At 40.1% G+C, this 288,358-nt stretch overlaps 1 protein-coding gene and 1 pseudogene across 1 annotated transcript; one reads left to right on the top strand and one right to left on the bottom strand.

The window, feature by feature from the left end:
- The first annotated feature begins 100,210 nt into the window (after window positions 1-100,210).
- Window positions 100,211-100,850, top strand: LOC133087086 (eukaryotic translation initiation factor 3 subunit E-like; annotated as a pseudogene).
- A 74,970-nt stretch (window positions 100,851-175,820) lies between these two features.
- On the bottom strand, window positions 175,821-280,408 carry TBX15 (T-box transcription factor 15). The gene is made up of 8 exons (XM_061186104.1): window positions 280,204-280,408; window positions 221,476-221,689; window positions 216,383-216,484; window positions 214,650-214,821; window positions 213,407-213,574; window positions 204,441-204,505; window positions 190,586-190,683; window positions 175,821-176,605 (listed from the first exon to the last, which is right to left on the bottom strand). The coding sequence occupies exons 1-8, from the start codon at window positions 280,406-280,408 to the stop codon at window positions 175,821-175,823; spliced, it is 1,809 nt and encodes a 602-aa protein (XP_061042087.1).
- Window positions 280,409-288,358: the final 7,950 nt, after the last annotated feature.

Raw genomic sequence — 288,358 nt, 5'->3', positions numbered from 1 at the left:
TTCTTCCTTGTCTTGCGTTTTTTAGAAATACTATTATATCTCTTTAAGAGTTGGGAAAGAGAAGCAGTTAATTAGAGCTACAGGGAACTACTTGAGGTCAAAGCCAGCTGGCTCAAATTGACCTGTTTGTAACTGGAAAGTTAGTCTGGCTCCTTTGTGTTTTTGGTACTTTTATAGACATTATTTTGTTTTTCATTCAGTGTGATTTCATAAGCTCCAGAAAGTCAGTGCTGCTGGAAGAAGTTGTGTGCCTATTTACTGCTTCTACTTTTCTAGAAGTGAGCTATTCCTCCCCATGTTGGCCGCTCAACTCCAGCCACAGGTTTTAATCCACATCTCCATTGTTACCCCACACCAGCTCCAGAGACACCCGCTCACCCATTCTGTGAGCTCACCTCTGCGTTCTCACACTGAGATCTTGCCCTGAGCTTTGCCAAGTCTGGAATAATCAGAGCTGCTTTGGGGAGCTACTTCACTGGGGTCACTGCTTTTCTAAAAATCAAAGTCCATAGTGAAATATGATGAGAGGTTAAGAAATAATATCCTAGAGTCCCAAAACACATACCAGTGCCATTACACAACACTTATTTATGAAGCCCCTTTTCAACAATCATGGGATGCAGACAAGGCAGGAGCTGTTGGAGAGAGCAAGCTGAGAAAAAATGTTGGCAGTTTTCTTTAAAGCCACAAAACTATCTAAAGCAGCAACAGCTAGTTTGATCACTGAGTATATCCCACAAAGCTACTACTCTTTTTACCCTGGTTTTAATATTAAATAATTGTATGCTCATTCTCGGTCTAGCTGTAATACTACACAATCACAATTATGATATTGATCTAAGAAGCGTTTTAGCGTGTCTGAGTAGTGGAAACCTAAGAAGACAATAAGAATCCCTATAGCTTGCTGTAGGGTTATTCCTTTAATATAAAATTAACAACAAAAAAGGGGCTATCTGCAAGATAATCCATATATGGATGATTGAGGACCTTTTTAAGAAACCCATATTATATATTACAGTTTAAGTAACCAGTGTCTAACCTCAGGAGAGGATCTGTGTTATCATATTTACATTGTGGTCTCCATCAGTTGTATTCTATCTCTGTTGTGAAAAATAAAGGTGCTAACATCCAGGTGTTGGTCAGCAGGGATGTTAGTAAAAGGGGGCTAGTGAGTAAGGTTTTATTCTGTGTATATGCAGCTTTGTCCAGAAAAGAAATGGCCTGGCCAAAGGACCCAAATATCCATTCTTTTTGGTAGGTCTTCCTATATATAGTGCATAGGGTGATGGTTCCAGCCATTAAGATCTTCCAAAGAGCTCACTTTTTTAAAAAAAATTTTTTCATATGTTTATTGGAGTATAATTGCTTTACAATGGTGTGTTAGTTTCTGCTTTATAACAAAGTGAATCAGTTATACATATACATATGTCCCCATATCTCTTCCCTCTTGCGTCTCCCTCCCTCCCACCCTCCCTATCCCACTCCTCTAGGTGGTCACAAAGCACCAAGCTGATCTCCCTGTGCTATGCGGCTGCTTCCCACTAGCTATCTATTTTACATTTGGTAGTGTATATATGTCCATGTCACTCTCTCACTTTGTCCCAGCTTACCCTTCCCCCTCCCTGTATCCTCAAGTCCATTCTCTACTAGGTCTGCGAAAGAGCTCACTTTTTATTTTATTTTATTTTATTTATTTATTTATTTTTTTAATAGTAATCTTTTATTTATTTATTTATTTTTATATTTATTTTTGGCTGTGTTGGGTCTTCGTTTCTGCGCGAGGGCTTTCTCCAGTTGCGGCGAGCGGGGGCCACCCCTCATTGCGATGCGCGGGCCTCTCACTGCCGTGGCCTCTCCTGTTGCGGAGCACAGGCTCCAGACGCGCAGGCTCAGTAGTTGTGGCTCACGGGCCCAGTCGCTCCGCGGCATGTGGGATCCTCCCAGACCAGGGCCCGAACCCGTGTCCCCTGCATTAGCAGGCAGACTCCCAACCACTGCGCCACCAGGGAAGCCCAGAGCTCACTTTTTAAATTCCATGCTTACCAAGCATCTCTTCTTGCAGGGAGGCAGGGAGAGATATGAGGTAGGCACTGAGGGGTTTCACTGTGGAGAGAATTGTCGGAAATCCTGAAAACCAGAAAAAGCCACAAGTCATATACTCAAGATCAAGCAGAGAAAAAAGGCTTATAAGCCAGAGAAGGGAGTCTAAACTAGTTTCTAAAAAAATAATGGGCAGGCCACAAATAGAGACCATGTCCAATTACAGACCCAAAGACATGGAGCCCTAGGTAAGGAAAATGTGGGGGAAAAAATGGAACAAGTAAGTAGGAGGAAGGACATGGGAAAATATTACTTCTGAGGCATATGGTGTTGTCTGAGCTGGCTTTTAAATATCTTTGTAGCTGGATGTGAGGGAGATATGCAGGAATGTAATCATGAAGAGCTAAGAGTGCCTAAATTAAGAAGTTTTAATTTTATTCTAAAAAGCATATGAGGAGCCACTGAAGGGTTTTTTTTTTTTTTTTTTAATAAATTTATTTATTTATTTATTTATTTTTGGTTGTGTTGGGTCTTTGTTGCTGTGCGTGGGCTTTCTATAGTTGCGGCTGGCGGGGGCTACTCTTTGTTGCGGTGCGCAGGCTTCTCATTGTGGTGGCTTCTCTTGTTGCAGACCAGGGGCTCTAGGCACACGGGCTTCAGTAGTTGTGGCACGTGGGCTCAGTAGTTGTGGCTCGTGGGCTTTAGACTGCAGGCTCAGTAGTTGTGGCACACAGGCTTAGTTGCTTTGCGGCATGTGGGATCTTCCCGGACCAGGGCTTGAACCTGTGTCCCCTGCATTGGCAGGCGGATTCTTAACCACTGTGCCACCAGGGAAGCCCCCACTGAAGGGTTTTAATCTCTGAAGGGGCATTATCAGATGAGTAGAATGTCAACCAGCAGAAACAAACAAAAAACACTAAACAAAAATAAAAGCTATATATCTGAATAAATACATTAAAAAGTTATTGTTATTAATTTAGTCACAAACCAAATGCAAGCAAATAACCAATAGAAAGACACATACTCTCTAATTACTCAGCTGTGTTTTTAACTTAATTAAGGTGGAATGTAATGAGCAATCAACTGAACAGACCACCTCTGACTGTTTTGATATGAGAACAGTTCCATCTTAGAGCAGAGTTTGTTGGCAAATCTGATATCAGAACTCTATCATTCATGACATATCTACTTTTTGTTCTTCTCTTTTGGTCAAAACATTTATTGGATAATGAGGCCAAATCTCTTCACTCATTGCCCTTGTTCCAATAGAATATTATGGTTCATGGTCTGTCCCTTATAATCAAGGGGGAAAAACAATGAAGAAAAATAATTCATCCAGATTGTTTCTTAAAATTTACAATATGGAAGAGGCTTTGTCTTCATGGTGGGATTTGATGCCTAAATCCTGCCATTTCTCTTCACCTCCCAGCTTCTGTCTAATAGACTTGCACAAGGCTCAGATCACCTAGCAATTGCCAGCTCTTTCCTTACTGCTCCATGAGATGGGCAGTTGAAAACACAGTGGAACCTGTTTCTAGCTTTGAAGGGATAGTAGCACCACTTACTTATAACCTGGCCCAACAAATGCCAGTGTCTGAACAATGAGATTTGCTATTCCTCTCCTGGTGGGAAGATCCAGTCCAGGAAGGTGGAAAGGAAGCAGAAGTCCTCATTCCTATCCTTCCCTCTGCAGGCATGGGCAATAGGGTCCCCCTTCTCTGTGAAAACATGAAGAGGCGGAAAGACAGCTCTCCTTTCCCAACAGTGATCAACTTCAGTAAGTCACAATTTTACTTTAGCAGAGAAATAATAACTGGCAAAACTAAATACTTGTCTAGGAATATTGAGTTATGTCTATGCAGGGAGTTGCAAAATATCTAATGAACCCTGGACTATTTACAATAAACTTAAAAAAAATAACAGGAAAGATGGGATAAACTTTGAACCAATAAAGTCCTGCTGGTTCCACCTTCATAATACATCCAGGATCTGGCCATTTCTCATCACTACCATTGCTTCCTGAGTCTAAGGTACCATAATCTGTTGCCTGAATTACTTCAGTAGCCTTTTACTTGGTCTTCCTTCAGGTCATATTTTTCCTCAACCCTGCATCAGCTCCCGATTTAACGCAGAATAAAAGCCAAAGTCCTTAAAATAGCCTGAAAGGCGTTAGACTCTCTGGCTCCTTGTTATTGTTTTGGGGTACTCTCAAACTACCCTTCCTTTCATTTGTTCCACTCTAACCACTTTGGCAGCATTGCTGTTCCTCTAACACATCCAGTCATATTCCTATCTAAGGGCTTTTCCCTGGATGGTCCCTGTGCCTGGAATAATTTTCCCTTCGATATCCTGCTTAGCCAACTCTCTCACCTCCTTCAAGATTTTGTTCAAGTGTTATCTTTTCATGATCCTATTAAAAAGTGCAAGCCACCTCCAGCACTTGTCCCCCTTATCTGTTCTACCTTTTCTTTTCTTTTTTGATAGTCCTTATCACCTTATAAAATGCTATATCATTTGTTTGTTTGTTTATATTCATTATCTGTCCCTTTCCACTTGACTGTAAGTTCCAGAAGATCAGGGATCTTTGGGTCACTGATGTGTCCCAAGCACCAAGAACAGTTCCTGGAACACAGTAAGCACTCAATAAATATTTATCAAATCAACTACAAGGTCTGGCATTGATTATAAATATATCGTTTTGTTTAATTGGAAGGTAAACTATTTCACTATTTTCCACTGACTAAAATAACTAAAATAACATCACCTTCATTTCTGGTACCTGACAAAGCTCTCAATTCCCCTCAGCACTGTGTGCATTTTCACAAACTCATCGTCAAAATAAAGGAAAGTTGGTGGGCAAGAAGAAAGTCTTTTTTCCTCATTCTAAGCCTCCATGAAGCTTCTGTGCATATACCTATTATTGTACTTTACAGACCAAGTTATACTTTTTGTTTGTGTATCATTCTCACTAATGTGACAGCTCCTCAAGGGGAGAGCCTATTTTCTTTACCTTTTTTATCTCCACTACCTGGCACATTATATAACAATAGCAATAATCAATAAAAGCTTGCTAAATAATGGATGAATTAATAAAGGGTTAAGTGGAGGCATGGTGAGAAGGAGAAAAGAGCATAACATTTGAAGTTTGAGTTCCAGTTCTACTAACAATATAAACTTGGTCAAATACATATAGATCATGCCAGGTCCTTGCTCAGGAGGAAGTACTCTAATTTGGATTTGACACCAAAAGCAAAGACAACAAAAACAAATTAAACAAGGGGACTACATCAAACTAAAAAGCTTCTGCACAGAAAACAAAAATCAGCAAAATTAAAAGGAAACCTACAGAATGGGAGAAAATATTTGCAAACCACTTACCTGATAAGGGGTTAATGTCCAAAATATATAAGGAACTCATACAACTCAACAGCAAAAAAGTCCCCCCAAAATTCAATTTAAAAATAGGCAAAGGACCTGAATAGACATTTTTCCAAAGAAGATATACAAATGTAAACATGTACATGAAAAGGTGATTAACATCACTAATGATCGAGAAATGAAAATCAAAACCACATTGAAATACATGTCTCTTTTTGAATTATGGTTTTCTCAGGGTATATGCCCAGTAGTGGGATTGCTGGGTCGTATGGTAGTTCTATTTTTAGTTTTTTAAGGAACCTCCATACTGTTCTCCATAGCGGCTGTATCAATTTACATTCCCACCAACAGTGCAAGAGGGTTCCCTTTTCTCCACACCCTCTCCAGCATTTATTGTTGGTAGATTTTTTGATGATGGCCATTCTGACTGGTGTGAGGTAATATCTCACTGTGGTTTTGATTTGCATTTCTCTAATGATTAGTGATGTTGAGCATCCTTTCATGTGTTTGTTGGCAATCTGTATATCTTCTTTGGAGAAATGTCTATTTAGGTCTTCTGCCTATTTTTGGATGGGGTTGTTTGTTTTTTGATATTGACCTGCATGAGCTGCTTGTATATTTTGGAGATTAACCCTGTGTCAATTGCTTCATTTGCAAATATTTTCTCCCATTCTGAGGGTTGTCTTTTTGTCTTGTTTATGGTTTCCTTTGCTGTGCAAAAGCTTTTAAGTTTCATTAGGTCCCACTTGTTTATTTTTGTTTTTATTTCCATTTCTCTAGGAGGCGGGTCAAAAAGGATCTTGCTGTGACTTATGTCATAGAATGTTCTGCCTATGTTTTCCTCTAAGAGTTTTATAGTGTCTGGCCTTACATTTAGGTCTTTAATCCATTTTGAGCTTATTTTTGTGTATGGTGTTAGGAAGTGTTCTAATTTCATTCTTTTCCATGTAGCTGTCCAGTTTTCCCAGCACCACTTATTGAAGAGGCTGTCTTTTCTCCATTGTCTGTTCTTGCCTCCTTTATCAAAGATAAGGTGACCATACATGCGTGGTTTTATCTCTGGCTTTCTATCCTGTTCCATTGATCTATATTTCTGTTTTTGTGCCCGTACCATATTGTCTTGATTACTGCAGAAGTGGATGGACCTAGAGTCTGTCATACAGAGTGAAGTGGGTCAGAAAGAGAAAAACAAATATTGAATGCTATCACATATATATATGGAATCTAAAAAAAAAAAAAAATATGGTTCTGATGAACATAGGGGCAGGACAGGAATAAAGACACAGACATAGAGAATGGACTTGAGGACACGGGGAGGGGGAAGTGTAAGATGGGATGAAGTGAGAGAGTTGCTTTGACATATATACACTACCAAATGTAAAATAGATAGCTAGTGGGAAGCAGCTGCATAGCACAGGGAGATTAGCTCGGTGCTTTGTGACCACCTAGAGGGGTGGGGTAGGGAGGGTGGGAGGGATATGCAAGAGGGAGGGGATATGGGAATATAAGTATAAGTATAGCTGATTCACTTTGTTATACAGCAGAAACTAACACAATATTGTAAAGCAATTAATTATATTACAATAAAGATGTTTAAAAAAAAAACACATTGAGATATCACCTCACACCTGTTAGGATGTCCATTATCAAAAAGACAGGAGATAAATACTGGCAAGAATGTGCAGAAAAGGGAACCCTTGTACACTGTTGGTGGGAATGTAAGTTGTAAATTCCTATACTATGTTGTAAATGAATATTTATTACACATGTAATATAAATTTCCATACTATGGAAAACAATATGGTGTTTCCCCAAGAAATTAAAAATAGAACTACCATATGATCCAGCAATCCCACTTCTGGGTATATATCCAAAGAAAACAAAGTCATTATCTTGAATAGATATTTGTACTCCCCTTTTACTGCAACATTATTCACAATAACCAAGTTACAGAAACAACCTAAGTGTTCATCAATGGATGAATGGATAATGAAAATGTGATATTATTATTATATATTATTCAGCCTTTTAAAAAGAAGGAAATCCTGTCATTTGTGACAACATAGATGAACCTGGAGGGCATTATGCTAAATAAAATAAGCTAGACAGACAAAGACAAATACTGCATGGTATCACTTATATGTGGAATCTAAGAAAGGCCAAACTCAGAAACAGAGAGTAGAAAGTGGTTGCCAGGGCTGGGGAGTAGGGGAAACAGAGAGAGGTTAGTAAAAGGGTGCAAAGTTTCAGTTATAAGATTAGTAAAGTCTTCGGGTCTAATGTCTAACATGGTGACTATAGTCAATAGCCCAATTGTATAATTCAACATTTGTAAATGTTCTCACCAAGAAAAAAAAAAAAGGTAAATATGTGAGGTGATGGAATTTAATTAACTCATTTGTGGGAATCCTTTCACAATGTATACATATATCAAATCATCACACTATACATCTAATATCTTATATTTTTATTTGTCAATTATATCTCAGTAAAGCTGAACAAAAATCTGTTTAAGCCAAAAAGAAAAATTATAACACTGATCTATGTTTACTGACATGGAATAGTGTCCATGATGTGCGTCATATAATCACGTTCCAGAACAAATTAAAACTATTCTGTATACAGACTTTCCACATTTTTATAAAATTTTATATATATAATTCTCTTTCACATATTTTTGTGTTTGAAATTTTTCACAAAAATGTACTATTTTGCAATTTAAAAATCATTGTTTTTTTAATGAAAGGAAAAAACTTCTATATTTATAAGAATATATTCAAATAAGATAAGCTAGATTTTCATAATTGCTTTATATGTTACCAACTAGTTTATAATCTGTGACATCAGAGATATAACTTCTACTTTTCCTGTGTCATATACTTATATTTCATTGTACATGGTAAATATGGTCAAAAATGCTGTTGAGGAAAAAATAATCCAATACTCTGGTGGCAAATTGGAGATGGATGGAGTTAACTCTGGTGTGTTTTGTTACCCTTTCACATGGACATAAAAGAATGAAAGATTATATACAGTGGATAATCTGGAGAATTCTGGATATGTATACACAACAAAATTTAGTCAAATTATCAGATGGAATAGAGAGAATTCTTGGGGTAGGAAAATCAGAAATTACTAAATTTGGTTAAAATCATTTTTCAGACCAGAGTCTTGTGAGAAATGAGCATAGATGAAATTAAAATTAGTTGATGGAGAACTTTAAACAACTGAGGAATAGGAGTCCCTTCAGAGATGTGGGGCTGTCAAAGATTCTAGTATGAAAAACATAACTCACCAGAGGTTAAGAGTAAACATACATTTGGTATATAAACATCTCATGTTACTCAACATAAAAAAAAGACCCAAAAAACTCAATAAAAAAAATTGGGCAGAAGACCTAAATAGACATTTTTCCAAAGAAAATATAAAGATGGCCAACAGGCACATGAAAAGATGCTCAACATCACTAATTAGAGAAATGCAAATCAAAACAACAATGAGATATCACTTCACACCTGTCAGAATGGCTATCATCAAAAAGTCTACAAATGACAACTGTTAGAGAGAGTGTGGAGAAAAGGGAACCCTTGTACACTGTTGGTGGGAATGTAAACTGGTGAAGCCTCTATGGAAAACAGTATGAAGGTTCATCAAAAAAAACTGAAAATAGAATTTTCATATGATCCAGAAATTCCACTTCTGGAAATATATCTGGAAAAAACAAAAACACTAATCTGAAAAGATACATGCCTCCCAATGTTCACAGCAGCATTATTTACAGTAGCCAAGATATAGAAGCAACCCAAATGCCCATCAACAGAAGAATGGATAAAGTATATGTGGCATACATATACAATGGTATACTACTCAGTCATAAAAAGAATGAAATTCTGCCACTGGCAGCAACATGAGTGTACCTAGAGAATATTATGTTTAGTGAAATAAGTCAGACAGAGAAAGACAAATACTGTATGATATCACTTACATGTGGAATCTAAAAAATAATACAAATGAATATATATGCAAAACAGAAACAGACTCACAGATATAGAAAGCAAACTAGTGGTTATCAAAGGGGAGAGGGAAGGGGGAGGAACAAATTAGGGGTATGAGGTTAACAGATATAAACTACTATGTATAAAATAGATAAGCCATAGCCAGAGACTTGCTGACAAGATGGCAGAGTAGAAGGACATGAGCTCACCCCTTCTTACAAAAACACCAAAATCACAACTAACTGTTGAACAACCGTCAACAACAACAACAACAACAACAAATGCTGGAACCTACTAAAAACGATACCCTATATCCAAAGACAAAGAAGCCACAAGACGGTAGGAGAGGCACAATCGTGACAAAATCAAATCCCATACCTATCAGGCGGATGACCCACAAACTGGAAGATAATGATACCAACAGAAGTTCTCCCACAGGAGTGAAAGTCCTGAGCTCCATATCAGGCTATCCAGCCAGGAGTTTGGGCAAAAGGAGGAGGAGGCCCCAGAGAATCTGGCTTTGAAGGCCAGTGGGGTCTGACCGCAGGAATTCCACAGGACTAGGGGAAACACACTCTACTCTTGGAGGGCGCACACAAGGTCTAGTGCACACCAGGACCCAGGGTAAAAAGCAGTGAACTCATAACAGACTGGGCCAGACCTACCTGCTAGTATTGGAGGGTCTCCTATGGAGGAGGTGGGGGACAGCTGTGGCTCAATGCAGGGACAAAGACATTGGAAATGGCAGTTCTGGTGAGTACTCATTGGCATAAGCCTTCCTGGAGGCTGCCATTTCCTCCCCAAGGCCTACCCCCAACTAACAGCTTGTAGGCTCCTGTGCTGGGATGCCTCAGGCCAAACAACCAACAGGGAAAGAACACAGCCCCACCCATCAGCAGAAGGCTGCTTAAAGTCTTCCTGAGCATGGCCCTGCCCACCAGAGGGACAAGAGCCAGCTCCATCCACCAGCAGGCAGGAACCAGTCCCTCCTAACAGGAAGCCTGCACAAGCCTCTTAGACAGACTCATACACCAGAGGGTAAACAGCAGAAGCCAGAAGAACTACAATCCTGCAGCCTGAAGAAAGGAGACCGCAATCACAGAAAGACAAAATGAGACAGTAGAGTAATATGTCCCAGATGAGGGAACAAGATAATACCTCAGAAGAACAACTAAGTGAAGTTGAGATAGGCAATCTACTAGAAAAAGAATTCAGAGTAATGATAGTGAAGAAGATCCAAGATCTCAAAAAAAGAATGGAGGCACAGATCAAGAAGCTACAAGAAATGTTTAACAGAGACCTAGAACTAAAGAACAAAAAAACAGATGAACAATACAATAACTGAATAGAAAAATACACTAGAAGGAATCAATAGCAGAGTAACTGGGACAGAAGAAGAGAGTGAGCTGGAAGACAAACGGTGGAAATCACTGCCATGGAACACAATAAAGAAAAAACAAATGAAAAGAAAGAAAGACAGTCTAAGAGACCTCTGGGACAACATTAAACACACCAACATTCATATTATAGGGGTCCCAGAAGAAGAAAGAGAGAAGCAACCTGAGAAAATATTTGAAGAGATAATAGCTGAAAACTTCCCTAACATGGGAAAAGAAACAGAAACCCAAGTCCAGGAAGTGCAGAGAGTCCCATACAGGATAAACCCAAGGAGGAACACGCCAAGACACATAGTAATCAAATTGATAAAAATTAAAGACAAGGCAAAAATGCTAAAAGCAACAAGGGAAAAGCAACAAATAACATACAAGAGGACTCCCATAATGTTATCAGCTAATTTCTCAGCAAAAACTCTGGAGGCCAGAAGGAAGTGGCATATGTTTAAAGTAATGAAAGGGAAGAACTTACAACCAAGAATACTCTACCCAGCAAGGCTCTCATTCAGATTCGAAGGAGAAATCAAAAGCTTTATACATTAGCAAAGGCTAAGAGAATTGATCACCACCATACCAGCTTTGCAACAAATGCTAAAGGAACTTCTCTAAGTGGAAAAGAAAAGGCCACTACTAGAAACAAGAAAATTATGAATGAAAAGCTCACTGGTAAAGGCAAACATACAGTAAAGGTAGGAAACCATCTGCACACAAATATGATATCAAAACCAGCAACTGTGAAAAGAGGAGAGCACAAAGGAAGGATTTTGGAAATGCATTTGAAATTAAAAGAACAGAAACTTAAAACAATCTTGTTTATATATAGACTGCTATATCAAAACCTCATGGTAACTGCAAACTGAAAATCTACAATAGATACACACACGCACACACACAAAAGAAAAAGGAATCCAAACACAACACTAAAGTTAGTAATCAATCACAAGAGAAGAGGATAAAAGAGGAAAGGAAGAAAAAGGACTTATAAAAAAATCCAAAACAATTAAGAAAATGGTAATAGGAACATACATATCGATGATTACCTTAAATGTAAATGGATTAAATGCTGAAACTAAAAGACAGACTGACAGAATGGATACAAAAACAAGACCCATATATATGCTATCTACAAGAGACCCACTTTAGATCTAGGGACACATATGGACTGAAAGTGAGGAAATGGAAAAACGTATTCCATGCAAATGGAAATCAAAAGAAAGCTGGAATAGCAATACTCATATCAAACAAAATAGACTGCAAAATAAAGACAGTTACAAGAGACAAGGCCACTACATAATGATCAAGTGATCAATTCAAGAAGAAGATATAACAACTGTAAATATATATGCACCCAACATAGGAGCACCCCAATACATAAAGCAAATACTAACAGCCAGAAAAGGAGACATCAATGGTAACACAATAATAGTAGGGGAATTTAAGACACCACTTTGATCAATGGACAGATTATCCAGAGAGAAGATCAATGAGGAAACACAGGCCTTAAATGACACATTAGACCAAATGTATTTAATTGATATTTATAGAGCATTCCATCCAAAAGTAGCAAAATACACATTCTTCTCAAGTGCACATGGAACATTCTCCAGGATTGATCACATGCTGGGCCACAAAGCGAGTCCTGGTAAATTTAAGAAGATTGAAATCATATCAAGCATCTTTTCCAACCACAACACTATGGGATTAGAAATCAACTACAAGGAAAAAACTGTAAAAAAAAAAAAAAAAAAAAAAAACCACAAACACATGGAGGCTAAACAATATGCAACTAAACAGTCAAAGGATCACTGAAGAAATCAAAGAGGAAATCAGAAAATACCCAGAGACAAGTGAAAATGAAAGCATGGCAATCCAAAACCTATGGGAAGCAGCAAAAGCAGTTCTAAGAGGGAAGTTTATAGCAATACAATCTTACCTCAGGAAACAAGAGAAATCACAAATAAACAACCTAACCTTACACCTAAAGCAATTAGAGAAAGAAGAACAAACAAAACCCAGAGTTAGTAGAAGGAAAGAAATCATAAAGATCAGAGCAGAAATAAATGAAATAGAGATGAAGAAAACAATAGAAAAGATCAATGAAACTAAAAGCTCATTCTTTGAAAAGATAAACAAAATTGATAAACCTTTAGCCAGACTCATCAAGAAGAAAAGGGAGTGGGCTAAATTCAATAAAATTAGAAATGAAAAAGAAGTTACAACAGACACCACAGAAATATCAAAGATCATAAGAGAGTAGTATATGCCAATAAAATGGACAACATGGAAGAAATGGACAAATTCTTCGAAGGGTACAATTTCCCAAGACTGAACCAGGAAGAAATAGAAAATATGAACACACCAATCACAAGTACTGAAATTGAAACTGTGATTAAATACTCCCAACAAACAAAGGTCCAGGACCTGATGGCTTCATGGGAAAATTCTTTCAAACATTTAGAGGAGAGTTAACCTGTATCCTTCTGAAACTATTCCAAAAAATTGCAGAGGAAGGAATACTCCCAAACTCATTCTATGAGGCCACCATCACCCTGATACCAAAGCCAGAGAAAGATACCACACACACACACACAAAATTATAGGCCAGTATCACTGATAAACATGAATGCAAAAATCCTCAACAAAATACTAGCAATCGGAACCCAACAATACATTAAAAGGATCATATACCATGATCAAGTGGGATTTATCCCAGGGATGCAAGGATTCTTCAATATATGCAAAACAATCAATGTGTACACCATATTAACAAATTAAATAATAAAAACCATATCATCATGTCAATAGATGCAGAAAAAGCTTTTGACAAAATTCAAACCCATTTATGATTAAAAAAAACTCTCCAGAAAGTGGGCAGAGGGAACATACCTCAATATAGTAAAGGCCATACATGACAAATCTACTCATTGGTGAAAAGCTAAAAGCATTTCCTTTAAGGTCAGGAACAAGACAAGGATGTCCACTATCACCACTTTTATTCAACATAGTTTTGGAAGTCCTAGTGATGGCAATCAGAGAAGAAAAAGAAATAAAAGGAGTCCAAATTGGAAAAGAAGAAAAACTGTCACTGTTTGCAGATGACATGATACTATACATAGAGAATCTTAAAGATGCCACCAGAAAACTACTAGAGCTAATCAATGAATTTGGTAAAGTTGCAGGATACAAAATTAATACACAGAAATCTCTTGCAATTACATACACTAACAACAAAAGATCAGAAAGAGAAATTAAGGAAACAATCCCATTTACCATTTGTTCAAAAAGATTAAAATACCCCTAGGTATTTTAATACCTATCAAGGAGGCAAAAGACCTGTACTCCGAAAACTATAAGATGCTGATGAAAGAAACTGAAGATGACACAAACAGATGGAAAGATATACCATGTTCCTGGATTGGAAGAATCAATATTGTCAAAATGACTATACTACCCAAGGCAATCTACAAATTCAATGCAATCCCTATCAAATTGCCACTGGCATTTTTCACAGAACTAGAACAAAAAAGTTTTAATTTGTATGGAGACACAAAAGACCACAAATAGCCAAAGCAATCTTGAGAAAGAAAAACAGAGCTGGAAGAATCAGGGTCCCTGAATTCAGACTATACAATACAAAGCTACAGTCATCCAAACAGTACGGTACTGGCACAAAGGCAGACTTATAGATCAGTGGAACAGAATAGAAAGCCCAGAAATAAACCCACGCACCTATGGTCAATCATTCTACAATAAAGGAGGCAAGAATATACAATGGAGAAAAGACAGTCTCTTCAATAAGTGGTGCTGGGAGAACAGGACAGCTGCATGTAAAAGAATGAAATTAGAACATTCTCTAACACTGTACACAAAAAAAACTCTAAATGGATCAAAGACCTAAATTTAAGGCCAGACTCCATAAAACTCTTAGAGGAAAACATAGGCAGAACAGTCTTTGACATAAATCACATCAAAATCTTTTTGGATCCACCTCCTAGAGTAATGAAAATAAAAAACAAAAATAAACAAATGGGGCCTAATTAAAGGTTTTGCACAGCAAAGGAAGCCATAAACAAAACGGAAAGACAACCCTCAGAATGGGAGAAAATATTTGCAAACGAAGCAATCAACAAAGGATTAACCTCCAAAATATACAAACAGCTCATGCAGCTCAATGTCAAAAAAAAAAAACAACCCAATCAAAAAATGGGTGGAAGATCTAAATAGATATTTCTCCAAAGAAGACATACAGATGCCTAAAAAGCACATGAAAAGATACTCAACATCACTAATTATTAGAGAAATGCAAATCAAAACTACAGTGAGGTATCACCTCACATTGGTCAGAACGGCTATCATCAAAGAAAAATCTAAAAACAATAAATGCTGGAGAGGGTGTGGAGAAAAGGAAACCCTCCTACACTGTTGGTGGGAAGGTAAACTGGTACAGCCACTATGGAGAACAGTATGGAGGTTCCTTAAAAAACTAAAAATAGAGCTACCATATGACCCAGCAATCCCACTCTTAGGCATATATCCAGAGAAAACCATAGTTCAAAAAGAGTCATGTACCAAAATGTTCATTGCAGCTCTATTTACAATAGCCAGGACATGGAAGCAACCTAAATATCCATCAACAGAGGAATGGATAAGAAGATGTGGTATATATTGGGCTGGCCAAAAAGTTCATTCGGATTTTTCCATAAGCTGTAACCAAAACCCAAACGAACATGTTGGCCCACACAATATATACAATGGAATATTACTCAGCTACAAAAAGAATGAAATAATGCCATTTCTAGCAACATGGTTGGACCTAGAGATTGTCACACTGAGTGACGTAAGTCAGACAGAGAAAGACAAATATCATATGATATCGCTTATATGTGGAATCTAAAGAAAGGTTACAGGACTTCCCTGGTGGCACAGTGGTCAAGAATCCGCCTGCCAATGCAGGGGACATGGGTTCGATCCCTGGTTCAGGAAGATCCCACATGCCACGGAGCAATTAAGCCTGTATGCCACAACTACTGAGCCTGCGCTCTAGAGCCCGTGAGCCACAACTACTGAAGCCTGTGTGCCTAGAGCCCGTGCTCTGCAACAAGAGAAGCCACAGCAATCAGAAGCCTGTGCACCACAATGAAGAGTAGCCCCCACTCTCTGCAACTAGTGAAAGTCCGCATGCAGCAACGAAGACTCAACGCAGCCAAAGATAAATAAATAAATAAATAAATAAATTTAAAAAAGGTTACAAATGAACATATCTACAAAACAGAAGTAGAGTTACAGATGTAGAAAATAAACTTATGGTTACCAGGGTGTAAGGGGGAGAGGGATAATTGGAAGATTAGGACTGACATATACACACTACTATATATAGAATAAATAACTAATAAGGACCTACTGTATAGCACAGGGAACTCTACTCAATACTCTGTAATGGCCTATATGGGAAGAGAAGCTAAAAAAGAGTGGGTATATGTATATGTACAACTGATTCACTTTGCTGTACACCTGAAACTAACACAACATTGTAAATTGACTCTACTCCAATAAAAAGTTTTTTAAAAATAATAGGAAAAAAACAGTCCCTTAAATAAGTGGTGCTGGGAAAACTGGACAGCTACATGTAAAAAAATGAAATTAGAACATTTTTTAACACCATACACAAAAATAAACTCAAAATGGATTAAACAACTAAATATACGACTGGATACTGTAAAACTCTTAGAGGAAAACATAGGCAGAACACTTTTTGACATAAATTGTAGCAAGATCTTTTTTGGATCTACCTCCTAGAGTAATGGAAATAAAACCAAAAATAAACAAATTGGACAAAATTAAACTTAAAAGCTTTTCCACAGCAAAGGAAACCATAAATAAAACAAAAAGACAACCCACAGAATGGGAGAAAATATTTGCAAATGATGCGACTGTCAAAGGGTTAGTCTTCAAAATTTACAAACAGCTCATGCAGCTCAATATCAAAAAAACAAACAACCCAATCCAAAAATGGGCAGAAGACCTAAACAGACATTTCTTTAAATGGAACATACAGATGGCCAAGAGGCACATGGAAAGATGCTCAACATCACTAATCATTAGAGAAATGCAAATCAAAACTACAATGAGATATCACCTCACACCGGTCAGAATGGCCATCATCAGAAAATCTACAAACAATAAATGCTGGAGAGGGTGTGGAGAAAAGGGAACCCTCTTGCACTGTTGGTGGGAATGTAAATTGGTACAGCCACTCTAGAGAACACTATGGATGTTCCTTAAGAAACTAAAAATAGAGCTACCATACGATCCAGCAATCCCACTCCTAGGCATATATCCAGAGAAAAACATGGTTTGAAAGGATGCATGCACCCCAGTGTTCATTGCAGCACTGTATACAATAGCCAAGCCATGGAAGCAACCTAAATGTCCATCGACAGATGAATGGATAAAGAAGATGTGGTACATATATACAATGGAATATTACTCAGCCATTAAAAAGAATGAAATGATGCCATTTGCAGCAACATGGATGGACCTGGAGATTATCATACTAAGTGAAGTCAGTCAGAAAGAGAAAGACAAATATCATATGATACTGCTTATATGCAGAATCTAAAAAAATGATACAAATGAACTTAGTTACAAAACAGAAACAGACTCACAGACTTAGAGAACGAACTTATGGTTACCAGTGGGGAAGGTTGCGGGGGAGGGATAGATTGGGAGTTTGGGATTGACATGTACACACTATACTATATTTAAAATAGATAACCAACAAGGACCTAATGTATAGCACAGGGAACTCTGCTCAATATTCTGTAATATCCTAAATGGGAAAAGAATTTGAAAAAGAATAGATACATGTACATGTATAACTGAATGATTTTGCTGAAAACCTGAAACTAACACAATATTTTTAATCAACTATGCTCCAACATAAAATTAAAATTAAAAATATAGATAAGTAACAAGGCTGTGTTATATAGCACAAGGAATTATAGCCATTATCTTCTAATAACTTTTAGTGGAGTGTAATTTGTAAAAATACTGAATCACTATGCTGTACACCTGAAAATAATATTGTAAATCAATTATGCTTCAATTTTTTAAAAGTTAATACCCATTTGGGAATTGGCAGAACATCCCTAAGGCTCCAGTTTACATGAAACCTTTATGGGGGACCTAAACCTCTAAAGAAAGGTTGAATTGATGAATTGAAGACCAATGTGGCTTTAGAAAACTGAACCTAGCAGTACCACACAGAGTCTATCACCCTAAATCCTAACCTAGATACTGCTATCTGTGGACTAACAAGGTTGCTTACAAAATAAACCATTTTTAAGAGATAAGCCACAAGAACCAATCATAGTCTCTAAGCTACTGAGCATGTTTTCTAAAGTTCTGATTTGCAAAGTTCTAGAAGAAAAAAGTTTCTTCCAGAAATTTCTGGCTGGAGATCTTCCAACCTTCAAAGGCAAGACACAATGAGAGTAGCAGTAAGGGAGTAAGTACAGGGATTATTTTTTTAATCACAAGAATAATGGACTGGGAGTTGTAGGCATGCACTTCCCTAACAAATTCTCAGTTGAGCTATATGTATCAATGGTTTGTTAGAACAAAACATTGTCATGTCCCAGGAGGAGCATGAAGCTAAACTCAGAGTCCATAATTTTGCCAGGGAGACTACATTAACACTGAAACTAGAAATAGGTGACAGAAATAATGGAAAGAAAATGGACCAAAAAAAAAAAAAAATTAAGAGCACGAACTTGAGATGGAAATGGTATACAAATTATAAATTAAAAAAGAAGAGTATTAAGAAGTCAGAAATAGAGAAGGTGGGAAAGAACAGGGAGCTAAGAAGAAATCACAAAACTAAGCAAAGAAATATTATTTTGGTGTAAATATGTCAGCAGTTTTGAACTTACAAGTTATTTTACTGCAAAATGGATAAAACAGAAGATAGCCAGTTCTTACACTGATATGAATATCACTTACTGAGGATCACCTCTGCGTTAAGTAGTAAATCAGACATAGGAAGAATAACAGCAGCAAAAATTAGAAGATAGCTTCTACTTTGGCTATTTAACAATTTATGCAAATAAGAAATATAGCAAATATCAGAGACAATCATGGATGCCTAAGAACACAAAGGTTTCATAATTCTTACATAATTAGCTACAAATGAGCCCCAGTAAATATAAGTAGGAAAGTACTGAGGTACAATATAGATGTATGTATGTGCATGAATAAATGAAAATATATATGTAAACAATATATTTGTCATGTAAAGCAGATCACCTTGAGAAGAGTAATGACCTGCATTAAAAGAGCCAGCCTAGGATGATTCCACATGGAACAAAATAGGGAATAAATACTCTGATTTGATTCTCTTTCCTCTCCCAGATCTGGGGTTCCCCACTGTCTGGTGGCAACTGGAAACCTGTGGGCAAGGGAGCCCGTGCAAGTAAACTCCAGGCTCCTGGGACACAGAGCAAAGTGGAGAAGGGTGGAAGGGGATCCAGAGGTGCAAACAAGATAGCTAGCACACTAACTTTAATGGAAATACTTCAAAAGTTTCTTTCTTAAGGATAATATTTGCTGTCATTTGGAGTACTTTTTAAAATCAGGTTAAGAATGTTGCTTTCTAATCCTTGTTATCATCATAAATAATCTGAACTTTTGAATCCTTTTTTCCTGCATATATTGAGATAATTATATGATTTCCTCCTTTAATCTGTTGATCTGAATTGGTATGTTTTCTAATGTGGAACCATCTTTGCATTTCCTAGATACTATGTGATATCAATGTATTATTTGTATATAAAGTGATTTATTTTGATGAAATTTTCTCTAGAAGTTTTTTCTTTTTTTGTATTTTCTAAACATTTACTCTAAGGTTTCACTTGTTAAAAAAAGTAATAAAGCTTTGTAGTATATCAGAAAGAGTTTCATCCAAAAAGGTTAATATTAAGAAACTGTTTTCAGCCATGTGGTCTTGCCTTCTGCAGCATACTTCATACCAGCTAAGTGAGAAATTGCTTTATTTTCTTTCTGTCCCTGAGTAAACTGAATTACCAACTAAAAGCAGAGGCAGAACTCTAAGATCAAAACACAAAGTTTCAGGATTTCAATTCCCATTGCTAAATTTCAGTTATTCATTTATTAAATATTTATTATGCAGCTAAAATTTAAGAAACATAAGAATAAATCATGTACAGATCTCCTCTAAGAGACCACAGTTACTAAGAGGGATCTACTTAAATTTAAAAAGAGATAATGCCACAAGAAAGGTATGTATGATGGAGAGGTTTCTTTTTACTCAGGGAATTAGGGAAGTATTATTAAACAATTAAAAAAACACACAATTGAGATTCGGTACTAAAAAGCTGAATTTCTATGGTTATTTGATATAATTACCTTATAATAATGAACTCTATATAGTTCTAAGTAAAAAAAAGGAAGCTCCAAAATAGTATGCATGTTTAATATACACATTTTACACACAAAGGCCCACACATACACCTCAGAAATATATATACCAAAATGTTAACAATCCCAATCTTTAGATAGGGGTGTTACAGGTGGTTTGTTTGTTGTTTTGTTTTGTTTATCAATTTGTTATCTGTTGTGTCCTATTTTACTACAATAAACCTGAATTATGTATTACATACCAATAAATGCAGAAAACTTAAAAAAAAAAAAATGAATATCCATGTTTATGTCACAATGTGCTATAATTTTATTTTCTTGAGCTATTCTTGACTATATTTTCTTTTAATTCTTAATTTTTATTTACTGAAACAAGTTATATAGATAAAAATTGTAAATTTCCTAAAGGCTTGGTAAAATGTGCTTATAAAGTCTCTGAATATAATGCTTTATTTCAGGAAGAGTGTTTTTATTAATTAAAACTAATTCAGGGCTTCCCTGGTGGCGCAGTGGTTGAGAATCTGCCTGCCAATGCAGGGGACACAGGTTCGAGCCCTGGTCTGGGAAGATCCCACGTGCCGCGGAGCAACTGGGCCCGTGAGCCACAACTACTGAGCCTGCGCGTCTGGAGCCTGTGCTCCGCAACAAGAGAGGCCGCGATAGTGAGAGGCCCACGCACCGCGATGAAGAGTGGCCCCCGCTTGCCACAACTAGAGAAAGCCCTCGCAAAGAAATGAAGACCCAACACAGCCATAAATAAATAAATTAAAAAAAAAAAGAAAATTCTTATTAAAAAAAAAAAACAAATTCAATTTTTCTTTAATGATTCTCCATCATTAAGGTTTTATCATTCTTACTGAATTAGTTTTGTTAAATTATATTTTATATAAATTGGTTTTATCTACATTTTCAAAATTATTGGCATATAGTGTTTGTAACATTATATATTTTTAAAATTATTAGTATTACCTACTTCATGTATGGTCATGTTACCATACTCATTCTTAATATTGCTTTTTGGTTTTGGGTTTTTGGTTTTCTTTGGCTGCACTGCGCGGCTTCTGGGATTTTAGTTCCCCAACCAGGAGTTGAACCCAGGCCCTTGGCAGTGACAGCACTGAGTCTTAACCCCTGGACTGCCAGGGAATTCCCTTAATATTGTTTTTATCCTCTGAGGCTTGTGTTTTCTGTTTGTTCAAAGTATCAGCTTTTATTTTTCTAGATCACCTCTACTGTTTATTTGTTGTCTGTCACTTTGCTATTTTCCTTTTATCCTTATCATCTCCTCTGTTTTAATTCTATAATTCTTTTTCTTACCTTCGTTAGTTAAGCAGTTTATTAATTTTCAGTGTTTTATTTTTTGTTTGTTTTCTAGTATGTGCTTTTCGGGCTATAAATTCCCTATCCAAATACTATTTTAAATGCATCCCACATGTTCTGGTAAGTAATGCTTTCATTGTCACTTAGCTTCCAAATATTTTTTAATTCACTATGATTTCCTACTCTTAATGTATGAATTATTTAGAAGTGTGATTCTTTTAAGTTTCCCTTGTGATTTTTTAAACACACCATTTTTGGGTATCTTTTTATTATTTATTTCTAATTTTATTGCATACTCATCAAAGAATATGTGAAACTGCAAGAAACTTCCTTTCTGGATCAGTTTGTAGAAAAGTTTTATAAGTGATTAATGTAACTTTGAAAGAAATGTGTAATCACTATTCATTTGGTATGGAAATTACATATATTCAGCTTGTAAGTTGTGTTGTTAAAAGTTGATTAATCAGAAGCATATGATAATTTCCCTCTATTAATTTTACAATTTCTGTAATTTAATCAGTTCTCACTTTATGTATGTTTATGGTTTTTTAGATGCACATGTGCTCATAATAATTAATTTTAGTTGGTGGATGTTTCATTTTACCATTGTGTAATATCCCCCTTTATCCCTGTTAGTGATTTTTGTCTCAAGTTCCTTTTCTTCTCATTTTAATATAACTACTAATGATCAGCCTTATCTTGGAAGAGAATAAATATGGAATGATTTTATCTTTTCCAGTTCCCTCATTATCTGTCTTTTAGTGACATATAGGGCAGAACTCATAGCTTTCTAGTCAAGTTCAGCCATTAGAAATTCATTCCAGGGCTTCCCTGGTGGCGCAGTGGTTAAGAATCCGCCTACCAATGCAGGGGACACGGGTTCGAGCCCTGGTCTGGGAAGATCCCACATGTCGCGGAGCAACTAGGCCCGTGAGCCACAACTACTGAGCCTGCGCATCTGGAGCCTGTGCTCCGCAACAAGAGAGGCCGTGACAGTGAGAGGCCCGCGCACCGCGATGAAGAGTGGCCCCCGCTCGCTGCAACTAGAGAAAGCCCTCGCACAGAAACGAAGACCCAACACACCCAAAAATAAATAAATACATAAATAAATTAAAAGCCATGCTCATAAAATCTTTCTTAAAAAAAAAATTCAGTCCAGTCTAGTCCAAAACTCCAGTCTCATATATAACTTAAATCTCTTCTCATCCCTATCCCTTAGCTGCATACCACCTTCCCATTCTAGGTTCCTCATCCACAAGTCTAACAGTTTCTTCATTTAACCAACTTCTCATCCAAATCAGTGCTGAAATTTGTTTTAAATAAAAAAATTGAAGGGGCTTCCCTGGTGGTGCAGTGGTTGATAATCTACCTGCCAATGCAGGGGACACAGGTTCGAGCCCTGGTCTGGGAAGATCCCACATGCCGCGGAGCAACTAGGCCCGTGAGCCACAACTACTGAGCCTGCGCGTCTGGAGCCTGTGCTCTGCAACCAAAGAGGCCGCGATAATGAGAGGCCCGCGCACCTCAATGAAGAGTGACCCCCACTTGCCGCAACTAGAGAAAGCCCTTGCACAGAAACGAAGACCCAACACAGCCATAAATAAAATAAAAAATAAAAAAAATTAAAAAAAAAAGGTGTCACATGGACAATAATAAAAAAAAATTGAAATAAATTTTAAAATACCATATCTTTACACAGAAAGATATAATAGAATGGAATAGAGGGAAAATAAGAAAAGTTTATTAAAATTACTATCAATTTTGACTCTCAAACAACTCTGCCTTAGAATATCTAGAGCTAGGAATCCCAGAGGGATAAGAAAGAAAGAAAGGGATAAAAGAAATATTTAAAGAAATAATGGCTGAGATTTTTTTGTTTTTAATTTATGACAGGCACTAAATCATAGATACAGGAAGCTTAGAGAACACCAAGCAGAATAAATACCAAGAAATCTATAACTTGGCATGTCACATTCAAGTAGCAGAAAATCAAAGACAAAGAAAAAAAAAATATTAAAAGAAGCCAGAGAAAGAAAACACCTTACTTATAGAGGAATAAAAATAACAATTATATAAACATCACTTCTGAAAACATGCAAGCAAGAGTGGAGTGACATAGGTAAAGTGTCGAAAGAAAAAAAGAGCTGTCAAACTAGAATTTGGTATCTAGTGAAGTTGTCCTTCAGTAGTGAAAGAGAAATAAAGACTTTCTCAGACAAACAAAAATTGAAGGAATTTATCACCAGCAGAATACTGTAAGAAATGTTCAAAGAAGTTCTTCAGAGAGAAAGAACTATATGACATTCTAAAAAAGGCAAAACTATGGAGATGCTAAAAGACCAGGTGTTTTTTGTTGTTTGTTTGTTTTGGGGTTTTTTTGCCAAGGGTGCAGGTGGAGGGAGTAGGAGTGGATAGGTGGAGCACAGAGGACTTTTAGGGCAGTGAAACTATTCTGTATGATACCATAATGGTGGTTACATGACATTGTACATTTGTCAAAATGTATAGAACTATACAACACAAAGAGTGTACCCTAATGTAAACTATGGACTTTAGTCAATAATAATGTATCAATATTGGTTCATCAATTATAGCAAATGTACCACACTAACACACGATGTTAATAATAGGTGAAACTGTGTGCAGGGACAAGAGAGGATATAGGAACTCTGTACTTCCTGCTTAATTTTTCTATAAATGGAAAGCTCCTCTTTAAAAAAAATTTATTAATTAAAAAAATTAACTTAAAAATGTTAAACTAAATATATATAATTATACTGTGTATTTCTCTATCCCTAGATAGATAGAGAAATATATTCTTAAGGCATGTTAGGGATAGGAGTAGAGTATTAATTGTCTGGATAATATACTTAGTGTCCCACTTCAGCTTCTACCAGAAACCAATAAAATGTTAAGAAGATTTTTGAAGACGGTAGTTATTTTTCTTACTACATCTTAGCTTCATCACCTGGGTGAAGTCAGGATGTGCTGGGAACTTTACTGTGGGTCACTGGGTTCCCATACAGATGATGCAATGGAAAAACAGCACACAAGCAAGGGAAATGGTTTGACTTTGTTATTGCAAAGAGAATTTTTGGTTGACCATATAATATGTTGGAAATTAGATCTTTGTACCTCAGGATCTCATAGCTTTCCTTCTGCCATCTGATTTTCCTCTGTCAGCATGTTAGAATACCTTTGTATATAGAATACCTATAAGACGTTTTGGTTTTTTTTAACAGCATTCACATACGAATCCCTGTGTTTGGGAGTCCCTTGCTGTGCTGATGTGATTCAGGAGAGCAAATGCAGAACACATGAAGGGCTGAAGGGCTCAGACTCAGCAAAACTGAACTGAAGGGCTCAGACTCAGCAAAACCAGTGCAAAAAGAAGTGCTTTTACTTCTCTGCTTCCTCACTTTGCCTCATCCTTCCACATTCTTCATGGTATTTGCATGTGTGGTCTTTGTTTTCAGAGCAATAAGAAGGTGATAAACTGTTTTAATTGGAATGGGTGTTAGAGAGAGATCATATTTACGTTTCAGTAAATCATTGTGGTGAAAAACAGGTCAGAAGGAGGCAAAACTGGACGTGGATTTACCTGTTAGGAGGCACTTCTAACCTAGATGAGAGATGGTTCTTCCCTTCTAAGGATATCTGCGTGTTAACAGTTGATAATCCTTTCACTCAAAGGAAGAAAGTAAAATTTCAGATATTCTTAAATTATGTAGCAAGAAAGACATTTAGAGTAGTCTCAGGACCCCTCAAATTACTCTAATTATATCTAAATACGAATATACTTTTTGAAATTAAAAAAAAAATAATGCAGTCAAGCTTAATGTTTCTTGCTCAATTCCCCAGTGGTATTTGGGCTATAAGGCCACATTTCATACTCTGATTGCTGTAACAAATACCGACCTAATGGAGTCATTGGAAGGTTTGATTTCAGCCTTAGTAAAGTTACAGGATTTCTCTATTTTCAAATAATCTTTAGATTTTGTTGGCAAATGGATGACTAAATACTGCTGGATATTATACAAAATGTATGGTTTAATCAATGAGTGCAATAAGGTTAAGTTACTCATGCACTAAAGTATATATTTAAATAGCTATTGAGCCCCTAAAACCATGCTTGGCACTGTAGGAAATATAAAAATTCATAAGACATGTTATGTACCCTTGAAGGAACATATAGAAGCAGTAAGACATGTATACAAATAAACATAAAACAAAGGAGAATAGACCTGTTATTAAAAGTTATCTATGAAGCTACGACAATTCAGAGGAGGAAGAGATCTAAGAGAAACTTTTAAGAAGGGGATTGCATTTGAATAACACCTTACAGAGTAGGTGAATGGAAGCAGAGGACATTCTACTTGGGGGCACAGCATGAACAAACCCATATTCATAGAATGGTGAGCTCTCCAATTAGTATGGAGCGTAGGGTACCTAAAAAAGTGTAGGGTTTGAGACTGAAATGGAGTGTAGAGCCAGACTGTGAACAGTCATGAGTATCAGGTTAAGGATCCCAAGCTCACGTTTTATTAGTTATGGAAAAGCTAAAGGAGGTTTTAAAATGAGAAACAGAGAGAGAACAGAGATATATGGAATTACAGAAAATTTTCTATCTAAGACAATGTTTCTCAAAAATGCCTATGGTTGTACCTCACCTCCAGAGACCCTGAATTTTTTGGTCTGATCATCTGTATTTTTAAGAAATTCCCTGGTGATTCTAATGTGCTAGCCAGTGTTGGGGAAAAAAACACTACGTTAGAATGTATCTGCTAAGTTCATAATGACCCCTTCCAGGACCTCCTATGTAATTTGCAGGTCCCAGTGCAAAATGCAAATGCAGGGCTGGTCCTTGTTCAAAAACTATTAAGGCTTTCAAGACTGTAACAGCATTAAACCAAGGGTGGGGCCCCAATGAGCCTGAGACCCTGTGTGACTGCACAAGTCACACCGCCCTGAAGATAGCCCTGCCTCCCTCCTTGTTTTTCTGTGAAATAGCATCGCCCTAACCTGGGTGAGGGCTTTCAGGAGCCGTGTTTGAATTTTTTTACTCCATTCCCCCAGCCATAGCTGACTGGTGCAGCCCAAGCTGTGTAGTATAATCTATTCCACAATACAATGCACTAATTGAGACTGAGGGAGGGTAGGTAACTTGCCCAAGATCATACAGTTACACAGCAGCAGATCTGAGATATAAACCTGGACAGCTTGACTCTGAACCAGAAGTCTGCCGCCCAATATGCTTTGGGTCAGATAACTGTGTGTTCTCAAAGTTTATGACAAAACTGATCTAAGACTCAGTTCCTTCCAACCGATATAATAAATGAGATTCTATTTTATTTGTAATTTTTTTAATGTGTGGTAGCTATAAAACACTTTCTTAAATGACAAGGAACAGTTTGGTTGGTATTTAACAACTCCCCTTCAAGAATTTTTTTAAAAGAAAAAAAAAAAAAAACCAGCTTCAGGATAGTGCACGTGTAACTTAGTTGTATTTTGTTTCAAACAGCAGTTCTTTTCTTCCATTCCCATTGCCATCTTTTTAATCTAGGAATTTATTACTCATACCAAGACTATCTTAATAGCCTACCTCTAAATTCTCACTGTTCCACATTGCCTTAGCTCCTTCTCCTTAAAATACTGCTATAATTATCATGCATAACCCCCTCCCCGACCCCGCTTAAAATCCCACATACTGGTCTTCACTAGCAGGACCCCTGGATTCACCCCATCTATTGCTTCAGCGAAGCTACAATTTCTCCATCAGTTTAGTTCCTGAGGCAGGAAATTTACCAGCATCCCCCACGCCCACTTCTCAGTCTAGCGAGCTTTAATATTTAGTCACCCCCTCTGATCCAAAGAACTGTCACAACTTGCAGCCTCTTCACTGAACCTGTGCTCGCAATGATGACCCAGGGGTGGGTGTGTCACGTGAGTATTTTCCCTCACCCTGTGCTCTCCCCTACCCCACATTCCTGCCCCCTTTGCTCAGGGTATGAGATAAGGACCCTGCCTTGGATGTTCTTAGCTCCATCTATTTCTCTCTCTAAGTGACCTATAGAGTTGAAATTCTTTCCTCTGTTAAATGCAAGCAAGATACTATATTTGAGGGGATAACTGAGACAAAAAAGATATGGTCCCTGCCTTCAAGACTTAAATTAATGGACAAGTCAGATTATGAGTAAATAACTATAATCTAAGGCATAGTTAAATGCATACTATAGTAAAGGGATAAGCAAAGTTTAGGGAATTCAAAGGAGGAAAGCTCTTAATTCTGGCTTTGAGGGCTGGAAAAAACTAAGCAAAGGAGGGGTATTTGAGCTGACTATTGGAGGATAAGTAAGAGTTTGATGGATATAAGCCATATTATTCTCATGTTACAAAGCTGAATAACCATGTCAGTAAAATTTACACTACAATTATAAATTAATAGTCAAAATTAATACCAGTCGGATTTAACAAATCTTACATTAGAAAATTTATAAATAATTTAACAGTTAGTTTGATAAAATTAAAGAACTTCAGAGTCATGATCCATGCCAATTTAGCCACATTTGTGTTTAAAATCTTATGTTTTAATTTGGATCACTAGAGTGAATTTAGTATATTAATTAGTATACTTATTGAATTATACATTTCTAGTGAAATGGCATCAGTGTTGTAATTCTGTATTTATTTGTGTGTCTCCCACTTGATTGGGAATCCCTTGAGGGCATGGACTTTGTTTAATTATCATGTATCCCTAGCACTTGACACATGGTAAGCATGCCTTAAATATTTATGAAGGGAATGAATGAATAAATGAATGAATTGTTACCTATGTGCCTTACCACCAGAAAACTTTAATTCCAACAATCAGTAATTTCACAGATCAATCTAAAGAATAAAATACCACTCCGGTACCACCCCTTTCTTAATCAGAATTCAAATACAGGTTTCCCAATATCCGAAAGTAGAGCATTCCTAGGAAACTTTTTGTAAGCCAAAATGGCATAAAGCAAAGAAGCAATTACCTTAGGACACATCTTGCTAACAGATGCACAAAATAAATCAAGATAAAGCACAGATGCTCACAGAGACAGTTCAAAGCTATAGCAGCTTGATGCTTGAGATGCTGAGTGCAGTTCTCTGGGAAGGAGCTTGGCAGTGCCACTCTCACTGCAAAATTCCTCTTTGGAGTTCTTTCAGTTAGCCAAGACAGGTACTAATATAGATCTTTCGTAAAAGCAAAGTGACATAAAGCGAACTTTGGAAAAGTGCAGGATAACTGTCATTATATCTTTCAATTAATGGAGATTTTAAAAAAAATTATTTATTTTGTTTATTTTTGGCCGCGTTGGGTCTTTGTTGCTGCACGTGGGCTTTCTCTAGTTGCAGCGAGCGGAGGCTACTCTTTGCTGTGGTGCGTGGGCTTCTAATTGCAGTGCCTTCTCTTGTTGCGGAGCATGGGCTCTAGGAGCTCAGGCTTCAGTAGTTGCAGCACACGGGCTCAGTAGTTGTGGCTCGTGGGCTCTAGAGCGCAGGCTCAGTAGTTGTGGCATACAGGCTTAGTTGCTCCACAGCATGTGGGGTCTTCCTGACCCAGGGATCGAACCTGTGTCCCCTGCACTGGCAGGCAGATTCCTAACCACTGCACCACCAGGGAAGTCCCAATAGTGATTCTTAATACAGTCCTCCCTCAGTACCTGTGGGGAACTGGTTTCAAGAACCCCTGTGGATACCAAAATCCATGGATGTTCAAGTTCCTTACATAAAATGGCATAGTATTTGCAAGTAACCTACACACATCCTCCCATATACCTTAAATCATCTCTAGGTGACTTATAATACCTAACACAATGTAAATGCTATGTAAATTTTTGCCATTGCAACAAATTCAAGTTTTAGAACTTTCTGGAATTATTTTTAATACTTTGACCCCTGGTTGGTTGACTCTGCAGATGCAGAACTTGTGGATACCAAGTGCCAACTCTATTTTTAGAAGAAAGAGACAAATTTCCAGGACAGTCTCCTATACCTTCTATATTAACAGCTACAGTGTGTGAGGTTAAAAATAATGAACCTGGGGCTTCCGTGGTGGCGCAGTGGTTGAGAATCTGCCTGCCAATGCAGGGGACACGGGTTCGAGCCCTGGTCTGGGAAGATCTCACATGCCGCAGAGCAGCTGGGCCTGTGAGCCACAATTACTGAGCCTGCGCGTCTGGAGCCTGTGCTCCACAACGAGAGGCCGCGATAGTGAGAGGCCCGCGCACCGCGATGAAGAGTGGCCCCCGCTTGCCACAACTAGAGAAAGCCCTCGCACAGAAACGAAGACGCAACACAGCCATAAATAAAAGAAAAAAAAAAAAAAAAAAAAAAAATAATGAACCTAAGCAGCAAAAAAAAGTCACAATGCTTAATAATTATTTAGTGTTTTCAGTATACATATTGCTTAGCATGTATCATTTTATTTGAGCCACAACCCTGAGAGGTAAGAGTTACTAAAATGATCATTTACAAATGAAGAAAGTTAAATGAGGTCATAAACTGCTCAAGATCACGTGGTTATGAACTGTAGAGCTAAGTTTTGAACATTAAATTATCTTAATATACTTACTGGAGTAGAACATACACTAATATTTCTGAAACGTGAACCATATCAACTTACAAATTAACCAGAAATACCCTGCTCACCAGAAACCATATTCTCAAGCAATAAAACAGTACACATTTTTTCTGCCTGATATGTGAACCCCCTTTCTGTTTGAGGAATTTTCTATCATATGAGTTTTGGTGGCAGTCAGAACTGCCTCCCATTTATGGAGACTGAAAAGGCCAAATACTTGATTTCCCAGCCTCTCCTTTAGCATGGATATAGGCACTTGACCTGTATTTGGTGACCAGAAGCCTCTGTCCCAGACTTTGGATCTGGGTGCTGGTGCCACAGAGAAGCAGAGACAACGGACACCTTACAAGCAGTTCTTTGCGGTACCACTGGCTGCCTGACATCCCTCATTCCTGTCTATTTGCTGACTCTAGTTTTCTAGCTTTCTGGGGATTTCAATAGGTTTGCAATATATTATTTTTCTACTTATTCAGCTGGAATGTGTTTGTTTGCTTGCAATGATGCACCTTAAAGGACAGATACAATGATGTCCCTCATTAATAGCTAGATGATACAGGCCCAGTTTTATCTGTCAGGAAATGTTGGGCTTTTTTCACACCAGATAGGACTACAGTCAATTTAGAACACTGGAATTGTGGAATGAAAAAGTTTAGGGAACAATGTAGTAGATTAATTTATTCATTTTTTTTTCATGTTCACAATATTTTGTATATCCTTGACATTCCACAGTAGAAACTTGCCAGTGCTCTATGCTCTGACCTGAAAATTATGCTCTCTGCTTCTCACATTTTTGTCACTTGTTAGTCTTCCATGCCAGCCCAGAGTACAGGATATTCAACATAGCTTAGTGGTTCCCAAGTGTGGGTGCACATTGCAATCCCCTGTGGGATTTTTTTAAAACGTGGAGTTCCAGGTCCTACCCCATATCTGTTAAATTACAGTGTCCAGAAGTGGGACCAGTGCAGGCACACAAACTCCTCTGATGACTCCATAGCATACCTGTGGTTAAGAACCCCTGGCTTTTTCACTAATTCTACTTGTGTGTTTAACATGCTTCATTTAGAGGAATCCCACTATGGTGGTCTCAATACAAATAATAAAATCTAAGGAGAAATTACTGAGTTTAATTTTACCTATCAACACCATCTTTTTCTTCTTGATTTCTTTAGGAAACTGTCTCAAATATTAATGCATTGAATCATGTAGTCTTCCTAATATTCATAGACTCTACCAAGGTTTTTCATCTATAGGATACTAAAAAACTAGATTTTCTGCAGAGATTTTGAGTAATCACGGCAATTAGAGAAATTAGAGTTTTTTTTTTAAGCCAAAGTGATTAAAAGTCCTATTATATTATCATCGCCAAAGAGTGAAAATGAAAGCAGGAGGATGATATCATCAGCACTGTGTGAGGTCAGGAAATTAATCATGACTTTCACAGCTCTGTACATCATCAAGTAAACAGATTGTCCAAGACTTCAACACCTTCTTCTTTCTAAATTTAAAAAATCTAGTGGGTTCTCAATGTTTTCTCATACATGCATTTAAAGAATCTTCACATTCCTTTTTGGACTTCATCCCAGGATTTGATCAGCTTGAAGTGGATTCACTCATCCCAGACAAGGCAACTTTGTCTGTCCTGTGAGTGAACTTCATAAAGTCAAGTCTGATAGATGCCACTGCATTTCACACTAGGATTCAAACTATCTCTCCTCAGTTTTACTTTTTTTTTTTCAGGTTTCATACCATCCTAAGTCTGTATTAAATCTCTCAGGGAAAGAAAGTTTCATTATAAAAGTTGGAGCTGATGACCTGGTGTTCATTTTTATGGCTTCCTCCTGAGTGTGAAGTACCCTAATCCCATGTGTCAAGTGCACATAAAAAGAAACGAAATGGAGTTATTTGTAGTGAGGTGGATGGAGTTAGAGTCTGTCATACAGAGTGAAGTAAGTCAGAAAGAGAAAAACAAATACAGTATGCTAACACATATATATGGAATCTAAGGGGAAAAAAAAAAAAAGGTCATGAAGAACCTAGTGGCAAGATGGGAATAAAGACACAGACCTACTAGAGAATGGACTTGAGGATATGAGGAGGGGGAAGGGTAAGATGTGACAAAGTGAGAGAGTGGCATGGACATATATACACTAAGAAACGTAAAATAGATAGCTAGTGGGAAGCAACCGCATAGCACATGGAGATCAGCTCTGTGCTTTGTGACCACCTAGAGGGGTGGGATAGGGAGGGTGGGAGGGAGGGAGATGCAAGAGGGAAGAGATATGGGAACATATGTATATGTATAACTGATTCACTTTGTTATAAAGCAGAAACTAACACACCATTGTAAAGCAATTATACTCCAATAAAGATGTTAAAAAAAAAATAATGTGATAAATATCTTCATCTTTCTGACCCTAGTTGGACTGTGGCGTATTAAACAATTGATAAGATTTATTTTGAATGGCACATATTTTTGGTAGAATAAAAATCTAGCACTTTATTTTGTAAGGTTGAGTGTAATACAAACAGAGGAAGGATTAATGGGGCTTCTGCACATAGATTTCCAAGAAAATAAGAATACTTTAATTATACTCAATACATGGTATTCTACTCAAACCTTATTTAGAACAACAGCTAAAACTGAGAGACCTACATTCAAAGAGGCTGACTGCAGCAGCAAATGAGGAGAAAGAGGGTAGAATCTGGAAAACAATATTTGAGAAAAACTCAAAAAGAAAACAGTAGAATGTGGTATCCTCTAGGAGAGGATTTCAAGAAATAAAGAATGAGAGGATGGGAGTCAAGGGAAATTTTGGAGGGATGCATGAACGAGTCTTGAGCTTGTTTACAGGCTAAATGGAAGAACTTGGTAGGAAGAAAGGCATTGAAGACGCAAGAGGAACAAAGGCAGGGTTCCAGAGGTAGGGGGTGTGGAGGATCAAAGCGCAGCAAATGGGGTGGCCACCACCTCTCCAGCGCTCAACAATGATCTCATCTCCTGCTGCACAGAGGACACCGGGGGGGCCCCCTCCCAAACACACTGAGAAATATAGCTTTGTCTGCACCTCTCCCTTCCTCCTTCCTTTCCATCTGTGTAGAAGATGTCTTTTCTCATCAAGAAGCTCAGTCTCTATATATGGTAAATAAAACTGTGATTGACGTTTGCCACATATATAATTACACAACTTAAAGAACACAAAAAGTCCATTGTAAAGCAATTATACTCCAATAAAAATGTTAAAAAAAAAATTAGGAAAGTACTCCCCCAAAAAAAAAAAAGTATGAAGTGATCTACAATGTGTTTAAATCTATGCAATAAGCATAGATTTTATTACTGTACTAATTGAACAATTATAACATTGTAGATTTAAAATGGATCACTCTTTCATTCAAATGAAATTGGAACAGTCACTAATATAACCATTGATAAGATCCTTTATTTAGGACATCATGACCAAATGCTAAACAACTGATCTGCATTAACCATATAATCCATCTGTTTGGCTAATTATTCAAATAATCTAAGACACATTCCTTTTGCTATTACATCATATGGATACAGTCTTTAGCTTTACTGAACATAAAAAAAAATGATATAGCCAAAATTCAACTGAAAGCATGAAAACACTGAGAAGAAAGAACTGTCTCATCTGTAATATTAAACACACTTTCACCGATGCCCTGAATACTTAGTAGTTAAACATTAGCTTTACACTACTTTTGGCAAAAAAAAAAGTGTTAGACTAAGCTTTTAGAGATAGAATTTTCCATTACCAATGCCAAAATGATGAGAATGACTACAATATAGCTATCACTTAACAATCCATAATCACTTCTTCGTGTATTCTGCAAATGCTTCTTTCATGCCCACTATCTGACATACACTGTACTAAGGAGTAGGAGATACAATATAGATAAAATACCAATTCTGCCTTTGAGGAACTTGCAGTCTCATAGGAGTGAGAGACATGTTCATAATTAGTTATTTTGTAAACATAGTATGTAATGCTATGAGAGAATTATGGTATAAAAAGGCTACAAATAAGTATTAAAGTTTATATCCTTTGATCAAAAATTTTACCTCTGGAAATCCATCTAAAGAGAATAATCTGAAAAATAAAAATAAAATTCAGTGCAACAGACAATCATCACATTGCAATTTACAGTGGCAAGAAATATTTAGAACAATTACCAAAAATATCCATATGCATACTTGTCAGGACAGGCTAAGGTATGCCATAGTAACAAATAACCCTAAAATTTCAGTGGCTTAACAAAACAAATGGCACAATCCAATGTGAGTTAGAGGCCTCTCCTTGTCAGCTTTTCCCCAAGCAGTGACTCAGGAATCCAGACCCTTTCTACCATGAATTAACAGATGTGATTTTTGGAATGTGTGGCTTTCCAGGGAAGAGAAGAGAAGGCTGAAGTATCGTGCAGGGTATCCTTAAGGATAAGGCCTAGCAGAAGCTTGCATCACTTTGTCCACACTCCATTGGCTGTAACTCAGTCACATAAGCCCTCACCTAACTGTAATCTTTTGCTTGCCAGGAAGACAAAATGCAATCTTATCATATGCCAGGAAGACAAAACAGTATAGGAACACGCAGTCTCATCTCTAACAAAGAGTTAATAAATTGGGCAATATATGCATACTTTTATCAAGAGCTTATAAAAATACAAAAAATGTTTTTGTTACAAAGTTTAATAAAAATTTAGTATTCAAAGATTTATCATGATTGAAAAAATGGGAATATGGACAGGACTGGCAGGAAATATACTAAAAAATTAATACTAACAGTAATGTGGATGAAAGAATGACAATGAAAAAAATTTTCTATTTGAATTTCTTCATTTTCTATAAAATATGTATTATGATGGAAAAAGTTAAAGTAACTTTTTGAATTTCTTTAACGTTGTATGATAGCAATTACCATACTATTAGGGATAACTGGAAGTCAGGTACTCTGCGGGGGTGGCAAAGAGGGAAAAGGGAATGAGATGGGTAGTAAACTAGGAGTCAGTAGCTTTTGGAGGTAAAAGCAACATACCATGGGCCTTTCAGCCTAGGAACTGCATGTGAACATTGTGCATCATTCATGTAAGGGGCCTGGGGCCCTGAGAGACACTAAAACCTGGCATTTGTGCAAGAGCGGAGGGCAGGTTGCAGTGTGGCCCTGGTGTGAGGTCTTCATAGATGAAGCTAGAAGTACATAACCCACTGTGTGAGGGAAATGTAGAGATCATTTTATTCTATGAAGGTTGTATTGAGTAGAAGAATGAAATGTTTCTGGAAAGATGTCCAAGTCATACTATACCTCAAGACCCACAGCAAACAGCAATGTGTACATCTGGACATTGGATTTCAGGTTTACTACACTGTGAGTTATTTGTGTCCTGTGTACCCATTAGATGAAGCATGTGTAATTTAAGTCCTGCACAGAGAACTATGGTGTCAGATGTATTCACAGGCTAAAATCATCAAAAACCATCAATGATATTGATGCAGACTTTGGGCAAATGGATGTAGAAAATTCCTTCACTGACATTTAAATACACTGAAGGTCACTGTGAATTTTTCATCCACCTATTATTCTTCTACTTTATTCCTCAGGAGTTAAACAATCTACTATTTGTTTTGTTAGGTTTAATTTTTCAGTACCAGTTGGTAGGTAGAGTGAGGCTTACACTTTTAGCTTCTCTGCTAAACTTCAACCAGGCCCAGGTCTTAGCATCTTGCTGTCTTCCTCAGGGCCTGACACAGTGTCTAGCACCTAGTTTCTTTTTAAAATAATTATCTGTTGAATAAATGATTCCTTACAGCTCACATTCACATTTGTCATATGTTTAACTATGTACTCTAAATCTAATTTTTACTTTGAAACAAACTTACCAAATATCCCCTCAGATGTCATTTTCCCAAAGCAAACTGCTCTGAATCTTTGCAGTACTTCTTCAAATAATGGATCAGCTTGTGTAACTGCCCCACAGAAGCTTGTGGTGTGCCATCTAGTGACCAATGTCACCAATATATGAACTGCAATTAGGATATTTGTTATTGCATAAATATATGCATTCAAGTTTTATTAATATGTGAGTGGAAAAGAACTTTTCCAAGTAATTATGTGCATATTAATATTACTGATGTATGACACTCAAATAGAGGAAGGATGAAAAGAAATGCTGACTGATGTTGACCTCCTACTATTAAGCATTCCTACACAGTGCACAAAATGACTAACCACTATCATGGTCGTTGTTATCACCAATGGTTACCCACCACGCACCTACAGTGTGCAAGGTACCATGAAGAATACAAAAAAATCATTGACATGGTACCTTCTCTCCAGGCATGATATGCACACATAGGCAGTTCATGGCAAGTGACAAATATTTGATGTACACTACTACAAACAAGTGATAAATGGGTTGCAAGAGTGGAAAAGGCAAAAAGTGAAATGAATGTCTTAAAAAACGGGAAAACAGAAGCAATACTCATAAAGAAGTAAGATAAGGATCCTTGGCACCATGCTAAGACATTCAGACTTTACCGTGTATCCTGTTAAGTTATAAGGACCCCTGAAGAGCTTTAAGGAAGAGAGTAACATGATTTAAATGGCCTTTGAGCAGGCATGTAATATAGTTAGACGATAAGCACAAGTCCTCTCTTATAAGAGGAAATAGGATACAGATTAGAATTATTTAATGCTATCAACACAACAACTTGCACAGTATAGTCTATCCAGAGGATACCTGTTATTTATTATTATATAGATGATCATGAAATAATATTGGAAATGTCATATTCTTAATTTTTTTAAATATTATAAAGACCTATTGCCCTTGCTAGATAAGCAGAGTAAAGTATGGGCTTAGTTTTCATACAGTTGTGTGTGTGTGTGTCTGGGATGGGTCTTCTCTGTTTTCTTTCTGGGATGGGAACTCTCAGAGATCCAGGGGAGAGTTTAAGATCTTTACCGGATCTCAATCCTAATGGTGAGGCCGAAAGGTCCTGCCTGATGATTTATGGGTTCAGGTGGGGTGACCTTCACACTAGCAACAGAACTTTGATTGCTAGATAAACATAGTCAGAGGGATCCTGCTTGGGTGATTTGCAACAGTGAAGGATGGCAAAGGCATTTATGATTCTCCTTTCACCAAACAGGACACGTCAAAATGACTTGGCAAGATGGAGAAAAAGTATTAGACTCAAATGTCAATTACCTGATACCAGCTGAGTTTCCTCTGGAAGGGTTATTATGAGACTACAAATAGCCAGCATGTCTATGACCTCATGTTTGATAATTTATTAAGAAGAGTGGAAACAAGATGTCATCTCCTGGGTGAGCATTCAGAAGTGAAGGTTTCACCTCCTCCTATCTTATGCTACCATTCCTTTCTTTTAGCTTGTCTATAACATTGATTACACTGGGAAACACACATAAAATTTATTTCTAATAGTTATCTTACCACACTTTATTTAATATGGGAATATTTGTTTTTAAAAAATTGTATCTGCCTAAATTCAATCATATCCACACAAAAGATAGTCAAGAGGTTTGATTGTTCTGAATCCTTAATAAGAAATTTTTCCTTTATATTTTGTCCGCGTTCATAAAAACATTGTTTCAGACTCAAAATATTGTTTCAGACTTTTAAGTCTAAATTTAAATGAATATTTAGGTTCCATTCAGTGTGATCCAAAACAACTAGGAAATATTAATTGTGATAGAAAAAAAGAGGAAGCAAAAGGAATGAAGGCAGCAAAGGAGACATTTCAACAAATCTTCTGAAAGTGACAAAACAGTTGTATGTGTGTATCAAGTAGACCAAACTTCTTGCCAATTAGCATCAAGGTGTTTTCTTCTCTCTAGCTGCCTTTCAGTTCCTCTAATGTGCCCTCTTCTCTAGCCCTAGGGCCTCTGCACTTGCTGTGTCCCTGGCCCAGAAACCTTCCTCTCTAGCTTCTCCTGCTCTCTGGATATTCTGAACACTCCCTTCAGAGCTCAGCTCCAGCATTATCTCCTTAGGACCGCCTCCCTAATTAGCAACCAACTCTGTCCTCACCATATTAAATGCCCCCTGCTATGCATGCTTCCAACACCCCAAGATTCTTCTTGATTATACTAAAGAAATAACCGTAAGTAGTTAATCTCTCTCGCTCCTCCTGCACAGTGTGAGCTCCAAAGAAGTGGGCTTTTGTCTTTCTCAGCTTTGTCTTCAGGGAGGAAAAGTCAACTGAAATCTAGCACATTTCCAACCTTCCTGTGGAAGCACCACCCCAGACGCTGCCCAGAAGAGCGCCCCTCCCGCCACCCCTGCAAGAGGGGGCAGCCTGCCCAGCCACCCGGCCCCAGCCACTCTAGCTCCACACACCTGGGCTCCACCTTTCCCTACCCAGGGGTGGGTCACTTCGCAAGTCAACAGCATGCTGAGGCTGCTACTGCCAGAGTTTTGTGACAGGTATTTTGAAGTCCTGGATGCTTTCTGCACCTGCTTCAAGGATTTCGGGGGCAGTCTCCCGCATCGCCTAAGAAGCAGCCCAACTTATAATGATGCTGGTGGCTTACCTAATAAGGATGTAGACAGCTAGACTGTTTTGAAAAAACAGTTTTTTGAATGACGAGATTAAGGACACAACTCGATTTTAAGAACACACTCATTCTAAAAAGTATTTGGAGCTGGGGGTAGTGATGGACAGTTAAGTACAAATGCAGATTGCAGTGAGTGTTGAGAGAAAGACAGATTATTACTAACTTTTTAGATACTTTATATGAGCCACTAAATGCTGTTATTTACATTGGCTGCTGTGGAAATGCAGACAGAATCAAATCCAATAAATGTTGACACAAAAGAATTAAGGACTTTTCACAGCATTCCATGACTGCAAGTAAAACACTCATTCCCTAAGGCTCATTATGACTGTGCACATTTTTTTGCATATCATGCTTATGATGATTCTTTGGAAATAGCCAATATGGACTCTGTCTGTAGGAGGAGAAATCATTTTTTAAGCAACTGCATTTGGTCATGGAGGCTGTTTTTGTTACTCCTGAAATAGGTCATTCCTTGGTATGAGGTTTGATAAGCAATACTGTACATGTAATCCAGAGGTGTTGTGATGACTATTTTAATTGGACATTCAGTGGTTCTATTTCAGTAATATACCCATGGCCAACGCTGTACAAGAACAAGAAGGTAACAAGTTGGTGGGAAAAGCGGAGGAGTGTGACTGTGGCTCAGCAAAAGCAAGTGAAAAGGATGCTTGCTGTCAGATTGTAAGAAAGCCAGATGCACTGGACTTTAGGACTTTTCCGTGAGAAGTGTAGTTTTTTCCCTGCTAAATACATTTTCAAAGAAAAGAAAAATGAATATGATCTAGAGGAGCTTTGTACAGGAATCTCAGAAGAGTACCCAATAGATGTACACGTACAAGATGGAACCCTTGTATAATGATTCCCATTGCTAACATGGTATTTGCGATTCTTACCTTCAGTAGTACAGAAACATTTTTGATCAAGAAGCAAAGAGTGGTCCAATTAAGGGCTACTATGATAAAGAAGACAGGTTTTTCACCTGGGGTATTTCAGACATTGATGACAAAAAGGTGTTCATTGAGTGACATGTTATGGCAGCGAATACAATGTGTCAGTGCTAAAGGCTTTCCTATTATGACAGAGAACATTTCCCTAATTCAGACTGGAATGAAAAGCAAGGATACCACATGCTGGGGAACAGGCTACCATTTAGCAATGATGCCATCAGGCTTGCATGATATTGGAGGAGTAAAAGACCACACCTCATGTGGAAGAATGCAATATGTATTAATAGGACCTGTCAGAGTATATCAATACTTGATGTGACTGTCTTCAGGAAAAGCACAACCAACAGGGATGTGCAAAAAAAAGAAATATTGGCACTGTGATGGCCCTTTCTGTGAATATCCTAGAAATGGAGGAAGCTTTAACATCAATGGCCTGGGAACCCCACGATCTCTTTTCTCATCAGGGCGGCCACTGTGGTCACCTTTCACAAAATAACTTCTAAAAGACATGGATAAAAAGACACATGTCACATGTGTGGGATACAACTACAAAGCAAAATTTCCTGGTTTTGTTTTTTCGATTTAGCTATAGAATCTCAATATTTAACAATCACACTTAACTGAAAAACATAAAAAATAGATAATATATATATACACACACGCGTATATACCTTAAACAGAAGTTGAGACTTGCTTACAAGTTTCTTTAATGTATTTTTGCAAATGTCAGGGAAAATTAGAACCATTAATTGACTAGGAGTTAATATCATTTTTCATAGACTCGGCTTCTTTAGATCAAACAATAAAATGCCGTATTAGAGCCAAGTGGAATTTGTTTTCTTTCTACACCTAATGTTGGCAATGAGGAGATTCTGTCCTGTAACCCACCTAGTCATAAAAGCATGAAATAATGGATGCTAGATGATTTATGATATCCATCTGACCAATTGCATCAAAATTACTTGTGGAGCTTCTCTAAAATATATAAATAAACAAACACAATGCCCTCAGGAAGAAACGTACCCATCCATATTTTAATTTTCTGAGATAATCCTAACACTGTCTGTGGTATGCAGCAGTCATAAAATTTCTAAATTCTACCTTTTTAATACTAGTTTGGCATATAGACAGTGAATCTCCCAATCATATTATTAGTTTTAAAGGAAAATAATAGGTGAACTTGAGTTAACATCTAACCGTGGCCATGCTAACACTGCCATCTGATGAGTTTTCACTATTTAAGAGCTTTGTACTCATATAAACCTCCAATTATTTCATCATCCTCAGCCAATCAGCCTCTTGCAAAGTTTTCAGTTATCCATTAGAAACTGACTCAGAAAGTACATCAACAACATCTTGATAGAGAGACTTTGTCAAATGTATTTATCTCCTCAAATTTTGGCCAGTTAATTTTAGAAAAAGAAGCTCTGAAGGAAAGATAGCACATTACTTACCCTCCCTGAGCCTCCCTTTCTTTATGTGCAGGGTTACAGAAAGGATAAGCAATACCGTATTGTTGTTACTGGCACTAAGCATCCACTCAACAGTTGATAATTAAAATAATAGCTATTGGACGTTTCTCCAAAGAAGTCGTACAGATGGCCAACAAGTACATGAAAAAGTGCTCAACATCATTAATCATCAGGGAAATGTAGATCAAAGCCACAGTGAGATATCACCTCAGAGACATTCTCAAACACATAAGAGATAACAGATGCTGGCAAGGATGTGGAGAAAAGAGAATCCTGGGACACTGTTGGTGAGATTGTAAACTGGTACAGCCACCATGAAAAACAGTGTGGAGGTTCCTCAAAAAATTAGAAATATAACTACTGCATGATCCAGTAATCCTACTTTTGGATGTATCCAAAGGAAATGAAAACAGGATCTCAAAGAGATAATGTGCACTCTTATGTTCATGCAGCATTATGCACAATAACCAAGACATGGTAACATGAATAAAGAAGATGTGGTATATGTATACATAATGGAATATTATTCAGCCATTAAAAAGCAGGAAATGGTGCCATGTGACAACATGGATGGACCCTGAGGGCCATCCCTCATTTATTTACTTGAAATAAGACAGAGAAAGACAAATACTGTATGATCTCACTTTTTTGGGGAAACTGAAAGCACTGAACTCATAAAAACAAAGAGTACAGTGTTGATTGCCAAAGGCTAAGAGTTGGGAGAAAAGAGGAGATGTTTGTCAAACGGTACAAACTTTCTGTTATAACATGAATAAGTTCTGGGGATCTAAAGTACAGCATGGTAACTATAGTTAACAATACAGTATTGTATACTCAAAAGTTGCTATGAGAGTGGAGCTTTAATTTTCCCACCATAACAACAACAAAATAGTAATTATGTAAGGTAAAGGATGTGTTAATTAACCTTATTGTGGTAAACATTTCACAATATATATGTATTTCAAATCATCACATTGTACACCTTAAACTTACACAATATTATATGTCAATTAAATCTCAATAAAGCTGGAAAAAATTAAAAAGAATAAACTGAAAATCTATGATAATGAAAGAAATTGGATCGGTAATATGGCAGATTGTGTTATTTGTTCAAAATACTTGCTGCACACGAACGGACCTAGAGATCATCATACTAAGTGAAGTAAGTCAGACAGAGAAAGACAAATATCATGTGATATCACTTATATGCGGAATCTAAAAAATGATACAAATGAACTTATTTACAAAACAGAAACAGACTCACAGACATAGAAAACAACTTTTGGTTACCAAAGGGTAAGTGGGGGAGGGATAAATCAGGAATTTGGGATTGACATATACATACTACTATATATAAAATAGATAAACAATAAGGATCTACTGTATAGTACATGGAACTATATTCAATATTTTATAATAACCTATATGGGAAAAGAATCTGAAAAATAATATATATGTGTACATATATATATATATATATAAAACTGAATCACTTTGCTGTACACCTGAAACTAACACAACATTGTAAATCAACTATACTTCAATTAAAAAAAAAAAAAAGAAAACAACTTGCTGCGTCTCTTTACCAACCTGTCTTGGGAGGAGGAGCATTTTCCCGCACCACTGATGGCATGCTTTGCGAAATGACTTGTCCAGCCAATGAATATGAGCAGAAGAAACATACGCTATGTCTGAGAAGCAGCTTTCTTTCAGCTTTCCTTGTTTTCACTTTTTTTCACCCTTGACTTGTCTCATTTAAGTGGGTCCAGTGTTCATAACTGAATAAAACTCTGATTTCCTGTCCAAGTATCTCTAATGAGATCCTCTTAGAGCACTTTAACATGTCTCAAATATAAATTTATTTTCCTTAGAACACTCTAGTTTTCCTATCTCACCAGCAGCCATTGTCATAACCACTGTAATCAACATTCGATGGGTATTACCACGGTGAAAAATATCTATGCATCAAAGAGAGTCACTGACTTTCAGGCAAATGCTGAAATATTTCTCTCCTTCCCTTCCACCCTCCCCACTGATGTTACCAGCTCACATCACTATTACTCTGCTTCTCCTCTTACAAGAGTTAATTCCCCAGCAATTCGCAATATAGCTTTCTTCTCGTCAGTTGGGCAGCTGTGTGCCACACCCTGCCATTAATTTTTATGAGTCGTGGATGTTGGTTTTCCATTTGCTCTTACACATGGTTTTCTAATGCTGACGCTAGTTTTCTCATGCTGGTTAGTTTATTTTCCCTCTTTGTTAGAAGCAGGTTAAAAATCATTTAAGGGGAAAATAATTGAAGACTATAATTTCAGTTTGAGCCAAGCACAAGTAAAAAGAAAAGGAAGAAATCAAAGGCACACACTCCATTTTTCCTTGAAAATTTACTTCCCATATCAAAGTCAGAACTCGAAGCATTAGGATTCTGCCCATCTCTAATGAAGGAGGAAAAGTCTCCCAATGAAGCCGGAACAGAGCCAGAATGCATCCATGGTCTTGAGCAGAGAGAAACTTATGCTAGCAAGCATCAGTTGGTGCCAGGCATCTGTTATTACTGTAAAAAGGCAAGTGAAGGCTGCTGCCAAGGCCTCCGCAAGCCAGAGACCAGGCCTTCCTGGAGTCCATGAAGAACACTGTTATAAGGTCTCTGGAAATGTCCTTATGGCAGTTGTCACACCACGAACGCATGGACTGATTAAACAGCTTCTGTCGTAATTAACTTTCTGGTCAACATTTTACCTGGTCAGAGATGGAAAAACTGTATTTTTAACAATCTTACACTTTTGGTCTGGAACAGAATGGAAAATAGAATCCCTAAAACAGTTTAAAGCTGATTTCCTGGAATAGCCTTCTGCTGCAGGGAAGCTATGAAACTTGTTTCTTTCTATCACCTTCATGAAGATTTCCTTCATAGCTTTATTCTTAAACACTTGCCTTTCCATTGCTATGAGCCAATTGGAAATACCCAGCATGCAAACACTGGTTCTATTCAGACCCCATCAGGGAAGCATCTAAAACTGAAACTGTCTCACTGACTAAGGGAAGACTTGATAATTGGTATCCATAGACTCGTAAAAGTATACAAGGGTACTTAGCCATATTTAACTCACAAACTCAAACTCCAAAGTTTAGAGGAAGAAGAAGGCTTAAAATCTCCTAGTCCCCTCAATTTACAAATTAGTCAGACAAAGCTATAGTGGATATCTGTTGTGTTTGCCTGCCCTGTATCCTTTTCCGGTTCTTCTGGAGACAGACACCACTTTCCTAGGGATTGAACCATGGCATTCTCACCTTCACTCTGCCCTCATTGACGGATGGCTACGTTAAACAAACTAAACCAATCAAGTGCTTTCCCAGTGGAATCTAAATCGGGAGCCAAGTCCCCTCCAGGACAGTGTCCCAGAGGGACAGGTTATCAGTTCCTGCCTCAAAGATCCCTGGAGCCACTTCCCCACGCTGGCTGCTCACTTTTTCCTTCGATTCTATGAAATCTCAACTATCTTTCCAAGAAATTCACCCTGCCTCTCCCCTAACTTCTTAATTTGTGCTTAAGTTAACCAGAGTTGCTTTGGTTCTTGCAACCAAAGAAACTGATACAGAGACCCTGTCAAAGGTGGGGAAGAAAACTCTCAGTTGTTCACCTCTGACCATGCTGTATGCTGCACAAAGCTGGTTTCATAAGCAGGAAGAGCAGATGGCCAGCTATGAAGTGTAAATGACACCTTAGACAGGCAAAAGTTATGCTTTAACTAAGTAACCTTACCTGAAACAACACCGATTTCAAATTAAGGTTCTCTTAAAATGAGCCTTTTGCCTTATTCATCATTCAATGACAAACTGATTGCTGACTCCAATATTTGACAAAAATAGGCTTTGCTAGGTAGAAACATGAGTGGGAAATGGGAAGAGAAGGACAGAACGGAGGGTGGACATTATAGTGGACAGTCTGGGACAACCAGAGGTATCATGAGAAGACTTGGTAGAAGGAGGAGCCTCACCCCGTGTCCTCATGACGTGGCAGTCACTGCCACCTTGCATTGAGGATCTCATCGGATCTTGCTGAGATGCTTGCAGCCCCTCCTGATGGGGCCTCCTGTCACCAGTCCCACCACCTCTCCTCCTCAAACCCACCTTCCTCACAGAGGCCCATGATCTAGTGTGAATACAAGTTTGGTCACCACTCACCTGCTTTATCAATGATTCACTGCCTCAGCTGCAGGGTAAAACCTAAATTCCTCAGCATGGCTTGGATGGCCTTTCATGATCCTACTTTTCAACCTGTTTCTTGTAGCTACCCTGTGTTCACTCACATTCCACTTATCTTTTCCCACACCTGTTCCACTTGCCCTTCCTTCAAGCCTTTGTACATGCTTTTCCTCTGTCAGGAATATCCTTCCCTTATAGTCCACTGGACTCACATTCTTCCCAGTATAAACTCGGGTGTCACCTTTAGCAGAAAGACTTCCAGGACCCCTTAGCTAGAATTAGGTATCTTTTTTCTGCTCTTCTAAACTATCCTGGAATTCACATTTCAACTAAAATATATGTGAGAGGCTTTAACTGTCTATTTATAGCTCTAGATTTAGAGTATCTACAGGGTTTAGGACTGTATCATTTATCTCCGCATCCTTGGCACCCAGAACACAGTGGACTCTCAATAAATGTTATTAAATGAAATCCAGTGTTCAAAACTGAATTTAATTTCCCTTTTTTGTAAAAAAGCACTCTTCACCATTATTCTTTATAAATAATATTATCCATTCCATCAACCATGCTGAAAATTTTATCATATTTAACTCTTCCCTTTCCCTCTCTACCTTTAAGCATTCTGCACGCTCAGTGGGCCAAACACCCTAACCAAAGAATCACAAATATTTATATCCCATAAGGAGAGACTATTCTCTTCTTCACCATTTCACACAAGGTAACCAGAGACCACGAATCTGCATTAATCCAGCAATGCCCTTGTCATTAGAGCTTTCTGACTTGAACTTTGGTTTATTAAAAATAGTAGTAAGTTATTATGGTGTCCATTTGCTGAGGGAACGATATCCTCTGGGTTTAGTGATAAAAGCTTTAAATGGCACCACATATCTCAAAGATAGGAACATCCACTGCAATAAAATTATCACCTCAGCCCAGGAAGAAGGGACAAGGCCTAAACTGGAGCTGGTGGGGATTCATGTGGGAGAAGGCAGGAGCAGCTGGTAGACATTCTACCTTGAGCACATAGTATTCGGAGTTTAAGATTAGCATGTCAGAGACCTTCCTTAAAACCACAAGCTCCTTTCACTCTTTTCAACAGCTGAGGCTTCCAGCTGAGAGACAGAATACTTGCCTATCTTAGAATATTTCCCTGCTCCGTGATTGATATGCTCTCTACTTCTGTTGGGGTGTGGGGAAAAAGCACTCTTATACATCGACAGAAGAAACGTGAATTGCTACAGTCTTTCTTGGACAGCAATCTGGCAATTTCTTTTAAAATTAGAAATACACATACCCTTTGACCCAGCAATCCAACGCCTAGGAATCTCTCCCACAGAAATAAAGGCACGAGTATGTAGAAAAATAAAAGGGCCCATATTCAGTGAGCGCATACCCGCACAATGTAGCAGCCAGCATCTGTTCTGATTGGTCTGTACCTGTGCCATACCGGTTGTTAAATATTTTTAATGCCACCTCTGGATATATAAATAAAATTTTACAAAACTGAGATTTTTAAAATTATGAGCACTTTTTTCCTTACAAACTGTGTGTGCGTGCACGCACCTTGCTTCCTTTCACCCCCCTCTGCATCCTCATCTCTCCAGGTAATCAAGGTTCTTTAGGTTTTTTTGTTTTGTTTTGTTTTGTTTTTGCTCATAACACTTATATATAAACATACATCCTTATGCACATAACATTTGGGGAGGCTCATCGTATATAAAAAGAGGGGACCGTATTATAGACATTCTGCTACATCTTGCTCTGCTCTGTACATTTAGAAACCTCTCCAGTTAAACTAGAAACTCTAACTCATTGTTTTTAATTTTCACATAGTATTTATGGTCTAGATGTGTCACAGTATATTCAACCATTTTCAGACTGATAAGCGTTTTTTCTGTTTCTGTTTTGCCCTCTAGCACAAAGATTGCTGCAATGTACATCCTTGTTACCAACCTAATAGAGGAGAATTTGCTACTACTGAGGCAGAACATATGTTCATATTTTGATGAGCCCTTTGAATTTGCATTTCTCTGAATTGCTTTTTCCCATTTTTATTGTGCCTTCGTCATTTTAGTGTCGATGTGAAAGAACACTGTGTATTTAAATACTGTTTCTCACTTTCTTATTTTCCTTTTATCTTGCTTATGGTATCTTACTATAAAGACATTCTTAATTATTATGTAATATAAAATCAATTTTTCCTTTTATGGTTTTTAGGTTTTCCATCTTGGATTAAAAGTTCTCACTTCAAACTTACATATTACATACACTCTCCACGATTTTCTTCTAAGAGTTTTGAATTAACTTTGATAATTACATTTGTATGAGTAAACAAGATTTGACCTTATTTTTCTTCTAAATGAGTAAGGAGAGAGATGGAAGGAGGAGGGGAGGGAGAAAGAGAAAAACTATTTCTAGGCTTCCTCTTTAGTTGCACTAATCTTTTTTTTTAGCTATTCTTATGCAATTATCTTTCCAGAATATCACTTTTGTTCATTATTTTGGAGAACTTGACATTTGTATGTGTTAAATTTTTTCACCCAAGAATGTGGTATGTCATTCCGTTTTTTTTTTTTTTTAAATCAGGGGTCAGCAAACTATAGCCCATTGGCCAAATCTAACCATGCCCATTCATTTACATATTGTCTACAGCTGCTTTCATGCTACAACTGCAGTTGAGCAGTCAGTCACAGAGTTGAATAGTTGCTGTGGAGACCATATGTGCCACAAAGCTCAAAATATTATTTGGACCTTTACAGAAAAATTTTACAAATACCTGGTTTAAATCATAATTTATGTTCTTGAGTGAAAAGTTATCGTTTTACTCGTCAGTAACTTTCTTGTTAAATTTATTTCTAGGTACTTTCTAATCTTGGTTATAATGGAGTTGTTACAATAGCATATTTTCCCCAACTCTATTTCTGACTGATTATTGTTATTATGTATAAAATTAGAATAACATATATTATGTTTTTATGGCCAGGTTCTGTCCTAAGCACTTTTTACATATCACAACTCATTTCATCCTCACAACAGGACTCACTTTCAGATACAACCAACAGCCTTTCGTAGACTTCACCAGTTCCTCTCCATGGTCCTTGGTTAGACTTCCCTCCGATCCTCCATTTTCCCTCTCTTAGACCTTAACCCCCCAACTTCTCCTACAATTTTATAAGATCTTATTTCATGTCACTCAGTTGCAATGTTTTCCCAATCAAATCCTACCTGCTACACATTTGTTCTTCTGTGTTCTTCTTTCTTTGCCATCTTCATCCTTTTCCAATTTTTTAAGTTAAATGCTTAGCACGTTAGTTTCCAACCCTTTTTATTCTTGGCTGCAGCACATAGCATGTGGTATCTTAGTTCCTGAATAGGGACTGAACCCGTGCCCCCTGCAGTGGAAGCACGGAGTCCTAACCACTGGACTGCCAGGGAATTCCCTCCAACCCTTTTTGTTTCCTAATAAATATTTTAAAGCTACACATTTCCCTATAAGCATTACTTTAGCTATGTCCCACAAATTTTGACATACAGTCTTTTAATTTTTCTTTACTTCTAAATATTTTTCAGTTTCCCTTATGACTTTATTTTTAACCCAAGGGTTATATATTAATAGTGGAAGAACATAATCTGTATGACACTGATTACCATTTATATCTCTTTAGTATCTACTGGTTTGTTCCTGTTCTCTATTTCTTCTTGTACCAATTTTGGCATTTTAATTTTTTCCAGAAATATCTTCATTTTATCCAGTTTATCAAATTTATTAGCATAATATTATTAGTATGACATAATAGTTAAGAACAGTTGCACAGCTGAGTGAACTGGACAAGTTACTTAGCTTTTGTGCACCTTAGTTTCTTCAGTTGCAAAATAATAAGGGAAATAATAAGGGATCTATTTCATAGGTTATTCTGAGGATTCAAATTACTTAGAACTGTGCTTTGCACATTCTAAGCACTTAACTGTTAGTTATTATGCTCATTTTATCATCATTAGTTCTTTGGTATGTATTGAGGCTTCCTTTGTACATCGTCAAATTTTTTAAATATCCTATGAGTGCACAAAAATGTATATTCGGTGTTGCTGAGAGTTCTACATAACTAACAGCTTGAGCATGTTAATTACATTGTTCAGGGCTTCTATTTCTTGGCTACTTTTTTCCTAACTCATTCCAGGAGGATTGTGTTAAAAGTCTAAAACTGCAACAGTTGATTCATCTATTTCTTCCCACAATTGTTGCACTGTATTTTGAGGTTACATTGTAAGATAGGAATATTTGTAACTATTATATCTTCTTGTTTCATTATACCTTTTATTGAAACGTGATTCTTCCTTCATCTTTGTAATTTTTTTTTTTTTTTTTTGCTGACTTCTATTTCATCACATATTAGGATGGCTAACACCCCATCTTCTTTTGTTAACACTTCGGTTTTTTCTTATTCTATCATTTTTGTTTTTCAATTTCCATATCCTTTTGTCATAATTTCTATCTTTTAGACACTGAATGATGTTTTTTGAAATTCTCAATCCAAATTAAGAGTCTCTGTCTTTTAATTGTTGCATTTAGCCCAATAAATACATTGCATTCATTGCAATTAGTACTATATTAATACCATCTCCTTTCATATTCTATTTCCCAGACTTTTGTTTTCTTTATTCACTTCATTGCTTTCTAATGAAGAGGACAAAAATTTTTCCAATGGTCTAAATTTGATTATATTCCATTTTTATTTTTACAGAGATTGTCCTAAACCCCAGCCTCAAACATAATATTTTTCAAGTTTTCACACTCTCTACCTTCCTCTCAATGAGACAATAACTCTAGCATGCTCTCACGTTTCCCAGGCTTTTCCCACCCCTCTCCCACATGGTCAGTATTATTTAGAATTTCAATTCTGAGTCACATTACAAACATCCATGCTTGGGCCTAAAGATAATGGGCATGCCTCTTCCATGCTTCATTTCCCCTTGATACCAGAAGGAAACAATGGTATCCCAGCTGAGACTAAGTAAAGATAGTGCCCTAGGAGATAACAGAGCAACATGATGAAAGGAAATAAGGTCCCTGGTATAAATAGTATGTATAATATATATGTGTGTATGTGTAATATGTGTATAATATCTATATACATATTATGTATGATGTATATAATAAATAGAATCAGCAGTTCCCAAAGTATGATCTTCTAAACGCTGAGGGTTCCTAAGAGTTTTTCAAGGAGGTCACAGGTAAAAACTATTTTCCTAATAATACATTATTTGCGTTTTTCATTGTGTTGGCATTTGTACTAATGTGCAAAAGAAAAGGTGGGTAAAATTGTTTAGCACAAATCAAGGCAGAACACTTAACTGTACTGGTAGTCATATTCTTCACTGACACACACTTGCAATAAAGCAAAATGCTTGTTTCATTTAAGAATACACTGATCAGGGCTTCCCTGGTGGCGCAGTGGTTGAGAGTCTGCCTGCCAATGCAGGGGACACGGGTTCGAGCCCTGATCTGGGAGGATCCCACATGCCACGGAGCAGCTAGGCCCATGAGCCACAGTTACTGAGCCTGTGTGTCCAGAGCCTCTGCTCCGCAAAAGAGAGGCCACAATAATGAGAGGCCCGTGCACCGCGATGAAGAGTGGCCCCCGCTTGCCGCAACTAGAGAAAGCCTTCGCACAGAAACGAAGACCCAACACAGCCATAAATAAATAAATAAATAAATAAATAAATCCAAAGTTAAAAAAAAAAGAATATACTGATAAATGATGAAAGAAATCAAAGATAACACAAACAAATTGAAAGATATACCATGTTCTTGGATTAGAATAATCAATATTGTCAAAATGGTGCTGGGTAAACTGGGCAGCCACACATAAAAAAGTTAAATTAGAACATTCTCTAACACCATACAAAAAATAAACTCTAAATGGATTAAAGACCTAAATGTAAGATTGGATACTATAAAACTCTTAGAGGAAAATATAGGCAGAACACTCTTTGACATAAATCACAGCAAGATCTTTTTGGATCCACCTCCTAGAGTAATAAAAAGAAAAACAAAAGTAAACAAATGGGACCTAGTTAAACTTAAAAGCTTTTGCACAGCAAAGGAAACCATAAACAAAAAGAAAAGACACCCACAGAATGGGAGAAAACATTTGCAAAAATATAAAGCAACTGACAAGGGATTAATCTCCAAAATATACAAACAGCTCACGCAGCTCAATATCTAAAACAAAACAAAACAAAACAAAACAAAAAACACCCAATCAAATAATGGGCAGAAGATCTAAATAGAGATTTCTCCAAAATAGACATACAGATGGCCAAAAAGCACATGAAATATGCTCAACATCACTAATTATTAGAGAAATGCGAATCAAAACCACAATGAGGTATCACCTCACACCGGTCAGAATGGCCATCTTCAAAAAGTCTATGAACAATAAATGCTAGAGAGGGTGTGGAGATAAAGGAACCCTCCTACACTGTTGGTGGGAATGTAAATTGGTACAGCCACTATGAAGTACAGTATGGAGGTTCCTTAAAAAACTAAAAATAGAGCTACGATATGATCTAGCAATCCCGCTTCTAGGTACATATCCAGAGAAAACCATACTTCAAAAATATACATGCACCACAATGTTCATTGCAGCACTATTTACAATAGCCAAGACATGGAAGCAACCTAAATGTCCATCAACAGAGGAATGGATAATGAAGATGTGGTACATATAAATAATGGAATATTACTCAGCCATAAAAAAGAATGAAATAATGCAGCAACATGGTTGGAACTAGAGTTTATCATGCTAAGTGCAGTAAATTAGATAGAGAAAGAAAAATATCATATGATATCACTTTTATGTGGAATCTAAAAAAATGATACAAATGAACTTATTTACAAAACAGAAATAGACTCACAGACTTTGAAAACAAAATTATGGTTACCAAAGAGGAAAGGTGTGTGTGTGGGGGGATAAATTAGGAGTTTGGGATTAGCATATACACACTACTATATATAAAATAGATAATCAACAAGGAACTACTGTATAGCACTGGGAACTCTACTCAGTATTCTGTAATAACCTATATGGGAAAAGAATCTGAAAAAGAATGGGTATATGTATATGTAAAACTGAATCACTTTGCTGTACACCTGAAACTAATACAACATTGTAAATCAACTATACTCTAATATAAAATAAAAATGAAAAAAGAATATCCTCATAAAATTATTTTTTTGCTGCTTTATCAAAAATTAACCCTTGAGTACATCATTTTTAATATTCTGTGTGATGAAACGCAAAATGTGCAAAAAACACTTCTGCTATGTATGAAGGTGAGATGATTGTCTCAAGGAAAATCACTTGTGTGGTTGGGTTTGGAACGAAACTAGTATATATGGAGATATATATAGATAGATATAGATAGATATATTCCACTGGAGATATATACAGTAAGTCCCCTACATAACAAATGAGATCCATTCCTAGAGTGCATTTGTAAGTCCAATTTGTTTGTAAGTCCAACAAAGTTAGCCTAGGTGCTAACACAATCAGCTATACAGTACAGTACTGTAATAGGTTTATAATACTTTTCACATGCCTCTCTCCACTCTCTCAATTATTTTCACTTTTGTTTCCATCGTTATCGCTTGGTACTTCTTAGCAGTACCAGCTACATAACCACTGCTTTTATGCTTGTTTCCAGACATCCTGGGCTTGAAAAAGAGATACTGTACTACTGTACTCTATACAGAACTGTACAGTAAAGTACACAAAAGCATAACCACCTGTAGAGGATGCAAGCACATGACAATGTACACCAGACATGAACTAACTTATGTGATTGGACATGCAACCACACGTTCACATCTTTGAAAGTTTGCAACTTTAAGGTTGATACGTAGGGGACTTACTGTATGTATGATATATATATACAGGAAAATAATTGACAGTAGTTCTTTCTTTTTAAAGATAAAAAGTAGAATTTTGGAAAAACCTTGAGATTGATCCCTTCCTAATACTTAAAGAATTTTCTGATGAAATTGGTGATAAATCAATCTAGTTTTCTGATAATGTAAAACAATCTTGACATTTGGAAGATAAGCAAACTCAATGAAACAATATTTTCCACATTACCAGTGCATGATGTTATAAAACCATACATGGGTAAAAGATCTCTTCAAAGTGCACAAGATATAGTGGATTTTAGTGTAACTGAGTATAAAAGTTTCATTGATATAGTTTCAGATTTCACATTGCAACTAACATTTAAGAGCACACCACATGTCAAGTTTTGGTGTAGTATTAAAGAATATCCACAATTATCTGAAAAGACCATTAAAACATTCTTCCCTTCCCAACTACATATGAGGCTGTATGTATGAGGCTGGCTTTTTCTCACATACTTCAACTAAAAATAACATATTACGGATTGAATGCAGAAGCAGAATATAAGAATACATTTTTCCTCTACCAAGACAGACATTGAAAAATTTGGAAAATGCAAAACATTGTTACTCTTTACTATAATTTTGTTTTTGAAAATATGGTTGCCATAAAAATATAATTTTGTTACATGTAATAAATTTACTATTGTTATTTTAAATACATTAATGAATATTTTAAGTATTAGTTTTAATTATTAATATGGTACATATAGATATGTTATAACACACATGTTCTAATATATACCTATATGTACACACATATGACCAGTATATTATAACCCACGTACACAGAAGCTATTTGGGAACCACAATAATATTTTAAAGTGTAAAGGAATCCTGAGACCAAAAAGATTAAGAATCACTATATATGCAGATATATATTCTCAAATCATTGGATGCAACACTATATACATATTAAATTGGTATTTGTGTGTGTGTGTGTGTATATATAATGATGTAATTTGAGTCTTCTATGTCCTTAGTAATTTTTGACAACTGTTTCATCAGTTCTGAAATAAGATAACAGTATCTCCCACTACAAGTTTACTTTTTCAACTTTTTTAATAATAATTTTGCTTTGCATATTTAGCTTCTGTATGTTTTGGTGCACATAGTTTTTTTTTTTTTTTGCTAGACATGGTCCTAAACTGCACCTCTTATCATCATGTATGTCTCTTCTTATCCTGTTTATGCCTTTTAACCTATTTCATCTGATATTAATAGTGTGACATGTGCTTTCTTTTTATTTGCATGTACCTGTTATCTTTTATTTTCAGATTTGCTTTATCACTTTGTTTCTCACTTGTAAATAACTTGTAATTAGGTTTTGTTTCTTAACCTAAAGAGATCATCTCTATCTTTTAATAAAGGGATTCAGTCTGTTTCTACTTAGTATAACAGCTAATATACTGACTTTATGTAAGCTATTTTACTTTGTGATATTATCTTGATCAGTTGTTTTAAAGAGAATAAACACGCAAGATATTCATTAAGAATAAGCTTGAGAGAAACATCTTACAGCAGTTAGGTCAAGTAAAATAATTTACCAATTTTCAATTAAAAATGTGTTCTTTTGTTTTTGTGTTTATTTTTGCAGATATCATCTGTGGGAGATAATGTCTCCCAGTATGCCTTGATCTCAGAACCCCACCTGAGATGACAATATTGACAAATCATTGATCTGTGTGGTATTATAGACAATATTTCAATTAATCCTCACAACAAGCTTATGGGATAGATACTACGTTATCCTCTTTAAAACATAAGAAAACTGAAGCTCAATGAAGTGACTTGTCCATAATCAGATAATCTATAGGTTTGATTAGGAATTAAATTTCTAGTTCTAATGTTGGAGACAGATGATAAAAAAAAAAAAAAAAAAAGCCTTTTCCTAGAGACCCAGACTGAGAGAATGGGGAGGATTAAATGCAAATAAGCCTTCTCACCACCACCCAGCCTCCTTGGTTGCATGGAAGAAGGATGGGGAGGATGCCCAGTGGAAGATGGGTGTCAAGGGCTACAGGGACTCACGCCTCCAGGCAGCTTTGGCATGTGCTGATAGAGGAGAAAGGTGGGTGAATTCTTCCAACAGCCCACTAATTCTTAAAGAAACTGGGTCTGCACTTTTCCAGGCAAGAGAGAAAAACCACCACCATCAGTTGGTCTGAGCAGGTGCCACAGCAGCCAGAAAGGCTGAGTAATTTTCATTACTCAATATTCCATAATTGTCTTTCAACCCAGTTTACAGAGTGCCATCTTCTAACAACTGTTCATGTCCTGGCTCTTTCCCAGCCTGTCCCTTCCCACATGTATCACTCATTCCCTCTTTGGGTCCACCACGAGAGACAGAGCCTGTGGGGTGCTGTTAACAAACAGCAATCTGGCTGGTTCATGGTATCTCCTTTGCTTTCCTACCCGACTATAGTTCTTTTTCAATTTAAGCTACACAGCCATGCTGTAATTGAAACAGTATTCACAAAAGAATTAAAAAGTAACCCTAGATCCACAGAAATTATAATCACATACTGAGGCTACCTAAGAGATCATCAAATCCTACCACTTCATATTCTAGATGAATCCTGAGGCCCAGAGAAGAGAAGCTGGGGCAGATCCTGTTGATGCCCCACTGGAGGGATTTCACTTTGTTCACAGTTAACAGTCTGCTCTTGGGACTTTAGGGAATCACTCTTGGGCCCTAGACCCCTCACCTTTACAGAGAGTCTGAGGAGACTGACTGTTTAGGTTCCCCACCACCCAGCCTCCCATCGCAGCCCAGGACACCCAAGAACTACCCAGTGTAAGAGTACAATATCAGGGGCTCCGCCTCCAGGCACACTCTTAGGGGAGATTTAACTCCCTAAATTCCTGGGGTTCAGGCTGAGGCAGAGACTTCCCCTGAAATTGCATCCTCACTTGGCTTCTGCCCTTTTCCTATTCTGCTCCTCTAACTTCTTCCTGGACTTACCCAAGGAGTACTCTAGGAATAGGTCCCTTGTGTCTGAATACACGTCTAGGAGTCTGCTTCTGGGGAACAACATCTTGGACAGGAGGAGATTTACCCTGGTTATACCTCCGCTCAGAGGCAGAAGCAGGATAAAAATGGATGCTTCTTCCTCCTAGTTTGGTACATTTTTCATCTCTCCACAGGAATTCTCCATAATTCAGCTGCAAGAATTAACGCTCAGGTTACCCAGTCACAGAATCCTATCTACCCAGACCTCCTTACTTTGATCTCTTGCAGAGTTTCTTCTACTGAAGTGAGTTATTGTTCTGCCATTGGCCTCTCTGAGGGACACAGTAAAGAATCTTGTAACAGCATTGTGTTTATGGTAGCCAGGTGACCACAAACAATGTCCACCACGCAGCCAGTATCCCCTTTGTGAAAAACTTACAGGAGAAATTTTTATTAGACCTCAGTACCAGGAAACGCTTTGCTTCTCTTAAAAACTCCGTGGTCTATTTATTATATTGTCAAAAAGAATCTTGTACTTCATATTTTCTCCTTTTATTTTGGTCATTAGGAAGTTCAGAGACAAATTTGCAGTTCATATTCACTAACCGTGCTGGGCTTTATGGCCTGTCTGTTCCTGACTTTTTCTTTGCCCTCACTTAGCATTCCGCACGTTTGTCTCTGCCTTAAAATATTCATTTTTTTCATATGTTGATATATAGTTTTTCAGCTCTCCCAAAACCAAAGTGAAACAGTGTTAAAGTAATGAATAAGATGACAACAGTTCATTCTGTAACTAGAACACAAAGTATTTTTACTGAAGGAAAATTGTTTTGCAAATACTAGTTTAAAAGTATCACATACTGTTTCTTCCTCATATTAAAGTAAGCTTTTCACTGATTTTTAAATAATTTATGGTAATAACTATGTTTTTTCAAAAAGTATCTCCACAAGATTACTGTGTGTGATATGACAACACAAATATTGAGACTTTCTGTGTTTAAATCATTGCAATATAATTTTCCCATGGTTTATTTTTTAAGATTGTTTCCTACATCATTAATACAGTAAACGTTTTCAACTTCTATTACATTTACTGCAATTTGTACTCATTAAGCAGAAATTTCTAGTAATATTGGCCATAACAAGAAAAAAGGACTTTCACTGTGAACCGCCAAGGGATTGGCACTTTCTTTAGAGAAGCATAGCTAATCGCAAGTCACTGGCCAGGGGCCTCCTTTCAAAGGTGAAAAGCATTTATGACCATTAAAGATATTTCCTTGACTAATACTTACCTCATACTAAGAGGTACTCCGGATAATAATACACACTTATTTGGCACCTACTATACACAACATACTGTTCTAAGCACTTTACATATATTAACTCATCTAATTTTCACAATGACCTTTTGAGATAATATACTATTATTACATCCATTTTACACATGAGGAAGCTGAGTCCCAAATAGATTTAATAACTTGCCTCATACTTTTCCTTTTTATATGGGAAGAGGGGGAAGTGGCAAGAAATAATGACACAGAAAGCTTAAATTGGTTTTGGTTGTGATCGTAAAAAAAAAGAAAAAAAAGATTGGAATCGCCAACATGGAATTCATGATTTCTGGTTCATAAATCCAAATTTAGTACCTCTGTTTATACCCTTATGAGGTGAGCAGTACCTCCATATGTCTTCTGTGTATTTCCTGATAGACCTCACAGGAAGAAGACAGTGGCCAAAGGTAGCTTTCAGAGTTTCTAAGTCCCTTGGCCAAATGTTTGCTGAATAAATTAAATTTATGAAGAGTTTATAGAAATCAGGAACCAAAGATGGTGGCCTATGATCACTGATAGTAAGCACCATAATAATAGGAGTGGATCATTCAGTTAAACAGTATCATTAGCAAAACACTTTACTTATCTACCTATCCATCCATTTACCTATGATCCTGTGTTGGGAAATGTACAAAGTAAGTAAACAAACAGTCATAGTTCTTATCTTTTGGGGAATTTACAAAATGAAAAATGCATGAACATCGGTATTACGCATGAAAATTAACCAAAAAATGAATGCAAAGAGGAAATAATTAATATGTATTATGTTTCTGTTATGCCTGCACTTTGCTTCCAGTAGAATGAGGGAGTCATTTCCCTACTACACATTCAGATGGAAACCAGGTGGGTCATTGACATACTCTGTCAGCTCTAACACTTTGCTGCATCTCTTTAAAGTGCCCTCACTCAGGAACAGTGTCCAGCAACAGTAGCTTGTTGCCCTTTTGAATCTCACAGGTCACAAGAATGAAAACATCTGGGTCTCCTCACTCTTCTCTACACTCTTGGAGGCTGACACCATGAGGTCATATAAGCTGCTTGTCTATGGCTGACAGAGTCTCCTAGTGGAGTGTAAAGCAGGAATTCTTTGGAAGAAAACAAATGAAAAAAAAAAGGGATCAGTCCAGGCAATGAACAAAGTTAAAAGATGAAAGCGTTAAAGACAGGGTTAAGATGATGAAGGGGTATTGAACAGATTTACCTAAAATTAGCTAAGAGAAAGGATGGGAGAATAGGAGACTCCAAAAAAATCAGAGGCACTCTAACATGACACCTTGAAAGAGAGCATAAAGTATTAAAGTTTGATTCACAGCATAATGGCAAGTCACCAGGGCTGGGACAATGCCCCACAAACAGTAGTCATGCAATAAATATCTGCTGTTGCGTAGACAAGGTTGGCGACGATGATGATGATTTTAAAGAAAAGGAAGGGTGGTGTTGTGCTCTGGCGTCAGAGTAGCAGCTTTGGCAGTGTGTTTGTTGCTTTTCAATATGTTTGGGGTCCATTAAGGAAATTAACATTGAGCACAGAGCTTTTTTTAAGAACCACACATTGTTCTTTAAAAATGCAAAGGGGAAATGGCTCAGGAATGGTTAGAATTTAAGTTGGACAAATAGGAGAGCTGTAAAGGTGACAATTGTGCACATATCACAGCTCAGTTTGGACATGAGATCTCTGAAGATAGCTCCTCCTGCTTTCACATTCAAGTAACTCCTGCCATACCCTCTAGCTCCCTGCATCTACTATGAAGCCTAATTCTCCTCTTCATGTTCATATGTACAGTCAGCGGCATCTAACCTCCTTCACCACGCTGTCACTATCTTCCAGCTCATCTGGATTTCACCAGTGTAAAATGACTGATCATTTCCTAGTGAATAAACCTCTGGATGTTTTCAGGGGATGAAGACAATGTAAATACATTTAAAAGGCTTTTTGCATACAGCACTGTTAAAAATGGAGGGAAAGGATTTGTGCAGGGAAGATAAAAATCAAGGCACTGGGTCTTTATCTGGCTGCTATGACATACAAGAAAACTTGGATCTTAAAATAATAAATAACAAAAATAATAATAATCTTATCACACCTGTGTAGTTATAACTTCAGCATCTGCAGATACTTGGGGAAATGGCAATAAGGCAGATGGCCCATTCAATATCAGAAAGAAGGTGCCCTCCTACCTCGGAGTTGTAGATTACAAAAAAAAAAAAAAAAAGAGGGCTGTTTAAATGTTAAGTAGACCACTGACACAGAAGCTTAATGTATGAAAGAGGTTTATGTGGGTGCCAGGAATGGGGCTAGTTAAAGAAGAGGAGGAAAATTCAGGCTAAGGAGAAGGCCATTAGCTTGTAACACATTCAAAGAATACGGAGAGCTGTGAACCATCGGGAGAAATAACTAGCAAATGATAGGATAATTGCAAACAGATGTATCCGAAACTACTGGCAGGATTTGGACTTGTGGATTTTATCAGATGGTAATTTATCCTGGAACAAATGTCAATCAATGAATTATCCCATTCCAAAACCAGGATTTATTTCCATGGTTTGCCAAAATATCATAGGAGAACAATTATTATTGAGACAGTAACCATTCTCTCAAATAAATGGAATATTCAGGGAATGAGTCATTCTCTTTAAAAGACACCAACTGGTAAACTGAAAATTGTTCAGAAAACCCTTGTAACTCTCATCTATATTTTGGGAAATGATTTCCTGCGATTTTCCATAGAGCATGGCAAAAATAATGGAGTTTTCCTGCTGTTGGGAAACGTGATGTCTCACTGTTTCTCACTGCCCAGGACTCCAGGTGGAAGGTATAAACAACTAGGCTGCCTGTGTTCTGGTCTCCAGTCATCCTTTGAGGGCCCCAGCATTACCCAAGCCCAGGGGACACCATTCATGCTGAAAACTGGGCTCTAAAGTGCCAGTCACATCATGAATGGGATCCCCTGGAAAGACAGTACTGTCTGGGGATGTTACTCTTACTATTTTAAACAAATGCCTGATGTTTATTTCTTTCTTTTGTCATTTGCTTTTATCTCCAAAAGCAGAGAGCTGAGGAGAGGCAAAAAAGGGATGGGTATGATGAATCCAGTTGTTCTGAAGCAGTGGTTCTTAACTAAGGGATATTTTGCTCCCCCAGGGGACATTTGGAAATGTCTGGAGATATTTTTGGATGTCATAACTGAGGGGGTTGGGGTGCTACTGGAATCTAGTAGGTAGAGGCCAGGGATGCTGTTAAACATACTACAATGCCCAAGACAAACCCCTACACAAAGAATCATTCAACCCAAAATGTCAACAGTAATGAAATTGAGAAATGTCAGTCTACAATTTTAGTATTCATTTCTGGTTTACTGTTAACTTTAAGAGGTTATCAAATGGTACGTTTATTTCACATATGAAGAGCTAACTAAAAGAAAAGGATTATTCTGGGAATTGGGTGAAAGGTAAGAGTTGAAGGGTAGGAAAGAACTATTTTTCTCCAGCGTTTGAACACGTACTATATTCTGAGAGCTGTGCCTGGTACATCACTTATTATCACATTCTCTAATTCAAATAACTTTATGAGACAAATGTTTTTCCTGCACTTTATGAGCAGACTCTTCTCAAATAATTAAGATACACTTGAAGAATGGAAGCAACCTAAGTGTCCATCGACAGATGAATGGATAAAGAAGATGTGGCACATATATACGATGAATATTATTCAGCCATAAAAAGAAACGGAATTGAGTTATTTGTAGTGAGGTGGATGGACAGAGTCTGTCATACAGAGTGAAGTAAGTCAGAAAGAGAAAAAAAAAATACCGTATGCTAACACATATATATGGAATCTAAAAAAAAGGTTCTGAAGAACCTAGGGGCAGGACAGGAATAAAGATGCAGACATAGAGAATGGACTTGAGGACACGGGGAGGGGGAAGGGTAAGCTGGGATGAAGTGAGAGAGTGGCATGGACATATATACACTACCAAATGTAAAACAGATAGCTAGTGGGAAGCAGCCGCATAGCACAGGGAGATCAGCTCGGTGCTTTGTGTTCACCTAGAGGGATGGGATAGGGAGGGTGGAAGGGAGACGCAAGAGGGAGGGGATATGGGGATATATGTATACGTGTAGCTGATTCACTTTGTTATACAGCAGAAACTAACACACCACTGTAAAGCAATTATACTCCAATAAAGGTGTTAAAAAAAATAGATACACTTGAGGAACTTGTAAGCGGGTCTATAGAGAAAATTAATTCAAGAGGTGAGACTACATATAAGTAATAATATAGAGTGTTTGTTTTTCTCTGACTTACTTCACTTACCTCACTCACTTTTATGTGGAATCTAAAAAATAAAACAAACAAATGTATACAACAAAACAGAAGCAGATTCACAGATATAGAAAACAATCTAGTGGTTACCAGTGGGGAGAGAGAAGGGGACGTGGCAAGATAAGGGTATGGGATTAAGAGAGACAAACTACTATGTTGTTGGGCTGTACCCTGCAGGCCTACAAGCCCTGTACTTGCCCATCCTCCAGACGGAAGAAAGACCCAGAGTCAGCGACAGAGACGTCGAGGGTTTAATGGATTGCGGGGGAGCTTACATGTCTGAAGCAAGGTCCTGGAGCGACACCCCAGCATGTGTGGCAGACAGCGGGCAGGTCATGGCAGCAGCCTGCACTACCAGGGGTTGGGGGAGGGTACCAGTTATAGGAAGAATTGATGTCAGGTGGGCTCACCGGTTACCAGGGAAGCCAGCAGAGGAGCACACCCTTCACTGCCCCTTCAATAAGCTAGCCTGATGGAGATGTTCTGATCTAAAGATAAGAACAATCACTAGCTGGTTCCTGGGCCAGTATGTCGGAAGATCAGTCATGTAGGTAGGGTGTAAGTGAAGCAGGCACTGGTCGAGCTGGGGAAGTACAGAGAGCAAGAGAACAGCCATCTTTGGTGGCCTGATCATACATATATATAAAATAAATAAGCCACAAGGAAATATAACCATTATTTTGTAATAACTTGAAATGGAGTATAATCTATAAAAATGTTGAATCACTATGTTGTACACCTGAAACTAATATAATATTGTAAATACTTCAATAAAAAAAAAGAGGTGACGCTAGAGAACTTATTTAGGTCACTGACAAAATAATAAAAAATATCCGCTCAGTTAGAATCAAAAAGCACTTAAGACATAAGCTATCACCTGTAGCCTTCAGTCTGGTAGAGTTGGCTCTTTTGCCAAGTGGGAGAAAGTACTTTTAATTGCTCAATCGCAAGAACAACTGGCTCCTGGATGCCTCTAAGCTAGTTGCACACACATTCTGAGTCCTCTCTTGATTTCTGACCTGTGGTCTGAACCTGTGGTCTCAAGAAGACTGTTAGAGGGGAATGAAAAACATATTTGTTATCTGCATGACATTAGCTCTGACCACCCTGCAATGGGACAAACACTGTCAGTGCCAGGCATCTGCAAACCCACAAACACCAGGATGCCGGGATGTTTTTCTGGCTAACTAAGGTGCTCTAAAGTTTTCAAATTTGTATCTGTAATGTGCCCATCCTTACTGCTCATACAACTCCAACTGATCACACAAGAGATCTAGATGAAGATGGACCTGCATACACATTTCAGCAAGGCTTCTTCACTGAAGATCTGCTGCAAACCAGGAATTCTCTGGCTGCCATCTTTCTGTGTGGCTCTTCACCCTCATACATCATGTAGCTAGCCTACATTTCCTTTGTCTTTTTTCTTTTTCTCAAATTGTAATCAATTTTTGGCCGGAGCACGATAGTCCTAAAACTTATCTTTGAGACCCACCAATATTTCATCGTGTGAGAACACTTTTGATTTGGGAGTTGCAGATGCAATTTATTGAAAAACTAAAGAAGCTATCACCCGCACATCAATGAATGCATTGCCAGCAGGTGGAAAAAAAAAAAACTCTAGGGTTCTTGGACTTTAAAATGAAAGCTTTTTTTTTTCTTTTCAATAACCTGCTAAATAAAAATGTGAAAGGGAAATTAGGTGGTTTAAGCAGTTGCAAGTTTCTTTTAAATTGCATCCATGGGGAAAAAAAGTAAATGAGTAGTGAATACAGTTAATTTTACCTCTGAACGAAATGTATGCCAACAGAAGTGTAATTTGAAGGATTCCAGAAATACACACACACCTAAAATACAAATCTCCCCCCTCTAATCTGTTTTTAATGTCATAATTAGAGGGATTTTTTAAAGTAAATATTGTCATGTATAGAATACCTATTAAAATGTAAATGCCCCTGATAAATGAATGAATTAAATGATTTCTATCATTAATATATTAATAAGACTGGGGACAGGTTGTAATGCAAAGGGATGACATTGAGAAATGAGATGTTTGGATAAGTATGAGTGGGACTGGAAGGCTGAAGTACAGCTGAAGGAAATAATGCTGGTACTGGGTAGTGTGGTTGCAAGAGGGGAGAGTATAAAGGGCCTGGGTAAATAGAAAAAGGTGTGAAGGAGGAGGAAGCAAGAAGGAGAAATGAGTAAAAACAGCAAGGTGAAAACACCTAATTCACAATTTTCCACAGTCTGGAAAAGTATTATTCTGCACAGCTTTTCCCTTCTGGCATTGAGCCTCTGAGAGTTTCTAAAAAAAAGAGCACTTTTCCTCAAACTCCTCTTAATACTCTGCTTAAACCCAGCTTAGCACAGTGCCTTTCACGTAGTAAGCACTCAATAAATATTTGATTGATTGATACTTACTCTCATGTCAGCTTACGTGTCCTGCAACTAGCACCACATCTCAAGAGGCTCTAAAAACTAAGGAGGAAAATGCTCATGTTGAATGTGGAAGGAGACAGACATATTCCCACAGTTAATGGCATGCCACCACACCACTGGGTGCATACAGTGGGACAGCACACCAGAATTGGCATTTATACAGCTTATTAAGATGGATGAAAAGCAAATGCAATCTTACTTCTCCTAGGAATAAATATCAAAAGAACTTCCCAGCATAGGTTACTCCAGTTAGAATAACATGTTTAGTAATCCCATGTCACAGATGTAAGATACCAGCTATTACAGAATTACAGTGTTCAAATGCATTCTGAGTGAACACAGTCAATGAACAACAAAGCTTGGACTCTTGAAATTATCCACCCAATCCATATCCTAGTCTCAATGAAATGCACCAAGAGTCACTAAATCCTAGCTGGTCACATATGGAATGCTCTGAAAGGAATACTGCCTTTCATATGCTATAGCATTATGCTATTTGGGAAGTTCCATACATTTTTCTCTAATGGTACAAATGAAACTGTAAGCTGCTGTTAGTGAATAAAACCAGATTGCTCTGGGCACAGAGCCACATCAATCCAGGCCTAATGTGTCAACCGGAACTGAGCTTGGTAGGTAGCCTCTGAAGAGCAAGAAAGTTGTGCTAAAGAGAGGAGATGCCTACGGCTATTCTACTTAGGCAAATCAGTCTAGCTACTGAGTTGAAAGGACAGTAAGGGGTCTAGGCCAGAAGAATAGAGATCAGTTAGGGACAATATTGCAATAAACCAGGCAAGATATGAAAATGGCTTAAACTAAAATGGTAGCAGTGGAAGTCATAGTAAATGGTAAGAATTCTGGATAGAGTCTACAGGTAGAGCTGAGAGAATCTGCTAGTGAACTGAAAGTGTGGTGAAAGAGAGAGAACAACGATGACAGTGTTTTCATCCTGACCAATTGGATGGATAAAGGTTTTATTTATTGCATGGAAATGCAAGGTTCAAGAAGAAAACAAGCTGAACTCGTTTTAGTTGAAAAGGCTGTTAGACATCTAAGTGGAGATGCCAAGCAGACAAATGGATTTACAGCTCTGGATTTAAGACAGGTTTAGACTGGAGATATAAATTTGGGAGTCATCAGCATATAGATTGTGTTTAGAACTATGAGGAGAGTTGAGATCATTAGGAGGTGAATATTGGTAGAAAAGAGAAAAGGTCCAAGGCTTGACTCTGGGACACTTCAGATGCAAATCCCGGACATACTGATGGAGTTTGCCAGAGGATGGTTATAGGAAGCATTCTGGGACCATTGACCCATAAAGAACCAAGTGATCATTATTATCAGACATGACTATTTTCATATATAGAAAATCAGGTATGTTAAAAAACTCTTATACCCTCTAAATAAACAATATATTATTTATAGTGTATACATGGGGAAATTGAATAAAGAATCAAATAATTATTCTGTAAATAGTTACTAGATATTATTAATTTGTCTAAATTTAGTCAATCCACAATCCTCACCACTCCAAGTATTTTTTTTTAATTTTACTTTTTCTTTTAAAAGAGAATTTGGAGACTGAATTGCCTTAATTCTCCAATTCATTGTGCTTGATATAAAACTAGAGCCTCCATAGCCAAAATCAAAGGGTTGATCTGTTCATTATTTGGTAAATTTGAGTTGCTCAAGTCAAGAAAACTTTTAACTGGGACACCCAATTTTACCTTCAAGCTTAAGCATATACTTTTTACCTATGTTTATAAATTCCTAGAAATCATATATCCACTTACATGATTTAAGAATTTAGGTAATCAGAATGTACAGCTTTGGACACATAGAAGAGTAATAATCTCTTTGAGATAATGTTGCTTGGATGGACGGATGGATGGATGAAGAAAGAAAGGGAGAAGTAAACATACATTGCACAATTCACCCCTAATGATAAATATACATAAAGATCAATGACATTGAGGTAGTTTCTAGGACCTTATCTTAACAAAAAGAACTGAACTTTCTGGTGTACACACCTAGCTGTGGCTCATCTACACCAATATGCTTGTTAGTAAGTCCATAAAACTCATGTCAGATAAATATTCAGAAACCAACCCTTTGATTATACCAATACTTTGATCAAAAACCCCACTGGGGGCCTCCCATGGGGACACAGCCTGAGGAGTAGGGGCAGGAACTTGAGACTAGGGAGCTGCAAAACCCATGTGGCTGACAGGGTCTTGGTTCTCCGGACGGGTGTCAGGTCTGTGCCTCTGAGGAGGGAGAGCCGAGTTCAGGACATTGGTCTACCGGAGACATCCCGGCTCCATGTAATATGAAATGGCGAAAGCTCTCCCACAGATCTCCATCTCAACGATAAGACCCAGCTCGACTAAACAACCAGCAAGCTACAGTGCTGCACACCCTATGCCAAACAACTAGCAAGACAGGAACATAACCCCACCCCTTAGCAGAGAGGTTGCCTAAAATCATAATAAGGTCACAGACACCCCAAAACACACCACCGGATGCGGTTCTGCCCACCAGAAAGAAAAGATCCAGCCTCATCAACCAAAACACAGCTGGCACTCCACTCCACCAGGAAGCCTACACAACCCACTGAACCAACCTTAGCCATTGGGGGCAGACACCAAAAACAACGGGAACTACGAACCTGCAGCCTGCAAAAAGGAGACCCCAAATACAGTAAGTTAAGAAAAATGAGAAGACAGAGAAACACACAGTAGATGAAGGAGCAAGGTAAAAACCCAACAGAACAAACAAATGAAGAGGAAATAGGCAGTCTACCTGAAAAAGAATTCAGAGTAATGATAGTAAAGATGATCCAAAATCTTGGAAATAGAGTGCAGAAAACACAAGAAAAGTTTAACAAAGACCTAGAAGAACTAAAGAGCAAACAAACAATAATGAACAACACAATAAATGAAATTAAAAATTCTCTGGAAGGAATCAATAGCAGAATAACTGAGGCAGAAGAACGGATAAGTGACCTGGAAGATAAAATAGTGGAAATAACTACCACAGAGCAGAATAAAGAAAAAAGAATGAAAAGAATTGAGGACAGTCTCAGAGACCTCTGGGACAACATTACATGCACCAACATTCGAATTATAGGGGTCCCAGAAGAAGAAGAGAAAAAGAAAGGGACTGAGAAAATATCTGAAGAGATTATAGTTGAAAACTTCCCTAATATGGGAAAGGAAATAGTTAATCAAGTCTAGGAAGTGCAGAGAGTCACATACAGAATAAATCCAAGGAGAAACACACTAAGACACATATTAATCAAGCTATCAAAAATTAAATACAAACAAAAAATATTAAAAGCAACAAGGGAAAAACAACAAATAACATACAAGGGAATCCCCATAAGGTTAACAGCTGATCTTTCAGCGGAAACTCTGCAAGTCAGAAGGGAGTGGCAGGACATATTTAAAGTGATGAACGGGAAACATCTACAACCAAGATTACTCAACCCAGCAAGGATCTCATTCAGATTCGACAGAGAAATCTAAACCTTTACAGAGAAGCAAAAGCTAAGAGAATTCAGCAACACCAAACCAGCTTTACAACAAATGCTAAAGGAACTTCTCTAGGCAGGAACACAAGAGAAGGAAAAGACCTACAATAACGAACCCAAAACAATTAAGAAAATGGTAATAGGAACATACATATCAATAATTACCTTAAATGTAAATGGATTAAACGTTCCCACCAAAAGACATAGACTGGCTGAATGGATACAAAAACAAGATGCGTATATATGCTGTCTACGAGAGACCCACTACAGAGCTAGGGACACATACAGACTGAAAGTGAGGGGATGAAAAAAGATATTTCATGCAGATGTAAATCAAAAGAAAGCTGGAGTAGCAATTCTCATATCAGACAAAATAGACTTTAAAATAAAGACTATTACAAGAGACAAGAAGGACACTACATAATGACCAAGGGATCAATCCAAGAAGAAGATATAACAATTGTAAATATTTATGCACCCAACATAGGAGCACCTCAGTACATAAGACACATGCTAACAGCCATAAAAGGGGAAATCAACAGTAACAGAATCATAGTAGGGGACTTTAACACCTCACTTTCACCAATGGACAGATCATCCAAAATGAAAATAAATAAGGAAACACAAGCTTTAAATGATACATTAAACAAGATGGACTTAATTGATATTTATAGGACATTCCATCCAAAAACAACAGAATACACTGTCTTCTCAAGTGCTCACGGAACATTCTCCAGGATAGATCATATCTTGGGTCACAAATCAAGCCTTGGTAAATTTAAGAAAATTGAAATAGTATCAAGTATCTTTTCCGAACACAATGCTATGAGACTAGATATCAATTACAGAAAAAAATCTGTAAAAAATGCAAACACATGGAGGCTAAACTGTACACTACTTAATAACCACAAGATCACTAAAGAAATCAAAGAGGAAATAAAAAAATACTTAGAAACAAATGACAACGAAAACACGACGACCCAAAACCTATGGGATGCACCAAAAGCAGTTCTAAGAGGGAAGTTTATAGCAATACAATCCTACCTCAAGAAACAAGAAACATCTCAAATAAACAACTTAACCTTACACCTAAAGCAATTAGAGAAAGAAGAATAAAAAACCCCACAAAGTTAGCAGAAGGAAAGAAATCATGAAGATCAGATCAGAAATAAATGAAAAAGAAGTGAAGGAAATGATAGCAAAGATCAATAAAAGTAAAAGCTCGTTCTTTGAGAAGATAAAAAAAATTGATAAACCATTAGCCAGACTCATCAAGAAAAAGAGGGAGAAGACTCAGATCAATAGAATTAGAAATGAAAAGGAGAAGTAACAACTGACACTGCAGAAATACAAAGGATCATGAGAGATTACTACAAGCAACTATATGCCAATAAAATGGACAACCTGGAAGAAATGGACAAATTCTTAGAAAAGCACAACCTTCCGAGACTGAACCAGGAAGAAATAGAAAATATAAACAAGCCAAGCACAAGCACTGAATTTGAGACTGTGATTAAAAATCTTCCAACAAACAAAAGCCCAGGACCAGATGGCTTCTCTATCAAACTCTATCAGACATTTAGAGAACTCTATCAAACATTTAGAGAAGAACTAACACCTATCCTTCTCAAACTCTTCCAAAATATAGCGGAGGGAGGAACACTCCCAAACTCATTGTACAAGGCCACCATCACCCTGATACCAAAACCCGACAAAGATGTCACAAAGAAAGAGAACTTCAGGCCAATATCACTGATGAACATAGATGTAAAAATCCTCAATAAAATACTAGCAAACAGAACCCAACAGCACATTAAAAGGATCATACACCATGATCTAGTGGGGTTTATCCCAGGAATGCAAGGATTCTTCAGTATACACAAATCAATCAATGTGATACACCATATTAACAAATTGAAGGATAAAAACCATATGATCATCTCAATAGATGCAGAAAAACTTTCCACAAAATTCAACACCGATTTATGATAAAAACCCTCCAGGAAGTAGGCATAGAGGGAACTTACCTCAACAAAATAAAGGCCATATATGACAAACCCACAGCCAACATTGTTCTCAATGGTGAAAAACTGAAACCATTTCCACTAAGATCAGGAGCAAGACAAGGTTGCCCACTCTCACCACTATTATTCAACATAGTTTTGGAAGTTTTAGCTAGAGCAATCAGAGAAGAAAGAGAAACAGAAGGAATTTAAATTGGAAAAGAAGGTGTAAAGCTGTCACTGTTTGCAGATGGCATGATACTATACATAGAGAATCCTAAAGACTCTACCAAAAAACTACTAAAGCTAATCAATGAATTTGGTAAAGTAGCAAGATACAAAATTAATGCACAGAAATCTCTTGCATTCCTGTACACTAATGATGAAAAATCTGAAAGAGAAATTAAGGACACACTCCCATTTACCACTGCAACAAAAGGAAAAAAATACCTAGGAATAAACCTACCTAAGGAGACAAAAGACCTGTATGCAGTAAACTATAAGACACTGATGAAATAAATTAAAGATGATACAAAAGGTGGAGAGATATACCATGTTCTTGGATTGGAAGAATCAACATTGTGAAAATGACTATACTACCCAAAGCAATCTACAGATTCAATGCAATCCCTATCAAACTACCAATGGCATTTTTCAAAGAACTAGAGCAAAAAAATTCACAAATTTTATGGAAACACAAAAGAGCCCGAATAGCCAAAGCAATCTTGAGAAAGAAAAACGGAGCTGGAGGAATCAGACTCCCTGACTTCAGACTATACTACAAAGCTACAGTAATCAAGACAGTATGGTACTGACACAAAAACAGAAATATAGATCAATGGAACAGGATAGAAAGCCCAGAGATAAACCCATGCACATATGGTCACCTTATTTTTGATAAAGGAGGCAAGAATATACAATGCAGAAAAGACAGCCTCTTCAGTAAATGGTGCTGGGAAAACTGGACAACTACATGTAAAAGTGTGAAATTAGAACACTCCCTAACACCATACACAAAAATAAACTCCAAATGGATTAAAGACCTAAATATAAGGCCAGACACTATAAAACTCTTAGAGGAAAACAAAGGCAGAACACTCTATGACATAAATCACAGCAAGATCCTTTTTGACCCACCTCCTAGAGAAATGGAAATAAAATCAAAAATAAACAAATGAGACCTAATGAACCTTAAAAGCTTTTGCACAGCAAATGAAACCATAAACAAGATGAAAAGACAACCTTCAGAATGGGAGAAAATATTTGCAGATGAAGCAATTGACAAAGGACTAATCTCGAAAATTTACAAGCAGCTCATGCAGCTCAATATCAAAAAAACAAGCAACCCAATCCAAAAATGGGCGGAAGACCTAAATAAACATTTCTCCAAAGAAGATATACAGATTGCCAACAAACACATGAAAGGATGCCCAACAGCACTAATCATTATAGAAATGCAAATCAAAACTACATTGAGGTATCTCCTCACAGCTGTCTGAATGGCCATCACCAAAAAATCTACAAAAAATAAATGCTGGAGAGGGTGTGGAGAAAAGGGAACCCTCTTGCACTGTTGGTGGGAATTTAAATGGATACAGTCACTATGGAGAACAGTATGGAGGTTCCTCAAAAAACTAAAAATAGAACTACCATATGACCTAGTAATCCCACTACTGGGCATATACCCTGAGAAAATCGTAATTCAAAAAGAGTCATGTACCACAATGTTCATTGCAGCTCTATTTGAAATAACCAGGACATGGAAGCAGCCTAAGTGTCCATCAGGAGACGAATGGATAAAGAAGATGTGGCACATATATATGATGAATATTACTCAGCTATAAAAAGAAACAAAACTGAGTTATTTGTAGTGAGGTGGTTGGACCTAGAGTCTGTCATACAGAGTGAAGTAAGTCAGAAAGAGAAAAACAAATACTGTATGCTAACACATATATAGGGAATCTAAAGACCGAAAAAATGGTCATGAGAACCTAGGGGCAGAACAGGAATAAAGATGCAGATGTAAAGAATGGACTTGAGGACACGAGGAGGGGGAAGGGTAATCTGGGATGAAGTGAGAGAGTGGCATGGACTTATATACACTACCAAATATAAAATAGATAGCTAGTGGTAAGCAGCCACATAGCACAGAGAGATCAGCTCAGTGCTGCGTGATCACCTAGAGGGGTGGGGTAGGGAGGATGGGAGGGAGACGCAAGAGGGAGGAGATATGGGGATACATGTATATGTATAGCTGATTCACAATGTTATAAACCAGAAACTAATACACCATTGTAAAGCAATTATACTCCAATAAGATGTTAAAAAAAAAAACCATTGGGAATAACATCAATAAGATGGTGAGATAGGAAGCCCTGGACTCTACTTTTCCCCCATTTTTGTTGACACACAAATTCAACAACAAAACATATTAATTTTCCTTGTGAGAAAGCCAAAAACTAGTTAAGAGGCTCATGCATCCCATACAAGTGTGAAACCAGCCACATCAAAACTGGTAAGAACATGGGAGACACCCTCTTGCCATAATCCCCACACCCACTACAGTACCATATGATCAGGACGAAAACCCCATATCCCAACTTTTCCAAAGATTTGGGCTGCACATCTAACATCTCAACTTTTCCAGATGATTCCCAAGGGACTGGCTTCTAACTTGCCTATTTCAGAGAACTAATGGGACCCTCCATATGCTAAACCCTTGGGGGCTGCAGAGAACAAAGATGACAGTTTGAACTAGTGAGCATACACTTGTCACAGGAGGAGTCCTGTCTCAGTACAGAGCAAACAGGTAGGGGAGAAAAACCCAGCTCCCAGCTTCTCCCTGGGGAAGGAATGAACTGTATCTCATATCAAACAACAAGCCTTCTGTCTTGGAGTGCTGATGGGATCTAACATACCCTAGATACCTGGGAGCCACTGAGAAAAAAGAAGTTGCTTTGAACTAGAACACAAGAACCCTCCAAAGCCCCTTGACCCCTGACCCAATGTGAGGTGTTTATCACATCCATGAGAGGAATAATCTGGGGGCCATTAAAAATAAAGATGGCAGTTTAGAAGAGCATGAAGATTTGAGACACCCACAGAAGCTGTGGCCAGGTTGGTTTGTGAAGGTCTTCTATACACAGCCAATGTGTAAAAACTGGGAGAGGTGGCAGTTTTTCTAATGCATAAATAACAACACAGAATCAAGGAAACTGAAGTAAGTGGGAAACACAATGCCAACAAAGGAACAAGATAAATCTCCAGGAACTGACCCTAGTGAAACAGAAATATATGAATTACTTTAAAAAATTTTCAAAACAACCATCATAAAAATACTGAATGAACTCAGAAGAACAATGCATGAACAAAGTGAAAATTTCAAGAGAAAACATTAAATAGTACCAAACAGAAATCATGGAGCTGAAGAATAAAATAAGTGAACTGAAAAATTCAATAGAGGAGTTCAACAGCAGACTAGAGCACAGAAAAAAAGATTCAATGAACTTGAAGACAGGTCATTTGAAATTATCTTCCCAGACAGCCAAAATAATGAAAAAGCTTAAGGGGTTTATGGTTCACCATCAAGCAGACCAGTATACATATTAGCAAACCTCAGGAGAAGAAGAGAGAGCAAAAAGATAAGAAACCTTACTCAAAGAAATAATCGTTAAAATCTCACCAAATCTAGGGAAGGAAATGGACTTCCAGATCCAGGAAACCCAAAATATCTCAAATAAAATGAACTCAAAGAAATCACAGAGATACATTATAATTAAGTTGCCAAGAGTTAAAGACAAAAGGTGAATTTTGAAATGCAAGAGAAAAACAATTTGTCATGAAAAGGGAAGTCCCATAACACTATTAGTAGATATTTTAGCAGAAACCCTGCATGCCAGAAAGGAATGAGATAATGTATTCAAATTGATGAAAGAAAAAAAAACCTGCCAACCTGGGATACTATACCTGGCAAAACTGTCCTTAAAAATGAAGGAGAGATGAAGACTTTCTCAAACAGAAGGAGTTTGAGAATGAAGGAGTTCATCACTACTAGAACTGTCTCACAAGAAATGCTAAAGGGAGTTCTTTAATTTGACAAGAAAAGACACTAAAGGGAAACACAATAGCATTAGAAAGTACAGTGGACCCTTGACCGATGTGGGGGTTAGAGGCACTAACTCCCTGTGCAGTCAAAATCCACACATAACTTTATAGTCAATCCGCCATATCTGTGGTTCAGCACCTGCAGATTCAACCAACTGTGGAGTGCAGTACTGTAGTATCTATTGAACAAAATCCACATATAAGTGGACCCATGCACTTCAGACTGGCGTTGTACAAGGGTCTACTGTATAAACTTGTTGGTAAAGGTAAATACATAGACAAATATGGAATATTGTATTAGTATAACTGTGGTAGGCAAATCGCTTTTAATTCTAGTGTAAAAGTTAAAAGAAAGAAGTACAAAAATAACTATAACTAAAAATATGTTAATGGATACACAGAATAATACATACATATGAAATACAAAATAGATGTAAATTGTAAAGTCAATAACAAAGTTTGGGGGACATTAGTAAAGTATATAATTTTTGTATGTGATTGACATTCAGTTGATATCAGCTTCAAATAGACTGTTATAACTATAAGATATTTTATGTAAGCTCTGTGGAAACCACAAAGAAAATACCTATAAACACACAAAAAAGAGAAAGGAATCAAAGCATATAAATCCAAAAAAAATCAATAAAAATGTAAATAAAGATGGCAAGATAGGAAAAGAAGGACAAAAGAAATACAAGATGAATAGAAAACAATTAATAAAATGACAATTGTATATCCTTCCCTATAAATAATTACTTTAAATGGAAATGGATTAAACTCCTCAATCAAAAGACATAGAGTGGCTGAATGGATTTAAAAAAACAAGATCCACCTACAAGATATTCATTTTAGTTATATCTGAAAGACATAGATAAGGACACACATAGGCTGAAAGTGAAGGGATGGGAAAAGATATTCCATGCAAATGGTAACCAAAAGAGAGTAGAGGTGGCTATATTTATATCAGACAAAATAGACAAAGTCAAAAATTGTCACTAGAGACCAAAAAGGACATTATATAATAATAATAAAAGGTTCAATTCCTTAAGATATAAAAATTGTAAGTATATATGTACCCAACATCAGAGCACCTAAGATATATAAAGCAAACACTGACAGGACTGAAGGGAGAAATAGTCAACAATACAATAATGGTAGGAGACTTCAATACTCCACTTTCAATAATGGATAGAACAACTAGACAGAAACTCAACAAAGAAACAGCAGACTTAAATCACACTATAGACTAAATGAACCTAATAGACATATGCAGAACATTTCGCCCAAAAGTAGCAGAAATCACATTTTTCTCAAGTGCACATAGAAGATTCTCCAGGATAGATGATATGTACAAAATAAGGTTTAACAAATATAGGAAGATTGAAATTATACCAAGTATCTGCTGACAACATGGAATGAAACTAGGAATCAACAAGTGTTGATGAGTATTTGGAGAAACAGAAACACTTGTACACTGTTGGTGGGAATATATAATGGTGTGGTCACTATTGAAAAGAGTATGGATGTTTCTCAAAAAATTAAAAATAGAACTATCATAAGACCTAGTAATCCCACTCTTGGTTTATATCCAAAGAATTTAAATCAAGATTGCAAAATGATACCTGCACTTCCAGTTCACTGCAACACTATTCACAGTGGTCAAGATGTGGAGACAACCCAAATGTCTATTGATGGATGAAGGGATACGTGAAAATGGATGAATGGATATGATGAAAGAAAACGTGATACATACATATGATGTAATATTATTCAGCCTTTAAAAAGAAGGAAATCCTGGGCTTCCCTGGTGACGCAGTGGTTGAGAGTCCGCCTGCCAATGCAGGGGACACGGGTTCAAGCCCTGGTCTGGGAAGATCCCACATGCCGCGGAGTGGCTGGGCTCGTGAGCCACAATTACTGAGCCTGCGCATCTGGAGCCTGTGCTCCGCAACAAGAGAGGGCACGATAGTGAGAGGCCCGCGCACCACGATGAAGAGTGGTCCCCGCTTGCCACAACTAGAGAAAGCCCTTGCACAGAAACGAAGACCCAACACAGCCATAAAAATAAAAATAAAAAAATAAAAAAATAAAAAGGAGGCATCTGATGTGTTAAAATTAAAAAAAAAAAAAAGAAGGAAATCCTGAAGTATGTGTCAAAATGGACAATGGTCAATCACAAAAGGACAAATACTGCAAGATTCCATACATACAGTGTATCTAAAAGTAATCAAACAGAAGCTGAGAGTAGAATGATGGTTTTCAGGGGCTGAGGAAAGGGAAAAATGTGAAGCTGCTAATTAATGAGTATGAAGTTTTAGATATTCAAGATGAATATGTTCTAGAAATCTACTGTACAACATCATGCCTATAGTTAACAGTGAGGCATTGTACACCTAAAAATTTATTGAGAGTAGATCTCATGTTACATGTTGTTATCACAATAAAATAAATATTAATAATTTAAAAAATCCATTGACTTCTTCCTACTTCCTACTTTGACTTAAGTTCAAATGTTTTGACCTAGTGTTCAAGACTCTCTGAAGTCCACTGATATCCTTCTTCACCTTATTTGGCTCCCACTATTCCTCTGGATGACTGCTTTCCTGATGTCATTGCCTATTCATTGACTCTGTCTCACCTTGAGCTTTCCTGTGTCTTTGCCTTTATTCACACCATTCTACGGTCTACTGCAATGACCTTCCTATTCATCTCCATCTATACACATTCAGCATTCCTCAAGGCCAAATATAGCCCTTTTTATCCACAAAATCTATTCTGAGCATCACAAATGGAACAACATTTCCTTATCTGAATGCTGGCAGTGCAGTAACTATGCTCTTTTCAAAACTTTTGTCACTTTCTACCTTGATCTATGTGTATTTCCCCTATTAGACACTAACCTCCTTGAAAATAAAATCCAAATCTACTTCATATTTGTATCGTCTTAACTGATAAAAAATAGTGCTTGAACATAATGGGTACTGAAAAAGACATTTGTTTAGTGAATAAAGCCATCCTGGAGAACCAAACATAGGGAATACATTGAACTGAACAATTACTAATAGAAAATAATTTGTGCTTGGCTTTGGCAAACATAGATATGTAAGCCATGTTTGTGAGCAATAAATTTTTTTCCTCAGAAACTCCTTTAACTTCTTCAACCATCTTCAGTCCAAAAAAATCAGGTCATCTGTGCAGCCTATTTAGCAGTTGTGATAGCCCCAAACAGTAAATAAACTATTTTAGATTCCATGTTTGCTTTCCTATAGACAAGAGTCTACATGTCATAAACAAAGCAGCTCAAATTCACACTGCTGCACCCTCCTTTCAGCACCCACCACCACCACTTCATTACTACTGAGGGCTGCCTCAAACATAGCTTTGGATCACGAAAATTATTAACCAAGTAAACAGTCAATTTTGATGTAAGGAATTATTGACCATTGTGCATTTCAACAATGTACGCAACCATCACACAAAGCCTTGGTGTAAAATATAAATAGCCACTGGTTCCACTGTTTTTCCTTCTCTCCTCCTCCACCTTTTCCCTGCCCTGCCCTAGCATGTTCTCCTGCCAAGGAGGCTTGCAGAAGGATTTCCTCTCTTCTGTTGTATTTGTTATTTTCCATCTTCTCATTCAGAACAAAGGCTTGCTATGGTCTTGTTTTAAATTTCATGTTGGACCATGGTGGTCACTGGTTGAAGAGGAACAAAGTGAAATCCAGTCTGGAAAATGATAATGTTGCTTTCCAACTTCTCATCACTACATATTCTGCCTGTCTTGGCTCCAGAAAATTCTCCAGTTATTTCCTTTTGGCAGCACCACTTTTGTGCACTTAATAAATCTGGACTTATGAGGGCGTAGAGTAGCCTTCCCAACATTTTTTTAATGTTATGGACATTGCTGTTTCCCTTAGAGGGAGCTAAGTAAAACACCTCCTGCTCTTTGTCATGCAAACTGGCTCTGCTGTCAGTTTCAGGTTTTGCTGCTCTTGGTGCTGCTTCAGGACAGGCAGAGTAAGGGTTCATCTACCCAAAACGATTCAACAGGGTTCAAGGGAGTCCTGAGGCCCAAAATTCTTTCCCCTCCTAGAAGCCAATCAGCTTCACCCTTTGGATGTTTTGGGTGATTGAAATTCTCCCATTATTATTTATCACCATAGATCATTTAACTTAAATGTCACTTTCTCCATGAAGCCTCTCATAATTTCCTTCACTCATTTCAGCCTCCCGGGTTCAGATGTAATAAATCAACCCCTCATCTTGATTCTATGATTAAAACTGACCATATTCTATTGTACAATTAGTTATGTTTCTGTCTCCCCTGCTGAACAGTGAAAGTCTCAAAGGTTAGAGCCATATCTTATTTATCTTTGTTTCCCCAGCATCTGTCACATAGCAGAGTATCAATTAACGTTCCATGAATGAATATAGTGCCTGAGATTCTATCATACATCATTCCTTTGGATTCCTTTTCTACAAAGCTTCTTCTTAAATGCATATCCTCTTGGGTAGAATGTCATGGTGTAATACTATTCAGTAATTATTATTGGTAAACTATTAAAGCATTCCTCTTGACAGGGACCAGGATCAAGATGAAAATATTGGGGGCTGGGGAGTGTGCCAGAGGATGATTTAAAAGACAGAGAGGGGGCTTCCCTGGTGGCGCAGTGGTTGAGAATCCGCCTGCCAATGCAGGGGACACGGGTTCGAGCCCTGGTCTGGGATGATCCCACATGCCGCGGAGCGGCTGGGCCCGTGAGCCACAATTACTGAGCCTTTGCGTCTGGAGCCTGTGCTCCGCAACAAGAGAGACCGCGATAGTGAGAGGCCCGTGCACCGCGATGAAGAGTGGCCCCCACTTGCCACAACTAGAGAAAGCCCTCGCACAGCAACCAAGACCCAACACAGCCAAAAATAAATAAATAAATAAATAAATAAATTTATAAAAAAAAAAAAAAAAAAAAGACAGAGAGAAAAGGCCCACAAAGGGAGGCATCAAAGATTATCTACTTGATGATTTCAGTTTTTAGGCCAAACCTATCTCTCAGCTCAAGGCTAATTTACTACAAAGAATTATGCATTCAAAATGTTTGCCCATAGAGGATGTAGGAGTTGACTGTCACAATTAATCTAGAGATGCATTTGTATCTGCAATATAATAGGGTACATTAAACCTTGCCTAGAGCCAATACGCCTTTAGGCTGGAACTCAATAATGATGCGCCCATAAAAAATGTTCCAGCTATTACCCAAAACTCTGGCAAGCTGAGGGACTCTTTTCATAGTCATCCCTCTGGGGTTCTCCAGTGACTCAATGTGTCCCAGCTACACCCCAGCTCATTAAGCTGCTGGGTTATACAGACAGACATTAATTACTCAGAATTAAGTGCCTGCATGTAAATGCTTATTTTGGATAATTCAGAGGGTTATTCTAAAGAAGTACCATTAACTCCCCAGCAATTTTGACTTGTGTTCAAAAAGCTTTACTCCGGAAGGCCAGTCACTCCGGTTGGATGACAATTTAGTAAAAAGACATCACACTTGACTAAACTGGTTTGCTTTCCAGTCTTCTTCCTGGCTCTCCTCTCTGTAGGATCCTTGGCATCTAAGAAGATTGTGTCTCCAAAGATTCATTTACTTACATATATCAGCACCCCTGAAAAAATGTCTCAATAAATATCTGAATCACTCTCCCATTGGCTGCTGTGCTGCTGGCACACCTTTTCTGAGCAGCCATGTTATGGTGCTTACAATAGAGGGATCACTTAAAAAGCAAGATAAGGGTGAAACTCTGTCCATACACCCTGCATCACCACAGCTACTGCTTTTGATACCAGCAGGCTTTTCAGGACCAAGGAGGTTCAGGTGTTTGAGCATAATGTTTTTAAATCACCAAATTCATTATTTTAATTTTTGCCCAAAAGGTACAGATTTTTTTATTAATATCTGCATCAAATTTAAATGCTCCGGTTAGGGGACTTCCCCCCTGGTGGTCCAGTGGGCAAGACACCGAGCTCCCAATGCAAGGGGTCCGGGTTAGATCCCTGGTCATACCCCGCATGTCACAACTAAAGATTCTGCATGCTGCAACTAAACAAACAAATAAAAGGTCCCGCACACTGCAACAAAGATCCTGCATTCCGCAACTAAGACCCAAGGCAGTCAAATTAATTAATTAATTAATTAAAATTAAAATTAAAAAATAAGTTCTCCTGTTAGGTGGTTTCCCTCCCACACCAACCCCTTGCCAAGATACTGAAATTAAGATTAGTATCTGAGAATTAAACCGTAAAATCCACATATAATAAAGATCTAAAAAATCGCCTTGATGTGATGATAGCTTCCAAGACTAGGAGACTCTACTGTAAACCTAATAGTGGCTATATGCACCACATCATTACAATATTAGAGTTCTTGTCTTGGGAGTTCCCTGGTGAACTAGTGGTTAGGATTCGGCGTTTTCACTGCCGTGGCCTGGGTTCAATCACTGGTGGGGGAACTGAGATCCTGCAAGCTGTACAGTGTGGCCAAAAAAATAAAAAATAGTTCTTGTCTTCCTCCCTTACTTTACCTTTGACATTTTACTTTTTGTACCTCAGTTTCCACCTCTTTAAGATGATAATAATACTGTCTATCTCATAGGATTGTTTGGAGCATCAGAGAAAAGATGCACTTAACATAATGTCTGGTTCATAATAAACACTCAATAAATGTTAGGAATTATTGCTATTAACATCCACAGATAAAATATGTATTCAGATTTAAACACCAACATGTGTCTTGTACTATGAATGAAAAGGGCATATAATCATGAAATTTCAGAATACCAGAGATAAAGAAAGGAATCTAGTAGAGAAGGGAAATTCAGACAATGTACAAAGAATTGGAAACCAGAATGATGTCAGACTTTCTCAACAACAAGCATTGAAGCTATAAAAGGATGGAATAATGCCTTAAAAATTCTGAAAGAAAAAAGTGATTTTCAACTGTGTAGAAACAATCTAATTATCTAGGGCGACGGGAGAATGATACATTACCATCAATATCCTCAGAGAGAAAAGATAATGCATTTGTAAAACAAAAACAGGATGCCATGAAAAGGGATGAACGTGAAAAAGGAGAAAGATAGAAAGAGAGAGAGAAAGAACTCTTGAAAAAATTTTAAGAAAGTTAATATAATAATTCATAAGTAAGGGCTAGAAGATACAGTCAAGAAACTGTCTCAAAAAAATAGGGGAGGGCTTCCCTGGTGGCGCAGTGGTTGAGAATCTGCCTGCCAATGTAGGGGACACGGGTTCGAGCCCTGGTCTGGGAAGATCCCACATGCCATGGAGAGGCTGGGCCCGTGAGCCACAACTACTGAGCCTGCGTGTCTGGAGCCTGTGCTCTGCAACAAGAGAGGCCGCGATAGTGAGAGGCCCGTGTACCGCGATGAAGAGTGGCCCCCACTTGCCGCAACTAGAGAAAGCCCTCGCACAGAAACGAAGACCCAACACAGCCATAAATAAATAAATAAATTTTAAAAAAAAATAGGGGAAATAACAAGTTAAAATAAAAGACAAGAAGTTAAAAGAAAAATAACCAATTCAGAAAAAACTTTCAACTAATAGTAACTCCAAAGAAACAGAAGATAGAAAAGGAGGGGAATAAAATTATCAAGCAAAAATTATGCTTCCCAGAACTGAGAGACATGAGCTTCCAGATTAGAACATTCTATCCTGTGCTTTATTATGGGTGAAAAAAAAATATTATGAATGAAGAAAGCATATAATCAGAAAAATTCAGAAGCATTGCAACAGAAAAAACCGAAATGACATACAATTGGAAATCAGAATGACTTCAGATAACCTAATAGCAAATGTTGGAGACAGAGGAAAACAGAATAATGGAATAATGCCTTAAACATTCAGATGCACAACCGATATATCTAGTATAAGAATAGAATAAACACATTTTCAGAACTATGGGTCAAAATCTTTACTTCTTTCACACCTTTTTAGATATACCTACTAAGGATTTGATCCAGCAAATGAATGTATGCTCCAGTAAAACCAAACTGGAATGAGATTTGGGATCCAGGAGATAGGAATTCTATTATAATTTAACAACAAAGAAAAGTCCTATTTTGATAGCGGAAGAAATTCCAGGAAGGTAGCAGTGAAGCAGGCCTGGTATTAAAGGTAAGTGGGATCAAAATGATAGATGACTTTGGGAGACTGGTATCTAAGGGGAAATGAAGTTGACAGCTTATATGATTGTTTGAGCTTTTGTAACTAAAATTAAAAGGCAGCTGGCAGATCTATTGAAATATTTGGGAAAAATTAGTGATAGACACATAGAAAACCAAACAAATGAAAACAAAAACAACCTACATTTAGGTCATGATTTCTAAATACCATTCCCCATTACAAGGAACCAAAACCCTTGGAGAAATGGCTGATTCTAGGGCCAAGAAGATAAATACAAGATAAGACTAGAACATCTTGTAGTGCCAGAAAGTGGGGAAGTACTCAAAACACATAAGGATGGAAGCATGTCAAAGGGATGCAGGAGTCAACCTGGAAGAGCTCCCAACAGCCAAATCCAGAAAAATTTGAGCAACAAAATAAATAACCTAATATAGGATGATAATCCAAAGTATAAAATAGAAATTCATGAACTCATACTGATATAAATAAATGACTGAATAAATAAATGAGAGAGAAGAGACAAATCTCCTTTACAGAAGAAACCCAAATAACTTACATAGATATATCTCTCCCTTCCAGGAGATGAAGCTTAGTTATACCTCTCCATGAGTGTGAGCCAGACTTTGTGATTCACTTCCAAAAAGTAGAATATGGGGGGGGGGGGGGCGGGGGGTAGGGGTGGTGGTGGCAACAATAACTTTACACTGGAAAATACTGGTGAACACTATCTTGGCCAGGTGGTTGAGGTTAGCACCACCAGTGATAATTCATGTTGATAGCACGTATCCACCGATATGATGATGAAAAGGGCACTTCACCACTGTGTCTGTTCTTCCCAAAACCTTGTAACCCCCATCTAATCATTAAAAACATCAACGTCAAACGAACCCATGTTGAGGGGCATTTTACAAAACACTTGACCAGTACTCCTCAAAACTTTAAAGATCACGAAAAGCAAGGAAAAACTAAGAAACTGTAACAGACCAGATGAAACTAAGGAGATGTGGCACTAAATGCAATATGGCACCCCGGATGCAACTCTGGAACCAAAAAAAAGACACAAGTGAAAAAATGAGTGAAATCCTAATAAAGTTTAAAGTTTACTTAATAGCAGTGTACCAACGTTGGTTTCTTTGTTCTGACAGTGTACCATGATAATGTAAGACAATATTACATTATGAAAGGTACATAGAAATGCTCTTTACCATCTTTGCAATTTTTCTGGAAATCAAAAATTATTCCAAAATTAAAAGTTTATTTTTTTAAAAAGTACCCATTAACTTTAGGAAAGCAAACAGTTATACAAAAAGAAAATATTTTCCAGTATACTACCTGGCTCTGCAGTAAATAATACTTGTGTTGTCATGATAAAACAATTCCAAACACTGAATTAACCAAAAATTGTGAGACATCACTATTATGGAAGAATTGAAGGAAAGAAAGTAGAGGAGGTGTGTGAAAGAGACATCAATCCCATTTACCATTTACCATAGGGAGTCAATAGACAATGTATAATATTAATAAACTATGAAATAGTAGTGTAAGTACATTATTTTCAATTATGGAGATAAATACCAGTAAAAATAGTTGAAAGAACTGAAAGTATTTAAAGACTGAAGAAGGGGAAAAGGGATGGCTTTTTTTTGTATATAGTGTTTTTTTTTCTTTTTTCTTTTTTTTAATTGAAGTATAGTTAATTTACAATGTTGTGTTAGTTTCAAGTGTACAGCAAAGGGATTCTCATATATATTCTTTTAGATTCTTTTCCATTATAGGTTATTACAAGATACTGAATATAGTTCCCTCTGTTTTATTTTGGACTTTAAAAAAATAAAATAAAACTCTGCTCAAAAAGTTGTATACATATAACTGAATCGCTGTGCTGTATACCTACCTGAATCTAACACAATATTGTAAATCAACTATACTTCAATAAAAAAATTAGTAAAATAAAAAGCGATGTTTACACTATAAACAAAAAAACTACCTAGTTTTTCCCCCTCATGGAATCAGAGAGAAAGTAGATTCAAGAAAGAAAATTATTTTCAAGTTTATCCAAGCAGTATCTAGGGAGGAGGAGCCCCACCCTGTGAAAGATAGAGTGCTCCTGTGTCCAATAATATCCCTCTTTTATGCCTAGTGTTATCCTGTCACAGAGACCCACAGATTTTTTTTTTAACCAATGTAGTGTGTGTATGAGTTATGAGGGGAGCTCCCACTGTGTGCTGGTCACTAAACATACGTCACATCATTTAAAGTCACAAGAAAACTGCAAGGCAAATATTATTTCCACTTTACCAATTATGAAACTCATGTTTAGAGGTTAAATGTTTTGCTTACTGTCACACACATAGTAAATGGCAAACATGATCTAGACCCAGCTCTGTCTGGCACTAAAGCCAAGTTACTTTATTACCTTCCCCACCCTAATTCCTGTAAGCTCCAAGGAAAGAACAAGTAAAGGATCAGAATGGTGAGGAGCTAGTCTCTCGAGAGGCTTCTTGGAGAACTCAAACATGAAATAACCAGAAGGAAACAGCAGGGTACTCATAATCCATCAAAACAAAATGCTTGAAAGCCCAAAGGTGGAAAAGAGCAAGACACACAAGAAATCATATGGTGACTGGCTAAGCTGCAGAGTAAGAGTGAAAAGGCAATGGTTAATGAGTCAGAAGCTTCCTAGTAACAAGCTATGGTGGCTTCATTCACGTTTAAAACATCACTATTTTAGTATTGTGGTTAAGAATGAGACTGAAGTTCAACTACCTAATTCAAATCCCAGCTCTGTGACTTAAGGAAAAATACTGAACCTATATGTGCCTTGGTTTCTTCATTTGTTAAATGAGGAAAGTAACTGTACATTCCTCATAGCATTGTAATGAGGATTAAATGAGATAATTCATTAAAATGCATAAAACCATGCCTGCCACATAAAGGGCTCAATACATGCCAGCTCTAATTGGTTCTTAGTTGAATAGTCGTAAAACAAATTTGGTGCACTCCCCCAGCTTGGGCCAGTGTTCCAACCTTTGTAGTGTTGCTAACCGGTTGGAAACAAGAGATGCTGACATTATATTTTCATGGAGTCAGGCTTTTATTACCTAGCTGTCCCACAGCAAACCCTAGTTGGTCCCACAGAGCCAATCTTCCTCTTTAGCAAACTGAATGAGAACAATAGGCCATCATTGTACTGCCCCACATTGAAACACCAACTCTGCTACATTGCTTTGATTAATTTTTCATTCTTTTGTTTGGTCAAAACATTTTATTGCCATTTACCATGAGTGAGGAACTCAGCTAAGTCCTGTGACAGATATAAAGATATAAAGTTTTGTCTCCATTACCTCTTGCTAGGGCTCTTGCAACAGCACCATGACTTATCTCCGTGCCTCCTGTGTCTTACCTGTCTAATTCAATTCATATAGAGCTCCGGATAACTCTTTTTAAAGTGTAAAATTTGGATCACGTCGTTTTCAGCTCAAACATTTTTTGTAAATGCCTTCTTTCCCAAATGAAATTCAAACTTACAAACTTGTCATTTACGGTCTTCCAGCACCTAACCTGAACCAACGGTTCTTATCTCTCTTTATATTTTTACTACATAATTCATATCATCCCTGTATTGCACTGCCTCCAAGGTCCCCACACTCCATCTGAAATCCCTCCAGCCATTCCCACCTCATGAAATACTACGTATCCTTAAAAATTAGCTCAAAAAACACTTTCCCTCTAACCTACATTCATCTCATCTATCTATACTACCAAAAGATATATATTGAGCATTTGCTGTGTTCCATGTACCACACAAAGCTGCAACCTCATGACCTCATGACCACATGTACCATGTACAAAGGTTCCTTTGTACCTTTCCTAAGTGCAAAGGATACACAAATGTATGAGGTAAAGCTCCTGCCCTTAAGATGCTCACGGTCTAGTGAGGAGAGACAAAAGATAATCAAGTAAGAGTGATTTGAATAGAAATATTTACATAGTGAAATGAACCATAGAGAAATTGTCAATGTGACCTAGTGGGTTCAGGAGTAATTTCAGAGAAGATTTGGCACTTGGACTAAGTGTTGAATAAGCAAGTATTTACTAGGCAAGCAAGGTGGTAAATGGAATGCAAGGTGGTGAGGACAGCATGAGTCGGAGAACAGGGCATGTACCCACATGGCAGCCTCAGAGACTGTGAATGGATGGGTTTGGCATGGAGAGTGAGGAATAAGCAGGAGAGAAGGCAGGGATGGTCTTATGTGCAATACTAAGGACACAAGACGTTTTTCTGGGGGCCATGAGAGCCATTAAAAAGCTCTAAACTAGGAGGTGTTATAATGAGATTCTGATGTTAAAACATATGCCATTCTCTGGCAGCAGGATAAAGGATAAATTAGAGAGGGGATGATGATGAAGAAAGGGAGACCTCGTAGAATTCCATTCCAATTTTCCAGTGAGAGATAAGAAAGGTTGGACTAAGGCAGTGGCAGTAGGTACACAGTGCAGTGACTAAATTGAGAACTGGTGAAGGAAGGAGAATTGAGAGGATTTGGTCAGAGCCTGGATATAAAAGAATAATGAAAGTGAGAAGTGGAGGATGACTCCCAAAACCACCCTCTCTCAGAGCTCTGTCTTCTAAGTGGAGAGGGTGGCATTTGCTACACAAGAAAAAATATAGAAAAAAAAAAAAGAGTAACAGGTGCGTATTAGTGATGAAGAAATTTTCACATATTGAGGTATGGGGAAGGCATTCTAGCTTATACATAATTTAACTTGAACTTTATGCTAACTAAAACAGCCTGTTTTGTGGCCTATTAAACATACTTTGTACATCCGCTTTAACCATTAAAGAAAAGAATGCATTTAAAAATCAAAATGGAGTAACTGTGGTTCAGGCATCCAAAATGGAGCTGGTTGGCCACTGTGGATGTGGTTTCAGACACATTCCTATAGTACAGAGAACTTGAACTTTCTGAACTGTATCAGACTCAAGGACACTACCAGCCATTCTCAAAACAATACCTGCTGGCAGCTGCCAGCTGCAACCTCATGACTTCAAGGTCTCCCCTTGTAACTGTGCAACAATTTAGGACCCCAACTAATCCCTGCTTACCAAGAACCCATAATTCTTGACAAACAACTTATGTAATTTTGAGAGTTTTGCCTTTATAAGCCTCCATCATTTTGTAGTCTGGTGGAACAAAATCCAAGTGCTTCTTTTTTTTTTTTTCTTTTACATCTTTATTGGAGTAAAATTGCTTTACATTGTTGTGTTAGTTTCCGCTGTGTAACAAAGTGAATCAGCTATGTGTATAAATATATCGCCATGTCCCCTCCCTCTTGCATTTCCCTCCCAAACTCCCTATCCCACCCTCTAGGTGGTCACAAAGCACCAAGCTGATCTCCCTGTGCTATACACCTGCTTCCCACTAGGTATCTATTTTACATTTGGTAGTGTATATATGTCCATGCCACTCTCTCACTTCATCCCAGTTTACCCTTCTCCCTCCCCGTGTCCTCAAGTCCATTCACTACGTCTGCGTCTTTATTCCTGTCCTGTCGCTAGGCTCATCAGAACCTTTTTTTTTTTTTTTAGATTCCATATATATTTGTTAGCATATGGTATTTCTTTTCTGACTTACTTCACTCTATATGACAGTCTCTAGGTTCATCCACCTCACTACAAATAACTCAATTTCGTTTCTTTTTATGGCTGAGTAATATTCCATTGTATGTATGTGCCACATCTTCTTTATCCATTCATCTGTCAGTGAACACTTAGAATGCTTCCATAACCTGGCTATTGTAAATAGTGCTGCTATGAACATTGTGGTACATGGCTCTTTTTGAATTATGGTTTTCTCTGGGTATATGCCCAGTAGTGGGAGTGCTGGATCGTGTGGTAGTTCTATTTTTAGTTTTTTAAGGAACCTCCATACTGTTCTCCATAGTGGCTCTATCAATTTACATTCCCACCAACAGTGCAAGAGTCTTCCCTTTTCTCCACACCCTCTCCAGCGTTTATTGTTTGTGGATTTTCTGAGGATGGCCATTCTGACTGGTGTGAGGTGATACCTCATTGTAGTTTTGATTTGCATTTCTCTAATGATTAGTGATGTTGAGCATCCTTTCATGTATTTGTTGGCAATCTGTATCTCTTCTTTAGAGAAATGTCTATTTAGATCTTCTGTCCATTTTTGGATTGGGTTGTTTGTTTTTTTTTGATATTGAGCTGCATGAGCTGCTTGTATATTTTGGAGATTAATCCTTTGTCAGTTGCTTCGTTTGCAAATATTATCTCCCATTCTGACGTTGTCTTTTCATCTTGTTTATAGTTTCCTTTGCTGTGCAAAAGCTTTTAAGTTTCATTAGGTCCCATTTGTTTATTTTTGTTTTTATTTCCATGTCTCTAGGAGGTGGGTCAAAAAGGATCTTGCTATGATTTATGTCATGGACTGTTCTGCCTATGTTTTCCTCTAAGAGTTTTATATTTAGGCTTTATATTTAGGTCTGTAATCCATTTTGAGTTTATTTTTCTGTATGGTGTTAGGAAGTGTTCTAATTTCATTCTTCTACATGTAGCTGTCCAGTTTTCCCAGCACCTCTTATTGAAGAGGCTGTCTTTTCTCCACTGTACATTCTTTCCTCCTTTATCAAAGATAAGGTGACCATATGTGTGTGGGTTTATCTCTGGGCTTTCTATCCTGTTCCATTGATCTGTATTTTTGTTTTTGTGCCAGTACCATACTGTCTTGATTACTGCAGCTTTGTAGTATAGTCTGAAGTCAGGGAGCCTGATACCTCTAGCTCCGTTTTTCTTTCTCAAGATTGCTTTGGCTATTTGGGGTCTTTTGTGTTTCTACAAAAATTGTAAAATTTTTTGTTCTAGTTCTGTGAAAAATGCCATTGGTAGTTTGATAGGGAGTGCATTGAATCTGTAGAATGATTTGGGTAGTATAGTCATTTTCACAATGTTGATTCTTCCAATCCAAGAATATGGTATATCTCCCCATCTGTTTGTATCATCTTTAATTTCTTTTATCGTGGTCTTATAGTTTTCTGCACACAGGTCCTTTGTCTCCTTAGGTAAGTTTATTCCTAAGTATTTTATTCTTTTTGTTGCAATGGGAAATGGGAGTGTTTCCTTAATTTCTCTTTCAGATTTTTCATCATTAGTGTATAGGAATGCAAGAGATTTCTGTGCATTAATTTTGTATCCCGCTACTTTACCAAATTCATTGATTAGCTCTAGTTGTTTTCTGGTAGCATCTTTAGGATTCTCTATGTATAGTATCATTTTATCTGCAAATTGTGACAATTTTACTTCTCCTTTTCTGATTTGGATTCCATTTATTTCTTTTTCTGCTCTGATTGCTGTGGCTAAAACTTCCAAAACTATGTTGTATAATAGTGGTGATAGTGAGCAACGTTGTCCTGTTCCTGATCTTAGTGGAAATGGTTTCAGGTTTCACCATTGAGAACAATGTTGGCTGTGGGTTTGTCATATATGGCCTTTATTATGTTGAGGTAGGTTCCCTCTATGCCTACTTTCTGGAGGGTTTTTATCATAAATTGGTGTTGAATTTTGTCAAAAGCTTTTTCTGCATCTATTGAGATTATCATATGGTTTTTACCCTTCAGTTTGTTGATATGGTGTATCACATTGATTGATTTGCATATATTGAAGAATCCTTGCATTCCAGGGATAAGCCGCACTTGATCATGGTGTATGATCCTTTTGATGTGCTGCTGGATTCTGTTTGCTAGTATTTTGTTGTGGATTTTTGCATCTGTGTTCATCAGTGATATTGACCTCTAGTTTTCTTTTTTTGTGACATCTTTGTCTGGTTTTGGTATCAGGGTGATGGTGGCCTTGTACAATGAGTTTGGGAGTGTTCCTCCCTCTGCTATACTTTGGAAGAGTTTGAGAAGGATAGGTGTTAGCTCTTCTCTAAATGTTTGATAGAATTCGCCTGTGAAGCCATCTGGTCCTGGGCTTTTGTTTGTTGGAAGATTTTTAATCACAGTCTCAATTTCGGTGCTTGTGATTGGTCTGTTTATATTTTCTCTTTCTACCTGATTCAGTCTTAGAAGGTCGTGGTTTTCTAAGAATTTGCCCGTTTCTTCCAGGTTGTCCATTTTATTGGCATATAGTGGTAATCTCTCATGATCCTTTGTATTTCTGCAGTGTCAGTTGTTACTTCTTTTTTTTCATTTCTAATTCTGTTGATTTGAGTCTTCTCCCTTTTTTTCTTGTTGAGTCTGGCTAATGATTTGTCAATTTTGTTTACCTTCCAAAGAACAAGCTTTTAGTTTTATTGATCTTTGATATTGTTTCCTTCATTTCTTTTTCATTTATTTCTGATCTGATCTTTATGATTTCCTTCCTTCTGCTAACTTGGGGTTTTTTTTGTTCTTCTTTCTCTAATTGCTTTAGGTGTAAGGTTAGGTTGTTTATTTGAGATATTTCTTGTTTCTTGAGGCAGGATTGTATTGCTATAAACTTCCCTCTTAGAACTACTTTTGCTGCATCCCATAGGTTTTGGGTCATCGTGTTTTCATTGTCATTTCTCTCTAGGTATTTTCTGATTTTCTCTTTGATTTCTTCAGTGATCTCTTGGTTATTAAGTAGTGTATTGTTTAACCTCCATGTGTTTGTATTTTTTACAGATATTTTCCTGTAATTGATATCTAGTCTCATAGCGTTGTGGTCAGAAAAGATACTTGATACGACTTCAATTTTCTTAAACTTACCAAGGCTTGATTTGTGACCCAAGATATGATCTATCCTGGAGAACGTTCCACGAGCACTTGAGAAGAAAGTGTATTCTGTTGTTTTTGGATGGAAAGTCCTATAAATATCAATTAAGTCCATCTTGTTTAATGTGTCATTTAAAGCTTGTGTTTCCTTATTTATTTTCATTTTGGATGGTCTGTCCATTCGTGAAAGTGGGGTGTTAAAGTCCCCTTCTATGATTGTGTTACTGTCGATTTCCCCTTTTATGGCTGTTAGCATTTGCCTTATGTATTGAGGTGCTCCTATGTTCAGTTGATAAATATTTACAATTGTTATATCTTCTTCTTGGATTGACCTTTGATCATTATGTAGTGTCTTTCTTTGTCTCTTGTAATAGTCTTTATTTTAAAGTCTATTATGTCTGATATGAGACTTGTTACTCCAGCTTTCTTTTGATTTGCGTTTGCATGCAATATCTTTTTCCATCCCCTCATTTTCAGTCTGTACGTATCCCTAGGGCTGAATTGGGTCTCTGGTAGACAGCATATATATATGGGTCTTGTTTTCGTATCCATTCAGCCAGTCTATGTCTTTTGGTTGGAACACTTAAGCCATTTACATTTAAGGTAATTATCAATATACATGTTCCTGTTACCATTTTCTTAATTGTTTTGGGTTTGTTTTTATAGGTCTTTTCCTTCTCTTGTTTTTCCTGCCTAGAGAAGTTCCTTTAGCATTTGTTGTAAAGCTGGTTTGGTGGTGCTGAATTCTCTTAGCTTTTGCTTGTCTGTAAAGCTTTTGATTTCTCCGTCGAATCTGAATGAGATCCTTGCTGGGTAGAGTAATCTTGGTTGTAGGTTTTCCCCTTTCATCACTTTAAATATGTCCTGCCACTCTCTTCTGGCTTGCAGAGTTTCTGCTGAAAGATCAGAAGTTAACCTTATGGGGATTCCCTTGTATGTTATTTGTTGTTTTTCCCTTGCTGCTTTTAATATTTTTTTCTTTGAATTTAATTTTTGATAGTTTGATTAATATGTGTCTTGGCGTGTTTCTCCTTGGATTTATCCTGTATGGGACTTTCTGTGCTTCCTGGACTTGACTATTTCCTTTCCCATGTTAGGGAAATTTTGAACTGTAATCTCTTCAAATATTTTCTCAGATCCTTTCTTTTTCTCTTCTTTTCCTGGGACCCCTATAATTCGAATGTTGGTTCATTTAATGTTGTCCCAGAGGTCTCTGAAACTGTCCTCAATTCTTTTCATTCTTTTTTCTTTATTCTGCTCTGCAGTAGTTATTTCCACTATTTTATCTTCCAGGTCACTTATCTGTTCTTCTGCCTCAGTTATTCTGCTATTGATTCCTTCTAGTGAATTTTTAATTTCATTTATTGTTTTTTTCATCATTGTTTTTTGCTCTTTAGTTCTTCTAGGTCTTTGTTAAACATTTCTTGTATTTTCTCCACTCTATTTCTAAGATTTTGGATCACCTTTACTATCATTACTCTGAATTCTTTTTCAGGGAGACTGCCTATTTCCTCTTCATTTATTTTTCTGGTGGGTTTTTACCTTGTTCCTTCATCTGCTGGATATTTCTCTGTCTTCTCATTTTTTTTAAGTTACTGTGTTTGGGGTCTCCTTTTCACAGGCTGCAGTTTCGTAGTTCCCATCATTTTTGGTGTCTGCCCCGAGTGGGTAAGGTTGGTTCAGTGGGTTGTGTAGGCTTCCTGGTAGAGGGGACTGGTGCTTATGTTCTGGTGGGTGGTGCATGGGGCTGGATCTTTTCTTTCTGGAGGGCAGGGCCATGTCTGGTGTTGTGTTTTGGGGTGTCTGTGAACTTAGTAGGATTTTAGGCAGCCTCTCTTCTAATAGATGGGGTTGTATTCCTGTCTTGCTAGTTGTTTGGTATGGGACATCCAACATTGGAGCTTGCTGACCATTGTGTGGAGCTGGGTCTTAGCATTGAGATGGAGATCTCTGGGAGAGCTCTCACCAATTGATATTACATGAGGCCTGGAGATCTCTGGTGGTCCAATGTCCTGAAGTTGGCTCTCCCACCTTGGAGACACAGGCCTGACACCAGACCGGAGCACCAAGATCCTGTCAGCCACATGGCTCAGAAGATAAGGGAGAAAAAAAGAAAGAAAAAAAAGTAATAATAATAAAAAAGTAAAAAATAAAAAATAAATTATTAAAATAAAAATCAATAAAGAAGAGAGCAACCAAACCAATAAACAAATCCACCAATGATAACAAGCGCCAAAAACTAAACTAAGATAAACATAAAAACCAGAAACAAATTAGTCACAGACAGCAAACCCCAAGTGTGTAGTTGCTCCCAAAGCCACTGCCTCAAATTTGGGAACATTCATTGTCTATTCAGGTAGTCCACAGATGCAGGGTACATCAAGTTGATTGTGGGGATTTAATCCACTTCTCCTGAGGCCACATGGAGAAATTTCCCTTTCTCTTCTTTGTTCACACAGCTCCTGGGGTGTGGTATTGGCCACACCTCTGCGTGTAGGTCACACTCAGGCATCTGTTCCCCACCCAGACAGGAGGGGGTTAAAGCAGCGGTTGATTAGGGCGCTCTTGCTCACTCATGCCAGGGAGAGGGAGGGGTACGGTAGTCATAATTGGAATGTGGGGCCAGCCTGTGGTGGCAGAGGCTGGTGTGACGTTGCAACAGCTTGGGGTGCACTCTGTGTTCTCCTGGGAAAGTTGTCCCTGGGTCACGGGACCCTGGCAGTGGTGGGCATCACAGGTTCCCGGGGCGGGTATGTAGGTAGTGACCTCTGCTTGCACACAGGATTCTTGGTGGCTGCAGCCACAGCGTTAGCATTTCATGCCTGTCTCCAGGGTCTGAGATGATAGCCATGGCTCACGCCCTCCTCTGGAGCTTGCTTAGGCGGTGCTCTGCCTTCTGCGGGCACATGAAGCAGGCATCCCCTCTCCTCGTGTAGCCCAAAACAATGCTCTCTTGCCTCTTTGGCAGCTCCAGACATTTTCCTGGACTCCCTACTGGCTAGCTGTGGCACATTAGCCCCCTCAGGCTGTCTTCACGCAGCCAACCCCAGTCCTCTCCCTGGGGTCTGACCTCCAAAGCCCGAGCCTCAGCTCCCAGCCCCCACCCACCCTGGTGGGTGAGCAGACAAGCCTCTCGGGCTGGTGAGTGCTGGTCAGCACTGATCCTCTGTGCGGGAATCTCTCCGCTTTGCCCTCTGCACCCTTGTGGCTGTGGTCTCCTCCATGGCTCTGAAGCTTCCACACCACCCACCCCCCATCTCCACCAGTGAAGTGTCTTCCTAGTGTGTGGAAACTTTTCCTCCTTCACAGCTTCCTCTCAAAGGTGCAGGTCCTGTCCCTATTCTTTTGTCTCTGTTTTTTCTGTTTTCTTTTGCCCCACCCAGGTACGTGGGGATTTTCTTGCCTTTTGGGAAGTCTGAGGTCTTCTGCCAGTGTTCAATAGGTGTTCTGTAGGAGTTGTTCCACATGTAGATGTATTTTTGATGTATTTGTGGGGAGGAAGGTGATCTCCACCTCTTACTCCTCTGCCATATTGAAGGTCCCCCCCAAGTGCCTCTTGAATCTGTGTTTCCTGGGCTAAGTCCTCAGTTTTTGGCTCAAATAAAACTCTTTTCTATTCCTATTATAGATTGTTTATTATTTCCATTGACATTAGTGATAAATTTTTGTAATTAAGAGGAACAATTTCAGTGACTTCTTTAATCCAGAGCATCTGTTTCAAGACAGTTTCTGCATTCAGTTACACAGAAGAGGGTAAGGGGTTTAAACCTCTGAAAAGTTTAACTTCTACCTCTCCAAATATCCTGTTATTTGGATAACACATCCAAGAGAGAAATTTGGAACACATTCAAGAGAGAAATTCTTGTATATGTGTATACTAAGATACATGTCCAGAGCAACATTGTGCATAATAACAAAAAGGGAAAAAATAGCTGTAAATAACAAAATGGATAAATAAATTGTGGCACCTTCATAAAAATGGAGCACTATATACTAGTGGAAATAAATTACCCACAACATTAACATGGATGAATCTCAAAAGCAAATATGCATACCTTAATGGAGGAGACTATGCCCTATTCATTTTGGATTTCTTATGTTATCTCACTAATGATTTCAACTCCAAACAAAATGGGCCTGAAAATTCTGAATTAGAAAAACATCATAAAGTTTGCTATTTTCATTGTTCATTGTTCAAATGCACTGAGTATTTAAAGACTCTTTTATTTAGTTGTAGATACCACAACTGCCTATGCAAATGAATTTGAGACAAAGCTAAACACCAACTATTGTTTGAGCACCTATTATTTGTCAAAAAATTTCACTAACTGCAAACATAGCATCGGGGCACAACATCCCTCTAAGATAGATTTAATGGCACATAAGGTTTAAAATAAGAACTTGCCCAAGATCCAATAACAAGTAATTAATGATAGAATCTGAATCCAAACCTATTCAGGCACGAAGGCCTATGCTCTTTTGGTAGCCCACTCCAGTTCTGAAGCATCAAAAGCAGTGCAACAAAGAAGAGAATTCAAAGGTCCCTGCTGAACAACATGGCAATGTAAATCAGGTGCAGGTCAGAAAACACGAGTGTTTTGATCACAGTACATTTAGGCAGAAGCAGGGTAATCATTGGTTTAGGTGTTAGATAAATACAGCTGAAAAGTAGTATCTTTTGCTGGAAAACATTATTTGCAGCACATTAAGTAGAGGAAATATTAATATCCAGAATATTCAAAGAACTAAAAGAAAATGATGATTGACCCATTAAAAAATGGGTAGAAGAACATGAACCAGAATTTCACAGAATAGAAAACACAAATGGCCCTTAAACATATGACGATACTCAACCTCATTAATCATCAGTAAAATGTGCAGATTAAAACACTTCAGTGATATCGAATTTTATACCCACTAGATTAACAAAAATTTGAATAATTCAAATCACAAAGAGGCAGCTAAGATGTAAAGCAATTCTCATTCATTAACACCAGGAGTATAAGTTGGTGCAACAACTTTGAAAAAGTTTGGCATTACCTAGTGAATCTAAACCTGCCTATACTTTGTGACTAGAAATTTGATAACATAATATGAACTTCTATAATATGAACACATCCAAGAGAGAAATTCTTGTATATGTGTATACTAAGATACATGTCCAAAGCAACATTGTGCATAATAACAAAAAGAAAACAAATAGCTGTAAATAACAAAATGGATAAATAAATTGTGGCACCTTCATAAAAATGGAGCACTATATACTAGTGGAAATAAATTACCCACAGCATTAACATGGATGAATCTCAAAAGCAAAAGTTTTGGAGTAAGAGAAGTCACAAAGAATACACACAGTATGACACAGTTCATATACAGTTTGAAAACAGGCAAAACTATAGAATCTGTCTCTTAGAGATCCATATATAGGTGATAATATTATGTAAAAAGCAAGAAAATATTAACACAAAATTCATAATAGTGGCTCTTTCTGGAGTGTGATCAGGGATGGCTAAAGGGGATTTTTGAATCACTGATAATGTTCTAGTGTTTAAACTGAGTGGTGAATGAAAGATGTTTGCTTTATCATTATTCTTAAATGGTACATATATATCATAGACTTTTATATTATAACTTATTCACAGTGAAAACTTTTAAGTAATAATAAGCTTAAACAAAAGATGTGACAACTGCACATTTTCACAAAGAAAATGTACTCTTTACTAGCATGTGGTCCAGCATAAGCGGCCTTCAAGAAGCAGGCTCTCCCACAGGTGCCAGCAGGAAAGGGAGAAAGCTTTCATGGCAATTGTCCATAGTGATTAGGATCCAGTGAAGAGAGGGCTGCTTCCCAGGGCTGAAATCTCTCCACACCTATCTGCTAGAACCCCAAATCTAGACAGCAAGCAAGGAGCCAAAGTTTAGTACTTCAGTGACCAGTGATCAGAATCCGTGATGTGATCATAGGAGAAAATAAGCCAAAGTACTGTCCTAGAGCATCTAAGTGGAATGGTCAAAATCTGTGTACTCCTGTTTTTGCCCATCGTCTTTTCCCAACTTGTTTTTAAACCACTCAAGGGCCAAGTCTGTCATCTCCTTTCTTCTATTCTTTTTAACTTTCCTTTCACACCCCAGGTAGTTTTCGAGTAAAGATATACTGTGTCTGTCCATCAGTGGGCTAGATTACTTGAGAAATACATAAGGTCACTCCTCAAAAAGTATGGTCAACCTTGGTACATATTCACTCCCCAGCCAGCAGCCTTGATCAACCCTCAAATGTTGTTTTGCAAGGCATTTTGTAAAGTTCTTTTTACAAGTGTTACACACATGCAAATGTACAAAACCAGCCTCTTGACTTAAGAGTCACACCTTCAATTTTACTGAAACAGGATTGTTCATTTTGATCAGCACTGGGTTCACTGGCGTTACACAGTAACAGTGCTTCCCAGAGAAGAATGTTTTGTTCCATTAATGTTAATTGAAGATTGTGCTTCAGTTTTCAAAATCAATTCCAATATAGGTACATTTTCTAAAGCCTATGAACAACTGTAGTATAGTAAAAAGAGGCCCAGCATTGGAGTCAGAAGTTCTCAGGTTGAATTCAGGTCTGCCTCTTCCCAGCTGTGCTACTACCTTGAACAGGTCTCAGTTTCTCTAGATCTTACTTTACCAAATGATTGATCTTAAAGAGTTGACTAACTCTCTGAAATGGCTGCTGGGAGGACCAAGTAGGAATTATATGAAATTACTCTGTAAACTGTTAAATACTGTGTAAATGTAAGAGTCTTAATTCTAAGCCTAGAAAGCATAAAGAAAACATTAAAAAGTTTTTTAATAAGAGATCAGGCTTCGAGGTTAGAGATCTTTATATCCCCTTTCCAGACCTGCTAGCTGACTCCAGACAAGTAATGTAAACTCTCTAAACTTTGGTTTCCTTAGCTGTAAGGTTGGATTAGTAAGAGTACGTACCTCTTGGTGCCACAGTAAAGGATTAAACAAGATAATGTATGTAAATACTTAGACCTTAGACCTATTCCTGGAAATAGTGAGCACAAAATAAATGTTTGTTGCTGTTATGTGCAATGAAGGTCCTTTTTTTGGTTTCATCCACACAAATTAGGCATTCTCTTTTCCTAAGATCATGAGTTTACTCATGAAATCACTAAAAAATGCATTCTTCTTAAAATTGAAAAACCAATGGCCATGAACACATATACATAGCCATATCCAAAAATCAGTTGTTCAACAAATAGTTACCATTTCTGAGCCTCTATATCAGCTGCCAGACTCTGTGGTAGACATTTGACAAACATTAGCTAATTTAGTCTTCACAACAAACCTACCAGGGGGTTATTATTGCCAAGTTTTAGAAAAGAAAGCTAGCCTCAGGGAGGTTACAGAATTTGCCTACAATCACATAGCAAGTCAGAGTTAAAGCCGTAATTTCAACTTAAGTATCTTGTTTGACTGCTAGTCCCATAATAGTCTTTTCTTTTTCCTTCTTGTCTTTTATTTTCCATCCTTTCTTTCTTTTCTTTCATTATTCAAAGTTTTAGTATGACAATTATCTAACTCAAATGCAAATTATTTATAGTTTCTACTGATTAATGCAAGCAAAATCAGCTTGTCCTGAATCTTTTGTGCTGTTAGCTATATGTGAACCACTGAACAAAATACAGATTGAGGGTGGGATAGTGGGAGGTACAAACTACTGGGTATAAGATAGGCTACAAGGATGTATTGTACAACACAGGGAATATAGCCAATATTTTTTGATAACTGTAAATAGAGTGTAACCTTAAAAAAATATATAAAACTTTATGATTGTTAGAAGATTTTTTTTAAAAAAAGATTGAGTAGGTACAAACAAATGCTGTGCTGCTCTGACTGCTCATCCCTTGGGGACTTTTTTCCTGTTGTGATAGATATTTATTAATGAGGTGTCTGTGTGGGGGCAAAGAGTTGCCTTTACTGTGCTGTAATTTTTCATCAGATTTTGTACAATCTAGTGTTAGCTAAGTCACTCCCGACTCCATGCATTGGGAAACAGAACTTTGAGAATTTACAATCATTCATCATTCAAGTATTAATCAAATATTGACTGAACACCACTCTTGAGCAAGGGGTTGTACTAAGTACTAAAGATAAAAGTATATCATACTAAGTGAAGTAAGCCAGACAGAGAAAGACAAATATCATATGATATTGTTTATATGTGGAACCTAAAAATAATGATACAAATGAACTTATATATAAAACAGAAATAGGCTCACAGACATAGAAAACAAACTTATGGTTACCAAAGAGGAAAGAGGGGGAGCAGGGATAAATTAAGTTTGGGATTAACATATACACACTACCATATTTAAAGTAGATAACAAACAAGGACCTACTGTATAGTACAGGGAACTATATTCCATATTTTGTAATAACCAATAAGGGAAAAGAATCTGAAAAAAAATAGATATATATGTATGTATAACTGAATCACTTTGCTGTACACCTGAAACTAACACGACATTGTAAATCAACTATAGTTCAACAAAATTAAATAAATAAACTGATGATTAAAAGTTGAAAAAAAGATAAAAGTAAAGCAGTCCCTTTTTTTGGCAAGATGGCAGAATAGGACCTGACTTCTCATATTGCATATTATCTTGATTGATTGGGATTTAGACTTTCCGCTGATTGAATTGCTTTTAATGAGGAAGATATACAATAAAACATAAGTATTATGAGGGAAATTGGATCTTTTTAGTGAAGCTTGCATGGTAAGCTCTTCTATGGACATTTACAAAAACTTTTATTCTGATGAAATCTTCACAATTTAATAGAAAAAAATACCACAGTTATTGCACAACTGAAATAGTGTCAAGCAGAAATGGAACCAATTATGAAGATGTTTGATGATCAAAAAATTACAAGATAAATGCCGTCAACCAGAGATGGCTGGATGCTGTTTGACCACATTGGTGATGAACAGCGTTTTAAGAAGAAACATTTAGACAGGATCTCAAGTATGTAAAATTACAACATGAATATGGCAATCAGTAGCAGCAGGATATCTTTACTTTTTTAAGAGTTTGTTTCAGTAATGAATAGAAATACTTTGAGTTCACTCTGAGGAAAATGGCCACTGAAATCCTAATGCAGCCATGGAAGGACTTACATGATGAAAAGAAACCACTGGTAAAAATTCTCTCATTCATCCACTCTTCTCTCATTAGCAGTGAACATGGCTCATTCACTGGTCTCTTTGTTCTCTTCAGTCAGCCCAAAGGCAGTTAACAACATTATTAATCTCTTCTTTTACCAGCAACAGTATCTTAAAACAATTCAGACCATGTGTGCACATATTCTTCACAGTCAAGATGTTGGAAAATGCAGGCAGGTGATAAAAGACCTAGTCAAAGTTATTGAATGAGATTGTCTCACATGTAAAGACTATTTCAGTTTGTTGAATGAGTCTGATGGGGCCAGAGAGATGTGAGTAGTTGCTTATGAAGGACTTCTTGATGGCTGCTCTTGAGGATTTCTTTGAAAATGCTTCTCCCTTCACATTTGAGATCTTCTGTTGCATCCACCAGCATATCAGCATTAAATATGCTGGCAGAGAAACTGAACATGACCCCAGAAGAAGCTGAAAGGTGTATTCTGAATTTATTAGAAATGCAAGACTGATTCTAAAATAGGCCCTCTAGTAATAGGCAGTCTCACTTCAGCTGCAAGTAATAGGCAGTCTCACTTCAGCCGCAACAAAGTCTCTCATTTACAAACCACATACTGGACATAAATATGGAGAAAAGGCTTAATCAGAATGATAGGTAAGATGCTCTCAGTTGGGCACCTCAGGACTCTGGCTCTGTAATGTACTGAATGTGTCCTGCAAAATTCACTTGTTGAAACCCTAATTGCACTGTGATGGTATGTGGGGGTGGGGCCTTTGGGGGTATTTGGGTGGAGCCCTCATGAGCCCGATTAGTGTCCTTATAAAAAGAAGCCAGAGAGTTCACTCTTTCCATCGTGTAAGGATACAAAAGAAGATGAATATCTGTAACCTTACCAGAACCTGACCATACAGGCACCATGATCTTGGACTTCTAGCCTCCAGAATGTGACAAATAAATTTCTGTTGTTTATAAGCCCCTCAGTGTATGATGTTTTGTTATAACAGCCCAAGCTGACCAAAACAGGACCTTACTGAAGAATTATGAAAGAAATATTTAGAAATTCAACATCATAAGCCCATTATAAAAAGTGTGATATACATTTTAGAAGTAATTAAAATAGTGTGTAGAAATTTAGGGACAGGGGAAAATCAGATATGGATCCTATCCTCAAATAATCTATGACCTAATAGGGAAGATAAAACACATAAATAAATAACTATAATGCAAAACAGAAATTTAAAAATGACACAAAAGATGAGAGAGTTAGGTTCTATAGGATTTCAGAAGATGAGAAATTTCTTAAAACTAGAGAAATCAATGTGAGATTTATGAAAGAAAGAATATTTGGATGGTAGGATTTGATACATGGAGAAGGAAGGAAAGAGAAAAAAGAAAACAAAGGTACAGAGAAGATGGCTTTTCTAGAGAAAACTAGCTCTTTGACTGGATTGGAAGGCACATAAAGAACATTAGCGGAGCATCAGTGCAAGAAGTTAAGCAGAACGAAATCACACAGGACCTGGATGCTGGTCACAAGGTGGCCTGAAGCACACCTCCTCCAGCTCCCGTTTTAGTCTTCCTCTGTTTCCGACAGGATTCTTTCCAGACAGTTCCCATTTATGGCTCCCCACTCAATGCCATGTCCTTATTTAAATCAGACCTGACACCCAACACCTCTCTCCTTTCTTCCCCAAGACATTTCCCTTCCAGCCTTGACAGGATGCACGGCCACAGAGCAGACTGAGCATCAAGCTCCCACTTTTGCAGACCTTCCTGAGAGACGTGTGGTGTGGCAGCTTGCCAGGCCCTGATCACTTAGCCCGGGGAGCCCGCCGTAGGGGAGTTAATCTGACGTGTAGAATGAGCCTCGAGGCCCCCTCTCCAAAGGCACTGCTAGGGCATCAGTTCTAAATTGTACCTGACATTTAATTCCAGCTTTGGGCAGTTTCGTGTGAAACTTGACTTTAGCGAGACATTGATCAGCACGCAGTTCTTCATGAGCTTTGACACAATCAATTTTCTCCAGTGGATTGGACGATCATTAGCTGCCTCACAGAAAGGCCTGGGTCACGCACAGCTTTCTGCAGGCCTCGGAACTGCACGCCGGGAGGAAATGATGAAAAATTGCTGTTGGCAAGTGACTGCCCCCTTCCCTGCAGAGCATAAGCAACAAGGGTCTATGAAGATAGACCTACCTTCAGTCTCCACACCTCAGAAATCTGGGTCTTTGAGAGGCTTAAGGAAATCAGTTGATTTAGGAACTGGAGACAAAGTTGGATGAGAGTCTGCTTGCTTGAGGTGTCCTTTACAGCCATGCCTTATTGTCCCAAACGTCCTTGACTCACTGTCCCCATCTTTACTTAACTAGAATTGTCTGGACAAGAAACAAAAAATAAGGCTTGTAATTAGCGTGGGTCCATATAACTTATTGTGAGGTTTCAGTCAGTGGATCAACAAGCACTTATTGGGTTCTTGGAAACACTGTGAAGGCAAAAGAGATTTTCAAGCCACCAACTCCCATCCTTATATGCAGAACTGCCCTGTAGCAAGACAGTATGGGATGACTCCCTGTATTAGATGATTCATAAGATACAGAAAGCTTTGCTTCTCCAAAATCATGAACCACGTTATCAGAAACCATGTCAACATTTGCTCCCACCTCTGTGTCCAGTGGTCAGCTAGTACCTTCCCTCATGGTCAGTGTTCCTTTAAAAAAAGTTGAATAAATGAATGCATAATTCAGGTGCCATATTCCTGATATTGGAGTATTTCCTGCTGTGAAAGTGTTATTAGAAGTGTTTCTAGAAAGTGCCCATAAAAAAGCACAAATACTAGCTTATTTGCACACTTATATAAATTAGCACAGCATAGCATGTATTCAGTAAGTATTTCCTGAGTGACTGAACCTTGTTTATTCAGTCATTTTGGAAAGTGAAGTAAGACAGGTAAATTTTAAGGTGAAGGAGCAGTCTTAGAGCACTACTGCATCTGTGTCTCTGGAGACACAGGTACGAGCTACAGGAAGCTGAGATTCCTGGACGAAGCATCTCAGGGAGTATGTGTCCCATCCTCTTTGCCTGGTCAACTGGGAGCTTTATAATCACACAGGTAGCCCCTGCTCACTGCCCACAACTTGAAAGACTGTTAATTAGAATGTTCCCTGAGCACATCTGTTCTTTCAGTCCTTTGAAGGAAGAAGATCTGTGGGGCCTGAAACAAATGGGCTTTGAATTGCCTCCTCAAGGAAAGCTGGCACCATCTAAGGCAGAATCAAGAGAGGCCAGGCTCAGCTCTGCCAGGCACTCCAGATTCAAGAAGGTCTGGAACATACCGGGCATTTAGTAGATATTCAATAAAGTTTGCTGAGGGAATTAACTTCATTTCATTAGGTATTTTAAAATATATTTTATTACTTGTAGAACAGATGTTCTCATATTATAGATCTTAAATCAGCATGTCAGAGGAGGAAAGAGCCTTAATTTTAGATTTAAAAAACACAGATTCCGATCCTGGCTCTGCCCACCTTATCCTTAATGTCTCTGGCCTCAGTTTCCTCAGCTATAAAATGGGTATGCCTTTCTTGCAAAGTTTTTATAGGGATTAAATAAGGAAACAAATATGAAAGCTCTGTGGAAAACTAATTTAGTGGATAAATGAAATGTAAGCTTTCATTACTACGTAAATAATATAGTTTAACAGTACAAATAATTTGTATTCGAAGTTTAAGTGACATTGTTGTCACATTATTTTACATATACTGATGAAAAACCCTAATTAGCCTAATAAGCATGTCTCTTAAAGACAAGAGGCACAGTAATAATTTGGACAGGATTCTGATCCCAGCTTATCTATTCTCAGTATGAGTGTTCCATCCAGCCATGCATTCAGAGAAAGTGAAAAAACCATCTTCTTAAGGTGATTACTTCTGTACACACTGTTCTTGGAACTGAAGTCCCATCAGAGATGCTTGATTAATGATTAACCTTTTTACTTTTATTAATTTTCATCTCACTGATGTTTGCTATAATCCTTTAATAGGAGCTGCTCTGTGCTAAGGTCATGGATTAGAGGTTTAGTTGCCACCAAGAACTATCAATGTCATTAGTAACCCCTGCCCTTCTGAGTTCCTGCATTGTAGGTGTCTTTTGAATGTCCCTATCAACTACTTTGAGTGCCCCTATTAATTTTGCAATAACATCAAATGGAAGTATTTTTCTTAAGACATATGCTCTGAAGCTTGCAAACGAAGTCAGGGTGTGTTGCCTAAGTAGGCATTTTTCCCTCCTTCAAGATTTGTTCGGTAGAAACACAAATGTTGTTCACTTAGCAACCACCCCTTCCCTTGACCCAAGAAATGAGCAACAGAGGTGATTCTGGAAAAAGAAAGAGAATGAGTTCCAACTCAGCTTTTACTGCTACTCAGAAAGATTCTAGATTCTAAGGACAAATCTAAATCCTGACCCCCAAAACAGCAGAATAGATCCTTCCCAAACTGTCACCAAAGTCAGGTCACAAAAACAATAGCTGTCACTTGGGTCCCTCACCACAACCTCCCAGCTTCTATATGCCATCTTGGGTGATCATCAGCCACATTTTAGCCCAGACTCCAAGGTCTCCAGCACATTCTCCTGGACATTCTGTCACATCACTCCCAAGGGCATCTGTTCAGGGTCACTAATGTCTCACTTTAATTCAAATCACTTTATCCCTCCTTTACTCTGAATAAAAATAAGGAAGGAGGTGGGAGGGGGTGGAGGGAGAGAAGGTGGGATTATAGCAAAAAGCAGATGTTATGTTAGGGTGTGACTGGCTCAAAAAAGGAGTAGGAAGGAAGAGGGAAGAATTAGTAATGAACCCCAGCAAGCCGATTTGCTGAATCAGTAGCCAAGGTCAGGAGTAAGTCTTTGTTTTACAGAAAGTATAAAGCAAAGATGTAAATCCACCTTTTAGGACACTATTCTACTCTCTCATCCCCTGTATTAGTATTTTATTACCATGTAATATTACTCTAAAACTAAGAGGCTCAAAAATAACATTTGTTTTTTCACAGTTTCTTTGGATGAGAAAGGTAGGCACAGCTTAGATGGGTACATCTGGCTCAAATTCTTTTATGCGGATGCAGTTATAGGCCAGGGCTGTGGTCTCATCTGAAGGTTTGGCTGTGAGGGATCCACTTCCAAACTCACTCACATGGTTGCTGGCAGGACATGATCTCTCACACCAGGGATACTTCTAGGTCCAGTGGCTGTGCAGACTAGGATACCAGCAAATAATACTGAACCTGTCCAACTACCCTGAAGAAGACCTGGCCTATGGTTTGGGGAGTTTGTTGTAATTGAAACAGAAAAACAATGACTAGTCCAATTATTCAGTCTTCGCTCCAATCCCAATCTGCTTTTTATATGATCTTTATATTGAGGTCTCTCCACAGGAATGCCCCATAATATGCCAGCTGGCTTTTCCCAGGGTGAGTAATCTGAAAGATGGCAAAAGAATATTCCCAAAATAGAGGCCACAGTCTTTTTGTAACTTAATATTCAAAGGTTACAAAAGGCTATAAAAGAAGGATGTAACTTACAAGCTATATCCCAACACTTTTGCCATATTCTATTCAGTAGAAGTACATCAATTAGTCCAGGTCACATTCAAGAAGAGAGAATTACAGAAGAGCCTGAATACTAGGGATGATTAAGATCATCTTGGAGGCTGCCCCACATCCTCTATCTGAATTCATTTTAATTTAAAGGTTTTGATTTTTGCATGAACTTACAGAATGTGTTTCTTAAAGTTTTATAGGTAAGATATAAGAAAGACTACCTCATGACGATTTAGCCAAAACCATCTGGACTGAAAGCAATATTGATGAATTAGAGTGGTTCAACAACAATTTGGTCAAAATACATCCTAGTTACTGGAGAAAAAGAAATATAAAAGCAAATAAAAGTAGAACCTTCCCAAATCCTGAAAGGCAGATGAAAATTCCTGATGATTCATAAGGAATTGCAAAAAAACTTTTCATTATATACCAAAATAAACCATATCTTGGAACTAAAGACATATCTTGGAACTAAAGGCTATTCATATTCCAAAAGATTATCATATTGGTCAGCTTACTTTATAAGAAATTCCATTTGACAAAATTGCTATCAGCTAAATCACCCTAACCCATTAGAAAAAAAAAAATGTAACTCACTTTGGAGCAAGCTTGTTGTCAGCTTTTTATATCAAGATTTCCAGTGTAGGTGACTACCGCTGGGAGGCTGAGAGATGGTGCTAAGTAACAAATTATGCCAAAACCTAGGGTTTAAAACAATGAAACAATGAAAATAATTTATCATAGCTTACGGTTCCTGTGGGTTAAGAATCCATAAAGGGCTCAGCTAGCAGTTCTTACTTAGGGTCTCTCATGCAGTTGCAGTCAGATGTCAGCTGGGGTTTCAGTCATCTGAGGGCTTGACTGAGGCTGGAGCCACTTCCCAAGTGTCTTAATCACATGGTTGCCAGGTGGGTTCTGGTTGTTAGTGGGGACCTCAGTTTCTCTCCACATGATCATATCCATGAGCTGCTTGAATGCATCACAGTATAATAGCTAGGTTCCCCCAAAGTGAGAGATATAAGACACCAAGGTGGAACCTGCAATTCCTTTTATGACCTAGCCTCAGGAGTCATGTATTTTCACTTTTACCATATTCTATTGGTTGCCCAGAGACAGCTCTGATTCAAGGTGGGAGGGCAGTACACAAGAGTGAATCCTAGGAGACGTGGATCATTAAGGAACTCCTTGGAGGCTAGCTATCATATAAACAAAGAAGATGGGCCACACCCAGCCATTTTTCTCCAGATCCTTCTCCTAGAGACCCTTTGTATCTTTACAGAGATAAATAGTGGCCTCTTCTTGGCTTCCATGGAGCCTAAGTCAGGGTGAGTTCAAACCTTTCGACTGCATCCAAATGGAAACTGAAGTACAGTTATGGGAAGAGTCAGCTTTAAATATAAGAGCTGCCTGGAATATCAGGAACATCAGGGAGGGCTCTTATCTAGTAAAATACTGATCCCACTGCTTGGTGAATAGAGTTAAATGCCTCTAGAAACATGCAAAATGCTGTCACATATTTAGAGGAAAAACTAAAAGTACATACACCCCAGGGAGAGGTAACATGCTGGTCTAAATTTGCATCAAGGTGTGAATGACTGGTGACAGATCTTTTCCTGAGAAGAAACTTTCACAGAGGTTGGGCAACAAATAGAAAATGGAAAGACTCTACAAAAATATATGGGAGAGGCTTCCAGGGAAGTGAAAGTCAAATCACTGACATCACCATTTTTCCAGGACCTACACTTATCCTGCAGCAATTCAAAGAGCGAATTACAGAAAGTAAGATATAGTAGCCAAAGAATAGTAATGGGTACTAAAATAGAGTGCCGTTAGGAACTAGTAATTGAAAGAAATGTAATTTTTTAGGAACTATAACTTATTTTTGCCTTTTGATAAATGGTCTCTCCATGCGTGCTGCTCTGCTGTGTTAGACATTTAACGGCTCTTATATAAGGTGTTATCATTAGGGGCAGGACAGAGATAGAGGAGACGGCATGGAGTTCTTGGAGAGGCAATCATAAAACCACACTTGGACCAGAAATAAATTAGTGCTGCCACACTTCTGCTAGTCCTTCACACCACCTGGAATTGTCTCAAACAGGCAGAAAAAAGTATACCAATGTTGGCCTATATTCCAGCAAATGACTAAGAGCTGGCTGTTATAAAGAGTATTTTTAGGTCAAATCCCACGACAATGAGCTTCAAAGAATGTGGAGGGCTGTTCAAATGCTTCCAAGGTTCTGCAATTTGGTTGTACCAAATATTGCTCAAGATCACTCCCAAATACCTGAAAACCATTCCAAGGAAATAGACTCTATTTGAATTAATTATGACTCAAGATATATAGCTCACAGACTATAATTTTCAAAAATGTGGATATTGTAATACCTAACTCCTTTGCCATGTCTTCCTGCCAGAACCAACTATGCTACCACATTCTCTCTTTCTGCTAGAAAAAAAATATTTCCATCTCTTTTTTCCTTGTTAGCCATGGCCACAAGATATTACTTTTCTCATTACCAGTGAGTGCTCTCATGAATCAACTTGCCCACATATTACACCATGCAAATAAAGGTTTCATATTTTGGCTTCAGAGGAAAATGCACTGGAATGATTAGAAATTTTACAGAAAGAAAGAAAAGAAAGAAAGAAAGAAAGAAAGAAAGAAAGAAAGAGAGAGAGAGAGAGAGAGAGAGAGAAAGAAGAGAGAGAGAGAGAGAGAGAAAGAAAGAAAGAAAGAAAGAAAGAAAGAAAGAAAGAAAGAAAGAAAGAAAGAAAGAAAGAAAGAAAGAAAGAAAGAAAGGAAGGAAGGAAGGAAGAAAGAAAGGAAGGGAGAACGAGAGAGGGAGAGGGAGGGAGGGAGGGCGGGAGGGAGGAAGAGAAAAGAAAAGAAAAGTTCCTAATTGGAGTACTAGCTTAGATAAGAGTGCTTTCCTCTCAGTGGAGTCCTTCACAAAAGAGACACTATTTGTGAAATATTTGTCTCTCACAAGAAATCATAGAATGCAGAACTCAATGTGTGAACAAAAGAATTTAAAATGATGTCCCTTTGCCTTCTTCCTTCAACTAGACTTTAAAGGACTGTCATGTGTCTTGTTCACTATTGTGTCTTGGTAAGTAATGAAGTGCCTAAGATATGGTAAATACTCAGTAAATATTTCTGAAATGAATAAATATGGATAAATAATAAATCAGTCAATGGGTCAATGAAATGTGTTATGACTCTTCCTCTTAACTGTGACCTGCTATCCCACAAATTCTATGGAAAACCTATTTTTCCAAACCCTAGAATCTAGCTCTATGCCCAAGATTTATCTGGATTCCCAGCACTCTTTCCCCCATCTTCACAAGTTGGCCCTGATTTCCAGACACCAGGACATCTCCTTTCTCCCTTCTCAACCTCCTTCTAGTCCTTACTGTCCCCACAGATAAGATAGACACTCTTCTATCTCCAAGTTCAGAGCAAAATTAAAACATGTTCAAGAGAAACTAGCACCCAGGAAAAATACCTACTTGCCTTGCTATGCCCCCACTCAAACCCTAATTTCAATCATTCATGCATTCGTGTAGTAGTTCATTCATTCTTGTCACAAATATTATATGTCAATTATACCTCAACTTTTTAATTTTATTTATTTTATTTATTTATGGCTGTGTTGGGTCTTCATTTCTGTGCGAGGGCTTTCTCCAGTTGCGGCGAGTGGGGGCCACTCTCCATCGCGGTGCGTGGGCCTCTCACTGTTGCGGCCTCTCCCGTTGTGGAGCACAGGCTCCAGTCGCGCAGGCTCAGTAGTTGTGGCTCACGGGCTTAGTTGCTCCGCGACACGTGGGATCCTCCCAGACCAGGGCTCAAACCCATGTCCCCTGCACTGGCAGGCAGACTCTCAACCACTGTGCCACCAGGGAAGCCCATACCTCAACTTTAAAAATATAAATAAATAAACAAATATATAAAATTGAAACATTGCGTGACTTCTCAGCACTATTAGCTATACTGATACAAAGATACATCCAGGAGTTACAGTTCAGTAATCAAAATCTGGCAAAAAAGAATTTATTCCTAGTGGTGAAGTGCCAAGTTACTCCTAGTGCTGAATCCCATTTCGCTGATGATGATTATAGGGAAACCACCATTACTGAGTCTCTACTATGTGCCAGGCACTGTACTGATACTTTCCATATGTCATAAAAAATCATTACTATGGAGCATGGACGATGTCCTTGGATACTGTTTTATTACATTGGGTCTGTGTATCCAAAAGAGTCCTCCAGCTCCCCACACTTCCAGGGTCCCCTGGCTGCTGTGAAGCCAATAAATGAGTCACAGCTAATAGAAGCAACTGTAACTATCCAGTCACAGAACTTGCTTGTGTTTGCAGAATTCTGATCCCACCAGAGTAAACATTGGTTTGGGATATTATTCTATGTTATGAGATTAGACCTGCATTACTCCTAGGCTTGACAAGAAATCTGACTTCAAGTTAGTCACAGGGGATGACTGAGTATCTGAGAATGAACATTATGGGATAAGTCTTTGACTTTAGTAAACTTTGACCAAAGAATTATATCCATATCTCTTTTTCTTTTCTCGCTTGAGCCTCTGTCTTCCTCTTCTCCCTTATCCTCAGGCCCGTCTCCCCATTTCTGAATGTGAATGGTTGTTTTCATGCCTCTTGTGTTTGGGAACATTCAACAGAGCTCACCATCCAAAATGCTTCTAAGTTTGAAGACCTCCTTCCAAGCATCAGGAAAGTCGAGGTGGTTTGCCAGGTGTGTAAATTCTCAGTGTGTGCCAAACTAATGTGCCAAATCACTTAGGGAAAGAAGGTAAGATTTTCCAGTGTCCAGATGAGCCAATGAAATATGTTTTAAATTCCTGAAATATAAATTGACTACATTTTGTGAAAAGATTCTCTGTTATTACTGAAACCTGGCAGGAGGGGGAGCAACCTTAGGGGACTTTCTCCTCTCTGACTTGAAACCCCTGGGGAAATAAGGTTTCACCTTTAAGCTAGTCTGGTTGCCAATGAATTCAGTACGACTGGACTTCACATTTTAGATTCCATGAAATTTCCTTTAAAAATAAAAGTCTTGAAATTTGACCTTTTATAGTCATAAAATTCCACACTATTTAACACATTTACCAGCACCTGAAATGATGAGTGAACATCTTGATTCAGTTTAGGATAATAAGCATCTGATAAAACGGGACCCTTAGGGGCATCTCTGAGGTTTTATAATTAGCTTGAGCTGTCACCAGTACATTATCTTTGTTATCTTCCTGATTAATTATGATTCTTACAGCCAAACCCACTGTGGGTAAAATGGTGAAAATAAAAGTATTCCTTTTGAATAGATGAACAGAACCAAAAATGACACATAAATTCTGAACACTAAATGCAAGAGCCAGAGATGGTTTATCTTTCAATTGGAGCCCCTCTAAGTTGGTACTGTTTCACAAAATCTTCTATTCCCTACCAGCCTCCCTTCCAAAAGCATAAATAAATAAATAAATAAATAAAATATGTGTCAGAAGATTGTGTCATTATACAGATGTCTATTTATACTAAATAAAATCATAAGTTCCTCATTATTTCAGAGTTTCAAAATATTTTTGTCTTGTTTTTATCCCAACCAAACCCTGATATACAAATACTTACAAAATCATAAGGCATGCCTATTGTAGGGGATTAAAGAACTGAGAAAATTCTCCAGATAATTCATTGTAGAATATTATCATCAACAGTAAGTTCCATCTCCTAAACTCCTCTTTTACTAAAGATAATATTATATTTAGATGACGATGATGACCCACACAACCCCAATCACATTCTGCTTCTTTGTGCCTGGGCAGATCACAAATGCTAAGGACTTCCTTCCTTCTTTTCTTCATATGCGTATAAAACCCTACAAGAAAATTCATTCAAATATTAATAACAATTAACTAGGGATAGTGGTATAAAGAGTTATTTGTTTTTAATATCTTCAAGTTTTTTGACTAGAATAATGGATCACTTTTCAAATAAGGGGGGCAGGTTGAAAAAATACAAAAAGGAGATAGACCAAAAAGAGCATGAAATGTAAAGGAAAATTCTAAGCCCCAGGGCTCCCACTTAATTGGGTTTTCTCTATCTAGATGAGACTCAGTTCCCTAGAGTTTGTCTACAATGCTTCATCTTCACACATGATGAAGGATTCCCAAGTCTTCATATTCAGAACCCTGAACTCTTCCCCCATACCTTTCATTAGTCAGCCCCTTCTAAGTACTGACTGCATGGAATCTACCTCTGAATTGCTTCTGGACCCACACACTTTCTCAATGACAGTAAATGTAAGTAGATAAAATCCCCTCTTCTCCATCCTCTACCAATGTATGCAATAAGGCCCTGAATACAAGATCTTGATCATTTGCATTTATTCAACTCCTACTGATTAGGTAATATTAGTTTAGAAGGCTTGGCAGATTCCAGTCTGGCAACAACATATTTCAACTCTGCCTCTTGAAACCATAGAGGAAATAGGATACAGAATTCTTCATTCCGTGTCTTCAAGTGCTAGGAAGCAGGGTTAAACAGCTGCCACATTCCACCTCTAATGTAGACACATGTAGTGGAAGGTAAAATGATTCTAACAATGAGAGTTTATACTTGAGCATGGTGAGAATTTTAAAGTGCTTTAAGATCTTCCAGGATGGAAATACACAGCTATTAATAGCCTCTAATTAAAAGAGATAGGCTTTGTTGGATTTGAAGCTTGAACATTCTTCTTAATGGCCATACCTACTAACTAAATGAGGTGGAGAGAAGGAAAGTGACAGAAACAGATTCAGCAAAGCGTTGGATTGCAAAAAGACCTGTTTGGTTGACTAAAGTTTTTGTTTTTTAATCAACTTGTTTTGATAGTGACTAGACATATTTATTCTGGAAGAAAATGGAAATTAACTTTTTCTGAGGTTGACTGAAGATCCCTTAGGACTTGATGAGGTGATGTGGGGGCCACAGCTGTAAATAATAGGGGACCAATCAGTAAATAATATTTATTAAGAGAACACTTGGGAGTAAAATTATCTTCCCTTTGTTTGTATTCATGTTGGGCACCATGGAATGAATAAAACTAGGTGAGATAGCCTCTCCATAATGTCTTCCATCTTTTGACTGACACACCCAATATGATTTTTAAAATACCTCAGAAGACTAACAGATCTTAGAAGTTACTACAGTACATTAATCAATAAGCCTATGAAACTAAAACTAACTTCTAAATTTAAATGTCCTAATAGGTGCATCTTGGTCAGGCTCAAGAATTCTGATCATTAGCCTGTGGACTATAGTAGGATTGTTGACCTGCTGGCTATCCTGTATTGTGAGGAAAATCCCAATAAAATATATAGTGCTGTCTTTGGTGGAGCTGAAAAATAATGCTTAGGTTTTATTAAACATCAGAAGTAAATCTCTAATTCATAATAGTAGCATCAAATATTATATTATAAAAAATGTAAACATTACCTAAGATCAACCCTCAGTCTACCTGGACGCCTTTCAAACAATACTACAAGAATCATGGATCTAAGGGAAGGCATACAGAATGAAAAACCTAGAAAAAGATATCTATGCGGGACCTCACCTTGTTTGTGACCTCACATGAGTCATCTCACCTCAATCAGATTGTCTCTACATGAACACTAAGGTCTAAATATTTATACACTAAGCATGAGTATTCTACATGTAATGGGTGATTCAGAAAAAAATAAATGGCCCTTTGGCCTCAAGTTACACATTTTGATTATGTAGACATCCATTGCCACATTTGAAGGGAATAACAAAATTCAACCCCTGACAGGGCATAAAAGTAGCTCTTCTATGATTGTTCAGGGTTGGAATAAATATCGACCTCTTATTTAAAAATAAATTTATCACAAAATTAAACCCTGCAGTTTCTGTCTTTTAAAAAATCTCTTCCTGATGGTTCCAATTTTAAGTAAATATTTATTAGATCATAAAGCGTGTCAACAGAAATAACTACTCTTTCCCAATAAGGAAGCTGAGGAAAGAAGAAGACCTCTCTGGAAACTAAAATTTACAGAGGCATCCACTTCTGAAAATATTATCTGAGCTCTAGAATTTTATACATAGAATTTATCCCAGATATTTTTTCACTTAAAAGCCATGTCTCCACGGTAAAAAGAGAGAAGCCAGCAGTAAGAGCAATTAGGATTAAGTACAATTTCAGGAGGATTTCTGGTCTACACTGAGAGGTTGGCCATCAGCCTTGCTCAGTTTCCTGCACAAATCACATCGACTCTGCTAGATGGATGCAAACCCCATTTAGGTGGAAAATCATTAACAGCAAGCTCTCAGCAAAACACTAACTGGATACCATTTTATTTCTGATGCCACAGCCAGGGGGACATCTGAAGAGATTATACAAAAAGAAAAGAGTTCCTAATTATTAACACAGAATATTCTAGACAACACTTGGCCAGGCAGATATGTATACAACCTTCTCACTCCTATAGAAAATAACATTTGAATTAACAAAACATATTTCGACCATACTAATATTACTGCAATAAATATCTTTTATTTTGATGAGATAGATTCCCCGAGTTGGAATTGCTAGGTAAAGGAGTTTATGTATCTTGATTTTAATTTCCAATAAAGTTATAATGCTTCCAAACAAACAAAAAAAAAACATATTTTTTTCAAACATCTCTTTCACCAAATCTTACTAGAGCTCTTTTAAAGTTTTGCCTATCTGATGGTCTAAATTTAATATCTCATTATTATTTGAATTTGTATTTCTCTACTGGTGAATTTTAGCATCATTTCATTGGCTTGTTGCCATTTGGATTTACTCTTAATTATTAGAATTTTAATTGTGAAAAGTGGAAGCATACAAAAAGTAAAAAAAAAAAAATTGTTACATTGTAATGTAACCAATGTACCCATTCTCCAGATTTAATACATTAACATTTTGCCTGATTTGATTCAGATTTTTTTAATGAATAAAATTTGCCAATATGGTTGATGAATTTCCTCCCCCTACTACATCTCATTCCTTTCCCTTCCTTCTAGGAAGTAACCAATAACCTAGAGCTGGTATGCATTCTTCTCAGTATTTTTATACTTTTACCTATATTGATTTGAATTTGTATTTTTAATTGATCTACTGGTCTGGATGTTAGACCTTCTATTACTATTCTTTTATTAGGTACCTTCAAATTTTAACATGTATATTTGACAAAACAAAGTCTAAAGCTAATCAATATCTCTGTCCTCCAGAAAAATGCAAGACCCTGAGTTCCTTAACCACGATAGCTACCTCCCATATTCTGTGATTTTTAAAAATCTACATGTTTACTAATTCCTTGGCATTCTATTCCTTCTTACACCTTTCCCTCCTTCTGAGTACCTTCTTCCTGCAGAACAGTCTTTCAGTGAAATATGTGAATGGTCAATACTCACTCTTGAATAAGAATTTAGAATTCTAGGCTGATGGAATTTCTGATTTTTTTTCCTTAACTCTTTAAGGGTTTTAGTCTATTGACTTCTTTATCTAAATTTTCATTTATTTATTTATCTATCTATCTATTTATTTATTTATCTATGGCTGCGTTGGGTCTTTGCTGCTGCATGTGGGCTTTCTCTAGTTGCGGTGAGCTGGGGCTACTCTTCATTGCGGTGCATGGGGTTCTCATTGTGGTGGTTTCTCTTTGTTGCAGAGCATGGGCTCTAGCAGCTCAGGCTTCAGTAGTTGTGGCACGTGGGCTTAGTAGTTGTGGTGCACGGGCTTTGTTGCCATGTGGCATGTGGGATCTTCCCAGACCAGGGCTCGAACCTGTGTCCCCTGCATTGGCAGGCGGATTCTTAACCACTGTGCCACCAGGGAATTCCTATCTAATTTTTCTTTTAGGCAGCTTCTTTGGTCTGTGGTTACATTTAAATGTTTTTTTTTTTTAACTCTTTGTAATACAGTTTGTTTCACTATCAATACAAAGTATGAATATATTTTTCTTAGTCTTGCTCAAGTACATCTTTAAACAGATGTTCAGAATTTTTATTCTAAAAAAATTAGCTATTATTTATCTTTCAATATTAACTGTCCTTTTGTCTCTCCATTTTCCTTCTTTGGAACTTCTACTAGATATTACATTATCCTTTTAATCCTAACCTCCATATTTCTTACTCTCTTATTCATATTTTCTATCCTTTTATATATCTATGCTACATTCTGGGCAATCTCCTCATCTCTACTCTTCCAGGGGTTTGCATTTCAGTCCTTCCCTTTCATGGGGCTACACTTATGTCTCCTAATGCCTTAAGCATATTAAAACTTCAGCTTCTAGTTTCTTGGGCCTATATCTGAGTCCAATATCCCTCTGTACTTCCAGTAAAGCCATTCATGTCAATATATACAAGGCGGATATACTTGGATGGTGACAAGCCTCAAAATCATGTCCAGTGGCGGGTTTATTTTTCTGGAAGATATCTTTATTTTATCCTCACTCTTGAACCAATAACCCTTTTACTAGTTAAAAAATTCTAGGCTTACATTTTTCCTCCTCAGAATCTTGAGGAGTTTGGCATGGAGAAAAGACTAAATGTGGATAATATAGATTCTTTTTAAATACCTGAAGATTTCTCATGTGGAAGAATTATTAAACTTTCCATGTCACCTTGCGATATAGAACTAGGGCTATGATATGTCTGCTAAAAGGAAAAGACTTCTGGTTGACATAGGGAAGAATCTTCCAACATTCAGACTGCCAAAGATGGTATGGACACTCTCCAGAGATACTAAGATCCCCATCATTGGAGAGGCTTTCATGTATAAAGAGGACAACTAAAGCAGACAAACATTTGGCAAGAATGTTGTAGAAGGGATTCAAGTATCATATGATTGTTGAAATGATTGGGCTTTTAGGTTTCTTCCAGAACTGAGAACCTCTAATTCCTTTTCATGAACTATATACAGTTCCATAGTATTTGCTCTATAACAAGAATGGTTCAATATTTATTAATTAGGTGAAGATTTCTGTATTATTCAGATCCCAAAATCTCAGTGCCTTATAACAACAAACATTTCTTTCTTTGCTCACATTACACAAGGGTTGCAGTTTGGCTGTGGTTCTGCCAGACTATGCTGAAAACAGCTTAATTTAGGCAGCTCCACGTGTCTTCACATTCTGAGACCCAGGCTGAAGGATCAGCCACTAACTGGAGCTATTCTCAGAATGGAGGGCAGAAACTCAAAAGGGGTGGCAAGAGCAGAGCCAAACCATACAAGTACATTTAAACCTTTGCTTGGATGTGTCTTGTATCATCTGCTTATATTCCATTGGCCAAAGCAAGTCATATGGCCAAAGCCAAAGTCAGTGGGAGAGGGAAATAAACACCTCCTACAAGAAATCTTAACAAGGACAGGAAAGAACCAGTGGTATGTCGGAGCCAGCTTATACTAGCTTGCAACAGCCAATATTTTAACTTCAGGAATTTGGCCAACTGGTTGTTAAATCAACAGTATTTTGAAATCGACCATGATGGAAATATTTACACCATGGAAATTGGAAAATGCTACAAATCAGACTTTTCTCTGCCCTAAGAGCCAGTTGTTAAACACTTACCAGCACACCAATAGAAGGAACCAAGAGGTGCAAACAAATAAAACTATCACTGTTTCCTTGGCAACCAGGGCCTCTAGGAGCCCGACAGTAGCAATGGATGAATTACATCTAAAAATCCTTCAAGGTGTGTCTCTTCTCTGTACCAGGAGGTCATAGTACTGGCTTTCTTAGCTCACAGGAAAGAATCAGTGACCTTTAGAACCTCTTGAATCACCTTCTGGCACAGCAAGCTGAAGCAAAACCAAGAAGGTAAAAATCCATATACCTGACCCTGTCTTTAATGAGCTCAGTTTAGGTTCTTCTGTTTCCTTGGCAACATACCTGACACTAAAACTACTTCCAGTTCCCGCTTCTCTCAGCTGCTTTGAGTGTTTCCAGTAAAATACTTCCATGCCTTTCTGCTCTCTTGGCACGCTCTATTTTTGTCACCCTACATGAGCTCTTGGGATGGTTTCCATGCTGGGCCCCCCACTTTAGCACATAGTCCCTTCCTTAAACTGGGCTCTAATTAAGTCCAACATTTTCTTTCCTGCAGTGTGGGCTGGACAGTGCTAAGTGCTGTCACTTAAGGAACCCCAGGTGCAAAGGCTGGGCCTCCCCCACCCCACCCTGTCACCTGTCCACCTCCCACACTTACCAATTGACCTACACTGTCAAGATTTCCTAAGCCAGTGTGTGAAGTCAGGGTATTTGTGGATTCCCCCTGGAGACTGTCCCATCCTAAGGATGATGAAAGGATTAAGGAGAAACCAACGTGAAAAGATACCAATAGGTTTCGGCAGAACTGCCTCCGGAAAACACCAAGGCTGTGTTTCTGCCCCAAATCCATGGCCATTCGCCCCCATTGTCTTTCCTCTATTGCTCCCAATTTCCTTCTCTCGGCCTCCACCCCACCCCCTCCCTCATCCCAGAGGGCTGGTTCCAATTGCAAGGTCATTCCTGCAACAATCTCTGGCAACTGGAGTGAAAGGTGCCGACAAAGAGGCCCTCTCCACAGCTCCCTTTTCACAAGAAGCATGTATCCAATTAAAGGATTTTAATTAAAATGCTTTCTGTAGCATCCTGTTTCTACTCACTGTTGTAAATTAAACTTGACATTCTCTGATTTAACAGGTGGGTGAGATTATTCTGAAAGCTGCCAGATGAGAGGAAATAGAAGCTAGGCTGAAGGAAACTGTGTGCCTTGGAGCATAAGCATGTGCATGAGTGTGTGTGTGTGTGTGTGTGCGCGTGTGCTTGTGTGCAAGTGCACAATTATGTGTGCATATGTCTGCCTTTAAATTGATATTAAATTGTTCAATTTTAAATGGAAAAGTCGTGATACAACAAGGGGACACCAAAAGAAAGCAGAACCTCAATCGAAAAATTGGAATCTCATGCAACATCCTGAAAATCTCAGTCAGCACTACCCATTTGCACATTTCTCATGGATGACATTCTTTTCTAAGCATCAGCTTAGAAAGATCTGTAGCCTCCATTTGTTGTTTTCTATAACGATACTTTAATCCACACTACTTCTTTATGCAAGGGGATAAGAAGGGAGGGAGTTTCAGCCCTAACATGACAGGTTTCGGCCATTATAAGTTTCGTCTCCACGGTGCTTTATAGTCAGTCCTCAAATTAAGGCTCTATGGCGTTCTTATGGATTGTGCACCATACCTTTGGATGTCAATTGGCCACTTCAAGGGTCCCCTTTGTTCCAGCCAAAGTAGTTTGCTCATTAACCTATACATGAATGCTGTTGCCCATGTCACTCTCCCAGCCTGGACCACTTCTCTCCAAAGCCACCTCTTCCTTCCAGATTCTGCTCCTATCTCCACTTCCCCAGGACACTCTTCTTGACCACTCTAGTCATGCTTTCTGCTTTAAATACCTATCATATTCATTCATTTACTCAACAGGACCAAGCAATGTTGTAGGTACTGAAGGTACAGCAGTGAACAATAAGAAAATAAACAAATATAAAATTTGTTCAGTGGTGGATACATGCTAGGAAGAGATATGAAACATATTAAAGTAGACAGAGTGTTTTTGGTGTTTTTGTCTAACTCTGTTGTCATTATTTCAAGTTTTATATGTTTCTATCCCATTTCTCCAATTGGGTTGTAATTTCCTTGAGGATGGGAATTATGTTTAATACTTAGGCGTAATATTCAAACTATTTACCAGCTAGTACAGCAGAGACACTCATCAGTGAGAGCGGACTTCAGCCATCCTAATGTGGTGCTGCTGGACAGCAGCCCTGCTAAACTTCATGTATTCTCCATGTTACATTATTGCTCAATATATTTTGATCCACATATTGATTTCATAATAATATTTGGTTTCTCATATTATCTAAATGGTACTCCAGTGGCCTGAAAGAGTAAATGCATTTCAGTCAAAGAGTCTAACTTATTTTTAAAGAATACGAAGGTTAGGCATTCCTCAAGCAGGACCAGACAGTTACCGTTAAGAAGGCTGGGTGAATTTCCTTGTCAATCTTGACAACTCATCGGATATGCTGCTCACTTAGGAAAGATTTTCCAGGAAAAAATAAGTCTTCCGAAGTCTTATATCTGGAAAAGTCCTAAAATTGCAGCTCTACCATTTGAGTTCCTGAGGGAAAAGTGTTTATTGTATATTAGAAAGATCATGGACTTTGGATTTAAACAGATCTGGGTTCAAATCCTGGCTTCACCTGATGTTTGTCTCAGATACTCAGCCTGGTTAATTACTTTTTCTGAGGCTTGGTAACCTTAGTTGTAAAATGGAAAGCATAACACCAACCTTGTAGTGTTGTGGAAAATTAAATGAAACAAAGTGATAAAAGTGCATAGTACCAATCTGATACAAAATCGGTGCTTTGTGAATAATAGCTATTGTCATTATCTATTGTTATATAAAATGGTACAATCACACATGTGGTCAGATAGTAAATTATACATATAGATTCACTGTCACATGTCAGTGGATGCCTATGTATGGCTTGTTCTCCAAAATGCTCAGAGTTCCACTTTTACTTTGCTTCCACCACCCCACATCCAGAAAAGAGAAGAGGTACCTATACCTCAAAAATACAGCATCCCCCAATACTGCAAGCTCTTTGAGAACATGCAACTCAACTTGCCTCTCTTCTGTATCTTTACTTCTTCCCATCTCATTTCTATGTTATTCCTGGTATAAGGTTCCACCTGCAAGATGAAACACAATATGGAGCTGAAGAATGGGAGAAGAGTAATTGACATGATGAAGGAACTGTGGGGTGGGTGACTGGATGAGTTGTTAAGACTTTGAGCAAGACTGAAAGGGAACAAGCTAGGGTCTACTGAATCATGTCTGTCCTGGTGAACACACTCTTTCATAGAAGACAACTGCCTCAAGCTGGAAAGAGGCAAACCTAGAGGGAATAAATAAATATGTCATTTTCCATGATAGATTCTATGATTATGGAACTTATTACTCCCAAGAAGGGATGCAAGCTGAAACTATAAGTGGCTGCAAAAATGAGTGAGAAAACCCATGGAAGACCCACCTATCTTGGAGTATATTTAAGGAAATGGGAACATTTAAGGTGTAGGGACAACAATCAACAAGCCCTTACTAAAACCAGGACTTGTGCTAAGTGCAGATGGAGAAGCAAAGAAGTAAAGACAAGGTCCCAGGCCTGAAGGATATTACAAAACAGGAGAAGTGAGATATGCCCACAGATGGTGACAGGGCAAGTTAGAATCTGATCAGCAGCAATGAAATGTTATGGAAAATAAAAGGAGAGGGTGCTGTGGCTTCTAATTTGAAGACTTCAAGGAAAAGATAGCATTTGAGATGCACAGTGAAGAAGGGGTGGAATCTGGGCAGTAGGAATTAGTTAGAGACAAGGCCATGGAAGGGGATATAGGCCCTGGTGGAGCGGAAAGATTGAAGTGAGATTGATACTCAGTGTAATGGGGCCCAGCCTCTTTTCTACTGCTAGGTCCATTCCTCCTCACCCACCCCACTTGGTAGGGACAGAGGAGGGGAAATTGGGGAAAAGTTAAGGCAAAGATAAGAAAAGCTAAATGACAACAAGGTTATATATCTATCAAGTAATAGGGGAGGTGTGGTTAAATAAGATGACATCTAGAACTTCCACCAGCTCCAGAAGTGCCTTAATTTATTTTATATCTAACTCTTGCTCGAAAGGAGTTAACCCCTTGCCCAACCCACCAGCCCCCAACACACTCACACAACGAACTCCCATTTCTGAGGGGCTTAGTATATGGTCCCACAAACAGGAAGAAACTAAGTAACTAGTAGACTGGAGGATAGACAACATTGTAAAGCACATGGGACAGGATCAGGGGCTAAATGAGGACTGAACATTAAACAGATAAATACACAAATACACATACATTTACAATCCATGATACACACTCTACAGAAACAGATCGCAGTGCAGTGAGAGAGGGTGACTGATGGGTGACGTAAGAAAGGCTGGTAAGGGTTTCCAACCCTCTTCATGGGAGAGCTCTGAATTTACCCCAAATGCCACATTTAGCTTCGCAACCAATTTCCCAACACCATCTTTCAACTTGTTTTCATCCCCTTACCATTTAAACACCACCTTCATATGTATCACCTCTTGAAAGCATATATAGAAGATTATATGGAATATATAGAAGAATATTTTAGAAAACTATTGATGTAAACCCTGAAATCAAGTTTCAAAGCATAGATGTTCAAGCACTAAGGATTCACTCTTTAAGTCCCTATGGTGAAATTTATTTATGGGTCAAAACATTTCCCCCCAGAGCACCCAAGGAGATGAACTTTCCCAAGAACTCTCCCAAGATGCCCCATGTTTTTCATTCCAGGAAGAAGCCTGCTTATGAAAGAGTCCATGTCTGACCCATTAGCAAAAGATAAATTTGTTTAGGGCTTATGTATGACACCCTGTCAGTTCTTTTGACATGAAGAAGGATATAAAATCTGCTTGTGATTCTTCATGAGGGGACTGAGTTATTACCCATAAATTTCTTGTAACTACTGGCAGCAAAGAATAGAAATCTAGGCTCAGAATACCAGGATTAAGCAGTCAAGTTCAGGCCTAGTAGGAAACATTTACTCATCTGCTGTGAAAGAATCAGCAGTCAAAATACACAAAAGACTATGGGAATGCCCTGAAGTTACAACAGAAAAGGTTGGACCACACTTTTCATATAGATACACACCAAGAAACTATTTTATTCCTTGGTAGAAGGAGAAAAGAGGGTCCCTTCAGGATAATTTATTCAGTTTTCAACTTTCCTTTACCCAAGTAGGTCCACCAACAGTGTGGTTTGTCTAAGTATAGTTTTTGGGTTTTTTTTAAAGCATTCTTTTTTTTTAAATTAATTAATTAATTTATTTATGGCTGTGTTGGGTCTTCGTTTCTGTGCGAGGGCTTTCTCTAGTTGTGGCAAGCGGGGGCCACTCTTCATCGCGGTGCGTGGGCCTCTCACTATCGCGGCCTCTCTTGTTGCGGAGCACAGGCTCCGGACGCGCAGGCTCAGTAATTGTGGCTCGCGGGCCCAGTTGCTCCGCAGCATGTGGGATCTTCCCAGACCAGGGCTCGAACCCGTGTCCCCTGCATTGGCAGGCAGATTCTCAACCACTGCGCCACCAGGGAAGCCCTAAGTATAGTTTTAACAACTGGTGTTTTTCAGATTTAGAATGTCAACCTACTCTTACTCTGGGATACCTGCTGATAGCATCTCAGGAACACAGAAGAGAATAGTAATCCTTCCTTCTGCTGGCCCTCTTGCTACTATGCAGGTAGGGTGACTAACTGTCCCAGCCCTGGGACTGCCCCAGTTTTAGCATGGAAAATCCCACATTTGAGGAAAGCCCTCTGTCCCAAATAAGCCAGAGCTGGCCATCCTATCAGAGCACACCAAATCCAGTACTGACCCGCCACTGAGCAGGTGCAGCAGGACGGGGGAGTGGCATGGAAATGGTAAATGAAACAACATACTAAGCTGACTTTGCTCCATCACCATTTTTTAGGGGCCCAGGTCTTAACTGAAGAAAAGCTTTAGTCCATTTTTTGTTTGGGACGAAAGGGTATACAAATTACAAAACAGGAACAATATTCAAAACCTTTCCTTTACTCTGGAAAGGAATGCTTTAGGATGCTCCTGAAAAGAAAATATAAAATGGAGGCCTCATTCTTCACTTTAGTTGTTGTCAATGGAAAACAACTAGCCCTTGTGGCAAAATACTGGGGCTATTGAAAATGCCTTTGGGATAGCCTGAATTTGTTTCATGAGTAGCAGCAAGTAAAAACACAATTCCTCGACTGTACATTGAATTTGAATACATGGAGAGACGAAGAATAATCTGAAATGAATACAGAAATCAAAGTTACCAGTTCTTATTGAGCTTCTATCTTATAATCAAGGAGAATGGTTTGAAAACTAGGAAGAACAGAGCATGTGCCATTAAGAAGGAAATTTATTCTCAGAAGGAGACAAGGTGATGAAAGAGAACTCATATCTCTCATTCACAAATATTGCTCCATGGATTGGCTACACTAAAATCACTTGAAAGCTTGTGACACAGATTTCAGGCCCCAATTCTAACAGACACTGCTTTAGGTCTGGATGGACCAGGGAGTCTTATTTTAATAAGCTCTCTAGGTAATTCTGATAAGCGGTTAGTTCTGGAACATTGACTTAGACAATGAAAGTAGTTTTTAATGGTTTAAAATGGCTTAAGTTGGCAAATTCACATGGATTATTCGCTAAGTGTATCATCAAGAGGCAATGGAACTTGATGGTTATAAGACTGGGTTCTCTTAGGATATAACATATCTAACAGTCTAGGATGTAATCCTGACTCTGAACTTGTTAGATACACGAACTTGGAAAAGTAAATAAATTCTTCTGTTCCTCAACTTCCCCATCTAAAAATGGAGGTAACATTAGTAACTTCCCAGAGTTGTTGTCAGGTTTAAATAAGTAAATGCATGAGCTTAGAAAAGCTCATGCCACATAGTAAGTCCCCAATATGTGGGCGTAGTTCTTATTAATGCTGAAAGAGCCGGCAGGTGAGAGCTCAGAATCAGCATCAGGGAGTCTCTATGCATTCACAGTAGAAGAAAAGTGGCAGAAACTAAAGATAACTATACCAACTAATCTTCAAAAAGAGCAAAACAATGCTTTCCAGAAACTCAAATGGTTTCTAAAATTCTAGAGCTGATGTGTTCATTGGATTATGAGTACTCAGGAAAAAAAAAAATATCACTAGAAGCCAGTGTAGGTTCATTCACAATACATCATGCATAGACTTCAAACATTTCAGTTGTCATTAACAGCTGCTCTTTTATTTTTATTTCAGGAAGCCTTTCCTAATGTCTTTATGGGCATGATGAGTTGGAGCTCAGGTATGAATTGTCTAGAGTTGAACATATTCAGAACAGAACTCTTAATACCCCCCTTTACCATCTAACCTAATTCCACCCCAGTCTTCCCCGTCTCAGAGACGATAACCACCATCTATGCAGAAACCTGGCAATCATCTTGATCTCTCATCCCCACACAGACATGCATGCAATTCATCAAATAAGTCCCATATATCCTACCTCCAAAAAGTACCTTGAATCTATCCACCTGTCTTTATCATCACTGCTACCATCATGGTGCTTCTCACCATCCTCTCTCATCTAGAAGCTCACAACAGCCCCCTAACTGGCCTCCTTATTTCCACTCCTGATCCCTAAAGGGCATTTTCCATGCAGCAGCCAGAGTGGGCTTTAAAATGTACATTTCATGTCACTCTCCTGCTTAAAACTCTTCAGTCCTTTCCCGTTGCACTTAGAACACTAAGGCTAAATTCCTTGCCATGGTCTATGAGGCTCTGCATAACCTGCCCCCATCCCATCCTCATCCCCAAATACTTCTCCAACAGAGTTTCCTGCCACTCACCCTTCATCATACACACTGGCCTTCTTTCAGCTCCTCAGCCTGTAAAGCTCACCCCAGAGTTTCTGGGCTTGCTGGTCCCTCAATCTGATGCTTTTCCCCAGCTTTTCACATGGCTGGTCTCACCTCATTTATTGGGTCTCCATTTACATGTCTCTTCACAGAGAAGCTTTCTCTGACCATCTTTACTATATCTAAAATGTGACCCTCCATTATTGTATATAGCTGCACTCTAAGTACTAGCCTTGTACTGCCTATTGTAATTACGTTTATTTAGCTTATTTGCTTGATTATCTTCCCCAAAAGACAGCAAGCAGCATGGGAGCAGAGACCACGTCTGTTTCACTCAGCATACATCCCAGCACTGTATTTGACTTAGATGCTCATATATATTTGATAAATAAATCCCTTAATGAAAGAGGTAAATTCATAGCCAAGTAAACAGCCATACCCAAAGACTTGAGTAATGTTTTTATTTTTATTTATTTATTTATTTATTGGCCACACCGCACAGATTGTGGGATCTTAGTTCCCGACCAGGGATCAAACCCAGGCCCACAGCCGTGAAAGCGCCAAGTCTTAACCACTGGACCGTCAGGGAATTCCCTTTATTTTTTAATAATGTAATGTATGTGAAGGGTTTACTATATATCGTCATAGTACAATTTCAAGAAGCATTAAGGGGAAGCAGCTAATGAGATGTCCCTGAAATCTTGCTATAGTTGCCTTTTACTCATCCTAAGGTCAAAGCTGTGAACATTATTTGACTCTTCTCTGCACTCTGACCTTGCACAATGCTCTGCCAGATCCACAAATGGAGTTAACTAAATTGGCCACCAATGAAATGTATTGAAATGAATAAAACAACCATAGAGCAGGACAAGTTAATGCAGCCAATACTTAATGATCGGTGTCAGGAGTGGGTGAGGCTGAAGTGGGTAGTTCAGCTGAATAAAATTCACATATGCTAGGGATCCATTACTTTGTCTCTAAGTTACTCCTCCCAACAAAATCTACATAAGAGTTGCTGGCAAGAAGCCAGATGGACTGATGAGAGTTCCACACCCACTCCTTCCTTCCCAGGCCCAGGTCTCTGGCCGAGGTGCTAATGAGCAGTAAAAAGGCCAGAACGTGAGGAGGAGGAGGAGGAAAGTGAGCCTGAATTATCCACGACCTGTATAATCAGTCCCTGAAGATTTGACTTAACTAGATTTTCAGAATCCCCTTTCCACCCAAGAGCATGTGAGAAATTCAGAGGAGATGGTAAAGTACCAGACGTTGAGCTACTGCCTTGTTAAGGGTGTGCAAACATTGACACAACTTCCATAAAATGTGCTTTGTGGGGGACCCAGGATAGAAACTGAGTACTTGTCAATGGGAGCTCTCTAGCTGTGGAATGTTTTATAGCTCATTCAGTCACAAAAACTAGTATGACATATTGGGGTTTCTGGCTAAGGTTTCTGGAAACTATTTCCCTTCACCACTCCCATGGCTTAATTCTATGGTCTTCCTCTTCAGAGGAGTAGTCTGGTAATGTACAACACACAGTGTGGTAAAATAAGGTCTCTCTGAAAGGGACAAAAGCATTAGTTTGTAGAATTTTCAAATAACCACGGTGTAAATATAGGATTTCAAACTACCAATGTGATGTCACTGAAGGCAGAGTTGGAAAGAGGTGGGCAGAATCCACAGTCGTAAACTGGCATGAGCCGGCTTCATCATACCACTGATACACACATGGATTTTAGGAGTCAAACAGAGTAAGCTCCAATGCCAGTTCTGCCTTTTACTGCCTATATGACCTTGGGCAAGTTATTTAACCTCTCTGAGCCTCATATCCTTCATCTTTTAAACAGGGATAATGCAAATAAAACAGTTAAAATATAGATCTAAAGAAAACAGGGTCAGGCATAAGACTCATTAAATGGTAGAAGATGGAGGTATTACTGATGAGGATTTACTTCAGTTAAAAGAGCCATAATTATTGTAGTGAAACAGTGAGTAACCACAGGTTCTTGTATTAGAAATACTCACATAACAAACTCCAACAAACTTAACTGTTTGGGCACAAGGGCCATTAGACTCCAAGGATCTTTCTTGAAGGAATTGAAGAAAGAAAGAAAATTATAACTCTCTACTAGAGATATAGCATGAATTTTTACAGTAAGAATTTTTCATGTTTTAAATGTATAGCTATTTTTAATTTTTAAGAAAATCTATAGAGAGAAAATTCCAGAAGCAATACTTTCAGAGTAGGAGAAATAAGCATTGAACTTTAAGAGTCTCTGAAAGTTGAAAATGATATACAACTGATTTACTGTGATTCTCTAGTATAGACCCAGATAAAATTCCTAGGAAAATTTTATTGAAAACTGTGACCATGGACAGTGGGATACAACAAAGAGGTAGTTTCAATGGAATCTCTAGAGTGAATTTTTACAGATGAACTAGGGGGAATACACTCCAATGGAAACTGTAAAAAATAAAAATTAAAGAGTAATGATCACAAAACAAATTGAAAACAAAATTCAGTTTGAAAATTACTTAAGGTAGAAAAAGTGTCAAGATAGTGCTGAGTGAAATATATTAACCTTCATAAAATCACAATTGACAGATATCCAGGCTTATATAACAATAACTCACGAAGTTTAGAAAATGATTGTAGAGTTTGTGAGGATGTCCTACAAAAGGAAGGAATCAGGTTGGTGAATTTCAGTGACAGAGCAATATGATTAGTTAACATTTCACAGTTTCATCAGGCCAGGGATACATGAACAGACATTTCACAGCCACTATGGGAGACAGCATGGAGGCTCCTCAAAAAAACTAAAAATAGAGTTGCCATATGATCCTGCAAACCCACTCCTGGGCATTTTTCAGAGAAAACTATAATTCGAAAAGATACATACACCCCAATGTTCATAACAGCACTATTTACAATAGCCAAGACATGGAAGCCACCTAAATGTCCATCAACAGATGAATGGATAAAGAAGATGTGGTACATATATACAATGGAATATTACTCAGACATAAAGAAGAATGAAATTATGCCATTTGCAGCAACATATCCATGAGACCTAGAGACCTAGAGATTATCATACTAAGTGAAGTAAGTCAGAAAGAGAAAGACAAATACCATAAGATATCACTTATATATGGAATCTAAAGTAAGACACAAATGAACTTATCTACAAAACAGAAACAGACTCACATACATAGAGAACAGATTTGTAGTTGCCAAGGGCGAGGAGGGTTTGGGAGGAATGGATTGGGAGTTAGGGATTAGCAGATGCAAACTGTTATACATAGGATGGATAAATAACAAGGTCCTATTGTAGAGCACAGGGAGCTATATTCAATATCCTGTGGTAAACGAGAATGGAAAAGAATGTGTATATATGTATAACTGAATCACTTTGCTGTACAGTAGAAATTAACACATCGTAAATCAACTATACTTCAATAAAATAAATTCAAACAAACAAACAAACCAGACATTTCACAGTGGGGAAATCAGTTCATCTACTTACTTGTTTATGAATCACTGAAGGCTGACCTGAGGCCACAAGTCAACTTTGTGTATGATATGGTGCTACATGCACTCTCGAGGGTATCCTGGCATGAGTCTGAATGCCACCATTACTTAACTCCTTCATAAAATCCTAAGTTGCAGCAGCTCCCTCTGGATCAGGGCTGGAGGCAATACAACCACTATGGTGATTAGACATTCTTTGGCTCACATCTTGGAAACAATGACATCATTTCCCAAGACGCAGTTAGTTGTGTACTCCCCAACGCCTTGACCAGAAACCTGGACAGGAGGCCATAGCAGTGGGATCTCTTTGGACCCGGCTTAGTAAAGTACGTCAAGCTGGAGTTCAAGGACAAGGGAGGCTGCAAGGAGCACTGGAAACCCAGACTCAGCCTGATCCAGGGTGTTGAAATATATCTACATGTATACGATGGGGGCTACTTTTAGAAAAGTCAAGAAATGCAAATCTAAATTGATTTAAAAGATAAACCAGTATCCAATTATCCCTGACACAAATGGAATCTTTCTCTATAAAACTATTCAGAATGGGATTATTTTATTTAGCCCATACTTTGCTACTGTTAAAAACATGCTTGATTCACAAAAACTAAATGTATCCACCTTTCACTGAACATACCTTTCGCATAAAATATAGTATAGCTGTATTTAAATGAATATAAATAAATGAAATTTGAATTTGTTTAATATTCTGTTTGGATAATATTTTGATCTAGGGGCTCAACACTTTTTACGAAATTACGAAATTCTAGTTCAAACTGTACCATTAAAAGTGTTTATATTTCTTCAGTGTGCATATGTGTGTGTTGTGGGGTTTTTTAATGAAAATGTATTTTTTAATAGACTTTTAAAAAATAGTCTTATTGAGACATAATTCACATACCATACAATCTACCCAATTAAAGTATACAATTCAATGGTTTTTAGTGTATTCACAGATCTATATAGCCATCCAGTCAATTAAAAAAAAAATTTTCATCACCTCAAAAATAACCTTCTATACCCTTAGCTATCATCTACTTATCCCCCCCAACTACCCATCACTCAGCCCTAAGCAACCACAAATCTATTTTCTCTATAGATTTCCATTCCCTGGAAATGGAATCATATAATATGTGGTCTTTTTTTTTTTTTTAACATCTTTATTGTAGTATAATTGCTTTACAATATTGTGTTAGTTTCTGCTGTATAACAAACTGAATCAGCTATATGTATACATATATCCCCACATCCCCTCCCTTTGGTGCCTCCCTCCCACCCTCCCTAACCCACCTCTCTAGGTGGTCACAAAGCACTGAGCTGATCTCCCTGTGCTATGCAGCTGCTTCCCACTAGCTATCTATTTTACATTTGGTAGTGTATACATGTTAATGCTACTCTCTCACTTCTTCCCAGCTTATCCTTCCCCCTCCCTGTATTCTCTAGTCCATTCTCTACATCTGTGTCTTTATTCCTGTCCTGCCCCAAGGTTCTTCAGAACCATTTTTTTTTTAAGATTCCATATATATGTGTTAGCATAAGGTATTTGATTTTCTCTTTCTTACTTCACTCTGTATGACAGACTCTTGGTCCATCCACCTCACTACAAATAACTCAATTTTGTTTCTTTTTATTGCTGAGTAATATGCCATTTTATGTATGTGCCACATCTTCTTTATCCATTCATCTGTCAATGAACACGTAGGTTGCTTCCATGTGCCGGCTACTGTAAATAGTGCTGCAGTGAACACTGTGGTACATGTCTCTTTTTGAATTAAGGTTACTCGGGGTATATGCCCAGTAGTGGGATTGCTGGGTCATATAGTAGTTCTATTTTTGGTTTTTAAGGAACATCCATACTGTTCTCCATAGTGGCTGTATCAATTTACATTCCCACAAACAGTGCAACAGAGTTCCCTTTTCTCCACACCCTCTCCAGCATTTATTGTTTGTAGATTTTTTGATGATGGCCATTCTGACAGGTGTGAGGTGATACCTCATTGTAGTTTTGATTTGCATTTCTCTAATGATTAGTGATGTTGAGCATCCTTTCATGTGTTTGTTGGCAATCTGTATATCTTCTTTGGAGGACTGTCTATTTAGGTCTTCCACCCATTTTTGGATTAGGTTGTTTTTTTGATATTGAGCCGCATGACTTGTTTGTATATTTTGGAGATCAATCCTTTGTCAGTTGCTTCATTTGCAAATATTTTCTCCCATTCAGAGGGTTGTTTTTTTGTCTTGTTTATGGTTTCCTTTGCTGTGCAAAAGCTTTTAAGTTTCATTAGGCTCCATTTGTTTATTTTTGTTTTTATTTCCTTTTCTCTAGGAGGTAGGTCAAAAAGGATCTTGTGTCATAGAGTGTTCTGCCTAGGTTTTCCCCTAAGAGTTTTAGAGTGTCTGGCCTTACATTTAGGTCTTTAATCCATTTTGAGTTTATTATTGTGTATGGTGTTAGGGAGTGTTCTAATCTCATTCTTTTACAAGTAGTTGTCCAGTTTTCCCAGCACCACTTGTTGAAGAGGCTGTCTTTTCTCCATTGTATATTCTTGCCTCCTTTATCAAAGATAAGGTGACCATATGGGCGTGGGTTTATCTCTGGACTTTCTATCCTATTCCATTGATCTATATTTCTGTTTTTGTGCCAGTACCATACTGTCTTGATTACTATAGCTTTGTAGTATAGTCTGAAGTCAGGGAGCCTGATTCCTCCAGCTCCATTTTTGTTTCTCAAGATTGCTTTGGCTCGTTGGGGCCTTTTGTGTTTCCATACAAATTGTGAAATTTTTTTGTTCTAGTTCTGTGAAAAATGCCATTGGTAGTTTAATAGGGATTGCATTGAATCTGTAGATTGCTTTGGGTAGTATAGTCATTATGACAATGTTGATTCTTCCAATCTAAGAACATCTGTTTCCATCTGTTTGTATCATCTTTAATTTCTTTCCTCAGTGTCTTACAGTTTTCTGCACACAGGGCTTATATCTCCTCTGGTAAGTTTATTCCTAAGTATTTTATTCTTTGTGTTGCAGTGGTAAATGGGAGTGTTTCCTTAATTTCTCTTTCAGATTTTTCATCGTTATTGTATAGTAATGCAAGAGATTTCTGCACATTAAATTTGTATTCTGCTACTTTACCAAATTCATTGATTAGCTCTAGTAGCTTCTGGTAGCATCTTTAGGATTCTCTATGCATAGTATCATGTCATCTGCAAACAGTGACAATTTTACTTCTTCTTTTCCAATTTGGATTCCTTTTATATTTTTTTCTTCTCTGATTGCCGTGGCTAAAACTTCCAAAACTATGTTGACTAATGGTGGTGAGAGAGGCATCCTTGTCTTGTTCCTGATCTTAGAAGAAATGATTTCAGTTTTTCACCATCGAGAATGATGTTGGCTGTGGATTTGTCATATATGGCCTTTATTATGGTGAGGTAGGTTCCCTCTATGCCTACTTTCTGGAGAGTTTTTATCATAAATCAGTGTTGAATTTTATTGAAAGCTTTTTCTGCATCTATTGAGATTATCATATGGCTTTTATCTTTCATTCTGTTAATATGGTGTATCACATTGATTGATTTGTGTATGTTGAAAATCCTTGCATTCCTGGGATAAACCCCACTTGATCATGGTGTATGATCCTTTTAATGTGCTGTTGGATTCTGTTTGCTAGTATTTTGTTGAGGATTTTTGCATCTATGTTCATCAGTGATATTGACCTGTACTTTTCTTTCTTTGTGACATCTTTGTCTGGTTTTGGTATCAGGGTGATGGTGGCCTCGTAGAATGAGTTTGTGAGTGTTCCTCCCTCTGCTATACTTTGGAAGAATTTGAGAAGGATAGGTGTTAGCTCTTCTCTAAATGTTTGATAGAATCCGCCTGTGAAACCATCTGGTCCTGGGCTTTTGTTTGTTGGAAGATTTTTAATCACAGTTTCAATTTCAGTGCTTGTGATTGGTCTGTTTATATTTTCTATTTCTTCCTGGTTCAGTCTCGGAAGGTTGTGCTTTTGTAAGAATTTGTCCATTTCTTCCAGGTTGTCCATTTTATTGGCATATTGGCAATAGTCTTTATGTTGCTTGTAGTAATCTCTCAAGATCCTTTGTATTTCTGCAGTGTCAGTTGTTACTTCTCCTTTTTCACTTCTAATTCTACTGATTTGAGTCTTCTCCCTTTTTTTCTTGATGAGTCTGGCTAATGGTTTATCAATTTTGTTTATGTTCTCAAAGAACCAGCTTTTAGTTTTACTGATCATTGCTATTGTTTCCTTCCTTTCTTTTTCATTTATATCTGATCTGACCTTATGATTTCTTTCCTTCTGCTAACTTTGTTTTTTATCTGTTTTTTTGTTCTTCTTTCTCTAATTGCTTTAGGTGTATGTTTAGGTTGTTTATTTGAAATGTTTCTCGTTTCTTGAGGTAGGATTGTATTGCTATAAACTTCCCTCTTGGAACTGCTTTTGCTGCATCCCATAGGTTTTGGGTCATCGTGTTTTCATTGCCATTTGTTTTTAGGTATTTTTTGATTTTGTCTTTGATTTCCTCAGTGATCTCTTGGTTATTTAGTAGCATATTGTTTAGCTTCCAAGTGTTTGTATTTTTTACATTTTTTCACAGTTTTTACAAGTTTTTTTTTAACAGTTTGTAACATTTTTTAATGTTTTCTTTCTCCTGTAAATGATATCTAGTCTCATAGCATTGTGGTCAGAGAAGATACTTGATATGACTTCAATTTTCTTAAATTTACCAAGGCTTGATTTGTGACCCAAGATATGATCTATCCTGGAGAATGTTCCATGAGCACTTGAGAAGAAAGTGTATTCTGTTGTTTTTCAATGGAATGTCCTACAAATATCAATTAAGCCCATTTGTTCCAATGTGTCATTTAAAGCTTGTGTTTCCTTATTTATTTTCATTTTGGATGATCTGTCCATTGGTGAAAGTGGGATGTTAAAGTCCCTTACTATGATTGTGTTACTGTTGATTTCCCCTTTTATGGCTGTTAGCATTTGCCTTATGTATTGAGGTGCTCCTATATTGGGTGCACAAATATTTACAATTGTTATATCTTCTTCTTAGATTGATCCCTTGATCATTATGTAGTATCCTTCTTTGTCTCTTGTAATAGTCTTTATGTTAAAGTCTTTTTGTCTGATATGAGACTTGCTACTCCAGCTTTCTTTTGATTTCCATTTGCATGGAATATCTTTTTCCATCTCTTCATTTTCAGGTTGTATGTGTCCCTAGGACTGAAGTGGTCTCTTGTAGACAGCATATATATGGGTCTTGTTTTGTATCCATTCAGCCAGTCTGTGTCTTTTGGTTGGTGTATTTACATTTAAGGTAATTATCGATATGTATGTTCCTATTACCATTTTCTTAATTGTTTTGCGTTTGTTATTGTAGGTCTTTTCTTTCTCTTGTGTTTCCTACCCAGAGAAGTTCCTTTAGCATTTGTTGTAAAGCTGGTTTTGTGGTGCTGAATTCTCTTAACTTTTGCTTGTCTGCAAAGTTTTAATTTCTCTGTTGAATCTGAATGTGATCCTTGCTGGGTAGAGTAATCTTGGTTGTAGGTTTTTCCCTTTCATCACTTTAAATATGTCCCGCCACTCCCTTCTGGCTTGCAGAGTTTCTGCTGAAAGATCACCTGTTAACCTTATGGGGATTCCCTTGTTTGTTATTTGTTGCTTTTCCCTTGCTGCTTTTAATACTTTTTCTTTGTATTTAATTTTTGATAGTTTGATTAATATGTGTCTTGGTGTGTTTCTCCTTGGATTTATCCTATATGGGACTCTCTGAACTTCCTGGACTTGATTGACTATTTCCTTTCCCATGTTAGGGAAGTTTTCAAATATAACCTCTTCAAAGATTTTCTCAGACACTGTCTTTTTCTCTTCTTCTTCTGGGGCCCCTATTATTTGAATATTAGTGCATTTAATGTTGTCCCAGAGGTCTCTGAACTGTCCTCAATTCTTTTCATTCTTTTTTCCTTATGCTGCTCAGTCATAGTTATTTCCACTATTTTATATTTCAGGTCACTTATCCATTCTTCTGCTTCAGTTATTCTGCTATTGATTCCTTCTAGAGAATTTTTATTTTCATTTATTGTGTTGTTCATCATTGTTTGTTTTCTCTTTAGTTCTTTTAGGTCCTTGTTAAACGTTTTTTGTATTTTCTCCATTCTATTTCCAAATTTTGGATAATCTTTACTATGATTTTGCTGAATTATTTTTCACATAGACTGCCTATTTCCTCTTCATTTATTTGGTCTGGTTGGTTTTTACCTTGCTCCTTCATCTGCTGCATATTTTCTGTCTTCTCATTTTGTTTAACTTACTGTGTTTGGGGTCTCATTTTCGGAGGCTCAGGTTTGTAGTTCCGGTTGTTTTTGGTGTCTTCCCCCCATGGGTGAGGTTGGTTCAGTGGCTTGTGTAGGCTTCTTTGTGGAGGGGACTGGTATCTGTGTTCTGGTGGGTGGGGCTGGATCTTGTATTTCTGGTGGGCAGCGCCACATCCGGCTGTGTGTTTTGGGGTGTCTGTGAACTTTGTTTGACTTAGGCAGCCTGTCTGCTAATGGGTGGGGTTGTGTTCCTGTCTTGCTACTTGTTTGGCATGGGGCATCCAGCACTGGTGCTTGCTGGCCATTGGATGGAGCTGGGTCTTAGTGTTGAGATGGAGATCTCTTGGAGAGCTCTTGCCAATTGATATTACATGGGGCCGGGAGGTCTCTGGTGGTCCAATGTCCTGGACTTGGCTCTCCACCTCAGAGGTTCAGGCCTGACACCTGGCTGAAGCACCAAGACCCTGCCAGCCACATGGCTCAGAAGAAAAGGAAATTTAAAAAGGAAAAAAAATTTTTTTTTAAATTAAATAAATAAATAATTAATTTTAAAAGAAAAATAAAAAAAGAAGAGGACAACCAAACCAATAAACAAATCCAGCAATGATAAGAAGCACTAAAAACTAAAAAGATAAACATAAAATTCAGGAAAAGAATCAGTCGCAGAAAGCAAACTCCAAATCTACAGTTGCTCCCAAAGTCCACCACCTCAATTTTGGGAACTTTTGTTGTCTGTTCAGGTATTCCAGAAATTCAGTGTTCATCAAGTTGATTGTGGGGATTTAATCTGCTGCTCCTGAGGCCGCATGGAGAAATTTCCCTTTCTCTTCTTTGTTCACACAGCTCCTGGGTTTCAGCTTTGGTTTTGGCCCCGCCTCTGTGTGTAGGTCGCCCACAGGCATCTGTTCCCCGCCCAGATGGGAGGGGGTTAAAGCAGCGGCTGATTAGGGTGCTCTTGCTCACTCACGCTGGGGAGAGGGAGGGGTACGGTAGTCATAATTGGAATGTGGGGCTAGCCTGCAGCAGCAGAGGGTAGCATGACATTGCAATGGCCTGAGTTGGGCTGTGTGTTCTCCGGGGGAAGTTGTCCCTAGATCTTGGGACCCTGACAGTGGCATGCTGCACAGGCTCCCGGGGGAGGGGGGAATAGTGACCTGTGCTTGCACACAGGATTCTTGGTGACTGCAGCCACAGTGTTACCGTTTCATGTCCGTCTCTGGGGTCCAATCTGATAGCTGTGGCTCAAGCCTGTTTCTGGAGCTCGCTTAGGTGGTGCTCTGCCTTCCATGGGCTCACGGGAAAGGAATCCCCTCTCCTCATGCACCCCAAAGAAATGGTCTCTTGCCTCTTTGGCAGGTCTAGACTTTTTCCCTGACTCCTTCACGCAGCCAACCCCAGTCTCCTCTCTGGTATCTGACTTCTGAAGCCCAAACCTCAGCTCCCAGCCCCCACCCACCACAGCAGGTGAGCAGACGAGCATCTCAGGTTAGTGAGTGCTGGTCAGCACCGCTCCTCTGTGAGGGAATCTCTCCACTTTGCCCTCTGCACCCTGCTGCTGCGCTCTCCTCTGTGGCTCTGAAGCTTCCCCCCTCCCCGCTCACCCCCCCGTCCACACCAGTGAAGGGGCTTCCTAGCGTTTGGAAACTTTTCCTCCTTCACAGCTCCCTCCCAGAAGTGCAGGTCCCATCCCTATTCTTTTGTCTCTGTTTTTTTTCTTTTTTCTTTTGCCCTACCCAGGTACATGGGGATTTTCTTGCCTTTTGGGAAGTCTGAGGTTTTCTGCTAGCGTTCAGTAGGTATTTTGTAGGAGTTGTTTCACATGTAGATGTATTTTTGATGTATTTGTTGGGAGGAAGGTGATCTCCATATCTTACTTCTCCACCATCTTGAAGGTCAACCTGTTGCAGTTTTTATTATCATTATTATTGTTGGAGAGGCTTCAATTCAGTTCAAGATTCAAAAAGAGATTCATAGATGGTTTTTGTTTGAGTTCAGTAATTCAGCCACAGGTTGCTGATTTAGTTCAGTCTGAGCCCACGTATTTGTGTGTGTTGTATATATGGATGCATAAGTGTCAAGTATGTGCATGGGCACAGATATACATAGCTTGATTTTTATTCAGGCTCATTTCACCCTGTCACCTAGCACTCAGCTGTTGTTTGTTGAACGAGACCTCTATGTGCACAAAAACGTCTGGAGCTTCATAAAAAGAAAAATAGTGCCCTGTGGCTGAGTAGGAAGGCAACCAGAGGCAGGAGCATGGGATGAATGCCTCCTGGATGGCTGCCTTCTGGAACAGCTCTCACCCCGCACACCACTCAGGCAGGGTCCCACTAACTGCTTCTATGGCCCCAACTTTGACCTCTTCCTGGGCTCCCATTCCTACCTGGAAGAGGAAAGACAGAGGAATCACCTCTATAAAATTAGTCCATTCAATAGCTATCTGAGCATTTATTATGAGCCAGCCTCTATTTTAGGCTCTAACAATCAAACCCTGAACAAGACAGACACATTTCCTGGTCTTAAGGAGCTCACAGAGCTCTTCACTGAGATACCGACCTCCTGAATTCTGATTTATAAAAATTTTCACCAGTAGGGCAAGATAGGTTATCTCTATGTCATGTATATAAATATATATATTTTTTAATTTGTGAAAGATGAAGTTTGCTAGTATTTAGGGTGCAAATCTTACCTCCCTCTAGTCAGAAGTCCATAAATGGCCACCTTACCTGACACTCACTATTAAATGAGATGATTTCAAAAGAGAAGGACCCAGAAATGCAACTGAAATGCAGATGATCCTTAGGAGGTGTATAGGTCTATGCTACTTTTATGTCAAGTGTAAGACATGACTTCAAGAGTTATTGTATGTGGAGAGGGGATCAAGATGGCAGAGTAGGAAGACCCTGAGCTCACCTCCTCCCACGGGCACACCAAAATTACAACTACTTATAGAGCAACTATCTCTGAAAATGACATGAAGACAAGCAGAAAAGATTTACCACAAATAAAGATATAAAGGAGCCATAATGAAATGGGTAGGAGTGGCAGAGCCAGGGTGTAGTCAGGACCCACAACCCCAGGTCAGCGACCCACAAGTGGGAGGGATATCACAACCACAGAGTCAGTCCCTGAGGAGGGAGGGGTCTAAGCCCCACATTGGGCTCCCCAGCCAAGGGGTCCTGCACCAGAAGTTGAGCTCCCAAAATATCTGGCTTTGAAAATCAAGACTCTGCTCTCAAAGGGCATGGGAAAAATCTCCCATGCTCTGAGTTCCAATGTAGAGACAGTAGTTTGAGAGGTACCTAGGCCACACCCAATTACTGATCTTGGAGAGCCTCTCAGAGAGGCAGGAAGCAACTGAGACTCCTCCTGGGAACTGAGACACTGGTGGCAGCCATTTTTGTGATCTCATTCTACTGTGCTGCTATTTGCACTGGCAGGCACCGCTAGCCTATTTGCACGATGACCCTGCCCTGTCTTGCCCACAAACATGCCCACAGCAGTTATACCAGGGGCCTGCTCTGCTCAACAACATTCCTGCAGCAACACATGAGGCAAGGTGGGGAGGCTAGTTCCACCTACAAGCACACCCACAGTAATTCACCTTGCCACAACAGAAGAGTGCATGCAGCCCACATAGGGGACAACCTCGAAGCATATAGCTCTGGTGGCCAGAAGGGAGTGTGCTGCTCAGCCCCATAGGACATCATCAGGGAAATGCAAATCAAAACCAAAATGAGATATCACCTCATACCTGTCAGAATGGCTATCATCAAAAAGACAACAAATAAAAAGTTTTAGCGAGGATGTGGAGAAAAGGTAACTCTCATGCACTGTTGGTAGGATTATAAATTATTGCAACCACTATGGAAAACAGTATTGAAGTTCCTCAAAAATTAAAAATAGAACTACCATACGAACCAACAATTCCACTTCTGGGTATTTATCCAAAGACAACAAAAACATGAATTCAAAAAGTGTATATTCACCTCTGTGTTCATTGCAGCATTATTTACAATAGTCAAGGTATGGAAGCAGCCTAAGTGTTGACTGATAGAAGAATGAATAAAGAAGATGTGTTATTTATATGCAATGGAATATTACTCAGCCATAAAAAAGAATGAAGTCTTGCTATTCACAACAACATGGATGGATCTAGAAGGTATTACACTAAGTGAAATAAGTCAGACAGAGAAAGGCAAATACCACATGATCTCACTTATATGTGAAATCTAATAAAACAAAGGAAAATGAAAACAGACTCATAGATACAGAGAACAAATGGGTGGTTGCAGGAGGGGAGAAGAGTTGAGAGTTGAGTGAAGTAGGTGAAGGGGGTTAAGAGGTACAAACTTCCAATAATAAAATAATCATGGGGATGTGATATACAGCATAAGAAATATGGCCAATAATACTGTAATGACTTTGTATGCAGAGAGGTGGTTATTAGACTTATCGTGGTAATCACATAGTAATGCAGTTAAATGCTGATCACTATGCTGTACACCTGAAACTAATATAATATTATATATCAACTGTATTGCAAAAAAAATCAAGGGAATTAAAAGCACAAAATTAGGGATAGCAGTTACTCCTAGAGGTGAGGCAAGGAAATGGAATAGAGAAGGAAGATATAGGTAGATACAAAATAAACAAGATAAGAAGTAGTGGTCAGATATTGAGATGCTTGAAATTAAGATTCTAGAGGGAATAAGATTCTTAGTAAGGACAGGATCATGTGGGTATGACCATGAGAGTTAATGGCTTAGGTAAGGTGGAATATGAGATGTTTGGAGGAGAGGAGATTAAGGAGCTGAAAGGCCAGTGTACTGGAAGATTCAGCTATATAGATATTGAAATCACCAAGAATATAATGGGCATAGTGATGGAGAAAGTGACTGTGAACAAGGAATGAGGGGAAGTGATGCTGGGGCGAGCAGATGGTTGCCTAAAGGAAAGTGGCAGATGACATCATCTGAGGTTGAGTTTCAAATCTGGATGTTTTTATGGAAGAAAGTGGGATAGTGGTTTGGGACCAGCATTAAGAAGCAAGGAGGACCCCTATCCTGTTCCAGGCATCAGGGATGTCGGAGAGAAACCAGCCACCCTGAGAGAGGACCACAGAGGGAGCAGTGTCCTTAGGGAAGAGCCAGTTAAACAAGAGAGTAAAAGGGACATTAGGAAGAAGGGGATTTCCCATTTATATACTGAGTTCCAGAGGCACAGGGAAGAGCTTTGAAAAAAGAGATTTATTGTGCTTTAAAATCTGTTAAAAGACCCTGTGTGAGTGTATAGCACAGTAGATTTGGGGAGAAAAGTAACTTTTACTTTATTATAAAATTATTCTTTCTCATTCTGTTACATAAAAAATATTTATTGAGCCATTACTCTGAGGCAGGCACTGGTGTCTCAGGCTTTATTACAAATGTGTCTATATTTATTACCTGAAGTAGTCCCAGGAATTATCCTGTAACACAGACAAAGCAATTATTATCATTCCCATCATAGTCCTGAGTACTAAGGCTCAATAATGCATAGTTGAGGAGCAGTGCAGGTTACTAGGCAGGGGTTATAAACATGGATTCTGGAGTTTTAGTACTTCGGATCAAGTCCTACCTCTGCTGTGTGGCCTCAGGCAAGTGACAACATCTCTGTGCCTCGGTTTCCTCATTGGAAAATAGAATCATAGTTCTTTCCTCATACGTTGTTGTGAGCATTAAGTCAAATATTGCAAATTAGACATTTAGAATGCTGTCTGATAGATGGTAAGTGCTTACTAAGGGTTGGCCATTATCATCAAACTCAGTCTTATGTTGTCAACACCTCTATCTGCTGTCTCTGTCCATAACTTCAATCTGATTTCACTTTTCGGTGTTTTCATGTTCTCGGATCAGAAGCATTTATATTTTAAACTCTCAAATTCCCCTGGAAATTCAGAGTAGGCTAATCAAAACCATTATGACAAAAGACTGGTGACCATGAACCAACACAGTCTACCAAGTTTTTCACTTTCCATAGGAAAAAAGTTATATTTTCTGAGTCCATCCATCTTCTCTCATGGAAATTAAACCACTTGGGATTCTGGTAAGCATGATATTCTTTTCACTGAAGCATTAATTATTTTCTTTATATTGTAAAGGTAAAATTTGCCCCCAGAACTGTTACATGCTTTAGTATTCATATACGCAAGGATCCCTTGAGAATTTTTTTTAAAAAGGTTTAGTTTACTTTAGTTTGGTTGAAGAGAACTGTGATTTTTGTTTTCACACACTGACCCCTTAGCCAGCAATCAGTTCATGAGCACACATTTCCTGAACACTTATATTATGCCAAGCCCTGTGATAAATACTGGAGATTCAGAGATAAGTAAGAAATGGTTCCTGACCTCATGGCCAAAGGGAAGTTGGAGAGGCAGCTGCCCTCTAAATGGGTATCCATGTGTTCCTATGAGTTACCTTGTTTGCAGAAATCTGATTTGGAGAAAGCATTTGAAAATTGCATGCTGAACTCACTTCCTCTGGTGCTTTAAGCAAGTTGAAGGTGCCAAGAAACTAAACAATCTCATAGGTACAATGACCTCCATGGCAAGCACAGAAAATATTGGATCCGTTCTGTCTATAAAGTCACGGAAGTGCGGGAAATCCTGCAGCCTCGTGCCCAGAATGGAGAGACGTTTTTGGCCAGGTGGGGAACCCCATGAGGTTGGCAGAATGTCCTGCAGTGGGGCTTTCAGTCCCAAGACCCATGTCTTCTTGGCAAAATAGCAACTTCCGGCTTCAAAGTAAGTAGGCTTTAAGGGCTTATGGAAATGGTTCTGAAAGATGCTTGGCTCTCCAAAAAGTTTTTACAAAATAACATTTCGATAAGTTAAGTGTGAAAGAATGAGAAACAGATGGATTAAGTTTCCCACAGAATGCCCAGGGTTTAACAATTAGCAAAAAAAAAAAAGTTTTAAAAAAGGAAGGGAAAATATGTTTGGCCATTGAAGGAGGATTTGGGATATTCCGCCAAACACCTAGCTCTGTCAAGTCCTTTATTTTCTACCACACCACAGCTATGGAGCCTTACATGAAGTTAAGTTTGTATTCTGCTGCCACTTTCTCCAAAATATAAACTGTGAAAGATACAGTCAGAAGCCCCTTAGTTGCATAGATCTGTTTCCCAGTGTGTGCTCCATGAACCACTGGCTCCATGAGATCCAGGCCTCCATGCCCTTGCTCACACCATCCTCTCTGCCAAGGAGGCCCTTCACCTCTCATGGCTCTCAAGGCACACCTCCAGTGCCAACTTCTTGGGACATTTTCTTTGACCCTCTTTCAGCCAGGTTTCCCACATGGCCTGACAACTGTGATTCCTGTTGGGTGGCTCCAGATACCTGGCACCAAAGGGAAATCCTAGTTGTCCACAAACCAGATAAAGAGCAAAGGCCAGTGAACACCTCTGAGAACTAAGTCTGTGCTTCAGTACTACCCCAGTGCACAATTCCAGGGGACATTGGTAACACTGTATTCTATGAGAATGGCACCCTCTATAGCAAAATACAATTGCATGATGCCTCCTGGGTGTGTGCAAAAAGGCAGCTTTACTATATTCATTCATGGCCCTACCTCCTTGCACTTAGCCATATGCATTGAAGGTCATGCTACTCAGGACACAGAAGGGACAGGAGCACACGCCATAGTTGGAAGTGGAAAGAAAAGTAGGACCCAGTAATTCCAATGGGAGAAACCAAGATGTGGAATGGCCTACACATTGGTCCAGATTTAATGTGGGCCAGTATTTCCTAGAGTATATTCTGTGAGATGTTTGAGGTGTTACACAAAAATAAGGTTCTTTGGTCAAATTAGTTTGGATTTCTCCAAGATTTCTTAGAGCATGTAATATGTGATTTTTCCATCATAAATTTCCAAAGTGGAAGTGGAGAGAGAATACGGTAGTGTTTCCCAAACTCATTTCGCCAAGGAACCTATTTTTGTAAAGCATGGTTGTGGCTTTCTGAGAACCACATAAAACAAGAAAAAAAGATGTGGTTTCCTGCCTTTTTACAGTATCCCACCTCAATCTGACTGTTTCACTTCAACCCAGTAACAGTTACTCTGTACCAATTGTCCTTAATGTGAAGTCCATGGATGGGTTACAGGAGGTTTGTGAATGTCCTGAAGTTGGGTGCAAAATTGCATTTGCATATGTATTCTCAGGAAAGGAATCTTCAGATTTGAAGAGAAGGCCAAGACTCTAAAGTAAGGCAATTCTCTCCAAAGCCCCTCTTCAATACCTTAGTACAATGCAGGGGGCTGGGGGGAGGAGTTCCTTTCATGCACAGGTAAATGAGTGTGCAGTAAAAAAAATCAATAACATAAATGTTTATCTTGATATTATTACCCCCTGGTTTGTAACAAGGTGAGCAAGGTTCCTCATTTGGCCCAGAGTCCTTTTCTAGACAGGATGTGGAATTTCTACTCTGAAAGGCCTGGTTTGGCATTTAACCTCATGATGAGAATTCTGGTTTCCAAGACCCTCACCTCACCCTCTGCCGTTCCACTGACAGGCAGGCTGGCAAGGGTGTGGATGGCAAGTCCATTGGAACGGCCCCAGATGCCTTCAGGCATCACAGAAATTGGCCTCATTGTACAGGAAAAGGATCCAAGAAAAAAGGAGGGAGTTCAAAAGATCAAGATGCATTTTCATTGATCTTGGACTTGTAAGAGTTGGACCATCAATCACAATCATTTAAAAATTCCTATTAATGATGCAGAGTGCTGGAGCTCCCATATGGTTTGTCTTTGTAACATTTGGTTTGGGCATCTCTTTGGAATCAGCATGAGAATCTGTCAGTGTCAGATTCTGCCCTGCGCCTGCTGCCTCACTCAGAGCAGAGGTGTAAGGGAAGGAAGGAAGAACATGTGCTTAATTAGATGTTTTAGGACAAGGGATATTGAGGGCTCAAAGAAGGAGCCAGAAGACCGAGAATCCTTTGTCCCTGGGAGAAGGCAGAAAGCTGAAGCAAGATTCAGCCAGGCCAAGGAGAAGGTCCTAGGACATGTCCTGAAATGATAGTGTGGAAGCAGAATGTCTGGAAAGGAATTCTGTTCTGTCCCACATACTGCTGGCACCAGGGTCAGGGCTGGAAGTGATGCTCCTGGTAGAGAAGCAGTGGGTATTTGAGGGGCTGTGTGTTTGGGACAAATCAACAGGAATTGAGAGAGCATCATGAGGCACAGTGCAAAGCACAAAGGTCTTCCTTTCTTGCTCCCTCTCCTGCCTTCGTTGAGGTAAGGCAATGCACACAGGCTTGACACAGGGAGAGGAAAGTTCAGCCCTGCACTATCCAAAATGGAAGCCGATAGTCATGTGTGACAGGTAAAGACTTGAAATGGCTAGTCTGAAGTTGAGATGTGTTGTACATGTAAAATATACATCATAAATGACAGCCTCTTCAATAAGTGGTGCTGGGAAAACTGGACAACTACATGTAGAAGAACGAAATTAGAACACTCCCTAACACAATACACAAAAATAAACTCAAAATGGATTAAAGACCTAAATGTAAGGCCAGACACTATAAAACTCTTAGAGGAAAACCTAGGCAGAACACTCTGACACAAGATCCTTTTTGACCTACCTCCTAGCATAATGAAAATAAAAACAAAAATAAACAAATGGGACCTAATGAAACTTAAAAGCTTTTGCACAGCAAAGGAAACCATAAACAAGATGAAAAGACAGTGTCAGAATGGGAGAAAATATTCGCAAATGAAGCAACTGAAAAAGGATTAATCTCCAAAATATACAAGCAGCTCATGAAGCTCAATATCAAAAAAACAAACAACCCAATCCAAAAATGGGTGGAAGACCTAAATAGACATTTCTCCAAAGAAGACTTATAGATGGCCAACAAACACATGAAAAGATACTCAACATCACTAATTATTAGAGAAATGTAAATCAAAACTACAATGAGGTATCACCTCACACCAGTTAGAATGGGCATCATCAGAAAATCTACAAACAACAAATGCTGGAGAAGGTGTGGAGAAAAGGGAACCCTGTTGCACTGTTGGTGGGAATGTAAATTGATAGAGCCACTATGGAGAACAGTATGGAGGTTCCTTAAAAAATTAAAAATAGAACTACCATAGGACCCAGCAACCCCACTACTGGGCATATATCCTGAGAAAACCATAATTCAAAAAGACACATGCACCTCAATGTTCATAGCAGCACTATTTACAATAGCCAGGACACGGAAGCAACCTAAATATCCATCAACAGAAGAATGGATAAAGAAGATGTGGTACATATATACAATGGAATATTACTCAGCCGTGAAAAGGAGCAAAATTGGGTCATTTGTAGAGATGTGGATGGACCTAGAGAGTGTCATACAGGATGAAGTAAGTCAGAAAGAGAAAAACAAATATCATGTATTAATGCATATATGTGGAATCTAGAAAAATGGTATAGATGATCTTATCTGCAAAGCAGAAATAGAGTCATAGATGTAGAGAACAAATGTATGGGATACCAAGGGGGAAAGTGGTGGGGTAGGAGGGATTGGGAGATTGGGTTTGACACATATACACTATTGGTACTATGTATAAAATAGACAACTGATAGGAACATACTGTATAGCACAGGGAACTCTACTTAATGCACTGTGGTGTCCCAAATGGGAGGGTAATCCAAAAGGGAGGGGATATATGTGTATGTATAGCTGATTCATTTTGCTGTGCAGTAGAAGCAAACACAACATTGTAAAGCAACTATACTCCAATAAAAAACAGTAGAAGCAAACACAACATTGTAAAGCAACCATATTCCAGTAACAAACTATCATCTAAATCAGAAAAAAAAGACTTGAAAAAAGAAGATTGTAAAATATAGCATAAATAATTTTATATTGATTACATGTTTAAATGATAATTTTGTTTTCATTTTTTTTGGCCTGATCTTTTTTTTTAACAGCTGTATTGAGATATAATTGATATACAAAAATTGCACATATTTAACGTGCACAATTTGGTGAGTTTGGACGCATGCATACCCCTATGTACCATCACCACAATCAAGGTAATAAACATATTTATCACCACCAAAAGTTTCCTCATGTCCCTTCCTTGTTTTGTTGTTGTTTGTTTTCTTTGTGGTAAGAACACTTAACATGAGATGTACCCTCTTAATGAAAAATGTTAAGTGCACGGTACATATTGTTAACTATAGACACAATATTGTACAGCAGATTTCTGAAACTTATTCATCTTGCATAACTGACACTTGGGTAAATAAAATACATTACTGAAATTAATTTATCGTTTTAAAATTTTTATGAAGCTACTAAAATATTTAAATTTACATATGTGGCAGGGATAGATTGGGAGTTTGGGATTGACATGTACACACTGCTATATTTACAATAGGTAATCAGGGGCTTCCCTGGTGGCGCAGTGGTTGAGAATCTGCCTGTCAATGCAGGGGACACGGGTTTGAGCCCTGGTCTGGGAAGATCTCACATGCCGCGGAGCATGTGAGCCACAACTACTGAGCCTGCACGACTGGAGCCTGTGCTCCGCAAGAGAGGCCACGATAGTGAGAGGCCCACGCACCGCGATGAAGAGTGGCCCCTGCTTGCCGCAACTAGAGAAAGCCCTCGCACAGAAATGAAGACCCAACACACCCAAAAATAAATAAATAAATAAATATTTTTTTTAAAAAAAAGATAATCAGTAAGGACCTACTGTAAACAAAAAAATAAAGAAAAGAAAATAAAGGAAAAAATTACATATGTGAATCCCATTATCTTTCTATTAGACAATGATTTTTCAGAGCATAGCTATGTTAGTTTCCTAGGGCTGCCATGACAGAGTATCACAATGTGGCTTAAAACAACAGAAATGTATTTTCTCACATTTCCGGAGGCCAGAGGTCTGAAATCAAGGTGACATGAAGCTTGCTTCCTTCTGGAGAGCTCCAAGGGCGAGCCTGTTCCATGACTCTCTCTTAGCTTTCAGTGGTTGTCAGCCACCCTTTGCATTACTTGACTTGTGAATGCATGTCTCCAATCTCTGTCTCCATCGTCAAATGGCCTTCTTCCTAGTGTGTCTCTCTGTCTGTGTCTTTTCTTCTTATAAGGACACTAGTTGTGTTTAGGACTTACCTTACCCCAGGATGAGTTTATCTTAACTTACTAATTACATTTGCAAGGGCTCTATTTCCAAACAAGGTCACATTCTAAGGTTCCAAGAAGGACATGAATTTTGGAAACTCTATTCAATCCAGTATAATGGCTAAACTCATTCTTTTAAGGAAACAGAAGCTCGTGCCTTCCCTTCATGGAGAACACACATTTTCTCATCATGGAGTAGTGAGGTATACCTGCCATGTCCATCCCCTTCTAAGCTCATGCTGTGGACCCCAAAAGAACTGCTATCTAATGAGAAGCTTGCTGAGGTAAAACACACTTAGGACAGGAAATTAGGAGACCTGGGTTCTAGCCCTGGCCCTATCATTAACCATCACAGTGGCCATCAGCAGAAATGCTAAACCACTCTGAGCCTCAGAGTTTCCCCATTTCTGCAATGGAAATACAAGCCCCTACACTTCCAAATTCACAAGATGGCTGTGACGATCACATTGGAAAATTGTGAAAGTGCTTTTAAAAGTACTAGTAACCTACATGCAAATGTAAGCCTTTGTTACAGGCTGCCTACTGTGGTCCCTTCTCTATAACTTTGAGAGAAATAGGAGAATCATTCTGAATGCTGGGAGATCTGGGATATCTCAGCCTCAAGCACAGCTGGAGATGGACTCCTGCAAAATCTTCCCTGCAGAATTGTCCCTTTTGATCCAGTCTTTCTGCTGCAGCTAGAGAGTTATTCATTTTTTAAAAATTTTTATCATGTTACTTACTCCCTGCTTAAAAGCTTTTACATATATATATATGTATATGTATATATATATATATATATATATATATATATATATAGGCTCATTATATATATATAATGAACTTGCCTACTTCTGATGCAGAGAGAGAAGGAGTTTTGGATGGTCTTTTGCTAGTCTCTCTCTGATTGAGGCTCTAGGATTTGAGTCAGGCAAAATAAACAGAAGATCTCAGTTGATGAAAGATTTGAAAAATTGTCTGATGTAGGGAGGAGGAAATGGGCACCAAGCTACCTGGAATACATGCAGCCATTGAGACCCAGGACGACTAAGCCAACTGTAAACCAGGCCCAATCATCTGGGCAAAGAGCAGCAACTTCTGCAAGACCAGGTTCCAATGCCACATCAGAGAGAAGAGGCCCAGAGGAAGCCTGAATTAGAAACACTTGCTGTTTCTCATTAGGCCTAAGAAAGTTATTTATTTTGTTTTTCCCAGACTGTTTTATTTGGCAGATACTGGGTGAAATGGCATCCTCTTTTCCCAGGGTCCTTGAAGCTGCTTGTTTGTTTTTGCAATTGGCCGTTTTACAAGTAGGGGGTCATGGGCACTCACATGGAGACCCGATACCACTGGTGAGCCTGTTGCTTTGCTGAAATACAGGGCTTGGGTAGGGTGGGCTGCACGGCAAAAAGGCCTGACCCCAGGATGGCAACGCATTTCCCACCTACATTACTGGTGGCTACTGTTTGCAGTTCCGCCAAGCAGCCTTCCAAAGTCCTCCTCCCCCACCGCGCACTGAAAATCTCTAAGTCAACTGTGAACTTGCTATTGATGCCTCCTGCATCTCCAGTAACAGTCTCTATCAATACCACCCCCTTCTTAAAAATCCCAGTGCTCCAGAGCCACCCCAATCAGCCTGTTCTGTGAGAAGCTAAGCCTATGCCGTCCAAGTAGGGTGACCAGATGTCCCCAGCTTACCTGGGACAGTTCTAGTTTATACTTGCTATGCAGATATAATAGTGCCCTGGCTTTTCTGTCTCAAAACTTTCAAGAGTATGTAGGTTCCCAAAAAAACTGAAAATAGAGCTACCATATGATCCAGCAATCCCACTCCTGGGCTATATCCAGAGAAAACCATGATTCGAAAAGATACATGCACCCCAATGTTCATTGCAGCGCTACTTACAACAGCCAAGACATGGAAGCAACCTAAGTGTCCACTGACAGATGAATGGATAAAGAAGATGTGGTACCTATATACAGTGGAATATTACTCAGCCATAAAAAAGAACAAAATAATGCCATTTGTAGCAACATGGATGGACCTAGAGATTATCATACTAAGTGAAGTAAGTCAGACAGAGAAAGACAAATATCATACGATATCACTCATATGTGGAATCTATTTTTTTTTAATGATACAAATGAACTTATTTATAAAACAGAAACAGACTTACAGATATCAAAACAAACTTATGGTTACTAAAGAGGAAACCTGGGGGAGTGGGGAGGGATAAAGCAGGAGCTTGGGATTAACATACACACACTGCTATATATAAGATAGATAACTAGCAAGGACCTACTGTATAGCACAGGGATCTCTACTCAATATTCTATGATAACATATATGTATAACTGAATCACTTTGTTGTACACCTGAAACTAATACAACATTGTAAATCAACTATACTCTAATAAAATTTTTAAAAATACGCAAAATTTTCAAGCATATATTTAATATTTAATAATTTTTTGTGGAAACAAAAATAAAGATATATCTTTAAATACTGTAAAAAAAATTCAAAATTGTCCTGGCTTGGATGAAAAGTTACAGGGACTTTCCATTTCCAATGTATGTTTTCTGAAGAGTGTTCTTTTGAATGATTGTACTAGGAGATATCTAGAGCAATAAGTTTGGGAAACACCACATGCCTTGTCTTAGAGAGTCACAGTTTATGTTAGCAAATTAAGGGCTCTGCAAAGTCCCTGAGTAAAGATTTCTGTTTAATTTTGTTTAATCCAATGTTCCCAATACTTATTAAACCACAGCCCTGATTTTTAATAAACACCTATTAATAGTTTCTTGGAAAGCAGTTCGGAAAATGTCTTCTGAAGTGTTAGAGACTCAATGTGCTGCTCCTCTCAGGTACCAAATTTCAGAGCTCCCTCAGAGAGAATCACACAATCATCTGAAGGGTAGGTGGTGTCCTTTGCAAATTATCTGTGTTGGTCATAACTATATTTTTTGAACTAAACATCAGACAATGTGATCTGACACATAGTCTAAAAATGAGACAAGAGATTTGAAATCAGCACAGACCTAAACAAACATGAGTTTTCTATATACAGGCCTCCCTCCATTCTCCCTCACAGTTGGCCTCAGGACAGATTTTCAGCTCCTCACCAGAAGCCTGCGGGGCTGGTGCCACCAACAGGTCCCAGCTTACCTCTGAAATTCTCCCAGGGCAATAATGAGGCACCATTGTTCCCTCCCATAGTCTTGCTTCCTATACTTCACAGAAATGAGCCACACAGAAGCCAAGTGCGTAGGCATATGGGAGCTCACGGATTCTTGCAGAGGTTCCCACCATGGGGTCATAGCAGCCTTCTCCCTGATTCATGGGATAAAGATATAAATGACCAGAGCTAGCCCACCCGCTCTGTAATTGTTGCTGTGAAAACAAACCAAATTCTACTGTACTTCTGACAAATTAGGGTGTCTAAAAGGGCTAAACCCTTATCCCATTGTGCAGTGCCCAGTACACAGAAGGCATCTGCAAACATTACAAACTAAAGACACTTAGAGACTAGAGAAGTGAACATCTTTGTTTTTTTAGACATAAATTTAGGATTTTTTTCTGTCGTAATTTTTAATTTCTCTACTCAAAAGATCTATGCTAACAAATTGTTTCTGGCTTTGAAAAAATGTTTCCCATTTGTTACAGGCTTGGTCCTAGTCCACAGATGTCATCTTTAATGTTCCTCTGAAATCGTAAACAATACCTAGGTGATGTGCCAGTGTCCACCTCTTATAAAATGACTTCTCCCTGACCCTCAGCAGAGAGAGAGACAAAATAGACTCTGAACAATTCTGGGTATATGTAGTAGATGACATAAAAACTGTAATCCAGAGGTGAGCCTCTGGCAATCCATAATCTATTATAATCTGCAGAATTATTTGGTGATATTGACTCTCCTTATCCTGGTTCCCAACACATAGATCCCCTTTGATCTTTCGGGGAATTTCTTCTTCTCACCCAAACTGGACACTAAATCATATACTACTCAGAAGAATTTTATAGAGCTGGACACACCTGGCCCTATCAAGTCATGCTGACTGCATCCTGGCCTCCTCAATATTGAGGATTAAACTGGAAGAATGAACCCTGTTATCGGTCAGTTTCCTCTAGAAATTTCCAGGAAGAATATTGGATATAGCTGAACAGTTGAAAAATAAGGCCTGCATGCCTCTATTAAAAAAGTAAGGATTGTTTCTCTGTGGAAGGTGAAGGCTCAGGATGGTATGCACTTGGTTATATAGAAATGATGTCTACATTTCCACTGAAGCCAAAATAAGAGAAAGTTGGAGTAGGAAACAATTTGGTTCTGTGGAAGGGCTCTGGGAGAGACCTTCTGGATATAGGATGCTTCATTCATTCACTTCTTGTTCATCAATCACTTAACAAAAATTTACTGTGGTTTGGACACTGCAATCCCCAAGCTTATGGAGACCAGGAAGAACAACTCTAGTTCTTTAGATACACACCGATCAGTTGGGAAGACAGCACACAAATGAATGATGACCATATGTGAGTTAGTACTAAGAGAGGGGAATGAGAACCCAGAGGATGGAGCAAGTAATTAACGTTTTGAATAACATTCTAAAGGAGTAGTTCTTCTCATGGACAAAGTGGACCAGGGCATTCCCGGCCAATTAAATGTTCTCCACAGAAGTAAACAAGTGTTAAACAGTATAGCATTAGTTAGCACAAAGAACAATGAGGAAGGATGAGAGAGGAGGCTGGTGTTAGATTGCCCAAAGGCACAGGGGTGGATCACTGAGGTCCTCCACTATTCAGCAGCTCTAAGATTCATGACTATTTTCCTCCAGGCTGTCACCAGCTTTTATGCCATGAAATGATAGAGTAGCTCTTGTTAACCATGTCAAAAGCTCAAAGTGGAAGGTCAAACCAAAGACAGAATGAGGACAATGCTGATGGATTTCCCTGCCCAGTTTAAGAGGATCCGTATGTTCACTGGAAACTGCACCAAGGGCCAAGATCATGTGCATATATACCTCATATTGCCTTACAAAGAGGATCATCTAGGTTTTTCCTGACGAATGGATATTTGACCCAATCAAAGATGCCCCCAGCCACAGGAGAAATCATATAGTGATCTGCCTGCTTTAAAGTTTCATAATCATACATTCTACACCCAGGCACCCTTAATTAGGCTGCTTGAATCTAAAGCCTCCACAGAACAATGGTGCCACCCATCTGGTTAAGCAAAGTGGGTGTGAATTTCTGCTAGCCCAAAGTTAGGATTTGCCCCATACTTGAAGAAAGCAGTACTACTCTCAAGAGAGCGCATTGGCCCCAAAATGGAGCCCAGAACAAATTGAGCAGGTTTGGCTTTATAGCTCAATGGGGATGGCAACAGCGCCTGTGATTTTCCATGAGCTAAGCCTTAGAGCAGAGGCCCCTGGGTATCTTCAGAAGAAACCTAGGCATCCAGCACCAGAAATATTGGAGCTGGTAAGGAATTGCTACAGACATCATGCCCACTGACCCATGCTTTATCATAAACATTATTGAATCTCTTTGGCTCAGAAGTCTCTGTTTTTGTTTCAAATATAGTGACTTCTCCTAAAGAAAGCCAGAGATAAGTTCTGTAGCATTGAGAGTCCCAGGAGCTGGAGCTTTATTTTCTACACTACTTCTCTGAACAATTAGTTTTTGGATTTTTTCTTCTAGAAAATTTCCTACAAGTTCAATTCGATTGCCCTTGTCACCTGACAGGGTTGGCTTCATGGGTCCCACACTCAGAAGGGACCACACTTAGTTTAATGCTCTGTTGTGCCATCTTGAAATTATCAGATTTTTAACAAGGAGCCCCACATTTTCATTTTGCACTGGACCCTGCCTATTATGTAGTGGTCTTGACTGCAACCAACAGAAATAATAATCTTTGGCTTTGGAGCAACACTCTTTTACATTTTCAAAGTGTCTTCACATCTCTTATCTCATTTGATCCTCACAATTAAGCAGTCAGAAAAGAAGAGAAAGTGGTAGAGAAGATGTCACCTTGAAGACAGAAGAAATATGGGTTCAAATCTAGGCTCTGCAGTAATCCTGTGCTAGTGATTTAAATTCTCTGATCCTCAGTTTCCTCTTCTGTAAAATAGTAGTACTATCTGCCACATTAAAGCGGATGTGATAATTATGTAAAATATACGTGACAGTGCCTGGCACATGGTAGACACTGAATAAGTCTTTCTCCTCTTCTCTTCTAACTCTTCTTTCTGTTCCCTGACTCTCCCAATTTGTAAAGTATAAAAATTAAAACTGAGAGGTTGAAATGATCTGCCAAGTGTGTAATTCTGCATCCTCTGAAAAGTAAAGTCAAGCTGGGATTAAATGTACAATGATTTAATTAGGAGAATGCCCGTGTGAGTGAAATGGAGAAGGAGCCAGAAAAAAGATGGAAAAGCTGTCAGACCAGGAAGCAAGTCTGATTCTGAGTTAAAGGGAGAGTGAGAGAAAGTTGGGTGAAAATTTCCTAGACTCCCGTACCATTTAAGGAAGATGCGGCAAGGCCACTGGGGAGTCCTTGGGCTAGCTAGAGTCAGCTGTCAGCGGAATCCCACATCTCCCAGGAATGGTCTCACCTTAGTATCCTGGCCACACCATCCTTGGCTGGAGCAGCTCATGCGAGGCACAACCTCAATACCAAACACACTGCGGATTTCAGGGTGCAGCATTTAGGCCCTTGGTCAATTATTCTACCTCTATTTGGAGGGGTGTGGGATGCATTTTCAAGGCCACCACATCAAACTTCACAATGAGTTGATGCCAAAGCCAGATCCACTCTTGACTCTTACCTGCAAGGAATTCAACTACCCCAGCATCCTCCTGGAATGTGAAGGAAATTGTTTTTGAGCCATTGTTTTCTCAAAGAGCAGGACAGCTTTCTGTTAGAATCGGCGATTCTGCCTGCCCCTGGACAGAGAGGGTCTGTCTGCTGAGGATGCCTTTGTCCTGTCTCTCTGAGGAAGGGAAACATTACTACAGAATGCTTCTGTGGCTGCTCAACTCAACTATGAGTTTTTGGAGCCCAGGAGAGATTTATTCAGTCATGGAGACATAATTCCATTCAGGGTTATCCAGGGGAAATTGTTCAAAAATTATCTTTTGACTGCAATGGTCCATGAAATAATTTAAAGGAAAGGAATGGGGAAAAAAAGAAAGAAGGAAGCAAACAGAGGTGAGGGAAGAGGAAAGCAACTTCTTACTTACAAAGAACATTCACATACATCACAATGTTGACCCATCACTCTGAGAAGCAGGTGAAGATAGATCGAGTGATATTATTCTCATTTAAAAAATGTGGAAATTGAGATTCAGAAAGGTTAAACCACTGGCCCAAATTTCCATAGCTCGTAAAAGGCAGAGCTGGAACGCCAGCCCCTGCCTTCTGTTCTCCTCCGGGAAGACTGGGTCTATACAACACCAATAAAGGCCTTCAAGTGAATCATAGAAAATGCTAGTCATTTCTAACCGTTATTCTAACTGCAAACCGTTATTCTGGCAGTTCAACACCGTCCCCCAGTTCCATATACTCCCTCTCAAGCTTTCTTAGGGCTCTAGAGCCCAGGACATATAGTCACTGCTACCATTTGTAGGAGGGAGAAGGGAAGACAACAAAAAGCAGAGTCAAACTTAATTAATCAAGAGTAAGCAGACGGTGGGCAGAGGAGAAGAGCAAGAAGGAGAGAGTAAGTGGTCTAGGCCTAAATAGGCATGAATCCAAATAAAGGAATGTTTTCAAAGTAAATTCACTTTTGCTTTGTTGTTTTCACCTAAGTGAAGTTTTAGTAGGAATTCTTCAAAGATTTGCCTTCAGGAACAAAAATTATTTATGATATATGTTTCTTATTCACTCAACTGTCCCTAATTCAGAGTTTTTAATGCTGAGAACAGGGTCTGAAATTTAGTTTACTTTTCTAGTACACATTGAGAAAGATGATTTAAACTGATCAGTGGGGGAAAATAACAAGAATATGGGGATATTTGATATTAATCTGTTTCAATGAAAAATAAAATTTTATTTACCCATTTAGAGAACTGATTTATTTACCAAAAAAGGAATGCACACATTAAGTTAGGCTTGTTCACTAAAAACAGACATAAAAATAGGTGAGATTGAATCAGGTTGAAAATGATAGAATAAAACCAATTTCTTTTTAAAAATATTGTTTTATTCATTCTTAATCCCTAATTCAGTCCAGCTTTCTTATATCCTACTTCCTCTTTACCAACACCACCACAGCTTCACACATACCCTGCTCAGTTAATCTAAATTAAATAAATTTTATTGTGTTTGCATGGTAAATTTGTAGAAGCCTATTTCCATCCATGATGCCAAGTGAGAAAGTGAAGGCCCATGGTGAAAATCTAATATAGGCATTGTGCCTTTATTTTCCCCCACAAAAATCATAGAACCAAAGCTTCTACCCAATTTGGGAGTCCCCATAACAGTATCCTTCAAAAGTACTACTGTCTCCATAGGAACTCTCCAGGGATAAAGACGTCTTAGCAATGCCAGGAATCATGACTTTCTCGAATGAATGACTCCAACATCTAGAAAATCATTTATTTTACTTTAAGTCAAATCAACTCTTCAATTATTGGAAGATATTTATCCCGGCATCCATTCGTCTTCTCTTTTCCAAGTTACACATAAATAGTTCTGTCAAACTCACATGACATCCATAAAGAGATTGGCCCCATTTCTTTGAAACATGAAACTCGTCCTTATTCTTAAGTGTAATACAGAGATCTGAACTGTTACACCACTGAATCTGTCTTTCCTTTCTTTAAAATGGGGTTACTAGTAGTATCTACCTCATAGACATGTGTTGAATAGGAAAAGACATGATCCAGACTGAAGTGCTTACCAGCATCTGTGTTCTGTTCATCCTCTTGGGCACACAGCTGGAATATCAGTTCCAGTTTCCCTCGCAGTTAGAGGAGGCATATAACTGAGTTCCAGGCAATGAAAGGTGAGCAGAAGCAACGAGTACCACTTTCAGGTCTGTTCTGTTTCCCCCACCAAAATTTCTTGTGTGTGATTTTCCTTCTCTTTTTCCATCTGCTTGTTGAATGGAGAGGATTCCAAGGACCTAGAGGAGGACGGAACCACAAGATAAATAGAGCCTGAGTTTCTGCATGACTGCACCCCTTCACCCCCATCTCTTCCCTGACCCACAAAGGTGTGTAACATAAAGAATAAAATTTTATTATATTGTCATTGAGATTTTAGGGTTGTTTCAGCCATTAGCCTAATACTACTTTTATGTATATTAGACTAATTCATTCATGTAAAAACACAGTGCCAGGTACAGAAAAAGTACTTAATAAATATGAGCTACTATTACCACTAACAGCACCTTTATCACTACTACTGCTGCAGTTACCCCTACTACAGACATAGTCTGACTGCAATCCAATCAATGTATTATTTCACTTGGTCCAATCACTTCCGCCTGAAATTGAATCTACTAGTTCAGGAGCCACAGCATACTTTGACTTAAACTGAAATTTCAGTCAACAACTCTAAGAAGAAAGATCCAGATCGTTTTTCACATGTGCTTCTTTCAACATAGTTCTCCCCCTTTCTGTATTTTCAAGAACCAAAAATTTTCAAATTTTAAAGTAAAAATAAATATGCACCTTTGATAGTTTTGCTGATTTTCATTATTGGTCCATTTTGAAGATGGGGAATATATTTTTGAACCTTGATAATTTCATTCAATGTATTATTTTCCTCTTTCAGTTTTTATATGTGCTCTGAATTTTTCTGACTCACAATCTGTTTTCATCCAAATTGCTGATAAAGATGTCAATGAGGATAAGGTCAAGTAGAGGACCCAGGACATAGCCTTACGGGTTCCCTCAAGAATCGAGAGGGGTCTACTCATCAACAGTATTATCATTCTTTCCAAGTCTCACCATTTTGTGTACAAAATATCTTGAAATCCTTGTCAAATGACACATCAATAGTGTGATTAGCTAATCCACAGCATTCACCTAATCAATTAGTTTAGTGATTTGAGATAAAAGTTAAAATGGGATTTGCTTGGGATGACTTTTTCCTAACAATCTTGGGCTGACTTCTAGTAATCATTGCTGTCTTTTCTAAACACTCTCAAACCATCTGATGTTTAATATATTATATAATTTTGCCTGGGTTTGACACCAAGTCTATAGTATTGAAACTCTCTTCCAACTACTCTTTCAAAATAATGACACTTGCCCTTCTCCACTTTTTCTAGGACCTCTCTCAATATTCGTGATTTCTTAACCATTACCAACAACAGTTTCCTCATCTCGTCTATAAATTCTTCTGGTATCCAGGGTACAATTCATCTTGATCTAAAGAACTAAACTTACTGACATCTGAAACTCCATTCCCTTAGTCACAGAAAGCACTTGTAGCTACCAAATACTGTAACCACGACTACAAATAATCCCAGAGATAGGTCAGGAAACTCTATCTTACTTCTGGAGTACCTCCAGGATGAGAAACCCGTGTGTCTAATTAGTTATGCACTCCGAGTCTGCTATGTGCCAGGCATTTAACACACACACTTCATTTGATCCCAACCATCAGAACTGAGGTTCAGAGAAGAAAGCTGACCAAGGTTACGCAATGAGAGTCAGGCTGAGTCAGGAGTCAAACCCAAATCTGTCCAACTCCAAAACGTATGTTTCGCCCACTGAGCCACGCCTACCTTCACACTAGGACTCTAATTCTGTCTTCCCATCTATCTTGGCCTTCAATTTCCTTTTAATTATATCTGTTCTACACTTTACAGTTAAGATACTTCTCCTTGGTGAAGAAAATGAGGACTTGTCAGAAACTGCGGTGCTTTTCTCCCTTTCACATCTGCCGTACATTCTAAGTATTCTCCAAATGACTGAGCATGTTCTAGCAAAAGGAGCTTTATCTTTCTTTTCACAAGCTTCTTATTCTGCACGTTTATGTCAACCCCAACCTCACCCCCCCACTTTTCACCTAAAATCCCTTTGATTGTGTTGGTGAGACTTGGTTCCTCAGGGCAAGATTTCTGCTCCTTATCAGAAGTTAAAATTTCTTATATCAGCCCTGTTCTTTGAGTCCCATCCTCCCATTCCCTTCTTGCTATGCTGTCCTGATCTTCGACTGGAAAATTCATCTCAGTTTCTTCCCCACCCTCCTTCAAGTGCATTCTATACCCTCATGGACTTATAAGCTAAAAACATAGCTGTCAACCAACTATCCTTTGGTATCAGCCAATGAACAGTCTAAGTCTCCCTTTACCTGGAGGCATTTTCAGTTTTGGAAGGGACTGATAAAGTGAGGGACAATGATTCCAGGCACACCTTCTAGAGAGAGAAACTGCCTGGGTCCAAATCCTGACTTTACCATCTACTACCTCTGTGATCTTGGCAATTTATTTAATCTCTCTGAGCCTCAGTTTATTTATCTGGAGAATGGAGATAATAATTCTGCTAGGATAAATGTTAGCTCTTACTTATCATCAAGTGTATCTTAATGTTGGCATTTTTGCCCTCTAGGTAAATGAAAGAATAAATATTTGAGAGTTGGGAGCCCTGAAGTTTGCCACTAAATTCATACTGTGTGAGTGGTTAGCTCATCTGCTTAGCAATAAGTAGCAACAGAATTTCTGAGTTGTAAATGTCATCACATCCAAACCAGAGGCCTGCAGTTACAGACTCAAATGCCAGTGAAGCAGACCAGATGAAGACTGTCAAACTGGAGAGCTCATGACCCTTCTGAAGACGGCAGCCCTATCTGGCACCCACATGAAACTGTGGCCTCAGTGGTACCAAATCTTTGCTTTTCCCCCCAAAATACCAGAAGTACAGACTCTTCCGTAAAACCTCCCAATTTTTAAATGTTGGCAAATTATTTTTTAAATATTTAGCATCTTACATGTTTACTGACAACATACCAGCAGTTTGAACCTCTGGCCTAAAGCCTGAAGTTCGAAACCCCACTCCCCTAGTTATAGAAAGCACTTGTAGCTATCACATGCTATAACCATGACTACAAATAATCCCAGAGATAGGTCAGGAAACTTTATCTTATTTATGGAGCACCTCCAGACTGGGAAACCTGCGTGTCCACTCAGCTATGTGCTAGAGTCACCCTTTTTTTGCCACAGATATAAATTTACCACACGACTGCTCTTGTCAGATCCTCCAGAATCTCCAGGTCAAATTCCTGGCCCATCCCAAGATTCCAGGCACTCACCGGTGATCTTATCTATGGTGTCAATTTCTAATGGTGCTGAGATTAAGAACCTGGTGAAACAGTTGCCAGACAAGCTGTTGCTAAAATTGTCTATGTATGGTTAGAGGCAGGGAGAACCCTGCCCCTGTCCTGCGCATCTGTGGAAGAAAGGGGGAGGTTACTGGAGCCAGCACCTAATGTGCTCACAGTCAGGTCTGCTGAAACCCACAAGATGACCCATTTGGGGAAACCAGGGCTCGTGGCAGCTGCTGAGTAAGCCTTGCTCATTTGAGGATTATAAGAGAGCTGGAGAAGCCTTGATAAGTCACTGTGAGTCAAGTCTATCTTTGGAATATTCAACAAATTTTCCAGCAGATTCAACCCATAAAGGCTAGAGTCTAAAGTTATCCAATTTTTAATGCATGCAAGTGGCCAAAATATATATTTTTAAAAGTTTATTTAAGCATTGTCTGGATTCACAAAACAAATAAATAAAATAGAAGCAACCTAAATGTTTATCTGTAGAGAACAGATAAAAATATAGTAAATCATACTACAAAGTAGTATAAAGGCAACTATGGGATAAATCAAATTAATTTTAAAAAGCTATCTATAGAATAATACATATGGTACTATCACTTTGGGGTTAAAAATATTTTTAAAAAAAAGAAAGGAAGGAAATAAAAACCTATGAGAATATATGTGTAAGTGTGAGTAGATATGTGAGTATGTGGGCTGAAAAGACTTAGGAAAAGACTCTGGTAAGATACATACTAAAGAATCAACAATAGTATGCCAGGAAAAAATTATTTTTATTGAATATATGTTGGCATTTTATTTTGTTAAAACAAACAAGAAGTAATTTTATAAATTAAAAAAGTGAATATGTAAAGAAAATATTTAATCCTTATCAGATCAAGTCAACTCATTATTAATTTAGTACCTACTGTGACTCTAACAGGTGCTGCATATCATCAAAAATATAAAAGAAAAACTCCTATCCTCAAGTGTTATAATCCACCAGGAGAATATATATATATTTAATACTACTCAAACCCAAATAATTGAGTCCTTCTCCTTTCATCAATAAAAGAAAGTTATCATTATTTCTATTTTATAGATGAAGGAAACTGAGGTTCAGAAAAGCTGAATGACAGCAAGTGAAGTAACTGGGTTCTGGTTCTAAACCCAGGCATCTTCACTATTGAATGGTTAAAGGTGAATGTCTTTGGGGTTTCCTATTTCTTGGAGTGTCGTGACTGTTAAGAAGAAAGGACATTGCAACAAATACTAATTAAGGAACATTTAGAAGTGCTTGGGCAGAGATGAGATACCCAAGTTTTCCTTTCTGCACAGGTGAGATTTTTCAGCTTATTGTTGATCTTTCTTTTCACTTATTTCCTTAAGTAGAATCTATTCCAAAGATTGACCAAAACATCATGGATGAGATCCAGCTATCTTCCATGGAGCATCAAAGATGGCAGGCACCTTAGAAATCACCTCTGTGACCTCTATTTTAAGGACAGGAAACTGAGGCCCAGAAAGGCCTGAGGACTGTAATACAGCTAACTGGAGGCAGGCATGAACCTACTACCATTTTAGCCCATTCACATAATGCTAGTCCCCGTGAATGACCCAGCTAGTGAGATATCAATTGGTGGGAGCACCTGCCTGGTAAACTGGGGTACCGAGGGATGCTACTTTGATGTCTCACTAGCTGGCAAGGTTCTCTATGGTTCAAAGTAACCCAGATCAACTTTAATGGAGCAGGCAGTCATGCCATTCTAATCATGTCTTTTTTGAAACAGTTTTTTGCTAACACGTTATTTTCTATCAGAAAGACAGATGGACAAACACCAGTACAACTAGCATTTATCAAGTGCCTATGTTATGACCCTCACTGTGAGTAGGACTTTTGATTGCACTGTCTTTTAATAATCTCAGAGGTAGATGATCATTTCCATTTTACAGAACCAAAGGCTCAAATCCAGGCCTTTTAAAAATATGTCTAGGGCATGTTCCCTGTGTGATGCCTTCCCTGGTGTAGCAGGAAAAGCACTAGATATGGCCCAAAGACTGTAGCTTCTCTAGAAGCAAAACATGCTAATAAAAATCTCTGCTTCCAGGGGGGAGCCAATTGAAATCAAATAAGAGTAAATTTCATTCTGTCATCTCCTGACCTATAAAAGTGAGTTAGAAGAACAGACTCCTGGAGAGTTGCTGCCTCTGGGCTCTACAAGAGTCTCTACTCATTTCTTATTGTTCCAGATTTCTGGATCTTGTCTTCTGGCCAGCTTCCTGCTCTCCTGTAATCACAGCAGCACTCCATTCTGTGCTTGGACAGTTTGTAAAATCTGTACTCCGTGGGAACAGATGATATGTCTCAGGCTTCAAAACTCAATAAATCTCATCCTGTGAGTTTCTGGAGGTGAGCATTCAGGAGAGCGGAAGCCAAAAATAGATGCTCTTCATTTAAGTCTAGGGGTTACTCTATCATCCTCCCACTTCCTCCTTAATGTTTCCTGGTTCTGATCAGGTCTACTGATTAACTCAGTGGAAGAAGAAAGATGGTTCTGGGTGCAGCAGGATGTCCCATTGGAGCTTGTGCTCCTGGAGTACAACTCTTTGCAAAGCAGCATTTTCCCTGAGATAATGAGGTGGAGTAAATTTACCCCCTACTACTGGTTCTTCTTTAATTATTTCTTGAAACAGAAAGGACAATGTCATTCAAAGCATAAAATGCACCTAAAAAAATATTTTTCAGTGAAGCCCAGTGGAACTAAGGTGTGACATCCCCAAGTCACAAAAGAGCTAGTCATGCTAAAGGCCAAGTTAAATGACTCATACTTTTGGATCTCTGGGTCCTGCTAGCACTCAAGTGTGGGCTTAGGAAATGCCTGAACTGAACAGGCAAGACAGCCCCTGTTGAATCTTTCTTGCCTTGGCCCTTGCATGGGTAACTCTCCTGTGATTTGGCTTTCCCCACACATCTCACACCTTCTCACAAGTGACATTTTCACTCAGAGCTTGGCTTTTCTGTGGTGGGTTAAGTGTCTGCACACATTTACGTCATCAATTTCCTGGTGTGAGGATGACGTGGCCATACATGCTGTTGCTCTCCAGACACTGCAAGAGGGGTTGAAGTGCTGCTAGGTTTCCTGCAATCTTTCCTGGGATAAATATGGATGAAAAGGATATGGCGTGATGATGTATGCCTTATGTGTCTCCATGATGTTGCTTCCTGTAGCGCCTTCTGATGGCCAGCACTTTTTTTTTAAATCAAACTGAGTTTCCACGTGGTTCCAATAGCACCTGTTTCCTTGGAACTAAATCTTCGACCAAGTGTTGTTATTTCCTAATATTCCAGATTCACATCTGCTGATATGAGATTTCCCTGAATTCCACAGGTATACTGCATCGTGTAACAGTGGGCTTCTGCACTTCTTTGGAGCATCGATACAGCCACCCTGATTACAATCACTGGTCCTCAGCTTATCCCATGTCTGTGTGAAGCAGTCTTGCTTTAATCATCTATCATCACCTCCAGGAAGTCTTCTCTGAACTCTGGATTGAGCCAACTACTTCTCTTCTGTGCTCCTGTAGCATCCACGTTTGTCTCTACCATAGCATTTCTATAATACACTACATCAATTGTTTCTGTTTATGGTCTGTCTCCATACTAGACTGTGAACTCCTAAATTGTAAGGACTATATATTACCGACATCTAGCACCATGTCCTGCACAAAATAGATTTTCAGTACATGTTGATGAGCCATTGTTGAAGGTTTAGTTGAATGATTTTGGGTGAATATTATTTCCAGGCCTGTGGATTAACTCTATTCCAGAAACTCTTTTTTGCCAGTATTACTTTGTCAGGAAATGTTACATATGGCTTGTGTTGACACTCAAATAGAAGGACACACATCCAGCTAAAGTTGTTACCACAGAGAGACTAAGTAGTTTAACACTCAAAGGGTAACTGTATTTAGCAGGTCTTGTGGAGGCCATGTGGAGGGAGATGACTGACTTTCCCCCATGCTTTCACCCTGTAAGAGACAAGGAATTAGCAGCCACTTTGGATTGGCCTTTAGTTTGGTCTATAACTCAGTATCTTCTGACCGTATCTTCCTTAAATCCTCCCAAAAGACTCTCCTGGGATTGGCTTCCCTTGTGGCGCAGTGGTTGAGAATCTGCCTGCTAATGCAGGGGACACGGGTTCGAGCCCTGGTCTGGGAAGATCCTACATGCCACGGAGCAACTGGGCCCGTGAGCCACAACTACTGAGCCTGTGCGTCTGGAGCCTGTGCTCCACAACAAGAGAGGCCACGATAGTGAGAGGCCCGTGCACCGCAATGAAGAGTGGCCCCCGCTTGCCACAACTAGAGGAAGCCCTTGCACAGAAACGAAGACCCAACACAGCCAAAAAAATAAATAAATAATAATTAAAGGTGCTAATAATTTAAAAAAAAAAAAAAAAAGACTCTCCTGGGATTCATACACATTACGAAATCCAACTGTCTGATATGACATGTGGATGCCTCACCCTCTATACCAGATTTCCATCCACACACCCCACAAGTGTGTTCGTGTTCCTGTATTAGATACAGACTGGGAACCCAAGAGATAATCTTCTTTCCCAATCTCAACAACTTCAGCTTGCTTGAGGATAGTTCTGTTCAGCTACATAATAGAGAATGTCCTTGAGTGATTAAGTCTGGAGGAGTCTTGCATCCTGGTGGTTTGAGGAAAAAAAAAGTCTTTCCAACTCTGGATCCTCTGGTTTTTGCCCTGATATTTTACTAGGGCCTCAATCTTCTCTAATTCTGAATGGTTAAGGAAGACCTTTCCAGGCCATGTTTCAGAAGAATTAACCCGTGTTAGAGTGAGGCTTGGAGAGCTTTAAGGAAAAGATGTATGTAAGCCCATATTACAAAGAAACAAAACCAGCATTTAGGAAAAAGGCTCTACTGATGAAGCATGAAACCCTGCTCAGGCCAACAGACTCTGCAAGGGGGAAATGGATCTTGTGGCAGTTTGCCTACATGTTTCTGGGAACCATTTCTGGATGAAGGGATTGTTGAACCAGTTCTCCTTGGAAAAGAAGACTAATTGGACCAAGATGGTGGTTGGCTTGTTCTACTGGGTGCCTCACTCTCTGAGCTTGCTCTCTGAGGATCATCACCAGCAACACCCTGAGACCAAAAGCCTGGGTGTTGTCTCAGGGTTAGGCAAAGCCTAGCTCCAGAAACCCAGCTTGGAAGTCATGGAGAAAGATTTTACTGGGTCTTTGGCTATTGCACAGAATGTTACATGACAAGGCTCTCTGTGTTCCTACTTAGGGGTAGGAAGGGTCATTTCCCAGGCCTGCAGAATTACAGGCTGCAGAGAAAGTGATCCTGATACTCTAGAGCTGGCTTCCATATCTGTGTCTGTTTTGAGATGGTCTCAGCCTATGAATAGTGATGTTATCAGCTAGGAATGCCTGGGGGCGCTCACCTGGGCCCTACTACTGTGACTAGCCCCCACAGACTTTTTCCCAGCCAGAACCAATGTTGCGACTGGACCAGCCCGTGTGGTTCTTATTATGATTGCAAGATGCACCTCAGCAACAACCATCAGGAAACTTTGAGAAAAAAAAAGTTTTCTTCACAGGTCCTGAAAGGTACATGGCATGCCCAGGGCCACACAGCTAGGTCATGGATAGAAAGAGAGAAAGAGAGAGCGTAGACCTGGGGTTCTGCCTTTGTTGGAATTGAGGATGGGGTGCCTAGTGTTTTGTGGGTTCACTAGCTACTGGTGAATTTAAAACATAAGAGCAGGAATTAAGGTACTGGAAGCAGGAAGCATGGTCAGTCAAGCCCTCAGTTATCTAGGTGACTGAGGACTTTCTAAAAGGAGAAATTTATGGATGGGGTGGCCTTTATCTGGTTGTGTAGGTGACAATACGTTTATTGAAGATGGCTGTCTTTGAAGTGGATCCCTTGGGAATCAAAAGCTTAATATCAGACACTTACATTACAATCAAAAAAGCTAATCCTTATGTACTTACACTACAATGTCATATGTGGCATCTTTCTGGGTGAAACCAAATAAGAGTCTATTCCTAGGTATCCCATGCTCTTGAATTGGAAGAATTAATATTGTTAAAATGGCCATACTACCCAAAGCAATCTACAGATTTACTGTTATCCCTATCAAATTACCCATGACATTTTTCACAGAACTAGAACAAGTAATCCTAAAATTTATATGAAATTTATATGAAACCATAAAAGACCCAGAATTGCCAAAGAACTCCTGAGAAGAAAAAGCAAACCTGGAGGCATAACACCCCCACAAGACTTCAGACAATACTACAAAGCTATGGTAATCAAAACAGCATGGTATTGGCACAAAAACAGACATATGGATTAACAGAACAGGACAGAGAGTCCAGAAATAAACCCACACACCTATAGTCAATTAATCTTCGAGAAAGGAGGTAAGAATATACAATGGGAAAAAGACAGTCTCTTCAGCAAGTGGTGTTGGGAAAGCTGGACAGCTGCATGTAAACCAATGGAGTTAGAACACTCCCTCACACCATACACAAAAATAAACTCAAAATGGCTTAAAGACTTAAATATAAAACATGACACCATAAAATTCCTAGAAGAGAACATAGGCAAAACATTCTCTGACATAAATCGTAGAAATGTTTTCTTAGGTCAGTCTCCCAAGGTGAAAGAAAATAAAAAATAAACAAATGGGACCTACTCAAACTTAAAAGCTTTTGCACAGCAAAGGAAACCATAAACAAGATGAAAAGACAACCTACAGAATGGGGGAAAATATTTGCAAATGATGCAACCAACAAGCGCTTAATTTCCAAAATATATTAAAAGCACATACAACTCAATAACAAAAAAACCAAAAACCCAATCAAAAAATGGGCAGAAAACCTAAATAGACACTTCTCCAAAGAAGACATACAGATGGCCAATAGGCACATGAAAAGATTCTCAACATTGCTAATTATTAGAGAAATGCAAGTAAAAACTATAGTGAGATATCACTTTACACCAGTCAGAATGGCCATCATCAAAAAGTCTACAAATAATAAACACTGGAGAGGGTGTGGAGAAAAGGGAACCCTCCTGCACTGTTGGTGGGAATGTTAATTGGTGCAGCCACTATGGAGGACAGTAGGGAGGTTCCTTAAACTAAAAATAGATCTACCATCTACCATATGATCCAGCAATCCCACTTCTGGTCGTGTATCCAGAAAAGATAAAAACTCTAATTCAAAAAGATACATGCACCCCAATGTTCATAGCAGACTATTTACAGTAGCCAAGACATGGAAGCAACCTAAATGAATGTCCATCGACAGATGACTGGATAAAGAAGATGTGGTATGTGTGTGTGTGTGTGTGTATATATATATATATGTATATACACACACAGATATATGTATATGTATATATATGATGGAATATTATTCAGCCATAAAATGAATGAAATTCTGCCATTTGCAGCAACATGGATGGACCTAGAGATTACCATACTAAGTGAAGTAAGTCAGAAAGAGTGACAAATATCATATGATATCACTTACATGTGGAATCTAAAATATGACACAAATGGACTTATTTACAAAATAGAAACAGACTCGCAGACATAGAAAACAAACTTATGGTTACCAAAGGGGAAAGGCAGTGTTGCGGGGAATAAATAAGGAGTTTGGTATTAGGAGATACAAACTACTATATATGAAATAGATAAACAACAAGGTCCTACTGTATAGCACAGGGAACTATATTCAATATCTTATAATAAACTATAATGGAAAAGAATCTGAAAAAGAATATATATACACACACACACACACACACACACACACACATATATATAACTGAATCACTTTGCTGTACACCAGAAAATACAACATTGTAAATCAACCATACTTCAATTAAAAAAGGAAAAAGAGGCTATTCCTTCTATACTATAAGCTCTCTAGGGCAGAGAACATGACTTATCTATAGCATTCTCAGCATTTTGCCCAAGTAAATAAATATAAAAACAAAAAAATGAAAAAGCCTGCTGTAATTAAGTAACATATTAATTAATAGCGCAGGCTCTGAATGGGACTGCTTGAGTGTGCCCTTGGGCAAGATTCTTAGCCTCTCTGTATATTTTCTCTTACCTACAATATGGGAATAATAGTAATAGTATCGATCATGTAAGATTATTGTTCAGAATTAAATAAGATGATGTATGTAAAGCACTTAGCTGGCACGTAATAAGCACTTGATAAATGTTTCTTGCTTTATAGTTATTACCACTTGAGAAAATCTCATTCTGCATTTTGTAAATCCTCCAGATGTTTTAGGAGAAAGGGAAGGAACTCCTACTGAAAGATATATCTTAATGATGAACTGAACCCTAATGGGGTAAAGTCAACTGCTCCAGGTTGTTTTGCAAAACATTTGAGCAGCTGGGACCAGAAGCTACCCTTACCCTTACCTGCTGGGTTTATAGGAAAAGCAGATCTTAGAAAATAAGCCTAGACTGGCTCAGGGGCTTGCAGAGACTCCTAATTCATACCTAACAAATCTGTTTCCTTTCCTTCCTAGGTACTCAACTAGACTATATTTCCCAGGTTCTCCTGCAGTTAGCTGTGGTTAGAGTTCTAACCAAAAAATGGGAAGGAAGTCATGTAACCACTTCCAAGCCTGGCATATAAATATTTCCCATGTTCAAGTTTCCATTCTTCCTCCATCTGCTACCTGAATGGAAAGGTACCAAGCTATGTGTTGAAGATAGTGGAATTTGGAAGGAGCCTGGTTCTCAGAATCACTGCTTGGAGAAGGGCCACCTAACCAGGAAGCCCATGCAGATGGTGAGATGAGTGAGAAATAAACATTAATTTGTTAATATTTGGGGGTTTATCTGTTACATCATCTAGAGACAGCTTAAGGGGGATTTTACCTGCCCATGGGTGGAAGAGGAATGTACAGTGTGGCAAGACAGGGAGAGCTCCAAGATTCCTCTTCATGACCAGGAACTTCTCCTAGAATGAGAATTGCAGGAGGGTTGACTTGGCCATCCTTTGGCAGCTCACTTTATCTGTTTTGGCTTTATTGAATAAAAGTACTAAAAAGATTCAAAATCCCTTTGGTTTTCTGTGCCTATACTGGGCCTGCATTAAAGTTTAATAAAAGCAAAAAGTATGAGTAGGAAGCATCTGAAGTAGGAAATGCTGTTAGGTTGACCCATAAAACATGAGTGCTATGAGCAGTTGTAGGGATGGAAAATTTTCTCTTACCTTCTGGGTTCTTTAGCTGATTTAATAATTAAATTGACATAAGACAGATTAACAGAAGGAAAACAAATTTAATTCTGTCTGTACAGAAGCCCCCAGAGATATGAGACTAAAGAGCAAGCAGAGCAATTGAGGCTTACATGACTTCCTGAGCTAAAGAATGTACTAGGAGCCTGGAGCTTCAAAGGGGAGGAGGGTAACTCACTGAAAGGTAAGAACAGCTGATGTCTGGTAGTTAGAAGTTTGCCCTGCCATGCAGGTAATCAGATAAAAAAAGATGTCTCTGATAATGTTTTTGTTTTTTTTCTTTCTGCTACAGACCCCCTATTTAACTCATTTAGGTAATTAAGGGAGAGGTAAAAGTTTTTCCCCAATCTGCTGGGTCTTGCTTGCCTTCAGCTGAAAATAATCCACACGCCAAAGTGGCATATTTTGGGGTGGCTTATTCTGCTCCCCTTCACAGTAGAATGAGCTAAGATGGAAAACATGATATATGTTTTCTCAGCCTTAAGCAGAAAGTTTCACCTTTCACCATCTCATGTGGCGCTGCTTGCCTGGCTGAAGAAAGCAAAGGGCTCTGTGCAGAGCTGGACACAAGGAGCATGGCACCTGAACCTATCCCTGGGGACCTGGCGGGGTGTGGGGGAGACGGGTGGGGTGGGAGTGTTGGGGGGATGTAACTTGACTCCTCGATCACCCCCTAGTTCCCACTGGTCCTTTCCAGAGTGAAGGTTCCCACTGAGACACTGGATGGAATCCTGAACTGCCCAAGTTAGAGTGTTGGGCTGCACCCCACAGGCTTACAAGGCCTGTGCTTGCCCATCCTTAAGACCGAAGAAAGAGCCCGGAGTCAGCGACAGAGACATCAGTGGTTTAACTGATGGGGGAGCTTACATGTCTGAAGCAAGGTCCTGGGTTGACACCCCACTGTGTGCGGTAGAGGGGCTGGCAAGTCATGGCGGCAGGCTTCGCTCCCCGGGGGAGGGGGAGGGTACCAGTTATAGGAGGAATTGATGTCAGGTGGGCTCATCGGTTACCAGGGAAACCAGCAGAGGAGCTCGCCCCTTACCACCCCTTTGATAAGCATAGTGGAGGGTTCTGATCTAAAGGTAGAACAGTCCTTAGTTGGGGCCTGCGGCTAGTATGTAGGAGGTGAAGCAGGTACTGGTGAGGGGGTGGGGGAGGAGGAGGGTGTCCAGAGAGCAAGAGAACAGCCATCTTGAGTGGCCTGACCACACACAGAGCTAGGACATCTCCTATCAGAAAGGGGAATCCAGAGTCATGGTACTAGGAGCAGCAGGGAGAACATACGACTTAAGATTTTTGAGATTTGACTTAAGAGAGCGAATATCCTCTCCCCCAATCCCACCACCATAACTCATTGTCCCATACAGAGAACACCTGTCTTTGCCACGCTGCTTCCCACCCTCGCATCAGGACGCCCTCCTTTCTCCTCAATTTATGCGGTTTCCATGAATTCTGAAAAGGACAATTCAAATTCAACCTTCTCCATGAACACCTCTCTTTATTATTGACCTTATAAATCTCATTTTGGGAAAAACACAGCCGTGGAAAGGCCTTGGTTGCAGCTCTTTGCTGCATACAAGCTGTGTTAATTTTGTGCACCTTACTAAACCTCTATAAGTTTCAGTTTCCCTATCTATAAAATAGGGAATGAAATACAAATCCTAGAGGGTAGTTACGAGGATTATAGGATAACCTTGCATAATGTGGAACATGTAATAAAGACTCAATAAAAATTTGTTTCGTTCTAAAGTTCTGCCACATATATGGTCTTTACCACCAATTTAGTGCTTTTATTGTTCACTATTTCATATACATATATCTTGACTCCTCGACCAGGCTGAAATCTTTTTGAAGGTAGAAGTTTTTGATATCTATTACATAGAATAGTTCTGAGAAAACTGTAGAATACTAAGCCATATTTAGTATTTTCTTATTATTATGAATATGATTGTTATTAATTAATTGGTTGTTTGATCACTTGTTGTAACCTTTTAATAAAGTCAGAAAGAAGGGATGACTCTCATCCTCTACCAAGTCATGAAAATAGAACTTCACTGGGACCATGTAGAAGACAGATTCAGATCTGAAGAGTCCCTAAATGGCCCTGGTCCCAGAAAGTCAGCAGCAGGGCTTTAGTAAATAAGTATCAGTGCTACAAAGCCTTTGGAAAGACAAAAATGCCTGGCTTCAGCTAATGCAAAACTAGCAGAGCACATCTTCTAGTGAGGATATGGCTGCCCTTGTCATAAGCTGGAGTAAGCAAATTCTAAGATAAGGTCTTCCTTTGTACTAACTCATATGTCACTCACTCAGAGTAGCCCTCTTAGAAAACCCTGTCTAGATGAGCCTTGATCCTCATTCCCCAATCACTCTCTATCATCCTATTATTTTTAATTTCCTCAAAATGATTTTTGCAGTCTGAAATTATATTCTTCATTTGTTTGCTATGTCACTCACACCAGACCATGAGCTCTTTGAAAGCAGGATCAAGTTTAATTGTTCATTTCTATGTCTTCATGTCAAGTGAGGGCAGTGATTGATAGGCATTAAATAAGTATTTATTGAATTGAATGAATGAAGCTGGTCACAGTCATGGCCCTCTCAGGAAATCAAATCTCCAGTTGACAATCATAAGCAGAAAAGCTTTGTGAAAATATGTCTTTGTGACTGGGTTTCCTTGAGAGGACAACTCTCCTTTAGCTTATTGAATGCAAATTGGTACAGCAGAGCTTCTCTGAAATCCTAAGTACTAAGCAATGAATCAAATGTGTGTCATCAGCCAAACAGCTCTGACCTTCCATCTCAGCCCTCAAAACTTCCACTAATGATAAAATATTTCATAGAAGAGGGTATTAGTCTATAGGCTGCAAGAAGCTTCCAAATACCTCCAATTTTATGAAATTGCCAGGTTTTAATTGAGATGCTATCATTTTCCCTCCAAAACTTATTTATTGTATTGACTTTTAAAATGTTATTTCATTCTTAACCCATCATTCCTAACTTCCATAAAAATTCTGAGCATCCTTCAAATCTCAGTCAAGTTCTACCTCCCCAGTGAAAACAATCCCAACTTCACCTTCTTACACTGAATATCTTCTTTGAATTTTCAGAGCGTTTTATATCATTTGCCTCACATGCGCATGACTGCCTAAAAAGTGAACTCTTTTAAGGACAAAACTATGACATGTATTTTTTAAAAACCCCTGTTATGTGTAATGGATGCTGCCAAGCTAGTTTCTAAAGTAAATTTTCATTAATCTATCACAGAACGCTATGTGAAGAACAATAAATCTTTGATAATGTGGGTCCCATTAATTTGGAGAGAATTCGGCCATGTAACCATTTTGCACTATCCTTGAAAAGTGGGTTTGGCCGACAAATTCAACAGTAAGAATGACTGTGTATTAGGATTCATATTGGGGCCTTGAGGATCAAAGGGGAACAAGACAGCCTTTCCTCAAAAACATGAGCATCTTAACTCAAAGAAGAATAATCTTTCCATAGCCCTTTGTATGCAATCATTGTGCCAATTGAAATAAAAGTTTACCATTTCATTAAAGATAATTGGGTAGAGTATATTCTTGACAATTCTTTATCCAGTTTGTGTTAAAATAAATATTTTTATTACTTTCTCGGTTGCAGATAAAAATGTATGCTACAATTCAAATGTAACCAACTTAGATTGTTCTAATTCATCCAAATTATAGAAATTATCCATACTTAAAACTCTTCAATGATTATTGCTCTTTAATAGGAAATAATAAATAAAATAAGAAATTATTATTCTTACTATTAAATGAAAATATGGAGGTTCTGTGTCGAGTTTGCCGCTCAACATATCATGCTTATCTATTACCTAAAACCTCAAACACTGGTAGACCAGTGAACAATGTTTGGTATGCTGCTAAATCGGTAAGAAATAACAGTAAGCTTCATATGTAGTTGGTCTCGGTCCACCATTATGAAGCGAAGTGTTGACTGCAAGGTTTTCAAATAGCAGGGTCGTTTTAAGTTTTGAGATGTCACCCAGAGAGTTTACAATCCATGAAGATACTCAATCAGCTACTGTCCCAGCTATTTTAGCAACGATCTGATGGCTAATGGAATTAACTGGCATGCCACTCTTTGAAGTTATTCATAAAACCAAAGCAATGACTAGTTAAAGTTTTTGCTTTCCCAACCCAAGCTCCATTTCCAGTGAAAGAGTATGGAGGTCCAGCAGTCTCACCCTCCCCAAATCAAGCCCTGGTGCAATGGGTCAGTGGGCTTCCAGTGTAACTGTCCACTGGGAAACAGTCTGAGGCAGGTGTAAGAGCAGGAGATTTTAAGTCCTGGCTCTGCTGCTTACCAGCCACGTTTATGTATAGACAGGTCCCAGGTTTTATAATCCTAGTCTCCCATTTGCAAAACAATACCTCCTGCCCAACCACTGTGAAAATGCTTACAAGTGGAATAACCCTGGGCACTTTATTAGTCTAAGTCGTCATTTGATGCATGACAACTCAAAATCACTCCTCCCACGCTGGGTGGCACATTCAAGGGGGAGAGTATATATTTATGATTAAACATCCTAATCTGAGGTCCCAACCCAGCCTCAGAGACACTTTTGCCCCAACCCCTTAGAATTCTTTCTTGATGGTCCACGGGCATCCTGAGACTGCTGGGGCTCCAGCAGAAAGGCATAATGCTAATAACACAGACCCTAAAGTCAAATTGCCAGCTCAATCACTTCCTACCTGAGGGCCTTGGTCAATTACTTTACCTTTTTAAAGTTGGTTTCCAAATCTATAAAATGATAATAAAAATAATACCTACCACAGAATTGTGGGAGGACTCACGTAAGACACATGGTATGATATCTGGCACTTAGAGACAATGAGGATTGCTATTAGACTCACAGGTTTTTGCAGCTAACATGAAAGTGGGTATCCCACTAGAGTCACACCTGGTTTCAAGTCCTAGTTCCCTCTCTGACTGGCTGTGTGGACCTGGATAATTCACTCTGTCCCTCTGGAGCTTAGTAACTAATGATAACATGAGGACGATAATATATACTTCATGTGTTCTGAATAAAGATCATGTTACATAGTAGAGATGAGAGTGCACAATGTAAAGCACAATGTAAAGGCATCAGCTGCTGCTTGCTTTTTCCATAGGAACGAACACACAGAAAACAATTGCAAAGATTTTATTTAGCGGCTTTCTGTGCTTGGCACTTAGAAACAGAGTTCCGTGCATAAGGGCAAATTTTTATACACCTTTTCTTCATACATATTTTACATACCCTTTTTATTGCCCCCTTTTTTAATATTCATAATACTGGATTCCCCACTAGGCACATAAATACATTTATCTACAACACCTCAAAACCAAAAATCTTAATAATATCTGTATTCTTTTACTTGGTATTACTTGCATTTCCACACCACTTAAAAAGTTTAGCTTGTACCAAACTTCACTTGTTTTCTTATCATTAAAGGATTTGAAGGGGAAGGGAAAGATGAAGGAAAAAATCCAAAACTTCAAAATTGCAATGAACTGTTTGATTAAAAAAAAAAAAAAAAGGCAATCTAAGGGCAGGTGGAAGGATGTAGAAGACCCATCTGCAGTTCTCTGGAACATGACAGGACTCCTCCTGCCACAGGGGCGATGGGCAGGTGATCCAGGTCAGGCATCTGGACCTGGCATTCGGAAGGCCAGACCTCCATTTGTCACCTCTGTTCTTGGTATCATCTGTCGGGATGATAAAACTCTTCCTTCCTCACACTCCTTCTATTTCCTTTCCCCTGCCAGGCTGCATGCTCTGGAATCGGCACTTCCTGTGTGGCACCCCTCTCTTCTGTATCACAATGGTCAGAACTGTGGGATGAAGACGCATTCCTTGCCCCGGTGCTTCTCACCAGTGCCCTGACTGCCTTCTCACAGTGTCCCAGAGAGGTTTACTCCTCAATGACTTCATGGTTCTTTCCATAACCTGTGGGGGGGGGGGGGGGGAGGGGGAGAAACAAACCCAAACCACATTTCCTTGGTGAATTAAAACTCTCATCGTTGCTCTCACTTCATCATTCAGTCTTGCTCTCCACCTCTCTCTTGGTCTCTGTTCGTTCTCCTTTCTCTCTCTCTCTCTCTCTCTCTCTCTCTCTCTCTCTCTTTCATCTGCTCTTATTCCCTCTTTTCACGGGCACCACTGGGAACATCAAAGACAGCACACCAATTGAAGAGAGGCAATGTTCAAAAGCAATCTTTTGCAGGAAGCCCAGTCCAGTTGTAGTACTGATGTCTTTCCACCGTCATTGACCGGAAGGGGTTCCAGGATACACGGTTCATTCCAGAAACAGGGTAAGCTGCAGAGGAGAAACGTTGGCAGCTACTGCTGGCCCAGTCCATCTACTGTTGTACATAGACAAATTTTTGGTGAAAGCACCCATGCTGGGCTTCCCTCCACAGAGTTCACCCAGTTTCGAGTCAGCGTGCATGTATGTTTGTGTATGGATGAGTTTGTGTATGAATATATATGTATGTGTGTATGCATGCATGCACATTTGTATGTGTGTATGTATGTATGTATAGACCTGTATTTGTGTGTGGGTAATTTTCATGACTGCTACATGCTAGCATCTCCCTTAACATTATTATAAAATGATTATTCAGTTTCTTCAAAGGCCACTCTGGAGAGACGATGCTTTAGAAAACTAAGATTTGGGAAGGCAGGAGAATGGCCACTGAGTCAGAGATGATTCCACCACAAGTATCCTTCAGTGGCTTAAATGTCTCTTGTTCTTGGGTATGTGCTTTCCTCCTCCAGTAAAAAAATAATAATAATAATACACAGTTCCTGTTTTTCAAAGGCGTTGGGCTCCCAAAGAGGAGGATCTGCCCATGGAGACTCTGGGGCCTTGGCTGCTGTAGGCTCCGTGGTGCTAGGACTGACCACTAAACCATGTGAACGGACATCTGGGAGGAGGAGCCCGGGACCGCCCCATACTGCCGGCCATCACAGGTGTTAGTCGCCTGCTGATTATTGGCTGAGGGGCTAATCATGTGCATGCCATGCTCCATCCCTGTAGGCAGGTACTGCCTCTCTCCAAAGGCCCCATTGGAAGGAGAAGAACAGAGTAAAGTGCTTTGAGAGGTGCTCAGTTTTTCTGGGCTTGCAGCTAGCCTTGGGGAAGTGGGGAAATTGTATCCATATAGATTATAAGGGTTGTGGAGAGAGAAGGCATTGTAGGAGCTCTGCTGCATGTGGCTGCCCCCAAACATGTGTGGTGATGAGGAGCTGGAGGCTGCATTGCCTGCCTGCATGACATACTGAAACTGGGAAGTGGGGAAGGATCCCAGCTGGCCACCGTAGGCTTCCATCTTGCTGTTGCTAGGCAACGAGGAAGGAGTAGGTATTCCTGAGATCAGGGATGGAGTCCTCTGGGGCATGAAGGTTTCGGAGGGCTGAGGGGCTGAAGCAGTGCCACTCTGGAGCCTGTTGTAGCCACTGTCACTCAGCCCTGGGTAGCTCTGCAAGGCAGCCATGTTGCTTCGGGCACATGGTGGATAATCAGAGAGGTTTAGGTTACACAGCTGGCTCTCTCGGCAGCCCACGTTGAAAGTGTTGGGGGCCAGATGAAATGTTGGAGGAGAACAGGATGGAGATAAAAGATGAGAAGAAGCTGAAGGGGATGGTGTCCCAGTGCTGGAGGTGGTTGGGGAAGTGCCTGTGCTGCCTCCTGAAAAATAAAACATAAATACCGTTGAGACATGAGAATCACCTGAAGGGCCTGTTAAAACACAGATTGCTGATTTTATCTCAGGTTTCTAATTCTGTAGGTCTGGGACAGGGCCTGAGAATTTGCAACAAGTTCTCAGATGATACTGAGGCTGCTGGTCCAGGGACCACTCTTTGGTTAGAGGATGTCCGGGTCCCTTTTATCTCCTAAAATACCTGAATTTGTATTTGAGAGAGTTGTTCTAATAACCTGGGGATATTAGAACTGGGTTGGTGGCTGATGCACCGACAGACAGAGGGCCAGTTTAACCCAGTCTACTTCAAATGTGTTCTCAGGTAATTTAAGAAGGACAAAAATGACCTTTCCAAGCCTCCCCTTTACCGGGCTGGGGAGCAGCAGTGCTGCACCCACTTCCTGTCTAATCTACTGGAAGTTGAAGGCAGTGGTGAGTGTCAGGGCTACTGGACCTTTCATGTGAATTCCAGAATGGGCAGCTACTTTGTCTTCCATGGGGAATCTCCCATGATGGAATTTCTCTATCAGGGCAAGGTTGGGACTTTCCCAGAATTGTTGAGAGCTGTGATTCTCAAGGAGCATGTTATCCTTTAGGTCATCCACAACTCATGCAGGGGGTCCTAGAACATGAGCTGCTCTACAAGGGTAAAGGAACTTTTAAGTAAAAGGGAGCAGGAATAAGGTTTTTAACAGTGAGAAAAAATGTGAAGAAAATCAGCAGGATTCCAGAAATATAGGGATACAAAGAAACCATCCACAGTGTACCAGGGAGGAAGGTCCAGATGTGCAAGCTGAGAGGCAGATACCTCAAAGAGAAACCCAAAGCTAATTTTTAGCACAGGAAAAAAAAAAAAACAAAACAGATTCACAGAAAGATAGACAAGATGAAAAGGCAGAGGGCTATATACCAGATGAAGGAACAAGAAAAAAAACCAGAAAAACAACTAAATGAAGTGGAGATAGGCAACCTTCCAGAAAAAGAATTCAGAATAATGATAGTGAAGATGATCCAGTACCTCGGAATAAGAATGGAGGCAAAGATTGAGAAGATACAAGAAATCATTAACAAAGACCTAGAAGAATTAAAGAACAAACAAACAGAGATGACCAATACAATAACTGAAATGAAAACTACACTAGAAGGAATCCACAGCAGAATAACTGAGGCAGAAGAACGGATAAGTGACCTGGAAGACAGAATGGTGGAATTCACTGCTGTGGAACAGACTAAAGAAAAAAGAATGAAAAGAAATGAAGACAGCCTAAGAGACCTCTGGGACAACATTAAACGCAACAACATTTGCATTATAGGGGTCCCAGAAGGAGAAGAGAGAGAGAAAGGACCAGAGAAAATATTTGAAGAGATTATAGTCGAAAACTTCCCTAACATGGGAAAGGAAATAGCCACCCAAGTCCAGGAAGCGCAGAGGGTCCCATACAGGATAAACCCAAGGAGAAACATGCCGAGACACATAGTAATCAAATAGGCAAAAATTAAAGACAAAGAAAAATTATTGAAACCAGCAAGGGAAAAACGACAAATAACATACAAGGGAACTCCCATAAGGTTAACAGCTGATTTCTCAGCAGAAACTCTACAAGCCAGAAGGGAGTGGCATGATATACTTAAAGTGATGAAAGGGAAGAACCTACAACCAAGATTACTCTACCCAGCAAGGATCTCATTTAGATTCGATGGAGAAATCAAAAGCTTTACAGACAAGCAAAAGCTAAGAGAATTCAGCACCACCAAACCAGCTCTACAACAAATGCTAAAGGAACTTCTCTAAGTGGGAAACACAAGAGAAGAAAAGGACCTACAAAAACAAAACCAAACCAAATAAGAAAATGGTCATAGGAACATACATATCGATAATTACCTTAAACATGAATGGATTAAATGATCCAACCACAAGACACAGGCTTGCTGAATGGATACAAAAACAAGACCCATATATAGGCTGTCTACAAGAGACCCACTTTAGACCTAGGGACACATACAGACTGAAAGTGAGGGGATGGAAAAAGATATTCCATGCAAATGGAAATCAAAAGAAAGCTGGAGTAGCTATACTCATATCAGATAAAATAGACTTTAAAATAAAGAATGTTACAAGAGACAAGGAAGGACACTACATAATGATCAAGGGATCAATCCAAGAAGAAGATATAACAATTATAAATATATATGCACCCAACATAGGAACACCTCAATACGTAAGGCAACTGCTAACAGCTGTAAAAGAGGAAATCGACAGTAACACAATAATAGTGGGGGACTTTAACACCTCACTTACACCAATGGACAGATCATCCAAAATGAAAATAAATAAGGAAACAGAAGCTTTAAATGACACACTAGACCAGATAGATTTAATTGATATTTATAGGACATTCCATCCAAAAACAGCAGATTACACTTTCTTCTCAAGTGCGCACAGAACATTCTCCAGGATAGATCACATCTTGGGTCACAAAGCAAGCCTCAGTAAATTTAAGAAAATTGAAATCATATCAAGCATCTTTTCTGACCACAACGCTATGAGATTAGAAATGAATTACAGGGAAAAAAACGTAAAAAACACAAAAACATGGAGGCTAAACAATACGTTACTAAATAACCAAGAGATCACTGAAGAAATCAAAGAGGAAATCAAAAATACCTAGAGACAAATGACAATGAAAACACGATGACCCAAAACCTACGGGATGCAGCAAAAGCAGTTCTAAGAGGGAAGTTTATAGCTATACAAGCCTACCTAAAGAAGCAAGAAACATCTCAAGTAAACAATCTAACCTTACACCTAAAGAAACTAGAGAAAGAAGAACAAAAAAACCCAAAGTTAGCAGAAGGAAAGAAATCATAAAAATCAGAGCAGAAATAAATGAAATAGAAACAAAGAAAACAATAGCAAAGATCAATAAAACTAAAAGCTGGTTCTTTGAGAAGATAAATAAAATTGATAAGCCATTAGCCAGACTCATCAAGAAAAAGCAGGAGAGGACTCAAATCAATAAAATCAGAAATGAAAAAGGAGAAGTTACAACAGACACCGCAGAAATATAAAGCATCCTAAAAGACTACTACAAGCAACTCTATGCCAATAAAATGGACAACCTGGAAGAAATGGACAAATTCTTAGAAAGGTATAACCTTCCAAGACTGAACCAGGAAGAAACAGAAAATATGAACAGACAAATCACAAGTAATGAAATTGAAACTGTGATTAAAAATCTTCCAACAAACAAAAGTCCAGGACCAGATGGCTTCACAGGTGAATTCTATCAAACATTTAGAGAAGAGCTAACACCCATCCTTCTCAAACTCTTCCAAAAAATTGCAGAGGAAGGAACACTCCCAAACTCAGTCTATGAGGCCACCATCACCCTGATACCAAAACCAGACAAAGATACTACAAAACAAGAAAATTACAGACCAATATCACTGATGAATATAGGTGCAAAAATCCTCAACAAAATACTAGCAAACAGAATCCAACAACACATTAAAAGGATCATACACCACAATCAAGTGGGATTTATCCCAGGGATGCAAGGATTCTTCAATATACGCAAATCAATCAATGTGATACACCATATTAACAAATTGAAGAATAAAAACCATATGATCATCTCAATAGATGCAGAAAAAACTTTTGACAAAATTCAACACCCATTTATGATAAAAACTCTCCAGCAAGTCGGCATAGAGGGAACCTACCTCAACATAATAAAGGCCATATACGACAAACCCACAGCAAACCTCATTCTCAATGGTGAAAAACTGAAAGCATTTCCTCTAAGATCAGGAATGAGACAAGGATGTCCACTCTCACCACTATTATTCAACATAGTTTTGGAAGTCCTGGGCACAGCAATCAGAGAAGAAAAAGAAATAAAAGAAATACAAATTGGAAAAGAAGAAGTAAAACTGTCACTGTTTGCAGATGACATGATACTATACATAGAGAATCCTAAAACTGCCACCAGAAAACTACTAGAGCTAATTAATGAATTTGGTAAAGTTGCAGGATACAAAATTAATGCACAGAAATCTCTTGCATTCCTATACACTAATGATGAAAAATCTGAAAGAGAAATTAAGGAAACACTCCCATTTACCATTGCAACAAAAAGAATAAAATACCTAGGAATAAACCTACCTATGGAGACAAAAGACCTGTATGCAGAAAACTATAAGACACTGATGAAAGAAATTAAAGATGACACCAACAGATGGAGAGATATACCATGTTCTTGGATTGGAAGAATCAATATTGTGAAAATGACTATACTACCCAAAGCAATCTACAGATTCAATGCAATCCCTATCAAATTACCAATGGCATTTTTTACGGAGCTAGAACAAATCATCTTAAAATTTGTATGGAGACACAAAAGACCCCGAATAGCCAAAGCAGTCTTGAGGGAAAACAACGGAGCTGGAGGAATCAGACTCCCTGACTTCAGACTATACTACAAAGCTACAGTAATCAAGACTATATGGTACTGGTACAGAAACAGAAACATAGATCAATGGAACAAGATAGAAAGCCCAGAGATAAACCCACGCACCTATGGTCAACTAATCTATGACAAAGGAGGCAAGGATATACAATGGAGAAAAGACAGTCTCTTCAATAAGTGGTGCTGGGAAAACTGGACAGCTACATGTAAAAGAATGAAATTAGAACACTCCCTAACACCATACACAAAAATAAACTCAAAATGGATTAGAGACCTAAATGTAAGACTGGACACTATAAAACTCTTAGAGGAAAACATAGGAAGAACACTCTTTGACATAAATCACAGCAAGATCTTTTTTGATCCACCTCCTAGTGTAATGGAAATAAAAACAAAAATGAACAAATGGGACCTAATGAAACTTCAAAGCTTTTGCACAGCAAAGGAAACTGTAAACAAGACGAAAAGACAACCCTCAGAATGGGAGAAAATATTTGCAAACGAATCAACGGACAAAGGATTAACCTCCAAAATATATAAACAGCTCATTCAGCTCAATATTAAAGAAACAAACAACCCAATCCAAAAATGGGCAGAAGACCTAAATAGACATTTCTCCAAAGAAGACATACAGACGGCCACGAAGCACATGAAAAGATGCTCAACATCCCTAATTATTAGAGAAATGCAAATCAAAACTACAATGAGGTATCACCTCACACCAGTTAGAATGGGCATCATCAGAAAATCTACAAACAACAAATGCTGGAGAGGGTGTGGAGAAAAGGAACCCTCTTGTACTGTTGGTGGGAATGTAAATTGATACAGCCACTATGGAGAACAATATGGAGGTTCCTTAAAAAACTAAAAATAGATTTACCATATGACCCAGCAATCCCACTACTGGGCATATACCCAGAGAAAACCGTAATTCAAAAAGACACATGCACCCCAATGTTCATTGCAGCATTATTTACAATAGCCAGGTCATGGAAGCAACCTAAATGCCCATCAACAGACGAATGGATAAAGAAGTTGTGGTACATATATACAATGGAATATTACTCAGCCATAAAAAGGAATGAAATTGAGTCTTTTGTTGAGACGTGGATGGATCTAGAGACTGTCATACAGAGTGAAGTAAGTCAGAAAGAGAAAAACAAATATCGTATATTAACGCATGTATGTGGAAACTAGAAAAATGGTACAGATGAACCGGGTTGCAGGGCAGAAGTTGAGACACAGATGTAGAGAACAAACGTATGGACACCAAGGGGGGAAAACTGCGGTGGGGTGGGGATGGTGGTGTGCTGAATTGGGCGATTGGGATTGACATGTATACAGTGATGTGTATAAAATTGATGACTGATTAAAAAAAAAAAAAAAAACCTTAGCCTACCTCCACAGATATTGTAGCAATTTTGGCTGTAGAAATACAAATTTAGCTCTTGTTAATGGTTTTTTTCAGAGTTAAATTTTTTACAAAGCCCAACCAATATCATCTCTTGCTTGGTCAAAAGAATTTCCCCAATGAACTTCCAAGGTAGAACTGGATTTATATATAAACAGCTCCTGATTTTAGAATCATTTCAGGAAAGTCTCCTTCTCTGTTTCTTGTTTATATCTTAAATTCCCTTAAGAGAAGTAAAAAGATTTTTATTCCACAAATTGAGATAAGGCCAACATTGTAAATACCATTGGAGAAGTAAGCCTGACCATGGAAGGAAGGGCATCAAGCCTGATTCTAGGTTCACTGGCCTCCATACAGCTCCTGACCACAGGCAAGGCAGGCTACGTCTTAAATCTCCTCATCTGTGAAACAAGGGCTCGAACTGATAAGCTTCAGTTTCTGTCCTTCTCAGAATTTATGTCTGAGGATTAAATTTCTGCTAAAGTGTGAATGGCCAGTAACAAGTACTTTCCAAGGAATCATTTAAGCATGAGGAAGTTCTTGAATGGGAAAGCTAGGAAGGATGAGGAAAAACACACTTCTTGTTTTTGTACCACTGAACAGCCTAGCCTACGGTGACTTACGTGAAGCTCAGGGATTCATTTTCTGCCAGCGTGGGGTTCCTCTTTGAGGCGTCCTACGCATTTTCTCCCTCTTCCACCCTAAATGCCAGGCACTTCAGTGAAATAAGTGCTATGGCACAAATAGAGAAACTCAACTCCAGCTGTAAAGAGATTTGTGTTTTATGGGATGTGTATCTGGTCTCCTCTCTTTGAAAGTCCGTCCTTGCCCTCCCAGATCTGGTGTTTATGTGGTCCTGGAGGAGACCCCCTGTTCAGCAGGCTGTACTGTCCCGTTATAGGTATGCTCCATCAGGCCCGAGCCCTAGCCCTGCAGCAGGAAGTGCAAGATGGAGCAGATGACTTTTTACAACCCTAAATGGTTTTCTCGGATGGCCCAAGATGGAACGAATGGTACTGATTTAAGGCCTCAATTGGTTTCACTAGAAAAAAATAAGACGGGAACTATTAACAAGTTACAGGGATTTCTGCTGAGCAGATGAGAGGCACATGTTAAAAAGTTTGTAGTCAGCTTGCTTTGGCTTTCAAATGACACTCACTGGAAATGAGACTTGGTGGCCTGCTGAGCTTCAGGGGGAGAGAGTGCCCATACAAGCTAGTGTTTGAAGAGGGAGAGCAAGCCTGCCCAAGAGAAGGTCACATGCCTTCCATTCCCTTTGAAGAAATGCTCTTATGCACGTAAAATACCCAGTACAGATAACAGCCATTTTTCAAAGTCCACACAGAGAGAGAAGACTATGGCACTCGTTTTGCAGAGAAGCAAACCGAGATACTGAGAAGTCTTTACTCTCTTATGATCTAACAGCTTGTCAGCTGTTAAACAAGATTGGGAGTGCCGGCCAAGTGCTAAATAAGCAGAAGGAGGCAGGCTGCCCTCCCTGTGCATTTCAACACAGCTGCGTAGAGGCCTCTCATCCCAGAAGAGCCAGGGCCGAGTGGGAGGCCAGGCCACTCTGATACAGAGGGGTCAGAGCTGCCTCTCAAAGGAAACCAGGCCTCCCTTTCCTGCATGGCCTTCTCTTCTTTCCCTTATTCCCCTCTGTGCTCACTGGGTCCGGGAGTCTTGATTTAAACTTCATTAAATGGATGAATGTGGACTACAGAGTCAGACAAGCCCAGTTCTAATCCCAGCTGTCTTACTGATTATGGAACCTTAGCAAGTGAGCTTCTCCATATAAATGGAATTTTGAATATCGACCTTGTAAGTATGTACTGAGAATTAGATGAAATAATACAGATTACAAAGTGCACACATGCATAAAAATGTGTTTCCTTTTCTTTTCTATCGGTGAAGAAGGAGTGAAGGAAGGGGAAAGGCATCTTAGGGCATTTGGGTCCTAATGGGGATGGCTGTGGGGTGTTGGCCTCTGTCCATGGAGAAGAGCATCTCAGCCTCTCCACACTCTGGGGAGCATCATGTCACAGCCAACTGCCTGGATGTAACAGGCTACAGGAGCCTTCAGAACTGTGAATGATGGACATCCACTGGGCCCATATCCCCAGGGCTAAACCAACTCTGTTTCCTCTCCAAACTATCGGCCCCTTCCCCCTCACTCCCCACCTGGGATGGAAATGAGATGCCCCATGTCTCCATCTCTTCTCAGATCAGATCAAGCAAAGTGGAATTGAACACAAACAGGTAGGTTGGTGTCTTTCCCACTATCCTCAGAGGTCTTAATCCACATCTGAGAGGTGACTAAAATGTAATGCTCTAAGTAGCTGAAAACTCTCCAGCGTTTCAGGACCAATCCTCCACCACCCCACTTCCCTGCATCCTATTTTACCCGTGGCCCAAAGTGAGAAGGTACCCGAAATTCATATTCAACATTAACTTGCTCCAATATTCAAAGCTAACAGTCAAAATGACCAAAAAGAATACATGTTTAGCAGTGATTCCATACGAAGACAATAACCTAGAATATACTTGTGTACCATGAAGACAAATTAAATGTGACCATGAAAATCCTGAATACCAAACCTGCTGACTTTTGCATCTTTAGATTGATCACTTCCAGACTGTAACATAGAGGCTTTCACATACAGTTCCCTTTTGGGTTTATTTTGTTGTGCTCACCAAAAAAAAAAAAAAAAAAATCGAAAAACAGTGAAACAAAACCCCATCTGGGCTAGTGAAGAATAAATTTCCATGTAATTACTTGGTGCCACGAACCAGACTCTTCTGTCACATAACTTGATGGCATCTGTCCCTGAGGAGTGCTGATTCACTGTGTGTCCTTGAGTAGCCTTCTTCAAGGCTTTCAAACAGGTAAAAGGTAAAATGTCAGCACCCTATGGACTGATCCCAGGGAATAAACCCAGAGGCCATAAAGTTTAATGATCAGAGCCCAGTTCATCCCAACTAAGGAATTCCCCTTAGTTGAAATAAGTACCCTTCTCAAAATGCAAATGTGAAACATTATAGTGCTAATGGGAATTGCGTGCTTTCAATCCTAGAAAGATTCCTAGTGCATCCTTCTCCATAAAATTTAAAGATATGCATAGATCCAAACCTCTTCCCTTTAGAATAGCTTTTAATATATTCACCCATTCTCATTTTTCACATTGGTCCTCTGGGTTCTGAGTCTCTCTGCTTCTTCAATGGCCCTATTTCACACCTATCACATTCCCTAGGTAGAATACCCCCCACTTTTTCACTTTCCATTAACTTGCTTGTTTTCTCTGCTACTTGTTTTACTGCCTTCCCTGCTGCGGTTTACATCTGTTGTTATTGTCATTTAGAAGTAATCTGCCTCTCTCCTGGCAATAGTACCATTTTCCCACTGAGAAACACCCCCTTTCCCACTCTTCACCTGTACCTCCAGGGAAGGCATGTGACTCATGCCTGGACAATCTAAGCATCCCCACCCCCTGCCACAGTAATTAATTCAGTGGTATCCCAATTAGAGTCAATGAGACTCAGTGAGATTTTGCTGGAAATCTTGAGAGAGAGGCACATGACCCTTCCCATCCGATTTAAGCCTAAAAACATGCAGGTGCCAGGGATGCTAGTAGCTATGTCACCACCCTGCGGAGCCCGAGAATGAAGTCAGGTGAGAGATGATAATGGCTTGGAGTGGGGTGGTAGCAAGGGAGACTAGAGACGTGGGCAGAATCAAGAACCTGGTAAAGGTTGGATATGGTGGGTAAGGAGGGAGGGAACCATCTAAGGTGATTAATGGATAGTGGCGTCCTTCCCCCAGGAGAGGGCGCCAAGTCTGTGAGGTAAATCATGGACTCCATTTTGGACGCATTGAGCATAAGGGACTTCGGGCCAAAATAGAATATGTAAACAATAACCATTTGCTTTAATAGACTGAATTGAGATACTCTCCCCTCCTTGTCAAGAACTCCTCGCAGGCATTATTCCTTGTCTCAGGGATAAATGAGATCAGCATAAGTTGGCTACCTTTGAAACATTATAATGATCACACAGTAGTTCAAAGACTCCGTTCCCAATCTTTTTACTACTATGAATTTGCTCAGTATTTGCTGTCTTTCACTGACCAACCTCTGATTAACACAAATCAAACTGATGAAAATCCCAACACCAACAGAGACCTTCATGATCCTAATTTTTAACTGCCTGACAAACATTAAAAGACGCAAAGGTGTTGAAATCTAGTGATGTCTACCACCGGTTGAGGAGAAGGGAGGCCTTCTGTAGATGTCAGGTCTCCTATCCACAGATGGAGACATATGATCAGCTTTGGTGTTCTGGTCCAGGATGGTTCCTTTTCTCACAACAGTTGTCAGATCACTTGGAGACGCCACTCACAAAAACTTTCTCGGTTTTGGTCATACAAATAGCTCCATCGTATATATATATCATCAGAACAACCTCACAGCAACATCAGGACATCATCAGAACAATAGGATTGCACTTGGCTCTTATTTCTTTTTACTTCTTCGTCTGTGTCACCTCACTCCACTTCTGCCAGCATAACTTACTTGTTTAGTTCATTTTGTCCTGCCACAAGCAGTGTTCAGGAAAAAGCCATTCCTGAAATATAATTCCTATCTCCAGACTCTCCAACAGTATAAACTCCTTGCTGATTCTAAATGAAGATGTCTGAAAATAAAACCATACACTGGACTTCATAAAAATGAAATATGGACCTACTATTTAGAGTTAACAGTCAAGTTGCTGACACTAAGCCATCAATTGGACGAGTAAGCTAATTTTGTGTGTGTGTGTGTGTGTGTTAAGTAAAAAGGAAGAAGGTGTGGTGGAAAGGAAAGTGCCCAGTAAGGCAGGAGATCCTCTTTGGAGTTCTCAACTTCGTTCTGTCACCACTTAACTGCAGATATGTTACTAGGCTGCTCTGTGCCTCAGTTTATTTTTGTGTTAAAGGCAGAGGATAATGACTCCCACGAATTCTTCTCCATCAGAGAAAACAACTATATAGAGCATCCATTCAATATGTTTTTGAAAATAGAAGGATTTGGATTGTTTTAAAACCATGGCTAATTCACCTAAGCACATTCCTTGAAATTTTGTCAACAGATGGGTCTCAATGAAAGAGAAATTACAATGACAGCAAGGGCAAGAGGGAAAAAGCACCCTGAACTTCACTCAAGCAGAATGGCTGATCCAGGGTCCCGTAGCAGCAACAGCACAAAACTGTCCCAAGGCCACGTATTTGACATCCAGATATTCATGTGCTTGAAGCAATGAGGTAATGTGGACACCTGGGTGGGTTGGTCACTTTGGACCTTCGGTTTGGTGCCAACACTGCCAATACTCTCTTCACCAAAAGGGAGTTACTACAAAATCAGTCTGCCACCGAAGCTTCCACTAGACGCTCACCACTCTTTACGTCTTCTAAGACACAAAACAGTTCGACACAGATAGCTATGTCTCTTTTCTTCATTTTATGACTGATACTGTCCAGAGTTAATGGAACTCTCAGTTTTTAAAGGAAGAGGGAATGGGCGTTGTTACTTTTACATCCTTTGCTAACGTCAAGAACCAAGCCTCATATTTTTTAATAATGAGAATCTGGATCAAGTTCAGTGTATAGTTCAAAAATGTATTCCAATTAAACTATTTAATAGAGTCTTGGCTTTTCTTCTAGCCCCATTTCACCACCATATGCATCCAATAATTCCACACTCATTTCCCCCCATCAGCATAAAAAGGGACTCAGTGAATAAGTCTGACATTTTGGTCTGAAAGTTCAGTTTCTCTTCAACCATTGTTTCCCACATGTCAGTAATAAGTCTTCAGATCAATAAATTTTCAATAGAAGCACCATGAAACTTGCTATGCTGCACACCTTAGCAATGCAGGCTCCCCTGCAGCTTCCCCATGCATGCACCTGCCCAGTGGGTCCACACACTGGTGAAATGCAGGTAGCCATCCACAACTATCACTCCACATCTGTATCCATGCACATTTCAGGTGGCTGTGCTCCAAGATTTAATCAGATAGTGGCCCTGCCTACCTGAGCCACAGTGCCACCAAGTGACCTCATTCATTGTTCATTAAGTACTTCCTGGGTTCCAGGCCCTGGAGTAGATTTTGGGGACACAGCAGTGAACACAATGTCGCCACCAATGCTTGCTCTCAGGAACTGGCAATATCCCTGCCCACCGTCTCATACCAGCCTCAGTGATACAAACTCCTGCTTAGCTAGAGCTTGGAAAGTCAACACATAAAGCAAAGGCAGATGAGCAAGAAGCCACCTCAGAAATAAATAGGGTCAAGTAAGTGTCTTTGCATGACACGTTTTCATTTATAAAGCATGTTTATATATTAAATATATTGAATGCATTTATAAATGCATATATTAAATAAAGCATGTTATATATTAAATTCTTCACAAAAAAGAATTATCCCTCTTTGGGGTGAGGAAATGGACTCAGAGTAGAAGTAACTTGCCAAGGGTATATAGAGAGTTAGTGGCCATCAGAGATGAAGGCCCAGATTTCCTGACTTCCATAAACCTCTGCCTCTTAAGGGCCACGTGGGCGTCAAAGCCGCAGTGACACCCTGAATACATATCAACCCTGCTTCTATCACAGCATTATGAGGAGCAAGTCACTTCATACGAAGGGCTTCCATTTCTCCTCCACTTATTAAAAAAAGAGATGGAAATTCTGGATCACTTGCCTCCCCGGATCCCTGTGAAGATGTACGGTCTAATCATGTTTTGAATAATTATTAATCAGAACGGCAATATTTCCTGTCCCTGGTGCATTTTCTTCTCAGTTACATAAGGGGAATGAAGACAGTGATGATGATGATGATGACAATGACAGTTAGCAGGTACTGAGGGCTTACTGTGTTTTTAAATGCATTATCTCATTTAATCCTCACAAGAATTCTATTATATTCTCCCACTATGCAGATAAGAAAACTAAATGTCAGAAAGGATGAGGGACTTGGCCAAGGTCACCAAGCTAGGCAAGAACAGTGATAAGAGCCTAACCCAAGTTGCCTCACTCCAGAGCCCCTGCTTTTAATCACCATCTCCATCTTAAAACCTGAGGGAGTTCAGTAATTCAGGTTACAAAACCTAATTTAGTGTGCAAACTGCTAGAACCTCCCTGAGAAGGGAGTATAATATAATGTGTTATCAAGTCCCAGAAGGGGCTCCTACATCACAAAGCCCCAAGTTCAAAAACTAGGACTCTATTAATGGCAATCATTTGACAGAATAGAAGGAGCTCCATCTGTAATTTTGATCACTGTCACTTTGGGGCAAGAGGAGGGTGGAGAGGAAAACTCACAAAGTGTCTGACATTTTGGGAAGCTTTCACTTGGGTACCCAGGGGCTTGGGTGCTGCGCCTTGGGAGAGCCAGTGATTAAACTGAGAAAAGGAGTTGAAATCCGCCCATGAGCCATCTGTACACATGGCCACAGGCTTCCCAACCTGAGCTGCAAGAGAAGGGAGATTAGAAACTGGATGAAAAGCACAAAGCAATGGAAGGAAAAAGTCCACTTCGCCCATGCACTTGAGATGGGTGTGGCTCCACATTAGCAAAAAAGGAGAGAGCACAAGTTACAAGATTCAGAGGGGCTTGCGGCAGCTCCCTCCTCACTGTCAGACCTGAGCGATTAATTCCCATTGTCTGGAGCTAAGTTGTTTCTCATCTACAAACTAGAATAAGAAAACCGATGAGGCTGCCATGAGTAATAAATGAAATTATTATGAAGATCTCCAAATCCCAGGGGCTACATGAATGCTTAGTGATAGAAATAATCATTTCACCACCACTACGTAACCTTGCTTTTGGGAAGGGAGAGAGAATTTGGGGTGCCAGGTGAAACACTGCCTCAGAAACCTGCTTATTTGCGCAAGTGGTGATGCTTTGGTTATTTACGGAGCTACCTAGTTCTCTTCATTCCAGGAGAGTCGGTGTAACTCGTGGCTTGGCTTGGGGCCAGATGTGCTATATTCAGTTCAGCTCCCACTCCCTCCCCAGCGCTGTCTCTAAAGCAGAGGCCTTGCCCAGGGCTTTACCTTGCTGCTTTTGCATGGTGGTGAAATCTTCAAAGGTGAGTGTGCGCACAGGGGGTCTCCAGAATGCATAAGTCTCCATGATGGCTTCCAGTCCGGTTCTACACAGAGAAAAGCCAGCAAAGGAAGTTGTAAATAATCCCAAGAAATGCATGGACTTTTTTAAAAAAATTCTGAAGCGGTTTGTCTGAGAAGCGGTATATGCATAGGCACTGAGAGATACCACCACCAGGGTAAGTTAGTCTGGAAGAGCACAGGTACAGATGTCGCTGGATTGCAGGAAAAAGAAGAAATTAACCCAATTCAGATTATCTGCAAGCAAGTCAGAGCTATGATGGAATTTCACTCCGACCTTTCTTCAGAGAAGGTTTGGTCTGCATGAAAAAAAAAATGTTAAGTGTGTTAAAGGTCAAGGTCACTGATATCATGAATAGAGTTGAGCACTGACCATTTCTCTAGCACAGGATGATGTGATCATCATTACCACAACACATTGACACAGCCTGTCCCAGAGTCAACTCCACCACCGGGTATGTGGAGTCAATGAAACTGTCATATTGCTGTGCCTTGAAAGGCTTCTTAAATCTTCTTAAACAGAGACAAGCACAATAGAAATAGGAGAGGTAAGCACGCAAATATACTTGAGTTTCTGCTGCAACAAGAAATACCTACCTGAAGGCGCAAAGAGGGTTTGGTCCCAGAAATTATACCTCAAACAAAAAGACCAATACATTTCTGCAAATGTTTACCTGTATTTTGTATTATAATAACCAAACTGGTCTTTGAGAGTCATGTACTTGGGACTTCAGGAAACATCCAATATTTTACCAGTGTATTACTTTAAGGCTTCTGTTTCATTGACACTAGAAATACCATTAATTGAACTATGTGCACACTGCCTAATTTATCCTTCAATAAATTCTCTCTATCATATATATGTATATATATATGAGATGTTGATGAACATTGTTTGAACATAATTATCCAGGCTATCTGGATTATCTTAGACATATTCTTGCTGAATCCTCAAAACAGAATATTGGTTGGTGCCTTGTTTGAAGCTTTGAACACAGCTTCTGATTATTGACTCCTCTTTAAAACTAAACTGCTTCACTTCTAGCTAAGTGGAAAGAGGGGAAGTTAGGGTAGAGGAAGGTAGGAGAAGGAGGGTGGAGAAGAGTAGGTGGCATAAGTCCTTTCATTGCAAAGTTGCTGGAAAGTAACACGGTGTCCCTTCCTGGAATAGACAAGCTTTCCCTCTTGAGATGAAACTTATGCTGCCTGTTCTTCTCCCTAGGTAATACATTTCCAGCATTCTCTTCATTCTGGCACAGCAAGAATAAAGTGAGAAGCTTTACTTAAGTGAGAACAAATAGCCCTTCCTTATAAATGACTATAAGGTCCCCTGAGGTTCTTCTGTGATGAGCTGCTGATACACTGATTGGCTCTTTGTGTTGGAAAATTTCCTCTCTGAACTGGCCTTACTTGCACAGTTAACTTTCTAAAGTCTTCCCTGGAATCTTGGAGGCTTTAAATACACCAATGTTGGCAAATTAAACTCTGTATTTTTAGAAGAGGTTGAGAGGAGAGGGTGTTGCATGGTGTTTATTAGCTGTTAATCTGTTAAAAGTAGGAATAGAAGACATCTCCACATAGTCACCCTACATTAATGCTGAATGCAGTACATGAAACTACTTGTGGAAAGAAAGAGTCCAGGCAATTAGGGAGCTCAGAATAATAAGGGGATAGGCAGATAAAGCCATGCTGAGCCTTGATGGATATAAAAAATAGATAGGCCAGGCTTATATCTTACTGTCCTGTTTTGGAATGTTGGGGGCTCACCAGAACATCTTAGGATTCCCTTTAATGTCACGGGAGGCTCACTGCAAATGGCAAGGTCTCTATTGTTCCACCTCCTATTCCATTCTTCCCAGCAACATGTACCAATGATAAGGACAAAATATTAGCTCAAGGACAAAGAACAGTCCCTTCTCATTTCATAATAAAGTGATAGAAGACTATGAGGTGGCTATAATACACTGATATACTGCCAATGTTATATTTATTAAAGGAATAAAAAATCAATGTTGATTTTATTTTCATAACAGGCAAAAAGACTACGGCAAAGGTATTAATAATTTTATTTAAGTAGTCAACTCTGTATAGGATAGCGACCATTTATCCATTTATCCGAATCTAATGATACCATCTTCGATGGAGAGTTATCCAGCCTCTGTTTGAGTATTTCCCAAGGAAAATATTTAGTTTTGGGACAGATCTGTTAGAAAGTTTTTTTGACCTTGTACTGAAGTATCTGAGGTAACTTTTACCCACTGGTTCCATTACCAATGGGTAAATGGTAAGAGTGCCAGACACTTTCCACATCCTCATCAGGAAGACCTTCCTTAACTGTTAAGAACATAATGTATGACACACCACATATGGACACACCCATGGTCCATCCAGTCTAGGTGTCTTCACAAGAAGGGTCTTTTTGGTGATGAAGTTGGGTGAGGGGTATGACTACCAAAATCTAATGGCTAAGTCTACACATTCCTAACCACACTTTACTAATCTGTTGTGGATCTCTCTCTCATAGATTCATCCTGGACCTTACTGAATCTATTTATATATTCAGGGTGGATCTCTTTTTTAAAAAATTAATCCTATTTGTTTACTATAGGCCACATCTTATTTGTCCTCAAACTCCATTAAGCTTCCTTGGATAGATCTAATTGTTCAGTAGTACTAATTCTATTTATCAGGATTTGGTGAAGTGCCACAGCAAGACAAGTATTAGCTAATTCACTCTCCACCAGGTTTTCCACCTCCCAGTACTTAGCACAATGCCTATTGCCTGACAAGACTTCAATTGATATGCATTAAATTAATAAGTAAAGGAATTATTTTTATTACCATTTTTATTTATTTAATATTTATTACTATTTTTATTACTGAGTCACAATTTCCTGAACTTTAACCAGCAATCATTTTTTCAAAGCCTAAAACTTAGGAAAACAACTTGATATCAAATCAAGAATCTGAAGACAGAGATAATCCTCTAGTACTGGTGACTTGGGAATTGTTTCTACATATAGCTGTTTGTGCCTTTCTTGACTCAGGTCCCAGAGAGGTTTCAGTTTTCCTTTGGTTTCTTCTTTTCTGGTCATGGAATTTCTGACCTTCAACAGAGTCTGAGTTCCCTAGCAGAGGCCAGTCATTTATACTCTCATCTTCTCTTATAAGAATCCTTGCCAACCACCCATTAACGTCTTCAGCCACTTGGATGTCTATTCAAAATTTATACTGAGCAACACGTTGTTTACTTATTCATCATCATTGTATCCCAGTTTTATAAAACTTTATCTCAAGGTTCTTAAAAGTGAATTCATTGTCTAACAGATAAAAAAAGTGGTGTTAGGTAACCACATGTCATTAACATGTTCCACATGGTGGGCCTCTCCGGGTCTGCTGAACACCAGAGACCTGATGTCATCTCTTAAGTTTCCAATCAAAGATGATCAAATTGGCAAGTGTCCCCCTCTTGCTTACTTTTCCCTGTTTGCTCCAGTGACAACAGAGACCATATCCAAACCCCCTTTGTTAAGTCATTTGGCTGTAACCACCTCCCTGATTTCCAGGCCTCTTCTCTTTAGACTTTTCAGTCTGCTCACTGGCCAAACCAACAGAATGTACTGAAGAGGAGGGAGAAAAGGAAGGAGAGGAAACAAGCCAAAGAGCTCTTTTGCAAATTGATGATGCCTCGAGATCAACTGATTTGGAAAAATAACCGAAGTGCAAAGAAATATTCTTCCAACCTCCTCATTCAAAAAAAAAAGCTGGGACCATCCCTTTGAAGTTCAGCAAATATATGATAATTATAACAATTACAACTACATTCATGAACCTGTTAGGTAACATACCAATGCATAGTTTCTGCTTTTTATTTCTCTTGAGATAGAAAATTATTTTTTATGTTTCTTTCATTTATTTTCTTTGTAATTCTGACATCTGACTCTCTTTGCTGGTGATACCATTAACAACAGGAACCTATGCTAGGGATTGATAAGATCACTGGTTATCTCTCAATAGAAGACAGTCAAGGACTAAGGGAAGTCTACTGAGATGGGGTCTTGAAGTCAAAACGGGGTTATCCAATCAGGAAAACAATTATGTGCTAGGTTCAAGAGATATAAAGGCAAAAAGGACACAGGGTCTTTACCCTTAAGGAGAATCCTGCTCAACAAAAAGATAACAACATGTAAGTGACTAATTTCTGAACTGTGTGATAGATGCTACACTGGAGATGTGTAGACAATGCCATGAGGCACTGAGCAAGATGTACTGAATACACCTGGAAAACTCAAGGGGGATTCCATAAAAGGCCAGTTATTTAAGGTTAATGTTACAGGGCACTCAGTAGCTTTCCACACAGACAAGAGGCAGAAAGATCTTTCTTAGTAGAGTTAATAGTATATGCAAAGACTTGGAGGTATGGAAGAGAAGCCATGTTCTAAGAACTGAAAATAGTTCAGGGTGACTGGAGCTCCGGGTGCAAGATGGGGGCTGGGGGGTAGGCAGGCAGACACCATGGGTATTTATTCCATGTGGGGGGCTTGGATTTTATCCCATGGGCGATACTATGCCCCTGAACTCCTTTTCTTTCTCCTCCTGTTCCAACATTTGAAAAGACACAAAACCAGAATATACTGTTCTTTCAAATCTAATCACCATGTGCCAACTTTCTAATCCTTTTCCTTAGACTGTCCTTGGTCTACTGAGTTTAGGTCAAACCTTCCACACATCCCTCTCCTTCACTGGATCTGGAATTGGCTCCTACCTTTAGATTCCTCAGGGTATTTATTGTCCAGAGATATTCTTAAAGACCTCCCAGTGGAGGTCTGCAAATTGGCAAAAGAGCCATCATTCAAAACTTGGCTTTAGATGTACAATAAATATATCTACCTGATGAACTGGATGTCATTGATGTGCTTTACAATGGTTTGGACGAACACGTGTCCAATGGACAGATGATTGATTGGAGTTGAGTTAAAATTGTTCCTTACCCAGTGATTCCCAACTTGGGAACCCTGTCCCCACTTGGAGTCTGAATAGGTAGCGATGGTGGTCCATAAGGAGTTTTTGCTGCCTCAAGAAGTACAATAAAAATCCTTGATAACACAAAGCAGGCTGCCTAAAACATTAAGTTTCTTTGCATTTGACTGGCATGGTCTCACTTTAACTTAGTAATACTAAATCACACAAGGGGCAGATTAGCATAGTGGTTAAGAGCACAAGGTCAGGAGCCAGACTGCCTGGGTTCCAATTGCAACCCTGCTGCTTACTAGTGCAACGTTGCCTAGTTATATAACCTTTTCACACCTAAAGTCTCCCTACCTGTAAAATGGAGATAATGATATTATTCCCTCCTAATTGTAACTTAATAAATGCATATTGATTAAAGACAAAATATTTCAAAACAAGAGAGAAAATACAGTGAAAGCGTGAGGACCATTGGTCTAACTCAAGTCAAAGAAATCCCGCCATCTGCTCAGATTGTGATCTGTAACACGAGAAAACACTTTTCCTTCACTGGGATTCAAAGCTTTGTCAGCCCTCTGGCTCTGGATTGAATGTGGAAGGACCTCTATTTTACCTAATTTCATTTCTCATTCTCTCCTCTAAGAACAAAAAACGTGTCCCTCAAGCCTCTTTAGGCCTCATTATCTTGCAGATATTTCAGATTCCAATATGTTAGCCATTAAACAGACGTCTATCTGTTAGATGACACCATCCCTGGGCAAGAGCCATAGATAATAAAACAACTGCCAACTTTCTCTGGCAAACCCACATGGCCAAGAGGACAATGGTGGAAAAGATTCATGACAGAGGAGGGAGAACAAATAACAAGGCAGAGAAAAATGTTAAATACTGGTTGAAAGACCGTAAGCCAGGGGACATGAAAAACAACTAATGCCTGGATGAATAGGAGGAGTCTGGCAGGATGCTGCTGCCAGAGTCCAGTATGGAGCCAGCTACCTTGAACTGCAGATGCGGCAATGCCTGCAGGGGAGTCCAGCACTGATTACTTCCATAGATCTGCTGAATGGCACCCATGCCAGGGATAACAAGAGTATACACAATCTACAGGGGCTAGTGAGACTGCCAGGAATGAGCAGGATGAGACTGGCTGGAAAAATACAGCCAACGGCTCTAGGGAGAACAAATGAAAATATAGAAATCGAAAGTGAGGGAGACACTTGGAAAGCTGTGCTGGTTGAAGGAAAGCGAGTGGTCAGCTCCTTGGCTCTAAGCTTGCCTTCAGGAGTGACAGGGAAACGGAGGTGGACAAGGCAAGGTTGTCTGCTGACTGGCAAGCTATGCCTATCAGAGGAGTGAGACCTCGTTCTCTGGATGTTGTCACTGGCTGGCTTTGCAAATTCTAAAAGCTAATACCTCACTGTACTCAGTTTTACCATCAGTAAATGGGAAACGCTGTACTGATACCAATCAACTCAGAGGTAAAAATAGAAAACTTGGACCACAGATACGAAATGAAATGATTCTTACTATTATTTGTATACTGATGATTTGATGCCTAGAAATAAATTTACAAGGTTGAACTATATGAAATTGCTAATATCTTACTATTTTTGACCTACAACTAAGGAAATTTTGTATGTTCAGCTTAATAGCTAGATAAGGGTGTAGACAAGATTTGAGATACTTAGTTATACTAGAGAAATCTACCAACAGACTTATACTACAGACCCACCCTGTACCTTGACTCCCAAAGCAAAGTTGTTTCTTTTGGATCTAAGCATGGATGATCTGGCCATGGGGCTAATCTTTTTTCCTCTTCCTTCCTGTTAACTTTCAGCACTCTAATTCCTCATCTCACAGTCCTCTTTCTGGCTGCATACTTGTCTTTGTTGGGTGTTGTGAGGAGGGGCTGGACCTTGACAGGAGTTCCCATCTGTGCCAAGGAGGTGGCTCTTCACTCTGTGAACATGGCCTTGGGACAGCAGCTGCTTCAGAGGGGGCGTCACAAACAAATCTTTACTGCCAAATACTTTCCCCACAACCAGTAGAGATTCCTTCCTTTGGGTTGTCTTAGCCTCGTTAAGCATCCTCTTCCAGCAAGTAAATACATCCATTCCCGTGATGCAGTGAATGGCTCCATTTTTAGATCACCGTCCCCCGACACATGTAAGGGACACTAGGCACCGGAAAGACTGTCACCAGCCACATTCCCAGAAAACAGCAGTGCTTGCTGGAAACACTCTGAGAATTAGCTCAGGCTCAGTGCCTCCTACACTTCAAGCTGCAGGCCCTATTGTTTTTTTAGTGAGGGGCAACCTATTAAAACTACTTTCCCATGTAAACCAGCCTCCCCATAATACAGGGCCTGCCACTGGCCCTTTCTGACAGTCCCTGCCTTGTGGAACTTGAGTGTCCTTGTTCAAGCCTCCAGGCGCGAACTCCACAGAGACAAAGACACCCTCCCAAAAAGCTGCAGCAACTCCCTGGACTACAGAAGGGCCACTCCAAGGGGGACCTGTCATGCAGCCATAGCAGTGGCTCCTGGAGCACCAGGCCAGTAAGGAGCATCTGGAGGAAACCATGTCACCTGGGACAATCCCCCTTGCAGTTGTTTTAGATACTACGGAAGCTGGAAGTACAGGTAAATCCCAAGGTCAAGACAGGATGAAGGTTGCTGACAGAGGAGAACCCAGGGTCACAGAGTCCACGGCACCTCTAAAACAAGTTCATAGAACCTTCACTCCAGTTGACAGGTCATAATTTTAATCCTCCCCTCTTTATGTATGTGTTTGCTTCGGAGGAAGTCGCTGGGAATTATATAAAAGTTCCCAAGCTTACTCGGGCTTTCTGTAAAATCTTGGCAGCCACTCCTCACAGGGACAAGGTTTTCACTTTAGATGTGGGCTGAGACGCACAGAGTCTTCTTTCCTTATGCTCATCTGTCTATCCCCTTTCAAGTGCAAGGTCTCTGCAGTGGCAATTCTCCCTCTAGCTGAGCACAGTGGGCTCCCCAGGCACGTGGACAGATAGACATCCCGAGGCTGCTTCTCAACCATGAGACTCAGTGCAAAGACTACTGCTTCTCTTCAGCCTCATGCCCTTTGTCTTCTCTTTGGAAAGAACTGAACCACTGGGGTGGCCACCACCAAAGATGTAATTTGACCTCTCATTTTGCTACTGAGTGACCTTTCTCAACCAAGCCTCACTCTGCTTGGGCTCATCCTCTGGGAGCCCTTCCTTCCTGAGGCTCATGCCTCTGGAACTTGCTGGGTGTCTTCCTTCTCCAGGGAAACAGGCAGCAGAGACATGCACCCACTGTGCAGAGCCAGCTCAGATGGCCTGAAGGGTGTGCATGTCTAATCTACAGTTAAGCTAAATCAGTGTCTTCCAGCAGCAGTCCATCTCAGATTTGAATCAAAATTGCCCTTAGGGGCTTCCCTGGTGGCGCAGTGGTTGAGAGTCTGCCTGCCAATGCAGGGGACACGAGTTCGGGCCCTGGTCTGGGAGGATCCTTCATGCCACGGAGCGGCTGAGCCCGTGAGCCACAACTGCTGAGCCTGCGCGTCTGGAGCTTGTGCCCCGCAATGGGAGAGGTCGCGACAGTGAGGAGCCCGCGCACCGCGATGAGGAGTGGCCCCCGCTTGCTGCAACTGGAGAGGGCCCTCACATAGAAGCGAAGACCCAACACAGCCAAAAATAAAAATAAAATAAATAAATAAATAAATAAAATCCAGCCATTCATATAAAAAAAAAAAAAATTGCCCTTAATCTTTCAAACAAAGACTATCTATAGATTCACTCTTTCTTCCTTTCTTAGTTAGTATCTAAAACTAGCTCCCCACTCTTGCTCTACCTGAGTCACCCTTGGTTGGGGTAAGGCTTTCTCACTCCCGAGGTCCTGGTTTTTAACTTCTCTGCCACTCGTCAACTCTGTTCAATGTTTTGTAACTAAATGAATGATTATTATTTTACTTTGTATACCTGGCACTACAGGAAAAGAAATCTAAGAACAGGAAACTGAAAAAGGTAGAGTTCTGTCTTCAAAGGGCTTCATTCTAGCAGGGGCCAGACAGAACCCAGGAACACAGACCACACGACAAAACTTACTGTCAGGCTGAGGGAATCTATTTTCCCCCAGGAACAAGAAGGTGTTACTGTCTCCTCCTTATAGGAGGAATCTCCCACAGGTAATGCTGGATAATGCACCATGGGGGCTAGGCCTGTTAAAGGTAAATATATATTGACCCTTTCACCCAAAACTATATTTGGGCCACATAATTTCTGAGAAGTCTAGAAGGAAGAACAATTTAGACATAAACAATTTCCTTCCCATTGCAGAGACAATGCCTGGAAACAAAATCTGTCAGTGTTTCCACTCCAAAAGAACCATATGTCTACTACTCTTCTCCATAACATGAACACACACACACACACACACACACACACACACACTTTGGTGGAGACTTCTAATCAGGGACATAATTACATGGGAATGAAAAGTAGCAGCTCCATAAGTAAAGGCTGAAGGGTGGTGACCTTCTCACACCGCAGCGTGTGAATGACACTTCTTAAAGAAGCAGGAGGAACTATGGTGGGCCCTGATGATGGTGATATCACAGAGCTGACACAGTGAACTCACTAGGACTCCTGTTGGGTTCCTGGATGGCCTAATGGATATCATCCCTTGTCCTCATTTGAACTCAGAATCAATTTCCAAGAAAGACCTAGGAGACTGATGTAGTAGAGACCAAAATACCAGTTTTATTACTGATAAAAAGTGCCTGGAGACTATAACATAGGTGTGAAGGCTGAAGGAGTGAGCTAAAACTCCCTGAAATAAGCTGACTTCCCAGAACTGCAGGCCTCCTCTGCTGGGCTTACCACACAGTGGGAAGAGCCCAGATGGTACACTTTCTGCAGACAAGCAGGTCCTAAAGAGTTCCAGACTCAGCAATCACATCAGTCACCTTGGTTCCCACTGAGGGGAAGGAGAAAGTGATGGGGCTAGAAGCCAGGAATACTTCTCATGGATATCTCTTTTCATTCAAATAAGAATGGGGACTAAGTGTCCTCGCCACAGCTGCCTCAAGTTCTTCTCGACACTCAGAGGGCACTGTTGTGACCCCAGCCAGCCTCTGATTGCACTGCAGTGAGAGGCTTGCAGGATGAAAGAGACTCATGAGAGGCATTTCAAGAGAGTGCAGTGGGCGGCTGTGTCCTCCCCAGCTTTCCTCTCACACTCCCTTCTGGAGCCTCGGGATCGCACTGGCATGGATTGAGATCGACAAACCTGAACGTGTTTTGGTTTGAGGTTTGGCAATTTCTGTAACTCCAAAGTATTCCACAAATGTTTTGTGTTCTACAAAACCAAAAAACATTGGCCAAGCACTTTCCCCCCTAATTTTTAAGCTCATGTGTTTTTCAAGGAAATGTAATCCGTATGTTTGGGGTACATTTCTATGCAACTCATCAAACCATACTCGTCTGTACGAGTCATTTGATGTCTAAAATGCATGGGGAAAATCACAGATTTATAAGAAGAACTGTGTTAGCACAAGCAGGGCCAGCGATGGGGCACTGGTGGGCACTGGTGGGAAGGTGATGAACCAACTGGATTCTGGTTTTGGCACAGGCCACCTCTTCCCAAAGATTTATAAATAATCCTCTATATCCTCATCCATCAATTTTCCCATCTGCAAAATGGCATTAATAATTCTTGCCCTCATCCTGCAGGCAGCTAGTGAGAGTTAAAGTGTGATTATCAGGTAATTTTGAGCTTTTTAAAGAGAAAATATAAGGGCTTCAATACTTGTCCCAACAAGTTGATTTTAGTCTAGCTTCCCAGAGCGCTGGAGGATGAAAATGGCTTCTACCTTCCCTAATTCATCCTTGTCCCTTCATGACACAGGTGACTTCAGTATCATCATATCACAGTTTCACCTGCTAGGGACGTTCAGTCTGACTTCCTGTCCTTGACTATGGAACCCTTTATTGGGATATAGGAAGTAAATGACAAAGTCATGGGGAAAAGTCTACACAGACAGAGAATATAGGTTGATTTATGTGGAAAAGAGAAGGTTCTGGCTACTTGAGTAGGATCTTTAAGTGGATGAAGGGGGTTTAGAGAAAGAGCTCTATTCTTGATATCTGTTGAAGATAAAATAAGTCAAGTTTAAACTGTTAGCATGATAAAGCACAAAGCGCACAGACTTTGACGTCAGATGGACTTGGGTTTTCATCCCTTCTTCAGTTTACTGTGTGACACTAGGAAAGTTGCTTAAACTCTCGGAGCCTGTTTCCTCATTTGAAAAATGCAGGTTGCTTTAAAGATTAGAAAGAATGTAAGTAAAAGGTCTGGAACACAGTAAGTGTTCAATCACAAATAACTTCTATAATTACTGATATTACTTAAAACAGCCTGCAGATTTAATAGGACATAATGAAGAATTTCCATGCAATCAGAAATAAATAAATAAGGCACTGACATGGGCTAATGAAGATCCATAGTTTTGCTTTCCTGGAGTCCTTACAAAGAAGAGCAGCCCACCAGGCAGGACAGACAAGTAACTGTCTGTCCTGAGCAGTAAGATATTCACCAGCCTTAAGGCAGACACAGGCCAGGGCCAAATGATGTGTCAAGGTCCTTTCTAACCCAGTGAGAGGACAGAAGAACCTTGGGACTTTAACTGAGCTGTCATCACAATTTCCTAACCAGAGACAAATGCTTCAAGACACAAGGTCTTAATCTCAAGATTAAAGCGTGGCTCCAATTCCCAGCGCAAGCTCTAATGCTGGTCAATACAGCCACTCTATTCCAATTTTCTGTTCTAAGTCATGCCTCTGAAAAACAAGGAATCCAATGGGATGACAAAGCAAAGAAAAAAGAGACAAAAAGAAAGCAGTCTTTGGAGTGCCAAGAATAAAATAAACAAATACTAAATGCCACTGGAGATGCAGAAGGAAAGAAAAAGAAAGTAGTTGGATAACTAAAGTCAGTAGGGTTGGTCTCTGGAGACAGATGGTGATGTCTAGAGCGGAAATTCTTAACTTTTGGTCATAGGCATTTTTGAAAATTTGAAGAAAGCTGTAGACCTCTCCCCAGAAAAATGCACATGGCTCATCCACACACACGTTTCCTTTCAATATCTGGGAACTCACAGAACTCCTGAAATGCATGCATGGACCCCAAGCTAAAGATCTTAAACACCCTAGAGGCTTCTTTATGAAAGGCCAGCTTCTATTTGAGCTCCTTATCACTAACAAGTTCCTCAATAAGCCCAGAAGGCAGAGCCCTGAAAAGGAGGCAACAGGAAATGGCTCACAGGCATGTTTTGTGACCTGGACATGGAATACAAACTAATTGGGAGGAAGAGGACTGTCTATCTGAAATGGAAGGAATAAGTATTGGCTTCTTCACTGGCTAAATTTTGAAAGCAAAGGCCTCTTATTTTAAACAAAGAGTCATTAACTGGAAAGCATTCGGCCTGGAGTCCATATGCCTGAGGCTATACAACTAACCAGTTGCTTGACCTAGAAAATATTACTCAATTTTGTCATCTTCAAACCAGAAGTTCAAGTGAATTTTACTTACTCAATAGATGTGACCTTAAAAAATTCTGAGGAAAATAAAATTTTAAAGAAATCTAAGTGTATTTTAAATATGATAGAAGTTTCATAAGAAGTGCTTTCATAAATCATTTTGTAAAGAAAATGATCACTACACACATCTGATTTTTAGCATAAACTAGGTTCTAATATAATGTGCTACACAGTTCACAAAGTGATTCTAAATATAATATTAGATAGTTTATCTGAAAACTCTTGAAGAGAAAATAGCAAAGATAAGTCCTGACAAACTGTGTCATTCAGATGTAAAAAAAAGGCCCCCAAATTAGGAAAATGTCTGAACATTAAAGTAAATAGTTATTGAAAGGTCTACACACTTACAGGACACACGTGTCATATTTGCTGTTTCAGTATAGTTTATATAAAATGAAATTTTCTGATTGAATAATCTTCGATGTATCTGCTTTCCCTGCCAATTTCAGCTCTCTCCTAACTCTCTGTGAATAACAGATTTCAATATTATATATGAAGAATGACACAGGAAGGATTTAGACAGAAGCAAAGTTAACCAGAAAAATACCACAGTCCCTAAGGCTATTTACAACAGGAGCAAATAGTCCTACAAACGTCACCAATTCCTAAGAGTTCCACAGTATAACAACCTAATCATAATGATGATGCTGGGTCATCAAGAAAGGTAGTGTTCTATAAACTCTCTTTACTAAAGCAGAAAACATCTAGTAGAGTTTGGAAATATTTCCTAGGAGAAAAATGGTCAATTTTTAAGCAAAGTTTTAGCTCTTATAGGGAATACTTTTCTGAAAAATTTTATTTGTCCACAATTCCTTTTTTCCTGATAATGAAAAATAAAGGAGATATTACTATAGGTGCTGTAGCCACCTATAGACACTTATCAGAAAAAGTTGCAATCTTTTAATGACAATAAATCACTGTCAAATTTGTTTTAAGTGACTAAATTACCAAGTACGATGCAGGGAGAAAAACACCATGAGGGATTCAATCTGATGATTTACAGTGTGTTAACAAAGAATTTGGATGATTCAACCTTTGGGGGGCAGCTTTTTGATTCTTGGATCAACTACTCATTTCTCTTTGCCTGCGGCAGCACAGTTGCCTAGCATGCAAATGTTCTCCAAAAAGCCAGAGCCAGAAGCCACCAATGGGGCTTGGAAAAAAGAATGTCATATAGAAAAGAAAGGTCAGTGAGTCTCTTGCCCAGTTTGCTCACCTGTTTCTTCCAGAATCTCTGAATCCTTTAGCAAAAGGGTTTCGGTCAATTTTTAATCTGGTGATCTGGAAACAAACAAAAAAAGCATGAATTGTATTTATATTAACTGACTTCCTTTTTGGTTGCTCCTAGAAAGTTAACAAAAATCACTCTGTTAACAACAGCTGTTGTTTTTATTTAGTTTCCTCTTAGTTTGAGATTTAGATTGAAGTTGATACAGGACTTGGTCCTGGCACACAGATGTCTGACCCATCTGACCCACATCTCCCTAAAAACCAAGGTTTTTCCAGTATGTGACTCTGTAAGCTCTCTTCTGCTCACCATCCTTGCTCCAAAATGGTGATAAGTCACTTGCCCAGACAAACAAAGGTATCAAGATGGAAAATTGGACAATGGTCAGATCCATAGTGCATGACACACAGGAGACAGTTGAAACATGCTTGTTGAATGAATGAGTAAATGAATGAGTGAGCAAGTGAGTGAAGAACGAATGAATGGGTTCAGTCAATCCAATCAGGTGCAATCAGGTCACCAGACAGCCTGCCTCAGCCTGAAAGAACCAAATAGTTGACTGCGTTTCCCATTTCACTTAAGTTGTGCCTTTCTTGCCGCTAGGGGTTGCTCATTTGATGACCTAAAATGGTCTTGTAAAAGACACAAAAAAGTAGCTGGACTTTTGTCAAGGTTGCATCCAAAGAAAAATCTACAAATGTGGGACGGGATGGGGCAGGACGCAGTGCAACTCACCCAGTCTCCAAGTCCCACAAGCCAATCAGAAGAAACAAAGAAGCAGCTTCATAAGGCTAAGCAAATCCAGTGCAAACAGTTGTGTGACCCGGGTTGGATGGGTCCTTAGTAGTCATCTGGTTCGACCTCCACTCAGTGCAAGAGTCCCTCTCTATTGCATCCTATCTTAGTCCCCTCCCACTCTGCAACCGTATATATTACCCTCTTGCCTCCAGACTAGAATGACCTGACCAACGAATTCCATCTGCGCTCTTGTGTTTCCGCCTTTAGCCTTTGTCATGGGAGGCATTTGGATACCTTCTGTCTGAACCAGATGTTAATGACTCCCTACATTCAAGCGATAGAGACTTAGAGGTGGGGGTTAAGGAGCTCAGGAAAGGAGGAATGTCATTCTCAATAGAAGGTAATTCTGGAAAGAAGGGGATCTCATTTTTAAGCCCATCTTCCCATTTCTGATCACTGTAGAACTTATCACTAGGACGGCTGAAGTTGTTTCTTGTGTTGCAAATCTTTCCAAGTCCCTCTTCTGTCTCACTTCATCAGAGTGGAATTTCCCAAAGCCACATTCTAAAGGTCTTTAAAACGCAATGTGAGATTCTGACAAACAGGCTCTGACTTGAAAGTACCAAAGTTATTTTTTTCCCCCTAAACGTCCTTTGCCTCTAGAGTGGCACACTAATAATGTAGCACTCATAATGAGGCAAAAGCAATTTTACATCTATTTTATAGACCAGAGCAGGCGCCTGAAGCTTTGGCTTTCTAAAGTTTAGCATCTGCCCTGTGAATATTGTATTGAGTTTAAAGATTGTCACTGCTTTTCTGTTGTTGACTTAAAATCAGTTCTTTCTTCCTCCATAATCCACAGCAATAAAACACACACCGTATTTTCTTTTCAAGTTGGGGTTATAATATTTTATTTTCTCCTTCAAGTTGGCTTATCCTGTCTGACTCATTTATGATAGGGGTTTCTGATATAAGATTGTGCTGCTATGTTTTGGGGGCACAGACCCCTGTAAATATAATGACCTTCTATTTCATGGTCCTGGGAGAAATGGTTGAAAACCAGTTCCCCACAGCTCCCTGTATCTCAGGCCAAGAAGTCTGCACGGAGATTTAATAGACAAATGACACCAAATGTTAGGAAACACAACACCTCTACACTTGTTTCAAAGCTTTTATTGTGGGATTTGGACCGCTTTATGAAGAGTGTGACTGTGCTACTCATTATTCATTTATTATCAAGTGCCTTTTGTGTGCAAAGCAATGTGACAGGTAGCACAGGTGACAGCGTGGCAGACAGTCAGTATACAGCTGTGTATCATCCCCCCCAAGAAGTTTATAATTGAGGAGAAAAAAGAAGACATACATATTAATAGTTACAGTGTAAAACAGAAAGTGATACGGTTTGAAATAAAGGCAAAGTGCCCCAAGAGCTTAGAGGAAGCAGTAATTGCTCCGACCTGAAGGGCTCTGGGGTTTCACCTTAGAGGAAGCACGTGAGCCAAGCAGGGAAGGATGCATAGGATTTTAATGAAAACCGCAAAAAGGGGAGAAAGGAACAAGGGAAGCATTTCAGAAGGAAGGTCCTATGTAAGCCATAGAATTGAAGTGGGAAGGAATGAAGCATTTTTGAGAAACACTGAAGAGTCCAATTTGACCAGGGCACAGGGTACAGGAAGAGAAGCAGTGAGAAAGAAAGCTGAGATGCTGGTCTGAGGCCACATCATGAAAAGCCTTTACTACCCTGCAGACATTTAGATACGCTATAGGTAGAAGAGAGCAATTCTAGCTATCCAAACCAAATTATGATCCCAGTTAATGCTTGTGCTGACAACTTAGGCTATATCTACAAACACCAAGGGTAACAATGACAGTATTTTGGAGGAATAAATCAATGTATTCACAACCTCAATAATCCTTAGTTTCTAATAGTCCCATGGTCTCCATATCAAGAAACTCCTGGTAGACTCAGTATAGAAAGGGATGCAAATGACAGCTTGCTGTCCTACAGGAGACAAGGATGTTGCATAAGGTGAATTCTCACCAGGTAGAAAAAGAAGTAAAAATCCTCCCCTTCCACTCCAGTGGAACATGAGAAGAGAGGAGAGAGACAGAAGAGAAGCAATCAGTTAGACTTACATGTGCCTTAGCTTTCTACTCAAACCAAAATCCAGGGGTGGGGGGGGGGAGACTCAGAGGAACACTGGCAGGGTCACCTCCATACACACATGGGGGTGGCTGCACCAGTATAAGTGCTGTAGGAAGAGGCCTGAGTTAGGATCCCCAAGCCTTCCATGGCCCTTCGGCAGTGGGTCAGGGACTCAGAGGTCCTCACATGCCATGACAGGGAAGGCAGGGTGACCCCGACAAAGAGGTGCTACAGTCCAGACAGGAGTCAAACAGAGGCCCTGGATGAGAACTGAGGTGAGGCTGAGTCATTCAGGGAGGCCCAGGAGGTCCAACTGAGGCAAGAACACAAAAGCACAAGGTCAGCAGTCTCCTGCCAGTAAAACGAATCAACACAAGGAACCCCAGGACCAGCCCAGACCTGACCCCACCCCTGCAGAGGCCAGTGAGCCCCAGAGAACAGCACAGGGGTCCGCAAGCAACCACAATGAGGTCTCATAAACCCCACTGCCTCCACCCCTGCCCATGCACCGTACATCTAGAGGCCATCTGGAGCAGGAGGGGAGGCTCGTTTGAATAGTTAATTTTCAACCCTGCCCTCAATTATATTTATTAACTAGACTCAAATATGGCGGTCAATCTCCACCTCGTCACCTTAGACCAGGTCAGTGTCGTATTCTGACTAAAGTACTCTAAATACTCTTCAAACTGATCTCCCTTCTTCCACTCTTGTCCCTGTCCAATCTCTTCTCTTCATTCAGCAACCAAAGCGATCTTGGTTAACACACCATAGTTGGACCATGTCATTCCTTCAGTGCCTACCACTATGCTCAGAATTCAATCCAAACTCCTTGCCTGGCCTTGCGGGGCCAGCATGCCCTTACCCCTGCCTATCTCTCCATCCCCACCCACCCTCCCCTGACTCTGGTCCACAGGCTCCCGGCAACCTGAGCTGCTCTCAGTGTTGGAACGTGCCAAGCTCTTTTCCTGCTCAGACGCCTCACGTGCACTCTGCCTCCAGACTGAAATGCTCTCTTCTGTACTCTTCATATAGCTGACTCCTCATCTTAAGTCTGAATCTAAATGTTATCTCCTGAGAGGGGTCTTCCTTGATCCATCCCTCCAAAATAGGATATTTCTGCCACTCTCTTTAACTACACCCTCTTTAATTCCATCTTTACTCTTAACCCAGTTGGAAATTATACATTTATTTTGTTGTTTACATATTTACTATGTGTCTCTCCCCCTAGACTACAACTAGGAACCCTGTCTATTTGATATACCCTTTTATGAAGCAGAACCGAATATGACATGCTATTCATGCTCAATGAATATTTGTTCAGTGAATGAATGGAGTGAGGGAGTAAATGAATGAATGAGGATGTGGGAAACAGAAATCACCAGTCCCAAAGCCATCACAAGCCTTAGAGAATACAGACCAAACAACTCCCCCAATCCCATTTGCTTTCACTGTAGGCATTACAGACAAAAGTCTTGAATGTCTTTCTAGTCAGAACAAGGTCTATTAGTAACTTCCATTGTAGCTAAAGCTATGCTACAGCAGTCATGCTCGAACTTGGTCTGATGATAATGAGGCAACATGGAAAATACAGAGGTTGTGGAAGCATTCTTCTTCCCTGATTTTCTTTCCATAACCTTATACTGATGTGTGTAGTCTGAGTTATTGAAGACTATGGCACATAAGGGGGTGATTACTGGCTTGCCACCATTCATTTTAATCATTTTCCCTCACTATTTTGCCTAGTAACATAGAGGCAGTTAATAAATGAGGTATACCTCACCATGCACAGTGCAGACATAAATAGCACAACCTACAAAGAAAATGAAACCTGAATATCCTCAGTATAATTTTACAGGACCAAGGCTCAAAGGGACTTCCCTTATTAACACTCTCTTATTCTTATTTTTTTTTTTTTACCATATTGCTTGAAAAGCGTTCCATCAGGATAAAAAAAAACTTTAAGCCAACATAAAAAAAAAAATTCTGCACTAATTTGATTGGAAAGTTAGAGCAAAACTGGCTCAATAGTTCAGGATATAATGAGTGGCTCAGAAATCCTATTGAATTTGCTTATACAACCCTGGCTGTGGTTTCAGACTTCCTATCTAGTTCATGTAGCCAATTCTCATCAAGAAATAAGACTGTATTACCTGAGGAGAACAGGGCTGTGTCATTTTGAAATCTAGTTTCCTGTTTGGAAAAAAAAAAAAAAATCAAGGTTCAGCAGTCTTTTTCCCTTAGAGAGGACAAAGACTCTGCAATGGAAATTTCCTGCTAATTCCATGAGGACATATTGGCATCAGCTTCTTCCAAGAAAAAGCATTAAGTGTAGAATCACCTTTATTCCAACTTCTACCACCTTTTTCTCCATGATGAGAGCTTGGGCATGGTGTACCTTCCTCTCTGCGATAAGCCTGCCAAGTTGGCACTACAAGAGCAAATAATAGTAATAATAACTTCAATATGCTAGCGGCCCTGGGAGTCTATGCATCAGTCAGCAAGGGTGAGAAGGAATGGGAAAGGGGGAAAGAAAAGCATAAACTATTTCATGAAAATAGAAACTCTTTCTTCCCACTTCACTCCTACTTATAACCAAGGAAGCAGAACCATGGATACATAAGGAAACTGGTAGTAGAGGTATGCTGGCTAATTATTCAGTCATTTTCCAAGCATGTAGTCAGTACTATGCATAGACTATAAATATCTTAGAATTATGGAAATGGAAGGGTCCTTCCTCCTAATTAGTGGTTTCTGGGCTTCAAAATGTCATAGGCCAATTCTAATCCCCTCCCCTTCCAACACGTGAAGGATCAACATTGGCATTACAATTTTTTATTCTACCAAATAAAGAGAATTAACAGCTCTCTATTATCTCCTGCCATCATTATTCCATAAAATAAATGACATTTTAGTAACCAACTGAAGCCCAGAAAGACAAAATAGCTTGCTCAGAGTGACACCGGTAGCTAGTGAAGAATTTAGGACTAAAATCCAGGTCTCCAAATGCCTAACCCCTTGCTATCTATGGAACAGGACACTGCCTTTCCTTAGGAAGGCTGGGCAACAGTTCATTTCAGTTCCATTCCCTCTATTGTCCTTCCTGCCTTGTGCTCCTCCGAACAAGTCCCTGAGAACAATGAGGACCTGTCACTGACTCTTCTCTCTTTCCTTTCTCATAGCTTTCCTAACCCTTCCCTTTAAAAAAAAAATGAAGTAAACAACTTTGCTTTAAAATATTATTTGTTCTCAATCTAGAAGTTTGAAGCAAATAAAAACACAGTAATCACTGAATATAGCTCACAAAAGAGAACAGTTTATGCTACCCAGCATCTTCATGACAAGTCTGAAAATTATTGTTAGGTAACAGATCTGACTTACAGGATGCAGACCTCAAGATTCCTGGGGGAGAGACCTGAGGTTAGTTTGCTTTATTAGAAGGCACTGTATCATATTAAATCATATCTACACAGCCAAAGGGAATGTTAAACAATCACACTTGATTTACCCAGGGACTGGAGGCTTGTTAAACAGGCAAAAGCTGTTATCTAGATTTTAAAATGGGCAGAATTGAGAATGACTCATCTATTTTGAATGTCAGCACATCATGAATTCACTAATGTGACATGAGAACAGAGAGATCAAAGTAGTTACCTATTGAATACAATACCTTCGAGAGCCCATGTAGCTCCTCCAATTCCCAAGAATCCACTTTCTCCTTAATGAGCAATTTATTCTTTAAAATTGCCTCTATTCCCCACTATCCTTCATGCCTGTGCAGATGCAGGTATTTAGCAATGTAGGCTGACTACTGACAATTTGATGCCAGGTTTGTGTCAGTGACTTAATGCAGGTTCCCTCATCTAGTCCTTATAATTCTATGAGACCAGGACATGTTCAGACCAGGAAACACAAGTTGAAAGGGGTTCAGAAACTTGCTCAAGGTCACACAATTCACCAGTGAAAAGGTCAGAAACCAAACTAGATATGTCTACTACCGAGTCCCATGATCTTAGTCATGGCATCCTACCCCCACCAAACCACCACTGCCCCACTCAAGTCCAAATATAGACAAAATATTTATATGAATAGAATGTACTCAGGTGCAGGAACACTGTCTGTGAAATAATGCAGAGGAAGTGAAAGGGATTTCAGGTACCCATGTTTGGTCTTCACAGTGAACTGTAGGTTTTTAGTTTTAGCTTGGGTTATATTGACCCTTCTTGGCCTCTAGAATCGATCTCAGTGAGGCAGTAGAATGGTCATTTATCAGTGTTCTAGTTTGCTCTACAAACTACGTTCTAGAGTCATATTTATTGCCACATCTCTCTGTCTTCATGAGAAAGTAATGACTAAAATGGCGGCTGGGGTAGTCTTGGAAAAAATCCAAACAATTTTTCAAAGAACTTAGACTTATATTCCCCCTTTTCTGTAACACAGTTAATCCCAAAGTTCCAGTTGCTCAAAAGCCATGTCTATATTGCTGCTCTATCTAGCACCAGAGCTTAAAAAATCTTGATTATTAAAGTTTTCTGTAAGGACTCTCCATGGTCTCTGCAATTTTACTATCTGAAGAGTTTGAGAGAGCTTAATAATTTTAAAATAGCGTCCATGGCAAACTAAAGCTCTTCTTCTACTTTAGATCAAATGCGGCATCTAAAAGGAAAGTCCAAAGTTGGGAACACTTTACAGCTGTTGAGAAAGCCCAACAACCATATAGCACTTAACATTTATTGGACTAAAGGGTTGTTGTATATCAAATTCCCCTGAAGGTAAAAAGCATCTAAGGAATTTTATCAGGATGTGCCATGAAAGATAGAAAAATTCTTTCTACTCTATATGAACTAAAGATTGTATAACTCACCTTCACCTGCCTGTTACATACTAAGTCCTTGATAAATATTTAGTAAATGAATGTTTTTCCTCATTGCTTTCTTTGTCAGAGCACAGTATCCAGTATAAAAGGTATTAAGTACTATAGTATATGTCCATTTTGCTCCAAGCAGGCCCAAAAGAAAAGTAAGCAGACTTTCAAGCAAAATAAACAAGCAAAAACTCTGTTTTAGAAAAAGATTCACTGCAGGATCCTACTAATTAGACAATTTACCAAAATATGAAATACCATCTAACTTACAAAAATGAGATTCACATACAACTTTCAGAGAACTGCATAAAGTGAGATCACTTGTAAATCCATCCATTCACCCTCCTCAAAAAAAAGAACATTGTTTAGAAATGCCCACAGTAATTCCAGACTTGGCCTCTCTCTTCCCCTCACCCCCTCACTGGCTAATTAGCCCACTGGCTAATGCTGATGTGTCTCAATGTCAGAAAAAGCATCAGTTCTTCCACAAAAACTTCCCTCATTCCCCAAACCAAAACAAACAAACAAACAAAAAACCGTGTCCACATCTCTGTCGTTAAGTTATTCCACTGTATTATCATTATGTATTTATGTGTCTTTCACTCAACTAAAACTCTTCTTTTCTTAGGGAGAAACGTCTTAATCTGCTAAGCTTAGAATACCGTAAATTCTCAATAAATATTAATGGAATGAATGAATATATTACTAACATAAAAACATACACATCTTAGGGTGTGGTGGTAAGCACATGGAGGCCAATTTAGTCTGAAAGTGTAAATGGAAGCAGTGGGTCTGACATAGAGTTTGAGAGGCTTGATGACTTTGATGTAGCCTGATGGACGGCTCCACGGAGAGGATAAGAGGGAAGGAATGAATCAAACCTCAAGAATTTCAAGTGATGAGGAACATTTGCCAGGATGTAGTAGAGATCATGAAACATGGGTACAAGTACAGAGAGACATGAAAATGACTTAGGAGGTTTGGTCCTCCTGGTCAAAGATCTTGCCTCTGATCTAAATCTAGACTCTGACAGCTGCTACTAGGCATTACCGCCTTGTCATCACCAGTGCCGCGTGTGCACCGCCAGCCTGGTGTCTCTCATTCCAGCATTTCAGTGCCATGCAGAAGGACTAAGCACTTCTTACAAAAGGATGAGTAAACTCCTTTAAAAGTGGCTGTAGCAGGAGACTCTCCAAGGCAGCCTCTTACCTGCTGGTTCTGATAGGCCGTGACTGTGGTAAACACGGTCTCAGGAAAGCTGAATGTTTTCACTCCATCCCCAACAGGGATGGGTTTGGTGGGTGAAAGGTCGCTGCTGAAATCCTTGCGAATCACATGAACCCGAGGCTGGTATTTGTGCATAGAGTGAAGAATGATCTGAAATGAGAAGGGGAAACATTACTCCAGCGTTGTCTGTAAGGTCCCTACATCTTTTCCAGCTCTCATGCAAACAAAATTACAGGATAAAAGCGTTACAGGAAGAGCACAGTTTAGAGGTGGGATGTATGGGAAACTGGAAATCAGTGTACTTTCCCATGGCTGGAAGGACTAAGTGATTGGATAGCATCACATCCCATGGAACCATGTAGCAAATATCCCAATCATAGGTGGTGAGTGCAATATGTTTGCTTTAATTGGATAAATACTGAATGAATTGGTTCCAGTACCAGCAGACATCATTCCACTAAAAGGTCTCAGAACCTCTGCTATGTGACAGTTGTTCCCTCCTGCTTCAAATTTTCAGCACGGGTTCATCTGTCTTTAAATTCTACAAGCTATTATTTGCACTTTGTTATTGATTTTACGGACATTCTCTTATGTCATGTCAGAGTTAAGGGTATATGTGTCTTCTCTCTTCCTTAGAAAATTATCATTTCCCTAAAGATAGGAGCCATGGTTTTAGCTTCTTTCATCTCCCCATAGCACCCAGTATGGATCCCGGCATTCAGTGAAAATTCAGTATGTGTTTTACTGCCAAAAATAAATTAATAACATCGGTTGCACCAATTATACCTGGCAAGCCTTACAACCTATTCTTCTCTTATAAATTTATAAATTTCTTGACCAATCAGCCAGAACTGTCCCCACAACAGTTTCCCTGAGTTTACTGCCCTGTGAGTTATTCTATTAAATACTGTGATTTCTTCACCATTTTAAAATGTGTCCTCTGTTTCTGTCGCTGAATTCTCCTGACTTGACTGTGACTTACAGCAGACGTTTGCTAAATGTTAGATTTGTAATAAATGTAATTTCACAAAAGGAAAAAATATTTTTATGCTTACTTACTTAAAATGACTCAAAGATTCATTTGAGATTCTCAAAATCGCAAATGAATTTGAGAATCTCAAAAAGATTCTTATTTTACCTGCTTGAAAAAAGCCTGGGGCTAGTCAGTTCTAGAGCAAAAAAGGGGGAAGAGGGAGGAAGAGGAAGATGGGATTATTTGACTCACATGTCCTTGATCATCCAATTCATTGTTGGTCAGCTTGAGTTTGTCGAAACTGACCACCTGTCTCATCCAAGTATCTCCAGAAGCTAGAGAATCAGGGTGTATATAAACTCTTGGGGGCACAGGGGAATCAGCGTTGCCAGCCACCATCCACTTGGAGCTGTGATACACATATCTGAGACAGAGAGGGAGAGAGGAGAACTCAGAGACAGATTCAGAGAGGAAATAGAGGCCCAGGAAACAATTAGGGACAGGAAGGGAGGAGACACAAAGAGATGAGAAGAATGGAGTAGGACGGATTAAACAGAGAATACAGAGGAGAAAGAGACAAGGGTGGATAACCAGGGAAAATGAAATAGAGATGGAAATGGAAAACAAGATGGGTGGGGGAGGGCAGAAAAGTGTTGTAGTTAATGATCAAAGCTGCAGCTCTCACAAGGAAAACATTCTCACAGTCCTTTTTCTTTCTTCTTCCTCTCCTTGCCTTGCACCCCTGTGTGCACACAGGCATCCTGAACCCACGTGTTTAGCTATGGAAAAGGTATTTTACTGCAACCTTTCACCTTTCAAATGCAAACCATATAATCCATTGGCCACTTGTTCAGGATTTGGTTCCTTATTAAAAACATCTTCCATATTGTCCTATAAAACACAGCCATGTGCAGAGACCCTCCAAGCCCCTCACTTGTTAACCATTTCCTAGCTAAGAGTCTGAATTTAGAAGCATTTCAATGAAAACCTAGTTTTGAACATCTTCATCTTCCACTTTATTTTCCCACAAAGTCACTGCAATTGAGACTAGGTTAATCAAAGTCTTCCCACTAACTGGGAAGACTTAGCGGTGTTTCTGGGAATGGCTGCACTAAGGCAGAGACCTCCATTTTCATTGAAATGGAGGATGTTTTTTAAAGAAAAGAGCATCTCCCCTCCTAAGTCCTACATCAAGACCACTTCTTTCTTAGCCAGCTCTCCCTCTAAAATACAAGTAATGGTCTTCTCTATTCACCTCTCACCTCCAAATTCATGGGCTCAAGGCCAAGTTCTGAAATATCTCAAAAATGAGCCATGACTCACTGATTTGACTGAGAGCTCAGGAGATCAATTAAGCCACAACTTGTTTCAAACAAGAACTATGTGTAAGACACGTGGAGACTATGTTGGCTTTTAATGGCTTTGAAGGAAAGTTATTTAGCAAACTTGTTCACAACCCGTTTTAATGAACAATAATTCCCCTTAACTAGATGTTCTTCTTGAGGTCTTACCCAATTCTCCCATTCTTCCCCTCCATCATCCACAGGATAATCCATCAGGTATATGATTGAAGGTACTGTACTAATCCACTTCTCCTCCCACCTTCTAAAATAAATCATCTCAACTCACTTAGTATTTCATAAACCAAATCATTCAATGTGTTAATCACTTTCAATGTTAAGTGAATTAGTTTTAGACTTAAGATCCATTTGATTTTTGCTACTCTGGCAGACATTATACAATCCCACTCTTTAGATAGATGTAAGGAGGATTCCAGACCAAACCATTACTGGTTCTGACTTCCTACCTCTAGTGACTACTTCCTGTCTGGTGTTCTGCCACAGGCCATTGGCATGTCCTCCATCCTTGTTCCCTATCCAGTACATTGTACAGTGCACTGTTAAAATGCTTCATCTAATGAGTTTATAGAACCATCCTGGGATACTGGTGATGCCCACAGTTCCACATCTCAGAGTCATCCTTACCTGTATCTTTTATTGTCCACAGGTACAATGTCCATCGCTATGTAGTACTGCTGGTGTGGATCCAGGCCAGTGATTTTCACTCTCATGGCAGGAAACATCCTCCTGTGGATGGGAATAATGTAGGAAGCTCAGCAGTCAGAGGGGGAGAAGTAGCAAGAGTAAAAGCTTGATGAGTCTCTTCTTAATAGGAATGCTAAGCACACAAAGTCCAATATCCTCTAATTCTCAAAGTGGGCTGTTTTTTTTCACTTTGGAAATTATCACTATCAAATATGCTGAGGATTTACATTGTTGAAATAGCACCTCTTCTTAACTTAAATTGAACTGTTTGATTATTCATACACTCAAAGACCTCATACCATAACTTGTTTTATAGTATTAGTTAATCTTTAATGTGAGATAGATGGATAGACAAGAGATAGATAGATAGACAGATAGATAGATAGAATGTGTGTATATACATTTCCTATTAGACTATAACATTCTTAAATATACTTATACTCTTATACTTAATATACTTGAATAACTTATATTCTTCTTATTCCCCAAGTAGCTTGTCACAGTTGATTGTAGTAATCATGAAATATATTCTGATTGAGTCTATTTGAAAATGACCACTCTAAAAATAATATCTCAAGAAAAGAAGAAAAAAAGGAACGTGCTACCAGTTCCCAAATGAAGGACCACCAAAGTCTTTTTTTTTTTTTATGCATAAAACTGTAGAAAAATTTCTGCAAGTTCTCAGGCTGTCAACATGTGTGTCAGAGGAAGGACACTGCAGAATAGGGAGCAAATACCAAATGAATTCTAGTGGCCTCTGGGCAATACCTTGTTTCTACCACAATGGCTTGTTAAACTTGCCAAAGCAAGCGAGGTCAGGATATGACACTTTACAAGTACTCTCATAATTGAAGAGGAGGAGAGGGAACAGCCCAAAAGAGGTATTGAGTTTCAAGGAGACTAAAATAAAATTCACCATTCTTCTTTAACCACAAGAAAGAAGAAAAACATCAAGCTCTTGTGCATGTCATGCATTTAGGAACCAGACATAAGAAGTGCTTGGTTCAAAAATTTGGATTGCCCTGAATGTGCTCTAGAGTACTTGTACACAAAATGCTGCATTAAGCTTAACCATCTGGGGCCAGTTAGTTGAGCTGGGCAGAGCACGGTGCTAATGAGGTCAAGGTCACAGGCTTGATTCACATATGGCCAAATTGGCTTTGCTCCATTTCACGGCCATAGACCATACCCTGACCCCAGACAGCCATCTTGCAAGTGTGCATTGGTTGTTTACATGACAGGCTTTCTGTGCTAGTCACACACTCTACTACTCAACAAAAACAACTCAAAAAGCAAATATCCTCTGGTAATAGGTTGGTGACATCATAATCATATTTGGGGGGGAAAGCGCAGAGGGACCACAGACCTTCAACAGGGATGATGGCTAATTCTTAAACATTTGCAAAGAATAATATATTCCCAATTCTCTCCCACTTTATAACTTTTCAGAAGCTTCTATTGGTATATCATTTTAGATTTTCTTTCTCTACCCTCACAAGCTTAATTAGAAAGCCTTATATTTTATTTTATTTTAAATGTATTTATTTATTTATTTATTTTTGGCTGTGTTGGGTCTTTGTTGCTGGGCGCAGGCTTTCTCTAGTTGGCGCGAGCGGGGGCTACGCCTCATTTGCGGTGCGCGAGCTTCTCATTGCGGTGTCTTCTCTTGCTGCAGTTGCAGAGCACGGGCTCTAGGGCACACAGGCTTCAGTAGTTGTGGCACGTGGGCTCAGTAGTTGTGGCTCGCCGGCTCCAGAGTGCAGGCTCAGTAGTTGTGGCACACGGGCTTAGTTGCTCTGCTGCATGTGGGATCTTCCTGGACCAGGGATTGAACCTGTGTCCCCTGCATTGGCAGGCGGATTTTTAACCACTGTGCCACCAGGGAAGTCCCAAAAGCCTTATATTTTAGTCTTATGGTTGGCTAATGAAATTTGATGGTGGGTTGCTCATAATGACTAAATCTAACATTCACTATAGGTGAGGCACTTTGGCTCACATTAACTCTTTCCAGAACTTTGGGAACCTTGGTCTATACATGTATATATAGATCATTAATTCCCGACTTAATAACAATGATTTATGACTGCCCTGTATATATAAATATTTGGAGAGCATCTTGCCAGGGATGGAAAGTCCTCTCCCTTGCCATCTGAGATAAGAAAATGTGGTTCCTCTCAGCCATCTAAAGAGGCTGCATTACATTGAAAGAGATAAATTTATTTTCTTGATGACTTTAAAAAAAGGGGTTAAGACGTTTTTAAATTCAATACCTGCTTTGTCTGGAATACTTATATGACCTTGAGTGGAGAAGCTACCTATCTCTTTTCAGAACTCAGGTTCTAAAATGAATGAGCTGTGTGGCTCTGGATAAGCCATTTAACCTCACCATCTATAAAACAGAGGAAAGGAACTAAATAATCCTTAAGGTGACCTTTTGCTTTAAAATTCTATGACAATTCTTAAAATCTGACCAAAGTTGCTTTTTCTTTTTGTCAGTATTTTAGCACAGAATATCAAGTAATGTCATAACACCCTAGAGAAAAATTAATCTTTCATATTCATAAAATGAGATGTGTTTGGTTTTAATTTTATGCCTAAATTTAGGCCAATTCTTTTGACTTCCAAACCCGTTTATCCCTACAAACACCTCTGTCCATGGTGCTGATCATGCAGGTTTTGTTGGTGCATTCAAAAATTGAGGGCTCTGTAGACTACAGCAGTTCTGAATCAACGGGATTATAGTTTGGGATGTGAGAAGAAGTAGGTGGTGACTAAGATCTTCTGAGAGGGAAAAAGAACAGAGAGTCATACATAACTAACAGTAACTAAGAAAATGGAAATTGGAGTTAAAACTGAAAAAGACACTACATAGGAAGAAAAATGAAGTGAAAAGGAAAGAATCAACTTGGGGGATGGGGAGGGAATGACAAAAATTCACAGAAGATAAAGACTTCTTTGCATGTTTCTGAGTGGTTCTGGAATTACTTGAGCAGAGTTACTGGTAGCAACAGCAACAGCTGAGGCACTCCAATATGGAAGCAATGAATATAGTTTCTAAACCTAAATAAAGGGATATGATTAAAGAACAAACTGTATGTCTGTGCTGGGAATATCTGGATATATTCAGGTATCAACGTGAATTTGTGAAGGCAGAGATATGGAAAAGTAAACATTGCAGAAAATCATGAAATGAGGTCACAGGAGAATTGTCAAGGAGGTGCTCAGGTAAACTGAATTCACTGAAGTGCAGGGAACAAGGGAATGATATCAGGAACACAAGTGACTAAAATACACAGACATAATAGTAGTAAGTAAAGACCCAAAATAAAAACTGGAAAATCTTACAGACAAAAAAAGTAATATTTCCCCTCTCACCAAACCAATGCCCTTGCCAAAAACTAAGAAAAAGAGTAAAAACTTTTTCCTTGAATTGCTGTTTCCTTCCAAGTCATATCTCAAAATGTAGACTCAAGATGTAGACTGAAACCCAAGCAACAAAAAAGAGATGGTTTTTGAAAGTAATTCTGGATAAACAACAAGGTCCTACTGTATAGCACAGGGAACTATACTCACTATCCTGTGATAAACCATAATGAAAAAGAATATAAAAAATAATGTGTATGTGTGTGTGTGTGTGTGTGTGTGTGTATAACTGAATTACTTTGCTGTAAGCAGAAATTAACACAACATTGTAAATCAACTAGACTTCAATTTTAAAAACAAGTAATTCTGGAAAGTAATTTTGAAAGTAATTCTCCTTCAAAATTGCTCCTCCTAAGAAGCTTTTTAATGGTTTTATTCTCTACTAAAACGTAAAGAAGGAAGAGGGTTTACAGAGGAGGATGAAAATGAATAAGACTTCAGGTTCATTTTAAGCTCACCTTTTGGTGATATATTATTGTATTGAGAGGTTTCTCTATATGCATTCAAGTGAACTAGACCCAATCAAACTATGCTTTTACTTTAAATGTCTATGTGCATGAAGACAGCTTATGATCAATGAGGTAAGTCTTTTTTGGTCTCTGTGAGACAGTGGATTGACTTTGTAAATATGAAAGCACTATAATTATTTTAATTTCAGTGAACTATTCCTATATACTAATAAACTCAGTCCAAATTTATTTTGATTTAAATCATTTTCATTTTAAATCCAAGGGGCAAAAGCTATAACCATTTCTTAACAGTGCAGACTTACAAATAGTTGAGACAATTGTTTTGGAGCCAAACAGATTTGTGTAGAATTCTGGAGCTGCCCTTTACTACCTGTGTGGCCTTAGTCAAGTTAATTAACCTCTTCCAGCTTTTGCATCCTCATCCATATATGGGATTATCACATCCTACCTCATAGGATTCCTGTGAAGTTTAAATAATGAAATACATGTTGAATATTCAGCACAAAACAGATACCTAACCATGAAAAATTTAAAGATACCAATAAAGAGTAGCTTAATTAACAGTGTTTATTTCAAGATATGCTGTGTTTTTAAAACTTTTATCATCCTACATAAATCATTTTGCAAGAGTTTCCACCAGGTCCCATTAAAGTAATCACATTTCAAGCCAACTATAAAACACAATGGATCAATCAACAGGGCTCCAAAAATGCACCAAGCCCAAATTTTACCAAAAACAAAATTCTTACAAAAATACCTGACTGATTTAAATGCCTTAGAAGATGCAAGCTTTTTCTCTTGAAAACATTGGTTGGTGAAGTAACACTTGCTTTGGAAATCTATTGTTTGACTGTTATGCACCATGGATCTCCAGTATTAGCTGGAATACATTTGCAGGCAGAAAATGTTTGTGAGGGTAGAGGTGATTTAGGTTTGAGTGGTCCTTGGAGGAAAGTAGCAAAATCACAGTAAACACAAGAAAAGCACTTTATCAAGACATCCAGATGCTGAAAAGTGAGTGTGAGTTGCTTTGGCTGCACCAATTCTACTACCACAAATAAGTGAAAAGAAAAATGTAACAGCTCCTACATTTGATTTCCTGTTCTTCGAATGTGGCTATTCAAAGGAACTTGTCCTTACCTGCCTGCTTTGGTGATGATCATCTCGGTTCCAATGTCATGGAACCTCTTCCAGAGGTCAGCACACTGCAGCTCCACCTGAATCTCCTCCATGGAAGACATGGCAGCAGGCACAGGGCCTGCAGCACCAGGGCCCAGGTCAGTGTGAGTGTCAAAGGAGCAGGAAGACCGCTCAGTGATCACCTCAGAGTCTGAACCAGTGCTCTGCTCGGAATCTGCAAAATAAACAGTCAAGACTTAGGTGAGAAACTGCTGAGCTCCCGCCACACCCCTGGCCCTAGAAGATGGAGGCAGGGTAGGGAGCACAATGGGGTGGGGAGAGGGGTGAACAAAAGGAGACTTAAAGCTGGGAAGCTCCAGAGCACAGCACTCAGCGTATTTTATTATTTTTTTTTTTATGGTTTGTTTTTGTGATTTATGACCTTCTTTCAGGTTTCGTGTTTCCAACATGACATCTGGCATTTTAGTAAGTTTTAGCAACAGCTGAACAAAATTGGTCCACAATAGGCAACATAAAGAGTACTAATGTCACCATGTTGAAGGGAATGAAGCCAAACTGGAGCAACAAAATAGACAAATGCCAAATTTTAAAAATAATAATAATCACAGACTACAGCTGCAAGTCTAGATTAGACCATTTAACTTGGGGGAAAAGATTCAATGCTAACAACAATGTGTTCTTTAATTCCATACCACTCAGTATCACTCTTCTTCAGTCAGTTATTTTTAAACACAGTGAGTTTTCCTCCATTTATATATCCTGGTCATCAAAAGTAATGAAAAGTTATTTGGGATATTTAGAAACACTTTGCTGTATACTTGAGTAAATGGCTTTTCCTAAGTCTAATCAGGCCATTTTGGATGAAAAAAAAGTCTGTTGTGAGGCAAGGATGTAAGCATATGGAAAAAGTTACCCAAGAAGGCGGTTGAAACAAAGGGAATAAATGAGTTTAGGAGACACCTTGATTGGTTTCTGAAGTATGGGCAGAGGGGAGGGCTGATCCAAACAGGAAGGTAGGATTGAGAGCAACCAAATAAAAAGCTGGCATGCTGGGCCAGATGGTCCTTTCCTCTTTCGTCTTCTGTTCTCATGAAGAGGGGGCTGGCGGTGGCGTGGGGCGGGGGGAGGCAGGGGGGATGTAGACCGATGGAGAAGCCTAGAGTCAGATCTACTAGAGAATTTTCTGTAGTTTTTCAGATTTTTTACTTTTAGAGGTCCTATGCCGAGAACTTTATCTCCTAATATTTTCCAAACTTGGATTAGCTAGTACAGTTTCCTTATGTCAAACGATACTGCAAGCCAAGCCTAAGAACCTGTTTCTCGAACTCACCCTCAACATCTAGGATTGCGATTGCTTCCCTCATAATTAAATACATACATAAAGAAAGGTTGAAAACAATGATGTCTTACTCTGACAACTGGCTTTTCAATGCTGTCAAAGGTCAGGACCCCTTGGGTACCAGTCCTTGACACTAGCAGGATGGAAGGAGGCTGGGACAGAAAGCCATATCATCTTGCTGCCATCCTCACTAACTGGAGCAGGTTTCTAGGCCTGTGAACAACCCCTCTCATGACACCTTTAATTTTCTTTTCTTCTAGCCCTAATGTGTTCCTCTCTCAAACCCGGGCAGCATCACTGCTGAAGATATTCAGCACACTGCAGAACTGAACCAAGCTCCTAAATAACAGGGAAGTCTCTGCCCAAAATCTTTAGTTTATCCACAATCACTGGTCCCGTCACCATCTTCATCACAAACATTAAAAAGCTATATGACTAGATACTACATGTCTAAGCATATCATTTTATATCTTGGACTAAACAGGAGCTAATATTTGTCTCCTTCAAGTACAGAAAAGTGGAGCTACTTTTCTAAGGTGAGAGCTGTTGAGTGACAATCAGGCTCTATCTCAGCCTGATGCTATCTGCTTTTCAGTAGCAGAGCCATGATATCCTCACACACTCTCCAAACACGGTAACCTGATCCCTTGAGACATGGATTCCCAAATCCCATTTTGTTTCTGCGATATGCCAAGAGCTCCTCACTTATCACTAAAACTGTGAATTTTTCAAGAACTTCTTGAAGCAAGATTTTTAAAAAATAGTCTTGTCCTACCTTTGGAAGCAAAGTGTTATGAAATCTCCTTACCATAAAGTGCTACGGTTATGAAACAGTTGGAAAGAGACAGGGCCCAGCAAAAATTTTGGACATATAATTTCTCCAATGTGTTTAGGAAGGAGGAAAGGAAAGGAAAGATATCACTGCACTAAGTGATAATATTTTTAAGGCAGCCAACTTGAGGTTAGGATTGGAATGGGAACTGTGGCTGGAGATTCAGGAAGTAAGAGACTGCTCTTAACTCTCTATGTCATCTGGAATAAAACAGGTACTCAAAATGTAACATTAAATGGATTGATGAATAACCTTGGACAAGTCACTTAGCCACAATGGACCTATTTCTTCATAGTACAATTAAAAGGACTGAACTGAAATCTCTTATAATCTCTTCTACCTCTAATGGCTTAAAGAATGTAAGACTCCTTCTTAATGCAACTTTCAGTGATAACCCAGGTGACCTCAATTAGAAGCATCAAAAATTTTTTTCTTCTACTTAAAAACTTTTATCTAGGAAAAAGTCCAAAATACATGTAAATAAGTCAAAAGAGATCATCCTTTTCAAAGATCTTTATACAAATTGCTTAATTGGGACTTTAGTTCTAAGTAACTCAATGGCCAATCATTTGTAATATAGGTTGTTAGTTGTTCATGTTTTTTTTTTAGGTAGAACACCAAAACCATGATTTGTGAAAGAAGAAATTGATAAGTTGGAGTTTAAAAAACTGTAGAAGCATCAAATTTAAAACTGTCTGGGAAAGACAAGTTAAATGAGAAAAAAGACTGGGAGCTCAAATTCACATTTTCATAGGAGTTAAGGAATTGAGTTAGTATTCTGTTTATAGTTTCAATCAAACCCATCAATAAGCACCTATCAGCATGTGTCCCTATATGAGATACTATGCAGATAATTTGAAACAGAATCCAGACCTTGGGAAATTTCCCAGTTAATGTTGATTAATTATGCGTCTACTGAGTGCTTACTATGTGCCCAGTACTGTGCTAGATTCTGGGAAATATCAAAGTACACAATGGGGCTCTTCTTAAAGGTATTTACAGTACAAGTGGAAACTGGGAGCACTCACAAATAATTAGAGACCAAGACAAATACTACCATGCAGTTTTCCACACTATTACATATTTTCCTGTATGTCTCATAGGAATTCAGAAAACAGAGGGATCTGAGAGGGCTGGAACATTCCTGGGGAACCCATGGTTACTAATAAAGAAATGGACAAGATGTGGAGGCATAGGCAGTATTTTCCCATGAAGAGGATTTTCAGAGACAGTTATTTGTTTCCCTGGAAATACTCTGTGCTCCTGAACTCTCACTCCCTCACAAAATAGAGTCCAAGTGACTTTTATATACAGAATGCAGGCACCAGCCCACAGTTTCAGTCACATGAATGTACCATGTAATTTTCCATTCTTGGTTGTTTCTTAACTGCCATAGGTTGGAAACAAAATTAGTATTATATTTTATATAGTTTGTTTTTAACCCCTAGAGTAATGAGGGCTACCTGTGACATAAACTACTCTACAATACCCTTAAAATAGTAATCTCAGATTCCACATCAACAGCCTAGGTAAAAATAAAGTTTAATCCTTTGTAAAATATATTTCTAAATCATAGTTATATAAAATATTTAGGCTAACCAGATCAATTATTTCAGCTATTAATCAGAATGTATAATCAAGTTACCTAAGTCATGAATGTAAGAAATGCATACATAGCGGGTGGGTTATTTCAATTAAATCAGGTCATCCATTCAGAAATATAATCAGTCTTTTGAAGATCAGAAAACACCTCTGTGTTTTCAAGGGTTTTTCATTCTTGGCAATTTGTGACTTCCTGCCTTCAAAAAATAACCACTAGGAACTCATTTGAATGACCTGGAAAGATTTCTTGGCCATCAGACGTCTCTTGTGAGTAGTATTTTAACAAGGAAAGTTTTAGTAAGTCAGAACATAAATGATAAAGTTATACATAACTAAGGAAGTTAAAGAAGAAAACTTTGGGAACCTGCACTAAGCCAGCTACAAGTCACTGGAGAATATCATGTGACTGGCTCATAGGGTCAAACTAACATATCTATTACCATCCAAAAAAAAAAATCTCTAAAAAAGAGAATCTAACCATCCGTTCATTGTGTCACTCATTTTCTATCTCTGACCTATTTCATATTGAGAAAATGGATACTGTTAACGTTAAGTTCCCAGAGAAAGTTGAGTTTAGCTTAGAGAGAATTCCAGTTCTCAACTCATACAAAAGAGTAGCAATAATAAAATAGTTTCTTAATTTATATTTTACATATTATCTAATATATCCTTCCATGTGATGAGCTAGATATGGCCTATATTTTTATGTCCATTTTGTGGATGAGGAAATTGAGACTAAGAAAAATTGAAAACAACATGGCCTACAAAGTAGGTCTTCTGCCTCCTGAATCAACGATCAGGTCTCCCCAAGATCATACTACATTCATCCCTGGCCAAAGCAGTCAGCAATTCTGTAAGACCCTTCAACTGTTTTGGCCATCCTTACAACTGAAATAGCTTAACATGTTTGATCTTGGCCAAGTCACATAACTATTCTGGTCCCTATTTTCCTTGATCTTTATAGCACAGCACATGCACATTTAATTAGGGCCGCTATAAAGTCCCTTTTAAGTTTAATGTTTAACGGATGGATTCGTAGTACAGCTTAAAGACCACCAAGTCTAACAGCAGCAACCCAACCACGATAAGCTGATTTGGTTGACATGTATAGAAAAAGCCTGAGTTATGTGTTCTTTGACTTCATTTCAAAATTAGGGGACTTCCCTGGTGGTCCAGTGGGTAGGACTCCACGCTCACAATGCAGGGGGCCTGGGTTCGATCCCTGGTCGGGGAACTAGATCCCCCATGCATGCCTCAACTAAGAGTCCGCATGCCACAACTAAAAGATCCCACATGCCACCACTAAAGATCCCGCCTGCCGCAGCTAAGACCCAGTGCAGCCAAAATAAATAAATTTTTTTTTTTTAAATTAGACGTTATTAGAACATATTTCACAGTCTGCCAGGTGATTTTCATCTCCACTTAACTAATAATTTTAAGGAATCATTTCTTACTACAGGTAACAAGGCACATTTACTTTTAGGGCTCTGCTACTCACCAAGAGTGGAGTCTTGGAAAGTCACCTCATTTCACCAAGCCTCAGTTTCCTTATCTTTACTATTTCCTTATTTTCCTATTAGGGTCAAAGAAAAGATACCTCCCTTCTCAAAAATTACATTTATATCTGTATGATAAAGACAGAATCTAATGGTTCTGCTGATAACAATGTTAGTGACTTTGGACAGTGAGACGAATATAAGCTCACAACAACTATCCCAACCAAAGAGTTAATAGTCAACACCTATTGAACACTTACTGGCACTCTGCTAAGACCTTACATACATACCATCATTTAATAGAACAACTCTAAGAGTTATTATTATTATCTCCATTTCAAATATTATGGACAGCCAAATCCAAATTGCATCAGTTCTACCTCCTAAGGATTGCAGGCATATGAAATTATATTTAATTCCATTTTTATTCCACCAAACATTTCTGCTTTGTATAGACCAGGTTGTGTATTCATGTACGAAGACAGGCAAAACAGGTTCTTGCGCTGAAGGAGCTCACAATCTGGTAGGAAGGATACAGAAACTGTTAAAGAAGACGGACTGTGATAGGTGCTCTGGCAGATGTAGAGGAGCAAAGCACTACCAGGAGCTTTGAAGAGCAAACAAGCCAATGGGCAAGAGGATCAAGAAGACGTCACGAGGTGACATTTGAGAGTGGGCTTGAAATCTATATGCGCTTTATATGAGTTCAATATGAGCAAGCAAAGAAAGTATGGGGACAGAATCTCAGGTAGTGGGAATAGCATAAGTAAGAACTTGTCATTTTTAGAAAATTACAAGCACACAGATATGGCCAGAGCTTAAAATACATAAAGGAAGAGAGGAGGTGAGATAAGAGATAAGTTGGAAAATCAGGTTCAATGCAATTAAACAACAACTTATTTAACATTGAGTATGTGCCAATCACTTTTCTAGATTCTTGAGACATCATCAGGGAAAAAACAAAAATCCCTGGCCACGTGGAGTTTATATTTTAGGAGAAATGTGTGTGTCATAATATGGAGTTTAGATTTTATTTTCTTTATACCAAAGTTTTGTTTTAAATGTAGGTGATGATGGTTCGGTCTTCCCTTCTAGACTATGAATTCCATAAACTGAGTTTCATGCTTTGCCACATCTCCTGAATGAATGGTACACGATAGCCTGGTTTCAATGTGGAAGATGGGTGGTAGAAGACTACTGCAGAGTCAGATAAGAGATGTTGAATTTTCTGAGATTAGATGCACAAGCCACTTCCATGAGACTGGACCTCAGCTGTCATATTTTACCCAAGGGAGAAAATAGCTTGAAACAATTAAAAAAGAAAGACCCAAACCAGATGATAATCAAACAATCGTTCTTGTTTTTGTTTCTGCCAATAACTGGGACATGACTACATTGAGTGGTACCCCCTATCTGATACTGGCAGGGCAACCACTCCTTGGCCTACTTCTTAAGTCCCAAAGTCTCTAAAACCAAGACCCACCCACAGTCATCTCAGGGCTCCCATTCACACCATAGGACACATCAGAAGCTATAACCCAGGTAGCACTCTCTGTACCAGGCTCAAGTAAATTCCTATTCCCAGAGGACCTCTGCAGTGGAAATTGGTTCTGGGACATCAGATTTTATCCGATAGCTTAGCAAAATCTGGTGATGAAACTTTTCATAGAGTAATTCTAAATACGGCAGAAGGAGAGCATTTGGCACTGACCTGAGTATGGACTGAGCCCAAATTTGATACCCAGTCCAGAGCTTCAAGGGAATGAACTATAACCCAGGTTGGATTAAACTAAAATTATGATGATAGCAAACACTCAAATGAGCCTGTTAGATGACTTTAGTAATGGAATGAAGTCTCTGAGCCCTCCACGCCCTCCAAGTTCTATTTGGGAAAAAGGGGGACGGTAACCTGAAGCCTGCAATTCCCATGCCAATAATCCAATTAGGGAGACTGAGAGCACATATCCTTCAGCTGCCTAAAGCACTCTCCACCTGACAACCAGCACCTCTCTCACTGACATGCAGACCACAGGCAAGGACCCAACGTCATCCCTGAGATCTAAGCCTTTTAAAGAGGCTTTGCAAAGAAGTGGCGGCAGTCATTTTTACATCTATTTCTTGTTGATCAAACGAAGGCTCATTGCCATTAAAGGTTCAGCCTCTAGTGCTCCAGCATGCTTTGAAGGTGGAAGCAAACAAAACAAGAGAAATAACAGGCACTACACTAAATAGTTTATATACATTTATATTTAAGCTTCATGCAATTTTCACAGAAAACCCTATGAAGTAGGCATTATTGCTGCCACTTTATAAGTGAGAAAGCTGAGGTCCGGCAGATGTAAAAGCTTTTCTCACATTATATAACTAGGAGGTGTCAGAGTGGGATTTGACTTAGTCTGACACTAGAGGTGATGCTCTTTCCACCATCAACTGTTGCCCATTTTTAGAGCTAGACCTGCACAGTTCTGTACTACCCACTCTGAACTTGGAAATGCAGAGCTAACGTTCAGGCTGCTCGGTCAGAAGATAGCTCTATAGAAACTAAAACATTATCATTTCTTTGGGGAAAACAGAAAATTCAAAGCCAGGTCAGATGGGAATTTACCTTTCGCAGTAGCAGGGCAGTTATGTTCAGGAATATTTTAGGTCTCTTCACTAACTTAACATTATTTAACAAGTAAGAACAAATGTAAAAGGCCCTCTTTTGTTGTATTTCACTTCCTGTTCCCAGCACCCCCATGTAAAAGATACAAATGTGACAGAGAGATCACTGAAGATCACTGTCAGTGTCAAATCACTCTTTTGGTTTAGCCTGGAACATAAGCAAAATAACGTTAGAAGGTACTTGGAAGATGTCGGGACTTTGACAAGTGTGTAATGACAGCATTGAGAGACAAGAAAAGGCAGCTGAAGTAGTTCCTACTTGTGCATAATTTGGTTTACATAGGCTTAAGTCAGAGTTCAGGGCACAGAAGTGTTTGACAGTATTAAATATATATCTGTACTTGAGGAGAAATCAACTGATAATTATATATATGAAAGCACTTTATAAACAGTAAAGTGTCAAATTAACAGGTAAGATTATATGCCAATGATCAAGGTAGTCGGGAAGACCAAGAAAAAATAAGGACAACTATGGGTCCTGGATTTTCTAGAACAATCCTAATTTCAAATATTTTATTTCATCCTCCCCATAAAATTAAAAGTTTTGAGACCAACTTTCGGTTCAGAAAACATTCTTGATGAAAGCACAGAAAATGCATAAATGGAATAATCAAAAATTGGTCCGAAGCCACGTGGCCATATTCTAATCTAAACACCTCTTGCCCCAGAGGTCCTCCAAAAGTTATTCCTGATGGACTGGGTGGTCTTCAAGATTTACCAGTCAATTTTAGGCCAGTAGCTGTCAACACAAGCCCCTTCACAAGGCTCTTGGCATTTTTTCTGAGTGAATTGACACATTAGTTCATTCCCAAGCCAGTGCTTATTTGCTCTTTGTAACCACAGCTACTCCCAACCTCCCACCCGCACCCCCATCACCACAGCAGCTACTACCATTAACACCGTCAGATGTCTGCCACAGGGGTCTTTTAATTTCCATGATGTGAAAAGGAAGCCTTCCCCCAAAGGCCCTGGAAGAACTTGCCTTTTACCTTGTTAGGATATTCTCACTGAGGACCAATAAATAAATAAACCTATGCTAATATGCTAAAGGGGAAGAACTAAGCAGCCAGTTTCCAAGCAACAAGTGTAATTTAACTATGACTTCAGGAGACAGTGCCCTTGGAGGTGGCAATGTCAAACATGTAAGTAGGACAGACATTCGAATATATAGCCAGGAACATGCAATACCCTTCAAATTATGCTCAGGACACCACCAGCTACACTAAGTTTAAAATCTCCCCAACCGGGCTTCCTTGGTGGCGCAGTGGTTGAGAATCTGCCTGCCAATGCAGGGGACATGGGTTCGAGCCCTGGTCTGGGAAGATCCCACATGCCGCAGGGCAACTGGGCCCGTGAGCCACAACTACTGAGCCTGCGTGTCTGGAGCCTGTGCTCCGCAACAAGAGAGGCCGTGATAGTGAGAGGCCCGCGCACCGCGATGAAGAGTGGCCCCCACTCGCCGCAACTAGAGAAAGCCCTCTCACAGAAACGAAGACCCAACACAGCCAAAAATAATAAATAAATTAAAAAAAAAAAATCTCCCCAACCACTTTGTTATAAACCAGAAACTAACACACCATTGTAAAGCAATTATACTCCAATAAAAACGTTAAAAATAAATAAATAAAATAAAATCTCCCCAACCTATCAAGCCAAACATAAAGAACCATCCTGTTTGATGAATAAAAGAGCTAAATGGCTGGCAAATATAACAACCTCTCCAGTAATTTTCTGAATTCATCCATTCAATCAATTATTTATTTTTTCAACAAATACTAGTTGATTATCTAGCCTGAGCCTGGCAATGTGTTAGGTAATGTGAGGGGCACAAAATTAAATAAGATACGTTCCTATGTCCTCAGGAACTTACAAAATCACTTAGGAGATAGCACAGGTTAATAAATAATCTAATAAAAGTAGAAGAGTCAAAATCCAGCATGGCATAGAGCGTGCTGAGGGACTGTAATTCAAAAGACCAAGTTCTAAAGTTCATCTCTTCTTTTTCCAACTGTCTAATCTTGAACAAGTCACTTAACCTCTTTGAGCCTTAGTTTTATCATTTGCAAAATGAGGATATCATTAGTACTTACTTTGTGAAATTTTTATGAATAATTAACAAAGTGTGTGTGTGTGTGTTTATGTAAATACTTTATCAGTAGTAAAAGGGATATATGAATGCTAATTTTCATGTATTATCTAAAAGGAGTATCAACAAAATGCTATGGGAGTTTAGAGGTGAGAAGAACTTCTTCCCGCCTGGCGGTCTTTTCTGGGCCTAATGGAGAGATGTGTGCAAGATGAAAAGGAAGAGATGGGGAAGGAGGAGAAGGATCTTCCAGGAAAAGGGAATTTTATGGCAGAGGCACAAGAGGAAAGTCTACCAAGCAGGTCTAGAGAACAGCAAGTAATTGAGACCACATCTGTGTGATTCCTCTTGTATCCTCAGCACCTGGGACAGTGTCTGGCACCTATTACGCACTCAATAAAATGTTGGTTTTGTTGAATGAATGAATAAAGCGCTGTATGTTTGGGTTTTTTTGTTTTTTTTTTAAACTTTGGGTTTATTTATTTATTTACTTATTTATTTATGGCTGTATTGGGTCTTCGTTTCTGTGCGAGGGCTTTCTCTAGTTGCGGCAAGTGGGGGCCACTCTTCATCGTGGTGCGCAGGCCTCTCATCATCGCGGCCTCTCTTGTTGCAGAGCACAGGCTCCAGACGCGCAGGCTCAGTAATTATGGCTCACGGGCCTAGTTGCTCCGCGGCATGTGGGATCTTCCCAGACCAGGGCTCAAACCCGTGTCCCCTGCATTGGCAGGCAGATTCTCAACCACTGCGCCACCAGGGAAGCCCACGCTGTATGTCTAACAAAGCAAGAGAAGAAATGTGGCCAGAGAAGAAGGCTGGAAACACATCAAGAATCTTGATTGCTATTCTTCTGATCCTCTTCAGGAGACCACTATATCCCTAGTAATGAGGTGTTTTAATTGAATGCCATGTTCCCAACAAAATCCCAACAGGGTCACCTCTACACATAATCTAAGCTATTGGAATCCCACTAGCTTTTCCTTCCATGACCGTGAGTTGGCAAGGTCTAACCTGAAATCTTTCAGGGGCATCAAATGAATTCAGTGAATTCGGTCACTTCTATGAGTAGTGGTCACAGTCTATCATCTAGAAAATTCTCAATACTAACTCTCCTCCACATGAACCTAAGAAGAAAAGGTGCCTGTGATCACGAGGGTAAAATGAGGAAAGGAGCAAGCCCTTCTACAAGTGCTGGAGCTGGTGATGCTTTTGTGTATGTGTGTATGTGTGTGTGTGTGTGTGTGTGTGTGTTACCTGGTGGGGGGTGGGGTGCAGAGATGTCTTCTCCTTCAGGAACAGGATGACTCCTGCACACAGAGCTGCTGCACCCTCTAGACCCCCACATAGCAAGTGTCCCTGCTGTCTGCAGCGAAGTGGGGTTTCCAGAGAAGCTGCCAAGAAGGGGAAAGAGCACGGTCCTTCTTCAGAATCATACGGACCCAGCTTTATGACTTCGGGCAAGTGACTTAACCTGCCTGAGCCAATTTCCTCAATAAAACAGATATGCCCATGGCTCTCAGTAAAGCCCCTGGCACACAGTAGGAGTATATTAAATGTTATTTCTGTCCATAATTTGGAAAGGGAGGTGGCCACAGGGTTAGATCTTTTCCCAATCACTTGCCAATCCACATTTGAGAGGGAGAAAGAAGGTTTGTGTTCTTTCAAAAAGAGAAAAGCAAATCCTAACAAAGAAAAGTTTAAATGTAGAATGGGAAAATATCACATAAAGTAGAAAATAATTCAGGGCCTGGAGCAAAAGTTATCGGAATTGAATATGTTAGAAGGAGAAATTGTGGAAAGGCAGAAGGAGGGAAAGCAAAGGAATAGTAAAAATGCCAGCTAAGAAAGCCTGTTTTTGTGTAGGTCTACTCCGGGTTCATGATGGCTGCCATACTAGTTGAGAAGGAAAATTACTAGAATCTGAAAGAAGAGAAAACAGGGCAGACCACTGAGAAAAGATGTAGGCTGGATCTTCAGTTAGGAAATGGGGCCCCGAGAGCAAATTCTAGCCTTCAACAGAGAAGCAGAGAGATCAACCTCGGCTGAAGAAGCAGCCCAAGGGCACTGCTCCACAAGAAGTGGGAAAGACAGAAAAGAGCTGGGGGGCTGCAGGGTCCCCTGACTCCAAATTGACAACCTTGTCAAGAGATCTCACCCTCTGGCTCAGGCTAAGGAAAATATACATTGAGGAGACAGAAAAGATCTAGTGCCTAAGGGAGTCTCCCAAGAGCCTCAAGGTGAGACCTGAGAGTTGTGCATTATAACCTATTTGACAGGTGAGATTACTGAGACTTAGTCAAGGTAACGTGCCCAGTGCCACTCACCCAGAAGCATCAGAGAGAAGAAAAGGACCCAGGTCTTTCTTACCCCAAAGCTTGAATCATCCACCATCCACTCCACCTTCAGAAACCCTAAAATAAAATGCTTTAACAACAGAAATGAATCTACTTTTGGGGCACGGGGCAAGCATTAAGAGTGAAACAAACACTCTGGATTAATTGTATTCATAGCAGTGTCTGTGTACTTACAATTCACCATCTCCTGCTTAAGATGCTTGCCAACCTCAGAATCTTACCCTCACATCCCAAGTCCCCAGACTCCTCCAGGAAAAGTCCACCTGCCAGGTGTCTCTCCTGCCTTCTTTTTTTCCTCCAAAGCCCTCCCCAGAGGAGAGTGAGTTGTCAAAGGACTCTAACCTGGTGGGATTTTTGGTGATAGCCAAGAGGGTGGAGCAGGGTAAAACATAGCCTAACACTGTCTTCTATGTAAAAGCTGATTTGGGAATCCCGGAGTCAATATTCCTACCTCCATTCCTGACTCCTCGAACCATCTTGACCAGGTCACTTAATTCCATTCATTCCTTAGCCAACACCTTGGCCATAGCATGCCTCTGTTTCTCCCCAGGCCTACCTACCTTGAATGGTCCCAATGACCTTTGAAGAAAGAGTGTCCTCCAAGTGTGCCAGCAGTTCAGAAACTGACAGCTTCTAAAATAGCTGGTATGTTGTTGGGTGTTGGTTGCCTTCTGAAGGAGTGGTGGTGTCGCAGAGGCAGCAGGATTTCCTTGCCAAAGTTGCTCCCACCCTGCTCCCCATGAGGCTCTGCACTGCCTCTCCCAATCCCAGCCCATGAAGGCTTCAAGTCCAGGGGCCGCAGCATTTAAGCACTGTCAGAGTTCCAACTTCAGCCTTCATAGCAGTGCCAGTTCAGCATCTGTCATGATGACCCAGCCTGAACTGTATTTAGAAGTTTTGGACATGGCGCCATGTCCTGGCCCATCTCAGAGTGACAGGAGATTTCCTGAGCACCTGGGCCTGTGATTCAAGGGCTCCTCCTCCCAGGGAATGGGGGTAAGAAGGACCTTCCTAACGGTCTGTTTCCTCCTCGGGAGGGGACCCATCTGTTGGAGGAATCTCTTAGAGAGTCGATCTCCATCAGTATTATTATACAATGTTATTTTTTTTTAAATACATACTTTTTATAAAGCTTGTCAGACATGGCAGAGGAAAAAGAGAAAACCAGTCAGAAAATGGGTTTAGTGCTCTGTTCACAGACTACTCTGTTTTTTTTTTTTTTTTTTTAATTTATTTATTTTATTTATTTTATTTTTGGCTACATTGGGTCTTCGTTGCTGCGCGGGCTTTGTCTAGTTGCGGCGAGAGGGGGCTACTCTTCGTTGTGGTGTGCAGGCTTCTCATTGCAGTGGTTTCTCTTGTTGTGGAGCACGGGCTCTAGGCGTGCAGGCTTCAGTAGTTGTGGCACTTGGGCTCAGTAGTTGTGGCTCGCAGGCTCCAGAGCACAGGCTCAGTAGTTGTGGCACACAGGCTTAGTTGCTCCGTGGCATGTGGGATCTTCCCGGACCAGGGCCCGAACCCATGTCCCCTGCATTGGCAGGCGGATTCTTAACCACTGCGCCACCAGGGAAGCCCCTCACAGACTACTCTTACAAAGATAAATTTCCCTGGAATTACATCCCGGGAGTGCTCAGAATCTAGCAGATACTGCCAGTGAATAGAAAGAGCTAGCCTATGACTCGGCTTCTAGGGACAGTGCATAATAATTCACATCATCTTCTTGACAGGCTCTATGCCGGTCTTGAAAGTAGCCTACTGGAGTCCAAAAAAATTTATAAGTGATCCCTGGTTAGTGGTTAACAAAATAAAATTTAATTTATTTACAGTTTAATATAATCTCCGCCAGGCAGGAAGACTGATAATTAAATAACACTAATCGGGTGGGCTTTGAGGGTTGCTACACACAGAGTGGGTGTGGGTCCTCAACTCTGCTAGACCACAGGAGCGAGAAAGGCTTTTTCCCAATTGACCCTCAACTCTCTGCCCCAGTGTCCCTGACCAGAGTCCCATGGAGATACCCTGTCATTTAAAAGGCATCAGTGTTTGTGGCCTCTCCTCATTTCTGGGCAAGGACCCAACATTCAGAGAATGTGGTTTTAGGATCAGGGCATCTAATCCATTCAAGGATTATTTTTCCCCCCTACTGCTCAAATGGGTGTGTTAATCATCACCTCCCTTTGTTCTGTAATAAATTCAGCCCTGGCTAATTCCAAGCATCTATGCATCACTAAAGTTTAAAGATGGCGTTTTGACAGGTCAGATATTTAGAATCAATAGACCACCAACCAGTCAAAAATCTTAAGTAGTTTTAGGAACATGTGGAAGTAATTTTTTCCAAGAATTCACAAGTTTGGAGGATGAGATCTTATTGATGGTGTGTGGGCTGTTGTAGATATTAAAGTATTACTTTATATACCATATTCTACGTGTAATCAAAATTGATTTACAGTAAAGGCAGATTTTCCTTATTATACCAAATATTACACATTATCAGATATAAATTACAATGGAATGCACGCTATATAGCATCTTTAAAAGAAACCAATAAAAGACAGATAAAATTATAAGTGAATGTGCGATGATTACACATGTAAAATACAAATGTCATAGGCTAGGGAATTTCATAGAAATCAGAATATTTTGTGTGACACTGGCTATAGACCTACATTTTAATTACAATCATCTCAATTGCATGCAGTGAATCTGTTTGTAAAGGAAAAATTATTTCATAAAATGTTAATTTCTAATTTTTAATTTTTTTACTTTTTAAGAGAAATATTGATTTTAATTCAACATAAGGTAAGTTCTAGTCACCTGTCATCTTTCAACCTAAAAATTAGCAAAATTGTTGAAACAAGGCACAATTTTTCCCCATACTTGCTACATGGTTCCAGTCATGAAATATATATGTACATATATATATATGTATATATATGAAAATGTTAAAACAAAAATAGAAGTCTGAGATTTTTTTTAAGTGTGTAAAACTCCCACAAAACCTATCAGCATTGTTTCTTATTCTACAAAGTAGCACCAGTAAGAAGAGTAAAAGGTGTTAAAAACCATTATGACAGCATTTCTGAAATTAGGGATACATTTCTAATTTTTTAAATGAAGAGGTTATTAACCTGAAGTCAATGGATGGGTTTTGGGGGTTTATAGGTGACCTAAAATTATAAGTTAAATTTGTAGGAGCTTTCATTTTTCTGGGAAGAGGATGTATGGTATTCATGGAATTCTCAAAGGAATCTATGACTTTAAAAGGACAAGGACCACTGGTTTAATGGGATTCCTTCAAGTGGGAAAATTGTCTATTTTCCAAGCTCTCTTCTGCTGTAATGTAAAGCATTTCCCCTTAGCTGGATATTTCCAATGGGAGAAATATTCAAAAGAATACGACACAGAATACTAGTGGTGCATCCTAATAGAAATATATTCTTTGTCTCCCTTACAAAGACAAAGTGGTTGCATTTTCTGGGACTGTTAAATGGTCATATGGCACCACCCCAACTTTCTCTGTATGGGCCCTTATTTCCTATCTGTCTTTATTTTAGCCACATATACATGCATGTATAATTTTTTTACTGTAATTCATATCACATCATTTTGAGAAGTAGGGAGATTAGAAGTTATCTTTAAGTGAACGAAAATGGGGCTTTTCCTTTAGCCTGGCTACTTTTATTCTTTCATACTCTCTCAGTGTCCTTCCCCCTGCCCCTCAGAAAAACCTCAGTGGCGCAGGAATCCTGGGGTCCCCAGGCTGTTTCTCCCTCTGTGTGCCAAAACCAAGCAAGCTTGCTGCTGCGGGACACACGGTCCAGTCCCCACACCAGGGATGTGCTCTCAATCCATGGTCTCCAAACCTCAGAAGAAACCCTCCTCCCACTCCACATCCCCCACCCCTGCCCTGTGTCCTTTAGGGCAGCACCTGGGTCTGGCCCTGGAGCCAAGAGGCAGCTCCTCAGGGAAAGCTGGACGAAGTGAGTAGGTGACGCTGTCCCCAGCAGGACTGCCAAGGCTTTCCTAAAGGCCACGGCAACCAAGCCTGCCCGCGAGAACATTTTGATGAGCTCAGTTTGTTTGCTACCGAGAAACTCCTTGCCCTCACAGTCTATTTTTACCATGTTGTGACGCTGAAGACTCGGCTGTCATTAAAGTGAATGATAAATAGAGTAAACTGTCCCTTATCTATTGTTCTATGGTGAAAGAAACTCTGGATTCAGAATCAGAAGGCAGGAGCTTGAGTCCTGGTTCTGACCTTGATGTGGCCTTGAGGACGCCATTTAACCCTGCTGAGTCTCAGTTGAAGCATCTGTGGAAAGTGGTTAAGGAATCCTACGGCTTACCCAACTCCGTGAGTCCTCGGCAGGATAAAATAATGCAGATGAAAGCACTTTGTCAACTACAAAGTGACTTAGAAATGGAAGTGATCAGCACTACATTTAATCAATCATCTCATTCACAGAGATTTCTCCCTGTGCATTAAACACATGCTAAATCCTCACTTATCTTATAGAGCCCATTAAAGATAGGAAACTGAGACTCAGAACCAGAGCAATGACATGAGAAGACCTGGATTCCCTCCTCTCATTCATCTACACCTCCCCCCGTGTTGCACCCTTAATGTACTCTTACTGAGCAACTACTGCCTTGTCTTTAAAATGTAGATGATAATCCCTTGCTCCTGTGAGGCAAAGATGTAGACAAAATGACCTCCCAGCATCTCATTCCATGACCTATGATTCCACTGGATGTGACCAAAGTCAAAGGGTGCCTAGTGGTAGAGTGGGAACGAGCACCCAGGTCTGCTGACCCATGGACCCCATCATATCCTTGCTGCCATGCCCTCTGAACCATAGCACCTGCTCATCTCCCAAGTGATGACCCTGCAATATGACCAGATCCCGAATTATCAACGAGAAATCACAGTACAGTTAGATGCTAAGTACATCTTACTATAGTCTGATTCTCTGTTAATCAAAGTATGTTGCATCTTTTCACTGATCAAGCAAAATAGCCCACCCTCTAGTGAGGCAAGCAGATTCCTGCTTTAAATGATCATTTATACTCCATTCCAGGAGATCAGCTCTATCACATACCCCTTTATATGGAGGTCACGAAGCTGTAGGATAGTTATTATAGCCATACTGCTTTAATCATTACCAGTGACAGGAGGTTTTGTTCAGTCCAATGGCAAAATGTCTTGTCCATAGGCCCACGGAATTCCCAGACCTGCATCAAAGCTGACCTTCTGCTCCCTTCATGTGAAATGAAGGCCAGTCCCAATGAAACCTCAGGTTTTCCATAAAGTTACTCAGCTTCTCCAGGGTCCATCATTCCTGTCTCTTTTCTCTCCAAGCCTCAGAGTAGCTCTTCCCTCAAAGCCTGCCTCACTTCTTTGCCCCACAGAGTCACTGTTGTGGCAGGACTCAACAATGTCTACAACCTTCTTTAAACTCTGCAAGGAAATGCTTAATGAGGGATGCTGCCTTGATTCTCATTTCTTAAAAGGACCTTGTTCAGAGGAACTGACTTCCCTCCCCTCCAGAAAGATCCTACTGTGGTTTGGGTTAGGATTACACATCTGGATTCAGTTCTCACAAAACTGTTTATCTCTGGCGTTAGATGTTCTGCTAACTTAGTCTTTAGAAGAAAGAATATGACATGTTTCGTGTCAGCTCCTAAACTAAACTACCTGTGAAAGACTTCCTTCTTGTCATTATTTACAATTTAATGATGAGCCAAGATGGTCCATGATAAAATACATCCCCTTAGACAAAGAGGACAAATGAGTTTTAACTAACCTATGTCAACTCTGGTCATTTGATGGGAGATCACAAAATTGAGGAGTATGAGGCCCAATCCAAGCTTAGAAGAAGAGATCGATTAGTGGTGTCTGCCATGGGCACAGGAGTAGGGAATAGCAGCCCACATGTTACATATTCACTATCATATTCTCTCCAAGGTTTCTACCGAAATCCTGCCATGCATGAATTGCAATGCTGTCCCTCTTATCTGCTTTAAGGGAATAAAGGCTATTGTATCATTGTTCGTATTTTGTGTCATTCTTTCCAAGTGGACCAGGTTTTCCAGAGGCAGCAGATAGGCCACTAATCTTTCTCCTTTACCAGCAAGGTCATCATGTTAGCAAACGTCCTCTGCTCTGACACAGTTTTGGTTTTAATGCAGAACTAATGTCTTCATCAGTATCTGTGCTATTTCACACTTCATTTCTGTCCCTAACTCTTGGATGCAAACCATCCGGTCCTGGTGATTTACTTTGCGGGAGTTTCTTTCAAGTTAGTTTCCTTCTCTAGGGATGCCACGCAAGCATTTTCAGGGCTCCAGCTGGGGAGCACCCAGCCTTGAAACATCAGCGTGTGATCAAGTCATTCAAGAAAGCCAAAGGCCTTGGCAGGGATCTGACAGTGAGGCCCTTAGCTGGGGCCTTCGAGTCTGAGGGTAACAGAAGCAGCTGCTAGCTGTTCTGCCTCTCAGTCAGCACAGGGACTCAAGGTGGTCCAGATCATCAGAACCAGAGAACTGGGAGCAGATGGAAAGAACACGGATGCTTTGAAATTGTGATCCACAATCCAAGCTGTTTCCAGAGCTCTCAATGAGTTTCACAAAATCTCCAAACACTTTCAAGGTAAGAATGGTCTTAAACTTCTTTTCTACATCCTATAGTTCCTGCAATCATCCAACCCAGATTTCTCTAAAATAGTCCTAATTTCAAATAGTTCAGTCTGTGGTCCTTGAAATACATTTGCATTTAAAATTTAAAGATAGGAGATAATATCCTAATATCTTGCTTGAAAAACCATCCCTTAGCATAAGTACACAATAAATACTTTACCTTTGATTTAGTACATTCTGGCCACAAGGCACAGCTGGGAGGAGTGAATAGGGAGGGTGAAGAAAGAAGTGTCATGATTTCAAAAAATTTGTAAAGGATGGCTCTTATGGAACAGAAACAGAAAGTATCCCTCTACGGTAACAGTCACACAGCCCTGGGGGCTGTGCATACGTGGCTTGTGGAGAAGAGATTGCTCTGTTGAGGTCTGAAGCTTCATCGGGGCAGGGTCATGTCTGACTTTTCTCCACAGGGAGGGAACATGAGGGGCTGAGGATGAAAGACCCAGGATGAAGCTGGCTAATGCAGAGCCAAGACCCAGTGGCATAAAGAGGACCTCTCTCTTCACGCATCCTTGGGGCAGAAGCCCTCATGATGTGGTCTCATTTTTGGCCATAAAGATAGTTTAAATGAGGACCACTGAAGTATCTGTCAATAGCAGCAGAAGTAAATATATAAGCACCTTCCCTCAGAGCACACTCCAAATAGAAGGCAGAGCTGAGGCCTTCCAGAGAAGCCTGAGCTGCGTGACCTCTGATGTGGCTTTGCTGTTACTGTTTTGTTTTTGTAAATGAATATCCAATATTTATACCTTGATAACTGTGAGACTACCCCTCACCATTCTACCAAAGGTAAGCTTTCATCAGAACACCAAACAGAGCTCAAACAGCATTATCAAGAAAAATAAGAAAAGACAGCTTCAGTTTCTCAAAGCTTGCTGGTATGAAAGCACAACGTGCTTCATGTTTCTCATTGGAGGAGCAGGTGGGTCAATCTCAACCTCAGCATGTGACCTTGGTTCTTTGCCAAATGAGGCAGTGAAGACAGGAAGGCTGAGCATGTCATGTGGCACTCTGAATAGGTGCTGCTGTTTATGACCCCAGGAAGCAGCACACACGAGCAATTTTGATATGCAACAAATTTTGATATGCAACAATTTTAAATTTAAATTTAAAATTTAAATTTAAGTTTAAGAACAGATAGAATCATTAATTCAGATGCCATCCAGCTATATGCAGTAAGGGCAGATTACTCCAGAAAACAAATGACTAGAAGTAAATTTCGTCAGTAATGTCACAAAACATTGGAATAAATTTCCTTGACAGCAAAGGTTCTCCTTAACCAGAGACTAACAATGTCCAAATTGCAGCCGTCAGAGGATAACAAAATAATGAGGAGAAAGTTCTTCTCCCAACAGTAGGAGATACTGGCCCCAGTTGGCTTGGTATCCTAAGTTCTTAGCAGAATCCCACATTGAGTTCTGTGGAGTTCTACACACAGGCAACTGCTAACGTGAAATTCCCCAGAATAAGAAGCAGGACGTCTCTCTGCTAAGCTATAGGAGTAGCCTGTGTCCTCCTACTTCTCCCAGCTGGAGAGGGGCCACTAGAGGAGTTTTGGGGTAACTAACAACAGTCATTGGCCCTGAGTCTGGGGCAGCAGATCTGTGGAATCCCAGGCCCTGGTCCTCCCCTTCTGGCTGGCAGGGTCTCCAAATGGCTCTTGAGCTCTCCTTGGCAGTCATCACAGTTCACCTGCTGCAACCACAGGTGCCATTTTCTGCTCGGCCTCATGGCCTTTGTTGCAACACCCCATTGTCCCTCATCCCGTGTGCTGAAAACTGAAGGTCACCACTGACCTCAGCCAAAATTGCTTCCTGCTCCCACCCCTGCCAATCTGTACCACACACTCCAAATGTCACCAGCCCGATGTCAGTGCCCCCTGTCCCAACATGGGCCTTGCTGCTTCTCCAGACTTACAGCCTCTACAAGGTCCTCTCTCTTCCCTGTGCCGCCCCTGCTGCTACAAGTGTGAGAAGGCCCTGTCCCCGCCAGTGTTAGAAATCTGAATGTGACTCTCCAGCAATGCATTCAGCTGGCAGGAACGTAGAGCTGGGGTGGAAGATGATACAAGTCTAAACAAGGAGTGTAATTTTTTTAAGTGATATTCCATGCTTAAAACCAACCATGCCTTCAAAACAAAACAAAAACAGAAACAAAAAACAAACCAACAAAAACAAAAACTAACCATGCCTTCACAGATTGAAACCAAGACTCAATTCTTAATTATTTTATGTGCGAGTTCCCCTCTCATCCAGGGCTCTGAGAGGCAACAGTCTTAGGCCCACTCTTTTTATAAGACCTTTTACAACCCTGGAGCCAACCATCAGTTCCAGGTGTTTAATCCCTCTGTCTCCTGGTAAGCCTGCCCTAACATAGCCTTAAACACCCACAAATGCCCAGACTGGGCACCCACATGAAGTATGGCTGAATTTCGCAAGTGGACTAGCCCTAGGAAGCTCAGCAAATAGAATCACAGCTACACTTTGGCTCCCGGAAAGCTGACAAGGACTTTTTCCTTGGCTAAGAACCTGCACTAGAGCCCACAAAAGACAGAAATTGAGTACTTCTTCTACTTGAAATTCTGCTGTCTCAGAAAACCAAGAGCAGGAAACCACCAGGAAAAGGCTGTTAGCACTTGAAGCAACGGTACATCTCATATTTAGATCTACCCTCAGCTCAGGCCTCTGAGCAGTATGAAATAGAGAAAGCAGCCACAAAAGAAGGCTGGAGAAAAGGGGGGCATTTCATTTAAAAAAAAATATAGACCCAATACTGACATTTTTTCCATATTACAAAGGACTGGGTTCTGGCCTGTGGACAGCTGAGATTATACTCTTTAAAAGTGGATTTTATTTAAAAAAATGAATTAAAGCCACTGACTCTAATTATAAAACACATTTTAAAATTCAGTTTCATTATTTCACAGTTCACACCAGAAGATTTCAGATGGGAATGGATGACACACGAGAAATGCCGTGTGCTTATAATATGTATGATGTTACACATATGGGAATTATCTGAAACCAATATCTTCCTAACCCAGCACTAATGTTTTACACACAGGGTTGTTTCAGTTTTCTTTTCCTCCCTCCCTTCCTCTCTCCCTCCCTCCCTTCCTCCCTTCCTTTTTAAGTTTACTGACCTTCACACTCAAGAAAGTCAACAATTCTCCTCTTCCCTAAATGAAAAATTTTAATGAATTTTGGTGAATATTTTCTTGCCCCATACAAAGGTAGACATTATTTCAGCAGATCTGAATTTATTCTAAATAAACACTCTAAAATTAACTGGGCCAAGCAGTTGTCTTTATTTGGAGTGGGAGTGGACTTAACATGAATATTGTAAGCTGTCTGTAGTGGCCCTTGCCTACCTTTCTAGGTTCTTATAACCAGGAAGACCAAATAAAGCCCAATGTCCTATTCCTCAAGAATTGTCCCATGACAGCCAGGTGATGGCTGGGAGGAATACTAATCTTCACATGGACGCTTGGAAAAGCATCAGTCTGATCAGCTACTTTCCAGTAGACTGTCAAAGCTTTTTTTTCTCCAACCAGCAATCAAATCAATCTGTAATTTGAAGACTAAATGTCACAAATTCTCAAAGTCAGATGAATTTTGGGGGACCAAGGAAAGCTAAGGAGTTCCCCTACTTGGCTTGCCAAAGCAAGGATCAAAGGAAGCTTGGAGTGGGTGCAATAACACAGCCCTGGAACGGAGGTCAGGTATTTGGCCTTTCCCCGGCTTCCAATGATATTGAATACAACAGATAAATTAAGATCAAGGCACACGGCAGTTCTAAAAGCACCAGCCTGTCCCCAGGAGATCCCAAGGGAGAGCCGTCATCTACCACAGACCAGGTCTTGTCCTCACTTGGAAGAATGTCTGTTAACATGGGGATGGATTACATACAATAACATGTAATCAAAAGCCCTACAACATGATCACAGAAGGGGGCAAACTCATCAAGAGCGTTCACTTGACCAAGGAAGAGATCCTAATGCAGCACAGGACACAGCCAACAAAATCCACTCTGCTCCGACTCCTTATGAAGCATACGTGTGTGGAGAGGTGACTACCCGAAATAGCAAGAGAGCTCAAGTGCTTACAGGAAAATCTGACCCTTTAACTTAAGGCAAGCATAGCCTACCACCAAATCTCAAAGACAGGAAATATTTCTGGGCTTAATAACTCAAGCCGATATTCATTTCAAGTTGGGGGATTTCCTTAATCCAACTGTTGGTTTCCACAATTGATATACGCAGGCATCCTAGCTGGGAGTACTGCGTGATTTAATAGGTTCTTACTCAGCACAGCCTTCAGGTTCCGCCAGACCTACCCATACCAGTAAGAGGGCAGAACCCTAAGTACCTCCTAGGTTGGAGGAATTACAGGATACCAAGCTTCAGGCTTCATCAGGCTCAAGAGTAAGGCCCAAGAAGGGAGTATGAAGAATGTAAGCCATCTTTCCAGAAGCCATCTTCACAGGCAACGTAGAAGTCACCTACACAGTATTCATTTTAGGGTTGCCAGGAAGGCCTCTCTTGCTCTAAGTTTGCCTATAGCTCAACACTGGAGATCATCTAGGCCATGGTTTTATTTTTATTTAAAAGAAACTTTTCAGTATATAGGAGCCTCCTTCTTTTAAAAGGCCATCTGCATTTTAAATAAGGAAGAATATGTTAAAATATATATATGTATGTATATAAAAATATATATATACACATATATCTATATATAGATATATGTGTATGTGTGTGTGTATATATATACATATACACGTATATATATATATATATATATATATATATATATATATACACGTATATATATACATATATTTTTTCCTTAGGAAAAGTGAGGTCTGGAACTGCTATAGTGATTTTGCTTCTGCAAGGGAAAATTTAGAGCCACTCCAGGGCCATAATGTTAAGCTAACACAGCAAAGGCTTTATATTTACAAGAGTCAACAAATTTCATCATTCTGTCTCCTATCACACATATCCCAAAGCAGTCAGGGTTTTTCAGAAAACCAATCAATCAATGAATAATTCATGCAGTGGGGGCACAGGCAATGGGGGAATGCCAAAATGTATAATGCAGGGCCCTGCCCCCAAAGAATTTACAACCAGAGTGTAGACAGTATAGAAATATAAAATTGTTGGGTCAGAAAAAAAACCCTGTCATGCTTTTCTGCTAGGTAATATTCTTTCTGCGAGGGTCTGGAAACACAGCTCACAGAACAAGTTCACAGAAAGGAAGAGCTTCCTGCTCTCGGACAATCATGGAGTGAAAAAAAGGCAGAGAATCACATAGGTCATGCTCTCCTGCTTCAACTCCATGATCCTGTTCTAGGCTCCAAGGAATGCTTGTGTATGGAAATTTAGTGAGACCCAAGGCTTAGTGACAGCAGCCCACTCTTCCCTATGTATGTCCTATTGAGATTTATAACCCCTGTGTAAAAGGTCACCTATAAAAGAGATCATCTTTCCAAGCAAGGTAAATGTGCAGAGTCCATCCTAGGTCTGTAAAGACCTCCTGTCCTGATGGCTATGAGTTGTAGAATCTTGTCTGTCTTCTCCATCCTCATCCATAACCTCTTCCTCAGAATTGGTACAAACTTACTGTTGGTACCCGTATAACACAGTGATGATTTATATACCTTAATGCAGTACTGACCATGGCTTAGTATATGCTCTTCTTGTCCTCCCTTTAAGAATATAAACTTCTTGGGAGGAGGAACCATGTTTTATGCTCTACAGAATCTATAAGGACTAGCAAAGAACTAACCACCCCTAGACAAAAGCATATTAGTTAACTGAGGGGTTTATTGCAGTTTTCAACAAATATTCAAATAAATCAATTACCTAAACAAAAATTATACATCAATGCACCTGTGTGAATCACACCGAGGCTTGAAATGTTGAACCAAAGCAGATTCAAAGATGACTAACTGATGACACCTTTTCACAGGAAATACTGATAACGTCACATAAAGAATATGCTGCATAGCACAGTGAACACAACAAATAACATCAAGTTGACTTTCCACATGGAATCAAAACTCCTTCCTCAGTTAGAATAACCTTCTCAAAAAGGAAAATAGTTAATGAACTAAAATTCAATCATATTATTCTAGGGCTTGGGCAGAAAACGTACAAGTCAAGCCCAGAACATCTTGTTTCAGCAGAAAGTAAGAAAGTGCTCAAAGAATACTGGGAACATGTCAAAGCACACAGGAGCTAATTGGAAGGGACTTCCTCTGGCCAGGTCAGGAGTGATTGGAGTATCAAAATGAATAATAATAACAGATTATAATCCATTAAATAAAATAGGAACTAAAGAGCCCAGAAGTTCATTTAAATAAAGTTAATTAATTAATTAATTAACCAACTAACTAATATAAAAGAAAAGCTCTTCCTTAGGTAAAAGGTCAACTAATAAATATAGAAGGAATGATGGAGACAAAAACGTCATTATCAATAGACTTCCAGTTCCCATGCCAGCATGTAAGGAGCTTAGAAGTCATCACTCCACTTTAACAACAGGTAAAAACCTGAACAAACTGAAAAATCAACTACTCTTCTTAGGTATGTCAGAGAAATGAGGTCACGAGGCAAGTCCCTCCCCCAAATCAAAGAGACAGAGAGGGGGATACTTAGATTCACAACTTACTGTAGCAGAAACCCATGAGCACAAACCTCTGCAGGAACTGGTGCCAGGGTAGGAAAACCTAAACTGTAATTGACCAATTGCTGGAGGCAACTCCAGGGAGACCCAGTTATAGGGGGAATCCCACCCTTTTGTGAGTTTTACCTCTAGGAGCTCTTTTTAGTGAATATCAGAGAAAAATCCCTTCATACTTCCATCATGGAGAGGGAAAAGGGAACCATTTTAGAAATACACCAGAGCATTCTCTTCTCAACAAGGCCTCCCCTAAGAAACTATTTGCCAGAGCATAACATACCTGGGGGAAGGAAATTACCCAACTTCAGCACCCCTCTATCCATCCTGTACCACTCAAGGGGAAGGAAGGAGGAAGCTGAGAATCACTGGTGAAGTTTACAGTCCAGGACACAGGCTCACCTGTGCACTAATTATAGAACTATAGAACACTTTCTCTCCCTTCCACACCTTACCACCACACCACTAAAAGCCTATTTACTACAGTTCCTTTCACACAGTACAACATGTCCAGATTTCAACCAAAAATCACAAGGCATACTAAAAGGCAAAAAATACAGTTTGAAGAGACTGAACAGCAGCAGAATCAGAGTCAGATGGCAGGGATGTTGGAATTATCAGACCAGGAATTTAAAACAACTATGGTTACTAATGGAATTTAAAACAACTATGATTAGCAATGGCTCTAATGGAAAAAGTAGACAACATGCAATAATAGATGGATAATGTAAGCAGAGAGATGGAAATTCTAAGAAAGAGTCAAAAAGAAATGCTACAGATTAAAAATACTATAACAAAAATGGAAAATGGTTGTAATGAGCTCATTGGTATACTGGAGAAGGCTGGGGAAAGAATCTCTGAGATTGGAGATATAAAAATAGTAACTTCCAAAACTAAAAATTAAAGAGAAAAAGACTGAAAAAAACCAGAACAGAATATCCAAGAACTGTGGGACAATTATGAAAGGTGTAACAGACACATAATGAAAATACCAAAAAAAAAAAAGGGGGGGGTGATAGGAATGGAAGCAATATATGAAGCAATAATAACTGAGAATTTCCCCAAATTAATGTCAGACACCAAGCTACAGATCCGGGAAGGTGAGAGAACACCAAAGAAGATAAATAAAAGAACAAACAAACAAACAAAAAACTATGCCTGGGCACATCATATTCCAACTTCAGAAAATCAAAGATAAAGAAAAAAATCTTGAAAGAAGCCAGAGGGGAAAAAAACACATTACCTATAGAAGAACAAAAATAAGAATTACTTCTGACCTTTCCTCAGAAACCATGCAAGCAAGTGGAGAGTGGAGTGAAATATTTAAAGAGTTGAGAGAAAAAAACAACCAACCTAGAAGTTTGAACCGTCCAAAATTCTCCTTCAAAAGTGAAGGAAAGATAAAGACTTTCTCAGATAAAAGTTGAGGGAACTTACTGCCAGTAGACCTGCCTTGTAAGAAATGTTGAAAAAAGTTCTTCATAGAGAAGAAAAATGATATAGGTCAGAAACTCGAATCTACATAAAGAAAGGAAGAGCATCAAAGAATAAGTGAAGGTAAAATAAAAACTTTTATTTTTCTTATTAATTGATATAACAGAATAATGCTTATGTGTGTATATATATATTTACATGTATATGCTTATTTATGTATGCTTATGTGTATATACATATGTGCAAAAGCATATATATATATATATGCAGACATACAAATAATATACTTATGTACAAGTGAAATGAATGACAGCAATGATTCAAGAATGGGAGGGAATAACTTATATGGGAAAAGAATCTGAAAAAGAATATATATATTCATATATATATATTCATATATGTTCATATATATGAATATATATTCATATATATGTTCATATATATATATATATTCATATATACATATGAATCGCTGTACACCTGAAACTAACATGACATTGTAAATCAACTGTACTCAATTAAAAAATGAAGAATGGAAGGGAAGAATTAGGAATATTTGGTTATTATAGGAAATTATCAGGGAATTCCCTGGTGGTCCAGTGGTTAGGACTCGGCGCTTTCACTGCAGGGGCCCAGGTTCAATCCCTGGCTGGGGAACTAAGATCCCATATGCCACGCAGTGTGGTCAAATTTAAAAAAAAAAAAAGAAAGAAATTATTACTCACACTACCCATGAAAATACACTTGGATTAGTTGTAAATGTATATTACAAACTCAAGAGCAACCACTAAAAAAAGTAAAAAAAAAAAAAGTATAATTGATATTCTAAGAAAAGAGAGAAAGTGGAATCATATAAAATGCTCAATTAAAACCACAAAAGGCAGAAAAGTCAAAAGAAAGCAGAAGTAGCTATTAAGTTCAAACACAGCAGATTTCAGAGCAGGAAAATTATCAGCGATAAAGAGGGTAATTACATAATAATAAAAGGGTCAATACTCCAAGAAATCATAACACTATTTCATGTGCATGTGCCTAACAACAGAGCATCAAACTACATGAGGCAAAAACTGACAGAACTACAAGGAGAAATAGATGAATCTACTATTATGGTTGGAGACTTCAAATACCACTCTGTCAGAAACAGATCCAGCAGGTAGAAAAATCAGTAAGGACATAGTTGAACTCAACAACACCATCAATCAACTTGATATAATTGACATCTATAGACTACTTCATCTAACAACAGCAGAATACACATTTTTCTCAAGTTCACATGGAAGAGTCACCAAGATAGGCCACATTCTGGGCCATAAAACACACCTTGATGAGTTTAAAAGAACAGAAATAATACAATGTCTGCTTTCAGACCACAGTGGAATTAAACTAGAAATCAATAACAGAATGATAGCTGGAAAATCCCAAAATACTTGGAGATTAAGCAACACACTTATAAATAATGCATAGGTCAAAGAAGAAATAGCAAGAGAAATTTTTAAATATTTTGAACGAAATAAAATGGAACAAAATCATCAATGTATGCTAAAATAAGTGGGTGAAAGTTTGATTAGGAACAAGATACATAGTCTCAAAATATCTCTCCATAAATTATTTATTGATTTCAAAGTAGAACAAACTAACTTTACAGTGGAGAGAAATGGTTGACACCATCTTAACCAAGTGATCAGAGTTAACATCACCAAGCTGGACTTATTGTGGTAATCATTTCACATTAAATGCATATATCAAATCATCAGACTGTACACCTTAAACTTACACAATGTTATACATTGATTATATCTTAATAATACTGGTCACAAAAAGACTGGGGGGAAATGCAGCTAGGTGATGTCTTCTTAAAAAAAAAAAAAAGTTAACATCACTAAAATTGGGGGAAACCAATATCATGTGCTCTTGATATGGTGTACTGAGGACACACTTCTGTGGTATTCCTGCCAAAAAATGTATAACCTGAATCTAAACATGAGGAAACATCAGACAAGCCCAAAATAGCTGGCCTATAAAATAACTGGCCTGTGCATTTCAAAAAATAACAAGGTCAAGACAGATAGAGAAAGGCTGAGGAACTGTGTTGCAGATTAAATGAGATTAAAGGAATTGGACAGTCAAATGCAATGCATGATCTTGGATTAGATCTTAAGTTGGCAAAAAAGAATATCTGTAATGAACATTAGGACAAATAACAAAAATTAAAAGACTTGATTATATAACAGATTGTATCAGTGAACGAGGTCTCCAATTTATTAACAAATGGTTCAGAAAACAATTATATAAATGTGTGTGTATGTATACACACACAGACAGAAGCAAATGAAACAAAATATACAATTAGTGAAACTGAATAAAAAGTATACAGACAGAAGTTCCTTGCACAGTTCCTATAACTTTTCTGTAAATTTAATATTATATCAAAATGAAAAGTTTAAAAAATGTTTAATTTTAGGAAAATTTCAAAAATTTTTTGAAAAAAGTCACCATAATATCAGATCTGAAGAGACATTTGTAGTCTTTAAAATTAGATTAAATCTGCTGATGCACCAAAACTGCAGAAGTCACCACTAAAGTTTGCCTAACAAAGCTGAACATTCAGAATGGGTTCTCTGGTTCCCGCCTACCTCCATTTATAGGAGAAATGTAAAAATTAGACTTGATTATGGAATACTATATTTAACTAATTGCAGTGTTGGATGAAAAGCAAAGTACTGTGAAACAATGAAAATAATTAAATGTTGAAAATGCAACCATACACTTGAGAATAATCAAGGAAGAAATAGGAAATGAAGAATTTGGTCAGCGTTGGACAATCCAATGAGTGGTCAGACCCTAACCCTTTGGCTCAGGGTGATGCCTTGGCCCAATGCCCCCACCCCAGAACCAAGAGTAGGGGTTTCCCTAAGGCAGGGCCAGGATTGAAAATTTTAAGGAAGCACCAAAAAATTCAGCAATCAAGATAAACGATATTTTAATGCAATATTTTTTTTGATGTGGACCATTTTTAAAGTCTTTATTGAATTTGTTACAATATTGTAACATGTATCTTTTATGTTTTGGTTTTTTTGGCCACAAGGCACATGGGATCTTAGCTCTCCAACCAGGGATTGAACCTGCACCCCCTGCATTGGAAGGCAAAGTCTTAACCACTGGACAACAAGGGAATGAACAAAATATCAAAATATTAAATAGAGACAGTGGTATGAACTGAATGTTTGTGTCCCTGCCAAAATTCGTATGTTAAAGCTCCAACCCCAATGTGATGGTATTTGGAAATGAGGTCTTTGGGAGGTAATTAGTGTTACATGAGGTCATGAGAATGGGGCCCTCATAATGGGATTAGTGCCCTTACAAGAAGAGACACTAGACCGCTCTCGCTCTCTCTCTCTCTCTCTCTCTCTCTCTCTCTCTTCCACGTGAAAACACAGTGAGAAGGCAGTCATCTGTAAGCCAGGAAAAGAGCTCTCACCAGAAACCAACTCTGCTGGACCTTGATCTGGCACTTCTCAGCCTCCAGAACTGTGAGAAATAAATTTCTGTCATTTAAGCCAGCGGTCCCCAACCTTTTGGCACCAGTTTTGTGGAAGACAATTTTTCCATGGATAGGGCAGGGGTGGTGGGGTGGTGGTGGTGGTTCAGGCAGTAATGCGAGCGATGGGGAGCGGCAGATGAAGCTTTGCTCACTCGCCCGCCACTCACCTCCTGCTGTGGGGCCTGGTTCCTAACAGGCAGTGGACCAGTACTGGTCTGCAGCCTGGGGTTTGGGGACCCCTGGTTTAACCACCCAGTCTATGATATTTTGTTATAGCAGCCCAAGCAAACTAATGCAAATAAGATCAGTACTACCAACTTTTCCTTTTGCCTCAGGCTCCAATATCACTCTAATATTTTGACATTTAGTTCACTATGGATTTTTTTCACCTTAACTTTGATTTTTTAAATATTGCACTAAAGTATTATCTTGATTAGTGTAGTAAGCTTTTTCTCTCCCTAGTCCTAGCCCCACCATAGGAAACACAGTCTAGGACTTAACTCTGCTCCCACAATATCCTCACATATCGCCACCAGCCCACCCTCCCACAGCGAAGTAGCCAAATACCCATGGTTCCAGCCCATATTTTACCAATATCTTGCCTTCTTAGGCAATGTTGAGGTGCTCATCAATTCCCTAACAACTCCACTTGGCCAGCCCTGTCTCTTCTGTTTTCCAATGACATAGTTCCAAACAAGGAAAATATTAAACAGATGTCTCACCCTAGGAAAGGCAAAGACAGAGATTAGGACAGTAAGTGAGATGGCAAAGGATCAGTAGAAGACCATGTTTAGTGTTCCAGTATTATAAATACTATTTAACAGAGAGTCATACTCAGAGAAAAGAAGCGTTACCAATCGTCAAAGAGTATAACATCTTCCATTATGTGTATACATATAATGGGAAATTAAATGCAAGTTCTGGTAAATTTCCTTGAGGGAGAAGGTAGGAAGAAAGCAGAAAAGGGAGGTGGAATAGAGGAAGGAACGTCAACAATTAAGTGCCTAGAGAAAGACAAATACCATATAATATCACTTACATGTGGAATCTAAAATACGACACAAATGAACATATCTACGAAAGAGAAACAGACTCAGGGACATAGAGAACAGACTTGTGGTTGACAAGGGGGTGTGGGGTGGGGGAGTGAAGTATTGGAAGTTTGAGATTAGCAGGTGCAAACTGTTACATATTGGATGGATAAACAATAAGGTCCTGCTGTAGACACAGGGAACTATATTCAATATCCTGTGATAAACCATAATGGAAAAGAACATGAAAAAGAATATATATATGTATAAATGAGTCACTTTGCTGTACAGCAGAAATTAACACAACATTGTAAATCAACTATACTTCAATAAAATAAAATTAAAAAACCATTAAGTGCCTGATCTGTACTAGGGTCTGTTTTAGGTGCTTCCCAATTACCTCACTGAATCCTCCCAATTCTGAATGCTGGGCTGTGAGGGATACACTCTGCCCCTATGCCAGAAAGCTTTCAGGCAAGTAAGAGTATGTAATTGTAGACATCTGCGAAAGAGACCATCATCTCTCCCTGTGGGAAGGCAGAAAGCTGTGGTCTGCCAGGTGTGCAAGGCTTCTGTATCTGAATGTGAAATGTGCGCGGTGTCTCGGGCTGGTGCCTGAGAGATGATGGTCCTGGTTATTGCCAGTACCTGACTTCTGTCAGCACTGCAGGGGCTTCAGTCTGTGGAGCACAGTCTGCCAAGCTGTGCTGAGCCCTCCCTGGAGTTACCGCTGCTACAGCACCTGTTTCATTACTATTATCTTTTACCCATCTCCCCAGATCACCTTAACACTCTGAGCACTAGCAAAATATAGAGATTTGTTCTTCAGTGCCAGTCCTACTTCAGTCTCTTAATTCATTACTACCAAATAGAGAGCTACCCACAGACCAAATGAGAAAGAGATGAAATCTGACTTCCAAACCAGAGTAAGCATAAATATCTGCCATAAATTCAACACATCCAAAAACACTCTGATTAAAACTTGAGTTAGGAGTCAATTTCTCCTCCTTGTTCAGACACCTGGAATATATTGCCTTTGGCTAAGCAGAGAGGCATGTTTCCTATGGCTTCCCAGAGAGGGAGCCCTTGGGGAAGACCAGCTTCTCTGCATCCCTCCTGCACACCAAGAAAAGACCCAGCAACTCAGAGACTGGCAAGACAACCATAGTCCTGTAGGCTAGCTGAAGAGACCCTGAGGCAAATCAAAACTTGAAAAGAGAAAGAAAAACCAAGAAGAGAAAGAGGAAGGCAAAGCAAGGGAGAGGAATGTCTGGCAGGAGCTGGTGGGTTTGAGTGAGGCAAGATGGGGACCCCTGAGCTATTTTTGCCTCTGCTTTTGGCGGCCTCTCCTGCTTGCCGTGTTTATGGGCCTGACGTGACTTTCCACCCAAGCACACTTGCTAGGCTTGCACTGGAAAACTTGCCACCTTCCACACAGCTCAGGTTTCCTCTGATTCATACCAGCAAGCTCTAGTTTCAAAAAGCCCGATGCGTGTTTTTGCAACTGGATGGAAACAGTGATGCAAATCAGACCCAGAGAACACCTGCAGCTCTTCACTGCACTGGCACCTTCGTCCTTGCCACCAGCTCCCCCATCTTCGGGGTAACTGACTCGGTGGCCCGATTCAATGCCCAACCTTCTCAAGGCATTGGTGTCCACAGCTGCCAGCTTCCCAGGACCCCAGAAGAAGGAGCCGGTCCCCCAAAGCACCAAAGTTTATACAACAAGGTAGGGTGACCAGAAGGCCAGATTGGAGGTTGAAAGGAAGGGCTGCAGGCATACATGCCAGGGCAGGAGGCACAGGGTTGTAATTTATAGGAAATGACACAGCCTCCCAAGCAGGCTAGTGTGTGAACCGGCTGAGCTTCCCTCAAGATCAGGCCTTCGTGTTCCAAAGCTGAGCGGGTGTGAGGAAGTAGGGACAAGTGGCCACTCTGACTCAGTCATACCAAATTTTTGCTACTCATTGCTTGGAAGGGAGGAGGGAAGGCAGAAACCAAGATCTGGTCGACACAGAAGTGGCTGAAGTGTAATTTAATCATCCTGGGCTTGGCCCAACCCATCCTCTTGGTGTGAGGGAGGAAAGATTTGTTACTGCTGCTGTCATGGACACGGGGCAGCCACAGCCAGAGACCCGCAGGAAGCAGGAGGAGGAGAGGCTGAGAACAGACGAAGGGGGGTGGCCGTGGTACTGGACTGTGGGTTCAGCAGGAGAGGGGTGACCACACAGGGACTGGGAATTCATGCAAGGTCTTCCTTCATCCAGGCCCTGCTTCTGGGAAACCTGGTGGGAACCAGGAAACTAAAAATTGCTTCCTGGTTCCTTCCCAACCCAGGCTAGGTCAGGCATCCCTGCTCTGTGCTCTGTACACAGCACATACCCTGTCGGAGCGCTCATCACCCTGCATTACATTTGTCTGTTTACATGTCTGTCTCTTGGGAGCAGGGATGGTATGTATCCATCTTTCTGCCTTCCAGCACCTAGTAGCCCATCTGCCTAGGTTAATGCTTGGTGAACGAGTGAATGAACTACTGCTATGATTAAAGTGTGACTCGTTCCCTCTACTGAAACTGCGGGGGTGCTGCTGTGTTGTAGAGCCGTCTCTACGTGTCCAAGGCACTAGCTGGGATAAGGCAGCCATCTCGGCTAGGGCAAAGGGGCATCACTTGGGGCTTACTCGTCACTGTCATGTGACCTCACCTATCCTGACTAAACTCTGACCTCCCCATTCTTATCTCTCCCCATTCCACACTTTATCATCTTATTTCCTACTGTCACACAGCTCTTCCTAAGGCATAGCCCTGATGACAAAACATCTGCTAACATTAATTGATCACTAACTATGGAATGCCTTTATGTACATCTTATAACAGCCCTAAACAGATAAGGAAATTGAAGTCAAGAGGAGTTAAGTAAGCTTGACTTGAGCAAGCAAGTAAAACTTGAGCAGTCAAGTTTTCAGAGCCAGTAAGGGACAAAACTCACAATTCAAACCCACCTGAAACTTATAACTGCTATCCTCAAAATCTTGCAGGGGCTCTAAATAACCTACTCATTTATCCTTTTTGTCTAGATTTTAAAGTCCTTAGGGCAGAGACTATTCCTCACTCACCTACATGCTGTAAGTGTTCAATAAATAGTTGTTGAATTTAATTGAATGCACCATTTGTCTTAGGCCTCTTGTAAAAACAACCTGAAGAGCTTGTGCATGGGTCAAAGAAGGCAGAAGCACTGGGACTGAACAAGCAGCATGGATCATGACGGCTCACAGCCATTCTTTGGAGGAAGGTGGGAATAGTCATGTAGGAAGCATACTCAGGGTCCCCCTCCAGGCTTTTGCAGTGGTTCCAACTCTTTCTACTACAGGAAGGGATAAACACCCTTCATGTATTTCCTCTCACCCCCAACTGCAAGGAAAACAGTAACACTAATTAGTTGTAACAGGGTGTTCATTTCACACAGTTCTCAGCAGGTTGCCCTGCTGTTCTTTGAAATGGTCTGGAAACAGCCTTGATTTTAAACATCTGAAGATAATTGAACCAAAGTTGCACCCAGAAACCCTGAGTGACATGCCTTTTATTCTCTCCCTCACTAACAAGAAATGTTTGCTGCCATTTCTTATTGACTCAACACCTTGAAAGCCTCCAGCACTGATGGCTTGCACCCCAGGATCCTAAAAGAATAAGTTAAAGTAACGATTGGTAATAAATGGAGGAGCAGGGAAGCCTGAGCGATTAAACAAAACCCTATGCCTGTTTAAAGGGAAGAAGGAATTGCCCTACAGCCCCATAAACTTAAGTTCTGTACCTTGAAAAAATAGGGGAGTTGCAGGGAGAGCTGAAAAGAATTTATGACAAGATCCATTTGCAAACATTTTTCAAAGACAAGGATATTAGTTAGCAAATATGGAAACATTTTCTAATACATTGTTGGCAAGTGGGTGGGAAAATAGGCTGTCATGTCCTGTGGGTGGAAGTGTAAATTGCACAAACTTTTTTGGAACATCCATCAAAATTTTAAATGACATAACTTCAACTATACAACTCTACTTCTGGAATTTATTCTATAAATGCTATCACAAGAGTGCCCCCAAAGTAATCAAGGAGCTTTATTTATAGAAGCAGAAAACTGAAAACAACCTAAAGGTCCATTAAAATAGTTTGGATAAAAGTTATGATAGGGCTTCCCTGGTGGCGCAGTGGTTGAGAATCTGCCTGCTAATGCAGGAGACATGGGTTCGAGCCCTGGTCTGGGAAGATCCCACATGCCGCGAAGCAGTTAGGCCCGTGAGCCACAACTACTGAGCCTGTGTGTCTGGAGCTTGTGCTCCGCAACAAGAGAGGCCGCGACAGTGAGAGGCCTGCGCACCGCGATGAAGAGTGGCCCCCACTTGCCGCAACTGGAGAAAGCCCTCTCACAGAAACGAAGACCCAACACAGCCAAAAATAAATAAATTAATTTAAAAAATAATAATAATAACAAATGTTCAAGTACAATTGGTGTCTTTAAAAAAAAAAAAAAGTTATGATAGATCCACACAATGGAATACTATGGGACTTTTAAAACAGTGGGAAGGGGGGGAACCTGTAAGTATATCTATTTAACAATCTCCAGTATAACCGTTTGAAACTAACTTCATAAAGTCCAAAGTACTGTGTGTATTATGCCACATTCTATGTTTTAATTTTAAAATTTTAAATTTGTATATATGCACAATTATATGTGTACATATAATGATTCATATACATCATTCATATAATTACTCATATACATCATAACTATATGATGCAAAACAAAGTGGTAACAGTGACTGATCCTGGAATGATAACCTAGGAGACTAGGGATGGGAGACTAATTTTCACTTTATGTTTTTCAGTGATTACTTTCTATCCTATCTGAATTTTTTTAATATGTGTACAAATTATTTGGGTTTTTTAAATTTGTAAGCAAAAGAGAAGAATAAGTAACAACTCTCACAGACTATTAAGGAATGGAATCTTGCAGGACAATTATGATCATCTAAGACACAGAGGTGGGCCTGGTACTTTAAGAGGAAAAGTACAAAACCTACCTTGTGATTTTGAGGCCTTGATTCAGTCTGTCAAGGAAAACCTACAAACACACTTGCCAAGCAGACATTGATTTAACAGGTATACAGGTAACCAGAGGCCCATCCCCAGAAGGAGGTACCTAATGATCACTGTCACTCAGCAGGAATTTAACAAATAGTACAGAGCAGGTGCTCCTGGGCCTACTGGGAAGCAGCTGAGGAAATGTACAGGTAGACATTCTGGGCCCAGAAACCCTGACTCCTCAAGAAGAGTGAAGGAAACCCTCTACATCGCTACCATGTGCCTACAGGCCCAGCCCACAGACAGACCCCTGTAGAACCAGAGGAAAACCCACTGCACATTCAAAGGCCCTCAGACAGTAAAACAGTATTCTACCTGCCTCCAGCTCATCTTCCAACCCCCCACCCCATTTCCCAGGGTAAGGGAAGTGGGGGATACTGAGTCTGAGGGGAGGATGTTAATGGGAAATCAACGGCTCCATCCCAGGGCTCTGCTCATACCTGGCTGTGATCTTGGGCAATTTGTCTTCTTTCGTTTCCTCACCTCCAAAATAAGATGACTAGTGGATCCATTTTGTGTGGTTTTGAGAGAATCAAATGAGATTATCATGATTTTCCTGCTCTGAGAAAACAAACTGCCATACAAATGTAAAATATTAGCAATATTACCCTGGTGATCTGTTTCGTGAAAAGCCAGCAACTTGACTGAATTGTCCAGCCATTTGGTTTAGTCAAAACAGTCAGTCAGACAAACAAAACCCAAAGTTAAGATTAGTTCATTAATTGCCATGCAAATATCTTATTTTATTATTATTATATCATTATGTATTATTGCAAGGCAGGGGTGGTGTGAGGACTGGAGACACAGAGATAAAGACAGATTCCTGACCTATAGGAAATGCCAGGTCTAGTCAAGGGGATATGTGAACAAACAACTGTACTCCAATATCGTCACTACCCTATTCTGTTAGAGGTACAGGAGAGGTGCCACTGGAGAAAAACAAAAGGATTGACCCTGTGATACTTACAGAATCAACCTCCAAACACTGACTCACCAAATAAATACCAAGGTATACAGACCAGTAACAATTGCTCACCAAACGACACATTTATTTGTTAAGGGATCTGCAAGTGATTAGGATTAATTTTTGGTATCAGAATGTTAATCAACATATTTGTTTAATATTGTTTGGGTTTAGTCAAGCCTCTCATTGAATAATTTCAAAACTAAAGGACCAAAAAAATGACCCCATAATTGGTAGCCATTTCAGATTTCACAGTGGTAGGAACATTGGGTAAAAATTAAAGAAATGACCTGTAAGTAGCAGCATTATTAGGCAATATTTCAATCAAGATAACTTCAAATAATATCTTTACCACCATCGCGCTCAGGGCTACGTTCTCCAGATGCCTGACAGACATAGCTGTATTCCATCAAAACAGCAGTTCACCCACCAATTCAGTGGATCCTATCCATCAGTTAAGTGAAGGAGAGGGACAAATAGAAGATAAAATAGACAAAACAGTTGTTTAAAGCCATGTAGACAAAAGAAATGGTTAACCAAATGTTTCACTTTCAAACATGTTATATTCAACTTGGTGTTTCATTCAGGTCTAAATATCATTCTAAGAGTTGCAACTGTTGGGCAGAGCTCCCTGAGTTAACCTGCATAAAATTAAATTTAATTCTAATTTAATTCACTTCCAGAATGGTATTCTGTTGCCAATGTTAAAACCCTGAAGGAGTTTCCTTTTCCATGACCTCTATAAAATAACAAGTCGTAGTTGCCACAACCAGAAAAACATCCTGAGCCTCATTTGCCAGGGAAGCCTGTAATCAGATCTTACTTACTGCCCCACATTATTTCAATAGCCACAAGTCATTCCTATTAAAACAAAAAGTAATTTTCTGTCCTTGCTACAATAACGAATGTTCTCGGTTATGACATTTATTTGGGTGCTGGCAGAACTATTACAATTGCTTTTGAAATACAGGGTCCAGAGCACTCATTTAAGATGCCAAACATGCACTAACCAGTCCCTTGTCTCCTAGGCGTTACCAATGAAAAGATAGTGGCAGAGAACACTAGTTTCCATACCTGTTGCCCATCAAAATCATCCTTTTCTAAAACACAGACTTCACCCCCTCCTCCCCGTCCAGATCTTCTGAAAGGAGTATTTGGATTGGGGCCCTAGAATCTATCCCAGTAAAGTACCCTTCAGGTACATTGGGCAGTCAGCCCTAGTGCAGAACCTTGTTTAGTGTGGTGTCATTAAAAGAACCAAGTAGGCAATCAGAGAAGAAAAGTTGATGGCAATGAGGGCTTAACAGTTTCTGGACAAATCAAAGAAAGTTGAGTATGGACTAACTAAGATGATATCAAGAAATTAGTATTAATCATGTTATATGTGATGATGGCATTGTATTTAGGCCAGAAAAATGACCCTTCTTTGAGGTCTACTCAAGCACTGAAGCACTTTGTGGTGAAATCACATAAAGTCTGAGGTTTGCTTTAGAATGCTCCAGAAAAAAAGTAAAAAGAGAGACGGAGACAAGCAAAAATATTGGTGGCATTGAAGACGAATGGTGGGTTCATGAAGGTTCATGGTACTTTCAGCTTGAGAAATTTTCATAATAACATGTTTTTTAATTATCTGAAAGAGAACAATAATAATAACCAGAGCCCAGCTCCACCATACAAGGCTATTTTCCAACCTCTGAAAGATAGCTGGTTGGCATGTTGCATTCTCCCCCATTCTCCGTGGAGGAATAGGATGCAGAAGGGGTAAATGATTTACCTATATTGCCAGTTGCCTGTTACTAGTAGTAGGTGCCTGACATTTTTCCCTTATAGGAGACTTTCCATTCAATATGCTACTCTGCAAATGGAATTAGGGCCTCTCCCTAGTCATAACTTAAGCAATGTTTAGAAGTTGACCTTTGTAAAGTATTTTGAATTTTTCTTTAAGAAATTCCCTGAAAATAGACACTTTTATTTTCAGTTAGAAATACATTGGGACTTCCCTGGTGGCACAGTGGTTAAGAATCCACCTCCCAGTGCAGGGGACGTGGGTTCGATCCCTGGTCAGGGAACTAGATCCCACATGCATGCCGCAACTAAGAGTTTGCATACCACAACTAAGGAGCCTGCTGGCCGCAACTAAGGAGCGCACGTGCTGCAACTAAGGAGCCAGTGAGCCACAACTAAGGAGCCCGCCTGCTGCAACTAAGACTCAGCACAACCAAAAATAAATAAATAAAATAAAATAAAAATAAGAAAGCAGTACTGCATGTTTAAAAAAAAATCATGAAAAAAAACCAAAAAGAAATACACTGAATCTGTGAGCTTGGCAATGCAGAAGGTAAAATCCAAGTCATCAAGTATACAAAATGGGTCTATTTTCAAGGCCCAACAAAAAGTACAGAATCTGTTACAGGAAGATATGACTTACTTTTAGCAAATTTGGAATATGAAAATCTGGCATTACCAAAGTGATAGGAATTTGTCTTCATTTTATCAATGGATTTTTTTTTTTTTTCCCCTCATAGCATTTCACTCTCTATCACCAAAAATAACAAACATTCTTTGCACATTGAAAAGTAAGTTTATCATCCAAAGATTCTATGTACACATTTGGTGAAAAGTGAGGTATAGCAGGACCTAGCAATAAGTCCCACTAGTTAAAATTAAACATAAATTTGTTTACAGAGACTACTCAGATATTAGAAAAGTTGGTGCTGATAATATTTTGCACTTCAGCTTCTGAAGACCCCAGCTGTCCTTCAGAGACAGGATACTTCATGACCGACAACTAGATCTTGGTGAGCTGTCATGTGCACCCCTCCTAAGTCTGAGTTCCTGGATCACATTCCCTTTCTAAAGAGGATTCAGAATAAGCCTTAAGTTGGAATGGTGGACTCCCAAAAGACACCAGGACATTCAACACTTCCTATAATCTGTTGGCTATTAACATTTAAGGACCCACAAGCTCATCTTGAAGTATCCTCATAATTCAGGATCAAAGATATTCAATGAGAGAAAGACAGACTCAGAGTCATCCTGCTGTTTACATAAAAACTGTGGAGAAGCTCTCTTTTCCCACAACTTGGAGCTCAAGGCATCAACTCATCCCAGGTCTGTCAGCCTTCATGTAATTTTGTCTCCCTTCTGCTGTGTTTAGAATTGAGCGATGGCTTGAAAGCCACCAGTCCTGCGGAACCCACAGTGATACTGTGTTGGTCCCAGCAGTCAGCCATCATCGTGGGCATGGTAACCAAGAGCCCAAACAAAGACAAGCTTGAAGAGCCTTTTCCTCTAAAGTAAGTTCCAGCTACACACAGCAGTAAGGCAGAGCATAAAGAACGAAAGGAAATAGCAAAGCAAGGCTGTTTTTCTTCTTGACAACCTGAATCAGACCGCGGACAGTACTAAGGATTTTATATGTAATTTGACAGGTACCAAAAAGTACCTGGCACTTTGTGTATCTCAGTCCCTGACTCTTCTTTATGACTGTGCTGGTTCTGAAAAGCATTCTCAGAGCTGCCACACATTCCTCAGCCCTCCGTCTTCCTCAAAGATTACCTTGTGTTTTAGAGGGTTTTCTCTTTTTTCCTCCTGACAACTCACCTTCTGTCCCATCATGGGGCTGAGCCCTGAGCTGGGACCTCCTGCCAGTTCACTCACATATTCCTACCGCTCATAGGAAGAAACAGCCAGAAGAATTTCTATCATTCTCCTTCAGCTTAACCCAACTCTACTTTCTCAGGCAAACTTGTGCAATCTGTCTTTCATTTAGAGATATTTTTGTACTTCTGTTTAACACTGGGGATTTTCGGATTGCCTTTTATTCTATTTCATTTTCTCCCTTGCTGGGCAGAAAACAGAGGCTGCCATGGACATAAGGCCTGAAACAAATAGGGTAAGATGAGGCAGAGTTACTCCCACAGACTAATTGTGCTTCCAAATGCTAATGCCTGGTCAGGAGAGAGCTCTGAAATAGACTCCATGCAGACAGCATTCGGCAAATCCCAGCTACAAAAATGTCTTGTTAATGGGACAATTAGAGATGCTTTCCTTCTTAAAATCCAGTGGTCTTATCTCCATTAGAGATAGAGACTTCAGAGTATAGAGATATCAACTCACATGTGCAAGATCACATCTAGAGGCAACCGGCAAACACCTCATGCTGGGCCTCCAGGACCATCTGGAAGCCAAATCATTTGTAAAGTGGCTGTAGTGGTTACCATACCCCTCACAAAATGTTTGACAACTACCGATTCAGTTTAGCAAATGTTCATGGAGAGTTAACAGGGATTCAAAGATGAGAAAGTCACAGTGCTCTGCAGGGTTTTCCAGTCTTACAAAACAAATATGCCCTCCAAAAAGTTAACACTCAAGGCAAAATGTGTTAAGTGTGCTAAGAAAGGTACAAAGGATTGACTTTTACAGGCTTCTACTTTATCCCGTCTTCTGTGACCAATTTTAAAACATAGAGAAGATCAATCAAAAGCACTGTGAGAGCATATGTGTGTGCACGTGCACAGAGATGGCCACAGAACCAAGAGAGACAGCCAAAGTCACTGCCTCCTTGGCTATAGGCATCAATTACCTGAGAGTCTACAGGTTAATGCCAGTCTAATAGGACAACAAGAGGATAACAGGTGTATATGCTGCCAAGAAAAGAAAGAACTAAATTCAAATTACTCTCCTGCTGGCAATGCAAAGTCTGCAGGGATTCTGTGAAGCCAGAGGCAGGACAGGAGCCTTGCTCATAAATGGTCTAATCAGATTACTCAATGAAGACCTCCCCTCAAGAGGAGCTTTATGATGATGATGGCCAGTGGGGAACCTCTGTATTTTTACCATCTTGGCTACACATTTGATAGTTGCAGTTTACCTAGCTGAGACTCCCTTATTACTATAAAGTCACAGATGCACACTGGCACCATTTTGAGAGGAAATTACAGAGAGGCCCCTAAAAGGGAGTTCCTAAGTGGGAAGCAGCCTCATAGCACAGAGAGATCAGCTCGGTGCTTTGTGACCATCTAGAGAGGTGGGATAGGGAGGGTAGGAGGGAGATGCAAGAGGGAGGGGATATGGGGATATATGTATATGTATAGCTGATTCACTTTATTATAAAGCAGAAACTAACACACCATTGTGAAGCAATTATACCCCAATAAAGATGTTAAAAAAATAAAATAAAATGAACACAGAATCCAAAACAAAGAGGAGTTCCCTATAGCGGACTCCAAGTGAAGAAAATGTTGGTGACGTCTGAGAACTTTCTTCCCTATGGCAATATCCAAATTGGATTTGAGTTCTGCATGGATATATGTGGTTTTCTTCTGAGGTCATCCTATGTTTGAATCTGTACATCATGCCAATTAACGTTTATATCAAATTATTCTTTTTCATCTTGGAATAATTCTGTTATATTAGGTGCTTAAGATGAGTCTTGAAAGTAGGATAAACTTTCTTCAAAAGAAATTTTAGGGAAGGAGAAGGAGAAAAGTACTCGAGACAGGAGCAACTGCATGGAGGACAATAAAAGTTAGCCTCTGTCCAAAGGAAATGCAGTATCCCAAAAAGAGATCTGCACTCCATGTTTGTTGCAGTATTATTCACAACAGCTAAGATATAAAACACACTAAATGCACAGGGAACTATATTCAATATCCTGTGATAAACCATAATGGAAAAGAACATGAAAAAGAATATATATATGTATAAATGAGTCACTTTGCTGTACAGCAGAAATGAACACAACATTGTAAATCAACTATACTTCAATAAAATAAATTATAAAATAAAAATAAAAAATAAAATAAAGTGACCATCAATGGGTGGATAAAGAAATGGATATATAAATATAAATATATATACATACATATATGTGTGTATATATATAAGTGTGTGTATGTATGTGTGTGAATATTATTCAGCCAGGAGAAAGAAAGAAATCCTACCATCTGCCACAATGTGAATGGACCTTGCGGGCATTATGCTGAGAGAAGTAAGTCAGAGAAAGACAAATACTGTATGATCTTACCTATATGTTGTATTTCTAAAAGCTGAACTCATAGGAACAGAGTAGAATGGTAGTTACTAGGGTGTGAGGTGGGGGAATTAAAGAGATGTTAGTCAAAGGGTACAAACTTGCAGTTAGAAGATAAATGAGTTCTGGAGATCTAAAGCACAGCATTGTGATTATAGTCAACAAACTGTACTATATACCTTAAAGTTGCTGAGACCACAAAAGGTGGTAATCATATTTCAGTATATGAATGTATCAAATCAACACACTGTATACCTTAAACTTACACAATGTGTATGTCAATTTTTTTTTAAGTCAGCCTGTGTAAAGGGAATTGGACAAGCAGTGGAGATAAGCTAAGAAGGGTAGTTTGGGACAACCCTATCTGACACTCACCAAAAGGTTTCTCATAAGAACACTGAAGAGTTTCTGAGTTCCCAATTTACCAAAAATATCATTATGAGCATGGTAGTACTGAGCACTTTCCATGGGCCTGGCACTGTGTCAACCACTTTGCATTTGTTATCTCACTTAATTCTCACAACAGCTCTGCAGCAGGTATTCTTACCCTCATTTTACATGGACGCACCGGAGGCACAGAAGTCAGTCACTCGCCCGAGGTCACACAGCCAGCACCACGTGCAGGGGTCTGGTCTCCCTGACCCGCCCCCCATGCTCTTCACTGTTGTGCAAGCCTGCCTCTTTGGCCTCCACCTGTTGTCTTAGTTTCCCACACCAGCCAGTTTCTTCTGCTTCTAGGATATGAAGGACCGTCTGCTTTCTTTAGAATTTCATACTCATTCCCCAACAGAGGCCATCCAATGCAACACAGGGTTGGTACCCAGCTGGCAAGATGATGGACCAAAAAGTATCCTCAAAATTTAGGAAAGATGCTGGATGAGAACGCCTCAAAATCTACCTATACACATGCCCCCAAATTGCCCTTGCGTTAAAGCCAGATCTGTCATTCTCAACACTCACCAGCGATGAGCCACACAGCTGTGGAGGCCTAACAGACAGGCAGGAAAACAGACAGGCAAAGAAAGAGAAGAATGTAGTCAAGCTCCAAGGAAAAAATGTTAACATCCGGAACAAATTCACCCACACAGGCTGGGGAACCGTTACACTGAGCTCTCCATAACATGCCCCAGGCACCGCTCCGCCCAGCCCTCCCTACACACACGTGCGCACGCACACATGCACACACACACTCGCCAGGGCTTGGTTTACTATTTGCTCACCCGCACAGCAGTCAGATTGTCCTGTGTCTGCAGGAAGTGCCTTCTGCCGTACCTACCACCCAGTCAGGATATCACAGAGATGTCTTAAATCTCTGTGATGTCACAGTCTAATCTGGGTAATGCACAGTTGCAGCAGATGGGATCTAATGTTCCCAGGACTAATGCTGGTCATACAACCAGTGCTCTGAACACTAAAGGAACATTGAACTGGCCAAGGCCTGGCTGGTTTCATATCTTGCAGCAGTTCTAAATGGACAGATCTCATGGATGAGATCCAGTAAATCACCCAATATTGCAGCATTCATCTCATCCTCTGCCACACTTTATACTTCAAGAGTTTGGTGCCACATGGGTTCCTCGAGAAAGGAAATGGGCCCAGAGATTCATATGCTTCTGTTGCTGCAAGAACATATCAAATTCCATCAGTCGCTGCCTGCCTGCCCAGAGTGAGGTGGGCAATAGGAGAAAGTAAAGCTTTAAAACAGAGATTGACTTTACATCTTTCTCTTTTTAGCTTCTAAAAGCCATTTTTCTATCACTGCACACAACAGACAGGAATATGATAGACCTTACAGTTAAACAGCAAAGAAATACATTAATGCTAAAGTCCACACACTGAAATCAGAGGTCGGGGTGGGGGTAGTTTTTCTACAAATCCCTGTTGGAGGCATGAGACTTCCTAAGTGAGGAGGGTTACTCAGAGTGGAGGAGAGAGTGGGAAATGATGCAAAGACAGTGAACAGGTCGACCAAAAACTTGAAACCCATTGTGAATTTCCCTGAAACTCACTGCTGAAATCACAACCACTTACAGTGGGTCAGAAGAGTAAAGGAGCTCAGAGTGTGTTTATCGGAATGAGAGATTTCTGCAAATCACTGATCCCATACGGAACTAGGCTGCTCTAATAGAGCTGTTACAAAATAAATGAATCAGAGCAGTCACTCAGAGGTTAAAGTTAAAGCCATGACTCTGAGAGTGAGTGTACTTGCTGTGGGTCCTCAAGGCAGTTTCCTAATCCTTAGGCATTAGAAAGAAGCCACTGTGGAAATCAGAATCTCCTCCTTTGCAAATTCAATCCACGGCAAAGGGATTTCAGCTGTGATTGCTGAGTTCGAAAAAATCAACAGTACTTAGAAATGCATGAATTGCTCGTCACTGCAACTGATATGTTCCTAAGCTGTTCCATTTTGAATCAATTACCAGTAAGATGCCATCCATCCCGTTGTGAATGGAGAAGGGAATGGGTAAAACAGAGCAGTTAAAGTTTCCCCTTAATTTCACTGCATGAGGGGATTTAGGATGAGGAGGCTTTAGATCAAAATCAATATGTAGCCACCGCATTTCAGACACTAAGATTTCTGTGCATTAAACTCAAAGAAAAGCAAGTCACGCTGGGAAGGCTGCACTCGCCCCGTTCCAAAAACCATGGTGTAGAAACTCAACCCTGTGATCACTGTCACAGCGGCTTCTACCAGCAGGTATGAAGAAGGCACCTTAGGGCTAGAGGGACTAACAACCATAGGAAAGGAAGATAGAGACCCAGAAACTATAAATGAGCTCTCTCTCATTTATGATTTAAGAATTGGTTTGGGGGGACAGTACGGACAGCAAGCATAAATTTCCATCTACACAAGTTCAAAGTTCTCTCCACAGCACTGAAGAGTCATCCGCAGAGGGGAGCAATACAGTCTAGTGGTTAAGACATTGGCTCTGGAGCCACATGGATCTGGGTTTAAATTCTGGCCACACCAGCTAAAGTGAACTGGAGTTGTGTGTCTGTGGGCAAGTTATTTGAGTCTCAATATCCTCAATGTGTAAATGGGGAAACAATTACCTCCCTTGAAGGACTATTGGGTGCATACAGTGAGAGAATGTGAGTAAGACCATCAGCACAGTGCCTGGTACCCTCTAGCCATGAAAGCTCTTATGGTTAGCACTGTGGGGACACTGAGATAATATGATGCTTGTAAGATTGGAAGTATGGAAACATCTGATAAAATGTGGAGCAGAGAGTCTATTTTGAAGACCGAGACCTGCCTTCCAGCCAGGGCAAAGCAGCTCCCTCCTCTGAATGGCCAGCCAGGACCTGAGTGCTGCTGGTGAAGGGCCCTGGGCCCCTTGAAGGAGGGAAGCCTTGGGAGAGATCCTTTCTCTGTTCCTCTTCCCCGGGGATGCACCTTCTTCCTCTGCGGCAGAGAATCAATATAAACAAAGTCTGGGGTGTAACTACTTAAAAAAAAAAAAAAGTAAATGATCAAATCCAGCCTTCTGTTTTCTGGAAGGAAGAAAACGGTGCAAAACTGTGCAGCCAGATGTGAGTTCTAACAGAATGGCTGCAGCTTCTGCTGTTTCCCTGGAAAAAGACTTCCCAGTGTCTTCTTCCCGAACAGTCAGCTTAGTTATAGGTTTTCCTTTCATTTAGTCCTTTCCCCTCCACCCCCCCTTCTTTTAACTCAACCAAGGGCACCTAAAACTCCTTCACTGCAGCCTCAGCTAATCGGTGCAACTGGCTCATTTTGCCCAGAATCCTGGGGGTCCATGAGAATACAGGCTTTACAAACAAAGCCTCATGAAAATGAATGTTCTTTGTTTCCTATATGATAAAACCTGAATTTTGGGGGATTTCTAGGTTCCAAAAACTAACCAAAGAGAAACATGCTCATGTTATTTCACTTTCCTGCATCCAGAAAGGCCCCTCTGTCTGCTGCCAGAGCTGAGTTCCTGAAGAGCTGGTAAAGCTGAGGCTCCCCAGGCCCACCCTCTGCCCACCCCCTCTTCCTACCGTATGTCAGGGGGCTGATCCCCACCCTTGGAGGCCCTCTCTCCCTCCCTTCAGTTCTCACTCAGGTGCTGGCTTTTTGCCTCAGTGGAACCCTAAATAGCAATGGCTCTCAAAGTTTAATTTGATTTGATTAAGCCATGCCTGCTTAAAATCCTGTACTCTGTTTCCAGCCACACGCTATACACCAAGTACGGATCCCACTCCAAGTCCCAAACATCCCATTTAAAGCAAAAGACTGGGGGAGAGGGGTGGTGGCTACAATAGATTACAATTTGCAACAATTTCTTATTTAAACTGGTCACTAAGGTAAGTAATCACTGTCAATTCAATTGATAGGAATAACAGGCACCGTGCTAAATCCTTTGTTCCTTCAATGTGCACTATCTCATTTAATCCTCACAAACACCTTTTGATGAATACATTTATTATTACCAATGCAGAAACTGGGGTTGAGAGAGATTAAGTAACTTGCCCAAGGTCATACAACTAGCAAGTGTTGGAAGTAGGGCTCAGACGCAAGCTGTTTAACCCCAGAAACCTGAGTTTTTAACCATCCTACAATCCATTCATTGTAACAAATAGTAATGATAATAGGAGTAATTATCTCATTAGAGTGTTTTGGAAAATCATACATATATATATAATTGTTATATATTATTATTTGGAATATATATATAATTGTTACATATTACATTTGGAATATATGTATATATATAAAACTTAGCACAGTGGCTGGCACATAGTGTTCAATAAATTTGTTATCATTGTTCTTGTTGTGTTATCATTATCATTATACTTTTATCATTTACTAAGCATTTGCTCTGTGCCAGCCACTTGTGCCAGGGTCTGGAGATACAAAAGCAATGAAGACAACATCCCTGCCCCACAGCAGTTTATAGGGCAGTAGTGAGAGAGGATGACCAGTAAATCTACAAGCTCCATGATGACAGAGGTCTGCACAGGGGCTGGGGCTGCAGAGAATGGGGCATCAACTGAGGGTGGGGAACTGTCACTGGGGTTTGAAGCCCAGCTGTACCAGTCTGTAAGGAAATAAAGTCCCACAAGACAGAAACATGAGAAACCCTCTTAGGTGTGTCCTGGGCCCAGTTTTTTGTCTGACCCTGCCCTCAAGTTCAGCAGCTATGAATAGAGAGATCTTGAACACTAAGCTGTCTTCTGATCTATCTTGTTGACAAGCGTTTTGCCTGTTACTAAGTCATCCTTTTAGCATTCTCACAACTCTGCCAGATCAAGATCTCGGCTTAGCAGACTGGACATGGAAAATAGTTACTAGTGCTTTCCATTAGGCTCAAATAGAAATGAGGGGCAACTGATTTTGGGGGGATGGAGGCAGGTGGGAAGGGTGGTCCACCAATTCAGTTTACCAGTGATGAAGTTGTTTTTCTCATTCTTCATTTGTCAAATCCATAGAGTTTTTCCAGCTATTTCTGAGAATGGCACAAAAAAATGTTCAAAGCATAAATAACTTATATTTCCTTTAAATTCACTAATGCCATAGAACTCTTTTAGTAGGAGGGTCCTGGGCATTCACACAAACAATAGATTACATCAAACACCAAAGACTAGAAATCACTGATCCAGGACTTCTGAACATGTGATATTAATCTAAAAACTTTTCAAGAGCTTTATGGAAGCTCTTAATTCTAGCTGTAAAAATCTTTTTTTTTTTTTTTTGGCCTTGTGTTGCTATTACTGTTACTTTCTACAACTGCAGTAAAACTTCCCTCATTCAAACAAAGTAAGGGATGAGTCAAGTGATAGCCAAAGTGCATCAGGAGAAAAAAAAATTTTTTTTTTTACGATAACAAGATCACAGAATCTTACAGCTAATGGGGCTTCAGGTGTTATTTAAGCCTCTCTTGCATCTCACAAACCAGGAACTAAGGCCTCATCAGTTACTATAAAACAACTTTAAAACATTTTTTTCAACATTTATATGTCCTCCTTTAAAACAAATATCCCTGGTTCCAACATTAATGACAAAACTAGCACTAGAATCTAGGTCTAATTTAAGCCAGTATAGCCCTCTTCCTACTTTAATACACGGATATAATCTAGAACACGAGGGCCTGTGTCGAAAGCTTTGTAGTATAGTGAAGACTCAGAGATATCCACATAAGCAATTAAGGCTTCTGAAACGTTTTACAATTCAGTATTCCTCTGCAAGCTTGCATATACGATTAATTTTCTAAGCCCTTTTTTTCCTATATAGCACATAGGTATATAGATATATATACACATAGCCCCTCCCCAGCTTTGCTGCAAACAAATAAAGAAATCAAAGTATTAGACTTCTGAATTAAGGAAGATTTGTCATATCCAGGGAAAGCATTGCTGCGTTCACAATCATTTATTGGCCCAAATGCTTGCCTCTTCCCACTGTGAAAAGCAAGTATTTATTTTTCAGAAGCAAAAACATAAGGCCTGAACCACCCAAGTCACCTAACCCTTAGGTTAAAATTCTGGGCCCTTGGGGCCTGGTGTGATTGATGCTTTGGAGCCAGGATGCCTCGAGGCGGGACTTCCCTCTCAGCTAACGCTGAGCTCTTGAAGGGAAGCCGTCTGTCTGGCTTCTTACAGAATATAGTCATTTCTCAATCGGCTTGGTAAAGATGGGTGGTTTCTTTGTTTTTTTTTTAAGAAAAGAATTATTTCATTGTTTTAAATCTCCAAAGAACAATTGCCTGCTGTCCTTTTGTCTCGGTGGGCAATGCCGGGTTTCTGGGAGGGGGACATCTCTGCGGTTATGAGTCCTACGCACTCGGGGATCATGTGTGTCTCGAACCGACAAAATGACCTTCCTTTTTAATGGACTGGCTGTGATATTGACTGACCCTAGAATTACCCATTTGGAAATGGTTAGAGATTAAAAATCCTACAAGCCGAGGGATTCTTGGTTTCTAATTGCTGATCTTTGAAGTGAGTTTGATTCCTCAAAAATTTGTTCAGTCTGATGAAAGCAAAAGCTCAAACTCCCCTCAGGGCGCGAGGTGTAAGATCCTTGGGTGCTGTCTGATTTGAGGTTGGTTTGGGGTTTTTTTCCCCTGATTTTTTTTGGGGGAGGGGGGACGGCAATCTTTCACCAAAGCCTTTCTGATTTCCCCCATAGTCCCCGCATTTCTCCAGGACGTAAGCAGAGCTGAGAAAAGCACCCACCATCCCTCAGGATGCCGGCACTGGTTTCAAAGGCCCCGCGGCAACCCCGGGCCCGCGCGGCCCTGCGGATCGGCCAGGCGGAGCCCCGAGCGCCGGAGCAGGAACGCGGGCCGCGCTCCCCGAGGCCCGGACGCCGCTCCCGCCCCGCGAGGCCGCCGAGACCCGAGCGAGGGGCGGAGAGCGGGCAGCCGCAGCTGCAGCCGCAGCTGCAGCCGCAGCCCAATTCGCCGACTCGTGAAGGTCACCCGAGCGGCCCTGGTTTCCCAGGGATGGTTTCACGAAAAGAGATGCAATCCCAATGCCTTCCTCGGTGAAACGTCATCTGAAATTTTTTTTAGGGGGTGAAAAAATGAGCTACCAATGTGTGTGTAGGAGGTTGGAGGAGGGGACCAGGTCGGGGTGAGGGGAAGTGAGGAGGGAGGGGAAATACAGGGGGGCGAACTGCACTCCGAGCCCTTGTCTGGGGCTTTGACATCACGTTCTGGGCTCTGGGACAGTAAAGGAAAGGCAGGGGGTGTTCGGGGTCAGAATTTCGGTTCACCCGGTTGAGAACTAGGCGTTGAAACTCTAAGGATCCGTCTAGGTGTGTAATGACCTCCAGTGATCCTTGTAAAGGGAACTCTACTGTTGTTATCTGTAGCATTTTGGTTTCTAAACTAAGGCTGTATTAGGAGATTAGTTCTGCAATCCACAATTAGGGGCTGGTGTTTTGTTGTTGCTGTAATCCTCTAAAGTGTGTGGCAATTTGGAAACAGCTAATTTGAACCTCAGCAACTATATTGTAGAAAATATAAGAGGACAAATAGGGACAAGATGTTGAATATATTTCCTATATTCTTAAATTATTTCCCCCAAATCACACTATTTCTCTCACTATCTCTTTTAACCATTATTATTATCCAGATTCCTCTTAGTGGTTCCGTTAGCTCTCTGCATGGACGAACATGAAGTTACTCTTCAGAATACAAGGCAGCTTCTGTCCATCCAAAATGAAGATGGCATTATTCACAAAATTAAAAGCCAAATTTAGAAAAATTTCCACTCTCCTCGTTCTTTTAAATTGCATCAGCACAGTCTCATTTTCTGCTGTTTTCTCTTAGGCTTTAGTCAAAATCATCAATTAATTTGAGAATTAAATAAAAACACCAATAACTAGAAGTTCCAGGTCTGGGGATACTCTTGAATTGTCAAAGGATACTTAGAGATGGCAAAATTTCTCACCCCCAGATTTTAGGTGCTCCCAATTTGTTAAACTGGCTCCACACACACACACAAAAGCAGTTTCTTTTCTCTGCAATTTTATCTATGTCCCATTCAGAACTTAAAGTTCACACATAAATTTGTGTATAAAACACATACACTTGTGTAAATACTTTTAAAATATCCTGTATATACTTATGTATAAAGGGTAGAACTAGACATTGGCTGATAAAAAAAGTACAGAATAAAAAGTAGTGATTTCAAGGCCTATTTTCACCTCTCGTATCAAAAGCTCATCATCAGTTTGTAGTCAGCAAAAAACGTCCTGCCCTGCCTCAAAGTGAAGCCATTAATGGCAGGGAATAAATGTTGATTTGTCGTTACCAGTTGCTTTAATTCCCCACCTCTTCCCATTTCACCCCCGGTCCTCCCTACTGAGTCTCATTTTCCACCCTGACACTTAGAGTGAGGGCCTCACTTAAATTAACTAATAATTATCCTTGCCCAAAGAAGTGTAAACAGACCCTAATTTCAAAATTTGCTAATTGTTGTTCCCAGTACAGACCCATGAGTATCTCAGTCATGCACATATAAAATTCAAAGCTCACTAGAAACCAGAAAAGACAAAGCAAAAATAAACCATATGGACGAGAGAAAGAAGGGGGAAAGATTCCACATTCCACCAGCTCCCTACGTTTCGCTGTGGAAAAATATCCCAAAAGGTTAAAACTAGAAAACCACTTAAATATTCTCCCCATGCTTAACTATTTTATCTTTTGGGAGTAAGAAAGCAATAACCAGCTACACCCCCAGAATAATCATTGGACAGATCTCTGCATTTCCAAAAAGGAAAGTGAAATGCCAATCTGCTCTTTATCCCTGTGGAGTTTGCACAGTTCAGCCTGGCTTTTTTTTTTTTTTTTTTTTAAATCTACAGTCACCTAGAGAAGAAACTCCCAGATTTAAGAAGTAATCATTTTTCTCCCAGGTGTGAGAAATAAACTTCTACTAGAGTCCATAATAAGAATCTCAAAAAAAAAAGTGCTTTCATCTTATTAATATTATAATTTTGGCAATAGAGAAAAGGACTGTCACAGACCTGGAATATTTCACTCCTTAATACTAGCAATGCCCTTGGAGAGGCTTAGACGAACAAAATAGTTCAGTCTTCTGAGCCAAAATATATTTGTCCCTCCCTCTTTGTGGCCCAATATGAAGGATTAATGATGAGGGACTTGCTTCCATTAAACTCTCGTCCACACAAGGAAATTATACAAATAAACGGGGGAACACAAACCACCAATACCCAATCATTTTAGTTCTGGCTCCCAGGTTAGGCATTTCATACCATTCTTCACTTACTCCTCACGTGCCGGGTATATTAACTAAATATGTTAAAACAAATTTTCTTTAATAATTAAAAGATGTTCATGATACCATTTGAAGGAATGGGGTGGAGGTGCACAGGAAAACGGCAGCGGGTATGCGTCAATATAATTTCAATCCGAACCCCACCGTAAGAAATTTAATTCCCCCTTCCCCCTGCATGAACGTCACCTCGTGAACTTTTCTTTCTGGAAGTTTTACCTATAAAATCAGGAAACCTGAAGTGGCTAGCTCTGAATCCAAATAAAGTGTTCAATAAGAAAGAGCGTTGGGTGGGGCGTAGAAGACGCGAATTCAGAATCGCTGCGCACGGAGGCTGGAAGCTGATCTGTCCAGGAAAGCCTTCGCCGCCCGTTAGGCTTGTGCTCTTCGGAACGGTCTCCGAGGGGTAGAGGTGGCTGTGAAGCCAGCCGGGCAAAGAGGCTGCCCTGCACTGAGTAGCGAAGAAACGAGAGCAACCCGTCCCACCCGCGCGCGCGCCTTCCACACGCTTCACGTGGGTTTCTGAACCCCCCGGGGGAGGTGGAGGGGGTTATGGGGGCGACCTGCGGAGGTGCAAACCACAGCCCACTCCATTTCTTCCAACACAGTCCAAACTCTGGGCACCAGGGTTTTCCGCATTCCCTGTCCTCCCCACTGCCCTCGATCAGTTTGCTCCATCTATGGGACAGAATGGGTTGGAATTATGTCCTTTTTCCGAGTGCCTTCTATCGTGCCACCACTCCAGGACCGGAGCTTTACGCAGAACGTCTCCATAACCCTCCCCACCGCGCGGGGGTCATTGTGGCGCGCTCTCCCAGCCCCGTACATCCAGAAGGCACTAATTTAGCCACTGTCCGAGCAGAGCGCGAAAAAGGCATTTGGCAGTCATGCCCCAGCAAACCACCATCTTAACCGGCCTACAACGAATTCAGATCTTGCCTACCCCCTCACTCCCTTTCAGAATCGTGACACAAGGTCACTGACCAAAGAGGCAGCCACCGCGGAAGGCCGTTTTGACCTGGCAGCCGGGAGCTTTGGGCACGTTCATCAGGTCCTACACTTGGCTTGTTCGCAGGGCGTAGACCCGGCACTTCGAGGCCTGCGCCGGTGCCAGGACGCACGCACCGCCGAGGCACTAGAGTTCTACCCGAGAAAGACCCTTGGCGTCTTGCCCAGAGCGCCGCATACCCATACACTGCGGTCCAAGCCCCGGCCTGCGCCCTGGCTGGTGCTTGCTTCGCACAAGTACGTTCTCCCCACTGGCTTCAAATTCATCGCCTTTTCTCCATTACTTAAACATCAGTAAAGAGTCACTTCTTCCGTTGTGACCCTAATGTTCCCGTATTGGGGGGTTGGGAGTGGGTAGAGGGGTGATGTCAGGATTAAAATCTTGGGTTCTACTCCGAGCAAACAAGCCGTAAACCAGCAGATTAATTTCCGTGACCAGTTTGTCTCGCTAACTCGAAGGAAGCAAGTGCCTGGGGCACTGCGAGGAATTTTCTTGTCTCATTTCACTAGGGGTTGCGCAGCCGGGTGCCTGGGAGAAGGCGAGCGCCTGACTTGTGTGCACGTGTGCGCGGAGTGCGGATCTCCCTCGCGTTATTGTGTGTGCCTGCTTTGTGTGCCCACCCGCGTGCGTCGCTACCTCCTTAGGCCGCCGAGCGCCTTGGCTGCGAAGCTCAGGCCCGCGGGCTCCGGAGGGGGAAATCCCATCGCAGAAGGTTTAAATTATTTTTCTCCGCGGGGGATCGGGCCTCGGCCGCACTCGGCTGTGGGTTTGGGCGGGAAAGACCCAAACCCGAGCTGGGGAAGCCGGGTGGAGCCGGGGCTGCGGTCCGAGCGCAGATGGCGCCGCCGCGTGCCTGAAATATACTTCCAAGGCCGCAGCCGGAGCAGCTGTTCCCGGCGATCCTGGCTCGAAAGTTTCCTCCGTTGCTGCTGTGTGAGAGGCGGGGGCAAGCCGACCCGAGAGCCAGGCTTTTCAGAGACCGGTTTTGAGACCGTCCCCAGCCCGCAGAGGCTAAGTGCTGGCGGCTTCTCCAAAAGACTGGAGCGCTGGCGTGGGTGTAAAAATGAGGGTACCTCACAGGCCCTTCTCCAAGGCCCTGAGGGCTTCAGGGTTTTTTGGGACCACCAGGCTCGGTGGAAATCTTTGAAATACATACTGTGTGTCCTCTGATGTGTGAGGGCCTACAGCGAGCAGGCCGGGCTGGTCCCCCCCGCTTATGCAGGTTGGTGCCCCAGGCTGCGGGCGCTCGGCGCCAACTAAAGCCAGCTCTGTCCGGACGTCGAAAGAAAAACGGGCTGTGAAAAAGCAAAAAGCCACGTCTTTGAAAAAAACTTAAGCATTAAAATCGGACGCTTCGGTTGTCTGAGGATCCCGGAATTTTGAGGGAGGGCTGAAAACGATGGTACCAGTCAGGGAGGGTATGGTGAGAATGATAAATACTCTGCTCTAAGGCGGGTGGCCTGTGTATGTGTGCATGTTTGTTTAATCCTTCCCCAGCCCCTTGGCAATATTCTTTTTGTCGCTGTGGGTTTTTTTCTGTTCCTGACTTCTTTTCGGCCTAGGGCCGGCGAGCCACGCAGTGGGTCCAGCCCCCTCTTCTCCTAATCGGGAGAAGAAAGTTTAACGATAATTGCGAGGCCCAGCCGGCTACAGACTCGGCCCTGGGCATAATGGAGTCGCCCGCGCCCCCTTTCCCGCCTCCACCACCATACACACACCATTAAATGTGGCTCTGCCTTTGTATTTGTTAGGGAGCTGTATTAAAGACAAAAAGAAAGGCCTATAGGGAACTCCAAGCCCTGGCGTGCCTTCTACTACCCCGCTCAAAGCCCAAAGCTCTGCCTGCTCCACTCTCCTGACAGCCAAGTCTCCACATCAGAGCACGCTTTTTCTGAAAGATATTTTTTCATCCTACATCCTGTTCATCCTGTTCAAAAGAAAGTCTTGGCCACTACGGGAACTCCAACTTGGAGATCCCCTCGGCCCACGACGGGACCGGCCCAGCTGCACGCAGCCCGGCTCCGCAGAGGGCCCACGAGTGCTTTTGACTTCCGGCTTCTTCCTCCTACCAGACCTTTGCCCCACAAACATATTTCGTTTTCTCTAACCCAAACGCCCATCTTTTCCTTTAAAAAAAAAAAAGTGACAAAGGTAATGAGAACTGGTCAACTGACCTCTCTATTATGTAAAGTTCTATGTTAGGTCCTCAGCCCCTACCCCCATCCCGCAGGAGCCAGGAAACAGCATTCTGGACACCAGGCTCTCGTGTTCACATCCCTGGACTGGTCTCTCCTTGTCCCAAATCCTCATTTTTTTCTCCCCGTTATTTTCTGAGAAGGACGGCGGAAAGAAAACTGCCAGTTGAGTCTCATTATGATCCCACATGTTGGTCCTTTTGAACACAAGACCCTACACGGGCTCCCTACGACCTGTACCCCCCTCCCAGAGAAAAGTACCCGTGGACAGGACAGGGTGTCTGCCATACTCAGTTAAATAACTTCTGCCTTTTCCACCATTGGGAAAATAAAATAAACTACATCCCCAATCGTGAGTTGTCATAAGGCCTGAGAAAACTTCCACTAAACTGTGTGAAGGCCCAAACGAGATTCTGACAACAAATAAGTACGGTGAGGAAATAGGGTCTGGCCAGAGATGAGAAACACAGATTAGCCATGCGTTCCTTTCTGGATTGCCCACACAGGGGTCCGCGTGGACAGGCACCCGCATCCAAATACAGGGAAAGGCTTGAGCAGACGAAATAAATCTCCTTTTAATTTTCTTTTCATCGACTAATAAAAATAATTCCCCAGCACGAAACCCAAATACCGTAACCGGCCGCAAGAACACGGAGAATTCATAAAACTCTGTCTCTGCAGGTCACCCGCTAATCGCGTTATTATTAGCCTCAGGAGCATGGAAATTGAACTGTCACTGCCGAAAGAGAAAATGTAAGCGACAGCTGTCTCTCCTTGGGTCGGCCAGCTTTCCAGCCCCCAAGCTCCTGGGCCCCAAGCTGGGTCCCCAAGCTCCTGGGCCTGTGGCCAGCCCCATCCCTTTGCGGGCAGCCCTCCCCTTCCGACTTGCCGGCGCTCTGACCCAAATCTACTCCCCAGCCCTAGCTGGTCAGCAGGAGCACCTCCAGAAAAGTTTTAGAAATCCTGACTGGAAAGTTTCTGAAGCGCTAAACCAAGCCGCTGCGAGCGTTGAGTGTGTGCGCGCTCGCGCGCGCGCGCGCGCGCGGGCAAAATTCTTCCGACAACAGCTGTTCCCCCTGTGTTTTGCACAGTTGAAATCTTGGCACTTAATACAAAACGTTGTTTTCCCCCCTTCCTAGGGTTCTGTTTAAGTACTGATGTAGACATCCGCCCGCTGTTTTACGTGTTGTGTGTATATAACGTGCATAGAATGCGCACAGATCCAAGACACGTTGCTGCACTGATCCCCACAAATACGCAGAGATGTGGGCCCTGAAGAGAGGCCCAGGGCGCAGGGTAAGCGGGCTAAAATCCATTCCTCTTTCCACAAATGCCAACGAAGTAGAAATATAATTATGCTCCCTCGTCACGGGCATTAGGAGAAACACAACTTGAGTCCCAGAAAAGTTGGTGGGGAAAGGGAAAGGACCGAGGTTGAAGGCTAAATGGGACAAACTGGGCAATTCCCACACGGGTGTCGGACCGAGAACTCCGTGCCAGTCCTCGGACCTCTCAGAAGCGAGTCCCAGTTCCTCTCCGCTCCCGCCGTTGCCTTGCATCGGCGCCCCTCTTAACCCCAGGGGCCTGCAGCCCCCGCAGCTGCGGGCACCGTGAACACTGCACTCTGCTCCCAGAAAGAGAAGGGGATGCGAGCAAGAAGGCCTCCTGGCTTGAGGCTGGCGACGAAACTGCAAGGCTCAGGCCAGTTCCCCCAAATTGGTTCCGGCGAATTTGGGGAAGGCTCAAGGCAATTGCGCAAAGAAAAAGAAACCCGGGTTGGAGCAAGACGTCGTCACTGCCGGGGCCTTCCTCCTCGCCACTCTCCCCGCCTGCTGGCCGCCCGACGCCCCTTCTCCGCCCGCCTCCCGTGTTCTGGCCCTACGCACTCACCCGGGTGAGGCTCCAGGCCGTGCGCGGCCGCGTCCTCCGTGTCTCCGAGTGGGCCCGCGGGGCTCAGCGCCTCCATGGACAGGTCCAGCCCCTTCTCCTCCCAGTCTCGCAGCTTCCGCTTTTTATTTGAGCCGATCAAGGCTTCAACGGAGAAGGCATGTGCTCGCGAGCTCAGGGCGACTGCAGATCTTCTCCTTTCACTCATCTTAGCCGCCCGCACCCCGGCCCCCGCTCGCCCCCGCTACAGAGGGAGCAGCCCGAGCCCTCACGCTCCGAGCGCCCGCCGGGCCGGGCCCGGGAGAGGCGGCGGCGAGGCGGCCGAGACTGAGGCGGCGGCTTTGCGGGTCCTCGGCACCCTCCCCCTGCGCCCTCCGCCGCCGGCTCGGACCGACGTCCCTGGCTGCCCCAGCCCCTAGGAACGAGCGCCCCGAGCGCTACCCGCTCGCTGCATGAGCGCCCGAGTCCTGCTTCCCACCCACCCGGGCAGGCGCTCACAGGCTGTGCAGACTGGACTTCATCTTTTTTTTATTCTCTCTCCCTCCTCCCTCTCCCTTTCTCTCCTCCCTCTCCCTCTTCCTCCCGTGGTCTTCCCGTCCTTCCTCTGATCCAAACTTCTGGGAAACTTTTTTTTCTAAATTCCTCCCTTCTCGAGGAGCTGGGGGCAGGCGGTGCGCTCCTGTCCGAGGGGCGAGGGAGAGGGAGGGGGGAGGAAGAGAAAGACTGAGGGGAAAAAAAAGCCCCCGACCAATGGCGAAGAGGGAACAGGAGAAACCCTGAGAGCGCCGGCCAATGAGAGGAGGGGAGAGACTGAGGCTTGGGCCAAGGCTCCGCGCGGATTGTCCCCGGGATGCTCCTGGGCCGACTTTAACTCCTGGCTTCCCAGTCCCCCACGGCTCCTCGTGGGGCGGGGGGGGGGGAGGGAGGGGAGCTGAAAGTCGAGGTCTGATCTGTGCCGTTACAAACTCCTGCAAGTCCCACATCCATACCTTTTCCTCCCAAATCTGCTAGGTCTCATAGACACTGCAAGCGCAGAGTCATTTAAATTACGGATCTGGAATTGGGAGGCTCTGACAAAAGGTCAACCTGTCCAAATACGCCAGAAAAAGATTCTGACGATCTCGCACTTGCCCCCCAGATGCTTTTAGATCTGCTAGTTCCGCCGGGATTTCGCTACACAGGTTCTTATTTTCCTGTTGAACGATTTCTAAGCGACTCTGGTTAAGGCAAAACGAAAGAAACAACAAGAAAGCCTCGTTACTATCCGAGGTCTTGTAATTGAAAATATAAAAATCGCTTCCTCCTTCCAGCTCTACCTGGTAGAGAAGGAGACTAGGCGCCCTCAAAGCGAGAGGGCTGCGGTGGGACACCCGGCTTACCGCGCGCTCCTCAGGCGGATCCCGACTGGGCCCACACGCAGCAAATGCTCTCCTGCTGTTCGGCGTGGATGCTAAGCCGGGCTTCGCCTGCTTGGGGCGCTTGCTCTGGAGAACCCGCCGAGAGGGGCTGGGAGAGGGCAGCCAGGAACTTTGACAGTGGAGAAGGAGCTTTTTCAAAATTCCCTTTAAATCCGATCACCTCGGGAGCCCGACTCTCCCCGCCCCACTGATCCTCCCTCCACCCTTCAAAAAAAAAAAAAATCTTCCAGGACAGTGTGGTCGTCAGGGATTTCTAAGGAACTTATACCCAACACTTCTGGCCATTCTGATTCCCCACACCCGCTACTGGTTTCGGGCCACTGGAGACCCCGAGCGCAGCCCAGCACAGAGCAAGTTCAGAGGGGCCAAGAAGTTGATCCTGCCAAGCTGGAAAAAAAGTCTCGGATTTCACGGACGACGGCCGAGCCACAGCCCTATCGCCCCAACGCCCTGGTCCAGACGCTTCTATCCCAGCGCGAAGAGGCAGGAAAGAGCCAGCTCCCAGATGCCAACGACAGACCGACAGGCCCCTGCAGACAAGTCTCGCCGACACCCAGGCCCTGAGCAGGGTCTAAACCCGAAAGCCTAGGGCAGAGGAGCACACGGTGTGTCACAGACCCCCCAAGAACGAACACCCATTGGTCCTTCCACCTTGGGGAGAGAAGGGAGGGCCTGTTGGACCTCTGAAAGGCTACATTCCCCTCCTGACCACCGAGGGGCCGGGAAATCTATCATAGTTCTTGCTATTACGGTTGGATGTGCTCTGGTGCTGGAGACAACCACAGAGTGTCCTGAATGTACCTTGGGCCTCTTTGGAGGAGAGCAATAAAAGCCAGTTTTGGAGCCCCCTCAAATGGGCCTCCAGCCTGGAGGAGAGGAAGCTATCCGCGCAGCAAATGCAGAAAGAATAATGAAAAGCCACCGGATGAGTATGATTCAGCTAGGCTTGGCCTCCCAGGCATTCCAGGAGCCTGAGTCTCAGGCTTGGGGGTCCCCCAGCAGCACTCCAAGAACCCTGGGATCGGGCACTGAGCCCTTCAGCCTCTCCCACCGTGCTGCGGGGCAAAAGCCTGGGTGGCAAGGTGCAGGGTCTCCCACCTCAGTCACTACTCAGGGTTGCTTTCAGGCGACCTTGCTGAAAGTGACGGCGCATTCCCCACTGCCAGGCTTCAGCAAAGGAGCTGGAGACAAGGCAGGTCAGGAACGCGCAGTTACCTTCGTCCCTGGCTCAGACCTCTCTTTCGGCTCCCAATTCTGATGTTACCACCCTCGGCCGGAGCCTGCCAGGACCAGGCCCGATGGGGTAACAATGGGGCAGGCCTCTATTCTTTCCCAGCATTTCCCTCCTCCCCCAGCGCCTGTATGTCCCATCTCCCTCTGGTAGCCTCTTGCCTTCCTTTCTCTCACAGACCTTGTTGGGTTTGAGAAGTAAATGCACCATAGGCCACACACCCTCCCTGAGGTCATGAAAGTTTCTCAGAAAGAAGACATTTTGGTTACCCACCACCTAGATGCAGGTCCTGAAGTCCTGCCTGTTGTAAGTGTCCGTACACGTGTCCACGAGTCGTACGTAGAAAAATGAGCAGTGCCTTCAACATCCTGCATCTGCACCCCACCCCAAAACATATGCTCTGCACAGAGTTCTCAGAGGAGCTCCTACACCCTTCCTTCAGGTTGCACATAGGTTGCTCCCATCCCCATCTCACATATACATATATCCTAGAATTGTGGGTTAGGCCATTAAAACAAATCAGATGATAACGAAGCCACACTGGTTTAGAATAGTCATGAAAATAGGAGTTTTCCTCTAGGTAAATGGAGGGGCAGGGAAATTTTCTCTCTGTGACTATAGGGATCAATTTAAGTTTTTCGGTGTGTGACCTTGTGCTGACAGGGAAGAAGGTCTGGAGAAAGATTCATCAAGATGGTTTAACGTCCATGACTTAGGTACATAATTTTATGCAACTGGAGAGAAGAAGAAAAAGAGGGTTAGGGGGATTAAATGTGATTATCTGGGAGTACGATATGCATTTTCCTTCTACTCATTACATCAAGGGGCTTTCAAAATTTCCTCTCATTACCACAGTTTCTCTCTCCTTTAACCTTCAGGAAAGAGAGTGGGGTCTCCAATGTCTGAGGCCAATTCCTGAGGCAATCCCCAGGTTTCCCCGCTGTAGGCTCCACCCTTGGGTCCTGGGTGGAATCTACAGGTGGTGAGTCCAGTTCAGGTCTATTTCAGGCTTGAAGATGACTGACGAGGACCAAGCTGGAAACCCTACTCTACACCCTGCAGGGCCCCCAAAAGGATGAAAAGGTTGTTAAGCACCTGAGATGTCAGAGGGGTGGGGGAGGGGAAGGGGAACTCACTAACGCCCTCATATATGGGAAGTGGATGTCCAGGCCTAGCCTTGACCAGAGGAAAGCCAAGAAGAGAAGGGCAGCATAGTGACTGCTCACCTAAAACTGACTGTGTCCAGATAATTTGATTTTCCAAAGGAACATCAGAGTTCTGCAGGATAGGGACACGAATCCTAGAAATGGAGCCCTGCATCCTCCACATACCTGTCCTTTCCTTTTGTTTCTCCACACTAAATACTCCTAAATACCACCACTGCTAATGCCTCAATACCAAGGTGATCCACCAGATGCTGTGACTTTGCAGTTTTGAGTAAGTAACTGAAAACAAAATTAAAAAAACAGGTGGCCAGCAGGACATGTTAGGCTGCCCTTACACGCCTAGGAGGACACCCTATAGAGGTGGGAAAATTACAATGAATTCGGCCTCTCTAGGCGGGTATGACACATTATAAGGCGGCGGTGGGGTGCGAGGAAATCATCAGGACTCCAAGGCAGGTGGAGCCTAGCGACCAGGTCCCATTCAGCTCTAAACTATGGGAGCTTAGGCAAATCGATGAATGGCCCCGAGCCTCACTTTCCCTGTCCGCAGAGTGAAGGGGTCCTAAATACTTTACAACTAAGCAAAGCAGGCAAGATAATCGGTGGGAGACTGGACACACCTGAGGTTTTGTTATTGCTGTGATAGAATCTTCCGGGAATGTAAGGCCAATGGACCCACTTTTACTTCTTTTCCTAAATTGGCGCCCAGTTATGGGGTGGCACAACTGGCCTGGAGCCCTCGCGTGAGCGTGGGCTGGGAATTGGTTTCTGGAAAGGCCTGCCCAGTGCCGGTCCCGCGAACCAGCGCGGGCCCACTCCTGTGGGCCGCATCTCCAGTCGTTCGGCTCCGTCCAAGTTGCCGGGAGCTGTGGGTCCGTCGTGCGTCTTTGACTACTCAACCAACCCCTCTCACTTTTAAAACATAAAAGTCCGTGGGGGCGAAAGGGTCTTTAATGATGTTTTTTTGTTTGCGCGAAATAAAATCTTTTGTTTTTATTTTCAACCAGCAGCGTGCCCACCTCTCGGTCCTTCCAGATGGTTGCAATAAAATCGCAGGTTTTGCCTTTGGGACTGGAAATAAAATTTAACGGCCTTCACCCTGTAATTATTCTCTTAGCTCGCCCTTCATAAATTTATCTGCTTTATATAGGCCTTGAGGTAGGGGGTGAGCGTAAGGGGAGAAAACCCCGATTTTATATTGGCGACTATAAAAAAAGCGCCACCCGGTTTCCTCGCCTTCGGCGGCCGTGGTGTAGCCGGGAGAGCCTGGCCCGGCGGCCGGCAACATTGCGCTATTGTTCGCCGCCTTCGGTCCGCGCCGGAGCCGGGCCCCTCCACAAAGGGGTCCTTGTGCGGCGGGGCCGAGCAGCCGCGCCCAGGAGGCGAGGAAATCTTGTTACCCCAGGCCCGGCTCCTCTCTCCCCGGGGCGTCCCGTGCAAGCCGCAGCCGGCCCTCGGCCTTCGGTGTGCGCCCGCCGCGCCGAGCGCCGGCTTCGGCCCTGGCAGACTTCGCAAGAAGCGAAACCTCGAGTCTGCGCTGAGCCCACTGAGCGCGAGGGAGGAGCCAGCCTCGGTACCGAGGCCCTACTGAAGGCGGGCCTGGGGCTCCAGGGAAGGGGGCTTTCTGGAAGGCCCTCCAGCCTCTATCCTTCGCCTTGCTTGGTTTGGCCTCGAGGGTGACGTTCTGCACCCTCAGGAGCTCAGGGTTGTTTGGCCACCCTAGGTAACCCAAACCAAAGCGGATTTTGAGGCCGCCAGCGAAATTTCTTGCACCCCGAAATAAATGCGGGCACATCAGTAACTGCTTCATACTTTTATAGGAAGCTAGTAAATACAAGGTTCATGCATTATGTTGCGTGACAACACAAAGCCATGGTTACTGCTGTCTGGCAGCACGCACATGCCCGTACACACAGTGTACAGCTACACGTGTGTAGCCACATGCCTTTCTAGAATCAAACATGCATGTAGGAACAACACGTGCTTGGGTACGCAGGTCACACACAGGCATACGGGGAAACATCTTACCCACACACTCAACTGACCCCAAAGGCTGCAAAAATCTACAAGCCTTTGGCCCTTGGGCAGTTCTCCCCATAGCAGTTCCTGACTCCACAGCTCCCTGGGGCTCTCCCTTGCCTCCTGAAGTTTAATTCAGGTGGCTGTTCCCCGACCCCCTCTTTTTCATCTGCCCAGAGATACCTTCGTGGTCAAGGTCTCTCAGGCAAGGAAAGAAGTTGGAAAAATGAGGAGTACCCAGTGTCAACCCCTGAGAGAGCCACGGAATGCCTGGGTGAGACCAGGGCACTCTCCAAAGCCCAGGAGCCCCAGCAGGGACTGAGAGACTGGGCAGCAAGAAGCAGTGGGACCAAGCAGGAGCAATAGGGTTTTGTCCTGTTTGGTTTTAATTGTGCGCAGTCCCTTACACCTTTCAGCCAGCCGGCCTCCAGCCAGCCTCCCCAAACCCGGGGAGCCAGATGCTTCCTAGGCAGAGCATTCTTCAGGGTTCTTTCCCACCTGCCGTCTCCCAGGTCTTCCAGGTCTGCCCCCTGACCGTGACTCCATCTCCCCCTTCCTGCTGAGTTTGCAGGTGCTTGACTAAGCAAGGTTAAGAGTTCTCTTTGGTCTTTCCACTGAGAGGAAGGATTATCTAAAGCTTGTGGGGGCAAAGAGGGGAGAAGTGCTAAGCCCTACAGTCTATCACTGCCGGCAGGGACCCTGGAATCTAGAGAGGTTACCTGGGATTCCTGGGTGGGGGGGAGCTGAGGCTGTCAATAGTGAGGCAGGGGAGAGGGGCGCCTAGAACACCGAAATGGGGCCGCCCATGAGGACCAGCAGCTAAAAGCAAACGATTTGAGGCATTAGGGGCTTGATGTGATGGCTTTTTTGCCAGAATTGTTTGGATTTCACGTTTTACTAATAAAAATCGGCCACCCAGGAGCAAAATGTCCTCGATAGAACTTCGTGAGCCAGCTGGGGGCCCTGAGCCATCATCCAAAAATGCGGAAAAGTAGATTTTTCAGCCTCCTTACAGATCAATTTCTCCCTCTCCACAAGGGGAGAACGAATTGTCCATCATACAAGGAAGAGTGGAAAACAGTTATCTGACTGTGAAGCTACGAGGAGGGGCTGGGGAATTAGATTCTCGGGTGTATGGAGGTCGGGGTAGCTGGGGTGTCTAGAGGGGTGCTTGCCTCTGTCCTCAGAGTGCAGAAGGAGGAGCTGGTGAAAGGCATTAGCTAGATCATGAGAGGCTTTTCCTTAGTTTTGGTCCATAATTCATAGGCCACCTCATTGACCCTTCTTGGACAAAACCAAACCACAGGGGGTAGAAGAGAATCTGGAACTCCTAGGTTATATGCATTGAGTCCCTGGTGACCCCAAAACTTGCAGGGGTAGGGAGATTACCAATGAGGAAAACCCTATTGTTTGGACAAATGAGCCTTCAAAATTGTTTTTTATATATTTTAAAAACCTATTTGATATGCATATATTATATGCCATATTATACATATGGTATATATTATATGCATCATATTATATATAATACACCATATAATATAAAACCATATAATACATACTTATACTATAAAACCAATTATGTATATTGTTTTATAACTAAACAAACCATATGCTTTTTTAAATAACTCGAAAGGTCTTTGGGAACAAAGACACACGTTGGGTGTCTGTAGAGAGCCAGACATGGCCAGAGTTCCAGGGCCTGCCGCTGGGGAAGAAGTGGGGTGGGGCGGGGGCAGTCCCACTGCTGGCTGCATTCAAACAACTGCAGGAGGCATTGCATTCTGGCCCACAGCCGCCTACTCCAGAGAGCCAGGGGTGAGGAAAGTTGTCTATCCCTAATGAGGAAAAATATTCACTTAACCTCACATGCTTTCCAAGGACCTCATAGGACAGTCAACAAATTCAGGTAAATGAAAGCATTCCCAGGACAGAACAATCCATGAATCCACATTCTCCTAATTCTCAGTGGTGTCTGCAGCACCAGGGGCGCAGGAGGTTTGAGGTTTCTAAGGGGCAAAGGCCAGAGGCACTAGGGTGGGCTGGAACTGCACCACTGACACCTGCTCCCAGTATTGCTCTCCTTGGCTGCCTTCACTGGAAAAGAGAAGTTCTGACCCAACTCAATAAAACAGCAGAAGGCAATACCATCCATAGGCCCCTGCTCCCAGGAAAAGCAGAGAGAAAAAATAAGAAGTGTTGCAGCCTTCCTCTCTTGCCACCATGTCTCATTCTGTATGTCCTCTCTTTCTGGTCTGCACCGCTTATGAAGAGCTAATATTTATTGACCCTTTCACTCTGTGCCAGGCCCTGTGCTAAGTGTT

Source organism: Eubalaena glacialis, chromosome 3 (genome assembly GCF_028564815.1).
Source record: "Eubalaena glacialis isolate mEubGla1 chromosome 3, mEubGla1.1.hap2.+ XY, whole genome shotgun sequence".
Taxonomy (NCBI): domain Eukaryota; kingdom Metazoa; phylum Chordata; class Mammalia; order Artiodactyla; family Balaenidae; genus Eubalaena; species Eubalaena glacialis.
This window is presented reverse-complemented; position numbering and strand designations above follow the sequence as displayed.

What these genes read in the sequence shown, in the direction of transcription:
- TBX15 (XM_061186104.1), bottom strand. Translation starts at nt 280,408, where the DNA reads ATGAGTGAAAGGAGAAGATCTGCAGTCGCCCTGAGCTCGCGAGCACAT. An exon ending in CGGCCTGGAGCCTCACCCGG is followed by an intron (nt 221,690 to 280,203) that starts GTGAGTGCGTAG and finishes TTTATTTTGCAG; the next exon opens with ATTCCGAGCAGAGCACTGGT. An exon ending in GTGGACAATAAAAGATACAG is followed by an intron (nt 214,822 to 216,382) that starts GTAAGGATGACT and finishes TCTCTGTCTCAG; the next exon opens with ATATGTGTATCACAGCTCCA.